Source organism: Simochromis diagramma, unplaced genomic scaffold, assembly GCF_900408965.1.
Source record: "Simochromis diagramma unplaced genomic scaffold, fSimDia1.1 OVJJ01000463.1, whole genome shotgun sequence".
In the NCBI taxonomy this organism is placed as follows: domain Eukaryota; kingdom Metazoa; phylum Chordata; class Actinopteri; order Cichliformes; family Cichlidae; genus Simochromis; species Simochromis diagramma.
This window is the reverse complement of record NW_024386941.1, coordinates 3,132,315-3,420,672: the sequence shown is the minus strand read 5'-3', so window position 1 is coordinate 3,420,672 and position 288,358 is coordinate 3,132,315. Positions and strand designations below refer to the sequence as shown.

At 38.8% G+C, this 288,358-nt stretch overlaps 4 protein-coding genes across 20 annotated transcripts; all 4 read left to right on the top strand.

Annotated features, from left to right (window-relative positions):
- Positions 1-54,006: 54,006 nt before the first annotated feature.
- On the top strand, positions 54,007-199,754 carry tenm4 (teneurin transmembrane protein 4). 15 transcript variants are annotated; one of them, XM_040037446.1, is made up of 33 exons: positions 54,007-54,659; positions 87,889-88,174; positions 88,824-89,096; positions 109,604-109,825; positions 119,244-119,493; positions 121,922-121,996; positions 122,236-122,334; positions 123,240-123,475; positions 129,556-129,720; positions 132,648-132,862; positions 133,973-134,183; positions 137,511-137,612; positions 138,275-138,469; positions 139,978-140,178; positions 143,525-143,710; positions 146,575-146,601; positions 150,358-150,504; positions 152,864-153,080; positions 157,394-157,513; positions 160,881-161,142; positions 162,479-162,746; positions 162,849-162,992; positions 166,773-167,022; positions 167,434-167,454; positions 170,926-171,158; positions 171,893-172,047; positions 176,107-176,984; positions 182,466-182,638; positions 185,486-185,721; positions 189,261-189,557; positions 190,508-192,122; positions 194,206-194,348; positions 197,713-199,754. In XM_040037446.1, the coding sequence occupies exons 2-33, from the start codon at positions 87,952-87,954 to the stop codon at positions 198,469-198,471; spliced, it is 8,598 nt and encodes a 2,865-aa protein (XP_039893380.1). In that variant the 5' UTR covers positions 54,007-54,659; positions 87,889-87,951; the 3' UTR covers positions 198,472-199,754. The 15 variants fall into 15 exon arrangements, with proteins under 15 accessions (XP_039893380.1, XP_039893384.1, XP_039893383.1 ...); XM_040037447.1 differs by lacking the exon at positions 54,007-54,659 and adding an exon at positions 54,666-54,917; XM_040037448.1 differs by lacking the exon at positions 54,007-54,659 and adding an exon at positions 54,924-55,084.
- An 11,554-nt stretch (positions 199,755-211,308) lies between these two features.
- nars2 (asparaginyl-tRNA synthetase 2, mitochondrial) lies at positions 211,309-216,924 on the top strand. Its single transcript, XM_040037774.1, has 14 exons — positions 211,309-211,640; positions 212,557-212,666; positions 212,771-212,891; positions 212,991-213,131; positions 213,219-213,299; positions 213,414-213,508; positions 213,729-213,861; positions 214,381-214,479; positions 214,589-214,626; positions 214,724-214,790; positions 214,900-215,037; positions 215,163-215,260; positions 216,589-216,615; positions 216,704-216,924. The coding sequence occupies exons 1-14, from the start codon at positions 211,479-211,481 to the stop codon at positions 216,846-216,848; spliced, it is 1,455 nt and encodes a 484-aa protein (XP_039893708.1). The 5' UTR covers positions 211,309-211,478; the 3' UTR covers positions 216,849-216,924.
- A 593-nt stretch (positions 216,925-217,517) lies between these two features.
- gab2 (GRB2-associated binding protein 2) lies at positions 217,518-248,572 on the top strand. Of its 3 annotated transcripts, none has more exons than XM_040037772.1 (10): positions 217,518-217,918; positions 232,106-232,406; positions 242,750-242,978; positions 245,921-246,447; positions 247,020-247,117; positions 247,298-247,574; positions 247,701-247,791; positions 247,899-248,001; positions 248,137-248,256; positions 248,333-248,572. In XM_040037772.1, the coding sequence occupies exons 1-10, from the start codon at positions 217,847-217,849 to the stop codon at positions 248,474-248,476; spliced, it is 1,962 nt and encodes a 653-aa protein (XP_039893706.1). In that variant the 5' UTR covers positions 217,518-217,846; the 3' UTR covers positions 248,477-248,572. The 3 variants fall into 3 exon arrangements, with proteins under 3 accessions (XP_039893706.1, XP_039893707.1, XP_039893705.1); XM_040037773.1 differs by having other exon boundaries at positions 217,521-217,918; positions 245,921-246,093; positions 248,134-248,256; XM_040037771.1 differs by having other exon boundaries at positions 217,521-217,918; positions 248,134-248,256.
- A 5,223-nt stretch (positions 248,573-253,795) lies between these two features.
- On the top strand, positions 253,796-287,297 carry zmp:0000001236 (mastermind-like protein 2). The gene is made up of 5 exons (XM_040037770.1): positions 253,796-255,340; positions 279,668-280,837; positions 285,431-285,595; positions 285,683-285,791; positions 285,888-287,297. The coding sequence occupies exons 1-5, from the start codon at positions 254,930-254,932 to the stop codon at positions 286,718-286,720; spliced, it is 2,688 nt and encodes an 895-aa protein (XP_039893704.1). The 5' UTR covers positions 253,796-254,929; the 3' UTR covers positions 286,721-287,297.
- Positions 287,298-288,358: the final 1,061 nt, after the last annotated feature.

The following is a 288,358-nucleotide window of genomic DNA, read 5'->3' as shown; positions in this document are numbered from 1 at the left end:
ATTAAATGCCACGTTGAACTGAATCATTAGATACAATGATGGTAACACTGGACTTGTCAGTTTCAAAACAGAAAACATTTTTGAAATTAAATATTGATGTTATGACATTCAGAATTATGCAATGAAAACATCAAGCTACCATCCCTTGCAGTGTGATTGATAAGGATTACCTCTACAGCACAGCCATAACAAGCATATCAAGCAGGAGACTTGGCTCCAGTGCTTTGGCTCCTTTTAGAGTATCTCTCCACTCTGATGTGCACGATCACACAGAAGTGTGATGTGTTCAGAGATCAAGGATGCTCATACTCATACACAGTGAGACTGGCCTCATTAGGGCCAGAAAGTTCTAGTTTTGAGACTTTAACCATGCCACAAAGGGTCTATGAATCCTTTTCTGAATCACATTTGCTGGGGCAAAGCACCACCTTACAAACACCAGTGTTACTTTGGTAGGATGTTCTCTGCTATGATTAGGTACTGACCTGAGGTGCCATTATAAAGATTTAATCATTTACTGAGAGGAGACAAGTATCATTTGGCTTAAAGTATGATTTCTGATTTCTTTTTTTTAAGGTCCACCAATCATGGGTGCCACCAAGGTGGGGGGCGAGGGGGGGACTATTGGCCATTTTCCTGCATATACAACTTTTTTTCCATTCGTATTGTGTCATTTTGTGTATCCTTCATGATTTCCCATTGTCACCCCCTCCCATCCGCTACGCCCCAACACTTCTTCTTCTGTTTCTGGTGTGACACCCCACTATTCTTAGTGGCCCCCATAAGGCCCCCATATCCCTATATAAAAAGTTTTGGAGGCAATAGTGCCATCGATTTGATTGGCCAGGGTTTTGATTATGGTAAATGGACTGATTCTTATATAGCACTTTTCTACTCTCCTGGAGTCCTCAAAGCACTGTATACAGCATTTCTTAGTACTTCCTAACTACCATTTATACACATTCATACTCCGATGAACGCATCGGAGAGCAATTTGGGGTTAGTATCTTGCCCAAGGATACTTGGCATGCACACTGGAGGAGCCACGGATCGAACCACCAACCTTCGGATCAGTAGATGACCTGCTCTACCTCCTGAGCTACAGCCACCCCCGAATGTATGTTGGTGAGCTTGTGTTTTGAATTTTGACTGGGTGGTGGTTAGCGCTTACTGGCGAACTGTCCACTGTATGGCCTAGTTTTCCCTATGACAGCTGGGATAGGCTCCAGCAACCCTGAATTGGACAATAAAATAAATGGATGGATTATTATTGTTATTATTTAGAATTCAAAATTACCCTCATTTTATTTATTTTTGCCTCCTGTTGTATCCCGTGTGGGGTTCTAAACTTCGATGCGCTGTGACAATTATACCGACTCCCATATTTAGCCGTCTTAATAGAATGGAAATTCATCAGCACATTACTTCAGACTGTCATGTAGAAAACAGCTTGAAGTGCATTGCAATGAGAGTGGAGATCGTAACCTTAATAGACTGTAGGCTATTACTGAATTATCATTAAAAACACATCACTGAACTGAACTGCCTTCGAGTGACAGGAAGCTGAACCCTTTCAGCCATACTTCACATTGTTTATGTTGTCGAGATGCTTTCAACTTTGCAGATATGCAAATTTCTGGCTGTGGCTCTTTAGTTTGTTTTCCTTAAGAGCTTGTTAATTAACGAAAACTTGAAGAAAAACAATTGGGCGGCTTAGATCTAAGAGCATGTCAAAGCTAACAGGCTTTTTATATTTTACATATGCAAAGATGAATCATTAATATCAGCATTGTTTTTGTGTAGACTCCTTCCATCACATCCACAGGTAAGTGTTTTTATTTTTCCATTGAAAATAAAATGAGCTTGACATTCCTCCTCATTTTGATGAGAGAAACACAAATATCGGTTTGTTCTGTAATGATGTCAACGATTAGCAGTAGATCAAAATGCAGCCTGGATGATAATAAAAGTTAAAAATTGTAATGTGAGGTCATAGAAATCATGCCTTCCTTCGATAGATTAAGAAAATGCTGCTGCTGTTTGGGGAGAAGATTAAAAAGAATGGATTTTTCAAATGTATTTTTAGATGGTTAGAGGATCCTGTCAGTGCCTTCAAAACAGCTGTGACTGTTTTTAAAAGACATCTTTGAAAGATCATTGTGGATTTACCTTTGAAGAAAGCAGATGTGTGGTATTAGTTAGCTATGTGGGACTCCACATGAGGAAGGATAAAATCTGAGATGCTCAAACACTGGATAGCTTAACAGTAATTCTTCAACAGAATTTTTCGCCAAGCTCTTGAAATAACACAACAAATTATTTCAATGTGGTCTGTATTTTATCATGTAGCAGCATATGCATGCATTTTAGTTAAGTACAACAAAGCAACTGCTCTTTATCCTGATGTCTATGTGTTGTTATATTTTGCTTTATGTAGGTCAGGCTGAAGTCTAGGATCCAAGGTTAAGCAGTCAAGGGACATGTGACTCGAATGAATAATGTTTTTTCTTGGGTGAGTTTCTGGCATTCAAATGCCTCTGCATGCCCTACAATGTCACTGTTGTCATAACTTGAACAAGGACATTTTAGCTGTATGTAACAGAATAATCACAATCACAATAATTCTTTGTGTTATTGATTCAACAAGGTGCTTTAAGCATTCCCAAAAGTGTCTCACTTATTGTCATGTTAAAGAAACCACTTTGCGATTATTTGAGCTTTGTGGCATGGTGAATTATAAGCAGCCTTCTATAAGCAGCCTTCTATAAGCAGCCTTCAGGAGATAAGTAAAGTGTGGTCATGAAAGGATGAACACGGTCAGCAGCAATACTCAGGTAGGCTGTGTGATGTTCAGTTGGTACTACAGGGTCCAAAGTGTACAAAGAAAATATCACCCACACCATTACACCACTAATAACTGCCAGAAGCCCTGATAGAAGGCAGGATGGAGCCATGCATTCATGTCTGACACCATCTGAATGTTTTGCAGCAGAAGTCGAGAGTCATCAGATTTTATGTAGCAACAAGAACCATTTTTAAAATCAAAGAGTGTCTTGTGACATGACTGATATCCTGGAGAGACCTGTCACAAGATAGAGGCACCTTTGGCTTTTCCAATTAATATGTTACACTTCTTCCTTCACTGGGACAAAATGCTGCCAGTGATTAATTAATGTTCCCAAAATCTCTCTGATATGAATAGAAACACAACCAAAATATATTTTCTTGATAAAGTTTTCAAATGGGCCTTGTTTGCGGTGTTTGACGTCTTTTATCTGTAAAAGTATGGACAATGGCAGTATGGTATAATCTTTTTAATTTGTCTTTTATTTCTGTGTGTTGACAGATATGTTTTATTATGGCTGTGCATTTTCATAATACATAATTGAAAACTCTGAAGAAGATGGAACTCTTATTTTTCCATCCTTTCAATCTAGCAGACACAAGTCTGACAGGCTGATGAAATGGAGAGATTGACTTCTCCTCCGCTACTCAGATTTGCGATGCTCTTTAATGTCAACAATGGATTGCACAGCCTTATGAAATGTTGGTGGTCATTTTAGTACAAAACAGAAATAATCAGTTGTATTCTTTCCCTTTTCATTAATTTGAGGAGATTTCAAATGTCTTTCTCTAAAGTGGGGAACAGAAGTTAATCAAATATAGTGGGATTGAAAATATCAATCATCTGGTCTCTTCAAGGGTCCATGCTGACTGCCAGAGCACATGTCGTCATCCATTTTCAGCCAATTCACTTGATGAATAAACAGCTCGGCTGAGTGTTTGGCAACCATTATACATTTACATAAATCTAATTTCAGCAGGTGAAATATTCAAAGATCACCTTTACCCCAAGACAGCTTTCACTCCAGATGACACAGCCATCTCCACAGAATACTTATCAAAGCAAGCTAAAGGGGAGGCAGGATTTGTTTGATTCATCTGTGTTAATTACGTATTACAAAGGTATGTTAAAATCTATAATGACAAGGTGTGGGACACATTTAAGATTTTAAGCAGTGATTAACGTTATTTCCTAAGACAAAGAAGACCGTGCTGTGATTGTGTACATTTGTCACATTGCTACAAAGGAATTGGATGTGAATTTTGTTTTCCAGACTTTCATTAATAGCATTTTAAGATTAAAGGGTGATTTGTTTTGCTTAAGGTTATTCTTGCCTATAGGCGATAGATTTCATTGGTAAATTTGGATTGAACTTTTTAAGTTTGGTCCGTGTTAATATTTTAGCATTGATATTGGGAGACCTGTTGGAAGATTTTTAGGCTGCTTTAAGCTGCAAATAACAGAGTTAAGTGCTGTGAGGCGATTGAAGGCTATCTCAAAGTTAAGGGGAGATCATGAAAAACAATAGAAAGCATTCAAGACAAAGTCACACTCGATTTGGTGTGGGAGCTCTGTTCACTGAAATGAGACCACTCATGAAAGCAAGCACAGGGCTGTATTAGGTGGTAAAAAATGATGCTACCTTTATTTTTACTGTATCACTATGAGCATTATGAACACCAGCTGCTTCAAAAATGAATACAGGTGGGTGGGTGGATGGGGGCAAAGCTATAGGTCTGAAGTTCAGACAGAAGCAATCAAAGGAAGACTACTGAAAAGACTGTTAGATGGATCCTCTCTTTTCATACACTTGAGACTGATATAAAAAGACAGTGAGCTTAGCAATGTAATATCGAATGGTTGTGCATGGTTCTTGATATTTTTCCAACAACAGGACTTTTTTTTAGCTACACATGTTGTAACGCTTCCAACATAAAGCACATCCAGAGACTTTTTAACGAGCTACCTGTCAGATGATCAAAACCTGTTCCACGGGGCAATTTTGCATGCTGTCTTCAGGATAACTGATTTTCTTTTTAGTGCAACTGCTGGGCTGATATTAATTTTAACTTTACTGAACGTGCTTACATCAGTGAATATTTACAAGTTATGATAATAGTCACAAGCCATGAATTGCAACAGCGATAAAAATGACTCTGTGAAATGACTGATACAGTAATGCTAGGACAGCATCGCCCTTAATTAACACCAGGCAATCTGCTTTCTGATGGGGTTTGCATCATGTGGAATATTGTAAATCTTCACTTTGTGCATTAACTCTACTGGAGCTCTGTATTCATCTTAGGTTCTTTTTATTACATGGCTGATTGACCATGACAGATCCTCTAGCTCTAGATTATTTTGCTTTGAGATGAAGCTGACATTTTGTAAGGCTCTGTAATAAGTTCCCACTGAGGTTTTTCAGGCTTCTGATTCAACTTTAGCATCACTGCTTCTGATAAATGAAAAGAAATGTCCTCAATCTCAAAGCCACCTCAAAGCCCTAATGTGGTCAGTTTTGTAGATCGCATGCGAGTCTGCACTTTAGGATTGGCTTGTTTTAAATTTAGTGCTTGTTTTGAGGCAGTGAGTGGCTTTAAGGCACAAACTGGAGACTCAAATTGCCATTTTGAAAGTGACAAGGTGCTGATTTGCCCGCCTGGCACTGAGCGATTGGACATCACTGTTGACAAATGGGCAGTGGAACAAAACTGGCAGGATGCAGGGGAAGACAAAATGCCTTCAGCCAAAGTTTTTTTCTACTATCTGTTATCACAGCTGGACAACAGCTAGTTAAAATTCCTAAATTTACTGAGTATAATCATTTTGCTGCCAACTGTTTCTGTGTCAACCATACTGTGGCAAATATTTACATACTGTATTGTTATTGGATATTCAGACTGTGGTCTTTTTTAGTTAGTCACATGAAATAATAATGGAATTTTAAGGACAATCACATTTTTAATGTTACTTTTGATGGCTGAAAAAAAAACACAGTTTTAATCCTACGGTATGATATCAGCAGCTGAACCAGCTGTTTTGTATGATAAATTGAACAGCAGTTATATAATATTCAGCCACAATGTTAAAACCCTGTCTAATATCATGTGTCCTCCTTACTCTGCAAAAATAGCTCTGACCGTTTGGTGCATGGACCTCAGGTGTTGTACTGTGGCATCTAGCGCTAAGATGTAGAAGCAGATCATTTATGGCCTGTGGGTTTTGGGGTGGGTCCTTCTCAGAGTACAGTACATGTATTTTGTTACATGTCAAAATAACATCCAAATAAATGCCATTATCTATTTTTTAACCAGCTAAATATTTCACTGTAATCAGATGAAAGGTATTTAATGTTATTAACTTGAATATAATGGTATTAAGAATGGATCCAGAGGCTTTTTATAATTCTCTGTAGCTGGTATATACTTTATGACTGACTGTAGGACTGCCAAACAAGCTGAAATGCTGCCTGTGGGTGTGAAGACTGTACTGTCTGAGGAAAGGAGAGCAGACCTGAGTGGGTCAGTGGATGCCAATATAAGACAGTTGTAAAGGGATTACAGAGGAAGTGATGAGATGCAGATTGCAGTCATTTCTGCAGCACTGCTGTAATGCAAATTGGAAAGAGCAATGCATTGAATTTCTAGTTCTGCCATGTAATACATGAAAAATCAATTTTACAATTACCATTTCTTAAAATGAGCTTGAGTAAGCCAAGGCTCATTTGCCAAAGCTGCTGTATGTACAACCACAACGTGGTTGATGCCTGTCTTGGTGGTAAGCCCCCCCCCCCACACACACACACACACTCCCCCAACCCAACCGTATGGTTTAAACCTGAGATGCTTTCAAACAAAAGGAATCCTGTTTAGCTTAGTTGGCATGTGGGACTCTGGAGACAGCTAACAGATAACGACAAGCCAACTGAAGTGTGGCCCTAGCAGTAGCTGATGCAAAAAACCTGGCTGCAGAAGGAGATTGGTGAGGCCATTAAGCAAGGCTTTCAGTCAGCCTTGAGGAAATTATGACAAACCATGAGGTAATTTAGGAAAGGGGAGCAACTTCCCTTTCACACTGTATATAGTGGAGATGGAGTGTGGCTCATCTGAAATAAGGATATAATTTGGCAATGGAAAGAACACTCAGCCATCACTGTTGCTGAGGTCACTGAAGTAGTCAAAAAGCTCTCAGATGGCCAGATCCGTGGGGTGAATGTAATTCTTATTCTTATAGTTCTTGAAAATCTAGGGCTGGATTTGTTGACACGTGGCACTGCGTGGTCTGCACAGTGTTTTCCGATTTTAGAGGGCTCACACTCCTCAGTTTGCTCAGGAAGGTGTATGCCATGATGCTGGAGAAGAGAGTTCTGTCACGATCAGCGTTTTGGTTTTAGTTTGTTATGTTTAAGTCCTTTAGGTTTTCTAAGTTCGTTCTATCATGCCTAGGTTGTCATTATAGTTCTTTGTTTGTTAGTTTCCCTTTGTGTTTTCTACCCCTGTATTAAGTCTCCCCTGTCCTATGTGTTTCATGTCTGCATGTCATTTGTTGTCAAGTTAATGTTGTCATGTCTGTCTCATTGTGTTTCCTGTTTTATTTTGAAGAGGTCATGTGTTCCTGTGTTCATTGTGTTTAGTTTTACTCTTCTACTGCATGTCATTATGTTCATTTGTGTCAGCTGTTTTTCCCCATGTGTTTCCACTTCCCCTGATCACCTCCTGTGTGCTTTTAGTCTGTGTTCATTCACGCCTTGTCTGAGTGTCTGCTATCCTACCTTGAGTCCATGTTCCTGGGTTTTGGTATGATTTAGTTTTGTCTTTGCTTTAGTTTTTCTTTGCTAAAATCAGCCTTCAATAAACGGCTTGTTTTCAGTTAATATTAAGTCTTTTTATTTTGCGTGTACGCACATGGGTCCAACCTCTCCACTCTCTATAGTCTGCCTCTGCCAGACTGTGACAAGTTCAGATCCTCTTCAGACTTCAGATCCATGAGGAGCAATTTGGTTTTTGTCCTCACCAAGGAAAATTGGGCCAGTTCTTTATCTTCTCGAGGTTGTGTGAGAGTATATGGTCAACATGTGTTTTGAGGACTTTAAGAAGACATTTGACCATATCACTCTGGGCATACTGTTGGGGAAGCTGTTCAGGAGTATGGAGTCGGTGGCTAGCCCATTGCTACAGGCCATTTAGTCCCTGTACAACCATATCAAGAGCAGTAAATCGAACCTGTTTGATTTACTGGATGTGTTTTGCTTTTTACCAAGGTAGACCAAATCATGGATCACTAGCAATACGACACAATACTTGGTTTTTAATTCAGTTGTCTGTGCATAGCTTATTTAGCAAGTCAGAAATGCACAACAGTGGCATCACAGATTACATTTTACTACTGTTTTTGTTAACTGCCAATATCTTGGATTGTTAACTTGTAGTTGGTGGGACAGCTCCAAGTTTTCGAGTCAGAAATCTGAGTTAAAGCGGCATTTCAGACGAACATTCAGACTTGGACTTCTGAAGTTCCAACTGCTGTCTTAAGCCGCAATACACTGCAAATATCTCAGGGTCTTGTTTACAGGTGACGGAAGAGTGGAATGGGAGACTGACAAAGTAATTTGTGCAGCGTCTGCACTGATGTGGATGCTGTACTGGTATGCTGTGATAAAGAGAGAGTTGATTCTGAAAGCAAGCTGTCAATCTACTTTCCTACCCTTACCTTTGGCTATGAGCTCTGTAGTGACCACAAGGAATCTGAATGAATGAATACATGCAGTAGAAAACAGGCTATATCATGGCTGGGCTTGATTGGTGAGCTTCATCATTCAGGAGTAAAGCTGTTACTCCTCTGCATTAAAAAGAGCCAGCTGAAGTGGTTCATGCATCTGATTATAATGCCTCCTGGATGTCCCCTAGGCAGTAGCAAACACTGCTTGCTACTGATTACACAAATCTAAATCTATTTTACCTTGTGTCCCTCTCAATTAACAATAACTTGAGGTGGACAAGCTGAGAGGTCAGCAGATTTTTTTTCTTTCCTTGGTGGTTTGCTCATGCACATTGTGGATAAACGTGTGTTGGCTGGGTCTGGTCTTTCATGGTGAATTGATTAGAGACCAGCACAAGGCAAGCTTCTGCAGGCTCTGCTTTCACTGCTATTAGATCAGTTATGAGCTAGGCTTTGTATGGAAACGCAGCTAGCATTAGCAACTGGACTGGCTTGAGTAATTTATCATTGTGACAGATGAATTTGTTCTTGCTAACCACCTTGGCCATGTGTGATTTGGAGAAGATGGAGTTTAAAAAAATCTGTTTAAAATTCCTTTAGTACAGCAAGGAAAAGTCTGATGATGGAGAGCGGATGGCAGTTCTGACTATGTCTGGTCTAATGAAGCAGGTAAGTTGACCAGATGCAGGCTCAGCAGTCCTTTCAGATTAGCATCTGTGAGTTTAACCAGCTATTTTGCCAACTTTCCACCTTCATTTTCCAATCATATTTTAACCCCTATTGTAGATATTTTAATTCAGCTAATTCATCAATTTTTTTTTAAAATTTTGAAATATGTGGTCCTCACAGGATAGCCACAAACATATGATTAAGGTATTTAAAATGAGCTGAACCTTAAACATATGCAGCAGCAATATTAATCCAATGAACACTGATGGGATTTCTGCAGAATAACATATTTTTACTTTTGATACTTTATGCACAATTTTCCAATAATACAGTTTTATGGATGACCTGGAGGAGCCCAGGAGAGTGAGATCTGGGAGTCTCTGCTTAGACTGTTGCCCTCACAACCCTAACCCCGATAAGCGGCATAAAGGATGAATGGATGGATTTCTTAAAATGTAGCATAGCTAATCTGCACTTCCCTGTTTTTAGATAGAGGTTATATTGCAAATACACGTATCTCTGCAAATACTTTTGAACAAATGAAGGCTGAATCAGGCAGGTAGGCCCACCAGACAGTGTTGTATATCACAGCATCCTGTTGAGAGCTAATGCATAATTCAGTCCCTGTAGTGCAAGTCAGAATCAGAGTAGAACAGCCATTCACACTCATTCGCCAAAGGTCTGATCAGATCCTGGTTCCTACCTGGAATTTTCAAAACAAATTCTTCCAGCAGAACATGACTAGGTAACCCTCACCGGATATATATTCTGAAGGCTCATCTTGAGTGGTAATGCATTCCTGTGTATGCCTGTCTGCCTCTGCTCTTGCAAGAGAACAATCCCTTGAAAAAGAAAGGAGAAAATATGTTATATTTGAGTTGCCTCTGAGTCAAAACCAATCTTAGCTACTTGTTATTGATTTCAATGTAAAACATACCAGGGGAAACGGGAACAGCATGAGTTTTAGAATTGGTATTTGTTAGTGGTATAGAGAAAGGAGACTAACAAACAATTAATGAAATAAAAATGTTAAATGCGTTACGGGGTTGTGAAAGTCATTGTTGTCCTGTTGACAAATAATAAGCCCCTGGAACCCCTGCTTTAAATCTAGTGACATTAGGTGATCTTGACCAGCAGCAGCTCATCTTAAACTTTTGAGCATGTGATGGCGTAACTGCTCACACCTCACATTAGGTGAGAGGTGAGGAACCAATTACCTGGAGATATGTCTTGGGGCCAAAAATATCATTGTCAGCTTGTCACAATGTGAGAAATAGGGTGGAAAAAAAAGAGAACAGTGACAAATCGCAAGGTAACATGACAGATTGTGTTATCTTGAGTTTTCTCCCCAGAGTTGACAAGATCATTCGTTGGACCCATAACTATGGTCATCAGTAGTACAAGACTGCTGCTTCTGTTAAATTGTTTTGATCACTGCATTGCATTGTGAAGAGTCAGCTTACTTGATTAAAACAAGAAAGGAAGCAGCTTTTTGCTTAAGAGAACCAAAACACAGTGGATCTATGTTTGGTGACTTCATGTTATGATGACTCTTCACAACACATGGTAGTCTTTATTAACCCTGTAAAGCCTGAAACACAAAATAATTGATGTAGAAAAACTCATGCATCACAAAAACGGATGTATCAAATATAGTACACTTGGCCTTACAGGGTTAAACCAGTACTTACTTACTTCTACTTGGAAACAGTGTTGGTAAATTCCATCCTTCCATCCAGTCTCTGCCGATTATCCTCATCAGTGTCATGGGGGGACTGGAGCTTATTCAAGGTACCATAGGGCGAGAGGCAGGGTACACCCTGGACAGATTGCCAGTCTGTCTTGTGACCTATTTTTCAGTCAGATTTTGTTGTTGTTAAGGTTTTGGCTCAGTGTCTGCTGAGGGAAACTTGTATCAGTGCCTCACTACTTGGTTTACTTCACTCCCTGGAAACCCTGATCTCACCTTGAACTTGAGCATTTGTGATGTACTCTGAATCTCACTCTGCTTTGTCAACAATGCAACTTGAAATTCATTCTGGAGAACACCAAAAAGTTGTGTGGCAAATTGTGAGGCAAACCAGGCCAGCAGAGTGACAACTGTGCTGCTGTTGCCAAAAATACCCTTTCAAATTGCTCTGAGCAGGCAAAATATGGCACAGGCCACAATTCAGGTTGTTTTTCCTCTCAGTTTGTTGTGGAAGAACTTGGCAATAGCAGTCTAAAAGTGTTGGAACTGTGGGGAAAAATAAAAATAACATCTATAAGCTCTGATACTGTGGACTCATCCTCTGGAAACTCCTGTTTGTTCTTCTGGTTATGGCCAGTGACCCAGCTCTCATCACACGTGATAGACCTTGCGTAACAGTCTCCGTAGGGCCCACTGTGATTTCTACCTTTGTGGATGTTTTGTCTTTTGCTTGTTCTCCTGTCTTAGGTACCAACCACTGCTGCTGACTCTACTCAGCAACTGGGCAAGGGATAAGGTAAGAGAGTCCCATTGTCAAAGTGCACCATATCTGTCTGGGGGAAAGCAGCTTGTCTGTCGCATTTAGTGTCGTTATTAAAACAAGAACCTATTCTTTACATCCTGTCTCCTTGTTTCCTTTTTCAACTCAGATACTTTTGTTGTTATTTCTTCACATCCCCAGGAATTTTATGTTCCTGAGGAACATAAAACCTTGACATGAATTTTAAATCCATTTGAAACTGAAGTTGATTTGTATCAAGTTTCACACTGATACATTTACTTCTCAACCACTTACACTCTTGCAAGTGAACACTGTAATTCTGCAAAGTAGAATGCTTAATACACTGAAAGAAGAACTTTGTCTGATTTTATTGGAAGCTGATAGGAGTTACCAAGTTGTCATGAAGCTTGATAGGAGGAAACGGGGAAAGACCAATTTCAAGTCTAATAAAAGAGCAACGTTTTCCCTTGAGTTTCACTACTGTGCTGTTCAGTTATCATGCAGAAAGGAGTTTTTGTGGCAGAAGAAGCAGAGATATCAATCTCTCTGCTGACAGTAGCTTTAGTAGACCAATACAGACAACTTAATACACTTTGAGAAAGGGACATGACTCTTACCTTTTTTTCTCCTAGAAAAATTTGATCTCTTGCTCTCATATCCTTATCGCTATCACTTTTACTATTACTCTCCAACTTACACATAACACTCAAAGCTAAAAAAAAAAAGTTCACAGGTGTGGGAAATGTGTAAAATCACTACCACTATGAAGCACAGGCTTAGGAACACTGAGTAAAAGAAAAAAAACTGCATAGCCAAAACAAATGACAAAATAACTCCTGAAATTCACTGAATAACACAGAATAGTGATAAATAACCACACCACTGCTTTTGAACGAGAACTTATTTTTATACAAGGATGGCGAGAAAGCAGGTCAACGAGACATGGATGTCTGTTTGATAAATCAGTTGCCATGGAGTCTATTAATTCAGTATCTTGCTGAGTCTGACTTATATCAGGTGATTCATTTTGTTCTATTTTATAAAATAGATGTAATGCATTTCTGCTAATACACGTGTACGGCAGATATGGCTGTGAAACTTAAAAACAAACCATCCCAGTAGAAGGCTTATGTCAATGACCAAGTTATAGTCTGCATGGCCTCGGTGAATGTTGAAAGTGGTTGCAACTCCCGCAGGCCCTTTTTTTTTTATCACTGTCGGTGTATTTAAAATGGGCCCTGCAGTAAGGGAAAAAGATGACTTCACAGCTGCGTAACAGTGTGTACAATCAGTGTAAGAAGTAAGGATCTCAGGTTACCATTTCATTTTCACAGGACATAAACTGATAACAACAGCTGAGACTGACAGCGGGATTTATATCCAGACACCGATATATACATCATTCTGTATCAGCTTTCCTTAAAACGGAGCAGACAGATATGTGTCTGCAGCTGTGTAAAATCCACAAGAGGTGCACTCGTATTCTTGAGGAGAGGACAGTACTATAAAAGGCATTATAGTTCACATCTCTATGACACATGAGATGAAGCAAAATCAGAGCCATCCTGAGACAGGTGTAACATATATTTAGTCAGTTAGCACCAGCTCTCGTCTCTGTTTCAGTATTAATACAATGTTAATGGTGACATTAAGGTAGCGTCAGGAAATAGTTACTCTTGTCTTACATTGATACTGTGATTGTGTTGATGAGACTGAACTGTTACTCCATTTCTTCATATAGCCTAGTTAGTTATCGACGTCAAACTCAGTAAGGAAAAAAGTGCTTTGAAAACAGCCGAGTGTATCCCTGTATTTATCCAAATTGTATTTAGCCAATATAGTAATTGTTTCATGCCATTTAGTGTGAATAAGGATTGCAATAATCATTTTGAGTAATCCATGTACAGCAAATGCAAGGACCAAAACAGTGAGAATCACCTTCTTTTCCTTGTGATTTCACTCTGCGAGCCAACAGATCCAATTTCACCAAGAATCTGTTGGATTGATTTAATAGTTAGTGAGTGAGCAAACTCAGCAAGGAGGCACGATAAATCATTTTTATATGTAAAAATTGATAGGGGGGCTCAGTTCCCCAGGTTATGAGTTAAAACTCTCTGGTTGGCCGGCGCTTTTCTGTGTGGAGATTGCTGCTGCATGGATTTTCTTTCTTTCTTATGCTCCTCCTACAGCCAAATGATAGGAGATCATAAATTGTCCAAGTGTGGATGTGAGTGTCTGTCTTTGCATGTTAGCCCTGTGATAGACTAGAAACCCGTCCAGGGTGTACCATGACTCTCGCCCGATGTCTGCTGGGATAGGATACCTCCCCTCTGTGACCCTATGGAAAGCGATGAAGAGAATGGATATATGTAGCAATGGATCCTGAAATGAGAGGATTTACACCTTTAAAGTTGTGCTTTTACTATTTTCCCTCTCAGCATCTGTGAGCAAAAATTTAATTCTTAATTAATGCACAGAATTTGCTTTTACTTTTGCATTTAATTCATACATTCCATATTGTAAAAGGTTGCTCTTGTTGAACAAAAGATCAAGGTAATAAATTTGAATAAATTTGAATTTACATTTGAAAGCCTGGTTTAAAAACTAAAGATGCAGGGAAAAAAACCAATGGGATTTATGTGAAAAATAATGTCATTAGCTCCAAGAAACCGACCCCAGGCTAAGATAAGTGTACATGTATTTAGTTAGCAGTATTTTAGAGGAGCTGTGAAGGAGCAGAAGTGCACATCATGGAATCATATCACTTCATTTGTATGAACATTTACAGAGCCACGATCTGTAGCCAGTGTCACTTGATCACTTCCTGCACTTGGCTAATGCAAATGTAAAAGGTTTTTTTTTTTTTGCAGCTCTGCGTGATGACTGTGAAACATTATTCTGTATTAAATCCTTTTAAGTGCACAAAGAATTAAGAAGGGGAAATGCAGAATTTTGAGTTGGATGAATTTAGGCAGCGAAATTTTTCATTCTTTTTTTTTTCCTCTGTGCTTTTACGAAGAACACTAAAGCTACTCACCATGATTAATATTAACTACAGAGGGGGAGAAACTGCACATTCAAGTAGTCATCTGCATTTGCTAAAAGTGCTGCACTGCATTAAGTAGCGTCTCCTGCTTTTAAAGCAAGTTGTGCAAGAGCACTTCTCTCCTCTGGCTGTATTAAACGAACAGACTTTTGGTTGTTGTGGAAAATAATGAGTGCTTTGAGGCAGACGTGTTTTATCATGCAGTAGGAGACCTGTAGATGTTAAAGAAACTATCTCTCTATCAGTCTTGGTCATTGTCCTGTCAGAGTACATTTTTGAGTTTACCAAACTGTCTGCTGGGGGTTTGTCTGACAGTGCTGACATGGCCTTTGTTCTGTGGACCGCTATATCAAAACGAGCAGGGGGTAGAGTAATGCAGCTCCCTGAGAGGTAAGCCTTTTAACCTCGGCACAATAAAGTGAGGCATCACAATTCAAAGGGCCGCTCTACAGTCTGTACACAGTAATCTGTTCAGTCATGCGTCACTGTCACCCACATTCTCTATGCCATCACATTTCTGTCTTGTCGTAAATACTTCAATCACAGCATGTCTCCCCTTGAGGAATAGCACTTTCTTGAACCAAAACGGAGGCCAAGGCAGTTTCACATTCCAGCCAACACCTCATCCATCAGATTGAGCAATAATGGCACCTTCTGTGTCCTTATTAAGAACAGTTTTCATAAGACACAGGGGACACGACTTTGTGAACAACAACAGTGTATCAATCAATACACATCAGCGCATCTTTAAAATCTTCATGTGGAAGCAGGGCCAAGCTGGAAATACTTTCATGTGTGCTGCGTATGTTCTGGCATCTTCTTTATCAGTGAAAAATGGAAACATAGTAAAAAGCAGTATCACGGTTGGATACAAATGTATCTAATGTAAAATAACTGGAACCCTTAGATTCTTCCTGTATTGTGGTTCAGTTTTATTATATAAGGTTCTGCCTGGCAGGTTAAATACATTATCATTCGACTCTTGTGTCGGACACAGAGCTACAGATGAATGGCTTTACATATACTGAAAGGTCACACGCTGTGAGAAAGCTACACTTTTAAAGGACAAATACAATTATTTGCATAGTTGCACTTAACAAGTATAGGAAAGAGACTTTATCAGTCCTAAGTTGGCAGTACGAGAAATGCATACAGAGGGTTTTTATAATATCAACACAATCAGATGTTCAGTCTCATTATTTAGAGCGCAAAACAGAGACATTCCTCCCACTTCACTGCTCAGTGCCGAAAACATAAAACTGAAATATCGTCCTCAGAGAAGAATGGAAGGGACCATATACAATGAGCAGTGTTAAAAGAGAGACAGGCGAGTATTTCCTTTTTGTTTGCAGCACTACACGTGTGAGGAAATCAGGATATTGTGTTTTGCAATAATGGAGACACTTGATTTTTTGATTTTTATTGCTGTGGCTGATGTTGCATTGATTATGATCTTGGATATTAGAAGATCTGTGATAAATGTGCACAAAGAGCCTTATTTTGTTTTAAAGTAAAGCTGATATGGCTTTATTCCAACAAAACATATAATCTCCAAGATTATAAAACGGTTCATTTTGACTCCAGGTTTCACACCTTATATGATGCCGTTGAGAATATAGTTGCATACAAATGTCTAAGAGGACAAAAAAAAGTGGTAGCAATTTTATATGCAAAAGTTCAAAGGTCAACTTCATGGCAACATCTTTATGTTCTGCCAAAGTCCTTTTTTGGCCATTACTCAAAGCCATAACTAAAGAGCAGAAGGGGAGATTGTGACCATATTTCATTTTGCGTCTCATAGTGAATTGGGACAATAATAAAATCTGCCACTAAATCTGTCTGTCATCTGGACAGACATGAATATAAACTGCAACTTAAATGCTTGGCAGAGTTATACAACCACAAAGTAATAACTCATGGTTTTACTCATAATTCTTACAAATAGGGGTGTGTTTTTTATATTGTCACTGTTTTCCTAAAAGTTTTTTAATATAAAGTGCAGCATTCGCTTAGAGATTTGCAGTATATACCAGCATGATGAATCTTAACCTGTTATGTATCATACTACTAGATACTTCATTCAAGCAGAGGTCTTTACAGATCAAGAGTGGGCGTTCCAGACTCAAGTGGCTGCTTCTTCACTGCTGCACACGGTTGGTTAAGGTAAGCGTTGGGGGGCAAGGTAAGTGTTCTTCAGATACTGCTTATCATCTTCAGAGGGGTAAGCTGCAAACAAAGAAGCAGTGATAAATCTCAGGTTGAAAATGTTACTCACTGGCATAGCAGCTTCACCATTCGCCAGATATGTCTGGTCACACAGTTGTTAGAAGTGATTTTACCCATGGGTGTTGCTGCCTTGCATTATGCTAAATAGTTAATCCAGTCACTGCACCGCATGTGTCGTAAGGCCTGCTCTTGTTGTGGAAATCATTTCAGAGTCAGTGGTACGAAACAACAGAAATATTCTCATATAAATGTAATTTACCTGCTGAACTTGTAAGAGATTAGAGAATGGTTAGTGTAGCTTGAAATAAGTCGTAGATGTTCCTTCGCAATATGAGAATGTGTTATGACTTGATGCAGTTACGGTTCCAGTTTGCTGTTTGAGCCTGTGGTTCTTAGCCATCGTATGCTTTCACTTTTTCATTTGCAAGAGTGGTCAGATTAAAGCGTACAGGTCACCTTGAGTAACAGAACAAGCAGCAAATACAAACAATGCCTTACCTCAGATGCCATTTTAATAAGATTTTAAACTATAAAAAGCTTCTTTCGCTTGTCGCTTTAACCTTATGTAAAGTTTATTCAGTTCTCAGCAGCTCTGTAATCATAGGCATTGGTAAAACTGTATACAGACCCATGCTTTAATACCCAGTGATGCTTATCTTCATGCACTAATGAGTTAATATTTACACAAAACAAATCTCTAAGCTCAGGGTTTAAATAAGTGTTTTTTTCCTGTTTATCACAATAACATGAAGTGATGGTTTCCATTAAAAACCTGATAATTAATCCACATAAATAATACAGGCGGTTTCAGGTCAATAATGCATTACCTCAATCACACTTGATAATCATGCATAGTCACAACTTGAGGGCCCATTTCTCTCCCCCGCAGCAGTTAAGTCACTTTTCATTTTCCCCTGGGATTAAGCGGTTGGCAGCTTTATTTACATTAAATATTCTGGACCAGTGCACCACAGACTTTATAACACACATTTTCCTTCTTTACATGCTTTTGGTCTTTAGTGGGTAAACAAGAAAGACTTTGCTCTTAAGGCCACCAGGGAAGTCAGACAAAAAAATTGAGCTAATTAAAATAGGTAATCAGCACTTTCTGTTTGGAAAATGAATTATTGTTTGCTTGTTTACACTTCAGGGAACTCTTTCTACAAAAAGATAAAGTTCTTTATCCATAGCAAAATCTGAGCTTAAACACAATTAGGAGGGAAAGCTCACTTGTGCCTGTTAAGTCAGTTTTGTTTTTGTTTTTGTCTTTTTTTTTAATGCTGCAGCTGAGACAAAATATTTACCTGCCTCCAAAAAGTTAGGATCCTGTGATTTGTGCGCCATTTAAAAATGACATATAATCAATAACATCGAAGTTGTTTACTTTTTATATCATAAAACTGATGCTAGCGACATATTCAAAAAAAAAAAAAGGAGCAGGGACATGTTCACAGCTGTGTTGTATCGCCTCTTATTTAAATGTTTCATCGACTTATATTGAGAGATATCAGTTTTGTGATGAAGGTAAAACATTAATTGTTTTATATGTGCACAAACTCATTAACTGTTTCAAGGCTGGTATGAAAGAGAGACAGCAGATGATCTTAGTTGTGCTTCCTTGGACAAAATTTGATTAAAGAGGGTCCCTGTACTCTGTTAATATCCTCTTTGACTGATAGCTTGTGCAGCAGACAGCAGCTTAGTAAGCCAAAGCCTCTTATTTTCCTGTGAATTGCTCGCTCTAGAATTGATAACCTGCATTAAAATTCATTAGACTGCTAACAATGTGAAAATTTGCATAAATTAGTTGATTTCTTTTCATTTATGTTTGACCAGCAATGCCTGTTGGAATGCACAGGCATAGCTGAAAACATTTGCATTTGCATTCTGGGATTCGTTGCACAAAATATGTGCCGTAGGCTAACTGCTAGGTATAAATATTGAACAGCTGTAGATAAGGACCATAATGCAAGCCATATTTTATAAATACAAGAAGGGTATATGTGTACATTTTATTTTGTATATTTGTTCAAGTGTGGGTTGACACCAGTGTTTAAAGATGACAAATTACTTCCCACAGTCTTTTGCAAGAATGCTAACTGTGTTGTATGTTTAATAATAAAGCAGACAAGCAGGTCAAAGAAAATGACAGCGGGAATGTCTTAATTCCAGCGAATCAGCTTTAAAATAAACCTCTGCACTTGCATACATTGTGAGTTTGGGTGGTGTATTGATTGACACTGTTACTCCACGCTTGGATGCCCATTGGCATCTGAGAGAAGTGGCAGAGCTGTGGATGATGAGTTGTGGAACAGTTCAAAAAACAAAACCTAAAAGCAGCTTTATTTTTAAAATAAAATAATGGAACATAACGTATCATTTCCTGTTAGTATGATCAGGGGAGCTTGACCCTTCACTGAGCTATTTAAAATTTCACAAGCAATTCAGCTGAAAGGGTTGCTGTGACCTTGCTGCAACCATTGAGGTTCATTTTGTTATACTGATGTTATCGGCCTTGTGCTAATATTTATATAAAATGAGATATGAATCCTATTGTGGATCTAACAGTTACAGATCTATTTAAAAGTCTGATTCTAATCTATAAGCCTCAGAGAGAAAAAAGGAGGTCTTCTTTTTAGACAACTGTTTTGAGGCTATCAGTGTAAATTCATCTTAAAGTTTGTTTATTTTTATCCGGCGTAAGTGTTAGGGAACGTGAGCCAGGCAGAGATGTCACACTGCTTTTATTGAATGACTAAACACAAAAGTCAAATCACCATATGCAGGAAAATGCCATTGTATACTTAATGCTCAGTTCTCCTCACCGCAGATGCCAATAAGCATTCTTCCATTTCAGTCCTCAATTGATCTTCCATTTTTCATTATTGCAGTGAGAAAGAAATTCCCTCTGACAAATCGATTTCAAGATATTTAGTGTTCAAGTTTCTCTTGTAGGTGGTCTTGTTTAAGTGGTTACATGAAAATGGGCAAAACAAAGCAAAAAAACAGGAGATATTTTCAGAGAAAGGAGAGCCCAGTATGCAATAGAAGTTCACTTGTATGACATGGCAGTTGCATGACATGTACCCAAGACAACCAGTCCTCCAGGATGTCACAGAGACACATGATATTATGTGACAGGACTTAATGATATATTAAGAACCAGTGAAATGATGTCTTCTAGCTCACACCACTGACATATTACTGACACATGCAGCAGTCCAGTGGAGATACTCCAAGATACTGATACTGATGATACTCCAAGTTTTGTAATGCTGGATTTCTGATCCGATCCCTCTCTTAATCGTGTATATTTTTATAAAACACGTGCTACTTTAGAGACCTTATTTTACGATGCCTTATATAAAATTAGCTGCAGCACAAAGATAGCTTTGAGTTTGTGCAATGAATGAATGTCCATATCAAACACATGTCTACGCATAACATTCACCCTAGTATTTTTAGACGTTACGTTTAATAATTCTGTAATTTTGTACATCACACATCATAATTTCTGTTTGCAGTAAGCATGCAAATCTGGTTTGCCTCTGTGTTTGTTTATGTATCAATTCCCGTAAAGATAATCTGGTAAATTTATTCAGTTTTATTTTAAAAATGTGTTTTCTTTCTTACCCTATAGTGTATATTGGCCACACTTGAAGAGTGTTTCTCATTACTTCTACTGCAGCAGTAATTGAAGCAAGTAGCGCTGCTGTTCACTTTGGGTGGTGCTGTTATTTATTTATGTTATTTAAGGGAAGCAGGCTGAAGGACACATAACATCCTTTGAGATTAGCTTTTGTTGTTGTACAAGTAGAACTAGCTAGACTCTTGCAGCACAGAGAGATGCTGAACTACTCAGTCATCATTTGGCATTTTAAGGTTCTGTAATGCTGCATTAAGTTAATTTTTATTTTTTATTTATGAATCACTCTGGCTCTTTCAAATATTTACTTGTATTTATCATTTACATTTTACATGAACCTTTGAAGTGTTCATTACAGTGGCAGCAGAATGTTGATATTGATTTTACTGACTGCTATTACTTACATGGCTACATATTTTAAAAGCAAACAAGATTCCGAATGCAATATAAAACCATAATTCTGCACCGTACTTGTATGATGTTTCTACATTCAGACAGTATCTGCATTTATTGTACTGTAAATATTTCAGTATTCCTGAAAGTAGAGACACTCTTAGCCACTTCTCGCTGCATTTCGCACATTCAAGATTTCCTCTTAGCTTTTTTATTGGCTACCATTAGATCAAGTTGCAATGTAAATTCATTGCAGCAACATCTTGAGGTCATTTGAGCAGCTGCTTATGTAAAGTGAAAAGGGACCCTGCTGATGCAATAAGTATTTACTGAAGCACAGAAGCACTAACTAAATTTCCTCTCTGCTGGAGATGCAATATGTAACAGTTGTCATTTCCAATTACTCAGACTGAGTAGGTGGCAGGTGATTGACCCTGTAAACATATTTTGTGCCTGAAGACGTGTGAAACCAGCCAAAAACAACGATAATGGACAGCCTGTAGAGGTCTGCCTTTGTCTCCGATGCTTCTGCTGCATTGTGCATCTGTGTTTGTGCAGTGCATAGTTGTTACTTGTACTCAAATGATCTCGCTGGAAATGGAGAGATACTTCTTAGTTAGATGTTGTTATTTTCTTTTTCTAAAAAAAAATATAAATCCTAGCCAATCATATATTTGAGATGCTCGAGGTCCCTTGGGAACCCACAGTAATCTGAGCGCTAAGAGTAATAATATTAGTAAGTGTGAAAATGTTTGTGCATGCAGTCCTGATTAACATATGGCGGAGATGAATCATGGAACCAAAAACAGTTTATTTTTTTGGCAATGATAAACAGAGTATGCCTTTTCTGGCAGTGAACCACTAGGTTTTGTTTTGTGCTTTTAGAAACTAGAAACTGCAGTTTGTTTTTATAATGTCATAGATTTCAGGGTGTATTTCTGCAGACTAAACCAGAGAATTTAGGAAATTAAATTCTAATAAAAAACGAAAAATCTGTTTTCAAATAATGGCCTCACCGGATCATGAGAAATTTCACTGCTACTGTGTGTGAAGCAGTCTGTAACCATTAAAAAATAAACTGTATTTGTAAAGGAGGGATACAAGGAGGTCACGACGAAGTAAAAGCACATAATTTATTAATATCATTTATTGTTTCATGTGAGACGCTTGTCAGAGTTACAGGTGTCAGATCGTTTGTCATTTAGTTATACAACTGCTCCTATTTTGCACAGTGTTTAGTGCACTATATATTTATGAAGGTGACCTTTACTGAAGAAAATGTCTAATTGTGTTTTTCTCATCCACTCTTATAGTCTCTGACAGGTCGGTCAAGGCACATACTATGTGTAGATGTGAGCGTATATATCAGACATGCTCTTTTTCTGTCCATCTCTAAAAAAACCCAAAACAAATAAAAAAATATTAATCTTATTTTTCAAAATTAAATATTATAGGATCCTCATTAGGAGGGCGAAATGCATTTGTAGGTGCTGCGCTAATCTCTAATTTCCTGGATCGGATTTGGTGAGTCAAAAAAAAAAATCAACAAAAAAGCTACAGTTATTTATTCCTTTGTGCTCAGACCGGAGCTCTCCTCATAGATAATTTATCAATGCTAGTGCTTTGGCATCAGCTAAGAGTTGTGTATGTGTGCAGAGCAGTAAACGAGTGCATTCTCAGATACTATTGGCTTTCACACCATGAAGTTTCCTGATGGCTATCAGGAAACTTTGCGCTTTAATTGATTTGGATCAATTACAGCTGACTCCTGGTTGTCATCAAGAAGAAAAGATCAATATTCTAGCTCAAGCCAAGAGAGGTCAAAAGCATTGTGCATGTAAACTGTCCTGCATATGTGAAGTATGGCCTTGTAGATGTTAGTTATTTTCTTGTCAAGCCAAAACTTAACAAGCTGTAACTTCTTTTACACACTTTTGGCAGCATTCTTCAGAGATAGAGCAGCTACATCCTTAATACAGGAACAAATCTCTAGTGTTTTCAATCAGTTTGCAATGTTTTTGTTTGTTTTGTTTTTTTTTAAAAAAGCACGTCATTGAAACTGATTACATAAAAGAACCTTTTCATTTTTGTGGTTTTCTAAACATATGCTTTGTTTTACTTGTTACATCCTTATTTCAAGTTTAATAGCAGACTGTACAGAAATAGGCGCTGGCAGATATTCCTTAATTACCGGTACCTTAATTAACAACACTCATTAGAGTGATGACTTAAGATGTCAAACATCTACCAACATTGATTGAGCTCTAGCAACTAACAGAAAATTAACAGTTGTAAAAATAGAAGCTTGGAAGCTTTAGCCTACGGTTTAAGATGAAGGATTATGCAAAATTATTTCTTTAGTTAGGGTCACATAGAGTCAGCACTATTCAAAGGATCAAATCCATTCACTATAGGCCATTCTGATGGAAAACGAGTGTGCTAAATATGACCTTGAATTGAGTTCCATGCTTTGTAAAGGCAGTGTTTGTGCTCAGTATAAACATCTTAAAGTTTAAAACCCATGAAACAGTGTCTCGAGTTCAATGGGATTAACATATTACTTATCCTCACTGCTGGGATTCTTGTAGGGAAGGTTATATTGTTGCCATTTTATATTTTGCAACATGAATGCATTTAGACAGGAACAACACAATATATTCATTCACCATTTTATATATCATCTATTAAAAACAAACTAAAAAACAAATGGCAGAGCACGAATTGAGATATTGGAAATGACAATGACTATTGGTTTTTTTTGTAGCACTTGGATGTATTTTTACAAACAGTTGGGCCGTCGCAGTTCTGCTATCTCAACATTGTAGGACCCTGAAGTTGATTACAGTACAGCCAATGTGACAATTGTGTTGCTTTTAATTGCTAATTTTTTAAAGTCTAAACTATGGATTTTAGTTGTGGTGCACAAAACTTGTATAGTGATGGCAGTAATATTAGCTTTTAGTGTTTATTTTACTGACCCACAGTTGATGCAGGTGTGGTTTGGTTTCTTTTGGGTGGTCCCCAGATGCAAAATCTTGACAATAAAGGTACATAGTGTTTGTGATCTAAAATTGATAAGCAAGCAAGCAGAAAATGGGCAACAATAAAAAGAATTTGAAATTTGCTGGCGTCCATGCTTTTCATTTGACACTGTGCACCATGTCCTCAGCAGGGACTTTGGAGTTACCAGAAAAAAATTCCTGAAAATATTCATTGCTGTTATGAGTTTGAAAAGTGTTTCTGCTCAAGTTATTTTTCGTGCCCTTAGCCAGATGTGTGAATTCTGAAGTGGTACAAGAGTCGAATTATTCTGTTTTGCTTCTTTTTCCAGTGCATATTTCAGTGTAATGGTGTAAGTTTGCTACAGTCAGTGCAGTACTTTATCATAACCAATGTGCAAATCGTTGCAGTGTTGGTGTATTTTTCTTTTTTTTAAGGAAGGAAACAAGCTAAGAACAGGCAATGAAAATCAACCTACTCGCTGCCTTAGTTAGAAAAATAGGTACTCCATAACACCCCAGTGGGTGCTGGAGAGACTGTGGGCTGAAAGAGCAAATCATTACTGTGTATTTTGGGAATGTCATTGGAAGGGTTAGCTGCTGGAGGACAATCACAGACAGCATGGAAGAAGTTTTCAAAATGAGTTTTCTAATCAGATATTTTTTGGACTATAGGACACAGCCTATAGGCTTTTCCAAATAACAACAATTCTGGTTTCTGTTAAAAATCAAACACATAAAAAGATTGTCAAGGACCACTTGCTGTGATGCATTGTTTATGGGATGGTTTGATTGTCCACTGGGGAACACATTGCGTGCAACAGAGTAGCGGGTAAGATTGTGTAGAAAAAATATAATATAGTTACTTTGTACCAGGTAAAGTACCACATATCTGCTATACAGTATTCTGCATTATGTAAGTGTTGCTTTCTTTGTCAGCTCTGTTTTTCGTTTTGAACCAAACGCGCATGTGCCTAGAAAGTGATCAGAGAAAACATCAATGGTCTTTTAGGCTGCTAGAGTTCAGATCATCATCTCTTCATCACATCCAAACCCTCCTGTCGTCTTTCACTCAATCCGTGAATCTTCTCTGTGGTCTTTCTTCTTTTCCTCATGGCTAGCAGCTCCATCTTCAGCATCCTTTGTCCAATATACCCACTATGCCTCCTCTGCACATGTCCAGACCATCTCATACTTGCCTCTCTAACTTTGTCTGCTCAACCTAGGCTGTTCCTCTGATATTCTTATTTCTGATCTTGTCTAACTCCCAGTAAAAATCAACATCTTCAACTCTGCTTGACAGCTTGGCCTGCTGTATTTTTTGTCAATGCTACCATTTTCAATCAAATACATAACAGGCTTTACTACTATGTTGTAAATCTTCCCTTTGTGTCTTGCTGCCATCCTTTTGTCACAAATTATGCCGGCACCTGTCTCCACTCAATCATGCTTTGACTCTCTTCCTCACTTCTGTCTGTGGTGCATGTATATTGACAACAGGTATTTAAACTGATCTACCCACACTACTTCTACTCCTTGCATGTCTCCCTCTTATTGACACACATATGTCTGTCTTGCTTATACTACTTTCATTCCTCTTCTCTCCATAGCATTACTCCACCTTTCCAGGCTCTCTTCCACCTGCTCCCTACTCTTACTCTCTCACTGCAGATCACAGCGTTATGTCTGAACATGAATGTCAACCCATTCATCATCATCCTCTTCCTTTGAATACTTTCCATCCCTCCTTATTCCATCACCAAGTGTTCTTGCCTTCTTTCCTTTTTTCTTACAGTACATCAAATGGCTTCCTGGGAGATTCCCTCAGCACTACACTTGTACTTTTCCAGTCATGCAGTCACTCTTCTCTGCCACTCAGAACCTGTTTCAACCTAAACTGTATGCAACAGTCTTCCTTCTTTAATTTCCACCACTTAATCTTTATCTGTGCCTTCATTATTTCCTCTCCACGATGTCATCCTACAGACTACCACGCAGTGCTTCCTCACTACATTCTCCCTGACACCACCTTGCAAACTCTTATCTTATTTAGATTGCAAATTCTGCATAAGAAATAGTTCACCCGTGTGTTGACTCATGCATCAACCCATGTTCCTCCCTCTTTTTGAAGTATGTGTTCAACACAGCCTTTTCCAACCTTTTTGCAAAATCCACTTTGATCTGCCCTTCCAATTTCTCTCCCTAACACTATACCTACCGAACACCTCCTCATCACCTCTGTTCCCTTCACCCAGATGTCCACTGAAGTCTGCTCCAATCACCACCTTCTCCCCCTGAGAACACTCTCGATCACTTTATCCAACAGAGTTTCTCTGTCTTTTCCAACTGACTTCTGGCTTGTGGTGCATATATGCTGACAACATTCAATATCACATCTTTGATTTCCTGTTTCAAACTCATTATCTTGCCTGACACTCTCTCTTCAGCTCCACAACACTGTTCGCATACAGTTTGAATCCATCTCCAGTGCTCCTGGCTTTGCTTCCCTTCCACCTGGTCTCTTGCACACACTTTTCTTCTCTCTTCCATATCAGCTTTCTCTCTTTGCCAGTCATTGCCCCTATATAATAATAAGTCCCTACACTTACCTCCACATTCCTGCCTTTGTTTTGCTCTTGCAGCCTTGTAAGACACCTTCCCTGGCCAATAGTAGCACAGTTTCCACTGGCACAGTTTTGACCAACAGAGGTAGTTGTTAACCTGAGCCTAAACCAATCCAGTATGGAAATTTCCCTCCTTGGTAAAAGTACAACAAGTATACTGCCTGTTACCCTTCCTCACTCTGGCTGGAATTACAATGCAATCCAAATATCTTCAAGTAAGAATAGTAATAGAAAAACTTTAAGTGGTCTCCATTTTGTACTTGCCCGTGAAAACAATTCCTCTTGGGAAAAAAGTAACTTGATATTGAAATGTGAGGTCATACTGCAAGGTCAGTCATTATTTTTTTTGCCTCTACTGCTTCACTAAAAGTATATATATTCTACTTAATAAATTAAAAGTTCAAATGAGTCAAGCTGAAGACTGCACAGGCATTATTACAAATCTGAGTGCAGAAGTGTAAGTCAGCGCTGTTGTGCTACTGATAGAAATACATAACAATGCAACATTGCAATTGTTTAAAAGGTCAGACCATTGAACCACCAGATGAAAAATATCTACTATCTCGCTAAGATACTGTTAACCAGAATTCAAATACAGCTACAATCTTCACTGACAGTTTACTGAGCCACTATGGACACACATTGTTTCTAGAGCAGTCAACATAATGATAAGACGACAAACTCTTAATGTCTCATTTAGAAATCTTAAATTGGTCTTGAACCGTGAGATGAGTTCCCTCATGATGACCAGATAATTGCCATTAAAAGTATTGTCAAAGACTCTGCATCAAATTACACTGCAACACAATGACCTTTTCCAAAAGTGATAAATCATATTTTTTGCCCTGCTGTGCCAAATGCATTTTAAGTGAGTTGAAGAGACATATTGTAAGTTTGCATGATCATTTCAGTTTAGGTAACCGTTACGAATTTAGCAAATGAGTAGCTTCCTCACATTTACAACTGAAATACTTGACTGAAACCTCCATTTAAAGTGATTGCACCAAGGACAAGGGAGAAAATAGGCTGCTATATCAGCTATCCAGTCACTCCAGAGCCTTTCACACAGCCTCTGCAAATTATAGTAGGCTCATTCCATGATTTTTCTGCAACACATAAAAAATAAATATGACAAAGGTTCTGTTTTCAAGGCCGCAGGCAGCAACAGAGTTTAAAGTTGCTAAATTTCACAAGTTGAATTCTACCTGTTCATACTGCTGGATGTGAAGCAGGGGATGTGATGGTGAGTTTTCAAAGCACAGGAGAAAGAATTTCTATTAATAATTTTATGAGATAAAAATTACAAGTAGTTTCTATGTCTATGATGTCTACAAGAGGATGATAATAATTAAATGGTCTATTAATCTGAGCTTTAAAAAATCTTCATGATGTTTAAAGTCAGTGACATTAGGTCTTAGACCCCCAAAGATGTGAACAATTATTTCTATAGTGCTTTATAGCCCATTGCAACTCATTGTTTTGAATTTGCTTTTGAACACAGTGGCACTTTTGCTGTTAATGAGAAGGGGATATCCCTTAGGACTTGGTGGAGACCAAAAACAGAGCTAAATTGGGGTGAATACTAGACTTAATATTCCAACTAGAATAGAATATGATAAGCAACACAAATTCAAATGAATCCTAATCTTCCTCTGTATCTGCTGGACTTACAGTCATGTATGAGAGGCTTAGCAAAGCTGCATAGGATCCTTTTGTAAAGCAGTGTTACCTTTCACTGAAAATGTGTTTAAGTAGCAAATGTTACTCTTATCACATTGATTCATTGAACACAGTGTAAATTGCTGTTCTTGAAAGCACTGCCTTACACTCTAATTAGTGCATGTATAGAGGTGACAGGCTCCTGAACTGGTATGCAAGTGATAAAGTACACTAAGTGGTGCATATGGCTGAGACACAATGCTAAACAATATAAAAGAACTTTCTTTTTCTTCAAGCACAGAAAAACATCTCACATTAAGTACTAAAAAGAACTTTTTGAAGGTCGCGTGCTCAGAATTGTGCTTGATTGTTTTTCAGTTCACCTTAGAAGAGAATTTTGTCAGTTAGATCTTGAACTTTTATAGTCTTTGTGCTCATTTAATGACAGAGACGACTTTATTAATCCTGTTCCCTGTAGTATGATCTGAGCGGTGGGATAACACATGTGGTTGTGCTAAAGTAAGACCTATATAAACCTTTTTTAGCTAGGTCTTAGTTTCTTTCTCTTTGTTCCTTTTTTCCCTGATCCAAGTTTCCAATCAGTCTGAAACACCTGTTGAATTACAGCAAACTTATAAAGCTGTGAAAAGCTGTTCTTTTTAAAAAAAAAATTTACTTGGCATTGGTTAGATATCACCAAGGCATCTAACACGAGGGCAATATTCTATTATTTATCTGTTGCACATTGCTGGTTTTGCTGTTTTGATATACAGCAGCAACATCTGTGCAGCTGGCTCTAACAAAAATTTGGTTCTAATTAAAAGTAATCACCTTTGGCTGACTGGTAAATGGACCACCCAGCAAACTCTGGGGCTAGGCACTTAACTACACGATGGGGCTGCCAATTTGGCCGTCACAGATGAGTTTTCGGGATTGGCACAATGGCAGGGTTATTATAAAGCCTCACTGGCCCATACTCTGAGAGGGCTGGTGCACCCATGTTTAACTGCAGTCCTTTGCATCTGACCTGGTTGGAGACAATGTGAATATCATTTGAAATTTTTCACTTCTTTTTTCTTTTTTGGCAGTGTGAAAATAACAATTTTGGGTGAGTCAAGGATAGACTAGGTTGGATAATGCGAGCAGGTCCCTGAAAAAAAAAAAAAACATCTACCCTTAGCTGCAGCATTTTCTTCTCATTATAAACTGGTTATTACTGCAAATTTGAAGTCCAACTTTGTTATAATTATTTCCTTGGTTTTCATTCTGTCCACGGTAGTTGATAATTGGTCATTTATACACAACAGATGCCATTCTTCTTTTGCAAAATGTTTTTTCTGTTTCAAAGTCTTATTCATTTTTGAATTCTCTATACTGTAGGTTAACCTTGTTTTCGTAGTAGGTGATTGTTCTTATTTTGTCATATGATATAACCTCCAGATTTATAGAAAGAATGAACTATGAGTGCATTCGAGCATTCATTATATCCCAGAACACAAATCCCACTTGGTATTATTATTAACGTGGCATGTTAACAATCTGTTGCTGTTAATATCATCTGCAACCTTGTAAGACTTCAGTCCTCCCACACAGTGTTACTTTCCAGCCTCAGTTTTGCCCATTCTCTTCTGTTCAATGCTCATAATGTACAATGAAGTTCAGCAATGTCTGAACAATGACCACAAACATACTGCAAAAAAAAAAACCCTGGAGGTTTTTTTTGAGGGTGAAAAAGTATCAAATTCTGCAGTGGCTGAGTCATTCACCAGATTTCATACATTTTATTTTTTGAAGATGGAACTAAAGACAGAATGACAAGCCAACAGCAGCTAAAGACAGCTGCAGTAAAGGAAAAAAAATCCTTGATGTTAACAACTTCCAGCAGTTAAGGATTGTTGACAATGTATTAAAACATCTATGATTATATCAGTTGGTCCAATTATATTGGAGCCCCTGAAAATTGGGGGAAAATGGCTGTAATTATCGCAATATTTTTGTTCATCCACTAAAGCTGAGAGTCTGCTCTTCAGCTGTAACTTGTTTTATTTTAAATCTTTTGAGGTGGCATATAAAAACCAATATTCTGACAGTTGGGTCCGTGTCCAAACATTTGTCGACATAACTGTATTTCCTGTGCACTCATTCATGTGTTCAATGATTCTCAACACCTGGCTAGCAACGTGGTATTAGTCAGTGAAGTTATCCCTACACAATTACAAAGATATCTTTTATTTTTGTTGTAAAAATAGATTAAACGTTAAACGTGCATTTACTTTATCCATCTATTTTTGTAAGCACTTATCCATTTCAGGGTTTTGGGGGGCTGGACTCCAAAGGCAGAATTACGATGCTGAGGCGTCGACGTGGGCAAAGGGAGTAACTGGTCAATTCACTTCCACAGACAGTATAAAGCATGGATGTCAGAAATATGAAGCCAATGCAGGGGGACATGCAGATGGCCATAGCTGTTGTTGCAAAAGTCTTATGGTTGTATGGAAACCCAAAAAGTGAAAAAACACTTGACCTCTGGAAGCACTTTCCTCCTGAGCTTATAAGCTCAGTTCCATCTTTTGAGTCATACTGAATAATATGTTGAAATTCTATTTAGTAAATCCTGGTGGTATCATTATAATTATTATAATTGTTCAATTAGCTCACAAGTTGTAAATGAGTTTTTTGCAAACAATATTGTGACACCTGTGGATACTTTTCATTGTTTTTAACACTTATTTCACTTCAGCTTTTCATATGTTGTAACATCATGTTTCTTTGTGGCTGTTTATAGAATGAACAGGAGCACAAGCAAGACAAGCCCACAGACCCCCTGTTCTTGACAACTGCTGCCTGGTGACAGTAAAGAACCACAACATGTACAAGACATGTGTCATTATATAGATAGGTCACCTGTGTGTCAGAGAGCCAGCACACAGAGACAAACTAACATTCACACCACTCACATTCACACCTACAGCCAGTATAGAATCATCAATTACCCCAACACGCATGTCTTTGCACTGTTTGAAGAAGCTGGATACTTGGAGAGAACCCAGTTGTCATATAGAGAACATGCAGAGAAAAGCCCCATATGCATAGGATTCTAAGCCAAGACTAGTTTTCTCTGAGGCAGTAGTACTAAGCACTGCATCACCTATATTCAGTCCACTAATCTAGTATTTTTGCTCAGCATCAAAGCTAAATATACCACCACATGTTTCATGAAGCCTTTCCCTACTGTGTCAGGCAGCACACTGAGGGAAGGAAATGGAGGCAGGAACAAAAAATGATTTTGTTTCTGCCACTAATATTGATCAGACACACTATGAGAGATTAGCTGCGAATATACCCAAATTGTCTATTGAGTGGATAGCTTCCTTTTGCGAATATATAAGTGAGCCTATTTTTTAAGTATTATTTATAGCCATTTTTTGATAACTTGCTCGCTTGCACATCTACAGGCAAAAATCATTTTTTTCTTATTCTTACTTCGCTGGGGTGTCACGCTGCAGAATAATATATGTGCAGAGTTTGTTTTTAAAGCCATTTGCTGAAGGGGGGAAGATTCTGTGTTCAGCTTAAATTGTGCAGTTTACATATGCACTTAGAAGTAGAAGCATTCCAAACTTTTAACATATTAATAGACCATGCATCTTTCCAATTCAGTTTCTACAGAAAACATAATTTATCCAGACAGTCATTAATTAATTAATCATTCGATCAGGTTAATCTTCTATGCCTTTTATTCAATTTCATGTCAAATGTAGTTTTAAAATGACATGAAAGCATTATTACCTTGCAGAAAACTTGTATTGATGTGGGAAGTCTTGGTGCCTTCATGCCACAAACTTCTTCAGTTAAATTAAGAAATGCACTCAAATAACTGAAAAAATTAGTCATAAAAGTTTTTATTATTTAAAAAACTCTGAATTTGATGTTTCAGTCTTTAATTAAACACTTATTTCTACCGTTGTCATGCAGGGAGTTTGATAGGTATTTTTATACCATAAACTTTGAATACTCAGTTTTTGATATTTGTGAATGCGAATGAATGTGAATGTCTGTTTGAAAATGGTGACATTTGGAGGTTTTGACTAATTCTAATTTTATCGGCAGTATCAATTTCTCTGTAGCACTGAAAAGATTTCTGGGTTCTCAAACAGAGCTTTTTAATACCTGCGTGAAATAAATGAAACATGCAAAGCATTCACTATATTAGATCTGCAAAAATAGATTAACAATATAACAATAAACCTTAAGTTAGAACCAGATTATTCTTTCTGATTCTACTGTATTTCATATTCATGCAGGAGATGAAATGTTAACTCAAATATTTACCCAAGTTATTATTTTTTATATGATGTGTATTATATGACAGCCAGCATATTGATTATTAATGAAGGTTACAGTTTTCTGTCCACTGAAAGTACTTTTATGGAGATGTATCATTAAAAATGAGGCAAAGTGGGAATATCTGCGGCAATAGAGTCAAAAAAAATTCAAGATGAGTCTGAATGCTCGTTATCTCCACCTACAGCAGAGGCCCTTTTATAGTATCTTACGTCACAACCTACACATAAAGCTCACACGAGGAAGGAACACAAACTTTCAAAATAAAAACGAGAGGAGTGACTCAGAAAGATACAAGCAAAGAAAAAAAAATACAAATTAAAATGGTTCGCAAATTTTTGTGTTGGGCAGAATAATGATGAAGAAAACACATGCATAATTATAAGTAGCTCTGTGCTATTTGTACATGTGTGTTTTGTGTTTATATAAATAGATCAAGAAGCAAAAGAAGGAATATATACATAAATCATGCATTTCCCCACTGTGGGCACTGTGAAGCTCAGATCAAGTGTAAACTCCTGTTTCATCTGGATTTATGTTTGGATATCAAAAGACACCAAAGTTCTGCTGTGACTTTTGATTCTACATGGCATTATAGGCTGTGATCACACAGTTTTGCTAACCTGTAAATCTCTGAAACAAGATATTTTGCCAGCGGTAACTTAAGCCAAGCATAATGGATTTGTCTGCACTCTTTACAGTAACTTGTGCCACATACTGTAAACACTAGCTGTTTTTCTTAAACAGCCCTCTTCCCTTGCAAAACAAAATGTTCCTTTGGTTTGGTCAGAGCATATTCATATCCTTAGTAAAAAAAAAAAAAGAATTAGCTGGAGGACTTTTGGAGGCTAATTGTGTGATTATTTTCCACAGCCAAAGTTCAAATACCAATTTGTACATTCTGAACCACTTTAAAGCTTATATAGGTGTTGAACATGCTGCTTAACATTTAGGAAGCTGTTAAAACTCACTAACAACAGGTAAAAACAATAACTGAACAGCCTTGCTGTAACCATTCCAGAAAGTTTACCTCAGTCTTCTTTGGTGAAATAATATACGGCACATGGTTTTATTCTGTGTTCATGGAAGTAATTATACGGATAATCATCCCTCAAAGACAGACCATGGAAAGAGACATGAAAACAATTCCTCTGGTTTTATGTTACCCTCTGCCCGGTAAAACCCTCTGCTAGGTCACAGGCATGGACTACTAATAGCCACACACAGTGCTGTGTAGTAATTCATCTTGAAGTTATCAGAGATCTGAGATAGCTTCGGAAAAAAAAAAGAAAAACCCAGAATCTATGAATAAACATTTCCAGTCTGGGAGTATTATCGATTAACAGTTCAAAACAATACTCCCTGTTATGAAATGGGCTACACTGTACTCTACTATTATAATCTTTAATGATGCGTGAGCATATATTAACTGAGACTCAATTTCCAGCAATAGCTGTTTTTCAACTAAAGCTGTAAATGGTAACAAGTCACATCCAAAAAACAAAGCAAAGAAGGAATCCTGTTATTCTGCAGCATGAAGCGCTGGAGCTCATGCAGCTGAGACATTAACAGATCAAATCCAGAACTGAAGCTTCAAAGGATCTTGTGATGTCAAAGATAAACACTGTGGGGTTTTGTTTTTTGAATAGTTCATAACCTTTATTGTAAACAATTTTCTCAAGGAAAAGTGGAGAGGCATGTTTAAAATGCCATATGAAATAACTTTTTCCACATCACTTTGTATACGGTTAACAAAAAGTGACACAATCTAGTACCTGTGTTCTGCTGCCTGTCACTGAATCCAGTTGTCATTGGGACAAAGACACATTGCAGAAATATTATTTTCTATCTCTACTCCCTGCCTGACTGTGTAAACCCTAAAAGTGCTTCAAAATTTATTGCCTCGCCAGCCAAGACCAAACAGGTCTGTTCTTATTTTTGCCAAAAAGAACCAGCTCGTAATGAGATTAGATTCCCCAGCTTTGGAAGACATCTTGAGTTTCATTTTTATTTATCAATCATGCATGAGGTCGCTCAGATAAGACCAAGGTCAGCAAGGCTCCCTGTCAGAGCAACTCCCATTAATACTACTACACTGATTTGTCTCTCACACTTGTGTCAGCCACGCACCACCTCTCTGCAGTGGCTGCACAGTGTGAAGCTGAGACTGTCAACGTTTAAAACAGGCCGTTATGCGACATACATCATTAGATGCATATAACAGGATCTTTTGATGTTGACCAAATATTAATACTATATTGTGGTTACATGTTGTTTGGTTAAAATGAAAGAAGGGACACAACAAATGTAGACTCTATTTTCAGGTTTTTAGTTTAAAGAACATGTTTGTCATGGAGTGCATTATAGTGTAATGCAGTGTGGAGTGTAATATATTGGTAGGCATCATGGTTTTTTAAGATGGAAGAGAAAGAATAAGTGAGGAACTAGACAAGGAAAACCAGATCGTTGTCCAGATTTAGGAACTGTTGGCTTGGCCCAAATTTCTATTCCACGAGGAACTTTCCTATCCATGTCACACCCGAAGAGCCTGTCCAAATAGATTGTAATGTCTGCGTATGTTTAAAATATGCACTTACTTGTAGATTAATGTCATGAGAGTGGCAGCAAAGATTGCAAATGTAATAAGAACTCTGGATTTAGACTCAACACAATACACTGAGATCTCCTGCCTGTGGCTTTGAAATATGTCACATGCACAGACACTAAATAACTCAGACTAGTCGTGCAGAACAAGATATGCTTAAGGCAGCACTGTCTGAATTAAGAAGTAGGACAACCCTGACTACATTATAATTGACTATATATGGCATCAATATGATTGATTTGTTTATCTGCTGATCTAGTAGTATTAGTGGAGTACTGGAAATATACACGGAGTGCTTTAAATCGGTGCTAATACATGACAAACTGTGTGAAAGCACACATCTCTGTTCATATGATGGGAAAATGATTTGCACTGTTATGCAACAATGTTATGCTTATATGCAGCGATGTCTATCTGTGCTGTCATTTTAAACCTGGCCGGTGTTTGTGGGATGACTTTTTGAGATATTTCTGTTATGTATAATGAACTTTTTTTTTTTACTGGCACTTTGAGTTCACTCTGTGACAGTGTTGAATAGAGTATCAGAGTTGAATAAAGTTTCAAAGATGAGGGACATCAATTGTGAGCAAGGCCTGTCTCCAACCTTACTGAAGCAATTTCACCACCCACCTGAAAATCCCACTTCTGTTTTCCTGAGGGCTGGAAGGCTTTGCCCGCCATCCATTTCTACACTTCCAAGGCTGTCAGTATCTCTACTATTCCTCTTTCCCTCATGTTCCTTCTCTTCCTCTGTATTTGTCTCTCCCTCCATCTCTCCCCCACCTCTTACCTCTGGTATATGTGCTCTGGATACCGATGGTGATTATCGTAAACCAGGGGAAGCAGAAAATCTTAAGATGGATTTTTGTTTCACATAAGATTAGCTATGGAGGGTCCAACACTAAGGAGTTGCTCCTCAGTGGCTAGCAGCATCACCTCTGTAAAATTACCCACAAATGAATGTAATTATATAGATAATATTATGCAAATATCAAGTACTTGCTCAAGTAAAATTTTACAATTTGACACATGTGAACCTCTAGCAATCAATTTTCTTAACATCGTCATTCTCCTAAACACGAATTGCCTTTCATGTTGTCATTTCAAGTAACCTCTGGCTTACAACTCCTGACAGAAATATGCAAATTTTGCATTAATTCACATCATTTCATGGATGTCCCCTTTGCTTCTGGACCTTTAACAGGCTGTTTAAATAGAAGTCCTTAAATGTTGGCAAACAATAGATCATCAAGACAAAGGGTGAAAATCCATTTTCTGTCCCTTAATTACATTTTGCCTCAGTGCTCATATATTTATTTCTCCTTCTTTGCTCAGTGCATGTCTGTTTGGTCAGTTTAATAACCAAGGCCTCTCCCTGAACCTGCACGGAAGCAAAGCACTGAATATATTCCCAAAGATCTATTTTGCATGGAAAATAATTAAAAACTAGAGCTATGGGTTTTTCACATTTAATTTGCCTTTTAACTCTCTGAAGAGTTCAGTAATGCACTTACCAAAAAGAGCACTTAATGCCATGATTTTCACAGACAAGTATGTGTGTAGTATTTTGTCATCTCCGTTGATCAGAGGAGAGTTAAAAGGTTTGTGGCGCTCGCTATGAACATCTTGATGAAAATGAACTCGATATGTGAGTAATTTTCTGTATCAAGGGACACAGTGACAGTTTTTCATTCAGTCTCTTTCCTTTGGCCTACCAGTCTGCTTCTATGTCCATTTTCCATCTGCCTAATGTAGCCTTTCAATTTGTGAATGCCAAAAATAGTCTGCTGACAACTGATCAGGTTGAGAGCTTGCTTGTATCCAAAGTAATGCATCGCCAGGATGCTCCACCAGAGGCCAGTTGCTAACACCAGCTTTTTTGGTGATTTACCCTCAATTCTTAGCCTCTGCAAATAATATTAGATATTGTTGTGCGTCATGATTAATGGTGGTGCCTCAAATGTCCTGCTGCTCTCAGCGATTAATTTAACTATCATTCTGTGATTTTTTTTTTTTTCCTCTCTTAGATTTGTCTGATGCTGACTTGGTCTAACCACAACCATCTGACTTCCCAGTGTTTTAATTAGACTATTGCTTGGGAAGAGTCTGGCTGGTTATCTAACAAGGTGATGAATTGGATTTTATCTCAATGTGAGGTTGAAAGGGGGAAAGATTGTAATGATAAAAAGTCAGTAGAGTTCAGTTAAATCATTAAAACGTCCCCTAGACAGTGTAGGTTTAATGACACACACACATTAATTTCTGCAGTATATCACATATTACCTTATTCATTTTTTTCATATAGTCTTTTTTTGGGCTAAGGTCTGACATTTGCTGATAAATCAGTGTGCAACTCTTTATTTGTATAACATAAAGTGAAACAAGTAGAAAAATGTTATGACACAGCAATATGTTGTATTTCCTCTGTTGCTATTAATTAAGCTAGGTTGTAAAAAAAACAGCACGAGATGTTGGTTATTAGCAGTGACACTTTATTGCAAATGATTTTATCAAATTATCAAAACACATTTAATTTATTTCTATTCTGGGTTATAGTGTTTTTTTTTATCATTATTATTATTTTTTCTTTTTTTTATTAGAATATCTTTCATAAAACTTCCTCCAATGTTTGGTGATTTAAAGAGCTAACAGAGGCTTTACTCCACTGATATTTCCCTCTAGTCAAAGATTATTTGTGTTCCACAGAGGTAGATTTAAACCATCTTAAATCAGACCATTTATTATTACAGCTGTTGGGTAGGTGCAGGTTGGAAAGGTCTGTCTCCACTGCAATGTTTTCTCAGCTGCTCGCTCTGCATTACACACGTCTCCCCAGGCAGTGGACAAGCAGGACCTACTCCCCCATGTCAGGATGAGCCCCTGGCTTCCACCCGCGGGAACAACCTGAATGCAGGCAGCTTATTAAGCTGCTTTAAAGGATGTTGTATTTTCTGTCTGAGGCTAAATTCTTCTGCACTCTCCTCGCGAGTTTGCTAACCTCACTACTGACACAATTTGTTGGGTAGAGTCACCCTCCTCATGAGAGTTTGACCTTAACATACCTTTTCCCCCGTCTTCTATCTGTTGGAGAAAATGTATTTACGGGATTGTTCTTCAGAGAAGCGAGAACAAGAACAAGCTTGTGTAATGGAGATAGTTTTGCTTTACTGTTTGTGGTTCTTCTGTATTCTTTAAATTATAGGTTAAAGAATGCGGCAATACCCTGTTTTCAGTGGTAACTCCTCATGTTTCTCCATTTTTTCCTAGTGCCAGAACTCCATTTAGATTAGCTGCCCAGTGGAAGAGATACTTTGTATCATTGTGTAAGGTAATATCATCCATGGCATGGTAATATTCTGCATTTATAGAGTATCTTGAATTTTGCAGTCATTCAGCAGGTTTTCACAATTCACTTATCTGCTTTTAAAAATGGGCACAGGCTCTTATCACATGAAGACTATTTTACCAGTGTAATTGGTTACAGCTTGAACAATTTTTGAAAGTAAAATTTGGAGCTCATATTATGAGGAAGTAATTTACACCTTAAGGAAATATCCTTTCAAAACGATACTGTAATGCTTTCATCAATATCACACAGCTTTAATATTTGCAGAAGCTGACAGAAAAGGCTTAAAAACACAGCAGTGAATGCTCCTGACAGAAGGACACCTTGAGAATGGCTGTAATCACTCCACTAAAGGGGAATAGGCTGTGTCTCTAAGAAGAAGACATGACCATCTGAAACCTTGTAGACTGTCGGCAGAGAGTGATCACTGAAGTCTTCAACCAAGGTCAGACCCCAGTGTTTAGTGGTAAGGATTCTGTGCTTCATTTTTGTGTTTAAGGTGTGATATTTCCTTGTGCAATTTAAATGTTACAATGTGTTGACACTAAAAAGGAAGCAGGAAAAACAGTTTTTAGCAAACTATGACCCTGCATCAGAGAAAATACTCTACAATCTGCTGCTTTGTAAAGTTGTCCCAAGAACTGAGGTGGTTTTTATAGCACAATAAACAGGCTGAAAAAAAAAGTTCCAGAATATATTAGCAGAGAATGACAGCTGACAGATGATTTCTCACCTGAAATCACCAATACACAGTTTAAGTGTCAACGGCATACTGATAAGCCTGCAATTTTCCACACTCATTCTCCTGCAATGATAAAAAATTAGTCTGCATTTCTATTTGCAACATATCTCAGAACTGACATATCTTAAAAAACTCAAATGCATTCTGTGGCTCGCTTTGACTTTGTTCATAGATGGCTGAGAAAATGGTTCATAGAGTTTTCCAGGGGAAAGAAATTGTAAACTCAGTGAAACGATTTACAAAAGATTGCTACGCGAGACGTGCATTGTGTTAATGCTTTGAAGAGCCAGTCAATCCTTTAAAATGGGTCTACACGAATGGCAGGAAGTGTAACTTTTAATGCCAAGCAAGGATTGGGATAAAGGACTTCAACACTGCAAATTAAAACACGAAAGCAAAATCCTGACAGTCTATTAAAAACAACATCCTGTCCTGATACTGTCTTCAGTTTCACTTGATATCTGTAAAACGCTAGGTCAAAATGTCAAATCTAATCATTTTCAGGTCCAAACACATGTATTTTTCTTCGTACACACTGAACCTGAGACAGATTGCCTCATTTCAGATTCATAAAATTCTGGTTGACATGTGGTGGGACCTTTGAGCCTTAGAAATTGAGATTGTATGCTATTAAATGATGGAACAGTGTCTTCTTTACACATACATACAATCACATGCCCTTGTAAACCAGATTATTAACGTTTGTGTCACAGTGGCTGCTGACACCTAAGCTCATATTGTCCCTTCAACCGATTTCTGTGCTGGCCGTACACCATGACCCATGTCATTTACTCAGACTTTTATAGTATGTTTTTCAATACTGGCAGCCTCATCTGGAGCCGAAAGATCAATTCAGACATTAATGTTATGAGCATGACATAAACTATGAAATGCCACGTTGTAGAAAAGGCAGACTCGCCCACAATAAATGGCATGTTTCAAATTCACTATTACAATTTATATATATTGTAAGATAACATGCTGATTTAGTTTGCAATGAAGTCCTGATTTTAGTTCATCTGTGCCCGTCATTACAAGCAACTCGTCATAATGAGAGCAGAGGTCAAACACATTTAATTTTTTATTATAGCAGACACTGTGGAGGTACTGAAGAGGGGGATGTAATTTCAGTGCAGTTCAGAGAGCAACCCAACCTCTGATCCAGTGCTTAAGTTTATTACTATGGCAGTCACACGACCCAGTACTATAAGAGATCATTATCCTGTGTTATTCTAGTAGTGCTGAAAATGATTTTTGTTTTGTTACAGAACCCTGATTCAATGAGTTGGGAGTTGCTTCATTATGTTATTATTCTGCCTTTGCATTCGTTTTTACACAGACAGTGAACAAAAGGTCCCAGTGGCTTTAGAATAGCACATCGGAAAGAGATCTGACTGGGAAAATGAATGTTTTGTAAAGTAATTACTATACGTGCGGACTAATTTATTCTTCATATATTTCCAAGAGACTGGGTGAATACTGTTTGCCCTTGCCCATTTTTATTCCAGTAGCATTAGCGACAAGTACAGTAAGAACGGCTGAGAGCAGTAGTCCTAATAAATGCCGGTTATGACACTAGTAGTAATATTTAATGTTTTATTAACTGCTGAACCACACAAAAAGAATGCTGTGACCATTTTCCAGCATGAACAGTATAACTTGGCGTTCTTTAGGGATAGCAATGTGACTGCATTACTCAAACTAAAGAGCTTTTCAATAATCTCTTGACTCTGAGACACCTCATCCCCTTGTGGAAGATGCACGTACTATACAATGCCACGGTGTAGTACTAGCTGTGTCGACTCGAGATTGATCAGATGTGTGGATCCATTGCTGGGACAGTCTGTGTAATAAGGTGGTGTCCATGGTATGTCATGTAAGCTTCCAGTCATTATCTTCCAGCCAGTACAGAAGCACCTCACTGTAACCCAAGTGGCTCTTTTGACCTGAGGCACTCAGCTTGCCAGTGCCCAGCTCCCTCTTTGAAATTAGTCACTCTCTGACAGGTGAGGATGGATGCCTGTGATCCTGGCCAGATTCATATGCTTTTTCACCCCCATCTATCATCACCCACAGCTCCTTTTGACTCAAACTCCCTACTGCACCATTTTATTTCTGTTACAGGCTTTTTCTTCTCTCTCTGGACACAATTTGATCATCACTGATTTTTACACATGAGGTAATAAACCACCCAAATGTCCATGTGCATTGATATTTTCCATCTTTATCATTTACTTTAGATTTCTTCTGTTTGCTTATTTACCTTCTGTCCAAGCCAAGCCACATATAACTTGTGTGGTAAGAGTTAGAAAAGATCAAAGTAAACTTTGCAGTCCTCCACAATAGTATAACACCATAGCTGTATTTCACCCGGCACCTTCACCAATTTCTAACTGTGTGGGAGACAGATTGTCTGTCTGAGTGAACTGCCACACTTTATAAGCCAAGTAGGTTCTGAACTCCCTACTATGATATGAAAAGTGTGTTTTGCTTTGTGGTCTACACTATAAGCACATTTATGGTGTGTGCGTGTGGGTGTACTTGAGCGCACACAACTGTGAATGTGAGTAGGAGTAAAATAAATCAAAAGCAATCTGACTAATCAGTCACTTTTTACTTTTATTAATGAGATGTGTTTTTAAGTAGCTGAGATGGATCTGCAATATTTTGGCTCAGCACTCAGCACAATGTTCATGGTGCATTTTCGCTCCCACCTATGGCAACATTGCTCTTTTGAGATTTACTGTGTGTGGGCAGATTGTAAAGAATTGAGTGTTTCACACCCTCTGAAAGGAGTGTTTTTCTCTCAAAATATTTGTAATTAATCATGTCATATAATAATAAGAGAACAACTTACAAATAAGACAACAGCTTCTGCAATGTCAACATATTTACACTTTATTCTTTATACTATATCGAATCCTCCTATTTTATGCAGTTCACTTATAATAATTACGACACAAAGGAGCATCACAGTAGTCAGCTGAATTTGACAGCAGTTACAATGGATTTCACCAGACTTTTCCGCCATTTGTTCATTTGATCAGTATGTTTAACCCTCATAATTTCACCAAATGCGTCTAACATCCTTCTTTCAGTTCTTCGAGGCAACTGTTGACTGCGGGGAAAGATGCATGTGTTGCCTGGTACATGTTCACTGGACAACTGTTCATCTGGTGAATTTTTCAGTCTCAGAGGATACACTGTGGGTAGCACTTTAGGGTGTAAGGCGCAAATATAAAACATATGAGGCACTGAAGTCATGCTTTGGGATATGACTGCAAAACCTCAGCTGAAATTACATGCTAATGAAGTGTGCCACCATTAAACAGAACAGATTGCTTCCTATTTCACCAAAGGGTGTATAGAAAAAGCATTTTGTTTAATTCACTTGCAGGGGAAATGACTCAAAATGCTGCTTTATAGCACAAAGAAATCCACCGGAGCTGCCTTATTTTTAATCACCTGGTCTAATAAGGCAGCCGTGGTAAAAAGAGAGTGAAGAAAACTAACTCTTTGACTTACAGAAGATACAGATTTGAGATCATCCTCTTCCTTCTGTCCTTTTTAGCGCTAGGTTCCCTGTATCTTCGACCAATATTAACTTGATCAAAAGACAGTGGCTGGCCTCGGAGCAAACTAATACGCTCATTAACATTGGCAAGGGTGCCTGGAAGCAGTTCATGTGCATTAATGAAGTAAAGAACTGAGCCAAACAATCGCACCCAGCTAGCTTTGGAATGCACAGCCAGCCACACGCGGGGCTCCCTAATGACCTGAGGATCTGAACTTGGGCAGAATTCAATAGGCTGTTGTAAAATGGCTTTGTTCAACAGCTCTGTACTGTTATCATGTATAGCTTATGGTGCTTTTGTAAATCCTGTGAATAATGTTCAACTGCCCCAAGTCGGATTTTATTTTAAAATGCGAACAAATGAAAATAGAGCAGCCTCCCCTAACTACATGTTGTTCCACTTGCAATGCTAGAAAACACTGAAAGAAAAAGGAAAAAGAAAACAATTTTCTCTGCATATTTAGATATGCTACCCCAGGGATATGTTTAATTTCCATGGATGAATTGCCCCTCACAATTTTACTTCCTAAAACTGACTCACTGAAGCAAATGAGTTTTCACTCTTTTTCTTGGGGACAAGAGGTCATTTCATTACATTTTCTATCAACACCAAGTATATGCTGTGTTTTATATTCCGTAGCCAAGATTATTTGAATTGATTGACCACTGACATTTTGCTGTTGTTCTCTGTGATGCAAATTTTAACGGCAGGAGTTGGCAAAGGGCATTATTTTCAAAGTATTCACATCTGCCTCCTCCAGTAGGGGTGTAGCTACAGGGCCATAGCTTGCCACATGACAATTTCAAAGATGACATTTTATCAAGACCATCTTCAGTTGTGAGTACGGGTGAGTGCAGACAGCATTCAGGTCAATTGTTTCCTGTGTCCATATGGGCTGCAAGGTGTGCACACTGCCATGCAATTGTAGTCTCCCTCTCCTTTTATTCCATTACTTCCCTGGTTCTTTCATGCATACACACGCAGAGAGAAAAAATATGGTATGAACAAGGCAGATTGTGGCAAAGAAGCAATGTGAACATACTCCCACAGCATATCGTATAGGACATAATATGCCTTTATTGATCTAATTGGAGAAAAACGCCTTTCTCTACTATTACAAATGACCTATTTTGAGCTGGAGATTTCTTTAACACTGAAAGCAGTCCTACAGAATGGTGAGTAGAACTATATCAAGGAAATTAAACTTGATGGGTAAATTAAAATGAAGAAAAAATATCCATCGACTAACAAAAACTACACAATTGAACTGCATGCTTCTGTCATCTATTGCTGCTAACCAGCCTGCAGGGCCTTGTTAGTCAGCAGCTTCACCTAAGTGCAAGCAGGATGCAACCCAATTTGGCAGACACAGTGCACTAAATTAGATGGCTTCCTTTTTAAACTAATGTTGCTGCAACCAACAAGTTGCATTTGAACTCTACAATAGAAGAGGGTGAACCAATGGATGAGTTTGGTTTTAACAGGTTGACCTTTTTGGAAGAGGTTGTCATGCATTTGAAAAAGGCGGTGTTGGTCCAAAATCAAAATGAGAAAGCAGAATGGTGCTTCCCTAAGCATCATGACCTTTGGTAGCCGCTCCATCAGCTGCTCGTCACCTCAGACTCATCTATCAGGCACAGCGCTCTCTCAGAAAACTCACAGGTGCTGCCCTGGATGGGGTCACATGACATGTCAGGTCATCTCACATAATCTTGGCTGGAGGCGATGAGCGAGTGGGCAGAAACACAGTCCTCACCGGTCTATGGTAAATAGAAGAGTTCTTACAGCGGTGTTAATTGGCACAGAGGCAAAATCATGATACCAGCTGCTCTATAAAGGAAAATGGCACTTTCTGTCAATCTCTCATTAGTTTTCACAGGAACATTTGACTCATTAGAGTATTTGACCTTGATGCAGCAAATCTGAAGTATAAAGTCATACATACTTTCAACCAGTCTCAAAGTTTTCATATAAATATCAGTCTTGCTCTATACCTTGCTTTGACACTTGCATATAAAAGCTAAAGCTGAACCACAGAAGAATACAACGTATTGTCACTGTAGATTTTCTAGTGCACCCCACGTCCTATAATGGTTGTCACAGAAAGGATTTCGCATTAATTTGCATTGGATCTAATAATAAAATAATCTCCTCAACACCGTACAGAATGAAGCTTAATGACAGAACACTTATCTAATTCCTTAATGTATGCCATTGAATTGCAGACTGCATTATGGTGGGTTGAAGTGGTGGCAATGTCGTTCAATGAACATTCAGCATCTGTATTCAGAATACAAGGGAACAAGGGAACAAGCAACAGGCAGCAAGGTAAGACAACCTCCCCTGGACAATTAAAGAATAAATTATTTATGGGGATTTCTAGCAAAGATTCATTTTGGATTTTTATCATGTTATAAATGTAGCATTTACAGGTCAATATTATTATTTTGCAAAAATCAAAACTCTTCAAAGTTTAAAAAAAAAAAAACAGTCATTTTAAAATCCCAGTGAGTTTTCTGAAAATATAACTGTTTTTAAATGACTCAAAATGCAATTTGTTAATATCAAACTTTAGTCACCTTGTCACATTTTTGATTGGTAATACCTTTGCTGAATCGTTGCATTCAAAACATTTAATGTTACTGTGTATGTCTAAATGGTGACATGTTATTCACAGTTAAACTTTTGAAAAATGTTACAAGCAAGTCTTATTATTGCATTATCTTAAAGTCACACACAGTGAATTCTTAGAAGTCTTACACGATCTGCTAACATCTCAGATGATAATGAGCCACTTAACAAAGGACAGAGGCTCTTAATGGATAGTTTTGGTTGGAATTCAAGAATTTGCTGACAGTTGTGACAATTAGCAATGACCCCTCACAGTTTGGAAGAAGAAAGTTATAAAAGGGAGCAGGTTGCAGTGATAAAATTATACTCACAATCTGCTACACACTCACACATGCCAAATTGTGTGGTTTTGGGGTTGTTGTTTTTTGGGGGGGGGAGGATACTGCATATTTATAGTAACACAGGCAGAAAAGGTCACTGACTGCAGTTACTAGGACCATTTGTAAAACAGATTAACTAGCAAACACAAGTGCAAAAACAGTAAATGTAATTTTTTTTTTAAAACAACTCAAATATAGCTAAAAGCTTCCTTGTAACACTATGATATTAGTATTGACATTTAATTTTCGTTAGTACAAGCTGAATAGCACAAACTTTGCAAAAGGTATTTCAAAGAATTAAAGCAAAGGCAGAAGACACATTGAGGCTCATATGAATTTCATGGGATATTTTCTAGCTGAATGCTTTATGAGAATAACTGAGCCTGCCAGATATAGACTGGCTCTAAGAAGCTATGTTCAGGCTGTTCTAGTCAAGAATATAATAACGTACCTGTGTGTGTAAAGCTCAAATACAAAATTGGCATGTTAAAAATTCGAAAACAAAAGGAAGAAATGACACAGTGCAATCCGTAAAAAGCTTAGTTGAATAAATGTTAACCACTTTAAACTAAAGAAATGAAAACCAATACATTAAAAGCACAGTGAAATGTTCTCATAAAGGAGTTAAACACAGTAAAAGCAATAACATGGAAAAAAAAATCAAGTTCATTTAAACATTAAAAAGCAATAAACTACATATAGAGTTTGTAGATAAAATAGCAGTGTTTGAATCTATTGATTCCAGCTAGTGGAAGTCAAAGCCAGCTATTTAATGATAGAAAGTGAAACTTTTGATAAAAGAGATGGGGATAATCGGATTGCATGCATTTAGCTTAGTTATATAGCTGTTTTTGGTGAGATGCTATATGTAGATTTCTGCCTTAGAACTCAAAATTGACAATGATCAAGGGTTTTCTTTTTTTCTTTTTCTTTTTTTCACAATTGAGGGATTAATAATCCTTTAGGTGTAAAGTGCAAAGCTTGGTTTGTTGAGTTTAGTGTTTTGTGATGTTTACTGATGCGGTGTTGAATACCCCGTGGTTATTGAAAATATGCTTTTGGATTTAGAAGCAAAAAGCAGTCAGTGAAATCGTCTACAAGGTCTTGGAGTAATGTTTGAAACATGTTGCTACATGGTTTGGTTATACTGACATAGTTTTTCCAAATGTTTGGATCACAAACCTGAAATTTGCAACTGATCTGTGGCCTTGGTGGATTATAAAATATAATCTGGAGAGTTCAACTATAAACAGATGCATGATTTTTTATGATGAATGCTGAATATTTAGAGCAAAGTTATTTCAAACTAAAGCATTTCAGTATAATTACGTTATTTTGTCGCATGTACTTAAAAAGAATTTTATAATAGAAAATACTTACACTTATCTTCAAGTATAAGCAAAAAATCATGCAGTGCATTGCAAAGTGCTTACATGCAAATGTATGCTACTTAGTTGCATTACAGAAATATGAAAACAAGGGCAAATTATCATTGGTGGGTGATCAAAATTGAAATAAAAATGTCATAACATTAAACAATTATGATAACAGGTATTATTATGTTATGATTAGAAAAAAAACAGGGTTGCTATTCAAGTATCTAGTACGACTCATGTCTTATATCAGCACTGTATTTTTAGAATGCATCTGTTCTTATAATGCATACCGTGTCTGCGATCTGAGGCATCATAACCCATATGTCGGGCTGTGACTCAAATCAACCCCTGTAAAAGTAATGATGGGCTGTTCGTGACACGCATGAACACTCTGTTTTGCGCCACACTCATTTACAAGTGAGCAGCTCAGCTCGCCTCTGTGCCAGTCATAACTCAGCCATTTTGTGAGGGACAGTGCGGTGGATGAGGTCACACCGCAGCCGCTGCTCGCTGGCTGATAATAGCTGACATCTCTGAGTGGACTCCAGAGTGGGATCCACGCAAAACATGCTGATTACAATCGTATTCAGACCATACACCGTGATCTGATCAAGAGCCTCTTCTCTGCATCTGAAAGAGGCGGCACTCTGCTTGGAGATTGTCTCCTTCAATTGTTTTGATCAATTGCAGATGACTCAACAAGGCTCCAGTTTTCTTCAACAATTGAAGGAAATTGGATAACCGAAAAAAATAAAAAATATTGCTCCGCTACTTATGGTTTATGACGACATTTGTCTGTGTTCACCCTTGTATGAGATGTGTGTAATATATTGCAACGTAAGCCTACTTTATAATTCATCAGCTGCGCAGCATCCAACACATGTGCATGCATTAGGGCATCAGCTGCCAACACTTTCCAAATAGCTTGTCTCTGAAGGTGTCTGTGGTGACATGTTGCAACTATTTTATGCTTAGGATCACATATTAATAACTGTAGAGGCGAGCTAGCTTAGGCAATGACTTAATGCACTGCTGAATTGGTAAATTGACCCTAGACCCTGACACCACACTTCAGCTCATACTGAGACAGCAGTCAGGGCACTGAGCTTCAGCTTGATTTTGACAGACATGCAGTCGTTATCGCTGTTGGTCACCACCAATCATATGCCTCCATGGAATAGAGGGTCAGGACACCAGGATGACACAGTTTCAAGGTCAAAACTTGCCTTTCTTGCATTTCTGTTTCACATGAATAAGCCAGCTAGTGTGCTGATCGCATCAAACATACTGTGACAACAGGAGACATAAGGTGAAATATTCTGCAGCTTTAAACATAAATAAATGCGATAAAAGTGCTTCAGTTAGAATAGTGTGTCCAACGGCAATGACTCCTTGACACTTAAGGGTTTTGGGGTATGTCACAACCCACGTAACTGTGTGATGCAGCTGAGAACTTCCCACTAAAATAACAATTTGCCGCCTCATATCATTCAGCTGCTACTTCTTAATTTAGTATTACCTCTAATTACAGAGCTCCGTCACATTCAACTTGACATGGATACCCTGTGGGAAAACATAACTGACAGCTGAAAATATGTAGGAAGGTTCAGTCGTGTAATGCTTTTCGTGGACACATCTTAAATATGTTTAATGTTGGGCGTTCTAAAATTCTCACGTTAACGGCACTGAAATTACAGAAAACAACTCAGACCCATGTATACTGCATAATGCAAATCATGACTAAATATATTTGTGTATGAAGGGCAAAGCTAAAGCACATAAATGTGCTCTCAATTATTAAAGATTGAAGTAGGAAAAATTGATAATTTGGTTTGTGTCTTCAATCAAAAAGCTGCCAAATGCTTCCTGAGGGTGAAAGCAAACGATCAGTAACAGCTAAAGTCACAACTGTTGTCTTGATTTTTCGTTAGTTTCTTATTTTTTCTTTCACCTCTATGACCATTACTGACTCTAGACCCTCTGAGGAACAGTCAGATTTCAAATGATTGCCAGCTTTTCCCTGTTGCCATGTCCTCAAGACTTTCGCACAACCATTTCACATTATTGGCATTCACTGCAGTGATCTTCTCATCTGCATGGTGGCAGCCCTACTGCCAGCACAAGGACAAGAAATTGGACCTCAGTAGGGAGCTAAATGTGCCTTCAATCTCAACAATCCTTTTAATCTTTCATCAATCATGTGGAAGCAGTTCAGAGCCCTGATCCTATTACAATTTGAGGGAAATAGCTTCGAACTGACAAGCATGAGAACTGCAGTGAAAGTTTGCCGCACGAGAAAGTTGTGATTGAAGCTGGGTTTGGCTCGGTAATTTGACGACAAAATCCTCAAACTGGTTTGCTAAAATTGAAAGCAAACAAACTGGGAGTGGTAATTCGCTTGATGTCAACAAAGTGATCTTGAAAGACCATCAAAAAAGGGAAAAGGTTCTAAAAATTGTTTTCTTTACTCGCTCTGAAAGTGGCAATCACAATGCAATAAGGACTATTGAAATGCAAGCCTGAAACATGGTTTGAATTTAGAAAGTCTGCGGGCCACGTTGCTCTTAAGTGGCCAATTTAGGAATAAAACTAAAGAATAACGACAGGTTCATCACACTCTAAAGTTGCTCTGATGGTAATTTAGAAAACATTTTAGGTCCAAATGTGCACCCAAATCAAGACCAGTGAACTGGAAAAGTGATTTAGAGTAAATAACTGTGTTCTTACACAGAGATGGTGTTGCTATATTGCAGTAAATTCCAACTCACATACTTGTTGCCCCAGGTTTGTATAGCAGAACGTAACTCAGAAACGTAACTGTATATATATATATATATATATATATATATATATATATATATATATATATATATATATATATATATAATATATAACCTTACCAAGTCAATCAGTGCTATAAAATCCAAATCTAATTAGTATTAAGTGGTTGCAACAACAAAACATTTTGTATATCTTCCTAATAAGCTTAAATAGTAAGCAGTCACACACTGATGCTACTTTTAGTACATCACAACTTGAAAAGTGAAGGAAGCCGAGATTTTTGATTGTGATACAAAAAGAAATGTAGGAACAGATTTTACCATCCTCTCTTTTTCATAATATATGAAAACTCTTTTTACTGAATTTTAAAAACTGAATGTTGGATTATCTGTGCAGCTGTTGTGTTTTAGTGCCATCATTACATGTGTGCAAGTGACATCTTTATAGTACTAATATTGTACAGTAGCTTTCTTTCCTATAAACTGTAAGAGTTGTCTGTGAAGGGTTCAGGAATCAGAGCTGGGAGTTTGTGCCATTACGTTTTTGTATTTGATTGCTTATTTTCCAGCCCGACAAGAGGGCATATCACCCTGTAATATGAAAAACAAAGTAATCCCACAATTTTTCTACCTATTTTCTAAATTATAATAATTATTTTATAATAATGAGCTTTATGCTTTGAACCAAAGTATGTCAGATTGTTCAGTTTTGTTTTCCCTGACTTTTACCAAAATAAAAAGGTTCATTGAACAACTGATGATCAAAAAATAATTTTTAAAGGGAGTTTTGACTGGTAATGGGTGGCATTGGGGGCATCGCTTCAAAGTCAGAGTTTATTGTCTAGTGTTTTTTGTAGTATGTTTGTGTGACACTGATGCCCTGTGAGTCTGAATGTAAAAGAGACACGTTTATGGGTAATTTGGGGTTGGCTGAAAATGCCGTAAGTCTGTTAATTGCTAACTTTTTCTACGGTTGCACTAAAGCTTCTGAATATTAAAATTAGAACTAATTTATACCTGATTGTTGACACTGAGGATTTAGAAAGATGGCTAAAGCATTCAAGTTCAGAGAAGTTTAGGTTATGACTATATGCTGCCTCATATTCTCCTCAAAAGAGAATAAAACCAAATTAGCTCAACAGAGGGCCACTGTTTTAGTGCAAAGTATTTACTAATTAGTCACTTGCTGTGAGTGTAAATAAAATGAAATGATTGAATCTAAACAGCCTTCCACCACATTGACTGTGATGGAAGCCTTGTCTTTACAAACCACTGTTTTCATTTAGCTTTGTTGGGTTTTTTTTTTATATAGAAAAAGGGCTTTGGTCCAATTAAAAGGATTTCTTGAATATTTTGTGATTTATTTTTTCTGCTGTGACTGATAAGATGCTTTATAACAGCATTACAGCATGCAAGAATAGTAGAGAACCGCACATACCACGTGGGCTGTGTTTTCTAATGATTCCCCTTTGTTCATTAGAAGAAAAGTAGGAAAGTAAGAGGACAGCATAGCCCAACATTCCCTAATTAGGAGTTTTATGGGGCATATAATTTGAGTCACAGCACTGAGCCTTAATTCAAAAGCTAACATATTTTTCTCTTTGATATTATAAGAATGCACTGCTGGAGACTTAACATTCACAAGCTTATATGACAACCAAGTGATCAGCAAAGGGACTGAAATCAGTTGTTGTGCAATTGATTAATAACAGCGCCAAATGCTATATGGTTTTAAACAGTCCAGAATTTCTGTTGTTAAAAGAGATCAACTGAGTTATTGATCTCATATTTCACAAGCCCACTATCTAATGGCAGCAATGAGATATGGATTTTTCCATAAGATATTTATTTATTTATTTACCGCATTCTGTCTCCAACCACATGCGCAGCATGTTCTAATTATAACACTGATTATGAGAGTCGACAGCCATTAACATTCACGTTACATGACTGTCACTCCTCTGAACAGGTATTGCTATCTCCATCTGTAGTTAAGATAAGATAAGCTGCATAGCTGTGATAATAAATTCTTCATTGCAAAGGAATATATTCTCTGTTTTGTATAAATGTGAATTTTATTTCACAAGAACCAGTCTAGTATGTTAGATATGTACATTTAATTTATCTTAGTCTAAAGAAAATTGCATTTTCACATGATCAGTTGTATTCTGTATCCTATATTTTTTATTTGTGTTATTTTTATTTATGCATGTAAGCATTTATTTATTTGCTGCTGGTGTAACCCAGTTTTGCCAAAGATCATTAGTCATGTGTTTGATGCATATATTAGTCATATCACAGTGAATGCTCACATTCCACGTGAAAGTTTAAAGTATTGCAGTCAGCATATGTGCAAGTAATTCTACTGAGCTAAAAGATCTGGCTTCACACCGCTCCAATCACTTGAGACAATTTTTCATCTTCTTAGAGCTGTGGTTTTCAAGAACAGCTAATCAGAAGCAAGTGTGCATAAAGGGGGAGGGGCTAAAGCAGCTATTTTCAGGCAAAGTTGTTAACAAACAGTTGTTTAAAAATCAAGCAGTTAAAAGCAATATAGTCACATGTCTGGCAATGTGGCACATGTAAGTGTGGTACTGGGTATCTTTTAGCTCAGATTTTGGTCTCCACCAACTCCTGGTAGAGATACTTCCTCTTTATTTACTCTACCAAATCTCTGTTAAGATCATCACTTCACTGATCTGCCTGCCTGTTGTTACGAGCGTGTCTTGTCCATTTGATTTTTAAAAAGTTTGTTTCCCATGAATTTTATGTTACAAAAGCAATGAGCATTAACCAAAACAAACATAGTATATCATGAAGGTCAAATCATGGAGCTCGAACAACATGGATTTGGTGTCTGATGTATACAGTGTGCCATCAATTTTGTGTGACGGTTGAGTAAAGGCTACCACTGTGAGCCGTCAGTTTCTTTTTTTACACATGGAGCGGCATGAAAATCAATGTAATGACCACTGAATTACAGCCTATCGCATGCAAACATGAGCCTGAATGCAGCATCTCAAACTGAAACTGGCCCTTTTCCTCCTGTTGCCTGGGTCAACGGCAAATCTCACATTCCCACAATGACACAAACCACAATACCAGGCTGGTCTTCAGTTTTACATTTGAAAGCATATTTAACTTTTCACTCATCCATTCACAGCCCATGAGCAGTAAGACTCTGAGCCTGGCCAAGATTAGCTTTTGGCAGACAATGCAGTGAATTAAAGGCCACACATGGCCCCTCTCTTGTTCTCTGGGTGACCAAACACACTTCCAGGGCCAGGAACTCTTGACCAGTCTTTTTAACCAAGGAGGAGAAACTAGGAATTTGAGATAAGTATGGGGCAGCGGATTTAGGATCAGAACCTGGCCAGACAAAAGTTTTGTCGGATGAAACAAGACAGATGGTCTCCTCGTTAACCTACCAAACTCTAGTGTCAGCGGTTTCAGCACAGGTTGAGGAAAACACCCTCATTCTCAAATGTTGCAATATTGAGCTGTACAACTTTATTAGTACATTTTAGGTTGCATTTACTAATGAAAGCCTATTTTAAACATCGTAGTTTTGACTTTATTGGAAACAATTCAGCTTTATCATATCAGCAGCAATTGCGACTTAACAAAAAATCTACCATTTACCTTTAAATCTCAACTTAATGTTTCTTTATTCCCATTCCATTGATTTTATAAGTAGTAGGCAAGGTTATTTAATGTTTCATAGACTATATTTGTAATGGTTAAGTATCTCCCTCCAAAATAAAACACTACAAATGGACATTTTGAGTAACAGTAACTGGCACCCTGCACACATATGGAAGGACGCACTTGCAGTGTGCAACACTAATTCTGGTTGATTATGACCTTTACAATTATTAAAAACGATGCGCTTTGACCAAAACTTAATAGGAGGACATCAGTCACGTCTAACTTATTAAGTCCCAATTATGTTTTGGAAGTCTCTGCTCCTTTAAAATTGTTATCTATCGAGTATGTTTCTTAGGTTTTCCGTGTCTGGTGGAGAATAGGATGAAACACAATGTGTTGAATGTAAATATCATTAGGGCAACACTCCCCCCCCCCCTGTAGGGTTATTACTAGAGCGATTTTCCGCGGAGAAAAACGGGCAGATATAGCGGCAGTAGCCCATACCGAAGGGGGCGACCACGCACAGTCGCTCGCTCATCTATTCTCCAAACTCGTAATTGTAAATCGTGAGGGACCACGCAGCTTGCCATTCCCCAGCACGTCGGCTGGCGTGTCACCTTATCTCCCACTCTGTGTTCGGGGACTGTTTAACATATTTCTCCCTAAGGATTTTGAAGGCGTTCAATTAGGGCTGTGCATGTAAATGGGCATCTTGGACGGCTGCCTTTCTCGTCCATGTGTGCTGCTTCTCTGAGAGCACTGTAAGCAGCTGCAGCAACAGCAGCGGCACCTTGGAAGAGCAGGAGGAGGAGGATTTCTTTCAGCCGTACCGTGTCGTGCACAGTGGAAATACTCCGGTTACTATCAAAACGAAAGGGAGGGAAGAAGAAGACGGCGGCGAAGTAGAAGCATAAGAGCTTTTGGGGGAGCAATCCAGACTGAAATAGTGAATTGTCAACGGGACAGGCCTGCTTCGTTGGATGTGTCTTCAGAATGGTAAGGTTTATTTTACTGATTTTTGTGTGTGTGCCTGTGTTGCAGAAAACAGGGTCAGCGGCACACAAACATCATGCAGCAGCGGAGCAAAAACGGACAACTAACGCACGGAGCCGCGATCACTTCCACTACAGACGTGTGTTGTTTTTGAACGTAGCGTTTGATTGTGCTGGCTCTTTGTAAATCTGCCCGTTTTGCTTTGCACGTTAAGAAGAGCGAGCGAGAGATTAACGGGGGCTTCGTGAGCGGTGCAGCACGGTAGGTTTACCTGCTCCTCGGTTTTAGCAGCCCAAAGGGTTTGCAGACCGCCTTAACATCGCGCTGTGTAGATCTGACATCGAGCAAAAGGATCAAAAAGTCCATACTTGCTTTTCCTGGCAGGCTGAGGATTAGGAATGGCTGCAGCGTGTCCTAAATGATGTGAGGTAGGCACATAAATAAGGATGTGGAAGGACTGAATTTAGGTAGATGAAAATACTGTGATGTATGACTGTAAGCCTAACCTTGTGTTGTACAGTGACTGCCTCTAAGAGTAGGCTGCGACATTACATTATGTTACAAGTCATTTATTTATTTATTTATTTGTTGTGAAAATCATGGGGCAAATGAATGGGTTTGAAGTGTCTGGGACCCCCCCCCCCCCCCCACACACACACACACCTTGTCTTTTTTAAAATACAGGTGGGTCCATATTCAACTTTGCAGGAGCCTTATAGTGGAGTAGCAGTACCAGCCTAGTGAATTGTGTCGGCAGCTTTTAAATGAAGCATGAAGCAAGGCCCAGGGAATACTGCATAGCTGATTTGCTGCAGCATAATAATAGTAATAATATTAATAACTAATAATATTAATACAGGGCGCACTTTGGTCTTTATAGACACACACACACACACACACACACACACACACACACACACACACACACACACACACACACATAGATATGTGTGTGTGTCACAATATAACTGTAACACAACATCACTGTAAATTTAATACTGTTTCACTCTGACTTCTTATAAAATCTTTTTAAGTTTCCAAAGTCGAGCCCTCCAAGCTGGGTTATCACACAGGGTCACAATCGAACCAACTGATTTAACTAAGGTGAATAAATAAATCCCCTTATTTAAATTAATGCAGCATACAAACATTTGCGAGTGAAGGGCACTCAGACTCGGCAAGTTGTGAGGCTAACACACACACCCACACTTCTGAGAATAGTATGCTGCTCGTAGATTTTTGGCCTCGTGCTACATCACGGTGATAGATTTTGTCGAGTTGCTAATGATGTCTAACTAGAAATAAAGTCATACCAAAGAATTGTGTAAAAAAAAAAAAAAAAAGTAACACAAAACATAAACTGATATCAAACAGATTAGAATGCATTTGTCATGCATTTGAATAATCAACAATTTGCCACTCTTAAAGTCACATAGTCTGATAAGTAGTAGTTGGTTCTAAAAAGTGAAGTTTCCCTGTCAGAGGGAACATTTTTAAGAATGTTTATAAACTGAGAAAAGGTACTGCAGTGTTTCTTGTCTCTGCTGATAGTCTAGCTTTTCTCAAGACTTGCTTTAGTCAACCAGAACATTAAGAAACTACTCTGTGTACGTGGCGAGATTACACAGAACAGAACTCACAAGTGACATTGGTAGTAGCGGGATGAGTGACCTCTGATATGAGAGGTTAAAGCCAGGGGAATCCAGGGGCCCTCTGTCCTCTATGGCAAGTGTTTGGAGTGAACATCAAATGAGAAGTCTGAAGTTGTTAGGTCCCGTCGAGGTTAACCTTTGTAGAACAGGGCTGCATTCTCTCAGTTGTCTTTGTCGTGCTGATGAGCTCTGAGAAGCAGTCTCAGCACTAGTTCTCTGCATGATAAGAGGGGGAACAGCCCTCCCTTTGTGGTCACAAATGAAAAATCTGTTGCATGTCTTTTTGCCTTAGTTGTCATTTTATTGTGAACTGAATGCGCAGCTATTCTCCAAGGGACAGATGGCTGAAAGAAAGATGACATCAAAGTTGTGGTTGGACCTTGTTATATTCTTTAACCGATTGTTATGTTTGAACTAATGTTGGCAGTGTTCGGGGGCAGAAGGATGACAGAGAGGAAACAATGAAATGGTTCATTCCCCATGGAGTTTTCCAGGGGGGATGTTGTGTATTTCAAGTAATAATTGTTGTAGGAACTGTACCATCATCTAGGGAGCAAAAATGATAGCACGTTTGGGTGAAGAGTACGTTCTCTTTGATCAGTGGGAAGAGCACGACGATAGGCAGGAAGTGACATCCATTTAAATGATGGATCCATTATTTAAATGGACAGGAATACAGCACTTACCTGTTTTGCTCGACTAAAAACCTTAAATTGATCAGGGTGTCAATTAAGTCAAAACTACTATCTGTGATATTTTCCTTGTATACTATCTCTTAGTTTTTTCTGCTAATTTATACAGTGTGTGATCCACATGCTTTTTCATCTTAGAAGCTCTGAGTGCAACAAAGGCAGAGGTGAATTATCTAGTGTGGAGCATTATGTTTAGTTGAAGCTGCAGTCTGTCATGCTGTGATTTATCACATATAGAGCTAATGGCTAGCTGTCACGATTACACGACATGAAAGCTAAGCAATACGTGCACACTTTTCTCACTCAAGCGTGCCCACACAGACGCACACGCGCACAAACACCTCTTTTTTTTTTTTTCTAATGTTGACACGCCAGCTCCAGACTTTGCGTGACAAGTCGAGGACACTGTAAAAATCAAAAGCATGTGGTGCTACCGAATGACCAGCTAATCAAGCATAGCAGTTCTTTCTGGAAAATCAGACTTCCTCCTTAGTACTACTAATAACACTAGATCAGATCTTTTCTGAATTTTATGCTGAATCATTCTAATTGGACGTGCACGAAACTGAAGTAAAAGAGCAGGGACTTGTCAACCTGACTTTAAAAATAGAACTGTTTTTTTTTCGAGGCAGTCTGTTTTAGTGCTTTTAGAAAGCTTCATGGGGTTTGTTGTGAGTTGGTAAATCAACAAAAATGTGAAGTGACAAGTGCCTGAAAAAACTGAAAAAGCTAAGGACTTTTTAAACAACTAAAGAGGCTGAAAATTGCAATGCAGAGCAGTTCCCAGTTGAATTCACCTTGGTGGTTTCGGTTCCTTGAAAAAACATACCTCAAGAAGTTAACTTTGATGCTGTATTGCTGCTGTGCCGCCTGCACTGGGGCCCATTTCACTAGGTAAACAAAGAGAAATCCAAAAGTCCCAGATAAAAAAAAGAAAAAAGAGAGAGGTTCTTTTTTAATTTAATATTATTCTCTTACAGATTTATTAATGAAGGGAAATATGAACAAACAAACATTTGATCTCACGTCAGGTGTGCTGAAATCCTTTGTTTGTTTGAATGTGTGTTGCAGTTTATGGCATCATTTAAAAAAAGAAGTGGAATCTTACACCTGTATGGGGCTTTGAAAGTCAGAATCACTCAAAGTATTCGAGGAGTGAGATTGAGGGTGAAATTATGCACTTGAGCCCCCGGACACAGGATAGTATTTCTCCTCTTGGGAACACGGCAACAGACTCCCCTTTGTGTCCGACATTTCATAGTATGCGTGTAGCAATTTTTTAAGATGACTCTCGCTGCTGCAGAAGCTAATGACAACTTGCAGGTGTTGTACTGATTATCCTTACAAATTCTACTTTGATATATGCTTGTCTGCTCAGTGGCACAACAGAGCACTAGCCTGTTTTTCTTACGCTATACTACGTTATCCTCCCATATCTGATTTCATTTTAGATAGAAAAGAAGAAAAATCAAAGTAAAGTGGTTAGTTGAACTAAGGGCACATTTATAGTGATAGCCATAGTTCATGCATTAATCATCTTTTATGGCTTAAAACCAGCCGTTCTGTTGCGCAGAGACTATTTTGTATATTTTTTAAGTGAAATTTCTTACCAGTTGCTGTTATTTTATGTGTTGCTCTTGGATATAACATTATTGTCTATGCCACTGATTTGATTTGAAAAGATTTGAAAAAAATAGACTTTGTTAAAGAAATGTAACATCATTGGCAGCGGCTGTTTCTTTCTTGCCACTGGCTACTTGTTGGTCTGTTTCCTGCTTCTGCAAATGACATGTTCAGATCACCAGTTCGTGTACAGTAAACACCTTGGGCAGGCTCATGATTATAACCACAGGGTGTCTGAATGTAATAGCTAAAGTCATTAACTTAGCACCAGAGTATATCCTTTTATTTTAATTAGAGACAAATCAAAGGAAGGTTGAACGAGACCTCTCCTTCAAACTTAAACTACACCCTGAATAAATAATAGCTGCCAAAAATCAACATTCTCCTTTTTAATTGCATTAGATGCTTATAAAAGAAGTGTCAGAATTTCAGCTCTCTCACGAAGCACAAATTAAAATTTCAAACGTTTACTTTAGGCCAGAATTACAGAGAGCTAAAGCGAACAAACAAAAAAGAAATAGATAAAACAAAACTGCAGCTGTGTTCTCAAAAAAATGTAAAATTATTTTACATCTATTGAGAATATTTGAATCAGTTCCAGTGGTCATTTTTTGCAATTTTATAGATATCAGCTGCCTTTTCTACTCTCTCGTATCAAAAACCTTACATAACGCCTGTCTCCTATTGTTCACTCACAGTTTCACTTCTACTTTAGGTTACAGGTAATGGCTTTGTTTGTAACCCCAAACTGTCGCAGCACAGGGCCGCCCCTTCCTGAGCCTGGTTCTGCCGGAGGTTTCTTCCTCTTAAAAGGGAGTTTTTCCTTCCCACTGTTGCCAAAGTGCTTGCTCATAGGGGGTCATATGATTGTTGTGTTTTTCTCTGTATGCATTATTGTAGGGTCTGCCTTACAAAATAAAGCACCTTGAGGTGACTGTTGTTGTGATTCGGCATTGTATAAATAAATAAATTGTATTGAATTGAATTGAACATGTGTGCATACAACATACAACCAGATTTTGTAAGTCACCACAGTGCCTCAACTACTTGTATTCTGTCATTTTATAACCTTTTCTTGTGTTTATCTAAAAATGCAGATGTAATACTGTGGCAGTTTCTGCCTATGGATAGAAAATAGTATTAAATATTTTTTATTTATCAATATATTCTATTAGAATAAATATTATCTTGACAACACTTCATTGCTTAAAAAAAATTGTAAATGCTATTAGAAACTTAGTTCTAGAGTAATTCCAATTATTAGTACTGCCCAGGATTTAGAAGTTAGAACTTTGAAATACATAAATCTCGAACATCTTAGTCTGCTTTGTTATCCTATTTTCTTTTTCACAAATTAGAGGGAAGCAAGCATAAGCATGGCTTAAACTGACAGGATCTCATTCCCACATTTAAATATGGTTCTGGACAAGTAATGGGACGAATGACCATCTCAGTAGGGTCATTAGATCTGATGGTTGCCTTGCATGGTTGTTAACAGCCAAATAATATGAGGCCATTTTAGAGGACCAGGTGCACTTAGTGCAAACACTGTTCTCTGAGCTTATCTCCATATTCTCAGATGATAATGCCCCCAGCGCATTCGGCAGCTTCTTGAACGCCAGGATATAGTCAGGTAGTTTCATGATAATTTCTCACTTGTCCTTTTTTAAGAATGTCAAATTTAACAGTTAAAGAAAGGTTGTTGGTGCTCGCAGGATCTTTGCCAGTTAACAGTTGCAAAATGTGGTTGTACCAAAAATATGCTGTCATTTTAAACAGTTCATCTTTATATTTATATTATTATTATTTATAGTTGTATTGTTCAGCACTTTGGTCTACCAGGTGTGTTTTTAAAGTGCTATATAAATAAATGATGATGATGATGATGATGATTTCACTGTTATTTAAATACAGCTAAATCACAACAACAGTTGCCTTCAACTACTTTATACTATAAGGTAAAGACATTACAGTATCACAGAGAAAAAAACCCAAAAATCATTCGATCCCCTATGAGCAGGCTTGTGCAACAATAGCAAGGAAAAACTATCTTTTAATAGGAAGAAAGTTAGGCTCAGGCAGGGGCAGGCATTTGCCTTGACCTGTTTTGGGTGTGGGGAAAGAGAAGAGAAAAAGGAGACGGGACAAATACACATACAGATTTTTTTTCCTATTAACCATCAACGTCTTTTCCAGGAAGATAGCGGTCAAAACTGCAATTAATTAAAAAAAATAAATAATTTTTTTTTCTTGACTAGAATTGCAGTATAATCTAATAGAAATATAGAGTTAGATCACACATGAGGCAAAAATCTGAATTCTAACATGCTTGGATTTTTTCACGAAAGCATTCAATTACTCACTTGTACCCAATACAATGCTAGTTTGTGCCTTGCATGTTATATTATTCTAATCCACGGGTTCCCCTGAGTTTTTACTCTTGAAGTTGATATGAGTACATTTATTTTGACTAATTATGTTAGGCTAAATGATTCATTGCTGTATGTCAACAAGGTTAACCATGACTTGAAGTACTACAGCTGGTATAGCCTACATTTGTCTTCAAGCAGGAATTGGGAAATAAATTCCCCTGGGTCTCTTGTCACCCAAAGCGTATGCAGAGCTGCATGTCCACAGCTCAGCTGTTTCCTTGAAGGTTTAGATGCACTACATAAACCAAAACCAAATCTTGGTAAGGCTCACTAGATAATAATCACTCTATTGAGACCAGTGAAATAGCTTTGGTTTTAAGTTGAATTTCCTCAAATATTTGAAAAAAATATATTAAAGCAAATGCAAAACAAAATGGACCATTGAGGCAGCAAATTAAGCAAACTGAGATGGTCCACAGCCTAAAATGTGTCATAAATTGAATGTCAAAGTGGAAATTATCAAGCAGTTTGGTCTAAAAGAGCAGATTTGACATCCCTGGCCTTCCAAACCTTTGTTTGATTGCCCATCATGCACTAAAAAAAAACTACACTGATGGAGAAAAATTGAGGCTGACCATTTCAAACTGCTCTCAACTACTGCTCACAGACTTACTCTGCCCAACTGTCGGGTCAATGTGTTTTACACCACTTGAGTTAAATGCAGTGCAGCAATTTGCCCCACTCACATTGTTGCGTGTATATGCTGTGGCCTGCTACAGCTATGGACAGTAGATGAAAAAGCTAGTAATGTGATGACTGAACCTCAGCTCATGTTGAGCTTGAGAAAGTGACAGGAATTACATGATGTCCTTGCAGTGTTTGAAAGTCGCATTATGAGGGTGATTTAGCTGGCAGGCGTCACGTTCCTTGCATCTATCACACTAACAAAGTGGCATCTTATATTTTCTGTGTCTTCGAATCCTCCCATCAGAACAGCGTCCCTTGTGGCATTTCATCATGACCAGGATAATCTTATGCAAGATAGTGAAACAGCAGTTAATTTGCAGGTAATTAAACCCTAGTGATTTGCAGTTGAAAAAGCAGCATATACAATAAGAAGTCAATATGGCTATATAATGTTATGAATAATAATAGGGCCACAGCAATGCCAGTGTCGTACTTTTATTTGAATCACTGCACGGATTTATAGGGGGTGCTGACACAGAGCTCTGAAAATCGAAAAATGAGTTCATGTCCTTACTGTATTAGTTTGGTTTTTCAGAAGCGCCATCCACCCAAGTCCAAACACCCTTTGCTTTGTGTAACTGTCCCAGGCTCATGTTACATGGTGCAAGAAAGAACAGCATTGCTGAAGGCAAAGATGTGATGCCAGTTTATTAAAGTAACCACCCTGTCTCCTCTTCTAAAAATTACTATGCCATCCAATGAAACTCAATTCTCAGACACATTTTGAGGGAAGCATATTTTGTCTAAGCCTTAGTACCTTTCTAATACAAATAAATCTCATCTTTAAAGAACTTAAAACATTTACATTTTGACAGTAGTCTGCGTGAGGAGTGGTTCAGTAATAACCTACATTAAGTTGAACTCTCATGTTGGGTTGTTGGTTCTTAGTCCCTTTTTTAAGTTTAGGCTAGAATTAGTCATCAAAACCACGTGTTTAGGTCAACAAAAAGATAATGGTTTTGGTTAAAATAGACTTTTTCACAGCATCAACTTTTTTTGGAAGCTTCTCCTCCATTTTCTAGGTTTCCAGGGTTACATGTCCCGCTCATCTAATGTAGGTGTAAGATTAGGTAAGCAAGAACATCAATTGCACTGATATGTTGATTACACGCATATTTATGAAATGTCTCAAACCATACATTTCGTGAGAATTGAAGCGCAAGTGAGAAGACAGTTTAATGTATGGGAATAACCTGCTGTGACAGGTGGTAGCAGGCCTTGTTACTACCCTGATTTGAAAATTGGAGACTGTAGATTGTGTCTGGTCTGGAACAAACATAGCTGTTATTTAGTCAATGCTCAGCAGAGACTGTTTTTACCAAACTGTAGTGCCTGAAAACAGATCTGAATGTTTTCTAATTTTGTAAATGTAGTAAGTATTTGAACTTTTTGTTTGTTTGAGATTAATGAAATCTACTCATGAAAGGCTGGATTACAGTGTTTAGTTGTGACAATGGTTAGCAGGTTGTTGGGCAACAAAACATACATGCCGTAGTGTAGATATACTATATTATATTATATCTTAACTTATGTTGCTTAAATTTGGCTTGAGATTGATTAAGGTCTTAGTAGGCATCGTGATTACTTGGGAGTTTAAAGTTTTACTCTGCAGTGCTACAGACTGTTTGTAAGATTTAACTTCAAAGTGCTTGACTTCCGTCCTGAATCCCTCTCTAATCTCACACTAATTTGTTGCTTTTAGTTTAAGCTATGATTGCTGTGACAGAGACATTTTTAGAGGATGTGATTTAGGACTACATGAAAGGGAAGATGCAGGACATTTAGAAGCTTATCATACTCCTGACTGATTAAGCCTTTTTTAAAGAAATTAAAAACATTTTCAGATCAGAGTGTTTTCATAAGGTTGGCATCCACTTGCTGTCAGCATCTGTTAGTACTTTGTCTTCTGAATTATATGTCCAAGACTTTATATGCTTCTAAAATGTAGAAAGCGCTAATATGAACTGTTCAATTCTTGTACTGTATGTATTTGGCTATTAGCATAGGGATTTGCATGTTTGTGTGTATGTGTGTTTGTGTTTGGCAGGGGGTCTCTTTTTACTTTAATATAGGATTATAATATTTAAGTGTCATATGGATAAGAGCCTAAAAGTATGTTAATTCAGCTCATGGATAAGAAGAGCACTGTGGGCTTTACTGCCAGCTGCTACCTGAACGCAGTTTTATTTACCTTTGTATGCCTGGGGAACGCTTACCATGGGGTAATATAGTCTGCCTGTAGCCATCAGTAGAGCTCTGGAAACATTTATTTAGGGAAAGGACTGGTGAAATTATCTTTTCATTTCTTTGAGTCTTACTAATCCAACTAATCTGATGTTGTTTCAGGAAGGAAACAATCCCCTTTGATTTTGATTTTGTCTTTGCGAGTGTCACTTGGTGTCAAGGTTCCTCTTTGTAGCTACTGAAGTTTAACTACATGGGAAGATTTTCTGTGCCATAAAGTTCTTGGTCCAAACTTCTGACTGAAAACTGGTTGAAACTCGCTGCTTATATCTGAGTCATCAAAGTCCTGTCAACAGCACTTTCTTTCATCACCCAGTCAGACATCATCGTGACATCCGTGACATAACATTATGATTGTTTGAAAAAAAAAAGAAAAAAAAGAAAAAGAACCCAGTCCCTTTTAAAATTTTCCTTCCAAACTGAATTCAGATTCCACAGATTTGCAAGTTTTTTTTAAATCAAATGGCACTAAAAGTCTTTGTTCCTTCAGAAAACTGGCATTTTTGAAACCTGCTGCATATTGCACCCACATTGGGGGGATTTCAGGGGCAGGGAAGTGTGGAAAAGAAGTTGTCAATATATTTTGCAAGTGTTAGGCAGCAAAGTGGAGTGATAGCTCTCAAGGGGGATGGCCTTAAGCTGTTATTCTATAAATATTAATAAAGCCCACTAGCCTGCCTGGAAGGAAGCTAGCAGTTTGCTCAAGTCACAGACAGGGCTTCAATGTGACAAGTTGTGAAAAGAGTGACGAGATGGCAAGGAAGTGGTAAGATGACATTTAGTGACAGGCCTCATTGTTCAAAAATGAAACGTCATCACTAAAAATGGAAGCTAAGTTTGCTGACCTGTCCCATGCAAAATTCAAATAGAGGAAAACAATACAGGTGTGAGTTTTATTTACTTTACATTAACCAACAAAATACATAAATCACTGTAAGAAGCTTTGTAAACATTGATTGACATGTGTTTATGTGATCACCTACAAGCTGCATTAGCCATTGTGATTGCAAACATATTTTCACAGTGGACTACTTGACACAAACACATGTTTTACTAATGTGACTTGTTACCCTGTGTCTGACTTATGTTCGTGAAAGTGTCTGCAATCTGGTTATTGTGTATTTTTATTGTTATAGGAGCACTTGAAACTTACAGTGGCCTGTTTATCCACATGGCTGCCTAACTGGAAGAATAGTGGAACCAACAATGTAGACAAGAATAGAAGATTTTGGCTGCTGCTGACATTGCTCTGCCAAGATGCACTTGTTGTATGCAGCAAAGACTAAGCAGCAACACAGTGCTTTGGCATGCTCGTAGATGCAAAGCATTTGCTTTGTTTGTATTTCTTTCACGAGCTACAGTAGCCTACATGCAGATGTTGTTTTATTGAGAGTTTAGAACAACAGAGGCGAAAATTAAACCATGAAAGTGATATTGATAGGCATAAAAAGGAATATAGAGGAGTATACACATATAGTGTGTTCGTGTGTGTGTTATTTAAACGGTTGTTTTCCCCCCAAGCACTTTATCCAAATGCTGTTTTGACACTGAATAATAAAATATCACTTTTACATTAATAAGAAATGTATATATATTGTGATATAATGTGTCTTTCTATTAATCAGCACATCAATTTTTCCCATACTATGGCACATCATTGTTATTGAATCAAGTGACATTGTTGTTAATGACCTTTAACTGCACCATTTCCTTTATGAATAGGACATGTTTTAATCTAAATTAAACTATTGCATATACGTACATGACTTCAATATGGCAACAGCTATGACCATTACGCAATAGCATCATTCTGCAGGCTTATGCTTAACCACAGTATTTGTGTTAATGGCGTTTCACACTAGTGAGGAGATAATTCCTGTGTGCCAAGGTGTAAATTTGAGCAGCTTTGATTTTAAGCACTTTAACATTCAAGATGAGGGTGTAATTTAGTTGACAAAAAGCTTTATTGTCAACTTATTTAATTCCTGTATGAAAATCTGGTTTTTAATATGGCTTGGCTATTATAAAATTGCTTATCTTTCTCAGTAATTATGACCTATCTGGAAGAAGTCATTTTTTATGATGCACTCAGGGTCAATATTGTATCATACAAAATCGTGTTGCACTAATTATATAAGCAATCATCAAAGTAGACTAGTAAATGAGCAAATTTGACTAGACCTGCTAGTTTGAAGTTCTTTTCAAATAATCAACCAAAGCTGTGATATTTAAGACCTCAGGGAATACTTACCTTGCCAAGTTGTCTAGGCAAGCAAATCCAAATCCTATACAGGAGCACATATAGTACTTAACATGTAGCTCTTAATACTCTACTGGAGTAGGCGTGCATAGTGATTACAGAACATACAGTAGAACCTTTACGATCTGTTTCGTACTTCAGTGTATTTGTTTTTTTATTGAGTCAAGATAAAAATGTAGATTTTTTTTGTATTGTCTTGCAAAAATATCTAATTGTACTGTATATATAGTGTATAAATAGGCCGACAGGACTCAACCCATTTACAGCACATTTGTGGAACTAAGCAGTTTGTGTACAAGTAAACTATGTTCAAACTGAATGGACATTCTGTCTTTTCTAAGAACTCTTGCAAATCCTCTATTGGCAGATGCTCATGTGGCTAGATCCACATACTGTGTCAGTCACAAAGCAACCATAATGACAGTGCAGACATTGCAATGTGATTGTTTTCATTAAAAGGGCTGCGAGCTGCTCAATTTGGTAATGCTGTTTGTCCGAAACATGTACCCTCTGTAACTACAAACAGTTTTTTTGGTGAAGTGTTTCTCTCACTTATTCTTTGTTGTATTTATTGATTTAGCAATGAATGTACTAAAATATCAATTTTGGATGCTTTTAAAAAAAGTCAGCACTCCACAATTTATCATTTTCAGCTTTACAACAAAAGCTTTGTAGTGGTTCTCCAGTGGAGGGCTTTTATTTTGAAGCCCTTATGCTTTTACAGTATTTCATGACAACTCAATCAGTAGGTTGAATTGTCATAAATCGGAACATTCGCTATTATCTGTTTAACTGGAACTGTAGGGACAAAACAAATTCAAAAGGACATTGACTCCCACGTTACTCTGGAGCAGAAGTAAATAATCAGATTATTAATTAGATAAAGATGTTGTGCCAATCTATACCCCGTGATGCTCACACAACGCGTCATGGCGTGATAGTTTTCCCAAGCCGGGATCATTATGTGACATCATGGTGGTCACCCCCTACTGTGAGGATGCAGTGTAAATAGAACTTAGTGTGGCATGCAGTGTTGTGGCTGTGAAAAAATCCCCCCAGCAACATTAAGCCTGCACATAGTCAACCTCATTGAAACTTAAGCTGCCAACTTTTGATGTGGATGAGATGATTTACATTCATGCATAGTTAGCTGGAAGCAACAGAGCTTAGAGTCAAATGTCAAACTCAAAATGCATTAGATTTATGTTACCTTTTGCCTTTTTGAAAACCATACATTTTCATTTTTATTTCATTAAAAAACTGAAATATTATTTGTCAGTTATGCTTAGAAAAAGAAAAACAATGCAAAAACACTTTCCATACTTTATTTTTACATATTCATATACAGGCGTCTATGTAAACCTGTGAAAGACTAAGTACATGCTTACTGCTTCCTGTTGTATCTGAATAAACTACAAGACTTCTGGAACGATGTCTTTTGGAAAGACAAGAGCAAAGTGGAGACGTTTGGCACCACCAAACACAGTATATCAGCACAAACACCGCATAGCAACTGTCAAACACAATGGTGGAGGAGTGATTCTTTGTGCTTTTTGCACAGCCACAGGACCTTGGCACCTTGCAGCTATCGAGTCGACCATGAACTCAAAGTATCAAAGCATTCTAGAATCAAACATGAGGGAATCTTTCCAACAGCTAAAGCTTGGCCCAAACTGGATAACGCTACAGGACGATGATCCCAAACACACCAGCAAATCGGAAAAAGAAGAGAGTCGAGGTGTGGCCCACTAAAAGTCAAGATATCAACGGCTGAAATACTGTGACAGAACCTTAAGAGAGCTGTGCTTATAATGTAATGAATGCTTGTAAACCTCAATAAGAGGTAAAGAAGAGTGGGTCAAAATTATTCCACAATGATGTGAGGCTCTGATGCAAACATAAAGGAAATGATTACTTCAAGAAATTGCTTCTAAAGGTGGTTCTACATGCGATTGAATCGCAGTGTACTTACCTTTTCAAAGTAGAGTCCTATGAAAACCTTTTTCCATTGACTGTATGTGCACACAGAGGAGTCTTGTGTAGCAGTCGTCAACATTTCTATTGTTGAAACTATTAAATAAGAAATTCACAACCACTTTACAAGGAAGATAATATTTTGTTTGGGTGACTGAACTCATTTTTCCCTCGCAGAGATCCCTGCATCATACACATACACTCCATTTGCTGTTAAGTATTTTCTTAGAGAAAAATCTGTTGCACAATAGGACTTTATGTTAACCAGTTAAAAAGTTTAAAGCAATAGTATGTTTCAAAAAAATACATTTGAGAACATATCATGACAGATGCATTGCAATAGTATGCGGTTGCAGAGTTTCTGGCAGTATTCAGGTAGACTTAGATGAAAGCTGTTTGACTCAAAAGCTTTGCTTCTGGATTTATTTTTAGAAATTGGACTTTCGCGCAGCATATGGAAACACGGTTCTTGGATTATGCTGTATCATAAGCAGTGGATCAGAGTGACGTCTGATTAAAAGTGCCTTTTGTATGCAGAATCACTAGTCACTCAGGTTAAGTGATACCTCACCTGAAATCTTTTAAGTGTGAAATCACTGCATCAAAAGTAACAGCAGCTGTGGTTAGTCAACAAATGTTTTTGTATTTGTGCTGTCATTTTATTGCATGGCTCTTGGTACATTGTGAAGACACTGCACCCACTTGTGATATTGCTTTTCAAGAAAAGAAAGAAACTTTCACCATCACTGGTATGTCGGGTTTTGAGTATTGTTTTACAGTTACACGTATTTCTTTGTACATATAACTATTAGTAGACATCATAAGTTATGTTCAAAATTGCTGCTGCAATTCCTGCTGAAGGAAGTTACTGGTCATAAAAATCGTTTGATGGTCCTGTGCACCGACACATGACCTTTTACACAATAATGCAATGTGTTCTTGGATCAGAGAGCTTATTCCTAATTTCACAGCCAGCTTGCATTTTCAGAAATCCTATTTGCAGGCTAAAGTATTTTGCTGTCATTTTTATATGTAGTACATGTGCACTGCTGAATAAGTAATGGGGGTTGCCACAGCATGCATGCATTAACACTGTAGATCAACAGAGTTGCTCAATGCACTTCAAACCCACTAACTCTACTGAGTGCCCTCACAGCCTCTTCCAGTTCGAAATCATCTGCTTTAAAACGGCAGAAAGTATTTTTATGTAAAAATACATGCACCCTATCAGCCTAAATCATAAAGTGGCACTGCAAAATAGAAGAACCCCAAGCACTCTCTCACTCTGGTAAAAAAGAGATGGCAGACCCAGAAGCTGTGAGTGAAAATGAGTGATATGTGTGCACAGTTTCCTGATGTCACTTTATGAATGTTCCTGTAAGATTCTTGCAGTTTTAAAAAAAATTCTATCAGCCTACAAAACTACTGGTTTAGAGGTGATGCCGTTTGTGCATATGCTCTGGTATAACATGATAGATTATATATGATGAAGCTTATTGATCTAAAGTGACACCCATGTTGCACCATTCTTATCTTAAAGCTGTTGGTCACTCCTTACTTAGCTGCTCCTGGCTGTGGGGTGTTCCAGCTGAACAACAAGCTTTGGAAGCTGTCTGCTCCCAAAACATGTTCAATAGACATTGATCTAGAACTGTGTTGCCAAAATGTCACATTGCAAGTATAAGTGTTAACATAAGCCACACGGTGCGCAATTCCTGTGACATGTACTGCTTGTTTGGAATTGGTTTAATTAGGGCTGTGCGATATGACCAAAATCTCATATCCCGATATTAAGACATCTATCGTCCGATAATGCTTTAAATCACAAAAATGCAACATTTTCTGTAAATTCTGTGAATCTCGGGCAGCTCGACTTGCGTGAAGTGTTTCCAGCTGTGCGTCACGTACCTGGAGTCGAGTGTTTTAACCGATGCATGAAACAATACATTTTTAGACATAGGTTGTAACAGCCGCCGTTTTCTTTGTGAGTATTTATTACACGGCGTGCTGCGGGGAAAAGCCTGTTCTAACGTTTGAGTCTAAGGTTTATTTTTTTAGCACCTGGCGGCTCTTTTTTGCTTCTCATCCGTAAACACTCTGCATCTTTCTCATGATTCAGTTTATTTTGAAAAGTCTCAACAGGATCTTGAGCTTTATTGTGAAAGGTTTATGTGGAAAATAAACAAGCGGACACGCGGTGGTTTTTACCGGTTGTTGCTAACATACAAAGCATAAGAACAAGCGCTTGTCTGTCTGTAGTGTGGTTATATTAAATATAAGAGAAAGAGAGAACTTTAAGAAATTAATATAGCCACTACAGTGACCATCAAAACGATGAAAAAATATTGCCGTAAACAGTTTATTTTGCGACACCACGAAACAAACGATAGCGTAAAATGAAACGATAGACGTTTTTATATTGTCATCCGATATGTATCCTTATATCGAACAGCCCGAGGTTTAATGTTAGGAAACTAAATAATCTGAATGTCCTCAATTTTGTCCTTTAATTTCTGAGTATTTAAGAAAAAGTGATCTGCTTTAATCAGTAGTAAAAGAGCGCTGGCAACTCTGTGTCTCTCCCTCTTGCCCACTGTGCCACCCACACAATGCCTTGTGTCTGTATTGCTCAGCTTCTCTTTGTTCAATGCAGTGTTGTGTAAAATGACAACTTGGTGAAAATGCTCACTTGATTTTTGGGCTCATTTTAAAGCAGAGGGATTTGCATTCCTCTTTTTTCCCTTTTTTAATTATACTCATGGACCAACCAACCAGTAGTTTGATGAATCTGCTATTCCACGATTACCACAACTACGCCCAGTTATCATCACTATCCACGATACGGTAGCATCACAGTTCTTATACATCCGATTTAATCAGCTCTTCTCTTAATTAATCTGCCTTTATGATTTCCACTTCAAATGTAAAACAAGTGTCAATAACACAAACATAATTTTGCACGTTTTAACCAGTGATGAATTTAATGCATGTTATTTTAATATTTTATCGTCGCTTCTTCCTAAGCGCTTTTGATCACTTTACAAAAATTAGCGTGCATTCAGTATAATATTTTAATTAATGCATTCAGTATTATGTTTTAATTAATGCATAATTTCTCTGTGAAACTGTGTTTTTATTGTTGCAGCTGAGCTGTTAATTGATTGTATGCTGCAGTCACCCAAGGTCAGTCTCTTTTAGAAGTCTTAAAACATGGCAGACTCCCAGAAACAATAAAGACCAGATGGTGCTAAAACATGTAAATTTCTCACAAAGACGTGTTGGTCACAACACTATATGGATGCTCTTCTAAAGAGTGCACTGAAGAAATATGTGCTAATAAAATGTGGAAAGTGCAAAAGAGTGTGAGATGAGGACAAAAATGAAAACGCTCAGCTTAAAGTGCAACTTCTGTGCAGACTAATGTTGGTGTGAGTCAGACCTTTAGTTCCCTTTATTTTCTTCTCAGCCTTCACAGCCGCTTTATTTAGAGGAGTGCTATATGTGCCTGAATAGTTTTGCATGTGTTTGAACACACAGAGGAGCTTATGTGATTCAGATCATGACTGGGAACGGTCCTGGTATGCTGAGTTAGAAGAAAGTCATAGTAAAAATGAAACCGCTGTTGTGTAGAACACAAGTTGACCTATAGCAGCAATTATTTATTGTTGTCATCTGGCAGGCTCATAACTCCTGTTTCAGTGATTTATTTTTATTTGTTAACGTCGGTTCAAGGACTTCATGTCGCTGTGTGGGCTGTGAACAGTGTTGCAGAAAGTTTTCACCAATTTTAAATAACTTGAAAAGAAAATGATTAACAAGGCTGTTATGAAAAGAATACAGTGATCTGGCCATCGCAAGTTTAAAACCGAGCAGATCATGGCTCTCAACTCAGTGAGTTCTCATATAAATAGTTGTTGGATATTTTAGACAAATCACTTGTGTGAAACCATAAATAAGCTATGCTGAACCATAATCGCAATCTGCTCATATGAAAATTTCTCATGTGTTTATTTTCATGGTAAATAGTCTACACTAGTTTTGTTTTGTTGTCATGGTTGGTTCTTTTCTATGTGGTGACTACAAGAAAATACATGTATTGTAATACACACTATATAGGAAGACCCAGTCTTTTTTTTATATACACAATAAACTGCACATACCTGCGTATCACCGAACCCACAAGTAGTTCTTTACAGACAAATACTTTACTGTGCAAACGGTTTGAGCCTTCCCTTATTTCTTTATATTTTGCCTGGAAAATAGAAAATAGCCGCAGCGATTTAATACAGTATATAATGCAAAAGGTGACTTTCTACAATTCTAATGAGCTTGAAAGTCAGTATTTTGGATGGCCATACATAGCCTGAATGCAAATATTAGCTGGACCAACCAAAGGGCCAGTTGTATCTCTTAGGTCCTGTGTCAGGACTTTGCTGGATTTTTTTTCCTGCAGTTTTCCAGTTTTCTTATTTTATTTTTAAGAACACATTGCACATATGCCAACTTTTCACCTCGTTGATGCAAAATGCTGTTCTTTTTCTGTCAAACTCTGTTATCTGTGCCATTTTTCATAGATTCAACTAAACAGACTGGAGCCAATTATGCATTTTTGTGGCAGGCTTATAGTACCAAAGTTTACGCATGAATAATTTCCAGGTCAGTGTTAAATGGCTTAACAAACTGAAACTGAAAATCAGCTAATGTTGAAAAAAGAAAAGAAAAGAAAAAAAAAAAACTAAGTCAGAAAGAAATGAAGAGTAGTTCTAGACTTTTGCACAATACTGTACAATTTTTAAATTATTCCGGAGTTGATATGACATAGAAAACATCTACCATTCATTGTTAGGTCTTTTTAAGCACTTGCCTCCTCTAATATCCTGTTCAGCAACCGTCAGCACCACAGGGATAAATCTATTTGGGTTGACCCCTGTCTTGCATGCATATAATAAAAATGCCATAGCATATTCCTTGTGTGAATGGCATTTTCATGCTCTGAGCCTTTTTGTTTTGTTTACAAGAACATCCACTGGGGCAGAATCTGTAAACAACATATCTGGTGAGACTTTTTGTTCTTGATACGTATGAGAGATGTACATATAAATATGAAAATGCTGCTGTGTTTGCATTTACAGCATTTAAAAGCTCTACAAGGTTTTTACAACCAGGTTGTGTATTTGGCAGGGGGAAGGTAGCACCATACCACCTTTTTTCTGTTTGCATATGAATGAGAAAATAACTGGCTGCCCTTCTGATTGCATTTTATGTTTCGTTTTATTTGGATGGTCGTTCACTGTACTGTGCTACAAAATATATTTTCTGATGACTTTGAAGTATTTTCTTTTTAACGTTCTGACTCTTGGGACAGATTTCTTTCTACTGTTTCTTTTGTATCATTGTATCATTCACGTACAATAATTATGTTTAGCTTCGTACATTTGGCAGCTATCTGGGAATGGTGAAATACATTGTGCTTTTGCAAATGTAGCAGTCTGCCTCCTTGAGTACTGAACTTGGGTCATGACTGATTAGTAATGCCTCATCTATCCTTGAATCATTTAAAGTACCATTAGCATGTTTTGAAATGTAACATTTATTATTGCATTCGTCATCAAGGGATTGCGGAGATGAACAATCTAATTCTAGTACAAGGTATCTCTTCATTTATTAATTCAGTTTCTGGTTCCTGACAAATAAAGCAATAGGTTAACAAGTTTTAGTTCATTTAAACTAAGTAATAAAATAATTACCTAATGTTCTATTTACTTTTTTATAGATTGGTTCTATGTTGCCTAGAGCCAGTGTCTACATACAGCTGTATTAAATTTCAAGAAAATAACAGAAATTTGATAAATAAAAATGTTGCCGTAAATGTCACCAAGTTCTCAAATGTTTTTTAATCTCAACACAAAAATCAAAGCACATGAATGCAATGGATTTAAAGTCATTTCCAAAGATGCCAAGGAATTAGCAGTGAGTGATATTTAAATGTTAGTCTTAGACATTTAAGTTATACAATGAGTATTTTCCAGTCAGTTAAAAGCAGCAAAGGAGAAGAAAGAGAAGTATAAACTCTAGGATTTTCTCCTGTGTCATGGAGTGGTGAAACACCAGCCAATGAGGATTTGAAGGAAAAACCCTGCTTGTTTCAGAACTTGTTAAACACAGAGATGGTGTTAACATGCTTTGTTCCAGCACCACTGCACTACCCCCACCTACACACACACACACACACACACACACACACACACACACACACACACACACACACACACACACACACACACACACACACACACACACACACACACCCCTCCTCCACTACTATATCCAAACACACCCCTTTTCAAAGTTGAGTAAACCTGCAGAGAAGCAGCGAAGGGAGCTTGGCCCTGATTTCAGTGCTGTGGAGGAGCCAGGGGGCCCAGGGGACACTCAGGTTACCAGCATCGAATCCTGCAGTATTAGCAGGGCACAGTGAAATAACAGCCTGCCATCTGGAACCTATGCTAAAGCCATCCTAGCCTTGGAGCGTTCAATCACACTGACCTCAATTAAGTGTTATTTGTTCAGTATTTTTATTCACTTCTTCCTTTGCCTGCAGATCTTTCTGTCCTGCGTTGTAATGTATTCCCTAACTGTGTCACATCCTGAGCAGAGAGTTTATGTTTTTCATGCAGGTCTTCTATTTGCATGAGCTTTCCCATTAAACTTTAAGCAGGTCCACCTCAGAAGAGGCTTCAGGAGAGAGCACCATGAGTGCAAAGGAATAAGCCTGGTCTTTGTGTGAAAGACATGCTGCATGGTATGCTTGGTAAGAGTGGGGTTTTTGGGTGAGGGCTCATGCTCATGACTCTACATGGTCTTTCTTGACCCCACTTAAAAGGGGGCATGATGAGTGCTCTTGAGCAGGTCTTTTCTCTTTTCAGCCTTTATGGTACTCACTTTCTGCATTCAGAAGGGAAAGTTTTATTGTGATGTCCGTCATCAGTTTGGTATGGTTTGGTAAGTTTATTTCCGATGTTCTCTAAAACACATTTAAGTATTCCGTTATTGTTAGATGCCGAGTGTATTAGATTTATTTTTAAGTGTAAACATAAAATAAAATTACCTTTTGTATGTCTTCTGTGAAGTGCAGATTATAATTTTCAACCCCAGCATGCCAATATTTTCTTTCCTCAATTTGTATCATTTAACTTGCGACACAACCTAAAAGAATAAAAAAAACGATCTTGTAAAATTTGATTTTTTCATTCAATGCAAAATAATTTAAAAACGGGTTTTGTTTAACCAATAATGCTTATCATGATGTCAAATCATTAGGGTGTTATTTTGTTTATTCTAGATATTTAATTGGTACTGGATTGTTATTTATTCTGACCTGTTTTAGTTCTTGACATTTGCTTGACTGGTGAATTGAGTCAGCCTGAGTTATGGATTGCACTTGAAATGGAGCCAAGCGAGTACATGTGTTTTTAAACACAACTTGGAACTGTATTAAAGTTGGTCACTACTCTGAAATGAATATAAAACCTTTGGGTCTTCGGTACTCAAATTCCATGGCTACATTTCTCTTTCAGTTATTGCTCTTTCAGAAAAGCCAGTTTTAATCGCAGTTCATCGCCACCTAACAATTCACAAATTGGATGTGGTCTGACTGGCAGCAGTGGTTGGACACCCTTCAAACTAGGGTGAGGTTGGCAGTATTTTGAGAGACATGCCCACAGGAAAGGTGCCATACTGCTTTTTTTATACTGATGCTACTGAAAGTAGTTTTTAGTTAGAATCTATGATTTATTTGGACTTTTCACTATGTTTGGATTCAATCTTTGAAACTATGTAACAAATATAATGTTACACATCAGAGTTATTGAGTCATTTTCAAGTGAGAACCCAAGTAGAGTGCAAAGTCCGTTTTGCTGCTGATTATCGGGACCTAGCAACATCAGAAATCAGATCAAATACTTCTGTGTACTGCAGTCAGAATTATCAAGGAATGCATTAGCATGGGGAGCGCAGCCTTGGATAACTGGTGATTAATCCCGTCCACGTTGGGCATCAAGTAATTTAAATGACATATTTAACATTGAAAAAGTTTCTATCGCTGTGCCTAACTTTTCAGTAAGGTTTTTATCATTCAAGAGTCATACATCTTTGCTTTTCAGGTTTGATGCATTCTCACTCATAAAAATTTCATTTTGACTCCAGAGGTCTTTTTCCTTGATGCATGCAAAATATGCAAAAAGTGGGAAAGAAAGAGAAAGAGGAGGAAGAAATGATACTGCTATCCTAACAGCAGAAAGTTAAAGCAGTGGGAGTTATTGTAGCCCATAAAAGACAATTGGCATTTTATTCAGAATAAAGTATTAGTCTCAGTTTTTATTTTATTTTTGTTTATTCTTTTACAAAGGATGTGTTTTCTTTAGTGTCTATCACCTGTGCCACAGTCAGGAATTCCAAAAAGAAACGAGAGGTGTATGAAGCCTCTCTTTCTTATCTCTATTTACTTTTTGTGATGAGTGAGCTCTGGTCAAAAATCGCCTGGTGCCGTGTGCCATGCTGTCAACATGTCACAGTACTGGCTGCATGCCAGAGATGCCAAGCAGGTACAGACTGTGCAATGGGCATTTTGAATTGTCTGCTAAATATCCCCTGCCATCAGTGATAGACATCAATAGCAAAGTATGTCCTTAAAGGCCAAGAGACACATCCCAGAGGAATTCCCAAACAGGTGACACAGGGAACACTGCAGATGGCCTCTGAGCATGCTGCTATTTTTAGTGTACTTTTGCATAGATTTTCTGACTGAAGTGCAGGACATTATAACTACCCACCAAAGGTAGCATGCTGAAAAATAATGTGCAAGCATCAGTGAAGACCAAACCTTGATACATTTCACAACTACTACTAATAATAATAATACAATTTATTTGAGGGTGCCTTTCTAAAACCCAAGGTCACCTCACAAAGAGAAAAAGATATCAATAAAACAGTAGATTAAACTAGATTAAAATAATAATTCTCATAATAAATAATATTCTTAACCAATCATGTACACAGACTCTGCCAGCCTACATTTTGGTAGCTTTACAATAACTTAATATCCAAGTCTGGAAGCAGTGCACCCCTGTATCCATTTGGTTAATAGATCCATTAAGCAGCATGGTGTGAGCCGAGTGCGGCTGCTGTGTGGAGCGCAGGCTGACGTGTTAATTCTGGGTAATTTATTACCCTGGGTGTCGACGGGCACGGCGCTTCTGACAGATTCTGTCTCACTGGGATCACCTCAGCCTGGCTTCCATGGGCATTGCCTGCTTAGCAGTGACTTCAGCATGGGGTGCTCACATCCGCTGATGCAAGTATGATGTAAAACCCTTTAGTGCAGGAAAACAACAGTGAACATGCACATAGTGTGGCATTATATCAGACTGGCTCTCTTTGAAGATAGAAGGCTAAAAGCACACCTGTGGAGAGAGAGATGGTAATCAAATGTACTCCGAATGTTATAGGCACTTGCTGGCTCTCATATGGTTTTATTTATGGAAGTATCCTTTTCTGTCTAGGGCCGAGCTGTTATTAAATTACAAACGCTGATTGTGGCCTAGAGCTGTAGTGATCAATCCTAATTTACTCGGAGAATTAAATTTATATATAAGAGGATGCAGTGCCCTGGCCTGATAGATGAAAGGGCATTTCCCTCTTATGCGCAAACAATCAAAATGGCTTAAAAAAGAGACAATACATATGGGATTTTGATTTTTGTTGTTGTTGTTTTAATAACATATAACACAGGGCTTTCGCTGGAGAATAAAAGCTGCTTTAAGGACTGATAATAGATAAGCCAAAAAAGAAAATGCACAGGCGTTTGTGCGTGAGGGTTTTTTGCAGGCCTCAGCACTGTCTAATGTTCAGCCGGTGGGATCAGAGAGTGCAAACCTCTGGTGCCTTAGAGGCAGAGAAAGGGGATTGTGCAGGTCAACGCAGCACTGCCAAACTACCCTTCAGCCATTTCATGTTATAATCAGTTGAGGGCAAATCAACATATGCAAATTCTTAGTGCCCTAAGAAAATCCTCTTAGAATTTTTGTCTGCACCGAGAGGATGGGAGAATGGATTTCTTTCTTCATGATCAATGTTATTAGAGATTTCTTTTTTTTTTTTTTAATGCAATTTTGCAATGCTCTGTTTTCAGCTCTAGAAAATGGGTGCTTTCTGTTTACAGTAGGCCACTGCAGCAGCCACGCCTTTTAAAACATTGCATCTTTATAGCCGGAGCTGTCATCCGGTCGATGATGAAGCTACAGGGTGATTAGCCCCACCCAGAGGCTGCTGAGATGGGAGATGTGGGAGGTGTGTGGTTGTCAAAGCAGGGCTTGTGGAGATGACTCAGTTAAGCACTTAAGAGTAAGATCATTGCCATGCAGGAACCCTTCATCTAGCTTTGCTGCGTGTGCTGATTTTTTACTGTTGATATTGAACAGCTGCAGATTTAGTTGTCTCAACACGGTCGTGTATGCTTCTTGTTGTGCATCAGGTTATGGCATGCGTCTCATGTTCTCGAGCTGATTCATTTTGCAAAGTGCAGCTAAGATCTTTATTATTGCTGTTGTGAAGAAACCTAATGACTGCAGTTTATGTGATTGATTGATGCTTTTATTATATACAGCACCTTCTAAGGTTCAGTATTGTACTTTGATCAAAGATGAGGATGCATCTGCATATAATGCATATAAATCCTTGCATAAATGGACTAAAACTATTCGTTTTTGGGCTGCTAACACTGAAATTCAGCTTTGCAGAGCCACTACACTGCCTATGATGGGATTTTTTTTCATAAGGAAAAAAAGAAAACCCCCCAAAAAAAGTCCTCTAAGTTATATTCAGATATACAGACTCCTGTAGTGACAGTGGTGACAGCAAGACGTTGCCAAGTCTGTGATGTTTGCAGTGCAGTTCTTTGTCCGGTCCCTACATGAGTTATCATGAGGAAATCTCTGGACCCCAGTGTGGAAAGATTGTAATTGGTATCCAGCAGTACAAGAGCACTGCCTCATACTCTGCTTGCGGGGAGTTCTTCCACTCCTTAAGAGCAACATGGTGGCCGTTTATTAACCTCGTCTCCAACAACCTGTCACAGAGTAAAAAACAGAGCAGGGTATTTTCAACGTGCAGCTTGATGCTGGGATTGCACTTTGAAGAAAAATATGGGTTAGATGATCTGATTACTAGTGGATGGCCCTAAATGCTCCAATTATAGACAACAGGCTGGAGCTACTTTTATGAAGAAACTTAAGTTACATTTGACAGTGTGCTCTATATTGTGTACTACAGGCTTTCTTTGAGCCCTGCACAAGGAGATATGTATTGGCACAGTTACAGGAGACTTGAAGTCCAAATAGAAATGATCACTTGAGACAAATTTGGATGCAGTTTTTCTTTTGTTTTTGTATTACATTTTTTTGCTCTTTGTTGTATGTTGTATGTGCATATATGGGGCAATAATCGACATGTCTATTTGCACTCAGGTTTCTGTGTTTAGAAAAAAAATGTTACTTAATAGGCAGATAAAATACACTGGCCAGCTAATGTATTTTACACTTACATGAGTGTGGTGCGTTGCTAAACATTATTCGTGCACCCTTTTTGGATTCAGTAACTGTAGGATCATAAAGGTGTGATCAAATCTGACTAATTTTGTAAATATTAGATTTCCAAGAAACAGGATACATTTTTTTTATTATTATTATTTTTCAGGAGCACATAAGCCCCCTGCTTTTTATGCTTTTGCACTCTTTCAAATGACATACTTTGGTAGTTAAATGGTACACTAATAAAGTGCTGGGAATAAGTTGAAAACATTAGCGTTCAGAGCCTTTTTTTGCATTATATGTTAAGTAGCAGCATCAGTTGAATTACTCCTGAGGCCAATTCAAAGACAGCTCTGTATAGAAAAATATTTTTGGAACAAGACAAGTCATGCTGAGGTAAATGTCTAGAAGAGTAAAATACACTTTTGAGATGCCAAGACATATATTTAGGTATTCTGAGATCAAGGAAAGCAGAAAACTTACTGGTGTTAGCAACCTGCCAAGTTCATTTAAGCAAAACAACAGAAAACTGTTAATCAGGCCTGCTGATATTAAGACAGCATTTATCAAACCACTTTATAAAAATGAATTGCTCTTGTCTGCAGTGCAGACTGCTAAAATTACTAGAAATATAGCTACATATTTAACTTTCTCAGTTAAAACAGACAAAAACAAATTAAAACATTTCAGATGGCTAATTTCAGACATTTTGAAATTTCATCAAATGTTGCCAGCCGCTGTTGCAAATAACAGGAGACCTGCAATAGCCAGAAAGCTTAGGTCACCTGAAAGATGTTTGTTGATTGTATTGCAACGGGATTTTGTGGCTCAGCCACTGTTGGAAAGACTGAGTCATGCAAGCTGATCTTGGAAAAGTCAACACAAGAATCCCCCATCCCCATCATAATAATAACAAAACTTCACAACCTTTTTTGAGTAGCAGCTGGCAGTCTAGTTTTATTTTAATCTGCTTGTACTGCAAAATATACAGTACATCTCTGAGATTTCTGGAGTTAATCTAAATATATTGCAGTTAAATCGTTTTTAGGTAGGGTATATGAGTAGTTCCAAATAAACAGTTTTAAGAAATACAATTATTACTTAATAGATTTTACTTTTTAATTTTTCTATTTGCAGTATTTGAAGGCGGTCAGCAGCAGATATCGAATGTGTTCTCCTCTCTGAACCGCGTTATGACACACACATAGTCTCCACGCATTGAAGAAGGGTGTTTTTGTAATTCCGATGAATCACTCCTTAAGGCAGGAACTAGCACTACACAATATTTGTGTTCAGTGCATCATTTATTTGTAGCATTTCAGCCCCATAGACCTTCCTCTGGCTAAAGCTGCAAATTCTCAAATATTTTTAAGAATAAATATCAACGACGTTTACAGTAAGTTGATTATTGCTTTGCTGGTATTAGCTTTGGTTTCACTTCAGGCCAAACTATAAATCATTCAGGTCTAGCCTTTGCAGGGTAATGAGCATTAGTCCGCAGACTAATGAGAGACAGGTCACCACCGGAGCACTTCAGCCTAGTGGAGAGGTTCTCTTTCAAACCTGCGTGAACTCCACATTTATTTGCTGTCTCGCTTTTTCTTCGGGACTACAGCAAACCTTACCAAAACATATTATTTCCTGTCTTTCCATTAATTCCTAACATGTGTATGTACAGAACTCTGAATCAATCTTCGCATTCTGTATTTTGCCAAGGCCAGCAGTGTATATCAGTGGTGTAAAGTGAATAAATAGACTGCTTCTCTCTGTTATTTACCGGGCTGGTTTAAAAGCATTATTCCATTGCCTGCTCCTTCTGTCAGGGCTAAACCTTGAATTGCTTAGAGTGATTAGTAGCAGGGAGCGTGCTGCAGCACTGGTCCCAGACTACTTTTGTTTATGTAAAGGCTTTTACGCATTCTGTTTAATGCGCTGGTGGGGCTCGCTTTTGATCCCGGAAGGAGGCGGCTGTTGAGATACCTCCCCACCACCACTATGCCCCCTCTCCTCCGCAGCTTGTATTAGCACTACTGAATTCAGATCTGTTTGGCAGGCCATTCAGCCCCCCGACCCCATCTACCCAGCTCTTTTTTCCTCTATTGAAAACACACCTTTCTGTTGGCTGAGGAGGCTTTTCTATAGAGTCTAAGCATGTGAAAATTTTCCAGAAAAGAAATAAATGGAGCCTGCATGGAGCACTTCTTGCTTTCAATAGACCTTGTAGACAGTGTTACTGATACCTGCCCAATTTTTCCTCTCAGCTGCACTATGAGCTGCTTGTAGGTGTAGATGTTTGTCTGCAGTGTTGTGAGCTTTCTGTCACAGATTATTTGACTATGTGACTTGATAAGTAAAAGTTTTTCACCTGATCTCTTATGTATACATTGCTTTAGCCTGATAACTTTAAAGGGGGAAATAGTTGCAGTTATTTAGTAAAACATGGGCAAACTTACATGAAGATACAGTAAATAGGCAGAAACAGAATTTGTACTATTTTAATGAGCTTGAGAGTCAAAACTTGGTATGACCACCTTTATTCTTCTAGACAGCCAGAACTGCCTTAGACAAGTTTTCTTATCATTCCTTCAAGTGATAAAGAATATTTCTAAGGAATAATTCTCCAGGCTTCTTGAAGTGTATTCCAAAGTTCTTCTTTGGATGTTGGCAGCCTTTTGTTCTGTCCTCTGTAAAGGAAATTCCATACTGCTTCAATAAATATAAGGTATGGGCTCTAGGGAGGCCAAACCATAATTGATGTGATAGTTTTCCATTGTGTGTTTTTCTATACAGGTATGCTTTTGCTGTATTAGCAGTGTGTTTGGGATCATCATCATGCTAAAAAAGTAAGCCATTGCCAGTCAGAAGATTTACATGCGTGATCTGACTGTACTTTTCTGTGTTCATCATCATCATCGTCTGTGTTGCATCAGCCTGTAAAAATTTTCCAACACCACTGGCTAAAATGCAGCCCCAAAGCATAAATGTTTCCCCCCTGGAAAAACAAATAGAGTTTTTCCACTTTTTGTTCTTTTGTCCTCCATCTTTCCAGTTTCCTCAAATTTTCTAAGCACAGACTGCTGATATAGGCCCGGTTTTTGGCTCATACCTCTTTGGGAATCCCTTTGTTGGTGCAAAAATGCTATTTTATGCTTGTCAAACTGTAGTATCTAAAAGATTTAATTCCAAATAATGCATTTGTATGACAGGCAGCTAGTAACAAAGTGTCTGAAGATATCAGGTACAGTACATTTTTTTTTTTACATTTTTATTTATTTTATTTTATTATATTTTTTACCAATTTTCTCTTAATGTGTAAGTCATTTGTAGGCTTAACAAAAAAGAGCATCCCTCTGAAAATAGTGAGCTACAAGTACTGGACTGAAAAATTAACCAGTGTCAAAAGAAAAAAAACTTGAAGAACTATTGCTCAAGATAACCTAAAATAAATGACAAGAAAGCTTTGTGCCTTAGAAGCAAAGTATACAGAAAAATAGACTTTTTGCACAGTATTGTATCTTTACAGTAGGTGTTACAGATAATACAGTTCTAACATTTTAATGATCAGTTGCAATATTATTTAGATTTAGTACATAGCCTTAAAACTTATATTCTTATTAAATTACATTTGCATTAAAATATTTTGTTTCATGCACCTGAACATTACCAGCTGTTACTTATCAGCTATTATCTTAAAATAGCATCACTCATGAGGAAAACTTTAAATGCCAGTGTTTATGATCAATCAATTAAGAGATTTCACAAGCAAGTAATCTGTAATTGCATTGGAAAATACTCAAAGGAATTTGGTAAACACTGTGTGAAAATAAGGTGCCGGAGTATGATATTAAATTCAGTGCGTTTAGGCTGTGCTATAAAAATAATACCAGAGATATTTTAAGGAATGTTATAATACCAACTGAATTGTAGGTTACATCACATGGATGCAAAGCCTCTGCTTTTCCCTTCCATGCTCCATACTTGGCACTGTTGTGATAACAGCTGAAGGACACATCATGCAAGGCAACATGGCTTCTGCTGCCACGGCTCAAATAGATTTTCTTCTTTGTTGGATTCACAAACATTTTGTTTTGCAGATTTTAACATATTATTATGTTAAATTGAGGTTTGTTTTGTGTAATTCACAATGGCGCCTACGTTGTGTTTATCAGCATGTTGTTTTGTCCTGGTTGGCTGGTCGGGCGGTAGATGTAGGTCATGGCAGCAGTCACACTGGGAGATGCGCATCTTAAATTATTGACCCTATCACAATTCTGTCCTAGGGCTTCTGTAACAATAGAAAAACAAACATGTTGTTGCCATAACCAAATATATTGTAAATATTTTCTCATTGCCATTTTTTTTCTCAGGGTCCAAAATTGCAAAGTCTGTACTCTGTGACAAATGTTACCATTTAGTCTCGAATACTGCATGGAAAAATCTATGACATGTAAAGAGCAGCAAGCAGTTAATTATAATGGAAAACAGGGTTGTGCTGCGAGAGAAGGCTAGATTTATATGCACCGGTGCTGAATAGCAATTCTCAGCACGCTGCTAATTGTTTGATGGATAGTACAGACCCATTTGCATTTATATTGTACCCCAATTGCCTCCCACCTATTTAGATCACATATTTAACTCCTGACACTGGACCAATGGCCATAGTAACCTCCAGACAAAAACCTCAACAAGTGCTTTAACATGAGCTTCACTAAGTTACTTTTGCACTACAGATAAACTACAGGTGGTTTATTTTATGCTTTGCTTTGCCAGGTTTTGTGAAAGACAAAAGACTACCTTTGGAACAAGGAACTCCTGCAGCTACAGCAGTTTCCACTTAATCACATAAGAATTGTCTTTAGCGTAAGTTTGTTTTGGGGAGTTGAGATGTGCTGATTATACAGAATTAATTGACTGCAGTTTGTTCAGCAAAACTTAAGGGTAACTCATTTTCTAAGCAGAAATCAGTTAACCCGAGTAACCATTTATGAGCGGTGACGCTGATGTACTGGAGAACTGTGAAGATTTATAGAGGCAAGGTTTATTGCTTTTTAACACTGAATTAATAAGACTATACAAACCAGGTAAAAAATGGCCTGAACTAAAATTAACCGGAACCCTGGAAGAGATTGGAACAGCTGGCTAGTCCGTTTGTTAAAAACTGTATTTTTTATCATGCTAATATTCCAGGTTGCATGTCGCTGGTAGCTGGTTACGTTCCGTCTGAAAGCAGCAGCACTAACCTTTCTCCAGTAAGTTATACTGGTTTTAACCTTTCTTCCTAAGGAGTGGATTTGCAAGTATTACTTCTTAATTGTGACTTTTTCTTCGGGAGCTCCAGTGGTCTTTCTTTTATCTATGGTAGCTCATTCTAAGTTGTATTGGCTGATTGTGATCTCCGATGCACCTTGAAGTACTGAATGGGTCAGATGATTTTTAAATCTGTTCTTGCTTCCCAGCAGATATTTCAACAAGGACCCTATGCATCACTGTGTCTGATGACTTGAACTGACAATTCATTTATTATTGAATACTCCCTGCAAGCCCTTTTCTGTGGAACCACATTATTGCACTGCTTACAGCTGCTATACATCTGCTTTACACCCACAGACAAACCTGACTCTACCCTGGTCAGTTGTAGACAATGTAATTGAAAAATGTGGAGTCTGCAATTGCTTTAAAGAGGAAAATAGACCATCCATCATTTCTTTGTCTATCCAGAGAGACCTCAATTGATTTTGGATCATTCCATAGATATGCAGTTAGCGTCTTTTTGGCACTGCTCGAGGTCTGCATCTAAGGCTTTAGGAGAACTTTGTCTTTAGAATAAAAGCTTGATTATTATCTTCATTTTAGAGATTTCAGTTCATGGCAGTTATGTCTTTTTTACTGTTCTTTGTAAATAACTTTTCTTAGTCTTTGTAAAAATACCCTCATTAACCTTCTCCTTCGGTGCTTCAAGGCACTTTGTTCATTCCCTTGAGCCTACCATGAGATGATAATAACACTTTAAAAATAGGCTTTGTATCACATATTACTTCTATGTTTTTAGTGAGTGACGATATAACTTGGAAAATAAAACCTTCTGTTTATTATCTTCACACACAAGTACATTAGAATAACGGTGGCGTTTCCTTTGTTTTTTCACGCTCTCACAGGATTTAGACTTGGGCAGATGAAGAACAACAACAGCTTTGCTCTCTGGCACTGAAACACAATGATAATGTCAGATGTTGCTAAACACTGTTTCATTTTACAGGTGCCTTTTGTAAAAATTCTGACAGCAGCATTTAAGGTGGATAAGGTTTCAAGACTGGAGAACATTTGCATCCCATGTCATTTGTCACTGTGCATAGTCTGTTAGCCTCTTTGAAAAAACTTCACGAGGTTTCCCATGGTCTCAAAACTACATCTCATTGCATACTAGCCGATTAGTAATGAGGAGGAAGGGCTGTGCAAAACAGAGATGGCCAAAGCACTGAGCCCAGCTCTCAGGAAACAAAAACAATGCACTTTACAGAACATTCTTGAAACTTTAGAAAGCTGCTTGTTGTCTGGTACCTCACATTTGCATAGCATCAAGGATCTCGAGTAAAAGGTAAAAATTAGCAACTCATACAGGCTGCATTTGAAATGTTGGGAGCAGCTGAAGTGCTCTTGTGGCAGAAGAGTGGGAGCATTCGCCCTACGCCCCCACCCCCAAAACCCTCCACCTCCCCATGTGGCAGAGGTCCTGCTATTGAGGCCTCAAGTCATTAATCACCAGGATCTTTTCAGCTGTCAATACGTACAAAAAAGAAAGCCCCCAACTCCAACAATGGCATCTTTGAAAAATAAACTTTTTTTTGGAGAAAGGGCAAATATAGTTCACTACGGATTATTGTTTACTGTTCTGTCCGGCACAAATCTCATACAGTATTCATAAAGAGCTTATCTTGTGAAAAAATCCTTGTCTGAACAGCGCAGCCATATTGTCAGTTAAACCTCCCAGATTTGCCTGGTGTGTTTTTTATCTTTCGTTCAGAGAGCCGTCTTCTAGCGTCCAGTGAGTTGCATCCTGCGTTTGGTTATAGTAATTCATTGTCAAGTGTTGAGGCAGGCAGAATTGAAAAAGAACCCTGTGGCATGAATGGTAAGGTGTTCAGCTCGTGAAATATAATTATCATGGCAATGCATTTGGATGAAGCAGAAATACAGGTTACTCTGAGCTTCAGAGTGAACTGTGATCAAGCATTTTTGTAAGGTTTCCATTCGTAGTGACATTTGTAGATGCGATCAAATGTTTTTATATCCACGTGGTCACTTCGAATGTCATATTTGCATGACAAAAATTGCTGTCCACTGTACTAATACCCATTGATTTATGTCGTGCTTCTCTGAGACAGCAACGTCTTGCAGTTTTATCTTTATTTTCTTCTGTTTTCACTTCAACAGTTTGTCCTTGACGCCAAGAAAATAAAATGCACCACATAGCTGAATGCCTAAAGTTCTTCTCTGTGTAGATCTTATACTCTGTGTTCTGTTTGGCAGTAGTAGTTTTATGTTGCAGATTTTAATCATCTCTGTGGGTTCAGAGTAGTCTTAGATTTGTTTGAAACCTCCGTTTCCAACTGGTGATGATTTGTAACTTATAAACAACACAATTCATGGAGGGACACCTGCCACTTTTACAGATGCTGGAGTCCCAGCATTTCTATGTGGCACATAAAAAAGAATATTTGTGGGAGACTTGCACCGTAAACTTTATAGGTGCAAGATTTGTTGTGCAATATTTTATGAAATCTAATCCTAGTGGTTCTCCGGGCTCTCATTGTGTGTGCTGAGCCATGCATGCGCTGTTCGGGGGCATGCATTTGCATTTGATATGTTTCTGCAGCAGCTTGGTTAAGTGTGTGTATGTGGGTGTACGGAGATTTTTATTTGAAAATAGTCAGTAATGGCTTTTTTTTAACATACTACCATTATGCTTCCTGAAATGATATGAGCATGTTTGAATTAGACATCTTTTATACACATTTGAATGCCTTAACTTTATTTTGGGCGATGAAAAAGGCTAAAAATTTTTCTTTTTCTTTTTCTTCTACAGAACTCTCAAACTAAACTGGCATTGTAACCCACATTTGATTTTGGAAGTAGTGTGGAGGCAGCCATGGAAGTGAAGGAACGTAGACCCTACCGCTCACTTACTGCTCGGCAGGACACAGAGCGCCGTTACACTAGCTCCTCAGCAGACAGCGAGGACGGTAAACCCAACGCAAAGTCCTACAGCTCCAGTGAAACACTAAAAGCCTTCGACCATGATTCGAGGATGGCTTACGGGACCCGTGTCAAGGAAATGGTTCATCACGAAGTGGATGAATTCAACCGACAAGGTTAGACAAAATAGTAGACGAGAAAGTGTCATTAATATCACTTGGTATAGCTAGTAGCGGTTTATTAGTGATATGCATCATCATTTTTTAATGATGAATCTCTTATTAATTTACATTCAGTCGCGGTAGAGGTCACTCAGCATCATCCAACTATTAAGTAAGGTGGCTATGGATTGAACTTACCATGGCAATGTTAAAAACTGCATGGAGGACATGCACACTTTCACCTGCTCGCTGAAATGCATAATTAATCATGTAACTTTAAATGAAATATGATGGTAGATTTAAATTTGCTTGCCACTTGATGTTGTAGTTCTGCTTTAGCAGAGCAAAAGCAAAAAAAGGCAACATTTAAATACAGTAAAACAGGGAATTGAGTTACAATTTGCCCCAGTGTAACAAGACATAGTTCTGATAAGGTACCCTGAAGTGAATATAGTGAAAGCATATAAAGATGTTTTGTTTTTTTAAATGTTAAATGTCCCAATCCTTCATGTACTTGCAACTCCACGACCACTGCTAGTGAAACCTTTGCTCTATAGTGTTTTCTCCGCCCAGGCCATTAAATTGCTGTCATTTTCCTGCACTGAATACTGTTAATTATGTAAAGTGATGCAGCTAATTATGTCTATCTGTTGGCTTGCTGTAGGGGCAGACTTTTCCCTTCGAGATCTTGGCTTTGGAGATGCCCTCCCATCGCATGTCGCCACATACAGGACTGACCTGGGGATGGCACACCGCGAATATTCAGTCAGTGTGGGCTCAGATGCGGACACGGAGACAGACGGCATTATGTCACCAGAGCATGCAGTCAGATTATGGGGCCGCAGCAACACCAAGTCAGGCCGCAGCTCGTGCCTCTCCAGCAGGGCCAACTCCAATCTAACTCTGACTGACACAGAACATGAGAACACAGAAAATGGTAAGGAGCTTTTCTCTTTTTACTTTTTCTCAGCCATTCTTTATCAAAAAGCAGAGTCTGAATTTTTTTTTGGTTTATTTTGACGCTGGTGTAAACAACGTAACATGTTGTTTAACAGGAAAAGAAGAACAGCGTGAAATAAAGTCGCAGTTTTAGACTAAATGATTATTATGTTAGGTTGAATAGTTTTTGGCATTGCTCAACTGGACTTCTTACAAAGACAAGATGAGCTGCAATTAAACATGACAGTTTCATTAAGCCTTTCAGATTTTTGCTTGATTATATCAGAAATTGGCCCAAAGACCAGCATAATTAGGATGTGACTTCTAAAAGGAGATGCGCTTATTAGTTTTCAGCACGATCAGAATTATTACCTGCCATTACCTCTGCTTTTTGTTTAGGGATCGCTTTATTCTTGCTTTCTTTCTGCTGAATCTGTTGTATTGTATTGGTCTTTGTTGGACAATGATCTGTCTTGGTGCTTCTGTTTTGTCCCAGAGCGCATGAAGTCTTTGTGTGTTTGCTCAGAAACTCACATATAAACCTCTTGTTAAATGTCCACGTGTTCTACGTTGTACAGTATGCTGGAAGACATGAGATAAAAGAGCAGTCATCATCATGGCTGGGGTGAAAGGGGGGCTGTGGGGTGGTGTTCAGTAACAGGCTCAAAGATACAGATTCAAACAGCCGGGATCTCATATTTAATTAATCTAAGGAACAAAATTGTGTCAACCTCTGGGGGTGGGCCCAACTTGTCATGGCTGGCGATCGGGAACAAGGGTTAACAAACATTAGCAGCGCATTACTGGCCAAAGGATCATGTTATTCATTACATACATTTCACACTGTATTGTATTCTGTGTTCGCTCTTTACAGCGAGCACAGAATACATTGGCATTCTGATACATCAGGTGACCCTGTATAATCAGCTCCTGTCTTTCTCAGGAATCAGTTACCAGTTCAAACATGTAATGCTGAATGAAATTACAGTTATGTTATCAGTAGTGCTATTGTGTGTCAGCCGAGTCAAAGGTGAATGGAAGGAGACATATATCTGTGCATGCTACAGTATTTCAAGTGTTTTTAGGGGTATTACAATTCCAGAGCCTGACTTTACCTGCGACAAAGAAAACGCCAGAAGGGAATAACAGTTTTGCTGAAGCTACTTGTTAAATTGCAGATTAGCGAGAGCCGTAAAGTTGTGATATTACAGAATTCTGTTTGGAAGATTAAATTTGGATGCTCAGTCCCGCTGTGCCTGTTTGTCAGTAAACTCTGTTGCATCCTGCTATTTTTTTGGACAGTGTGTAAACTGAAAGAAAAAGCTCTCATAGTTTGGAGGTACTCTGTGATTTAATTTGCTTTTTGTGATACAGAGGTACTACATGGTAAAGTTTAAGGTCTGTTTAGCACGATACATAGTTAGAAACAAACCTAAATCATGCATATTAACGGGTAGATTTATGACACTGTTCCCAGGATACTTCCCAGAAAGAGGAACTCATCAAGGGCCTAGCGGCAAAATTCTAATTGCCCCTGCACAGCCTTGTAGAGAACCTTGTGAATAGTTTTGCATTTCAGAGTGTGTCACATTATGTATTAGCTTCTTATTATAACTGACAGAAATGACTCTTGGAAGTGGAATCCATTTGCCCGAATGACTCAGGGAGAGAACATGGCATCTCTCTGCTTGATCATCTGAGATGCCAAAGGACTTGATTTTGCCAGCATTGTATATAATTAAAGAGACTCTTCTTGGTTGACTGTTCAGGGGTTGGTAGGCTGGAATGTATTCAGAGCACCCGAAGCTGCAGCATCATGCGTCTGTGAGACCCAATCGGGATTCTAAGTAGCTTTTTATTCCACTCACCCAAGCAGAAAGAGCACTTGTATTCAGCATTTAATTCAGTAATGCCTGATAACATACAATTTATATATGGCAAGTTAATTAAAATCCATCGAGCAGGTCTGCTTGTGTGTGCTTTAATCTCTTTAAATCAACAAACCATTTACTCTGCTTTAATGTATTCAAGCCACTGGGCAGTCCCCCCTTCTTCACATGTGACTTACTTGACCCTAGTTTTAATGCATGCAAATAAGTGACAGCAATTTTGGAACAATTTTCTCGATGCTGTGATTCAGTTGTCAGTTTTACATTGAAGAAGAACCTTTCCTTATCATAGTGTGCTTCACTGATTCATTCCATTTGAGATGTCGCAGTAATATTAGCCTTTATCTTGATTGCCGTTTTAACAAATTACATGATTAGTTTCAATAAATAAGTGTAGTGTCGCAGACATGCAAATTTTTATTGTTATCATTTGATACTTAATGGAGAAATAAGTATTTCCAGTGCTCATTGTAAACCTCATTTATATGCGTGCATCTGTGTGCACATGCATGTGCTCGACTGTGGATTGGATATCATTTAAATGCAGTGTGTACCGGTATGTGTGTTTATCCTATCCATGCTGCCTCCGGTCCCTAGGGAGTCCCTTGAGGATGCTTCCAGCAGCCAGCGACTGCTGAGTCATTGCACATCTTACAGAGTTTAAACTGCAAGAAGGGCCAGGCAGACTGCTGGGTTTGGGAGAGACTTGCTGTTCTTGGTTTTTACCCAATAACGGCTTATCCAGATGTGCTCTCTAATCCAACTTTCCCCCACTGTCATGGCTGGGCTATTACATTTCTGTAACCATAAGAACCGGCAGTGGAGATGGCCGCAAAAGCCTGTCGAGGGATTGTTAGTCATGTGTTCCATAACCTGTGGAGAAAAATAATGTTGCTAAAGTCTACACAGTTCTTGTTGATAGAAAATGTTTGAGTGACTGATGCTGATATTTTTCAAAGGACAAAATGTAATTAGTTCCAGTGAGTGGTTAGTTATGTTGTGTACTGATTTTGCTTTCCCTTTCTCCGTCCTCCCGAGAGATCTTGTCTGTATCGATTGAGGAGATATACTATGCAGCCGAGCCTTGATGTTACTGTAAAGTTCAATTTCATGATACGCTTTGTTACATGATTTCACTTAGTTTTTTGCAGAAATTTAATGCCGGTATAAAGAATATGCAATATTTTTTTTATTTTAATTATTTCATTTTATTTGATTTTATTTTATTATTAATGGTCATTACTGAAATCCTGGTAACTGTAGGCATTGCTTCAGGGCAAAGCCTCATGATACTTTGGTGAAATCTTCTTGTGAAAGTCTCTCCATAGCCTGCAGCACACAAGCAACTAGTAGGGGTTTGTGTTGTCTCCACACACTCCTGAAATCGCTGGATTCACTCTGATTTTAAATCTTTTATTAAATGAAACTTGCCTTGAGGGGGTGTCTGAGTGAAATCAAAATTATATGCTAGTAGTACTAATAATAATTTGAATAAAGTTTTCTGATTTCCTTTTAAAATAGAAGATTTCAACACAAATGAGCAGTCCTGATACCAGATGCCACTTCTGTTGAGCTTAAGAGAGGTTTTCATTATATAAATGTATTTTTTGGGACGGGGGTAAAAAAGAAGTTGTGTCAAGTCGTGTCCCGCAGCTGTGTTAAATAACACACTGAAATGTGGACTTGCTGAATTCCAATAAATTATATATGAATGATTTGAGTATATTATAGCAACTTAAGTAAATTAGCTTATTTTTATGGATTAGTCTTGCATTGAAAACAGTTACATTTGAGGGAATGGAATGGATGGATGGATGGATGGATGAAAAGAGCAAACTAAAATTAAGTAAGACAGTTGCATGGAGCACAAAACTCTTTATTTCCTTGGATCTGTACTCCACACTGTTCTCAGTTTAGTTACGGTTCCCCCGCTGCTCTGCACAGAGAGCAACCCACCCAGTTCTCTACAGATTCAGTCACACACACTCTGCACTGCTCTGCCTCAGTATCCCATCACCACCCTGTTCAGTCCTACAGTAATTATTGGTCTTATATCGAACCACAGTCCCCTGTTTCATAACCAAAACCAACAACATTTTTAAGGGCAAAAAATATGCACCTCAGATTTTTGAGCTAGAGCATCTCACTGAAATAAGACACTAGTCCATACTACTTCTTTGAGCAAACAATAAGGTGTATTACTGCCAAGTACTAGTAATAGTACCACCCTCCAAAATGCTATCTGCAGTATGGGGAGTTCCCATCCTAGAAAGCAGCACTAATATACACACCCAAATACTACACATTTTATTTTTAGGTTCTGTTTACAATTTTTCTCTCCTTTAAAATAACCCAGAAGTGCTTCTGTGCCACCACTAACAACCCCTTGCAACAGAATACCTAAACTTAGCTCCCACACACCCCTGTTTATATATTTTACTTTTAGGATTTCTCTACCTCTCCTATATCCATTACTTTTTAGTAACACATGCTCCATGCTTTTTTTCCCTTTCTATATGGTATACATGGTCCGATACTCTCTTTTCACGGGTAGTTGAATTTAATCATGTTTGACCTGTTCTTAACCTAGAAAATATGACTTCTTCCATTCTGTATATTTAATCACAGTACATGTAAATACCCATTTAACAGATCTGTGACCTTACACAGTGTATGGGCTCCGATCAAATACGGCAGCGTGAAATCGCTGTGACATCACGTGAACTATGAAGAGAATGGACTTTACTCTCAATTGTTGAATTGACTCAATAAAAAGCCATTAAGTTGACTTGCCAGAACACAGTATTTTGCTGAAATAACACAACTGACTCAATTATAAAAAAAACAACAAAAAAAAACAACCTTATTTGTGCAGTATCCAATTAAAGAGGATTCTTTTAAACCAACAACAGTGAGATTTCATTTGTTTTTGAGTGCAGTATACAGGAAATTTCATTAAAACAGAATGGACTTAATGAGCATTTAAAGTTCATTTTTTAAAGAAGAGGAATATTCTGATCTTATAATTATCCAAAATACTAAAGCATTTTTCCCCCCAGTTTTTCTTCCCTTTCCTGTGATCTTTATCACAACAACACACTTTAGAGGCTGCTCCACAAACTAGTGATTTGAGGTAGCATGCAAAAATAAGGCCTGAATATGAGCGGTGGTCGTGTTTTTTAAGTCTTTTCTTTTTTTTATTCTGATTATAACATGAGTCAGTGATCAGCATTTATACCTTCAAAGCACATAATCTGCTGAGCTGATCATGCGTTTAGCTTGGGTAAGTGCAGCATTTATTGATGGTGAGTTGGCAGATAAAATGTGGTCAGTCTGTTATCTAGATTCACTCTGCTCCTGCATTCTTATGATGTTTTTGCTACCGAGATGTTCTTTTTGGTCTGCTTTAGATGTTGTTACTGACATCCACTGATGATCCATACATGCAGTCATAGTTAGTGTTAGTAAGTGTTATAAAAAACTGTGAAACAAAACTCACACAGTATTCTCCAACTCCTTGGTGACAATGATTTTGTTCCCTTGCTACCTGGTTTTAGATGCATGTTGAAGGGTTCAAGACTGAAGAAACCTTGAACTGTTGAAAGATTGAGGTTAAGAGCTCCAGGGCTATACTCAGTTACTGAATCTTTGAACATAGCATGACTGAGTGTGAGGGACAGGTGTTCCTCGTAGAAACGTCACAGCCCCAAAAGGCTGAGGAGCTTTGAAAAGCAAATCTCTCACAGTTTTGAACTTGAGCGGGGAGTACATCAACCTGTCCCCTGTATCCACGCATTGAAAGGCCTTTTGTTCGCTTCTATTCACTGTCATTATTCTTGTGCCCAAGCCACAATTCCATTGCATAAAGAAGCACCTACACTTGAGGGTGATTGTAAAATGTATGTGTTACAGAGACGCAGCCCTAACAATAGTCCACTTTCTTTTGTTAAATCCAGTGCTGTTTTTTTTTTTTTAGGGGGGGGGGGGTTGTTTTTTAATTTGACCTACGTAAAGTAAAATCCAGGATTTGGTGAAGTGAGAAGCTGAAAAAATCTAAATGAAATAATTTGAAAGGTTACAGAGAATAAGGAAGCACATTACAAATGTACGCTCTGCCTAGAGATAGATGCCAATGGCCACACCCCCCTGAATCATATGAGAAAATGTCTTTGATGCACACTCCACATTTAAGATGTGTTTTAACTTTGAACTGAAAAAAATTGGAGCCTGTGGGGTGAAGTGACATCAGCCTTTCATTTGGACACGTTTTTTCTGTATTACACGGCTGGACTCATAGCGCTTGCTTACAACATTACGGGAGTATTTTTTTGTTTGTTTGATAGGTTTGTATCATGAATACAAACCTAGAAAGTATCATATTTACCCACACACATATGTGCAAGTCAAAGACACATTTTGGAGGCAGAAAAAACAGTCTATCTGATTGTATATATTATATTTTATTTATTTCTTTTAAAAATATATATATATATAGACAGTGATCTTGTTTACATCTTGTTTGTTTTTATTCATGCTATTTAGCTGTTGTTGTTGGGATGAAAATAATTGTTTTATGGGAAAGCTTATGTTCTGATATGTGTAAGAAAACACTTTAAGAGTGGGTTCTTATTGGCTAATTAAAAAGAATTAAGATAGAAAAAGTAAGGCTATGATAAACTATTGATACAGACTGTGATTGTTTCTCTCTAACAGATATCTTTTTTGCTCAGCAATGAAACCAGTGACATATTTATAGAATATTATTTTTCAAATACCCTTAGGAACAATTACACTGTCCTATTGTAGTTTATTAGCTGTATCGGTTTTCCTGCAGACACAACAGAATCGTTGTCAAACAATGGTATTTTGAGGCATCATTGACTTTTGGCGTCTGTGATAGAGGCTGTGATCCTTTGCTGTAGAGGAGAGTTTTTGCTGTAATGCTGGGATCTGTAATTTGACTGCAACCACATCGAGCACAACATGGAAGCTTGTTCTGAAATGGTCACGGGCATCGCAGCGGCAGAATATCAGGCGAAATGATGCTTCAAAGAAATCACTAGTGGTTTCCTAGCTCACAGCAGCCACCACCCCCAGTATTTCTTATGAACTTATTTATTTGTTTACTTTTTTGGCAGAGTTTCTCCTCAGATCATGGATTAGTAGAGATATTTGCTGGCTCATTTGCAGGCTAATTTGGTGGGTTTTATAGGCCCTTGTGGACAGTTTTGAGCTGTTATCTGTGGGGTTGCTTATCCACTCCCTGCCAGTGCCTCTGACAGTCTAAACCAACATCACATCAGGGCCCACCACTGAGACTCAGGGGCCTCAAAGCACGACATGGAGGAGGATGAGCCCTCCTCTTTGGAGGATTATCCAAACCTAGTGTTACAATTTCTGTCCCTCTTTTAGCAATATCCATTTAATGTAGAGTCCTATTTTATATGCTTGTGTTATTTTCAGAGAACAGTCATTCTTAAAATGGAATATAAGCTGCAATGCACTGATTCAATATTCTGAATCTTTTTCCGTGCATGAGTAATAGTTACTGTCCAGATTCAAGGATCCTGTATTAAATACAGTTTCTTACTCAGTGCTATCATATAAATATGTAACATACCATTAAAACAAAACATCTACAAATCTCTTGTATCTGATGCTTTTTATGTTTTTCTTTTCTAGAAGCCTTGCAGTAAAATTTCAGATAGCTCTGAATGATCGGTTATCGTTGCGAAAGCAATTAGGGGTTGTTATTGAGGTTGAGGAAGCAGAGATCATAATGTGCTGTTGCCCCAGTCTCAGATAAAAAAAATAATTAAATGTTCATGCTGAGAATTTTCTCATTAGCAGTCACCTCTGATATGTATGGTCTCCGACACAAATTCAGCTATGGAACTTTTAGTCCTACTTGATCTAACATTTATCAGTAAACACCAGCTATGGAAATTGAATATGTAAATATGTTTCTGTCACTTCATCATCCAAAGGTAGAAAACACTTTCTTATATTTAAGATGCAAAATCAAATCATGTTTTTTTTTATTGAACTCTCATGCATATTTCATCGTATATGTATAAAAGTACACAAGAAAAGAGCCAAAAGAGTCTCAGTGGATGCGGATGAAACGTGTCTATTAAATTTGTGTTTCTTTTAAAAGTCTTACCCGGGAATGATGTGAGTTCAGATGGTCCTTTGTGAGTATAATTATTTGAGTATAATTATTTTGATTCAAAATAAGATTAGCATGCTTAAATATAAGATTATTTTCACACACATAAAGACTCATTGCGCTGGACAGCTCATGTTCTTCCTGGATTATTTATCTCTCATTGAAAATAGCTTGGCACAGTGAAAATTTCACAGCCTGTGAATTTTGAAGAAAATAGTTTGGGATATAAGCTTTACAGTTTTTTTTCTTCTGCCTTCAGAGGTTTCCCAAAAGTACTGCTGTCACACTGGAAACGCCAGTCTTATCGCAACTGTATGAATTGCCAGCTTCTGCAGTAGGTCGCACCAGAGCTGCAGTCTATCTGTCTGTCTTGCAGTGTGTGAATTACCAAATTCTGGCATAGATGCACTTTTAGAGGATTTAAACTGGTTTCTTACTAGCTAAGCTCTGTCTGTTGTTTACAGTAGGTTGGAAGTGTAACGCCTTTACCATTTTGTTCCGTGTAAGTGTAGTTCAGACGCATTTTCCCATTTAGCTTAGGTATGGATGGCAACCTGAGGCAGTATGTTTTCAAAATGTCAAGTTGAACAACTTAATCAGGTACTAGAAAATAAATTGACTTCTGTCAGTCAGCTGCCTGATAAACAGCCACTATAAAAATTTATACGCTACACTAGTTATGTGACTCTATAGCATACAACAGTTGCATGGCTGCGATAATATTACGTTCGCTTTTGCAAAAGTGAAGTGGAAAAGTGAGGGCAAAAAAGAATATTTTGATTTTCCTAACATTGTTATAATGTTAAGTCGAGCTTTAAGTCTTGTGTGCCCCTTTTGTCATTTGCTAAAAGACAGTGAGAGGCAGGAAAAGATTTTCTATAAGTTTGTTGTGGTGAGCTCAGCCTGCTTTGTTGGGGTCTGCTGGGGGAACTGCGTCGGAGCTGGTGACACTAACAGATGGATAATCTGATCAAGAAAGCTGGCTCTGTGATTGGCTACAAATTGGACATATTTGAAGATTTGTGGTCGAGAGGAGGTCACTGAAAAAAAGAAATACCAATTTATAATACTGACCACACTGTTCACCGTTTACTGGACTGGCAACGGCGGACTTTCTTTGACAGACTGTTTCAGCTCTACTGCCACAATTCAGTTAAACATTTATTGACATTTTAAAAACTTTTTTGCTTCTACTTTTTCTTTTTCGTAGTGCTGTTGATGTTATTATTATTAAATTATATTAACTGCTGTAGCAAACATATTCCCTAATCTCGGATAAATAAAGCTTTATTGTACCTTTTCTTATCACATAGTAGACTTCTAGACGTTCTGCTTTCTTCACACTGTACACATCCAAGAAAAGTATAGAAGTAAGATAGAACCGTAAATGTCTCATTTTATTCTAGAAAGTGACAGCTTCATGAATAATAATACAACCTGTAACAGCCAGAATGCAGTAAACAAAGGACTGAAAAAAGATTAGGCTTATGGCTCATATTTATCCATTAAATATTTATTGGACTCCATTCTTATCCTGCGGTTTAGCTCAGAACATCCTTTATGTAACAGAATGTATGTTTAATATGAACTAAAATGTCTCAAGGTAACATTACTGAGGTAACATTATACTAGGGCTGGGCAATTAATCCAGTTTCATTTTCAATTAGGATTTTATCTTCCAACAATTATGAGAACAAGATAACTGGGATAAAGCAATTATTGTTTTTACTGTATGTTCAGTCTCCCTAAGTGTTTCACCTGTTTCTAAAAAGCAAACAAAAAAAAACTAATAAAAAAAAAACAAAAAACAAAGCTGAGACGTTAAAGTCATAAAATGCTTCCATTAATGAACCTTCCAAAGGTTCATTAATGGCTGCTTACAGCTGCCTGACAGTCGCTGGCTTGCTGCAAGTCCACTGCCGGCTGGGCCTGGACCACATCCCCCATTGCAGGAATTCTACTGTAGAGGCTGTTGGATGGTTGTGGGCCACCAGGGACCCTTCCGAGATTGGCTCTACCGTCGACCAGTTTGTGCTTCCATCCCCCTCTTTTTCTCCAGTTTTTCATTATTAATTAATTCATTTTTTCCCAGTGTTTTGCTTGAGGCAATCCCTTATAAAAAGGCCCATTTTTTTAAAGTTCATGACGTCCACTGCACTTATTTAACATTTGTCTGTAATTGGTAGTTATTCACCATAATTGTTGGTAAACAAACTGTTCAATGTTGTCTTATTTTAATTCTTAAATGATTCTTTTTAACCCTTACAAATGTGTCAAAACGTAAAACGAAAAATTGTACACAAAGGACTCAATGCTCAACAATAGAATATATAAAATATTGGAAATTTTTATAATTTTTTGCTACTAGATTGACGAATTATTTAAAAATAATCATGATGTTTGTGCTGTTGTCCAAGTCCAAATTTGCAATAAAAATAGTTTTCCTTGCTGTGAACAATTGTTCCTTAGAAAAGGTGTTTTCTGTCTGCACAAAATATTCTTGCAACTGACATTCAACCAAGTATTGTTAACTACATACTTGGATGAATTATAAGAAGTACTTAGATGGTTGGAATATACTTATATAAGGTCGAAATTGTTTTCAAATTCAAAATACATTTATGCCCACATTTCTTTACTCTTTGTTTAACTTCTTGTGGTATAAACTAATCTTACTGACCATGTTGCTGACTCTTAGTGGCTTAACTTTTATCATGCTATGAATTATATAAGCACTTACAAACATAAGCCGCTTGACAGCATGTATTTTAGATAGCCTTTTGAACTGTCTTGCACTCAGTGGGAGCTGAACACACACACAAATCAATTCTTCAACACTGACAAAGTGTCTGAAATGAAAAACAGTGGGCTTTTATGTAAGCTATCTGGAGAGCATGATGAGAGGAGGATATCAGTTTTAACAGAGGTGTACTCTCTTTCATGAAAGCCTGCGTGTTACTCCGATGGCTATATACAACATCTGGTGGAATCATGTAAAATGTGTCCCTCTCAGTAAAGAATTTTACTGTATTATACAGTTTGGATTCCAGAAGAAAATTTGGAAGATGTAAAGGTTTTCAGTTTTTTGAGGCTGTGTTTAAGCTCTTTATTGTCTTTTATTAGGAATGTAGCTTTTTCTTAAGGGTATACTTTAGAATTTTATTAGGCAAGCCCTAGAATGCACTGAGGAATGGCAGGATGGGGATGGTGTTATCTTTGTTCAGCAAGGCCCGAGGCAAGCCACATGTAGCCCTAATGAGTCGCTTACAATTTCAGGCTCTGCTTGCTCTCAAACACCAAAAGTAAACTTTTGTCTTTTTTCCCCCTCACTATTCGGGGACCTTAAGAGGATTGTGGGATCATTATTTATTCATGCCATTGTGTTTATTCACCAGCCTCTTTGTGCGATGGAAGAGGGAATGGAGCAGCCTGTGCAGACGAAGTAAAAGCTGATAATTATCCACTATTAGTATTGTTTTTTCAGCCATGGTTTAAGTCGGCTCAGTTGATGATCGAGCTATGATAGAGGCCGCGAAACATCCATTTAAAGCAGATTACCATGTGCACAACTTTGAAGTTTGGAATCCTCTGCTGAGGATTCTCCAAATGGGCGTGATGCGTTTATAAGCCTATTTTTACTGCACTTTTTCTGTGCAGTTAGAGAAGATGTCTTGTCACAGTGTCACTTGCGAACAGTTGTGTCGACCAGGAGATCCTTGAAAACAGCCATCACAGGCCTGCAGGATGTCGTTAACAGTGAGAGGTGAGGAGATTGGAACCTTTACTTTTCATCCTAGAACAAAGAAAACCCTGGGGATGCTTAAATGGGGTTGTATGGAGGGATTTAGCAATGTCAGACTGCCTCAGAAGTAGCACTGATTCAAAAGACCAGCAAAGTAAATTGTAAAAAAAAAAAGGGGGGGGGAAATGGGATTGGGCCTAAAGACCAAGGAGTCTTGAAAACGTTTGCTCAGTTAAAAAACACAACAACAAAAAACACGGTGCATCAGCTTAGCTGTCTCAGCATGTTCAGTTGGCCTGCACACTGTGTTCTTCGTTTATTCTAGGTGTCAAAACATTTCTTAAGGGTAACACAAAAAAGGTTGAAGCTTGCCGTTCAGCGGGATTTAGGGTTTCTCTTCGAACAGAAAAAAGTCTCCTCAGTTGATTTCAGTTTTAAATACCGAGTCTGATTCATTTCTCTGTTTGTCACAGAAAAGTAAGAACAGATGGTGTCTTTCAGCTGGATAGCGGGGCACACAAGTTTTCTTCTTTTCCTTCCAGCACAGAAAAATAGAGTGGACTGGATGCAAGAGAGTGGCAGCAGCCAAGCAGGGATGTGGGTAGAGGATGACTGGGGAGAGAGTCTGTGGTTCTAACCCAGAGAGGAAATGCCATCTCTAATCTAAGACACTCTGGCCTCCTGTTCATCTTCCTAGGTGATACCCTGGAATGCATCTGTCTTTTCTGCTGTCTGCTAATGCTGCTGATTTTTTTTTTTTTATCTTAGTTAGAGATTCTCCTCCTTCCCCATGCGGATGAATAGATTAAAACTGCCTAAGATGTTAAATTAGTCTTAGGCCCATTGCCTGTGAATATACTAATGAAAATTACCCATTTGATCTAAATCACTATTTCTAGCATTTTACTGCTATTACTACGATATTTGCATTAATGATCGATGATGAGATTTTTTCTCTTGTTTTCTGGATTTATTCTTTTCATCCATTTATAATTCAGCATTTGTCTCTTTAAGAGCATACAGTTGTTGTAAGTAATGGATGCTTTGCTTAAAGTGCTGATAGAAGTGTAGTGGTGAAAGTCTTAAATGGAATTGTTTCTTCTGTGGGCATACTGTTTTATTACAAGACAGTATAATTTCCATTTTCTCAGTAATGGTTAGCCCCGTCTATAAAGAAAAAAGACATTTATGTGTTTTTACAGTTTATTTTCAATCATACATTTGGTTCACTCTCGTTATTATGATATTGATTCCTCACAGGTAAATGGCACCATCAGAGAGATATTTATCAATTTTTCAATGCTGGTTCATAAAAGCTTGTTTCCCACTTCCTCTGCAAGCGAGGCTATGGTTCTATTGTGGAGTTGGGGTAAGGAGGAGGACTTGATGTCACATAGAATTGCACCAAATCAATAAGCAAAGTCTTGTTGTCACACAGCAGACATGTTTTGTGTAATCTTCAGTATTGCAAAGTAGCTTGATGATCTTTGTAGTATCACAGTTAAAAAAAAAATATACCACATATGTTTACAATACGGTTTATCGCTTGTTTTTGGTGAGTTACTTTTATGACTCTGTCCCCTTAAGCTGCAAATTTTCTTTTGTTTACATTTCTTTTCTTTCTCTTTTTTTCTTTTCCTAAAGTGAGATCACTTTTCAAGTGTTAATTTTATCAAAAGGCTAGTTGTTGCTTGCAGCAGTATCATAGAACACAATTATGTCAATTTGGGAATTCTAATAATAATGCACAAGAGAAAATTAAGCTGCCTTGTTGGCCGTATTGCCTGTAGAACTGTGATTAGTTAAATTACCAGAGCACACATGAGTATTCAAGATACATCTTGTAGTCTTCTAATCTAATCCTGATAACTTTTTACATGCCTTATTACAAAATCTGTTGTTTCCGTTGATCTTATCCTCACAAATATTTGTCAGAAGAAAATGTAAAATGTTTATATTCAGCAAAAATTACGGATAATATGGTCATTAAAAGATTATATACATTTTTAAACATTGCTTTTTGTTGATCTTTTGTAACATTTCCACCTGCTTTTGCTTGTATTTTTACTAAGCAATATCAACAATTAACGTGGTCTATGATACATTTTGAGGATATGCAAATTAAGGTTTACGGGACAAAATGCAATTTAATATAAAAGGAATGTGGTTAGTAATAGATAAAGTCTTGAGTGACAGTGTGTTGCAGAGGTTCATCATGCTACAGTGCAGAGACCATTACAGGATTTTACATTATTTAGTCACAAAGATGCTGAATCTCTGAGATTGTCAGTGACACAATGGCAACATTAACACCACATTTTCATATTCTCGAAATTCATTATAAAGTAAAATATGTGATATAGTTCATGAGAATACATTTGATAACACCCAAGTAGAAAAAAAGAAAAAATGGAGTCGTCTCTTTATCAGTCTTCTTAAAGACCTTGCGTCACACAACATTCCCCGGACAACTTAATCCTAAATGGTTAAAACAGTAAATATGGCCACTCGGGCTTTAAGCAACAAGACGTTATGAGGGGGGGGAAAACTTGGAAAGCTGAAAAGGGAATTGCAGATGCTCAGGTAATTTAAAGGCTATTAACTATCCAATTAAAGCACCTTGGTGGCCAAAGCACCTTGTAGGCAAATAAAACTCAATTAATAGACCATTATTTGTATTTGGTTTGGCATAATAGGCTTATTTATAAAGCCAGCTGTTTTCCTTTGAAGAGAATATATCCTTAATGCTTCTCAGCAAACTCACAACAGTCACTGTTGTATTAATTTGTTTTGATAGCTTAGTTTGAAAAGCACGAACACTTGTGAGTCATTTTTTTCTAGAAGTAAAGCTTTAATACTGCTGAAGTACCTTTATTTTTACCCACTCTTGTTTAGCAGAGACACTGTCAAAGATACTAGATTTTTGCTCCATAAAGTGTAAGTAAAGATTTCCTATAGTAGACACGGAAGTAGATGCTTGCTTCTGATTTTGGAAGATTTAATCAAGACTATCGGTGGTGGTGTGCATAATCACATTTCACCGTATGCCACTCAAATTAGACACTGCAGAAGCAACGCATACCTGCAGCCTTCAGATGGGTCCAAAGACAGCTAATCAAGAGAAAAGGAGGACCTTCATAAGCGAAATCTGGCACATAATAATCAAATCAAAATAAATAACAAAACTCTGTGCATAGATGACTGATGATTGGCAACAGAACAATTAAAGTTGAGCACAGCGGCAAACATACGTATTTGTTAGACATAAATTTAGAGGAGAACTTAAAGGTGCTCCTTCACCAAGTAATGATGTAAACAGTACAGAGCCTTTGTGCTGCACCCATTGCATGTTTCTGATTAGGTCCTACACCACCATCAGCAGATTGGTGCAAAATGCCAAGTAGGTGCAGACAAGGAACAAAACCACTGTGGTGTAGAGACGAGCACTTTGCATGTATGTGCACACAGGAAAAAATAGAGCTGTCCATTTCCATTTGACCTCCACGTTTAAACACAGTTGGAATACTTACAGCAGCAGGGAAAATCAGAATATTCACGATCAGGCCCGCTGATGATGGCTGACGATAAAATTCAGCAGCCGAAAATATGACAAAAGCTTTATTCATGGCATAACATCTTGGAGTGAATCCTACTCCACCTACACTGGATGACAAAATTGGTGCCAGGAGCAAATTACATAACATTTTACTGATCTGCCAATGACAACCTGCCAACCTTTCACATACTCCTGTTCAAATGGTACCACACAACCGTCCAAGCCAATTTGTTGACACATAATATTACTTGTTTGTTCTTTTTTGTCTATTTGTCTATTTTTTTTTTTTTTTTTTTTTTTTTTGCTTTTTGGACCTTTTTGGGTTGGGGGCGGGGTTGCAATATTATCATTGTACAATGCTGTGATTAAATTAAATTACGATTAGCATTACAATAAATGATTCTGCCTTTACTACAGTCTTATATGACCACCATTGTTCAACACAATGTGCATTTTACAAAGAGAATAGCTATGTGATGATGACACTCAGTCTCCTCTGAGACTCTGAGTCATACTTCTGTGTCCTATATGCTTAGTGCCCTTAGCTGCAGTTTTTAAGTAAACATAATTCAGACGAGTGACTCCATTCATCATGGAGTCACTCATCTGCTCCAGCCTTCCTCTGTGTGGTGGCTTATTTAACAAAAGCAGTCATAGACCTGGTTTATCATGTTGCGTAGCTGAAGAATGGCACATTTTATCTCCATGAATATGTCTTATTTTCTATGTATAACTTCCGACTTTTATATCAGTCGGTGGTAAAATAAGAAAGATTAGTTAAGTTTGGAGAGAAAACAGGTTTGAATATCAGGACTCTGTTGATTCTTCTTATTCGACTTTCTTTTCACTTGATTACATCCTCCCTCTAAATTACATTCTTTGTTTACCTGATTTCATTTCCTCTCTCTTAGCATGTGAAGCCTCCTCAAATAAAGGAATTTTTAAACATAAATTTTCTTTTTTTGTTTGTACTGATTCTGCTTCTCATTCATGCACAAATGTAATCATTCTGATTAGTTTCGTAGCTTCTCAAGGCCAAAATGTGCATTACAGTCTGTACACATAATAGTTGTAGTTCTTAAATACGTTTGGTAATGCCTTTGCTTGTCTGTAGTCACTTCTGAACTCACATAATAATCAGAGGCATAATATACAAACAGATCTGGAGCAGAAAGTGTGGCTACAAATGCTTTTTATGTTGCTGTTGGTTTGAGTGACATAGCACATAGCTGATTATTGCTAAATAATAAATGATCAGTTTTCCAGCTTTTTATTTCTGTAATTTTAAATTGGTTATCCTGGTGTTTTTTTTATAGTGTTTATTTCTGTCTGTCTCTCTCTCTCACACACACGCACACACACACACAGTAACACACACACACACACACACACAGTAACACACAATTTGGATGCCTTACATGTTTGTCACCTTACCCTGTGACACTGTGAATACTGTTTCTTTCACCATTTTGTGACATTTATTACACTACAGCCATTTTCACACATGAACTGTCATGTAGCACATTGAAGGAGATAGTCCGCACTACTGGAAGTAGTCTTATTTATTTATTTGTATTTATTTATTTATTTATTTTTTGGATGAGGAAGCTTCCTGGATAGAATGTGTGGGAGGCAACACACTCTCTTACTAGCAGCTAATACAGCAGACAATTAGCTGCACTATTTGTACATCAGTGCAATCAGACATCACATGGACTTAGGTAGGTGTATTAGGTAGCTGACAAGTTGAAGACTGGCTAATTTCCCGTCTTACTGTTTCAGACATTTACATTCTCCTTTGGACCTCCGGTGTAGAGAAGTTCACGGCTGCAGCACATGTGTAAAAACAGCTTAAAGCTTAATGCAGGGTGAGATGCTATTATAGGGATTTGTGAACCAGTATACGGTAGATTCTGTAACAGTTTCCAACTCTAGAACGATTGAAAAAGGCAGTGTAAAACAGTGTTTAAGAAAGGTAAAGGTGAAAATTGGTAAAAAGAAATTTTGCATAAACTAATTAAATAAAAATAGAAAGTAAGTCAGATAAGCACAGCATCATCTTGACAAAATTCCATTACACAGATCCCAAAGATCTGTGTAATGGAATTTTAACTAGTGCAGCCAGAGCACTAGTGATGAAGCAAATGAAAAATCCTAAAACAGCTAAAAAAAAAAAAAAACTTTTCTTGATTTTCTTTTCTATATTTTTTTTCTACTGTTCACAAACTTGCCTTGCCCATTTGGAAACCCCCTCGCTCTGCACTCGTCAGTTACTGTAAAAAATTTAGATTTAGCCCAGAATAGCGGCAGAGTGCAGATGTGATGTCACCACTCATGGAGCATGGACATGGAGCTCTGCCGCTGAAGATGCGAACTTCTTTTTTGTTGATTTGTGAATTTCTTAAACAGTTTAACAATTGAATTCAGTTCAGTTCAATACAGTTTCATTTACATAGCACCAAATCACAACAACAGTCACCTTAAGGTGCTTTTATTGTAAGTTAAAGACCCTACAATATAAGAAAGAAACCTCGATAATCACACAGCCCCTATGAGCAAGCAGTTGGAGACAGTGGGAAGACAAAAATCCTTTTTAAGAGGAAGAAACATCTAGTAGAACCAGTTTCATCATTTTATTCATATGAAACCTATATTCTATATCCACCCATATCCACCAAGTGATGTAGCATTACGCTTGTGTAGTGTTGTTGCTTCCTCTGTTTCAGCCTTACCTGTTGTGTTTGTCAGATTATCATTTTAAATAATTAGCCGTTCATTCGATTCTGTTTTCACACTTTATTCTGACACATCTGAGCATTTTTAATAATAGTGTTATTAAAATGAATATAATTGAATGATACTGAAAGTAAAAGGTTTTAGAATGTTTGTTTACAGAGGGGGTCACATGCATTTAATGCAAGAATGTTACATTATTAGTAGGTTCCTTTAGTTTAGAACAACCCAAATCTATTGAAATACATTTTGTCAGCAGTTATATAGGGAGCAAGCACTAAAAGCAACAATGTATTTAGCAGATTTCCTTACCTACAGATTACACTTATTTGCCTGTTCTTGTAATTGGCTTGCTAATGAGTAGATTAAGACCTTAAATGCAGTGGGTGGTCATCTGTTTTAGCAGTTGGGACAAACTAGGCAGTAAAAGGCACTTCCTGAAGCTGTCAGAAGCTACAGCAGTTGGGCATGGTCCAAGGGGTCCTAAGTAAAGGTTCCCTTTTGCTGCTGTAATATAGTGAGCGAAGGCAAAAGCAATCAACTCTGGCAGCCAGAGAAACTTCTCTGGCCATCTCAAGCTGTGGCTTTCTGTCTGCAGAGGCCTTGTGTCTGGCTTCAGGTGGATGTGGTGTGGGTAAGGCAGTATTAATTAAATGCAGTGAGACAGTAGAACCTTTGTGTGCAAGAGTAATGGCTTCTGAACATGACTACCTTGACCTCATTTACGTTATGACTTTGACCATGTTTAGAGGACTTTAATCTTTTCTGGTCTCAGTGATGAATTCTCTCTTAGAGGAAAATGCAGTAATATTCAGTCCAAGACCCTTGTGCAGCTCATCTTTGTATTTTCCGTCAAGCATTTCAATCCTACGGTTGGTCTTAAATAGCGTCAGGTAGTAGCTTGTCAAGTGGTACTTGATTTAGCAGCACAGAGTTGTTTTTTGATACTAATACATGTCTTAGATGAATCCCGTTGAATCAGCCGTGATAATGCTCTTTGCTACAGCTTTTCCTCTCGCCGTTATACATTCCTGCACATTCAATCACAGCAGTGTCTTGGCCATTAACCCACAGCAGGACCACTATGCCTCAGCACCCATTACTGAACCGGCATTAGAGAGTTGAGAAAAAAAATGAAGTGTCTGGTGTGAAGTGTGTGTAAAGCACAAACTGTGACTCTCTGAAGCAGTGGACGTTTACTGCTTGTGTAGGGCTGTGGCTGATATGTTAATATCACTAATTGTTTCCTAATTAGATGCGAGTCAGTGAGTCGTGTTTTAATACTCTTCAGGGATCATTACAGACATAGACGAAAAATATCTCTCCTGATAAATGACAATCAGGTCAGCTGGAATTTCAACATCAAGACAGTAGGACTGATGGAAAAATGGGGAGAGCGCCAAACTGATGGTTTTTGTGCGCTGTAGTCATGTTACTTAAGCAGTGTTATTTTCAGCGCACTGCAGAGTTCCATCAAAAGTTAATTACACATTAATAGGAGGTCTTTGTGGAGATTTAACATTCCCTGACAGCATGTGATTGGAGCCAATAAGGCTTAACAGACAAAACTGTACCATATTCAGATGTAAGAGTTATGGAAATATATTGAAATATAACGAGATGACTCATGCTTTAAAGGCAATTGACCTCTCTGACAACTATGCTGTTTTATTTTTTATATTACTGACAAGCAGAAAAGCTAAGATGGACACAGTGTACATACGAAAAAGGAAGAATTGGTTCAGGTTGGATTCATTTCTTGACTGGCAGGGGTTTTATATATTTCCACAGGAGGGGGTATTAACAGTCACCAGAATGAGGGACATATTCATATGCTTGCTGCACAGTGCGTAAATTTGATCTCTAATCATTTATCTCTCAGTGTAACTTTTGTAGTTTGGAGAATGGCAGTTATGCTAGATAACGGATGTGAAGAGAGGTTGTTTAGAATTTGAGGAGTTTTTAGATTCATAGTAATTTGACAGGCTCCTGATGGGATGCATATTTGCTGTGCTGTAATGTTTCCATACACCCTAACACGTCACCTCTGTTTTCCTCTTTTTATTTTTTTTCCCTTTGCTTTTGGATTTGTGCATTGTAACCTGTAATTATCCCCCCTTTTTTGCATTAAACATCCCAAAAAGGTGTTTTGTTGTTTTTGTTTCTCTAAACCAGTGCCAGGCATTTGCCTTTTCTATTCTATCTCAAAGTCATTTCAGCTGTTTGTATTGTTCTTCCCAGCTGGGATGAGGTGGCGGAGACAAAGGCAGATGTGTCCCTGTTTGTTTTTGAAGTGTCAGAGTTAAGTCTTGCATGTGTGTGTGTGTGTGTGTGTGTTCTGCTTCTGTGTGATGTTGCCTGTGTTTGGGTGTGTTTCATTTCCCCCCCATGTGTTGTCTCTGTTTGTGGTCCACAGGTCCTCCGCTGCATTGTTCATCCGCCTCCTCCTCCCCTGTTGAGCAGCTCCATTACCCTCCCCCTTCCATTGCAGCCAATGAGAGCCAGGGAGGGTTGCTAGGTAACTGTGCGGCTCAGCCAGCCCAGGACTCTGACTCTGAGGATGAGTTTGGCCCCAATTCATTCTTAGTTAAAACTGGCTCAGGGAACCTGTATGCTCCTGCTACCGCTACTGCTGATGGTGAGTTGGTTTTCAAACTACTGTTGCTTTGTGGAGGTTAGCCTTCCCCTGCTCCTGGATATGTTGTGTTATAGGTCATATGGATGGCTAAAGGCAAGAAAATGTCCCTTTTTTCTGAGCACCATGAGAGAGAGTAGAAACTTTTGAGTCGATATGTAGCCTCAGGAAATGCACAGCACTCTCTGAAGCAAGGTCTGCAAAGTTCAGAGCCTCACACAAAGAGATGGACGATTTTGGTTCAGCAGGAGATATTTGTCACAGATATTTCTCTTCAATTTCAATGTTTGATGGTGAGAGTATCCATCTAAAAATCCCTCAAAAGCAGCTGCATGCAACCTCCACACCTCAGACAAGAAATACAAAAAAGACAGTACTGAGACAGTACTGAAGTACTGAAATGTAGTCCTTGCCGTATCCTAATAGATCTCTGAAGTCTGAGTGGTCTGAAGTTATGTTAAAACAGTTTTAAAATAAACACTGTCATTTTTTTTTATTTATATAGCATAGCAAAACATGGTTTTTGAGCTAGATTGAGTCTAAAGAGTCCCAACATGATTTCTTATTAATAAATGTCAGCTAATTATTCCTCATGAAACGCAATGTCTCCTGCTGTTAACTTAACACTCACTCAGACTGACAGACTCACATGGTGTTAGGAGATGACAAAAATGTAGTGAGTGTAAAATATTTACAGTGTGTTTACCAAGCAGCAGTCAGACTATATTATTCACACTATCAGTAGTTAACTTTCAGTTATAATGATATATCTTTTTTATTTGCATGAGTTGTGTGTGCAGGTAAATGTAATTTGGCTGGTCTAGAGGCTGAAATTATGGTCATATATTATTTGTTTGTTGCTGCATTGTACTATTCTGATTGCTACAAATTCAGAGACTTTTGCATATTCACTGGTTGCTTAGACCTTCATTTTCAGTATAAAAAGTTATTTCTTTGTGTTTATGAAACATTATGAAACTTATCACTCACATCTGCATGCTAAATAAGATGCTTTAGAGTTGTTTTAATGTTGATGTCTTTCAGCTACTGTACATCTGTTACTGGTGGAGTAAACCCAAAGGAAAATTCAAAAAATCGAAATATCTGATCAATCTTACAAATCAAATACTAAAGGGTTAGCTCACTGAGCTCCAAACTACCCCAGCTGCCTGTTTAGAACGCCCGGAGAAGGAGCTATTAATCCCATCGCAAATCTCAACACTAATTCCTCAGTAGCAACTTGCTGGTCACCCAACAGTGACATGACTGTGCTGAAGGGGACATGGGTGGGGGGAATGGCCTTTAAAGCAGCAGATTTGTCTCATAACAATGACACTGATTTGCATAGGTACATCGTTTAGGTTGGCCTCTGGCTGTCAGTAAGGGGTTGGAGACTACCGATGAGGAATGTCCCCCACCAGTAGCTTTGGTCATCTCAGGTTTTGTAGGACTGATTGTTAAACTGCAAAGTAGAGCAAGTTTCTATGTGCCTTTCATATACAATTTCATATAACAGTACACCAGAGCTCTTAATATTTCCATGCTTGTCTGTTCTGAGAAACTTGGAAATATTGCTTAGTGCTTGGCAAAATGGGCTTTGCTTGAGATTCTTCATTAATGAATGTTATTATTTAGTTCTACACAATGTTTGACAGTAAGAAGCGACATACAGTTATATAAGAGGAAATAGCCTTCGTTCTTCAGCTAACTTAAACCACCTAATGAGTTATGTAAGCTTGTTTGATGCCTGTCTCTTCAGTCATTCTATAGTCTTGCAGATTTTCTTTTAAAATTCAAATTTGGAGAACTGTCTGTGTAGTTTGTGTCAAATAATTAGTGGCAATGTTATCATGAGCTACATAAATGTATCTGCCATTGAGCGTGCATGAGTGTTGTATACACAAAATGACATAGCCAATATAATTAACCAGATTACACATTTCTATATTTGTTTAATTAAACATCTGGAAAAATAATTCAAATGTTTTCTGTTTTATTCTCTTTATATGAATAAAAAAGGTTTCATGTTACTAAATGTAAATGTGAATTTGGCATGCATCTCAGGTTTCAGTGAGAATTGCATGAGCAAAAAAAAAGGTAATTTAAAAGCCACCATGGCAAAAATGACTGGAATATCAAATCAGATCTTTTTTTTTTAATGCAGGTCAGTTGTAGAAGAAAAATTCAAAGTCAGGGTTAACAGACTGTAGCAAATAAATAAATAAAAAGAAATAACGTTATTATTGGCAGCAAAGAACCACAGACAATTTGCATGCCAAAATAATTGTCTCACAGTATATCTGTTGCTCTAGAAAACAGGTGGTTTTTTTATCGCTTAAAATTACATTTGCTCAAGGTCGTCTTTGAGCCCCCATACAGGACTTAAAATGTTCTGCTAGATTTTGAACAAGTAAACACTCTCAGCAGCATATCATTATTCACATTAGTAGCTTTCAAGGCAGCAGTGTTTATTTATTTCCCTTTTTTTTTCCTGTGGGGTGGGGGTAGTCCTGCTTTTATCTAGAGGAACACTGAGCAATAGTTTCTCTAAGGCTGATGAGGCTGCTCGCTGAAGCCTGCAGTTCTTTTATGAAGCATGTGTTTCACTGTGGCCCTCAGCTTTCTCTGAGGGGCTTCTTCCCGAGGAGACTGCCAGTGAGATCCCGCTGCCACACTGAGCCACAAGATCTGAGACACTGCAAACTCCCAGCATTAGCATCTCTTAATGCAAAACAGCATGGGGTCGGTCAGTGTTAGCTTTCAGCGCAGCCGGGCTCCCTGGTGAAAGGGCCAGCACACCACCACCACCGCACAGCTGACCAAGCAGGAATGCTGAGCCGGACAGAAGGCCCGGGGACATAGCTGTGTGTGAATTCAAATAAGTCTTCATTTGAACTGCTTAATCATCCCGCTGCGTCTGCAAGGACGGAGAAATGTGGTTAAAAGAGGTCACACCAGAAAGTAATTTAGCCACAGACACCGTGAGGAATAAAACTATCTGAGCCTAAATAATAATTTAATGAGCTGCACATGGCACTGCCATGCTTTGCCCCTGTTTTTCTGAGGATCTGATTTTTTTTTTTACTGACATATAAAAAGAAATTGGTTTCTCTTAGTAATAGCTTCAAGTTATCAATGAACTAGAGTCAACAGACAATTTGTCCAGTTCCATTCAACTTGCTGTCCGTCAGCGTGCAGGGACTATGGATAATGCATTTTGCATACCTACATATCTTCTTTTCATTGACATAAAGTGAGATGCATTACTTCCATTGCATGATGATTGGAGACCATCTGTGCCATCTAACAAAATCTCCAACCTCTTGATGGATTTGCAGCAGAGTGACACACAGAACAGAGCATACATAAACACTTGTCTTGTTCTTTCTAAGGCAGCTCAGGGAATGACAGAAAATCCATTAGATCTCAGGGTGAGAGAAGCATTTGCAAGAAAATCCTTATAGATTAAATTGCTGTAAAACTAGATTTTTCTGGATTATGTTATTAATATATTTTTTTGTTGTGTTATTAAAAACAACCACATGTATTTTTTTGGATAAATATATTTACTTCCATCAAGTCTTTTCTACTTACTTACCTCCTTTGTAAAAGCTTGTTTGGGGATCTTATATTTCTAAAATATCAACATTTTTCTACCTCGGTGATGAAGGTGAAATTATAGTCACAATTCAATATGTTTTTTCCCTATTTTTCCATAGAGAGCGAGTGGAGGACTGAGCGCTAAACACATCACGTTGTTCTCGGCACCTGTTACCTCTCAAATGGGTCCAGCAAAGACAGCTGAAATTCCCTCATGTATCTTCCATTCAGACTTCTCTAATGTCATAAGAAAAAGCAAGTCCAGCAGAGAGAACCAGCCTCTGAGAGTCAGTAGAGTGTGCAGCTTCACTGCCTTCGTGACAAATTCTATTTGTATTTTTATAGACAAATGGTACTCAACTGGAAATTTTGCTCCTGTGATTAGCCATAGGGGATGTAGCAGTAAGCAAGATTTAATGATTTATCTGGGCGCTTGATAGCTTTTGATTAATTCTGTATCGAATAGCTCACACCTCAATGCGTTGATCGGGTGTTTGGAGCATGTCATATCACTTTATTTCATCAGGTGTGACCATCACTGCCATAGATTTCATCCACTGTCCTTGTTCAGAAATACAACATCCCGCAACCCAGGTCTTTATACCGAGTGGTAAATTGAGAACCTGGCCTCTGTATGTGATTTGCCGAATGTGGCAAATGACACACACTGCAAGCTCAATATCTGGTATTATATTGATTCAGTCTATTATATATATCCACTGTATCCACTGAAATAAAGAGCTGATATAATGCTATATAACGTATAAGTTAATACTTTTATTTTAGTGCCATATAAGGTTTACATAGCACAGAATTTTCTCATCACAGAAACACCTATTTTCCGTCTCAAATGCCAAGGCAGCCAACCCAAAAATCCCAGTCTGCTTTTATTGGTTTGTTGGCTCATTTAGTGCTAAATTGGACCAGATGAAGGGATGCTCTGCTGTGACTGGTTGTCGATTTTATTGTTGTTGTTGTTGTCGAGAGTAAAATTCAAAGTTTGGCTACTGCATACACTCTGAGTATTTCATTAACAAGCTCAATACAGTAGCTCATGAGTAAATGAACATACCCAGGACTTCTCAATAACCAAGATTTCTAATCCTTAAGTAAAAATCGTAACTTTGCATTAGTAGAAATATTACAAGGAGTTTGAATTATTTTGTATTCTTTTAGTTTTTTGGTTTTTTTAATTTTACTTGTTTGTGGAACATTAACCATTAATTTTTATTTAATCTTTCCCTGAGTTTTGTGTCACTATTTTTCTACAAATGGGACAGCAGTCTCCCAGTAATTATAACATTCCACCATTAGACATCTCTCTTATTTCTCAGAGTGCAGGGTGAGGTCGTAGCTAATGAAGTGGATTTGCCTTAATTACTTGTCTAGAAAAGCATCAGGAGGCCTTAACCAGTGCATACATCTGTTAGAAAGAAAAATGAATATGCCACATTCCCAGACTGAATGGGTATCTTTAGGCTTCTGTTCTGAATGTCCTGTGAAAGTTTGGCTATGGTAACAAAGTCCTTCTCTGACTCTCTGATAACAAATGAATCTTCTTTTGTGCCAATTTTGTTGTGCAAAGCAGTTCAATAGAAAACCATTTATTTTCTTGCATCCTTTGGATAGTAGTGAATAATTGTTGCTGAATCACCACATCTGTGGGGGTCATGTTTCACTGTGCTTGGTCTCAGACGCGTTTCTTGTCTTTCTGTTTCTTTTCAGAAAAATAAGAATGACTTTCTGCCGGGCTGTTGAGCCAGGTGCGACGAGCATTTATCTTTCTCTTTATTATAATCTGTTCTACTGTGCAGCGTGCTGGGAATTGCTTATATATAAACAGGTTGGCAGGTTTGGGAAAACTTCTCAAAAAGCCAATAAAACAGTTGGAGTGGACTGTGCATGCTAAATTATCTTTTGTAATTTGCAGCTTTCAGGGTTCTCCGAGGTTCATAAAAACATTGTAGTGCATATAATTTTGGTTGTACTGCAAAACTGATTTTTAGATTGTCAAACGTGTGGACCTTGACCCCCTACTGGGCCATAAAGTACAGACTTGAGTTAAAAAACAAAAAACATTTTCAGCTTTGTAATTTTACTTTAGAAGGAAATTGCCTTTACATATGTGCATTTTAAAAAGAAATAGAAAAATTAAAGTTAGAAATTTACATGTTCTTTCAGACCTATATTCAATCCTGAACGTATAACTCATTAATAGTTAGCAAACAGCTAAAGCAGAGCAGTGGCTGCCAGGTGCTAGAAGAAGAGCTACGATGAAGAATCGGTCTCAGCAGGCAGCAGCTCATCAGAAGGGAATGAATCAGTGAAAACACAATAAAGGAAATTGTTTTAGGGGGCATATGATGATCAAAGGTTTGATTAAAGGCTGCAGAAGATTTTCAGTCGCTGATTTTTTGCAACTGCTGTCTTGAATTTAGAGATGGCTTTTCTGTGTTACAGTGTCCAAAGGGAAGGTCAAAGGTGGAATACCCAACCAGAATTATTTTCCATCAGTTTTAAAACTGTTGATACATTAAGGTTTAAAATGTAAATTTAAATCTAAATATCAGAGTAGCTCAGACTTCAGAAAGTATATTTCAAATATGTTCCTCCTGTGGTCTTTAAACAGAGTGAACAAAAGAGGCAGTAGTCCTAACTATACACTCCAAGCGCATTCTGCATACTTGTATTAATTTATACTTATATTAAGTTTATGATATATTGATGTGCACCAATTTATTTTCGTGGTAATTTTTTATGTTATAGCAAAGCTCTTAAGAGCCTTGCTATAACACTGGGGACTGTTTCTATGGTCCCCAGGTGGAACAAAAATATGTTAGAGGAATTAATTACTTGTTGCCCTACATTTACTTGATGGTCATACAGTAGGAAGTAAAGTATTTGTTTACCTAAAAGTAAATGCATTCCAGAGCAGCGATGCATTTGTCCTTGTGATATATTTCTCAGAGTATCTGTGGTGTCCCTGTAACTAATTAGCATATCCTTATTAATGGCTTTAGGGAATCAGTTACATTACTGAGCAGGAAGGAGATCATCAACAACCGTGTGGCTTTACCTCACACTAGTCCACTGCTGATAACGACTATGGTGTGCTTCTCTTTCACTGTCTCGACTAAGCACAGAGGCAACATTGTGCAGAAGTGGAGAACTTAGTAGCCGACCATCTGTCAGTGCAGCAAATGCATCATATAGCAATTGCTTCTTTCAGTGGTTCTTTTACATTAGAAAATATGTAGATTACGTGGCATTGAGCCAGGTGAAAATTAAAATGTTTTCTCTTTTTTTGGTGATAGTTAATGGAACGTAAAGAAACAGAAACACTAGACTGAAACAATATGAAACTGTGTATAAAATTACCGAGTGCCTTGTAAAGCAACAGCTTGTTTAAATCCTGAAAAGAAACAGGCTTGCTTTTGTGTTGATTTCTTTTGCTGAGCCATTATTTAGCATGCCACCTCTGAACACAAAGGACTTTATACCCACTTTGCAGACTAGACCTAAGCATTGAAGCTTAATAATAATGTTTTCTGAATACCCAGTGTGCACCTTAAAAGTTCTTATTGTGCCTGCTTTGATTGACACATGTTGATATCAGAGCTTCATGTTCCTGACCCTAAAAATATCTGAAATGACTCTAAGCTTCTTGACTGGCATGAGTAGGTATCGCTTTAATGAAGGAGCTGATTATACAAAATAAGCTTTGTGTGTGTCTGTATTCTGCTCTCTCTGCTGTAAATTGGCAATTTAGTGTTGTGGATATCTGTGAAATAAAGGAGGCTTACTGCTATAAAGAAAAGCCACTCTGTGTAAAGCCGGGAGTTCATTGATTGATGAATGGCTTAGCAGATGTGGAAATAAATGGATACAGAGTGCACACAGACATTGGTCCTCTATCTCATGAATTGCACACTATCAAATAGTGAATATAAAACCACAGGGTACAATTTCTCCTTCTAGACTTCATATCTAATAGTTTTAAATCCTCTTTAAAAAGTGACAATAGAGTTGGTTAAAAAAAAAGAAAAGAAAAATCAGCAAATTTTGCTGCTAAAAGCTTTGAAATGGTACATAACCAGTGGAGTCACTCTTAATCTGGTTGATTAAATCTGGATCAAATCATGAATGTGTTTCACTTAAGCTGCGGCAGTGACGGGATTGAAGTTTGGAGGCAAACAAAGTATTGTTTATTTTAAAAAAACTGTGCATGCTCAAAAAAACGCTAAATGCAAATTCAGAAAAGCCCAGTAAATTGGTGTGTTTCAGGAAGAGGCCGGCTAATCTGTTTACACAGGAGTCAGTGTCTGATCTGAGTAAACTGTCACAGGTCTCTGTGGGAGGTAGAGAGAACACTCTGATAGAGGTCAGTTAGAGAAATAATGAGCAGAAGTAGGACTTTTTTAACTGCGTTTTTTTGTTGGTTAGTGAAAAGGTGAAAAACTTAGTCGTTTTGGTATTAATTTATACTCACTGGTCAGTTTGTGATGTATAGCTTGATAAGTCCAGGTTCCTGGTACTACCAAGTTCCTTCAAAACTGCCCTAACTCTTCATGGATTCATCAACATACTGGAAACATTTTTCTCAGAGATTATGGCTCATATTCATCATCACACACTTGCTGCAGATTTCCTTGATGTGAGTCTCTCATCTCACCACATCCCAAAGGTGCTCTATTGGATTAAGATCTGGTCACTCTGGAGGCCGTTTGAGTACAATTAACTAATTGTCATGTTTATGAAACCTGTTTGAGATGATTTGAGCTTTGTGACATGCAACATTACCTTGCTGGAAGCAGCCATCAAAAGACAGGTGGCATTTAAATTATGTCCAATTGGTACTGAGGGGCCTGAAGTGTGCCAAGAAAATATCTTATACGCCATTACACCACAAGCAGAAACCTGAATCATTGATACAAGGCAGGATGGATCCATTCTTTGATGTTTTTTTTACCACAAACTCTGACTCTGCCACTGTAGAATAGCCTAATGTACTTCAGTGTGAACTTCAGTTGTCTGTTCTTAGCTGACATCAGTGGTCTTCTGCTGCTGTAGCCCATCTGCTTCAAGGGTTGATGCGCTGTGTGCACAGAAATGCTCTTCTGCATATCTTGGTTGTAACAGTTGGTATTATAGTTTATTCTGCTTGCTTATCAGTCTGGCCATTCTCCTCTGACCTCTGGCATCAACTATGCCTCTGGGCATTGTGTAGTTTTCAGACTACACTCTGTGAACCCTAGTAATGGTTGTTTGGGAATCCCAGCAGATCATCAGTTTCTGAAAGACCAGCCTGTTTAGCATCAACAATGATGCCATGAGCTTTCTTCCCCATGCTGATGCTCAGTTTGAACTTTAGCACTTTTGTGCACGTCTACATGCCTAAACACGGTCCTATGTGATTGGCTGATTTTTGCATTAACAAGCAGTTGAACAGTTGGACCTAATAAAGTGACTGGTGAGTGTATGTGCTACCGAAGCTATGTCTAATCATTCATCAGTCAGAATATTGTTCCTGACTGGGTTGAAATAACACCATAAGGCGTGAAATAAGCTTTGGATTTGTCTTAACCAGTTAGTTTACACACATGAGCTTGCTTTCACAAACCTTTTGGAATGTGCATCCTCAAAGGAGCTGCCATATTCTTGCTATGCTGGCAAGCAAACTGAATCTGGCTGTCTTTGATGGTGCTTTCAAAGGTAACCCAAAAGTGCCTGAAAGCAAACAGTAAATGAGTCGAATTTTTATTCTTTTAAAATATCTGTTCCATGTTTTATTTCTTTTCTGTTTTTTTTTTTTTTCTTTCAGACGGAGCCTTTCAAAATCACTCTCGGCTGCGGACGCCTCCTCTACCACTCTCCCACTCCCACTCGCCCAATCATCAGCACCATGCAGCCTCTATTAACTCCTTGAATAGGAGCAACTACACACCACGGAGCAACCCAAGTCCTGCGCCCACAGACAGCTCCGTTCCTCCTGAGGGTCCCGCCAGTGGTCAAGACTCTGGCAGTGCACAGGACAACTGGCTACTTAACAGCAACATCCCCCTGGAAACAAGGTACTGTGTAGTTTGTCTCTCAGACAATGTATAGAGAAGTTGGCATCTGGAAGACTTGAGCTGAGCTGGTGCCATTGAACTTGGCGTTTCCTCCTGTTCCTGCTGTCCGCTCCATATTAAATTACCACAGTGCTAACAAGGAGAAAGCAATAAAATGGAAAATATCCTGCTAGGGGCAAAGGCCTATATTTGTGATGAACATGATTTTGTGGCAAACAAGAGAAAAGTGGTGTTTTTGGTTCGCCTAATACTAGGAGTCCTAACAGGGGAAGCTATTGAGTTTAAACAGCAGAGTAATTACAATCATGTTGGATAATACCAAATTATATTCAGGCTCCCGTGAGCAGGCTTCGTAGCCCCTCCACTTCAGCCCTGAGTTTTATTTATTTCATATTAATCAGCATTCATTTCTCTAGTATTTCTCAATAGGAGGCCCTTGTGTGAAGTAGGTCTGTCAAGTGTTATTGTAACAAAGGGAATATCTGGTGTTTCTTTGGATGGTCTTATTGCAAGGCGGTATGAAATTAGGAATACTGAGGCAGAATTTTCTCAACCTTCCAAGATATCAATTTAGTCTGCTAATAGTAAAAAAAAAAAAAAAGTAATCGCCACATCACCAGCGGCACATTTCCTTAAATAAACCCTAACACCTTTGAGTAAATTGTTATGGAGAACAAAGAAAAAACCCTTTGTTTTATAACTGTTGCAATTATCTCTTCAAAGCAGTTAAGGCCAAAAACAATAGATCACAGTGACAGAAAATTGCGCATACCATGATATGATATGATATTATATTATATATAAAAGTGAACAGTTTGGCAATTTGAATAGTTTGTAAATTTAAATAAATGCAGCAATTGTATTTCTGTTTCTTATAGGTAAAAGTGTTATAACAAATAATCAAGAATGAGCGAAACCCACAGTTCTGGCCAATGACAGGTGGATTCTTCATATATATTTATACTGTTTAGAACAGGTAGTACCCTAGTGAAGGTGTCACTGAATAATGATTGATATCGATCTTGTCAAGCTGTTAGACAAGTACTGTTCAGGCTTATTATAATTTGGTTGGTCAGCTCAGATTCTGTCAGTAAACTATGATGAGCTGAGAGAGGACAGAATTTCTTTCCTCCATTTATATCGCTTTCTCTGAACATTTTTCTGAATGCTGACTCGAAAAAATCAGCTCAGAAAGTGTGAAGAGGTAACAGTAGCTATTTGTTCTTAGCTGCTGCATAGCTTTATGTACAAAAGTTAAGGTTTGAATATTGTGGTTTATTTCTTCTGTTTTTTGAAAATGTTACATAACAGCGTCCTCAGTTTAAATGTTGCCAATATTTTTAATATATTCAGAACTTATTAAAAACCACTGGTCCGTGTGATAAAATACATTGCCATAAATTAAATAGCTGTTGACAGGAAAATAGCTAATAGCTAATTTGGCGTGGCTAAGAAACCAGTCTTGAACAGACTTATTGTCTCCTCTTTCAGTTTTTGTGAGACGCTTCAGTCAACAGGAAAATGAGAATCAATTTCAGCTGGTAGAAGGACAGTTAGTTGTATAATGAATGATTACACGTCATCCAGCTCCAGTTAATCCCGTGCAGGTATTCCCTGTGGAACAGAAAACAGATGGTGAGGAGAGGCTAGAGTGCTGCTGAAATCACATACAGAATCGAGTCTGTATAACCTATTGCATTGAAGGAAAAAAATGACACCTTGCAAAGTTCCAATAAGGAAACTGAAACCATTAGCAATATCCGCATGGACCCTGCAATATTAAATGTCACTTTTACTAAGTTAATAGTATTAAAATGGCCCTCTCTTGTCACTTTTGGGAAATTTAATTGCACTGATAAATTCAGCACTGGTATATTTCTGCCGTGCTTTAGCACTGGAAAAATGCCAGCAGTTGGTTGGCCCTGTCCAGCTTTACCATTTTTTTTTCTGCCAAGTTTCTGCCAAGTATTTCTTTCTTCGTTAAAAGTAGCATTCTTCCCTAGAACACAAGCTTTAAAGACTATGAACAGATTTTACTGCTGGCCGCAGAGGAGACTGGGATCAAAAACAAAGCTTTTCTCTTGTACCATGCAACGTGTTCAGCCTGCCCATTGCATGTGGACAGTTCATTTCTCCATTGCATTGCTGCTGTATTTCCTTATGGAACAGAGCTCTCATTTGGGGGGGGGGGGGGGGGGGGGGCAGTGAGACATGAGACTCTAGAAATGTTTACTGAAAATGTGTTTTAAGACATGTAGCAACCATTAAATGGGGAAAAAAAGTAGCAGTTAAGGATACTAATCAGTATAAAGGCTATGAAACCTCAGTGATGATTTTCATTAGACTTAGAGTAGTATTTGTGTGTAATAGACTTTAAGGTTCTTATTTGTAAGTGATGCATTGTTTTCTTCCAATCACAACCTTAAAGGAGCCAGAATACTCTAATGTTTATCAGAGAAGAGCAAGACGCTTGCAGAGAAGGGCAGGGCTCGTACAAAACAAGGTATGGCAGTGTCCAAATGAGGGGCATAAGACAGGTAGATGTTATTTGTGTCACACCTTTGTAGAAGTAGTTCCATAAGGGCCTTGGTTGTTTTGTTTTTTTGTCCCATACTGTCCATCTTGAGCTCCATTTGTCAGTTGTTGATGTTGCTTGGTGATCACAAGTTGTATTGGCCTTTCTGTATTTCTTGCACGCATGTCTCACACTAGCTTCATATCCATCTTTCCACCTGTGTGTAGAAACATAGCAAAGCAGACATTCCTAGAGACTTTACAGGACAACCTCATTGAGATGGACATTCTGGCATCAGCACGCCACGATGCCTCGTACAACGACGGGTATGTTGCATGTTTGCTATCTGGCTCAGACTACTGTCAGGATCTGCTTTGCCATGAAAACAATAGATGCCTGCACTATTTTCCATCGAGCATCCTCTGTTTTGAAACACTGTCAATCATCTGTGTACATCTCCTGCAGTGTTACAATCCTTGCTGTATTTGTCCCTTCCCTGTTTTAATACAACTAACAATTTGCATCGAGTAACATTGTTGGATTGTATTGCTTTTGAATAATGGTAAACACGACCGCTGTGTGGAACACAGTTGCCCATGCTGTCTCCTGTTGCTTGAATAGGACATGTGAGAGATCTGTCCTGATATGTATAAATAAAATATAGTCTCGGTGACTTTCCACATCATACATTGTAATATGACATTCAATCACGCTCATGTCACTGTTGCTCGAGAGCTTCTTGTATGCTTGTCAGTAAAATGGCCTTGACAACAGTGCCGCTGCCACTGGCTCTCTGATGGGCTGATCATTCGGCACTTGGACATGTAGCTGTACACGTTTTCTGAGATAGCCAGCCATGTTCTTCAAGGGCGAATAAATCTGCTCAACTCCATGCTGAAACCTTATATAATGTATCTCTCCTCTATGTAGCCTTGACACATGGTTACGGGGAATTACTCCTCTCGCAACGGATGGAATATATAAACAAGAGCCAGCTGTGGTCACTCGTCCTCTGAAAGAGATTTAATATAGATTCACAGTTTCAGCTGTTTCAACCCGAAATGTCTTAGTTTTCTCACTAATCTAGCATGACTATGGTAACACTACTGAATGTGCTTGGTATTACTTACCACTGGAAAGGGCCGTACCTGGATAGACAATAACCTGCAACGTTATGGTCATGAGCACCTAGTGTTTCTGTTAGAACTAACAAGCAAATGTATTTTCCCAGGCACTTCCTATTCAAACCAGGTGGAACATCACCAATGTATTGCACAACTTCACCAGGATACCCTTTGACCTCCAGCACAGTTTACTCGCCTCCTCCACGACCTTTGCCTCGAAACACCTTCTCTCGACCTGCCTTCAGCCTGAAGAAACCCTATAAGCACTGCAACTGGAAATGTGCTGCTCTCAGTGCCATCCTCATCTCAGTAACACTGCTGTTCCTGTTAGCCTACTTCATCGGTGAGTCACCTCTGACACTCTCATACACCAAGACATATACCTCTGTCAGTCACTTCCAAACCCCGCCCCTCACTTGAATGCAGACATAGGATGAATACATACTTTATCATTTCCTTCTGTCAACCAGTTCAATAGTGATGAATCTGTCCTCTGCACCTATATAAGCATGGTTATATAGGGACTCACAGATTGACTCTTTGCCCACACAATTCGTCTAAAGAAACATTATCATTCATAGATTGGACTGACTGAATCTGCAGACAGGCAATCCAGTGTCTTGCTCTTGCGAATAGCCAGGATGTGAAATAAATTAATAAGACATCAGCCATCACACGAGAGAGGGCTGCACATTTAGAATATTCATCTTATTTCATTTAAGATTCCCTAAACAGCATTCTCAGGTCCCAGCTGGGTAAGGACTATCAGATAAGTTTTGCTATTAAATCATTTCTGCTCATTTTGACTGCTGTCCTCCCCTAAGGCATTGATATTCATATCCGGTCATACTGTTTTCATTTCTGTGATCTATATACACTAGAAGTGTTTACACAGCATTTTGGTTGCAAATAATCACAAAAATACAGAAATGAAAAGATAAAATATTAAAGTATATGTGGGGGGTTCCTGCAAGCAATCTCCATATCAATCAAGCGATCTCGCTTCAGCTTCAGACTGTCACAAAGCAACTTCCTGATGTTTAAAACAATCATTCCCAACAATTTAATTTGCCATATCTTGACATATGGAGAATTTCTAGAGGAGAGCAAATGTTTTTAGAACTTAGCTAATTATAATGTATAAAGCTAATGTCTTTGTACTTGGATAGAAGAAGGATTCGTAAAACTGTGGATAAATTAAATGCCAGTGGCAGCCCTGTTGGTACATTCAAGGTCACTAACAACATATTTGGAGTTCAGTCTAAATTAAGTAAGCTACAGGTTGACTGAGTTATTACTATAAACTAGGCTACGTTTGGGGTTCATGAACAAGGAGAAAAGATCATGTTTGAAACAAAGTGTCAGAGGTTCTGTATTACAGTGAGAAGTCATTTAAAATTTCTCAAAAAGGTTTGTTTGAATTGTGAATTTAAATATTGTCATTGCCTTGATTAGTAGATATTTCCAACAGTCTGCTGATTGGAATGAAAAACAAGCAACAGCTTTTGTAATTAAGTAATGAAAGATCACTGTAACCCACAAATAAAAAAAGGAGTTGATACACATTTCCGTTTAATTTATTTTTACCATATTATGTACATCTGGTTTACTGTGAATTTCTGCTTAATATACAGATGGCTACACTGTTGAATTTAAGTCTTAAATAGAAAAAGGAATAATTCATTGTGAAGGATGGCGAGAACGCTGTTCATTTGCATGAAGTTGATGAAAAAAATCTTGATTGTTCTGCTGGGTGTCACAAGGGAGATACATTTTATCTATGTAGATACACATTAGGAAGTAACAACCACAAACCACAAAAGCTATCATTAATTCTTCTCTTTAAGAACACACAAACTAAAATGTGATTATTATTTTTGTTACCAGAACCATTTAAACTGAACTGTGCTGGTGTTAAAAAAAACACACGCAAACTGTTTGCTGCTCATATTATCTACATCTACTTGTTTTAAATTGGTAGGCAATTTAATATGACCAATTTTAGTTTGGTTTTCTTTTGGCATCACCGGTGTAATTTGGATGTTAAAGTAGAGATACAATTTGTGTCTTCTGCTTGTGACCTGGCCAAAAGCCAAAGATCCCCATCAGTCTGATGGTGCTTAATCAGACTCTGTAATTATAGCCTGCAAAGCTCAGGCCATCTCTCAATGCACCACAAGTAAACATGTTGGAGACCAAGCCTCACCCTAAGATCAGAATTTCAAATCAAGAACGTGGGTCATATTTAATTAAAGCTTGATGAGAAAATACATTTAATTCCAAGTGCAATTAATTATTGAGGTCTGTAATTGGGAACTCTGGGTGAGATGTCTAATGAACCCAGTTATGCCTTGTGACAGATGTTTTGACATGTAGCACAGTTTTATTTTTCCACAGCTGTGTAAATTGGAACATTTCGAAGTGCAAAAAGGTTGGGAGTTTAAGGTGCCACCATATTGTCTCAGTGGTTGCTTTCTCATTAGCACATTTTTATATATTTCCCATTTTAAGGTCATCAGTATCCTCTTGTGTTCCCTTCCATTCACCCTGGGTATCTAACTAAGCACAATTAGGCTGGTCCCCATCTATTGTTAGACTTTAAGGTCATCCAACCCAGTAAAAGGCTCTGTAGCCCCGGTCATACCTGTTTGTATGTCTTTCAATACCTCCCAATATCTTAGCAATCAATTACTTTTATAGTGAATTATTTTCCACAGCCAAAAAAATGTTTTTTCCCTTCGTTGAAACCCCTTTTTGATTTAATCCTAGAATACACAATATAGATTCAAAGTCCTATATTTATGTGTAATGATAAACACCTGTGCTACAGTAATATTTGGATATACTATTGTTTTTTTCTTTGTCCTATGCAGTATCAATTAGTCATTGCATATACAACTACATAATATGTGCTTTTTTGGTATATTAACAAACATTAGTTGGAACACAGGTATAGAGAAACAGACAGATTGTGTTTAAATTCAAAGAGCAACAATTGGAAGTATTCATTTTACCACTTAAAGATGATTTATACAGAACATCAGGAAAAAGCATCAATATGAATTTTTGCAGGTTTTAGCTCAAGGTCTTAGCTTTTTGGTAATTTCTTCGTTCCATCAGGCACTCAGATTGGATGGATGCTTTGATGTGATGTCTTTTTTCCATCCGAGCTGGCATTAATATTTTTTTCTGCACTGAACTAAGCAACACTGAAATTGCTATTTAGTCATAAATGTATTTGGTCAGTTTGCCATTTACTGAAAACATAAGCACTGTAGCACATTATGCTGCAGGTATGAAACAAATCCATTTTTCATGTTTCGTTAGTTTCTTTTTATTTATTTCTTTTTTTAATTAGTCCAGTATCACGACATGGATGAAAGATGAGTCTCCTTAATACATTAGTATGAAGATTATGATGCACTGACAATAAAGCATGGAGAGCGTGACCAGAGTAAAAATCTTAAAGCAGTGATACATCAGGGTTCAATATTAAATAATGCCAAAATGGGAAGATATATTTGGTATATTCCTTTAAGAGGTGAGGCATGTATAGTTGATTTAACACTCTGAAGTGGCTTCTAGGCTTTGTTTTATTTATTTGCTTCGGCGTTACACCCAAAAGTTGCATGTTTTGTAATTAAAATGTTCCCCAGCAGCCAACATGATCTTGCTCAAAGACCATAGAAAGGTGTTTCTATATGTTTAGGTAAGACATGAATCACCAAAGGCTGCTCCTGAACAGATAAAGATTGATTGGCCAGATGGCTGAAACATTTTTCAGTCCAGGGTATCTGAGATTGCACACTACAGCGCGCTTCTTTGAAACACCACATGATACACAGCATTTTATGATTTGTATGAAAAAGGAGTTCTTCTCAATATAGCATCCTTTGAACTGTGCGCTAATTGGAAAGTGCTATGATCAGAGGACTGAAGAGTTTATTTCTGTGGCAAATCACAGATAGCAATACGGTTTGACTTCCTCAGATTGGCTGAGAAGTCTTCTACTACAGTACCTCTGCCTCCTAATTGGCACATGGCGTGACTCAACTTCCTGATAAGTGATAAGTGAAAGGAAGGCACAACATGTGCTCAGGACAAAATGGACAGTCCTATAAAGCACAATACTCATGACAGGTCAGCGGCATCATTGGAATGTAGACACAGCGTGTCAGTGCCAGCGGCTGTCATGTTAGAAGTGCCTTGTTATTCCTACTACCTGTCTTTAGTTTGCAGGCAGTTGCAGCAGCCATATTACTATCATTGCACAGTGTTTGCAAAGTTTGAAAGGCAAGCAAAACCAAATTAGGAGGCCTCTCCTCTGGCTCAGGTCCAGTGCTCTGCATATCATAGATACCACGAAGGCGCTGAAGTAAATCTTTAAGGATGGGAGAGGGAGGCTCTTTAACCATTTTCCATTAGGGGCCTCAGGGACAGATGGGATGAAGAACGGGGCTCACAAAGACGTGATTACTAGGACACTTGGAACGACATTGTGCCTGGTGACTTTGTGATTGTTCAGCAACATACACTGACTCTTTCCATTTTGCCAGTCAGTGTTGAGCTACAAATCAAAGGAATGTCATTCTGGAACTTACAAAATGGCAAATAAAGCCATCTGTCTCTTCTATGGTTGCCTTCCATGGACACAGTCACTTCCACAAGCACTGGGCATGCACAGAACAGATGCTGGTATTGAAGATGAACTTTTATCATGTTAGGGAATGTTTGCATTGTGGTTTCCCTGATAACCACTCCTTTGCTTGTTGTCTTTATTCACAAATCCATGCAAATATTTTAGTGAGCATTTGGTACTGTTTAACAAGTGTGCCGAATAAATTATTAAGGACTCTTAAATACATCATGTGCATACAGTTCTAGACTTAATAAAATGCCAGTTGCTTAATGATGCAAACCGGGGGATTTGTGTCTAAAACCCTTTTGTTTTTACTCTGATGAAGACACAATCATCTTCTAGTCCTTTGTTTTCGGAGGGTTTCTGACCGTGGCCTAAGGAGCTAATGCTGGAACTGTATAGTTGTAGAGGACCCTTTTCATATAATGTATTCTCCCGCTTCATTATTATTATTATTATTATTATTATTATTTTTATTATTATTATTATTATTATGGTAACCAGTGGTAACCACTTTTATCTGATAGCAGGTTGATTCTTGGTCCAAACTCCAGTCTCTGGGCTAGCGTGGGTTTCCTCCCACAGTCCAAAGACATGTTTGTCTGTTTGGTTGTCTGTCTCGCTGTGACGGACTGGTCACCTGTCCAGGGAGTACCAACATCTCTTGACCTATGCCAGATGGGATAGGCTCCATCCCCCTGGTAACACTAATCTACTCAGGCAGTTAAGAAAATGGGTACATAAAGTTAGTTGTAAGCGAAATCCAGACTAGTACAAACATTAGTCTCGTTATTCTCATTCTGATTCTTTTTCGAGTAAATGCAGTAAATTGACAAACAAATTTCTGTCACAGTCATTGTTATTCTTAGTTCTTGCCGTAATCTTATAAAATGACTATCAAATTTCTCCCCAGCAAAAAGATTACAAGAAATCAGTTTGACTTTTGTTTTGTGAGCTATTAATGTTATTATTATCTGTTTTGTATGAATAATCCTGAAATGCTTATGGACATGACTCTGTGCGCTTATAAAGGGGAAACAGGAACGAAGAAAACAGCGTTGTGCTGTAAAATTGTCAGTTAATTTCTCTCCTCTTAATTTAATTGCATTATTATATCCTTGAGGAGCTTAAGAGAACCAGCTAAACAATAAAACAGCTATATCGAGTTTCTTGGCCTTTTCTGCTGACTGTTTACTTCAATATTGGCTTTTGCCTTGCTAAGCTTGCCTTGTCCATTCTTTTATTGGTAATCTGTCATGGTCGGCCCCTCCTCCGTCTGTCCTGCGCTTTAGTGCCATTGTTCCAAAGGACATTTCTTTTGTCGACCTTGTAAAATATCAGTGTGCTTCATTCAGTCTGTTCACATTGAAACACCCCTGGTGTCTCCCTGCTGATTTGTTTTTTCTTTGTCCTAACCGTCCCCTAGTTTTGCAGGGGACTGTAACGGTAATGTGCTTGGAAAAAATGGTACTCCAGTGTTGGTGTGGTGAGACAGATGTTGTCCCATGGGGTCAAGATAGCATTCATCTTGTGATTTTACTACTCAGCATTTTGCGAAAAAGCCTGTTAACCATTAAACCAGCTATTGTTCCTTATTCTATGTACTTCCTCTTCCCACCTTGCAGCTGACACCTTCATTATATTAAGCAAAATGAAACAGAAGCAAATAATAATAGTTCTGTGAGAACATTAAGGTTATACATTTTCAGCTTAGCTATAATCCAACTTTAAAATGGTTCTTAGCATGAATAAATTCTGAAATTGTCTTATATTTCACATTTCAGCCATGCACCTTTTTGGATTAAACTGGCACCTGCAACCCATGCAGAGACAGATGTACCAGCTGTCAGAGGACAATATAAGTGGCCTAACCTTTCCTACAGACCTGAGCTTGCCACCACTTGGCAGCACAGGCTTGGAAATACATGACCGCAAAGGAAAAGATGACAGTAAGTACAGTTTTTATCAGAATAACTTATTTTATTTAAAAAGACATATGTTTTTTCTGAATGGTACTCGCTATAAGTAAATAATCTTAAATGTAGCTGTTCTTGTTTTGATGATGAATTCTTGCACATTCATTTGTGAAAGTTTTTCAGATCTCAAAGTTTTAAAGATGACATTTCAGAGCTCTTGTGAGTTTATTATTATTTTGTCATCCAGTTTCACATTTTGTTCACTTGTCTCCATGGCATGGAGAGATCTGCATTGTAATCCTGTGAAAGTTGTTGTAAGTGGGAAAGTGTTATTTGTTCCTGGAGGGAGAAAATGGAGCAGCTTAAGGGACTGAGTATCCAGGGGCTGGAGGGGGATTAGCCACTCTGTCCCCTTCAGAACGGATGTGAGCCTTTCATCTCCTAGCTCGGGCTGCCTTTCCTGGCAGCCAAAGAAAGCATGTGCTCACCCAACGGTACCAACTGCTCAACTCAAAAAAGTTTGCTCTGTTCCATTCCTGAACAAATGGGCCCAGATTTAACCATGTGATTTGCCACTGGCATACCACAATAGGTAGAAGATAGAGCTATTACCATATAAATGAATCCAGGAGTTGTCTTTTTCATTTACTGGGCAGCAGAAGTGTGTTTAGCTTGCCATCATGACTATAACAAAGCTCAGACTCTGCACAGCATCAATTGCTGATAGGAAATCAATAACTATAGTTTTCTAAATAAGTTAAAATTTGCTCTGCTATCGCTGGAAACAATACTGGGCCATCTAATGTTTTATCAAGGTGATTTGTACAATGTCGAAATTTGATATCGTTCTCTCTTTCTGGTTCTCGTGTTTCCATCAGAGCACTATGCTGTAGCTTATCTTGCAGAAGAAAATAGCATTTATTTAACCATGAGGCCCATTATCACTTGTCCCGGGTTATGATTTATTTAAACAGCCTGATGAGTACAACCATTAATGTGCTGCATAAATACGCACACACGCCAACATGTGGAGAATGTGCCTGTGTGTTGCAGCATTATGTAAAACCCAAATCTGGGAGACGGAGAGTGTGTCCTGTATACTCTGATAAAACCGACTGCCACTGATTGACTTTTGCGAAGACTTCCATCTGGTGTGCCATGTGTAACCCTAAGTGTCCTAGGGGTAGTTTGTATGGATGCCTGTTTTAGTCGACTCCACAGCTGAAATTAGCTCATCTACATGTGCAAACAGATGTTGCCCTTTCCGCAGAGTCCAATAAGTTGTATTATGGAGCATATGGACAATTTTTAGCAGTAGATGCGCTAATACCTGAGTGGGTAGTAGCATTAGAAATCCCGCTCTTCTATAATTACAATTTTCACTTTATTACTTTTCCTTTTTACTATCAAAGTACTGATGCATTTCTGTTTTATCAAGTATTTTCAGTCCCATACCCCTGCAAACATATGTACTTTCTTTCTTTTGTAATACAATGTAAAGGTGGGATTATGTGTAACATGTAGGGCAGGGGTGCCCAATCCCAGTCCTCGAGAGCTACCGTCTTGCAGCTTTTAGATGCATCCTTGCACCTGAATCAAATGAATGGCTTGTTATCAGGCCTTTGCCAAACTTGATGGCATGCTGAAGAGGTAATCAAACCATTTGATTCAGCTGTGTTGGAGTAGGGATGCATAGCTCTCGAGGACTGGATTGGGCACCCCTGATGTAGGGTCTATAAAGCACCTTGAGGCAACTGTTGTTGGATTTGGTCCTATATATATATATTAAATTGAGTTGAATTAAAATATAAAGACAGAATGCAATAACTTACTTATCACTGAAATTCAGTGCTTAATAGAAAATAGGACATAGTGAAAAATACCAAATATTGCGGCTGATTGATAATAAAAACAAAAACACAGGGCAAAGGGACATATTTGCAACTTTCTGGCATTACCTTGTCTTTTAATTGCACTTAATTGCACAGCATTTACTATAGTTTCAAAGAAATACATATTTTTTTCCATTAATAAGTGATTTTTAGTTACTTAAAAATTCACGATGTCTTTGTATTTTAGCACCCAAACTTTTTAATAAAGTGAAATAAGCCAGACCTTTCATGAAAAGGTCATTGTCTGGATGGGAGCATTTGTTGCTTCAAAACCTGCATTTGTTGTTCAGCGTTTATAGAGCCTTAGCTGAAGTTTCATCTGTGCACTAATCCACCTCCATATCATCATGGATGCTGGCTTTTTCGGTTGAGTTTGAGCATTAATGATAAGCCAGATATTTCTCCTCCTCTTTAGCGCATATACATATATATCAAGTATATTTGATAATGGTTTGATTATTTGATGATGTGTATATATATAGTATTCGCTGGATTCTACTAATTGTTCAATAATCGACTGAACAACTGATCATGAAATCCCCTGTTTTATTTTCTTAATAGTTCATCCTTTGCATTGAGTTTTTATGCTTCACAACTTTTGTTTTGTTGCACTTGTCCCCAATTTTTTGAAACATGGTGATGGCACCAAACCAAAAAACACTATCTCCGTTCATGATACAATTTTTTGTACTGAAATGAATAATGCTATTTCATGTTGAAATGTATTTTATCGTGATCATGATCATCATTTCTTTTTAACAAAAATATTTTTTCTATTTGCCATATCAGAAGACTCAAAACAGGACACTTCAAAAAGTAACTGGATTTTTGTTTGAAGACTATATTTGCTTTCTTTTGTGCTCTCCCCTCTAGTGGAATTGTGACTGAAATTGCTGGCAGTGGTCGGAGGGTTCATTCATTATATTTTTTCACTGGCTGTCAGCGGCGTGATTGAATATCTGTGATATGGTCAGACTATCATGCTCCAGCAGACTGAGTCCCTCTGCCATCCACATGGTGGATTAATGGTGTGATCTCTTTGACCGATTTACTTTGTGTGCAATGCAGGCAAATTGGACAGCTTGTTCCCAGATGACAGCTATATAGATATGGGAGAGATTGACGTGGGGCGTAAGGTCGCACAGCAGATTCCTCCTGGTATCTTCTGGAGATCCCAGGTCTTCATTGATCATCCCATGTACCTAAAGTTTAACGTGTCCCTAAGTAAAGATGCCTTAGTGGGGATCTATGGAAGGAGAGGTCTTCCTCCATCACACACACAGGTAGGCAATATTTACATGTCACTGATGCTGTTACAGTAAATGTATTCTACTGCACTTATTAATAGTATGACAGGTGAGTGCAGAATCTAAATGGTCGATGCACTTAGCATGTTTGAATGTTTGCGATGCCAAATCCCGTTACTCAATGTTGTGTTTTGTTTGCAAAAGACAATGGTGTATTGTAAATGTGATGTTTTATGAAACAATTTCCAATCATGCCTGCATTGTACAAGGATTCTTCTTCTTTTCCCCATTCTTCTTCTGCCACAGAATATAAATTGGGATATTGTTTAAAAGAATCTATCTAGCCATGTAGGAACGTGTCATGAATGCAAACCAATTCCGAGTTTTCTCTATTCTATTAAAAATCGCTTTCTTGTTGCAGAAAGGATTTATGGAAAACTTCTTCAGGTTCAATACCATCTGAGAGTCGCACAAAAATATTGGGCAGATTTTCCGTCTGTATATAGCCGAGAATGAGACATGTCATGTTATTAATCATACCTTGCCACTTGCTTCGCACAGTTGAGATTACTTGTGTAAATGCAAGTGCAGTTCAGCAAAATTGTTTATAGCATGAATTTTGTTTCCGCTAATGTCCAGTGATATTGATTTTTCAGTCAGCCAACAGAGTTGCCTGTTTCCTCTATTTATGCTTCAAAGAAAATCATCTAGAGTGGAGTTTTCGTAATGTGGCTGATTACACATAGAATGGCAGATGAGTCAAGATTCCCTTCCTTATGTAAATGAAAACGAAATGCCGTCTCATTGGTATTCATTGACTCAAAGCTGATGTGAAGCAAATCGGTGCAGATGTTATTTGGTAAACACTAACTTTACTTTAATTCCTCCAGCTTCCCTTTTTTCCACTGTAATAGTTTCAAACAAGGCTTTTATAAGATATGCGGACTCTGAAATTATCTCAGCCCATCCAGCCACGATGTGCCAAGACTTAACTCAAGCTCCTCTAGAATGATGAGTTATTCATGCAGACCAAATGATGCTCCACTATAAAGAGGGCTGAAAGCACTCAAGTCTCATGTGTCACTCTAATGGTGTGTCTGCGGTCCATCCATCAGTCTTTCTCACTTTCTGTGTTTCTGTCTGCAGTTTGACTTCGTGGAGCTTTTGGATGGGCGGCGGCTCCTGGCTCAAGACATCCATGGTCTGGAGGGGCCTGTGGCTATGCAGCGAAGCCTAGTACCCATCACTACACATGACACAGGCTTTATCCAGTATATGGACACAGGCATCTGGCATTTGGCCATCTACAACGATGGAAAAGAAACTGAAACTGTCTCCTTCCTCACCACTGCCATAGGTGGGTGCCCTGGGCATGACCTGCTGCTAAAACCTGTAATAGCATACCGTAATCCCTATAATACCAACCAGGAGCGACTTTACCACAAACAGCATAGACTTGTAGGCCATGAGTCAGAAACACTGAGAGTTTAAGAGCCAAGGAAAGTGCAGGTTAATCAAGGTGAAGCTGAATATTACAAAATCAGGACATCAGTGCTATCCCACCATGCCCCTGAGTAGGGCATTGAGAGATCATAATATCCTCATTACCCTGAGTGTCTTCCAAGCGAATCAGGGGTCCAGCTTCTCAGAACCATTTGCATACAATTCAAAGTATGATTGTACCCTCCTGCTAGTGCCAGTTTTGATCACGATTTGCTCCAATTTCCATCTACTTTCCATATATCATTGTAGGAAAGATGTTTCCCTCCTCTAACTGTGTGGCACGCGGCTGTGTTTCAGACATACGTCCTTCTTTGTGGAGGTGACTTCATTTTGTACGCTCCTCTTTGTTCTCCCTAAAGCGCCTTTGATTAGCACTGCTGTATCAAGCAAGGTGTGAGAGGGCCTAAGGTGTCGACTTTCACGGGGATGGCAGCTGGGAGCTGTTCTCACATGCTCTTTAATTAAAAGCTCCTGGGCCAGAGTCCATCTGTGACAGGGGCTGTGCCAGGCAGCAGATCGATGAGAAGCTGTCCTCAACACCAAGTGGAGACAGGCAAGAGATGCACTATGCCCTCCCGCTGTGCCAACAACAGCTGTAATTCAATACTTAATATATGATATGACACAAAAAGGGGGAGTCAGGGCAGTATGTTTACTCGTGCTTATTTCTTCTTGACTGGGTGTGCATGAAGCCCTCCTGTGGTTTACATAAGAGAAAACATAACTAGGTAAGGTAGTCTGGGGTGGGGCGAGAACTCTGTCTCGATTGAGTCGTATTGGAGCTGATCTGCTCACAGGAGCTCAGAGGGAGGCAGAGGGGCCCTTTTTTAAAATGGGTCACCGGTTAAGTGCCCTTCAGCAGAAACTGAATCTTACCAACTGCCTCACTTGTATTGAGCCGTGGAGAAATGGAGTTGACCTTCAAGTAGAACAGCCCAGGTATAGAAATATATGTGAACAATATCGAACAGACACACTCAGAAACACCAGCAGCATTGTTTAAAAGACACTAAAAGTTAAATTATTTCTGTGTTTCTGACAATGCTCGTAGAAAAAATGTATATATAGATCTTTTTCCTTGCCATCAGTGTACTCTCTATGTGCAGCAAATGAAAGGTTTTCTTGGTGCACATAGCCATGCCATAATACATCTGGGGGGATGGAGCGTCCGTGTCTTTAATCTGGGTTGCTCCTCATTACTTGGCTGTGACTCCATGGCAATGTGAAATGTGTCCCACTGAATGTTTTGTATCACAACCCTCTGGAGCATGAAGCCATTTGTCCCTGCTGCCTGGTGCCAGAAATGCTTCAGCCTAGGCACAGCAAAGCAAAGGGAAGCAAAAACCCAGCACCACTGTCTTACTCTATGTCCCGTTTAACTCTCCAGCAGAAGTTCTTTCTGTACACAACCACCCATCATCCAAAGGTATTGAGCAACCTTAGAGAGCATGGCAAGTCGCTGATTAAACTTGCCTACTGTGCACTACTCTGTCCTCACCGACTGGAGACCCACACAATAGTTAGCTCCCCTGATATGAAGGGTAATGAATTTCAATGAAGCTCTGCTTGAATCCATGATTTATGCGCTGGCCTATGTTGAGTGTGTGGCTAAGAGATATTCAGGGCCTCCTTTCCATGCTCTCAGAGGAATCAGCCAATAGACATGGGCAATGTGCAGTCTACTAAACTGCAGCATTCAGAACAGGAGCACTCCAGTTCATGATTACTTAATTAAATGTGTATGTTGCAATGTTACAATGTTGCTCACCTATCAAATATCTCTGATATAGATACAATAACCTCTGTTATTGATGCTGGTATTCTAATGTCAGGGTATTGCGTTTGAATATCTCAGAGCCTTTCTTTATAAAAAATAATGGTAACCTATTTGAATCTATTGTATAAAGTGCAAATCTGGAATGTAATTATAAATCTGGGTGGGAATTGTTGATAGCTGGCTTGTAGACATCTCATATTCCTTTTCCCTAACCTTCAATCACTGCCCTACCTACACTGCTGGTCTCTGTAGCTTTGAGCAAAAAGTCCAAGCCTGCTGCTATAGTTAGATGTTCTTGTTGGAAGCCATCAAAACCTCACCAAAGTGCTGATTGCCTCAACCATGCCAGAGGATAGTTTCTCCTGCATCCCTTCACTAACACAAAATGGCAAAGGCAAGCCTGCAGCACATTAGATATCCGCAGCATTTCTCTGCTCGCTGCCTCCTCCTCCTCCTTTTTGCTGTATCTCTGGTCTGCCTGTATCTCTTTCTCCCTCCTCTCTTTGTCTTTTTTTTTCCTCGGTCTTGCATTGCATCCTCAGTGATGATTGACTCTCCAGAGTAAAGGGAAGCTGAATCCATGGCTCACATTTCTAGCCATTTGTGGAGCACAAGAGATTCTTTGTTCTGTAAGTTTTGCCTCAGAGTTTCTGCTGCCTGAAGGCAATGGACAAGATTGAATATTTTTCAGCACCATTTCAGGCTTAATTCAGTGAGCATTGTGCTTCAGATTCCTGCTGCTGTCTGCAGAGATCAGTGGTCAGTCTTATTTCTAATAAAAGCAAGTGCCGGGACATGGTTCTGTAGCACAAATAACTGTTTTGCCAATTAATTTGATTTAGTTAGAGGGATTGCTAGAGGAAAGCTTGGAAAGAGTGTGCGTGCTTTGCTGATTGTTTGCATCAAAGTGCCTCAGTTTAAAGCCATACAGTTAATTGCAATGGCCACGTCCAAACACTGCATGCAAAATGTAAATGACAGTGTAATTTATAAGAAAAACTTACAGTGTAAAACTGAGATCACAGAATAACTCACGATGCCGTCAGATTTACCAGTCACAGCAGATAAATGCGGGTTCCAGAGTTGCAGACACTGTGCCATAAAAGAGTTAATTAGGCAGCTAGTACATGTGGTACTTAAGAGACTTTAATTCCTTTGTAACTTTTCGTAGAAGCCTGAATAATTAGAACTTGTACCCTTTTAGTGAAAGCTCATATTTGTTGTGAAACATTAGTAACACTCAAAATGTTTTGCATTGAAAAAGAAATGTTGACAGGATTGGATCCTCCATGCTTATGACTGTCATTAGCAAAGGGATAATAATCAACCCAAAGAAAATGAGTGGGAGGAAAATTGTTTTTCAAACCACATTACTCAGAAAATCTTTTGATTGCTCTCTTGCAGACTCTATTGATGACTGTCCCAGTAACTGCTTTGGGAACGGTGACTGTATTGCTGGAACATGTCGCTGCTTTTTAGGATTCAAAGGACCTGACTGTGGGCGAGGTGAGTCACTATCTCACTCATGTTACCTCTGTTAATCATTCAGATGCATTTTCCAATTTATATTCTCTGCATGGCTCGAACAAAACAATTTTACTCCACAATTGCTTTAGTTGTACTTAAGACCTGTTTTATTTAATTAGGCAGTAATACTCGAAATGGTTCAGTACTCATACTGGAGTATTGGGTTGCATATGAAAGAACTCTATAAAAAGCTTTAGATTATAGGGCTAGTATTCACTCATTCTTTCAATTATTAAAGAAAGGCTCTATTAGTTTTTCTCCACATAAAAACAAATTCAGGCAGTGTGTTAGAATGATGGTAGGTTGTTTTTGTTACCTCTTTACACATACTGAACTGCCATCTGTTATCCATGTGTTGATCAGCACCATGCCTGACACTTTAATTCAGCTAATTTTTGTTCTTATGTTTTTTACCAGCCATTGTTAAGACGTTAGATATTTGTTGGCTGCTTTTGTTAGAATATATGGCACATCTGCTCTAGATGCCAAGGTACAGTAGTTTGTGCTAAATAATATTTACCAGACAGGACACCCTTTAACATTTTGGTCATTGTCAGAGCGAGGCTTTAACAAACACTCACTATTCTTTGTGCATGAAGAAGTCCATTCAGATGGATGTATGCTGTCTGCTCTTTTCAAAGCTGCCTGTCCAGTGCTGTGCAGTGGGAATGGTCAATACCTAAAAGGTCGCTGCATGTGTCACAGCGGCTGGAAGGGCTCGGAGTGTGACGTTCCCACCAACCAGTGCATTGACATCACTTGCAGCAACCACGGGATCTGTATAGTCGGGACCTGTATCTGCAACCCTGGCTACAAGGGGGAAAACTGTGAAGAAGGTGATTGTTTTAATATGTCATGGTTATGTATCCTAAACTAATAAAATCCTACATAATGTGGCTGCTGTAACCACCATCTTAGCCTGTTAGTGCTTGACATTTTACTCATAATGGGAATGGCTATTAAGTTGGTATGGCTTACAGTCTGTTGAGTAGTAAAGACAGGACATCCTCTATGAAGAGCATTATAGCCATAACAGTTCATAATCCGCATCCTAGGTGACTTTTCCTGTATAAATCATGGCTATAAGGCATTATGTTAATGGAAACAGTCCATTTATTGTCTGAAATTCTGAAAAAAAGTCTGATGTTAATCTTCTGGGAACTTCAGATTCATCCTTTGCTGGATAAGGCTTGACCAGATAAGATTGAAGGAGCCATTGTGTTTGTCAGCTCTTGAAGGCTCTCATTTCAAGATGAAAAATGGACCCTGGGAGTTTGATAAATGGGGGTTTCTGACATCCATAGGCCCCCATTCTATTTTAGGTGGAGCGTTAGCCATAAGGAGTGGAGGGGAATGTGGACGAGAGCCCTTTAACATTTTTACCTTTCTTCCATATGACCTTCAGCCACAATGATTAATTGCCAGGAGAGAGTTTCTTGTCAGTTAGCCTCTGATCTTTGTGCCTTGTGCCCAAACCATCTGCTAAGAGGCAAGAGATCCTGTTTGTCTTACTATAACAGCCTTTATAGCCATTTATGTCATGGTAAAGGGGAGCTGCCATGCCGTGGCCTACAGCTCACAGTGACTAGATATTGCTCGTGCTTGGTGCCCGTTTGCCATCTGTGTGTACCATGTAAATATTGTTTGGTAGAAAAAAAAACATTAATATTCTGATCATACTCTCCCACAACTCTTGTTCCTTTCAAAGTGAACACTCATTTAGCACGTCAAGGGAAGGCATTAATTTGATATTTGTTGACTAATTGAACTTGTACGGTGTGCACTGAGACAGTGTACAAAAGCCACTGCATGGGAAGCAAATGCAAACTCTTCAAACTGTCTAGAAACTAGAGTTGACTATCTAGTTTTGCCTAGAGGTCTGGCTGTTGCCCCAGGCTTTCCTTACCATTCCTGTACATTCTGTTAATGGTTTTGGTTTATTCAGCTTTGAATTATGCATTATGGTGGCTTTGATTTGCGAGAAACATGCTCTTATTAAACAGCCTTCGCTCTCTGAGAGGATTTTTTGCTGTGAGATAATGGGAGGGTGCCAGCACAAGCGTGGGCAGTACCTGTAGTTTTGTGCCATGAGACATACTGTGAAAACAGCCATTTAATTAGCTTCTCTGTAAATCTTGTCACTGATTTTTGAAAAAAAGATGGACCTCCTTGAATAATTTACCCCCATTGGACACGAGCTAAGCTGAGTGCATCTGCAGCTGAACTGCAGCCTATTCCAGTTGCCATTGTACTTTGGCTCAAATAGAGATGCCAGGTTGCCTCTGAAAGAGAGAAACAGCAGGTGACTAGTGTGTCTAACACTCTCTCTTTGGAACCTTTTTAGTGGACTGCCTGGATCCAACATGCTCAGGCCGAGGGGTTTGCGTCCAGGGAGAGTGTCACTGCTTTGTCGGGTGGGGAGGGCCAGGATGTGAGAGCCCTAGGGCCTCCTGCATGGACCAGTGCTCTGGACACGGAGCTTTCCTGGCAGACACAGGAACCTGCAGCTGTGATCCCAACTGGACAGGCCATGACTGTGCTACAGGTGAGTACTTCACTCAAAACAGAGTAAATATTGGCGAAAGCCCTTCTCACAGGCCAGTGCTGATTTAACTCTGATTAGCAAGTAAAAAGAAAAAAGCAGTGCATCCACAGAAAATGTTGCCTTCAGTTCAGTTAAATGTTTCTTAGTGCGGAATATGAGCAGGACATACACAATTATTAATGTAGCTTTTCAAAGACAGAGAAAAAACAAAATGTAAATACTGAAGTAGTTTATTACTTATATCTTGGCATCTGGTCAGCACTGAGAGTGAATACGGTAGCACGCGTTTAGTAGCTAATATAATTATAGGTGATATGTATAATAATTTTCAGGTTTAATGGATCACAACAACAAAATACCTTGACATCTCTTTTAGTGTACCTTTGGTAATTGCTTTTATCCTTTCAGAGGTAAATATTTGTTACTTTCTTTAAAGAATATGGCTCACATAAAAGCCATAATTATTCTCATCAGTGATCAGTAGGAGGTCCTTCGATGGCTATCAGATTCTTTTGATTTGGTTCTAAATGTAATTCTCTTACAAATGGTTGTAGTTGTAGAAAAAAGAAAGACAGATAACAGAGATGTTGTCAGAGCCATGATCTAATGCAAGTTTTCGCTCTTTTTTGAGTTCTGGATTTCTTTACATCGGTGTATTGGTTCACAGCTGACTTTTTTCCTGCTCTGAAGCGTTGTTCCTATTGCGTTCATCTCGTCCATGGGGAATGCCCTCTCTTGTTATTCAAAGTGTAGAAACAGCATATGATACAGTTTCATAGCTAGAATATACCTTCTACAGGATGTAAGCACGAAAAAAAGGTTTTGTGTTTTTTACAATATAGGTTACAAGTAGATTCTTAAAGTGCCGCGAAACATAGGTAACATCAGATTTGCACTCTGAGAAGTCTAACCAAATTCACATTAAAGGAAAAAAAATATTTTTTTTGTCTAAACATGAAGAATTTAAAAATTCACTCGACATATAAATGTGTTTATATTTGTTGACTGTATTTGTAGCAGATGGAAGTTTCAGAGAGCTCCAGCTCAAATTTGTTTATACAGGGACCAGAACAATTTTCAGTATTTGCATTTGCACACAATTTGGATCCTCAGAAAATATTTTTGAAAAGACTATTTTAATACACCAGTCGCTTTGCTTCATGAATCCTTTTATATTCTTGGCAGACGCAATGACCTATTAGGTAATCCTGAGGATTTTATGGGGAAATGGGCAGTTAGTCTGAGTTTGCCTCACAGAGAAAAAAAGCTCTGCAAATGATGATGAGCTGGCTTTTTATTCTCCTTTATCCTGCTCATTGTAGAGTTTTCTGTGGTCTAATACGACACTAAGCTTGGTGGTAGGGTAGTATAGTTGGCACCGATAACCTTTCAGACATGGCAAAGAAAAAGATGGAAAGCTTTCGATACATTTTTCAAGATTCTTTATCGCCTCTTGCACTATTCTTATAAGTCAGAAACTCGTTTTCTCGTGTTGCTTTGGGACAGTACAGCCTAGGTGAGCACGGTTGGTATAATGCTGTTAGTAGCCATAAAACAATGCCTGAGGTTTTATGTCCTTTAATATGTGTGTTTTTATGCCATTTTTGCTATTCCTCCACCCAGAGGAAAGTTTGTTTACTCTGTCCTTTAGTGCAAATGGTAACTGCCATCATGGGAATGGGGGTATTTCTCACTGAGGGCTCCTCTGGCCACAGATAATGAGGGTTTGCCTGCAGGCTGTAATTGGATCTTTATCATGTTAAAGGTTTCTACTTTGTTCCAAGTGAACAGTTGTCTCACAGTCAGTTTGAGTCTGTTTTCTCTGACCACTGTGTGTTGTAATAACTGGTTGAGTTTATGGGAGAGGGGGGGATTGTGTGTGGGGGGTTTTTTCTTCGCATTTTTCTTGATTTTTTAAAAAAAATATAGTGTTCTTGAGCTCAATCACTGTTGTTTACTAATGTTCACTATGCTCATTACTACTTCCTTCTTAACTGTAATATTTTTTCAGAGGACGTAGAAGGTGTAGTTTGACAGAAAATATTTTATTCATAAAATGATTTATAAGCTCTAACTATTCCGTGTTTGCATGTGATTTCCGTTTGTTTGTATGTTGGTGTGCATAAGCAGTCTGTCAGGCACTAATACTGCCAGCACACTTTACCTAGAAATCAAAAGTCAGATGGAAAATCAGCATTTGCATACTTTGTGCTGAGCTGTAATTAGCAGAAGAGAGTGATTCTGATAAAAGCTTTTTAAGCTGGTAATGCCATGTTATGGTTTGTGGCTGAAAATACCACTCTGATTTAATTTGTAACAATGGCAAAATAGGCACTGTAAAGGCGGTAATTGACTTATTACAAGATTTTACCTCCAGTTTGGTCCCCTGTGGTCAAATTTGAATTGGCTTGGCTAATAAGCCAGGAATACATGGCTATTGTTCATCGTTGCCCATACTGCTAAGCCCCTTTTATTACAAAGTAGTTAATAAAGAGGTTAACATTTCAATGAGATTCATAAGTAATCTGTCAGCGTTTAATTTCTTTCAGCTTTCAGCTTGTCATACTCTCCCTCGAGTTCATGTGATGAGGGTAATGTCCCAGGCTCTATCACACCCAGTCAGGGAGGTCTTTCAGCTGCCACACAATAGCATCAGCCAGGCTTTACAGCAGCGCTGTCTTTCAGTCTCCTTCATTGCGTCAGTGTACTTCTTCCTCTCGCGTGCAGCACTTAGAGAAAATGAAGAAGAAAACAACCCCCCACCAAAAACCAGTGTATTCATATCCTCTGCTTCAAATCATTTTGTGGAATCTTGCCTCCTTCCTGTAGACCACAGTAGAACATGTTGCAAAGCTTTGACCGCTTCGTGTACAAGAAGGGACATAATGTTTACAGTTTAATCAAAATGGCAGAAGTGACATTGTTGCCACTTCTACAAAAAGTTTCAGCTGAGCATTTTTTCCTCTTCACGCCTTTTGTAGCACAAAAAGCTAAATTTACAAAAGAGGAGAAGAGGAGAGGAAAAGAATAAGTCTGCTAAGGCTGCCACAATCCTTGTCTTTTCTTGGTAATGGACTTATTAGATTTGTATTGTCAAAAAGGATTGCCCCTTATGAGGTGCAGGAATTTCTTTTCAGCTGCCATCAGACAAGGTAGTGGAGCGTGGCTGCCTTTCCTTGACAATAAATTCTGGATTTGTCTTTTTTTCACCCTTGTCGCCTTGTCCCATCACCGCCTTGTCTTCCCTTTTCCATCCCACTTCCACCCCCTCCCCCCTCCTTTTCTTTCTTTCTGTCTTCCCCCCGCTCTCTTTTTTTGTCCCTTTCTATTTCTCTGTCTCCCACAGAGATTTGTGCATCGGACTGTGGTGGTCATGGCATTTGTGTTTCGGGCACCTGCCGCTGTGACGATGGCTGGATGGGCACTGGGTGTGACCAGAGGGCGTGTCACCCACGCTGCAACGAACATGGCACTTGTAAGGACGGCAAATGCGAATGCAGTCCGGGTTGGAACGGAGAACACTGCACTATTGGTAAGATGGGAATAGGTTTTGGGTTTGGTTGGGGCGGGTGGTGTCTCTGTGTTTGGGAGGGGTTTGGGAGGCCAACAAAGGCAAAGACTGACATTCTGCCTGCCTATGTGAAGGGAAGGGTCTAGGTGGAGAAGAGTGGGAAAAGCATGCTTAATTGAATTTGTGCAACTCAGTAAAGCATGAACAGGTTTACTCAAGGATCTGAAGCTTGCCTTCATGCATTTTAATGTGGGAATGTGCTAAGGTGTCCTTTCATTTTACTCATCCTTTTCCTCATCTTTTTCTTTGCTCCCTTTCCGTTTACTATTAATTTCAAATGCTTACACGTGAGTCATTGTGAGTAGGTCAACCACTGCTTTTCGCTGTGTTTATGCTAGCGATTGTTCCCCTCCAAACACTTGCAAAGTAAGGTTTTCAAAACCTTGACTGAATGTCAAGAGCTTTCCTGAAAACCTTGGCTCACATAAGCCAGTAGAAAGTTCAGCCTACTAGAGTCATTATATGCTGTGTATTTTGCAGTGGTTCTATGCTAGGAATAGTTCATGGATTGATCATTTTGGTATAGTTTTTGTATTTTTGGGGGTGAAAAAAGAAAACAGTTTATAATTAAAAAGAGCAGCATGGTCTACACAACACTTTAGATTGAAAATGTGCTTTCAGCATGTTTGCTTTGATGGAGGTGATACTCCCGCTGTGAGCATTTTTCTGTCACCGGGAACTGGTGACTGCAGTAATATGCAAACATCACACAGCCCCCAAGTTGTTATCATAACTAAGCAGTAGTTGACCTCTGTTTGTGACCTGTCCTCTTTGTTTCACATGCCCTTGTTTGACAGGATGGCATGAAGATAATTTAGTTCTGCTGTTGGATTTCTGAGGTTTGACAGTTTCATTTTAACTTGAGGTCATTAAGAGAAGTGTTTTAATGCAGTTAGCTTTCTGATATTTCTGATATTTTGTGTCAACGCTGTCAAGCCTCCATTAAACTTCAGAGAAAATCCACAGGATATGCTATGTGATGTCTGCTTTGCAAGACTGCAACTTTGGCATTCTGTGTTCATGTATGGATGCATCTCTTCTCTTCTCTTCTCTTGATAATATTGGATAAGCTATTTGAATGGATTTATAGAGCTATATAAAAGATGTACCAATCAATTGACCACAGACTGCAATTGGCTGGCAGCCTGGACCGGTGACCAGCCAGTTAGTCTTATATATGTCTGATTACAAGTGGATCCACTTCATGCATAGATAACACAGCCCGACAGACACGCTAACATGTCATTAGTGTGTGTCTGTGGCCATAAGCAAGTTTTTTTTTTTTCTGATTATTGTGGAAGACGCAAAATTCACCAAACCTTTGTAGCAATAAACGTGACACTAGCTAGACTGAAGCCAGCAGACTAAGTAAGAGTCTCAGTATGAGTAGTGAAAATATCTAAGCCGTTAACATGAAAATTATGGAGATGGGTAAAAAACCGAAAAGGGTTGATGCCCTGTTATCTAGTAATAAACCTTCTGAAAAATAAAGTAAGTAATTTAAATCTAAACCTATACATATTAAATACATTTGTATATGCTGTAATATAAACCTGTTGCAACTGCTTTTTGTTTATTAAGGTAAAATATCTCGGGTAAAGGTGGGTGTACTGCAGAAAGCGCACCTCTGTCCAGTAGCACACTTTATTTTCACTTGTTTAACTTAAAGAAAATTCTGTGACTCAACTTCTGTTGGGGGAAATGTGAAGTTTAATTATTTAATTATTAAAACCTAATTTTTACATTGACAAAAAGTTAATTTGTGCAAGTATGTGCTGTCAGTTATAGTTTTCAGGAAAAGAAAGTACTATGCGCTAGTATTCTAGCACTTCTTATATACCCTAAGAGTATTTCACTCCATGTTTACTTCAGTGCCGTTGCAGAAACAAATGTCTCAGTGGTATACAGTATGACACATTCGTCTAAACAGAACTACCAAACGGAGTATGTGTTAAAATAAGGTCCGCAGCAGTCAGCTTTGTGTTACTAATATAGGAATAGAATTAAACTAAAGCTCTGTCACTGTTTGCTGACAGCTGTTACTGAGCAAGGTGCCAAATGGACAAAGATCTTTTTTTCTCACAGTAGTCTCATGCATATTTTGAACCAGGGCTGCATGAGCCTTGACTCAGTTTGTGAATGTTTTATACACTGGCTTTACATTATTGATGGGGCTTTTATAAGTGCCATATTGAGATCCCCACTGAACAAGAATATTCTTCCATGTCGTCTATTTAGAAGCTAAAGATCTCGATTTGAATCAATTTTCATTATCGAGAGCTCCGCGTTGGCCTCGAGCCTCAAGCTGTGGAGCACAGGAGATCCGATTTGGCCCGTGCGCTGGCAAAGCCTCTGGTGACCTTATCGTATATAGAGGTGTTTGAAGATTAAAAGCACCGTTTGTTGAACATCCTGACCTCCTGTGCAATATCGCTTAAGAGATTTAAGGGAAGTAACGTGTGCATCAATCATGTTGCCTTTTAAACACTCCCCTGAGACGTTCTGCCGATCTCAGCAGTTACTAAATAATGACAGATTTCACTTTTTTATCCTTTTGCTCGCTTCCTCTGACTCTTTCTCACTTTCATTCTCTTTCTCTGTGTTCCACAACTTTCCCTGCCTTTTTTCCATTTCCATCTCTCTCCTCTGTGTTGGTTCGTATTTGTTGTGTTGCTTGTAGTGCGTGCATGTAATGCTTCACGTCAGCATTTTTCGTCTTTTTTAATTACCTTTTGTACTGTAAACTAACACATTGCCTTGCTGTCCTGTCATGGAAGTGGCACTGTTCAGACCTCCCTTATATGTCCTGTCTTTTATCTCCCAAGCTCACTATCTGGATAAGGTAGTGAAAGGTATGGCATTCCTCCTTCCTTCTATTTTGGCCTCCTCCCATTGTAAATCCAGCCAGCATTAACAAATCATATGCACACACCATGCTTTTCCCCTACATTGACATATGCAAACACTATGCACTTCTTGTTCAACTCATTCTTAAGATCCCACATCTCCCATCAACTTTTATTTTACCATATTGTCACACAGTAATCTCCACTTAGCACTTTCGCACCTGGTTAGTGAATTTATGGGGCTTTCTTTATGTGTTGAGTAATTGGTTTGCTTGTATCCTTTCTTTCTCAATTGGGGGATGTTGGGAAAGGGCCTTTATAACCTGTGCCATGCATTATGAATGAGCATGCAGCTGTGAGAGGGGCCTGATAGGTGCTGAGGCCGCATCCTCTCTAATTAAAAGAGTTCATGGTCTGGTTGGTGCTGGGTAAGCAGGGGGTACAGGCTTTGCTGCAGCCCTGCCTTCCTGCCTCCAGCTACCCTTCTTGCTCTCACTGCGTCCTTGGTAATGGACCACCTGGCATAGGATGGTCTGCCAGAGGAGGTCTTCGAACACTTGCAAGCTCACGTTTGGAGCTGTTTCAGGAAGGATTGGGTAGAGCTCAGCAGGGACTCCTCTCTGAAAGGCATGCCAATTAAGTTGAAGTGGTGCCAATTGAAAGTGTATTTTTATTTATCCCTCTAATAAACATTGTGAGCTTTCTAATCATCTGTCTCTACTGGTTTAACCGCAGTTGTTTTGTCCATTTGTTCAGTAATAACACAAGAAATGACCATAAGTGCCTGGACACGAGGCTTCAGTGCACAATCTTGTTTTTATTGGAGTTCTAGACGAGTTTTTGTTTTACTTATAATTGCTGAGAAAACATTTGTCAACATGCCTTATACAGTAGTTATTGGCCGCTCTCCTAAGCAGCTGTTCACAGTTCATCAAATGTCCACGGCCCATGGACTGCTCTGTAGTGTGGACAAACAGCTCCAATTGAAAAAGCCTGAACCAAACTTATTTGCCTGAACCAAACTAGTTATTTAACAGGTTTAAATAATCAAATAAGGATTTGGGTTATTTGGTGAAATGTGTTCCTGATTACTATTTTATATTATGTTTTACTATTGGAAATATAGTTCTGTTTTGGGGTTCTTTTTTCATGGTTACAATACGACGTGATTGTAGCGCAGAATTTTAGCTTTAATCCAAGAGGTTTAACAGTAGTATTACACTGACCTTTTATAAATTATAGCCATTTGTATACATAGTCCTACATTTTCCGAGCCTCCGGAGTAATTAGAAAATTGATTAACATGCAGTTTCACAACCATGTGAGCTGCTCATATCATTATTTTACGACAGATTCAACAAATAAAAAATTTTTGGGTTTGATTAACATTTTGAACATGTATTCGGTAGCTTCTCGCTGGAATTCTCAAGGTTATGTACAAAGAAATGTTGATGCAAGTGAAGGAAAAGGCCATTGCATTCTTAAAAAAGAATAATAATATAATAGTAAGAAATTAACTTGAGCCCTAAAACTTTAGTAATGCGCAAAAGAATAATTTGGTACAATTTGTCCCAGAATGATGGGAAGTTGAAAAGTATACAGTAGTCAAAAGAACTGCTGTTGATCTGAAGCAAACCACACTGTCCAACATGGTGTAGACAATGTTATGGCATGGCTGTGTATGGCGTCCAGTGTAACTGGCCACTAGTGTTTATTGATCAAACTACTGAAAGAAAAGCTGGAATAATTCGAAGTGTACGGGGCTGTATCTCTGCTCAGATTCAGCAAAATGCGACAGAAATGATCGGGCGACTTATCACAGTGCAAATGGATAATGACCCAAAGTAAACTGCACAAGCAACTCAAGAGTTTCTCAAAGCCAGGAAATGGGATATTCTTCAGTGCCCAAGTCAGTCATCTGATGTCAGCCCAGTAGAGCATGCTTTTCAGTTACTGAAAACAAAAATAAAGGCAGAGACCCACAAACAAGCAGCCACTGAAGGTGGCTGCAGTAAAGGCCTGGCAGAGAATCTAAAGGAAGGAAGCACTGCATTTGATTACGACTATGTGGTGTAGAATTCACAAAGTCATTGCCTGTCGTGATTTTCACGAAGTATTTAAAACAGTGCTTATTTTTAAAATTACATTACTTTTTTCAATAACTGCATCAAATTGCTAGGAAAACCAGACCTGCTCTCTTCTAAATGAGACATCGGGTCTCAATGGGACCACCTGTATACATTTTTTATCCGGTCTTCCTTCTCTCACCCCACCTGGTCTCGGCAGATGGCCGCCCCTCCCTGAGCCTGGTTCTGCCGGAGGTTTCTTCCTGTTAAAAGGGAGTTTTTCCTTCCCGCTGTTGCCAAGGTGCTTGCTCATTGGGAGTAATATGAATTGTTGGATTTTTCTCTGTTTGTATTATTGTAGGGCTGATAATGGGGGACTATATAAAAATGACTGCAATTCCTAAACAGTGGATGCAATGCTTTTGTCATTGTTAAAACATTTGTGCACTTGAATCACATCTTGATTTATTTAAATTCTAAAAAGCAGCATTAAAGCAAAAAGGGAAGTGTTGCCTATGCCATTAAAAACATTTCTATGGGATAAATGTGCATAAGTAAAAGCAGTGTGGGCTGTTCTTTGAATTGTTTATACTATGACTCATGTCATAGTGTCACCTTTACTCTGTAGCTAACCGAGAGATCTACAACAGTCATCCCCCTAAATGCGTATACTTGTTTCTGTCTCACTACTGATCTTTCTCCCATTCATATGTCCACCAATCACTACACCTGTCTCTTCTTTTCTCAGTATCTCCCTCTTTTGCTCCCATTCTTTCTGTGTGATGTAAAAGCATACAGTAGAGAATGCTGCCCCACTGTCTTTAGTCGATAAAATGGGTCAGTTTAATATTCTTTCTATCAAGGCAGCCTTCCTGCAACACAAACCGCTGTTCAGATGTGTTTTTGATATCCTGTGAATTTACCCTATGCCTCTGTGAGAGGATACAGATCACAAGGTATCAGATAAATGTCGAAGAATGGGCAAGATCATCCTCTAATCTATGCCCTTGTAAAGATATAACCAAAGAAAAACATTGGAATATTGTACCTGTCGTTATGCTCCAGCCAGCTTTTCACTCCCTTGGGGTCACTTCCCCCGGAACAGTAGTTCTTGCAAAGCCTGCCTCTGCACAAAGCTACTGAGGTAACCTTTATCCATTTTAAACTATACTATTTTATATTCTTTTCTTCTTCTCATAATGACAAAACAAGCATTGTATGTTATTGATAGCTGAAAAGTGTCTTTGGACAGTTTATCAAATAATAAAATGAATTATTTTTTCAATAAGTAAAACACCAAACTCTTGTTTTTTTTCAGCGGACGGAAATACCAGCACAATACACCACTGCTCTCATTAACGAACTGTAGCGGCATAGATATGAGAGTCCAGTCCACTGTAGTAATGAGTGAATATTGATGTAGAAGATCCCGCTTATCTGATTTTACTGCAAAGGGATATTAGAAGCTTCACGGAAGGTATATCAAATTAATCAGCCTCTGCCGAGGGTCATTGTGGCTGCCCTCACCCATTTAAAATCGTATTGTTACCCGATAAATATTAGCTCTCACCTCACATTTTTGTCATTTTTTTCAAATTTGTAGTTTTCTTTTCCCATAAATAGCGTACAGTGTCCGTGTGTTACTGCTATTTGATTTTCATTGCCGACCTTTGTCTTTGTCCATTTTGTTACGCAGAGGGCTGCCCTGGTTTGTGCAATGGAAATGGTAGGTGCACTCTGGGTAACAATGGCTGGTACTGTGTGTGCCAGCTGGGCTGGAGGGGCACTGGCTGTGACACCTCTATGGAAACTGCCTGCAGTGATGTCAAGGACAACGATGGAGGTAAAGTCACAAACAACACACAATGGTGCCTTCTGACACTGGCCAGGCATCAACAGGGACTCTTAACCAGACATGATTTGACTATAAAATTAACCACCCTTGTGCTTGAGAATATCCTGTACGTACATTTATGCTTTCCAGGCTCAGTTGCTCTCTTATACAGGTGAAGTTGAGGAATGGCTTCCAGCCAGGCACCTGGACAACAGGTTTTTATTAAAAAGCAGAGTACCTGGCCCTGAGGTCTTGAACATTCGCCGGCCCCAGGAGGAAGTCTACGCTCTGCCCTCTAACTAGCCCTGAGCAGAGCCAGGCACACACACAGAGCCAGCCAGGAGGCTGCACCACTCTTGAGGCCAAGTGGGAGACGTGACTTCCTTTCTTCCAGACCTCATTCTGGGCTTGAGCTATGCACTAGCATCCCTTATTTATGCAGGGGCTGTTTGTCTTCCGATCACTGTACAGGGACCACACAGCTTTCAATAGTAAAAGGAGGGTGCTTCTGGGGATTTGACTGAATCCTGACAGCAGGGTTTATTTTTATCACCCATCTGGCCAGATAGGCCCCTTAAAGCAAAGGCTAGGGAGTCCAGTGACCCACTTCAGCAAAGAAAAGTGCAATGCACAGCAGCTCTCTTTGTCATGTATTCCTTAAATTACTGACAGAGAGCCATGAGTAATGTTACAAGTTCTGACCATCAAATAAGGAGGATATGTACACGCGTACACGTAAGAAACACTGAGTAAAGCAACAGGTCGGAACTGCTCTATTTTTTCTCACTGCTATGGTATATTAAATAAATTATATATTTAATTTTGACTCCTATTCATGTATATAAATTGTCTCTGTTTGTGTAATAATACAACAGGCAAATAAATAATCCTTTCTTGTCTAATTCTATATCAAGTAAAATATAAGGTATGAAGCCCTAAAATTTTAACAAGAAGAATAATATCCATAAAAAAGACAAATATACAGTGCAAAGTTTTGGGCATAAAGAAAACATATACTACACATGATACATTTATTAGACCATTACCCAATTTAAGGTTTTACCACAGCTGTCCTAAATTGACAGTACTGAAAATTTTATTTATTTTATTCATGTTCTTGTAATAGTCAATCTACCAGTAAGCCTAAGTTTGTTAATCAAAATATTTTTAATGCTAAAATATATTTATTGTTGTTATCCGCAAATGTTAAAATTTACTATTTTACAAAAGAAACAAAGTAAAACATGTTATTATTATTTTTTGATTAACACAACAAATTAGAGTTGTTACATTTACAGCCTCTTGAATGTGATGCTTGATTAATTTGTGAGAAAACTCCAGTGTATCAGCTCAAGTTTGGGTATAAAAACATTAATTCAGTTTGTTACTTCCCTAATTAACAGCAATATATTTTTTTAATTTTAGCTTATATTTCTGAAATATTAATTTTCTCTTATTTTTTTTGGACAAGTGGTCTAATAAATTTGATGAGCTAATAGCAGAAGCACAAAGTAACAGACAAGGTTAAAGATGGAAACACAACACACTCATCCGAGGACACACAGTTGATGAATTTCGGACGCATTTGAAATTCAGCAGTGCCAAAAAGCAGCTGGGCTCCGATAGTTTCTTATGGGAGACTTTGAAACGATCTTTTTAGAACATTTTGTACATTTTATTGCAGTTCTGTATGCTTTCTGACTTTCAAGATGATAATTTGCTCCAAACTATTGTTTTTTGATGTGGAGCAAACTAATCATAGTACAAAAAAACCTTGAGTTGTGATAACAAAAGCAGCAGGTACTCTTGCTTACTTTCCCTGATTAATGTAAATTTAATACAAGTCTGTTTGTTCGACAAAGGTTTGCAGCCAACAGTGCATGGCAGGTCCTTGCAGGTTTTGGGCTACACTTCTGCAAATGGAGCTGGGAATTTTGTGAGAATAAATGATCTTCTGGGTTCTGAAAAATGCAAACAAATTCTTATCCATCATCCGAGCTGTCCCAGATTTATTCCGCTGCATAACAATACTCTCAAATGCAAAGCCCTAAACAACTTGTATCAACTTATCTGCCACCTACATTGAAAATATGTGGGCAAGTGTGACTAGGATAAATTATTATGTTTTAAAGATGCAGTGTAGTGACAGCAAGCACCAATTTGATTTTTTATTTATCTTTACTGTATTTTATATTACGTTAATGGCTATATATATATTTTAAAGTTTTATTTCTCAAAGCATTCGTGCTAAACACACCCTAAAACCAACTTTGAGCAGTACTTTATACTTTCTTTTGCCAGGTGTGTGTCTAGGCTGTTGTTTAATGAGTCAGTGTTTGTGTGTTTGTGACTTCTTTGACCTTGTCAGATGGCCTGGTGGACTGCATGGATCCAGACTGCTGTCTGCAGGCAACCTGTCACACTACCTCCCTGTGTGTGGGCTCCCCGGATCCCCTGGACATCATCCAGGAGACACAGATGTCCTCTGCACAGAGCAACCTACAGACTTTCTATGACAGGGTGCGCTTCCTTGTGGGCAGGGACAGCACCCACATAATCCCTGGAGCAAACCCCTTCGATGGCAAGTGAGTGACTTTTGCATTACTCTCACCAGACAGCACCCAGCGCAGCCTTCTCTAACCAATTCTCTTAATAATATAACCAGAACCAGCTACGGTATTGGGTTGAATTCCCTTTTTATTCTGCATCGTCGTTTGTTGTTCATGCTTAAGATTCTTGTCAGATTCCTCCTGGTTGAGCCAGTCAAATTATCAGTTGATGCTCCAGTGAACTCAACAGTTGTGTTATCGCTTTTTTAAGTAATGACATTTGAGGTTCAGGCATAAATCAGTGGATTTTACTTCTAATATAGGCCGCTTCAAATTACTGCGCTACAGTTATAGCACTGACAGATCTTAGTAGATGTAAATTATGTGCTTTTTAAAATCCAGATGAAAATATTTGCACAAGGGAGAGGAGGCAGCAGTCAGTGGGGGCTGAAAGTAAGGCTGAAATGAACGATGAGGCTTGGAGGATGATGGACAGATGATGATGGACAGACATAGAATGTGGCAAAAAAGAAGGAGAATTCCCTACAAAGAAAGGCATCTCATATTTATGTATTGTGATTACTTTTACGGTAATCCATCTGAGGCCCGCTCCCAGAGGCAGAGCTCATGACACCCCAGCCATGGAATCTGAGATCCTTTCATATCAGGCAGGAAAGCAGTCAAACTCCCATTAGGTTCCCCTGCCTCTGTTTTCTTTTGTCTCCTTCTCTTTTCATCTTTAAACGCTTGTGAGGCTGCGTCACTTATTTGCATCTCACTCGCTTATGTATCTCTCTCATCTCAACTTATTATACCCACGTGACAGAACGAGACAACAGCCTAAAGAAAGTAAATTGAGAATATTTGAAAATGTTTTGAAAATGGTATTAAAATGTGACTCAGTAATGGTTTGTTGGTTTTTAAATTTTTTTTTTTAGGTGTTTTAACATTTTTTTTAAGCAGACCATTTGTACTTTAAAAAAACATGTTAGCATTGGGTTCTTGTTAACATGTGAAAATTATGCCAAATTTGAATTAATTTAATTCTTTCAAACACCAGTGTCAGTAAAGGCTTTAAAAAAATCTCTGTGATTTGCATCAGCAAAGTAAAGTATGGCTGATTTTTAATTTTTTGTTTTTTTACTTTTGCAGTAGCGTCAGCTGATACTTAAGAGAAGCGGTGTGACATTTTCCCTCGTTGACATTTTACTAGCTTTCAAGAACCACTCAACATTTTGCAGTTCTTCACTGGACAGAGGAAGCGGCATAGAGGATTGAGTAATACTCTTGTCTCTCTCACAAGATGCAGACATAAATAAGTAAAATGAAGAATCCAGAGATGAGCTGCAAGATTGGAGGCCTCGGCTCACCTAAAAATATCAGTGATAATCTATTATTCATGCTTGGTATTCATTCCCCACCCACTGACAGATATGAACAGTTATGACAGGGAGCTCTGGGCTTCAGATGAGCCTTAAAGGCACGGTCTCAGCATCTTCCTTCCTGATATGCCTGCCCTGGTCACCCGATCATCTGGCTATTGATCCTCTAACCGCTTCCTTGTGCTAGTAGACATGTTGGACTTCTATTTCTGATGTTTCCCACCGCAAAAAGCTGCAAAGGTGCCACTGAATAAAGCATCTGCCACTGCATGAAACATCTTGATTCTCCACCATGACACATAATACAAGAGACTGCCTATGCCCAGCAGTTGATGGTGACCAGAATAGTAAACAGGAGCTTTGTCCGCGGAACAATTTGGGCAAAGATTGATAGCTGGCATATAATAGCGAGGCAGAAGCCATTTACTCCATTTACAGGCGTGCACTTGTATTATTTTATTTAGAACTCTTTTATCAGCGTTAAACCATTAATGTCAGAAAATCTCTTGTTTGTTTCCTTCTCTGTGTGTCCTAGCCCTTTTAGCAGCATAGTATATTTGGAGAGCTAAAAATTTATATCGACGTCTCCTCGTTTTCCCCTGTTCAGCATGCTGTGTAACACGCAGACAGGGAAAAGAGAGGGCTGCAGTGACATGCTTACAGTTTCATCAGGATTTCCCCTGTAATCAATTCATTTGCGTGGGCAATGATGTTTCCGTTGCTTCCGAGTTAATGGTACTATTTATTAGCCGTGGTCATTGAAGGTTCTCTATAGTTAAAGCTGACACGCAGCTTTTATTGTATCTGAGATGTCAGTGTGAGAAAACAATGTAGCTTCCTCACAATTACACAATTGTGAAAGATGGTATTTTCAAATTATGCTTCAAATGTTTACCGTTTAATGTTTACTACCATTATTTTTACCTTTTTTTTTTTAGACGTAGATCAAAAGCTCTCCTTTTGTCATTTAGTTCTTATTGTCTTGTAAATTAACCAGCCAGTATTTTGCTGTAGTCATTTGGATCGTCACCATAAATATCACCTGAAGGAAACCTGATGTTTTTTTTCCTATATAGAGTAAGTTTAAGACTTGTTCAAGTGAGCGGTGAAAATGACATCTGACACACTCCACTGTGACGTCTGACTAGATAAGCTAAACTAAAGATTATTTCATACTGGATCCAGGGCTTCACTTGTGTATTTTTTGTATAACATGTCCTCTATGTGCAGATGATGTATGATAAACTGGAGTTTGGAGATACTGTGAAGTCCCTTTTTCTCTTTGCGAATCCCTTTGGACTTGTGAAATCTCACAAAGGATGGAATTTTCTGTAGTGAATTCTTCATGCTTCCTTTGCCACTCTGTCTCAGGGTTTTATTTGATGTCAATATTTAAATCATTTGTCTTGACAGTGAGGAATCAGCTTCCGATGTGGTTCACAGAAGCAGGAAGGCGATAGTTCCGCTTTCACAACTCCATCTCAAGAAAATGGAGACGGCTGAAACTTCAAACACGACTAAAATAAACTATTGCCTTGAATGATTAAATGTAGACAGCCAGATCAGTGCTGGGTTAACTTTGGTAATAATTCTATGTAAATGCATCCTCTTAGATATTTGGGTGTAAGCCCAAGGATTCAGAGCAGTATCTCCTTGCTTGTTTACAGCACAGTAGTGGACAGCGAAGGTCTTCTGAAGGAGACCTGGCCTAATTAACATAAAACAGGGTTCCTGGGGACCAGGATAGTGTAGGGTGAATGATCTTGCCTCTGGTAAGGACATGTTGAGGGCAGCTACTAACACGCTAGTGTTAATTGTTTCCAGTACGTGGCAGTGTTTAAGACCCAAATGTATTAAAAATAGCCATGGTCTAATGAAGAAGTGACAGTAAGGCATTTGTTAGGGGACCAATTTTTTGCAAACGACTACAGAAACAACGGCTGACCATGAGTCGGGCCTTGATAATGACGAGGGTAAGAGTCGACGAGGGAGACGTGCTACAGCAAGGTCTCAACTCATCAGTCCAGTAAGATTAGGAGGTGAATTTGGATGACTTCCCACTATTGATTGGTGGCGACTGATGATCAGATCTAATTTATGCAGCTTCTGGAGGCCTGATGTCAGTCTGGAAATCTGTTGAGGTCTTGATAATCAGCCAAGCAAGTCTTGCAATCTGCAGTCCTATTATTTCCCTCTCTGGCATTCTGTAATGGAAAAGATAATTCCTCTTTTTTAATTAGAGCAAAAGCAAAGTAAAGCTTCCTTATCTCATTATCCTTCCATTCTGGATGGAAAAACCCTTAGAGACACCCTAGGAGGTGTTAGTTTGTTGTGTTTCTGTTATGGCTATTTTATTGTGTACAGTATTTCTGTTTTGAGCAAATCCATACTGACTTTAATGTTTCTCCTCTCTGTTGATCTATTTCTAATGCTGAAAAGAAAAAAATATATTAATAGTAGTAGTAGGAGGGGGAGGAGGAGACAGAGTGTATTAGTATTAATATAAGTACGCTGAGATAGCATCATTTTGTGTTATATAGAAAAGCCACAATGTCAGTCTTAAGTGCTAGTGGTATGTGGTATCAATTGGTATCAATTCGTTTTCATTATTTTGACTTTTAGATAGAAGCAGATTAAAAAAGAAAAGGAAAAAAAGCCCTTAAAAAACAGGAAATATGGGAACGAGCTATGGAATGGTATGCAGTAATGGGTCCTTTCTCCATAAACCAAGAATTCATTGTAGGCAGCATTAGTATTGTTGGTACATTCTATCTAACCTTTTAGCTTTGTTAAAATATGCTGTCTGAATGTTTTATCCATCCTCTTTTGCATATTTTAGCGTGGACAGAAATTATATAAATAAAACAAGATAATACAGGTTTTACTGCAGGACACCTGCTGTTAGCTTGTAATTATTTGTACTGCTATGCAATGAGCAATAATGCTGATCTTTTTCACTTCGTACAGCCATGCTTGTGTCATCCGTGGACAAGTCGTGACGTCAGACGGAACGCCACTGGTAGGAGTGAACATCAGCTTCATCAATAACCCATCTTATGGTTACACAATCACCAGGCAGGATGGAAGGTAAGAACCTGAGTCTTTATATCAAAGCACACGCAGAGAGTAAAGGATGCAGTAAAACCCCTCTCGCAGTTACCTAAAAATGCTGTACAGATAGTGATATTTAGATCATTGTCAAATACTTTTACAAAATCTTAACGATGGAAAGGGGGGAAAAAAACACAGTTGCCACAGCAAACTGTGCTGCCATTGATCTGCTTTGTGATTTCATTTGGTCCAATTTTGGAGTTCTCGGCTCAATTCCCAGAGAAATCAAACAAAGCCCTTCTGGTACACTCATAAGTTATGCTTCAGTAGCAGCAGGGTGGGGAAAGAATAAAATATGCCAATGCAAAGCATCTCACTGGAGCTATAAAACATTGTGCAGATGGACATTATTTATTCGACAATAGAAGATTAAGAGAATTAAGTGACACAGTTAGGTTTAGGTCACAGAAATGTGTTTGCGCTCCTTGTTTATCCTCTCTAAATAGTTTAATAATGCTTTTGCCATTTATGAAATGGTTTTTCTAATTAGTTGTATGGATGTTATAATTACGGCCATAAAATAATACGTAGTAATGTGACTGTCATAGATCATTACCACTTACTTCCTCAGACAATTCCACATATGTTCTGGCTGTTCAGGAAAGCAGGAAAAAAGCTATTTTGTTATTTTATTACAGCACCACTAAAAACCCTTTGGGGGAAGATAAATTGTTGTGGCAATGTGTTCTAAATAAGAACGAGGAAAAAGTCTGAGTTCTCTTTGTAGCGTTCTTTGAGCGATGCTGTTCAGGCTGCTTTGGCATCAGAAGAGTTTCTCAGAGAAACAGAGAAAAACATCAAACTAGCTTCGGCGTGTTTCTTGGAGTGAAAGAGAAAAAAAACTTGAGAATAAAATCTCTAATAATTTTCTCTCTTTTTCTTTTCTTTTTAAATGTATTTGATAAGATTGTGCAAGCATACAGTATACTCTCACAACCCCCAGTCCCAGGTATCTCAGTGTTAGTAAGGCCTTGTGGCAAACCGAGCCCCTCTATCACAGCACAACATGAATTGGTGTTTGCTCTCCAAGCCCCACTTCTTCCTGGCACTTTTATCAGTCACTGACACTCTAAAGGCCCACATCTTTGCCGCTGGTTTGATCCTGATCATTCCTGCGTCCCCTCATTTCTTCCATCCTGTCGTTTTTCTCTCCCCTTTACTTTTACAAAAATCTCTCTTCTCTACTTCATCATCTTCACCTTCTTCACTCATTTCATCTGCTCTCCATCCCTTCACGCTGTCTTTCCTCTAATCTCTCATTGCCCATAAGCCTTTCCTTTCTGGGTACTACTCTTTTACTTATTTCCCGTGCTTTCCTTGAGCCCAGGTCTCATGTCCTTTCCACTGCACTGACTTTCCTCATCTCTATCCTTTTTCCATTTATGCGTGTCCCATTTTTTTTCTTATGCATCAGTCACTTTTTTCTTTGCAAAGCTCCATACTCTTTTCTACCTTCCAGCATATGTGTAAACACTACTCCATCTCCCAGGTTCCCCTGTAAACATGCCCAGTCTCCTGCAACTCCCCTGCAATCACTGTAAACAGGCTCAGTGCAGCGTGAAATCAGAAATGCACCTGTTCAGCCACTTAGAAATGGGAAAGCTGTCTCAACTCATTTTTATGATGTGTTCTTTATTGTCCAAGGGCTTAGTTTTTTAAATTACCTTTTCCACTATCTGGGAAAGTTTTCAGGCCTAAACAAAAGAGGTTAGTTTAGTTTCTTTACAACTGTGTAGCTATTTTCTGATTGGCTGAGCATTAAGACAGACCTATTCGCTTTTAAGCTTTTCTCTATTAATGAGAAAAATGCTGACATGGGTTTAAGCTCATTACATTATTGGGGTACTTGTGAGCGTCTTTACGGGAGAACTTGTAGTTTTACAGTCTGTGTTTATTCTTACTAACTTTTTGCTCTGACCTTGGCTCACTTTAACCTAAGTAGACGTCATGCAGTCCATTATAAATATACTGTTATATTGCTCATTAGCTGGCAAATGAGTAAAAATGTAGTTAACTTTCTTAGTTTGATGCATTTCCAAAGGGCACAAGGCGGTAACCTTCTGTAGGTAATGTAATCATTTTGTTCCTTAAGGCTATTGTCATGATTGATAATAGCCAGTGAATCTCTTCATCGATCGCCTATGCTGCCCATGGTAGTCCAGAAGTATTTGGAGTTTGCGTGGCCCAAGCCTGCCAGGCATGCTACAGACTGAATGCAACTGCATGGGTACTGATGGATCACAGCTGCATGAGTACTACGAGAGCCTTGCTCTGCAGACTCGAGACTGATGAAGAAGCTCACTTTGCTTGCTCCCAGCCAAGGGCAAAACATCAAGGGCGGACCAAGTTGTTGTTTATCACCACAGCCAATCAGATGTTTACCCTCAAGGGAAGTTAGACTGAGCGAGTTCTTTATATAGAAGCTTAAACCAAGAGGGAGTTTGCCCATTTTACATGGCACTATTTAAACTTACTTCTGTATCTGTAATTTGAGGAAAAACTCTGAGTGTGTGTGTGTGTGTGTGTGTGTGTGTGTGTGTGTGTGTGTGTGTGTGTGTGTGTGTGTGTGTGTGTGTGTGAGAGAGAGAGAGTGTTTGCCTGTCCCAGGGGCCTGTAGGTGACCAGGTGCTAATTGGCTCTTAGAGAGAAGTGACAAAAGCTGCAAAAGTCTAGTCCAGGTGCAGGTACCATGCAGCAGTTAGAGGTGATGACGCTGCCAAAATGTAGCCTGTTTACTGAGACACAGTCAGGTCAGTCCAGAGGCAGAGACCCTTTAATGCAACAGCAGATGGGATTGCATTGCAGGGCTTTTAGACTGATGTTAGAGTGGACAGCCTTCGTCTAAGAGATCAATAAAGTACTGGCGGCTGCCTCCATCCCTCGGCACAAACCTCTCTCTCTCATTTACAGTACACATGTGAGCACAGGAGCAGCACATTACATGGTAATTGGAGTGAAACAGTCACGCCTGTAATCTGCTACTTTGCATTCTTCAAATAAAATGTTAAGATTATTAAACCAAGGAAACCTCCATTTTTACATTGTGATCTATAATCATATTGTATCTGCTCCATTGTGTAACAGAGATGATTCAAAGCAGTTCAAAGCATCCTTTCTTTAACTTTTTAAAAAAAATAACATTTTGAATTTATTACTGATTAATCTCTTTTACCCTTTAAATAGAGAATAACAAATGTGTCGTGTTCACAACAGAGGCTTGATGCACAACACAAAACAAATAGTATAAATTGGGAATGGGAATTTTCACTGTATTTATTTTAATTCATCCAAAAGTAAGACAATCAGTTAATTTTCTTTGACATTGTGCACATCTGTGTTCCAGTTTTGACTTGGTGACCAATGGGGGCATAGCCATAGCCCTGCACTTTGAACGCGCTCCATTCATCACCCAGGAGCACACACTCTGGTTGCCATGGGGACGTTTCTTTGTCATGGATACCATCGTGATGCGGCATGAGGAGAATGACATCCCTAGCTGTGACCTGAGCAGCTTTACCAGGCCCAGCCCTGTAGTGTCCCCAGCGCCGCTCACCGCATTCGCTGGGTCCTGTGCTGAAAGAGGGAATGTTGTACCTGAAATCCAGGTGATGCTCTGTCCCTGCCCTGCAGGTTCTAATGCATATGGGTCTTTCCTGCAAATGATTCATGCCGCACAGCTACAGACTATTTTTCAAGTATAAATATAACAGTGACTCAGTGCTTTGATTTTTATCACTCAAGTGTAATTGGCCTGTAAAATTTGGGTAATTACATTACATTACATTACAATATACATTGTACCTAACTGCAGAGTGATGATTATTATCTTATCCACAGAAACAGTTGTTACTGTAGAGTAGTCATCCAGTTTATGCATATAAATACCTCTAGGAAGGATTTGCATCTTACAGTTATGCATACAAGTTTATCTACATGAGGCTTTTTGATGTAAGCATCTATTTGGACTTCTGTGTTGGTGACCTATGTTGTCGAACTGTTTGTGCGGCTCCTGTATTTCTAGCAGGTATCTCTGCACTTCTCTCATTACTCTGCCTCCCAGTTTGCTTCGTAAGATTTATGGCATATCAGGGAATTTAGTCTGAGTTGAGTTTATTTATAGTCACCTTGTCTTTGCTGCTCCGTGTACAGGGACATCATCCCATTTACAGTTGTAAAAAGGAATCCTGATAAGTCAACCATGAATAGCTGCCCTGTTTGAATAATTAAAAAAAAAAACACACATTAAAGTCATCTGACCTATAACAGTTAAAGTACCTGTTTTGATTAGTACTCTGAATCTTGTTTTGTACTATGGAAAGAGGCGATTCAATTATAGAAGACAGGAATTGGTTAACCAAACTACTGCTGTCGACCCTTGATCCTCATTGCGAACGCTCTACAGTCTATGAATGCTGGCCCACTGTTGTTACAGGTCTGACCCCAGCTAAAATTTCTAAAGGCAACAGCATCTTACTAAGCTAACTTTTATTATTCTATATATTATTGGCCTTGGCAGCCTCTGAGCCCAAGAGCACACAGGTTACGTAACTGCGATATGGATTTCATAGAAAAGACTACCATCCTAATGGAGGACTTGCTATTTTGAAATCAATTATGGAAAATTCTCATTGGAATACATAATGAAGAAATTCTTCATCCTATGCCATGTAACGCATGAGCATAATTGTCCTCTAATTAGTGTTTCCAGTCTCCCTTGGGTCCATAGATGTGGTTGGAGGCAAGGCTAAAAAAATAATGGCTGCAGTGGCCATTGACCAACAGACTGACAAGCTGATATTTTGTGTAAAACAAGAACAGCAAAAAAAAAAAAAACAGTGGAACATTGTTACCTCAAATGTGAGGACAGAATTTATAACATGTCACCTTCTATCAGGATCGATGCTTTTCTATATTTAATAAGCTTTGTTTTTCTTTTCATAGTCTCTGGAGGAAGAAGTACCTATACCTGGAACGGAAATGAGACTCGGCTATTTAAGCAGCAGGACCCCAGGTTACAAGTCAGTGCTAAGGGTTACTCTCACCCACTCCTTAATCCCTTTTAACCTGATGAAAGTTCACCTCATGGTGGCTGTGGAAGGCAGGCTTTTCAGAAAGTGGTTTCCTGCAGCCCCAAATCTCTCGTATGACTTTGTGTGGGACAAGACAGATGTCTACAGCCAGAAGGTCTATGGCTTGTCCGAAGCTTTTGGTAAGCGATGACAAAAATTATTTTTGACTATACTGATATGATTTTCTTTTATCCAGAGAACACACATTTTTTTTACTATTTTATCTTTGTTTTGTTCCATAGTTTCAGTTGGTTTTGAGTATGAGTCATGCCCAGACCTTATTCTATGGGAGAAGAGGACCGCTGTACTACAGGGCTACGAAACCATTGCCTCAAAACTGGGAGGGTGGACAATAGACAAGCACCATGCTTTAAATATCCAGAGTGGTGAGTCAGCCAGTTGTTCCTTTTCATATATTTTTTGTTTTAATAACTTCTCTTTTTTAAAAAAACTTGTTTTGGGGCATTTCATCTTTATTTTGGACAGTAACATACTGTAGCCCTTGGACAAAAACAGAGTACAGTAGATGAAGGTGAAAAGAACTACATAAAGGAAACGGCCTGCACTTGCCTTTGGCATATCGGTCGCCTGCTAAGCCAGTGAGCTATGCAAGCACCCTTTCAACAGCTTCTTTATTAAAGTATTTGTGGAGATCAGGGAAATTATTTTACTGCTATTGTTAATAATCATCATCATTACCATTGCATTAATCATACAGTTTACAGTATTGATATTGAATTCAGATGTTTAAACATATTGGTACCCAATTAGCCTTCAAAATATAACTTTATCCCACAACATATCTTAATTTTAAGAAGATGTACCTGGATCACGATCTATTGGTTCATTGTGGGGGTTTGTGCATTAATCTCAATCTCTTAATCTTGTTTCTTTTGAAAGCAGGTTAGGGTTATTTGTATTTTGGTTCCTCGCATTCTGCGTTACTTAACCTCTGCTAACTCCTTGTGTGTCAAGTTTTAGTATATTGTTTGGAGTTCTAAGCTCTTATTCGTCTTCAGGTGTTTTCTGTTTGATTTGATTGTATAGTTTGTCCTTGTTTATTCACTTGAGGGTTCAACCTTTTTGCGCTCTTGTATTTTAAACCTTTAAGTTCTTGTCAAGTTTATGGAGTGTGTTATTTTGTTGTACTTTTCTCTGAGTTAGTTCCTGTTTTACTTTGGAAGTTAGTCTCCTGTGCTTTGTGCTTAGTTTTACTTCGTCTTGATTGTCTACACCTGTGTCTAGTTCGCCCCAGCTGTCTCCACTTCCCGAATCACCTCCATGTGTACAAATAATCCAGCCTTCCCCCTCAGTCTTTGTTGCAGTGTCTGTTAAGCTCCTCTAGTGTTTTTTTTTCTCCCCCCTCCATGGTCTCCTGGGTTTGTTTGGATTTTCTTGGCTTCTTATTTTTGGACTCTGTTTTTGAACTCTGCAACTGGCACACCTTCTGTTTAAACAGTCTGCATCCCGATTCTCCTCTGGGTCCTTGAACCTGCATCCATGACAGGCTGTGTTAATTTTTTTGTATTTGGTTCACCCATACTGTACACAGGCCTCTTAGAATACTGATTTAGTTGGATGATATATTGCCCCAGATATAACTGCGATAAATGATTATTGTTGATATAAACAGTTTATGCCACAAATAATATATTAATAGCATAGCAATGCAAGTGCGTCCTTCGAAGGCTGTTAAGATTTTAATGTTTAATAATATTCAGACAGCTGGAGTACTAAAATGTATATTCTAAAATATACATATGTCCACAAATAACAATATCCTCTTCTTCTTTTGTTTTCTGCTGTCACTTGGTATATGTCTGTGTGGGAGAGCCTCCACATGGTGAAACTCCCAACACAATGAACAGAGCAGAAGACAGAAGCAAGGCGAACAGAAATGACAGAAAAATATGTCTTGGATTTTTGTTCTTTTCACTTAGCTGCTGTTAAAAAACAAAACAAGACATCTAAGTCTTGTGATGGTAGTAAAAGCATAGGGTCACATTGGCAAAAATGTTGCTATCAGGACCCCATTTAAAAATAGTACATTTTGTACAAAAGTGTATATTTTAGGTTTGCCTGTCCTTTTTTATATTTTGCGCGTCATCCTGAATGTGCCGAAAAGAGTAGATAAGAAGAAGTGCCACTGGTTCCACCACGTGCTTTAGACGATGCTTTTAATGTAACATAAAACTGTCCTCCCTGCCTGTAGCATTTTTAGGCTTTATTCCATTCAGCAGTGTCATGTAGCCCTTGATAGATCTCACTTTTTATTCCCTCCATCCGTTTTTAGGTGAGGGAGGTCAATTTTCTTATTGCCATCAAATAACTCCTAAAAGGCAGTAGTAGAAATAACTTTGTGCAGCACCTGTCACTAGCTAGGCTTCAGTGTCTGTTTGTGTCTGGGAGGACTCATCAGAGGAGATGAAGCATACTTGAAAAGTGCTCACGAAGGTGGCATTTTGATCTGTCACGCTAAACCTGCTGAGCCTGAAAGTGGAGTCCAGACGAAGGCGAGAACTGCCCTCATCACCAGCACTGCCAGTTCCTCCAGTCACCCCCTCTTTTGGCACCTTCATGTCTTGTTCGTGCCCAGCATTTTTAGAATCATCCCTAATTTAATTGCTATCAGCCTGCTACTCCCAGCAGCAGCAGTCCCTAAGATTAAATCACGTCCCAGGAAGGGGATGCTTGGCTGATCTCTTCTGATAGACCAAATGTTGTGCTGCTCAAAGATCTCAGGTCACTAAGTACCATCAGATGCAGCAAAACTAAGACAGGCATGCAGATGCTGAATTTCAAATATGATTACATTGATTGGGCAGCAGCAACATCTTTACATTTACATATTTGACAATTTTCCAAGAGCAGATTGGCAACACTAATGTTAAAAAAAAGTGTGCATGCAAGTACATATGTGAATGCTTGCACATCTGCTATATTCTTATTGATTTAATTTTGTTTGCCGCAAAGCTGGTGAAGATAGAAAAATAGGTTAAAAAAGAAAACAAATATATATATATTTGTTTTCTTTTGGGTTTTCTTGTTTGGATTTCTTTTCTTTTTTGTGATTGTGCCTGTGTGATAATTTTCTCGCTCCAAGAGATTATGCTTGTGCCAAGGGTTTCTTGGTTCCTATTTCGCTGTGAAATTGTGCCCGTGTTTTCATCCACCAAGACGACCTCTTATTGCAATCCCAGGCACTCAGTGCAATTTTCATGGCTCTAGTTAATAGAGGTACACACACAGTCCTATTTAAAATCACATCAAATGCTTATCTGTGTATTGACTTACACTTTCCCTTAAATCCTTCATCCAATATAGCTTTTAAACTGCATTAAGCTACCTTGAACCACTATTGAGACAGGAACTCAAAGAGTTAGAGCAGTGGAACAGGCTCAGCTCACCAAATTCCCATTGGTATCACGTTAGCATAAGCAAACTGCTTATCCATCAAGCAGAAATATGAAAGCATTCAGTACGAATCCCATTTTAATCCACTTGTTCTGAACTTCATTACACTCACATCAAGCCGCTCGAGGACCTTAATTGATCAATTAAATTTTATGACATGGAATTTTCAAAATTATTTATATGAACTTCTGTGCTGCTCAACGCCAGATTGGAAATCTATTCTCTATAGATTCTCTGTTCATCTGCAGATTACTGGAGGTGTTTTGGAGTGTGTCTTGACATGTTTTTTATTAAAATAAAACTTTACTTCATGGGTGAGTACAAAGGTGGTCTAATAAATTTGTTAAGCACTGTATAGAAATAATGCAAGTTAAATTGAGATGTATCAAAAGTATAATGACAAGATGTATATATTTTTTTAGCTTTGTAGCTGTTGATACAGACTAGCATGTTCGGGTGGGATGGGTTTGTACACATCATTTCTCAGGGTTCTTTCAAACATGTAAATTTAATTAAATCAGGCAGTTTGTTATAGCTGGAAAAAAAAGTTTCAATACACTCCCCTAGTTTTTTTTTTTTTTTTTTTTGGAAACACTGCTTTCAATGACAATTGGGAAAAAAAGCTGGTTTAACTTAACCTCTAACCAAAATTGTAAAATGTTTTCCACTAACAGCGGGCCATGCTGCTTTGTGCTCACCCTCCTTGTTCTCCTTAACCTAAATAAGCTGTTTCTTTTCTGTACCCTCATCAGGTATTCTTCACATGGGCAACGGAGAGAACGTCTTCATCTCCCAGCAGCCTCCTGTAATCGGCAGCGTGATGGGGAATGGGCGGAGGCGCAGCATCTCCTGCCCTAGCTGTAATGGCCTTGCTGACGGAAACAAGCTGATGGCCCCTGTTGCTCTGGCTTGTGGCTCAGATGGAAGTCTGTACGTGGGTGACTTCAACTATGTGAGGAGGATTTTCACCACAGGGAATGTCACCAGCGTCCTGGAGCTCAGGTAACGGAAGAGTAGCCTACTTACTTTCGCTCAGGACCATGAGCTCAGATGGGCTTGTATACAGGTCATAAACCACAGAGGTCGATCGAGATAGACAGAAATGCCCTAAAGGCAAAGGATTGATGGTTCTGCCTCTCTGATTCACCTGTATCAGCTGGAGTTTGGATCTCATAAGGGACGTAGAGGATGTAATAAGGTCTTAACAGAAAATGTTAAGGAAAGATTAATTTCCTAATGCTCCCAAGGAGAAGGTTGAGTCGATTAAAAAAAAAAAAATTGAAATAATGTTTATTCATGCTTCCCTTTTGATTAAGAATGCCTACTACTTTTTAATTCCATCTACTATCAACTAACACTTTCTTTCCTTTCTCTTCCTTTCTCATTTCTGCTTCTTTTGGTAAACCTTCACAGAAATAAAGACTTCAGGCATAGGTAAGCCACACAGTATTTGCTAATTTTTAAAAAAGGGTACAGCCCAGTCACCAAATTAATAAAAAAAATTATATTTATCTTAATAAAGTTCGAGATATTGGTCTTTTTACACATTTTACAAAGGCCAAACCTGTCAACAGCTGTCTATATCAGCTGATGTAAGTGCAGCAGGTACCATTCTGTTAATATTAGAGTGAATGGTAAAAAATTAAACGAGCTGAGTGATTATCGTTTTATACAATGTTTGCATTTTGCAGCTGCATTTGTTTTAATCTTCGGGGAAAATCTTCTCACTCCCTCTCATTCTCTCCAACAACACCTGGAAAATGCTCGCCGTATCCTACAATCTTGGTCTTTCCTCTTCCTATGTTTTTTCTTGGATCTTTTTTCCCTTTTCCTGGTTCTGAAAACATTCAAAAGATGTTTTCACTCAAGAAACAATTCAAACTATGGTTCATTTTCATTTGTTCTGAAAGATTTGTTTGGATTAAACCAGATAATTTACATGAAAGCACAGTTTATTAACTCTAAGTTTGCTTAATTTCTAGGCTTTCTCCTTAGTTCTTCTAAAATGAAATCATTTGGGAGCATTCGAGTTGTTAAAGAAGTGGGCAGCTGGGTGGGTGAGCATGCAGCAATATGAGTGTAGAAGCCCAGGTTCAAGTCAGACCTTTGTCCATTTGCCACATACCTTCCCCTTTTCTACTTTCCTGTGTATCTTCAGTGCTCCACTAACCAATAAAGGCAAAAGTGCACCTCAAAAAAATAATTAACATTTCAGTATGGGACAGTTTTTGACAGTGTTGGAGAGTCTTAAATGTAATTTCATAATCGTAAAGAGAATATGTACTATAAATATATATCCCTATTTATATAACATCTATTATAAAAGACAAGTTAACAGTAGTGCATGTTGCAGGCAAATGATTGCAGGATTAAACAGAAGATAATGTCTCATTTGGTGTGCATACCTAGCTACAGTAGCTGATTCTGCTAAAATGGCAACTCAGTGTTGATTTTATCACTGGCTTAAGATACAGAGACTTTATTTTCCATGGCAGGTGGTGGCAAGGGAAATCTCTGTGTGCTGTCTTTAGATACTGTGTCTCAGGCAAAGGGCTATTGATTGATTTTCTATCACAGGGTCATGACTTTAGCTGGGGAACAGTTAGTCAACTTGTGGATGAAAAGCCTTGTGATGCTGGTCACTGGCCTCTGTTTCCAAGAGGATGAACATACTAACAAAAAACTCAGAATCTCTCTCTCTTGCTTTTTTCTGTATCTGTCTTCTGCATAACAGAAATATTACTTTTATTATGCTTCTGTACATTAACTTAGACATCGCATAGATTTCTTTGCTAGAACAAGCCCCGTCCCTCAGCACACCAAACACATTTGCATATTGAAAAGGAGATTTGTCCAGGAAAACACAGCATGTGTCTGTATAAAATGGGCGGCTGCCTCCTGTTCATGTGTGAGTTAGCGATAGGAGTGGGAGGTGGGTGATGTTACTGCAGTGTTCATTGACCCCCTACTAAGGATGTCCCAATCCGCTCCAACCATTTCCACGACGCCATGCCGCAAAATCCAATTATCTTCTACAAACTAGATGTTGTCAGTGAATATAGATGGGGTATATGGCCATAGCTCAAGGTCAGAGAATAACACCTCATAGTTTCAAACACTATGGGGGACCAATACTGTTTTACATGCGCCTAGGAGCTGATAAGGTATCAGCTGATTGCACATGGCAGATAGAATGCAAAGCCAGTCATTGAGATTTGCCATTGACCTACTCTCAGACAGCAGTCGTTTCTCTAAGCCAGCCAATTGTACCTGGAGTATACTGAAGTGCATCATATCAGTCAACTAGGTCAGCGGGCAGTTTGTGACATGTGTGCCTGAGGTTTGCTGCAAAGCCCTGTCATCACTGATTCATTGAAGGTCAATTGTCACCTAAAATTATGTACTGGAGACGACAATTCCACACACCCACTTGTCTTTCTTCTCGTTGTGTGTTAAAAATGTACGCTTTGGCACTGTCACACTGACCATAAACCCCTAAAAGAACCCTGAAGGTTATATTTGAAATACTGTCTTAATCCACTTTGAATGATGTCCAGCTGACAGGGTTTTCCATAATGCTTATCAGGTCTGGCAGAACTGTGCTGTATCCTGCTCTTATACATCTGGTCATCTTTAAGGTGGCAGCAAACTCATTGCTAAGCTGGTTACATGTTCCTTTGTTTTGTTTTTCTCCTAAATTAGTAGTAGAATTAGTCAACAGACAGTTAAAATGGGACTTTTTAATAATTTATTTTTATTTTGATGTAAGCTTTTAATTTAACTTTCAGTTTTCTGGATTTGTCTGATTTTTTTTTTTTTTCCATACATTTTCTGACATGAACTAACAAATAAAGTGTGTCAGTCAGCACTTGAAAAGAAAAGACCTTTAACCTCAGTAACATTTATGCAATGAATCATATTTATGGAAGCAGAGCCAAGGCTGTAAAATCACTTTAAAATAACACGGTTTAAGAAGTTTCTAGCATCTGGCGTGTGCATAGTAAAATGTAATTGGTCTTGCTTCCAATCTTCCATGCTTTGATTTATCACCGTGAGCTTATGTTTATAGTAAGCAGAAGTGTAATTTTAATGGAAATATTATTCTTTGTCATCCTAATTTGCACTACTGTGGATTTGTCTACAGCTATCTGTGTTTTCTGTCACCTATCCTGACTGGAGTACATCAGTAGGTTGTATGCATCCTGCCGCAGCAGGATTGGTTATATTTGGTTCTATTGTCTTGTCTGTCAGGTTGGGCAACCTCCTGTGGATATGTTTGTATGGATGTGAAGGATGGCATTGTTGACTTGGCTGGGATTTTAATAGGATATTTTTCTGTGCTAGAATATCAGCCTGATGGATGCATAATGTGTTTGGATCCCTAGTTCAGTCATGCATTTTTGTTTGTATTTTTAAAAAGTTCCAATGTAAAATAAAAAACATAATTATTTGTATCGTTTTCAGCTTATATCAAAGGAATTTCTCGGGTCATAAATTTTAGCACCACTCCCCACCCTTATTTCTCTACTACATTACTATTTCTTCAATAATATGTGCACTATTACACACACACTCATACACTGTATTTAAAGGTCGACACAGACATATAGATGTAGATACACTGGTAATTTCACTCCCTTTTCAAAACACGCTTTTCTTACTAAGCTGACTGCGTGAGTCCTAAGCCGCATTATTATGTCATGTTTAATCTCATTTTTATTTTAGCATGTTTAATCTCATTCTGTTTTCTTTGTCCTGGGTATAAACTGTAATTGTGCCCAATTGACTCTCTAAATGGCTTTTGAATCCATTTTAATTGTATTACACAGTGTTTCTTATTGAAAGAGCTGTAGCCCTTCCAGCTTTATTGACTTGAGCCTCTTCCTCTCTTTTCCCTCCTATCAGCAACAGCCCTGCACATAAGTACTACCTGGCCACCAGTCCAGTGAACAATGCCGTGTACCTTTCAGACACCAGCAGCAGGAAAGTGTTCAAGGTTAAATCGCTGAATGTTGTGAAAGATGTGGCCAAGAATCTGGAGCTGGTGGCAGGCACTGGTGACCAGTGTCTCCCATATGATGACGCTCGCTGCGGGGATGGAGGAAAGGCTGTTGAGGCCACCCTTACTAACCCCAGAGGTATTACATAGATGTTATTAAAATTGATATAGTTTCAAGTCAGTTGTCAGTTTTGTTTTTTTTATTTCTAACCTTTTCTGAAGTAAGCTTTTGCCTTCAGCTGTAACCCCAAATGTGCAGCTAACTAGCTAGTTATTTTTAACAGCATGTCTTTCTGTGAGTTTCCGGGATCTTTTTTGTGTTGCTTCCATATGGGCATGAAGCATTAGTCATTCAATCACATGCTTATTCTTTGTCCTCTACTGTGATGCCATTATGAGTCATATTTGCTGAAAGAGCCCCTGTGAAATGTGCATATCTATAGCCGTGCTTTGCATTGAAAAAGAGAGCGGTTTGCTGTAATTACTGAAAATATGAGGTCCATATTTCTTTCAATGATATTTGTCAGACTTCAGAGAAGTAGAAAAATACAGAGACTTGCTAGGCTTACTAAGCTTCATTGTTGTTTGAGGCTGATAGCAAGAGGGAAAGACATTGATGAAGTTTTCCCCATAATTGAATCAATACTTACAATACTCCTCATCTATTTTGATGTTTCTATTGTTCTTCTTTATTGAGTAAAAAAAATCAATCCTACCATTAATTTTCATTGTCATGATTAGTCTTTCATTTTATTGCAGTGAACTGTCCTTAATTGTGATTTGGTGGGGCTCTGTGCTCGCATTAAGTCACAGATAAACAGAATAATTTAAGGATATTTCCCTCTTCTTCTCATTGTGTGACTTTATCTGCAGGCATTACCGTGGATAAGTACGGCGTAATCTTCTTTGTGGATGGGACCATGATTCGCAGGATTGATCAGAATGGTATCATCTCCACCCTTCTGGGATTCAATGACCTGACCTCTGCCCGACCTCTCAGCTGTGATGCTGTGATGGACATCTCTCAGGTATGACCTCTCTGGAATTGTGCACTGACCTGTGCTTTCCTCTCTCTCAACCTACATCTGTCTCCTTGAATGACCCTTGTTTTCAGGGTGCTTACACCTCCACATCAGCTGGTATTTCTGCAGCTTGATTCTCCAAGCCTGCATCTAGTACTGTAGGCCTTGGTTTAGATTTGGTATATAGCCACAAGACTTTCTAAAAGATTCAATATTTTCTTTTTTTCCTGTGTGCAGTTTATTTCAGCAAAGTTTTGGTCCTATGATTCATCGTAAATGATAAAACACTTCAGGTCAGTTTAGATATTTTTTGACCCACAGGAGGAAATTCATTTTGCAGCAGGATGAAAAAAATATGTAAATAGGACAAGAAAACATTGTAGACTCTGTAGTTAATCAAGAGACAGTTTCAGGGAAACACACTGAAAACTTTTACTGCACCTATTTTTTTTTTTTCTACAAACCTTGCCTTTCTGACCTGAGAGGTCAATTCTATTAACCAAAGGATTATCTGTTAAGATTCAATTGCATAGTTTTCACTGGTGCTGTAGGATTATGAACTTGAGAAAGCAACACACAATCAAAGCCGTGCAAGCCTGGTGAAAGCTAAAATCACCTCACAGTTAAAAAGCAGATACAAATAAAAACTGAAAATGAGCAGTTAATTGGGCTCAGTCCAGGCTTGGGCCTTCCACAGTATCTGCACTAAGCATTCATTTTAAAGACAGGATCATGCTGAAAACAGTAGCATTGTGGTTTTTGTAGCGCCGATTTCCTAAATGCAGAGTGCCAGTGACCTACAGCTTTAGGGGAATGATAAGAACGACCTTTAACCTCAGTGGTTTTGACTTCATGCACAGATCTTCACTCTGACGCTCATGAACACATGTATACATACACACACACACACGCACTATGCAGAACACATCCCCCAGGCAAGGACACTGCACTGAGGTCACTCTGTGGCTCACTGACTTCCCATTTGGAGGTGACAAGGCAGACTTTTAGCATACATAGCTGTTTTTGCCTCCTTGACAGTCCTACCCAGTAGTAAATAAAATCCCCTACAAAATGTATCTTTTTAATTTGTATATGCCATCTACATGATTCATAACTGTTTCAGTTTTACTTCCATGAATTGAGCATTTTGAGGCTTGGTTATTGAACTTGATTGAGGTCCAAGCCCAGCTCAGTATGCATGCAATCATTTGTTTCTTTCCTCTTTGTGTATTTTGTTGAGTATGGATGCAGGATACAGGTCTTCTGCTTTCTGTGGGGAGTTTTCTGTGTGTGAATGATGTATTCAGTGGAGGAAGCAAAGCCTCTAGCTGCCCATTTGCAGCCCCAGGGGGAACTTCATCCCCCTCCTGACCTCCGCTTGCTGCTCCTTTACCTTGTCGCACACACAAGTGCCTATGGATGCTCACCATCCCAGTTCCACAAACACGAGGACGCAGGCAGACTGACTGCAGTTCTACAATGATGACAAATCACACAAGCATTGCCAGAGACACTCAGACAGTAAAAAGCATCCATTAAAAATTAATCCAGAGCTTCCTTCTTCAAACACTCCCCAACCCCTCACTTAGAACCTGACTTTCTCTGGAGAAGGCTCATCACAGTGGTCATTACTTTTGCTTTACCACACCTGGCACACCAAGGCAAGAAATAACATTAGATTTCTTTCTCTCCTCTGATGAGGTCGTTGTTATCTTACTTTGCCATCTGTGTAGTGAGCAAGCTACAGCTAAATTCTCTCTTAATTCAGTGTATACCTCTGTAACCTTTCGTTTAACTTTTGATTATCAAGCAAAATGACAATATTTTGACCTCATATATGTTTTTTTCTTTCTTTCTACCAAGGCCTTGGGTCGTTCCTGTCTTAGAAGTATCTTCCATTTTCCTTCCATTTTTCTTCTTTAAAGTCTTGGAAAATTTCGCTGCATTCCCCGCTGAGCTTAAATGCAGGAAAATCATGTCTTAAAACAAGATCACTCAAACATATTTCAGGGGTGTTAGCAGCTTCAGAAAGCTTTATCTAGACTATGACTGTGACATTCAATTCAAATCTGAGAGGGACTTCAAATAATGACATATTACTCTTCTCGAGGCAAGCATCATGCTGTTACTAGCAAAGAGTGCAGAGATTACTAATGGAACATGTCATTATAATTCTTAATACAATTTCCATTTCATTTAAAATAGTTTGATGTTGTGTACAAATCTACGGCTCGCTTTCTCAGCTGTTGAGCATGTTTTGGTTTTCTTCCTGTTAGCGGCTTTGTCTAGCAGGCGCTTCTGACAGCATCCCCACTGTATAAAAGGGAGGGTATGATCTGGTTACAGCATATGGGACAGCAGCTCGGGAAATATCCCCTCATCAGTCAGAGTGGCGTGAAAACCTCCTTACAGGCAGCTCCCAGGAGCCTCTCCACACTTGGCTCATGAAATATTTAACCAGCAGTGTTGACAAGAAATAGGTTTTAAGAAATTGAAAGTCTACCCTTCATTATCCAAGTAAATGCATTTTCTGCTTACTGAGAGATGACATGTATCCACTAGTCTCCTGTTTGTCGTATGTAGCCAAAGGATACATCCTGTTATATAAACCTCTTCCATTATGTGGCAGATGATAGGAGGTTTATAGGATGTGAGGTGTGTAATGCTCAAATCTGTTTTTCAATTACAGGTGAGCGGGTGCCCCACTTTTAAAAGGACGTGAGTTCAAGAATATGAACAGAGCAAAAAGTTTAGAATTATTCAAATCATTATCGCCACAGAATGCCATTGTTTCAGTGTTAACTTTTAAATTAGAACATTAGGAATATGTGGAGATAACAAGGAAGGAAAAGGCACAATATAGCTAATGTCTAAAAGCTGTCTGAATTTTATTTTGTGCATTTTGTTCTGTGCAATCCACATTTTAAAAGAAAAAGGGAATTATAGGGCTAACTGTTTTTATATTCCTAGAAATTTTAAGAAACCTGCTTTTTTTATTGCAATGTATTTGTCCAATGTTGTCCAATGACAGTTGGAGAAAGCCTACTACATGGCCAAGGTGCATCAGTGTCCGTGCATAATACAGTCAAAATGTTTCATTGTGTCTTTCAGCTGTCTACTTACTTGACTTAATAATATATTAATATGGTAGTCAGCCATTTTAGCTCATGCCTAAGTGCTGTATGCTTGGGTGTTTTATCAGTAGTATATTGCAGAAATAAAAATATATGCAATTTCTAGCTCTTTATTGCTAATTATTAAGCCTTGATAACTTTCCTCCTGTTTCTACTTTCTAGTTGTCTCTAAGTGACCAAACAAAAGAAAGGGTCCTTTGTGTAAAATCTTACCTTAAATCTGAGTCTGTCTTTGCATTTTGGTCCAGGTTTTAATCAGTTTCCTTTGTTGGAACTCCAAGGCTTCTATTGAAATATTGCACTTCATATTATGTTTCTAAGAGATCCCACTGGGATCATAAGTGAGAGGGAGACCAGTAAATTGGATGAAGCCAATCATTCCAATTTGTTAAAAGCCTGATGCATTGTTAGCAGAACAATAAGTCATAATTTAGGAGGCCAGAGACAGAGTAGGCTTTCATTTGATAAGTGTGCTCCAGTTTCTTTTCAAGGACTCATGCAATCTCTTGTCATTACAAAATTAATAACCCAAAGCAAGGAAAAACAGCGACTTGGGTGAAGGATGCAGAAGCCTTGTCCTTAAGTGTTCACAGTTCTCATGAACCATCCCAGTGTGCTCTTTTCAGTTAATCTTACCATTTGTATGATTTCTTCTCACACTGCCCTTCTTCACCACTGTTGTTATCATCTGCAATCTTACAAATCATGTTTTTGTGTATCACCTTTTAAAAGTACATCAGCTATTTTCCTCCTCATCAGATAATAAATCGTTTAAAAATGTTTTTACTTACAGCTTAAGCTATTAAATAATCACGCTGTTTTCCTTTCAGGCTCTTTTCCACGTAGAAATTGAAAACTGTAGATCAATAAAAGTATGGTATATTTCTTTGGTACCTAAGGATTATATTTTTGTGTGTCTTTTTCCTCGTAGGTGCGCCTTGAGTGGCCTACAGACTTGGCAGTGAATCCAATGGACAACTCCCTATATGTTCTGGACAATAACGTAGTACTCCAGATCTCTGAAAACCACCAAGTCCGTATTGTAGCAGGCCGTCCTATGCACTGTCAAGTGCCTGGGATTGACCATTTCCTCTTGAGCAAAGTTGCCATCCATGCCACCCTCGAGTCAGCTAATGCCCTAGCTGTGTCTCACAATGGTGTTTTGTACATTGCTGAGTCAGATGAAAAGAAAATAAACCGAGTCAGACAGGTGTCCACAAATGGAGAGATCTCCTTGGTTGCAGGGGCACCAAGTGGCTGTGACTGCAAGAACGATGCCAACTGCGATTGTTACTCTGGAGATGAAGGCTATGCCAAAGATGCTAAACTGAATGCACCATCTTCCCTGGCAGTATGTCCAGATGGAGATCTTTACATTGCAGATCTGGGCAACATCCGTATACGCTATGTGCGCAAGAACAAGCCTTTTCTGAATCCCCTCAGTATGTATGAGGTGTCCTCTCCCATTAATGATGAACTCTATCTGTTTGACTCCAATGGCAGCCACATTTTTACACAAAGTCTGACTACAGGAGACTATCTCTACAATTTGACATACACGGGATCGGGAGATCTAAGCACCATTACTGATAAGAACAAAAACACAGTGATCATCAGAAGAGACACAACAGGAATGCCTCTGTGGCTAATGGTCCCTGATGGACAGACCTTCTGGTTCACCATTGGCACTAACAGTGCCCTTAAAACTGTTGCTGCCCAGGGTCAAGAGCTAGCTGTAATGACCTACCATGGAAGCTCAGGACTGTTAGCAACTAAGACAAATGAAAATGGATGGACAACATTCTTTGAGTAAGTAATATGAAGAAACACCTTTCTAATCATTTTACCTAAAAGTCTGGATCCAATTTGAGCTGATAACTGCATCAAAGCAAAGAAGCTTAAAGATCTGTTTAATCTGTTAATTCAGATATGCAGATTGGACAGTTTTGTTTAGGTTTTTTTTCCTGGAGTATCTGAACTAAGAGCCCTGAATTCATTATATCACTGAATGCTTTAGTGAATTAATGTTTGCAGTCAAAGAGCTCCTTGGCATGTGAGTTTAGTATTTTGGCATATGAGTTCACTTCTTATGGCTGGATGTCTATGTCACTCAGAATACAAGACCTGCGGAAGGATGGGTGTAATCCTATTTGCTGTTATCATACCAAATAGGATTACTGGATGATATGTTACTCATCTGTGCCCTTGCTTGCAGACTGGAGATCATCACTTGTTTGGAGTTGTTGGGTACAGGAACAGCGTGTATCTATTGAGTAGTACAAAATGTATATTCACATGACTGGGATGCACCCCAGAAATATAAGCATAGTTGAATAGCCAAAGATTTTAATTAAATCAGGCAAAGCATACCTTGTGAGGAAACGACGGAAAACACTCCCACAGTTTAGGATTTCATGTTCTTGTGACTTGCATGAAGCAATCTGTCCCTTAGCTTAATGTACCAGGGGATACTATGCTAACTGGATGTCATTCCAAAAAGTGTGATTAAGCAGATTGGCTGGTCAGACATCTGTTACACCTCGCTGGAGGAATATAACTCTGACACATAATCAGACGCTCTGTTTAATATGAGCAGACATTTATCACCTGTGTTTGATTTGGTTGTCATCTGATGGTTACACTGAAAAAAAAAAAAGTGGAAAGGTGCAGTGAAAACAGCACTAATGCAGCCATGCATAGGCGTTTCTCGAGGTAGACTGAATTCCCTGAGGCTCAGACAAATTTAGTGGGTGTTTGGAATTCTGAATGATTTCTCTATGACGTTCTGTAAAATGGCTTCTTTTATTTTTTAGGTTCTAGCATCAGAATCAGAATCAGAAAGGGTTTTATTGCCAAATGTTGAGCGGGTTTACAACATTAGGAAATTGCTGCGGTGCTTCAGTGCAAACATACTGTCATAAATTACGCTTAAATAGACATGAAAATAAAAATAAGAATAAGAATTAAAAGTGCTAAGTAGATAGATATATACATGGTGGTGATCAGTGCCAAACATGGAATGATGCAGTGAACACAGCGTAGGGTCATGTGTTAGTGGTGGGAACAGTCATACGGTTATTGTTCATGTGTCCAACAGCAGAGGGGAAGAAACTGTTCTTATGGCGAGAGGTTCTGGTGCCAATGGACCGGAGCCTCCTGCCTGAGGGGAGCAGGTCAAACAGACTGTGTCCAGGGTGAGAAGGGTCAGCTGAGATCCGAGCTGCACGCCCCAGTGTCCTGGAGGTGTACAGGTCCTGCAGAGATGGGAGTCTGCAGCCAATCACCTTCTCAGCAGAGCGCACAACACGCTGCAGTCTCTGTTTGTCCCTGATAGTGGCTCCAGCGTACCACACGGTGATGGAGGAGGTGAGGATGGACTCGATGATTGCGGTGTAGAATTGCATCATCGTCCGTGTTGGCATGTTGAATTTCTTCAGCTGCCTCAGGAAGTACATCCTCTGCTGGGCTTTCTTAATGACGGAGGTGATGGTGGGCTCCCACTTCAGGTCCTGGGTGATGGTGGTACCCAGGAAGCGGAATGAGTCCACAGAGGTGATGGGGGTGTCAGACAGGATGATGGGGGGGGGGTAGAGCTGTGTGCTTCCTGAAGTCCACAATAATCTCCACTGTCTTCTGGGCATTCAGCACCAGGTTGTTGTGGCTGCACCAGGACACCAGACGTTCAACCTCCCTCCTGTAGGCAGACTCATCCCCGTCCGAGATGAGTCCAATAACGGTGGTGTCATCTGCAAACTTGATTAGCTTGACAGACTGGTGGGTGGAGGTGCAGCAGTTGGTGTACAGGGAGAAGAGCAGAGGAGAAAGAACACAGCCCTGAGGGGAGCCGGTGCTGATGGTCCGGGAGTCCGAGACATTCTTTCCCAGCCTCACATGCTGCTTCCTGTCCGTCAGGAAGTCAGTGATGCACCGGCAGATGGGATCAGGCACATTCATCTGGGAAAGCTTGCCTTGGAGATGGTCTGGAAGGATGGTGTGTCTTATTTTGAAAGAAATGTTTACGCGTTACCATAGCGACCAGAGAGCATTAAGGGGCAGAGAGGAGGATGTTTCTCTCAATGTTGTTGGCGTATTTCAGGAGGACGCGGCTAATAAAGTTACACAATTACACAGTGGATTCACGTTAATTATTATATTTACAAAATACCACAGTTTTGTCTTAGTCGTATCATTTTATTTTGTTGTGTTTTTCCGTGACACCTTAAAGGCTGGTCCGTGAAAATATTGTCTGACATTAAACCAGTACGTGGTCCAAAAAAGATTGGGGGCCGCTGATTTAGGTGATAAAACCTATCGCTCATGCACCACATTGTTATTTTACTGTGGTAAATAATAATATATTATTTTTTACAGGCAGAAGATATTCTGAGTGGTTACTTTTGTCTTATGATGATGACAATGATCTGTGATAGGATGACAGTGCTCCACTCCATAAGGCATGTGAGGCTACTGAGGGGTTTGAGCAGCAAGACCATTTTATGATTCATATAATAATCATATGGCATTTGCAATCACCCGATCGCAGCCTAGTTGAACACATTTTACAGCTTCTGGCAGCACATGGTGGCCCACCGCCTTCATAAGACACGTTGTGATGTTGGTAGAGTAAAACAAAATTGTTATACATGTCAAAATACTTTGGATAAAATGAAGTCCATGTATTATTTCATTTCCTGTCTTTCCCTTTCAAATTAAGCAATGAAGCTTTGTATTTACCTACAAGCAAATCATTTGATCCATGCTTTTTTTTTTTTTTACACCCAATAAACAGGGTTTTGTTTTTCTTGAATAATTAGCTTTAAAGGTCATTTCATCACCTGAGGGTCAAAACTGTAATTTGCTACCATCAGAACCTCTATTTATCTCTGCCCACCAAAGTGCACTGCTAATCATTTCACCCATATTAATTAATGTGTACTTACATTCCATGCTTCGTGGATCAAAATTAATTTGAATGAACGAAGAAAAAAAAAAAAACAATAGATTGACTAGAGAACAAAAGACATCTGCCACACTGTCTTTCTGTTGTAACCCCTGGAAACCACATTTGTACAACAGTTACTGCACACACAAACGGTCCACAGGCCTTAAATTTATGTTGTAATGATAAGTGCTTCTGCTTAAGGGTTATTCTAAATCACGATGAATTATAAAACACCTAAATATTCTTTTATCGTTTATTTAAGACGGTAGAAGAAAAAAAATGTGCCTTAGCCACTGGGTTTTAGCAAATGTTCTGTAGTTATATCTGTAAGTTATCAGTCACACGTGCTCAGAAATTCTCAGGCAGCAAGACAAATTGAAAATATGAGCGGAAGTTAGGTATGCTGGGGGTGATGCTGATATGAAGTGTTCAGCCTATTGTTGGGGCCCAGCGTGAAAGGTCATAGAGCTAGCATGTGACACAGAGGTGATGCGATCCGAATAGACTTGTGGCCAACCAGAGGGAAACTGCTCCTGTCCTTCTGCTGAGCACCCTGCCCCTGTGTGCCCCTCTTGTCGAAAGAAAGCAAAGTAATAGGCAGCTGAGCTGAAGCAGGCCAAAACCATTAGAGCTCAGCGGTGGAGCTCAAGGAATGGAACTAGCTTAAGGCCCTAATTGAGACATAGAGAGTTTGGGTCAGTGATCAAGCTGGGGCTTGTAGTGTTGCTCTTGAATGAGATTTCTGTCTTGTGGACTGAGTCTTTTGTGCAGAGGTGAAGGCAAACAGGAACGCTTTGTCAAATAAATGGAACCATTAAAAGTAGTATGGTGCAGATAACTTACAGTGCTTTCACTGTAAAAACTTTTGATTGCATGATGGACAGGGAGAATTTCTTGCTGATAATATATGAGCAGTATCAAAAGAAATCAAAGGCTTAGATATAAATTACTCTGCTATTTAGTATTTCCTGAAGTGGAAGACTTGGCTTGAAATGTATCTATGAATCCCAGTCCCTAGTACAGTTGAGATCAGATAGCATTTATCTCTGGGAGATGATTCCTCTCCCACTCTTCCTTTCCATATTGGATATTTGAGATGGCAGCGCTGAGGAAATATCTGTAAACCAGCACCCGCCATCTCATTTATTAGAGGCTTTATTATGGCAGGCAGCAACATCGAAGAGGCTTTCCAATCTGTATTCAATGTGCAGATAAAAGTCTTCTTTCTAAGTAATGTACCGTTCACTCGCTTCAATTCTGGAACACTGAAAATCTGAAAGATTTAAAATTGTTCTATGCTGATGTGCTCTCTGAGCAAAATGAAACAATCTGGCCACTCATGTTCCTGTATGTGATGAACTGACTGATCTATAAGCTAGGAAGATGCTGCATCTCTCTAAGGATTCACACCTCAGCGCCCCTGTTTCATAGGCTGTATAATGAGATTAGGCAATATCACTAATCTTTTAAGCTAATAAGCAGTTTTCCAAATGTAAAAAAGGTGTTTGCTTTCTCATCTTAATCATTTTTTTAAAAAAACCTATTGCATATTTATAGTATATTTTTCCTTCCCACTGTCGCTAAGTGCTCGCTCAAAGGGGCTTATTTGATTGTTGGGGTTTTCTCCGTATTATTGTAGGGTTTTTTCCTTGCTATACAAATTGCCTTGAGGTAACTACTGTTGTGATATGATGCTAGAATAGAATTAAAATGAATACTTGTTTTTAAGTTGCAGTGAGAAGTATTGATATTAACGCTCCATTCATATTTTGTTGAAAGGGCTAGAAAAGGACAAAGCTGCTTAGTTTGTTGGTGCACCCACTCCTTGTTTGTGAATAGAAAATTGCAGGAGATATTTTTCAAAAGCTATGCTGATTGTGCTTCGATGATTAAAGATGATAGCTCTGAAATCCCATGTATTACCTCAGGTTGCCAGCACTGATGGATTTGCTGCTGTGTTTACTGCCTGTGTTGACACATTGCTTCAATTTGTGACAACACGGAGGAAATATCGGACTCTGCGGAAAGTTTCCAATCCCTACCTATAATTACCATTAGCAGAGTTTATGCTAGAACACTTACAGAGAACAACTCATAATCACTGCTTATCTGGAATGACACAGCAACTCATTAGTCACATTTATGTACCTACAATCATTTATGCATACCTGACTTGCATTGATGATCATGATTGCTTCCTTATGATTTAACAAACCTCAACAAGGCTTAGTAAATTTTTAATACCACAGCATTGTTTGTGTTTCAGGCATAGTGCTTGTTTATCTGTGTTTTCAGATGGCATGGTCCTCTTTGCCTTCTTTGGTTCACATCAACTTATTTCTTTGTAGGTATGACAGCTATGGGCGTCTGACTAACATCACCTACCCCACGGGCCGAGTGAGCAGCTACCGTACAGACGCAGACAGCTCGGTCCGTATCCAGACAGAGGGCTCCAACAAAGAAGATATCACCGTCACCACTAACCTGTCAGCTTCTGGCACCTTCTACACACTTATGCAAGGTGAGTCTCTTTTACGGTGGCCGTAAGTAGAGCGGTTTCTTTTTTTAGGGTTTGTTCTGCGAGGTGAAGTCCCAAAAGCTTTAACTTTGCTTATGTCCCTGATATTAATTTATACAGCTGGGACTAGGTACCGTTAGTATTTTTAAGAAACTCTTTCTCATCTACATATATTCTGACTTCCATTACCTTATGTTCTAGTATTTGATTAATCAACAGTGTATCCCCCTTATCTGTACATATAGCACTTGAGATTGTAAATAGATTTTATTACTTACCTTATTTTTGTGAAGGTGTTGCATTCTCCTGATTTAAAAAGGGATGTATTGTAGAGGGCAGTCGCTCAGAAGCCCTAAGGGAAACTGGTGCAAGCTAAGGGACTAGACAAAGAGCATTTTAGAGGTCTCTGTGGACTGTCACTTCAGGATAAGACCTTCTTTGAGCTCAAGCTGCCTGGAAGCTGCCAGGCACTTTCTGGCTCAGCCTCACTGAATATTTTGGGTTGCCACTCTGTAGCCGAATGAGAGTTTAAAAAGAAAAAAAGGGGGGTTATATATAAATAGTGTTTAATAAATAAATAGTCCAGTGATCTGGACATACACAGACATATGTGCATATAATATAAATATTTAGTAAGCATGTTGCATTCCGTTAATTGATTTAATATATGTATTGATTTTGTGCTGTGTTCCTTTCATGCCAGTAAATTACTTTTGAATTTAAAATTGAAACATGACTTTCTGTAGAGGTGCATAGCTTTTGACTTTGTTAAATGTATTTTCTTTTTGATTTGGGCAGTGCAAATCACATTTGCCTTTATCTTTCGACAATAAGGCCGAGGCAGGTGTCTCGGATACAGATGTGAATTAAAAGCAACACTGTCTGGATTGCTCCAGACATGATCAGATTTTAAATCTTATCTGTGGGTTTGAAGACATCACGTCTCAGACTTAGCTGTGTTAATATCACTCACAGAGGTGCTTCTCTGTTTTTAATAACATGTGTAGTGCAGCTTCCACTTCACAGAAATGAAACAAATATTGATTTTTCTGTCAAAAAAAATAAACGATAAAACACAGTGCCGGTGGTCCATACAAGATCCTCAAGGTTTTAAAAAAATTGCTGAGAAAGATTCATGAGGAGATAAGGCTGTTTTTGAACACCTCTAGGTGTTTTTGGTATCTGTCTGATATCTATCTGATATTATCTTCACTAAATCTGGAGCAACTTTAAATTTTTTAAAGATGGGTTACGCATACACCCTTCTACTTTCTGTTTCTGAGCATATCCCTTCTTAGACTACTGACCGCAAAGCTGTGTCTGAAACGGGAGATGACAATCTCTGGTTTCTCACTTTTTGTTTAACGGAGTGGCCACCTCCATGTTGTGACCTTGTCTTAGGCATCTGCCTGTGAGGAAAGTGGCGCCAGGAAATCTGCTGTTAATTAATTCACTATTGTCTGCTTTGTTAGCTGGGTGATCACATAGCATATGACTGTGCTGCCTTCGAGTTTCTTTCCTGCTCATTTGGCTGTTTTTGTCCCCTCTTCTCAGCAAGCTATCATCACAGTTTTGTGAAACAGATAACTTTTAAGATTTAAGGGATTAAGGGCAGAAGCTTTATAGCTAGAAAAATAATCAAGTGTATTACAAGATAATAAAATATATCCAAATAATAAAAAGTTGCAATTATTTGCTTTTAAAGCTTAAAGATACTGCACATAGAATGCTGTTTATAGAAGAAAAATGCAAGTCTGTTTTACATATAAGCCACTGTGAGCTATTAGGAAATTATAGCAAACCGCATTGTTATGGTTTGCTTTATTTCATGACAGCCAGTATTTTTCCCCCTTCTATTGCTGAACTGAGTGTGTGTACTACTTTTGCAGCATTTTGAGCTTTGTTGGTCTCTGAGGCCTCTTTTAGGTAGGGTCTGCCCCAGTAGTCTTTGGTCAACCCCTAAAGTGTCCGTATGATGTAAAGAGGCAAGGGCCAGTACAAGGTCAGTCATGCCTCTATCTGTTTCTCTTGTCGCAACAGCACAACACATCCTGTGGTGCTTTGTGAAAAAGAAAAAGATTTTTAAAAAAAAAACTGCCTTTCCCCACACGTTGTGTTTATTGTTGTTCTGCGTCCACAGCGAAGAAATTGTCACAGCCACTTGAACATGACACATGAACGCAAGGAAATTGCAGCGTATGAGTTCGTTTTTTCTGTTAAATGAAGTCAAGTAACTAATGTGCTGGCTGACAAACCATTATTTTTCTATTGTTCATATTGAGAATCACATTCATCCTGGTCCCTGTCAGTCTACTGACAGGAGGCAAGAAGGACACATTCTCTGAATGTATATGAGATGCTCAGTGGAAACATTAGTCATTGGTCTGGAGCTGGAACACAGGCTGCCGTCACCTAGGGACAGTAACAGACAGGCTCAGATCTATCCCTTGTGGGTGAGTGTGTGTAAGTGTGCGTGCACATGCGCGCGTGTGAGCGTATCTCACCCTGCCTTCTCTTTGGCCACAGGCAAGCCAGCAGCTTTTGATAGTTTTCATTCCTCCATATCCTCCAGGCTGCTGCAACAGCTGTAAAACTTTGCTTTACTGGCACTGTGAAACCTCTCACTATTGATCTTTGTTGTCAGAGACCCACTGCGTTATTGCAGTGGTTCTGTTAAATACTGCTGCTAAAGGATTTCTTTTTGCTGAGCAGCCATTTCAGGTCATTATGTTTGCGCCTCACTGACATGGATATTAGATTTAGTCCTCTTGCTTTAGTTACAAGAAGCTATGATTGTTGCTTGCCTTCTAATCATACTCGTTTTTCTCCATCCCATCTCTCCGTCCTTAGATCAAGTTCGGAACAGCTACTTCATTGGTTTGGACGGTTCGCTGCGTCTAGTTTTGGCCAATGGTATGGAGGTGTCGCTGTATACTGAACCCCACCTGCTGGCTGGTACGGTCAACCCCACAGTCAGCAAGAGGAACGTAACCCTGGCTATCGACAACGGCCTTAACCTGGTGGAGTGGAGACAGAGGAAGGAGCAGGCACGTGGCCAAGTTACTGTGTATGGACGCAGATTAAGGGTAAGCATGCTGTCTTGCTAAGAGACACTCGTGGTTTTATGCAAGGTTTTTCATCATAGGCTAAATGTCTAGTGTCTTATTTCATATTTTCTCAAATCATCAGCTACAGTCCATGTAGTTATTCTGCTACTTCAAATAGGGCAGTATTTATGCCGAAAAACCACAAACTCCAGAAAAAAATCCAAATTCACAAGAAATAAAAATGTAGCTGCAGATCTAATGGTGTCAGGTTCATTGTGAACTCTATTTTTTTTTCCTATAGAAGCTGCAACTCAAAAGCTCAGTTGTTTGTTGTGCATAAGTTAAGTTGGCCGCATGACAATACAATGACATGTCAAATTATTATAGTAAATAATTAATAAAGCTCTGTTTTGAGCTCTGTCTCACAGCTATAAATCAGTTAATCATAGGCCATCAGACTCATGGATGTATTACTCAGATTTGACTTTCTGGAACATATGGTATCTTCTCACCCATAGCTGTAGAAGCCCACCCACACACACAATCTGGTACATTTTTTGTAGGCTAATTTTGATCTGAATTTGACATAAGTAGATTAAATAAAGTGATTTCAGTCTGTGTATAGATCCTAACAGAGCAGTACAGTGGTCACAACAACAAAGTCCTGGGTTTGAATCCACTGGCTGGCCTTTCTGTTTCGAATTTACATGTTGTCCCTTTACCTGCATGGCTTCTTTCTCTGTACTTCCCACAGTCCAAAGACATGCGTGTTTGATGAATCAGTTATTCTAAACTGGCCTTGGGTGTGAATGTGAATTGTTCTGTTTCTCTCACTTTGCTTTAGGTCTGTGATAAATTGGCTGTTCGTCCACAATATACTTTGGCTTTTGCCCCATGACACCTGGAATACGCTCCATCTACCAAGCGATGCTAAATTACATAAATGGAAGAAAATGGATTGATTAATAGCCTGTAACATATAAAATACTTTCTCGTTAAAATCAAAATTAAGAGTTACTCGCATATTGCATATCAACAGGTCTCCTCTCATAATGCAACAAATTCAAAGTGCTTGTCCATAAAGTATGTAGGATTTAGGCATTAACCCGCACAACACTGATTTAAATTGCATCTGGTGGCCTTTATTGTTTTGCCTTGGCTTTGTAAGGCAAATGGCTACTTTGGTTAAGTTGTCTTCCACATTGTCTGTGAGGCAACACAGCTAATGGGAAGGTGCCACTTTGTCTGTCATTGGCTGTTCATGTAATGGCCTTGTCGTCCCTTTGGAAGTGAAAGCTACTAATGTATGTTACAGACAATGGCCCCAGGGGTGAGATAGGAAATGGGAGCAGCCTAATGGCACGAACAGAAGGGATGAACAGAGCTGGAATCATTGGGCGACCTTGAGTGACATGTCAAGTGATATTACGTGGGTGGCTGGGTGAGTGTGTGGCAGTGCGCGGCTGGAGGGAGGGGAGGATCTTGAATACAGTACAGATCCATGGGGACAGGAGTAGAAGAAACAACTATGTGGCTCTGACTTCACAGCTTTTTTTTTTGGGGGGGAGAAAAGGGAGAGTGTTTATATTTCTGATGTCTTTTTTCCCCACTTTGCTTGACTGTATTTGTTCCTTTGATACAACACGTACGTGTTTTTGTTGTGCTGTGCCTTTCATGTCCTGAGGCTTTTCGTTAATGTACACTAATGAAGAACTCTTGAGCCACTCCACTCTTGCAAGAATCTTCATCCTTTTGAATGTAGTATTGATAGCAATGACAAGATGCTTCTAATGTTTGGCTGTTTGTTCAAAGGAGATACACAAAAAAGAAACCAAAAACATGGAATGGATTATCTTTGATTGCAGCATGACAATAAATAGAACTGCTGCTATTAAAGAAAAATTAATTGGAGTAGTCATGAAACCTGAGAATCGACATTTACATATTTACAGGGACACTTACAGATAGTATTTGATATTGGTTGAGACATCATTGTTATGATCTTGAGTGTAATTTAAAAGTCTCTTTTTTGCTTCTACTCTTTTACTTTCTGTGAGAAATTCATTTTAGAGGTGATGTTCTATTTGAAATAACTCCCCTTGAGTGGGTTTCCATTCTCATGGGAACTTGGGATCACTGTTATGGGACACTTTTTCCTTCTATGCCATGCGACTTTGGCAAACCTTATTCTAGCACTGGGAACTCTTTGTGAAAGACATCAGCTCTCTGCTGCCTGCAGAGATTTAACAAGAGCAGCGGGGATCTTTACTAGTATTCTTTTAAAAAAAATAACTGAAAGGTGTAGTCATTTCAGTGAAGTGTGACACTTGTTATGACAGTGTTTGAAGGCGAAGGAGACGAAAGAACACGTTCTTATTTCCAGATCCAATGTACGTTCACTCCTTCTGTCTCAGGTCTCAAATAGTTTACGCCACTCCAAATATCCATGGATTTATGCTCCTCATGATTCTGTTGGTTTTACTTAAAGTAATCCTCTCAATTAGGTATCAGTGACAATAATTGCCTCTGGTGTAATTGTCCCTTCACAGATGAGAGACCTAAGCATGCTTTCCTCAATGTGAGATTGAAAAAGTGAGCTTTCTCAGCAATCCCTGTGTGACCTGCTCTGTGGGATGTATCTGGAAAGTAGCCAGAAGCAGCCTTCTGAGGCATTTTAAGATGTTTTTAAGCCTTGCCAAGCATTTTACTAAGCCAAATGATAGCACACCTGAAGAAACACTCTGAAGATTAATAAGAAAAAAAGATCATAAATATTACAGAAACAGAGGTGTAGTTTTAATTACAGCCAGAGACCTCTGAAGACCCATTTTACAAAAAGTTCCAGATGGTGTTTAAAACAATGCTTTTTTTGCAGAGATCTGCTCTGACCTGCAATCTAAGCTGTTATCTTCTCTTTGTTTTATTTTTTTTTGCTTCTGTAGCTTCTGTTTATGGAGGCTGCTGACAGAGAAACAGAATGCCAGGGCTGCTGCTTGATCTTTTTGGCTAAAGCACAGAAGCTGCCTCATAAAGCCTGCAGTCTTCAGAGCAGTGTTGTTTTGCTCTGAAAGCAAAGGTCACCGTTTTAAGCCTGATACATTCAGAAGAGCTGTGTCACTTAAACAATGTTCAGTCATAAAGAAGATTAACTGATTTTCTTTCTCTTTTCCAATTTACGCAAAGGCAAAATAGAATGAGAGTCATCTGTGCCTGGTAATTCTTCCCAGTAAGCATTAAAAATGAATTTAATGATCAATGTGACTCTAATGTTTCTTGCTTGAATAGGCATACTCGGGCTAAGACACAAACAAAGAAATGTGGTAATTCTTACAATTTCATTACTCCGCTGGCTCCTGCAGTCCTGAGATAGAGCTCCACTTTTGTAATTAAAAGCTATGAAAAGAAGAATATAAAAATAATCACTTTGTGATTAAAGGTCTCCTCCCAATGTTCCACCTCAGAAGAGTAATGCACCAATTCCTCTCAATAATTTCAAACTTTTTAAAGTGTCTATTCCCGTTGGTGAATTTTCTGTAGCTATATAAAGTGTTCCTAACTCCCTGCGTTCCCTCCTATAGGTTCATAACAGAAACCTCCTATCGTTGGATTTCGATCGAATCACCAGAACAGAAAAGGTCTACGATGACCACAGGAAGTTTACGTTACGGATCCACTATGACCATGCCGGTCGCCCCACATTGTGGGCACCGAGCAGTCGACTGAATGGAGTCAATGTCACCTACTCTCCTGGAGGCCATGTGGCAGGTATCCAAAGAGGCACGATGTCGGTGCGCATGGAATACGACCAGAACGGCAGAATCACCTCCCAGATATTTGCTGATGGTAAATCTTGGAGCTACACTTATCTTGAGAAGGTACGAATTGGTTGAACTGTAATAATGATTAAATAGTTTAAAGATAAAAAATGTAATATAATATTGGAGGCATGCTCTACAGATAAAGTGTAAAAGGTATGTTTGTGTAAGAAACTTGTTATGAGATTTTAGACTGGAGTTAAAAGTTAACTTGTAATAATACAGAAGTGTTTGTGTTGCACTATCAGGCTCTGGAATAGATATCAGCCAAAATGTAATTAAAGTGTCTGGTGCATTGAAGACATACTTTGTTACCAAAGTCTGACAGCAAAGTTCAGCCTGAAATAGCTCTGATGAAAAGAACAGAGTGAAATGTCACTTTCTTCTGACTAATTGAAGGCAAGACTGTTTGGGTGAGGTGAGGAGCTGTTATTCTGTAGCTTAGGCATATAATATGAACAGCAGTCAGTCACCTTGTTAATAGTCTTTAGTCATAGCAACCTCTGAGCAATTTCTCGATGCCGCCTGTTGTGACAGCTTTACAACCTCATCATTTATTGGTCTAAGACAGGCACAGATGTAAATTTTAGATTTGCTTAGGTGAGAAAATTTGGCTTCCTACTGTTTGGATTAAAAGATCTGACAAATGAGCAAAATAGAAGCAGCTTGTGAAATCATCTCTTAAGGAAATCTTAATTTCAGTGGAGTATCAGCAACTCTGTGTTCATGATGGAAATTAGATTTGGACTGACACAAACTTGCGTAATATTTATCGCTTTAGACAAATTGCATGTCATTTTGTGTTATTGGTATTAGACGTTATAACGGTAGCAATTTTCTAATTAATCTCTATCTTGTCTTATTGTGTCAGACATTGTGCTTCTGTAACAGCTTTTAGGACTGTGTGTTTATGTAACAGAAAATATATCAGACTGAAGCATTTGAATGCAGTCAGTCTTACAATTTATTAATATAACACAAAAAAATCCTCTGTTTCTTCTTCTCATTAGTCCATGGTGCTGCTGCTCTACAGCCAAAGGCAGTATATCTTTGAATTTGACAAAAATGATCGGCTCTCCTCTGTGACCATGCCCAACGTAGCACGGCAGACTCTAGAGACCTCCCGCTCCATTGGTTACTACAGAAACACCTACCGGCCCCCTGAAGGTAACGCTTCAGTGCTCCAGGACTACAGTGAGGATGGACAGTTGCTGCAGACCACCTATCTGGGTACAGGCCGCAGGATCATCTACAAATATGGAAAGCTTGCTAAGCTTCTGGAGATTCTCTATGACACCACTCGAATTGGTTTTTCCTATGATGAAGTGGCAGGCATGCTAAAGACCGTCAACTTGCAGAGTGAAGGCTTTACCTGCACCATTCGCTACCGTCAGATTGGTCCGCTGATTGACAGGCAGATTTTCAGATTCAGCGAAGAGGGCATGGTGAACGCTAGGTTTGACTATGTGTATGACAACAGTTTCCGCGTCACTAGCATGCAGGCTGTCATAAATGAGAAACCGCTGCCAATTGACTTGTATCGTTACGATGACGTATCTGGCAAAACAGAGCAGTTTGGTAAATTTGGAGTTATCTATTATGACATAAATCAAATTATAACCACAGCAGTGATGACCCACACCAAACACTTTGATGCCTACGGGCGAGTGAAGGAAGTCCAATATGAGATCTTCCGCTCACTCATGTACTGGATGATGGTGCAGTATGACAATATGGGGCGAGTGGTGGCCAAGGAGCTAAAGGTTGGGCCTTATGCCAACACGACACGCTACACATACGAGTACGATGCTGACGGTCAACTTCAAGTGGTCTCCATCAATGACAAGCCTCTGTGGAGGTACAGCTATGACCTTAATGGCAACTTACACCTTCTCAGCCCTGGAAACAGCGCACGCCTCACACCACTACGCTATGACATCAGGGACCGCATTACTCGCTTGGGAGATACTCAGTATAGGATGGATGAGGACGGTTTTCTTAAGCAGCGAGGGAATGACTATTTTGAGTATAATTCTGCTGGCCTGCTTGTTAAAGTGTACAACAAAGTGAGCGGCTGGAGCATCGAATACCGTTACGATGGCCTCGGCAGGAGGGTGTCCAGCAGAAGCAGCAGGGGCCAGCACCTGCAGTTCTTCTATGCTGAGTTGTCCAGCCCCACTAGGGTCACCCATATGTACAATCACTCCAGCTCTGAGATCACCTCACTGTATTATGACCTGCAGGGACATCTGTTTGCCATGGAGCTAAGCAGTGGGGATGAGTTTTACGTGGCGTGTGATAACATAGGCACGCCACTGGCTGTGTTCAGTGGATCAGGCATCATGATCAAGCAGATCCTCCATACGGCTTTTGGAGAAGTTTACCTTGACACCAACCCCAGTTTGCAGCTCATAATAGGCTACCAAGGAGGCCTGTATGAGCCTCTTAGCAAACTGGTCCACATGGGCAGGCGGGATTATGATGTCCTTGCTGGCCGCTGGACAACACCTGACCACGAGATCTGGAAACGTCTCAACAGCAACCACATTGTGCCATTCAACTTGTACATGTTCAAGAATAATAATCCTCTCAGCAATAACGAGGAGATAAAGTGCTACATGACAGGTAAGTTCTTTTAACAGACTTTATATGCTTTATGGCTTTAGAAGATTAAATTTTAAGAAAAAATAAAGCGCAAGTCCACCTAACCTTAGAGGACAGGAAGTTAGCTTCAGTGCGGTTTCGCTGGATTCTACTGATGATCAAACAAAGAGGCATTCATTTTAAGTATCATAACCTTTAAATGAATGTCTTTAAAAAATGTAGGCAATCTGTGGAAACATTGCAAACATAAAGAAGAGGACTTACTGTGGAATTATAACTTTCTATCAGAAAATGATTTGAGTGCAGTCTGCTTCTGTTGATGCTCAAAAGCAAGATTTTCTCTGAATCTTCCTGTAACAATTCTAAGTGAAAGTGAGTAGGACTTAAAATACTTTCAGTTGTATCCAAATAATTGAATATAAATAGCAGTTGACAGTATTTACGTGAGTCCTGCTAAAGCAATCAGTTATGCTTATAACTTGGTTGTGGAGAGCAAGCAAATATTAGCCTTCATTCCTGTGTATGACTGTTGTTGCTTGAAGCGCACAATAGTTATTCCAGGTTTTTCTGTCAAATTTGTTATGTTTTTATTCTTAACAACCTCACACAACTGGAAGAACATACCCTGCCAGAATTAAATTCAAAAGCAGTGTGCTTGGGAGGATTTTAAGCACTCACTTGCTGGGAAACTGAGGTGTGGGGGGGTTTCGTGTATGTGTGTTCGTGTATACTTGCTTATGTACGTGCCCAGTAGCTATCACTCTGAAAATGCTCGAAGGGAACAATGCTATACGGCCAAGCCCTTTCTGTTGTTTAGCATTCAGGTCCTTTTCCAGAAATATCCTGGTTCTTTGTGGAGGGGAGGGGGTAAATGGCAGTGAAAGCACCTCGGTGGAGAAGGTGAGCACAATGGATCCATACAAACCATACAAATCTTTGTTGGTTGTATCAACCTCTTTTGCCGGAAGGAAAACAACATACTCAGTGAAAACCTTGTGGTTAAACCAAGCAGTAGCTGGATCTCTGTCATAAATGAATGTATAAGTTCTCATGTGTTCATGCTGCATTATATTTACTCCATAATGCCTTTTTGTGGAGGAATAATAATGTGTTTACCTTTTATTCTTTATCCTTTAATAACCTGAAGACAATACCGAGAGACGGAGTAGTCACTTTTTGCAAACACAAAGGCATTCAGCATCATAGTCCACCATTAGGGGCTCAATGGCATTTTAATGCTAAATAGACTGTTAGATAGATATATTGTAGTGGGTTTGCCTCAATTGTGATTGATAGCAGTGACATTTACATTCCTCTCACTAAATTGCCAGGGTCCTTTCATTGTCCTCAAACAAATTCATATTTAAAAAAGCTTTGTCAGGTGCCACAATGTGGCAGCGGCAATGTGTGAGAGACTTGCACCCCGAGTGTCACAGCAATGATGCTGTCTGTAACAAACACATGGAAGGGCGCGAGAAAGAAATCGATCAGGTTGGACAGGCTTTGCTTCTCTTAAGACCTGTAGCCTTCTCTGTGATATTCATAAAATATGACAGCATGCTATAGGGGACTGCAGCAGCACCTATAACCACAGTGTCGGTGGCTGCTATTAGAAGAACCACATTATCATGATTGGATGTATTTAAATCTCAGACACGTCACTTTCCTCTCTTTCAGCATCTCATTAGAGAGAAATTAATGCAGAGGAGCCCGCTGAGTCTTCAAAATATCTCGTGTTGAAGTCTTGGCTGCCTTGAAATGACACCAAATTACTGAATATAATTATCAGCACAGCAGGCACTCTCAGATGTCACTTGGCATTTCTGTAACCCAACTGCGTGTCATTAGTGTGGCACCTGCAGGAGTGGACACGAATTATCGCAACTATCTTGAGTGTTTAGCATAGCTTTCCACTATCACAAACAAATCAAGCGGTCTGGCCGAGGTAGGAGCGTTTCATGGAAACAGTCTCGCCCACAAAATGTCAACTGTTCAGATTCAACAAATTAATTCTCACAGTTCTTCACAGTTCCTCTGAAGCCACAAACGATTGTGTCTACTAATAGAATATGTATATCATTTTTTTTTTACCCTTCCCCCGCAGATGTGAACAGCTGGTTGGTGACCTTTGGCTTCCAGCTGTACAACGTTATCCCCGGCTACCGCAAACCAAGCACAGAGGCCATGGAGCCATCCTACGAATTAGTTCGCACCCAGATCAAGACGCAGGAATGGGATAGCACCAAGGTAGTCATCCTTACTTATCCCACTTTTCACCTTACCTCGGATCGCTTTGTACTTCTGCCCCTCTCCTTTCCAACATCATTAGCAAATGGGCAGAGTCTATGTAGCCAGACTCCCAAAGGAGCTGGCAGCTATCAGGCCAAAACATCGCCCGGTATGCTGGTTGCTTCCCTAGTCCTCATCTTGGGGAATGGGGTCAGGCTAAATAGCTCTTGTAATTGTCCTGCCATTAGGAAAATTCACTCTCCCTTTCTTCCACCACTGGCCATTGATTTCATCTCAGCCTTACACTGTTAGCCAAGGTCTGAGAAGTAGTAGACATGCTTTGATTCTCGCTTTTATCAGGCCTTTTAAGTTGCCCCCAACTCACCTGAATTATTGAACAGGCCACTGTTGTTCTTGGGTTTGGTTACAGCTAGACTAGTGAATGCCACCCATCAAGAGGGAAGATTCATGTTGCATTACACTCTGGCTGCAACCTTAACATAGCCGGTATTGGTTAGAATGTCTTCTCATCTATTTGTAAGTCTAAAAGCTACTGGGGTGATGGAAGATTCTCTGATCTGACCAGCAGACTAATAAACATGGATACACAAAAAACTGGCAAAAAACCCCCACTGTTACTATAAACTGTCATGCAGTATTTAGCTCTTAACAACTTATAAATGTCTGAGTGATGTTTTAGTTGGTGTCCCATTTATTTCAGAATTTATCCATCAATATTTATTCTATGACACTAAAGGTGAAGATTTTCAAATTTACTGTGAATAGAAACAAATGCAAAATTTGTAATTTGCAAATGAATAGTTAATAAGTGCTCCTGCTCACATGAGTCCTTTAAAAGTATTCGTAATCAAAAAAGGAATTATCTCAGGCATTTCAGCAACACTTTAGTCAATTACACTGGAGATGAAATACTTATTCCTATTGTAATGTTACACATCATATATGCGTAGTGTAAATCTATAACAATCCCAGTTATTTCTTCATCTAACGTAAACTGTTTTGAAAGGGTTGTTGTCAGAACCCCTGGGACTAACTCGTGCATAAAGCTTGTGGCTGACATTCCACAAAGAAACCTCTGAACTCTCCAAAGGTGCCAATCTATAAATGAGCAACAAAAGACACTGCAGGTATTTCAGTGCCTAAGTGTAGATCCGCGGGGATCTGAGGGAATTGCGTTGTAGATTACAGACGATAAATGCAACTCTCTTTCAGAAACACAGATGCACTTCTGATTGCTTTAACTGCTAAGAAAATCAGACATCTGGTGGCTTAAATTTTTTACCATCGGTTTCTCAAAAACACTCTTAGAAGGATAGAAGGACTTTCAATATGCTAAAATTAAATTAGTCATATATGAGACTATATTCAGCTCATCTATGTTTACTTCCCTCTGAAGTATTAAACATAAGTAGGTCCATTTTATTAATAATATAACTGAAAGGACATGTTTTATCTACAGACTCAGCCTTTCAATTACATATTCAAAAATACCCATAACAGACTTTAGTATATCTTTAAATAGAAAGTATGCCTCGATTGCAAGATTGTGTGAAGGAGTTTTGCCTTCAGCACACCTCTGAGTATGTACTATAAATAATATGTAAGGAAGGTTTGAGATAATTAGTTGTTTTCCTGTGTATGTTGAAGCGTGTTATTCTTATCTAGAATTCCTGCTTCCAAAATGGTATTCTTAGGCGTTTAATGCATTTGATCCCCACTGCAGATGGACACACCGGCCCAATTAGGTGCAGTGCAACTTTAAAACAGTACATGCTATGTCTTGTACAAATGGCTTTTTTAAAACTTTATTTTATTCATGCCTGCCTTTCTATCTTGTTCCATTTAAGCCCCTATTTCACCATGCTGCTGAATCCACCACAGATTGAAAAATGCTGTGAGGGGGCCAGAGAGATGAGCTGTGTGCTGCACAAGGCTTGATCTTTCATTTCGGCTCGTGCTGGAGGCTGATTGCACAGCATGCTATGTGAATGATGCCTCTCTGGGAGTGTCCTGGGAGGCTGCTTTAGTAAAGTGGAGGACATTGCCCCCTGTTCCTCTTCTGCCCTGGGACAGCTGACCGTGTCACATACTGGCACGGTAAACAAACATGGAGTGGCATGGTGTGAAGCGTACCCCCAGGCAATGATTCCCTGGGGGCCCTACAGTACAGCTGCCCCCACCCCCGTTTTTGTTTCCTCTTGAAGCAGGTTGTGGTGTCACATGAAAGAACAGGCAGATATGCCGGTCACTGCAGCCTGCTCTTCATTTCTCAGCCCCACCCAGTCTTCCAACCCTTAGCCATCCTTTAACAAAAGCACAGAGAGACGGAATTAGAAACTGTCAGGGAAACTTTAGATGTGACTGGTTGACAAAAATTCCTCAGGATGTTCACAACCTCTTATCTTAGGCGATGGCAAGAAGGCGCGATGCTTGAGAGCTTTTTTTTCTGCTGCTTAGATACGTTCAGGCAGCTGTCTCACTGTGGTGTTGGCTGGCTTCCATTTAATTTCATTCTTCTCTTTTTAACATGCTTCTTTCTTCCTGACAAATATCTCTTGTCAAGTAGCATTAGGACAAAGTATTAATTTTGGCTGAAAGCGGTATGGTATGTACACATTTGTAAACCCTTAAGGAACAATATACACTAGTTACCAGCAGATTCCCGTTTCATATTTGGCACAGCATGACTGTTTCACCCTTTTTCAAAATATCATGCCTGTCATAAATGATCAGGGAGATTTGCATTTGCTGACAAACACCTCTGCCCCTACCTTAACTATGTGTCAAGGTAGGGGCAGCTGCGATGCTTTGAAGCTGCATCATTCACAGCATCAAAGCATTATGGATTTATGTGCCAATAATAAAGGCATTTTCATTGTTATTTTCAACATGTAACATTATAAAGATGTCTAATTAAAAAAGAAGGAATGCACACGCACCTACTCACAAGGTATATATATATATATATAGTGTACATTGTAGTGTATACTTTACACTTTATTTAGTGTCAAATGTTCCTCAGTCAGTCTCATGTTAATATAAAAAGAATCGCTCATGCTGTGTAGTCACAGCACTGAGTTTGAAATGTTTGAAGTGTTAATGAAGCAGTATGAATCTCAGATTTGAAAAGGATGTATCTGAAATCAGACTGTGCTCCTTATTCCACATGCAAAGTAGGATAAGGATAAAGATTACAAATCAAAATGTGAAGCAATCACGAGTGAATATTTGGGAAATATCCGCAAGAACGATTTCAAACAAGCTCTTTCTCAGAGAATGAGCAAAAATATATATTTGAGTGTATGAAGCTGTTGCGGGGGCTGCGTAACTTAACAGTATTGTCTTTGTGGTTTTTTTGCAGTCTTTGCTGGGTGTTCAGTGTGAAGTTCAGAGGCAGCTGAAGGCCTTTGTAAAACTGGAACGTTTTGGCCAGATCTACAGAGCCAAAAGTGCTGGATGCCCTCAGACGGAAGATAAAAAGATCTTTGCTTCTGGTGGCTCAATCTTTGGCAAGGGGGTCAAATTTGCTATCAGAGATGGTCGCATCAGCGCTGACATCATCAGCTTGGCCAATGAAGATGGCCGTCGCATGGCTGCAGTTCTGAACGATGCATTCTACCTTGAAAACCTCCACTTCACTATCATGGGAATGGATACCCACTACTTTGTCAAACTGGGCTCAGTGGAGGGAGATCTGGCCCTTATTGGTATGACAGTGGGCCGACGTACACTAGAGAATGGCGTCAATGTCACAGTGTCTCAGGTCAACACTGTTGTCAATGGCAGGACTAGGCGCATTACTGACATTCAGCTACAGTATGGCGCTCTGTGTCTGAATACTCGTTATGGCAGTAGCGTGGATGAGGAGAAAGCCCGTGTGTTGGAGCTGGCTCGGCAGAGAGCTGTCGCCCAAGCTTGGGCCCGAGAGCGCCAGAGACTGAGGGATGGAGAAGAGGGCTCACGAACCTGGACTGAAGGAGAGAAGCAGCAGCTCCTAGGTTCAGGGAAGGTGCAAGGCTACGATGGATATTACATGGTTTCAGTTGACCAATACCCTGAGCTGGCAGACAGTGTCAACAACATTCATTTCATGAGACAGAGTGAAATGGGCCGAAGGTGACATGAACACGAGGCTCTCGAGTGACTGACTCAGATGTAGGACATGGGACTTCTTGCCAAAGACAGTTGTGTACATGACCACATGTTTTTTTTCTTTGACTGTGCTCAACTTGGTTTTTAATATACTGAAAAAAGAAAACAACATGGTTGCAATCAGTTGCACTGTATTAATAGAAGAGTGCCCTTCTCCTTTTGAAGATTCTTTAACAGTCTTTGCTCTCCAAGTGCGGCTGCTAGAGGATGAAAATTTGTGATGTCTTGTGACTCCATTTCCTCATCCCTGTTGGTGATTCTGTTCAAAGGAATCCAAGAGGAGTATTGGTAATGCATTATGTTCACTGGCTCACTCTGCTGCCAGACTTGCAGATTGTTATTCACAAGCTTGCTCTATTCTGCCTTTTTCTGCGCCTCAGCCAAGGAGATTCCTTCTCTTTTAATCACTTCTTTTTTATACTTGAAACCGTCATAGCCCCAGTCATCCATAAATAATGAGAGAGATTTCTGTTGGCGGTAGAGCCCTTCATCAGAACCCAGCTGAACTTGTCAAAGCACCTTCATTTGTGTGATGTCTTGTAATTTTTTAAAGAGGAAGCTCGATACTCATTTGTGGTCTTAGCTTGGAAGGCTTCGGTGCACCGTGACTGTGCATGTTGGCCTTTTTTATGAACTTTAAAATTAGCAAAACTGCTTAATTAAGCTTAAATTGTATGTGGTGGAGCCAACAAAGGGATGTGAGGTCACTTTTTTTTATTTGGTGTGTATTTTATTTTATAACCGGACGTTGTTTTTTTTTTCTCTATGAACAAAATGAAAAGCGAATAAATTCTTCTCTGCTTCTTTTGACTGTGGTCAAACAACTCGATTATAAAAACAGCGAAAAGCCAACCCTGTGAGAAAATACTGTGGAATTAATGTCTGTATTAAACTACAAAAGGTATTTTACAGGAATGGTTTGGGGTTATCTTTTAGTTTTGTTTTATAAATAGCTATATGAATTAACAGTATAACAAATGTGAATTTTAAGAAAATGTGAACTGTTGTCCCTTTTATTGTTAATTGTTGTACTTGAACAACGCTTAAGGGTGTTTGAACACATGGAATAAACTATGAAAGGTGGTTTAGTTAAATCAATTACTGTGTTTTTCATCAGACCACATGCATTTTGCTGATCTCGGTTGCATATAAAAGGCTCTTTTTGTTTATCAGTGATCTTAAGTCAGTATTCCTCATCACAATGTCCAGTCACATAAAGCTCGGGATAAAAATACTTTATAAAAGTGAGGCTACAAAGAGGGTCAGTGGCTAATCTCATCAGTGATACACGGTACATTAACATATTGGCTGTTGAGATAGATGGGCTTTGCGTTGTGTTGTGGGTGAGATGAAAGATACAAATTGCCTTTGCCCAAAGGGCTGCCTGCAGGTCAGCTTTGAAAGTGCTTTCATTCTCCAGGATAGGGCTCCGCTTGGTCCCATGGCTGGCTGAAATGCATTAGACCTGCAGGTGTACTACTTCCCGTTTACAGACTAAAGGTCGTCTATACATGGCAACCTTGAAAATAACTCTCGTGATCACATTTTAACTCCCATGCATCTCTCTCGGTGGGCAATGCAAGGGACAACTTAATGTTTCTTTATCTGAAAACGGACGCAGAGTCAAGACTATTTTGGAAATCGTGATATTGATTTAAATTCAGTTAGCTGTTGAACTATGCCAAGCCACTACACACTCTTGACTTGCTAATTTTCCCACAAAACATTTGAACATGTTCGTGTGACGAGAGCATGATTGAGTGTCTCAAGTGAAAAAGTGAAAAGGACATGGGTGGTTTTTTTTTTTTTCCTGCTCCTGGTCGATTCATTTACATTTTTCAAAAAACAAAAATAAAAACTATATATGTATGTTCTACATAATATGAATGATGGATATTTGCATTGTGGAATATTGCACTGAGAATTGTTGCGTCAGAAGACTGTATCTTTTTCTAAAGTTGACTCATTTCGAGTTTTGGTTTGTTCTCAACACTGTGTTTTTAGCGCTTCTATTTGACTGTGTAAATATGAGGACATCAAAGTGAGCTGTAAATAAAATGCAAATGTAGATACCTCTTAGAGCTACATCAGTGACCCTGTGTAGTCTTAAGGTAGAAAAAAAATAAAGGGAATATTTTGTGTTTATTTTTTGCGTTTGTTTTATACACAGTCTATTGTGGATAATATTATCTAGCGCTGCATCTCAAACCACAGCACACTTATGTTACCTTCCCTTATATTCATGTTCCTACCACCTCGGACTGTGAAGATTTTCATATCTACATTACACCTTGGTACATTACACAAATGTTAATTCTCACCCTGCTACACATTTCACAAGCCTTTAATGAGGCTAATTTGATGCATTATGATAATGAAATATAGTTCGCCGTGTGCCGTTATTTAGTTAAACACGCTCTGCCACCTGTTTAGACATTGAACTTATTAAATTCTCACATGGACTGAACATGTGGCTGAATCACCAGTATATCAAGTGCAGTCTATTAATATAAACTTTTCTGCAGTGAATGTGTTTAACTGGCATAAGACGAGCAAGCCTCGAGGGATGCAGTGCAAAACTTGACTATTAATTAACCTGTCAAAGTTGAGGACCAATCCTTTGATATCACAAAAGCCACCAGGAGACTGTTTTTAAACTTGATAACTTTGTTGAAGTAAGTGCAGCTCAGGGGATAATCCTGTTAGCAGGCGGGGTAGTAGCTGCCAGTATGTGGTGGCAGCGAGGGAACCTAGAACATTTACACTCTCTGCAGGCAGAGTTGAGCTCGCTGCCCAGAAGAAAGCAACATGGCCCGTTTTACGTAAGCAGGCCGAATTTTCACATTTGTTCTTATTCACTTAGCATTGATGTGAGCCAAGGAAAGTGCTGATCTCTCTGTATGGAGGCCTAGCATCACAAGAAATGATCACACTTCTTCACCTAGTCTGACCAAAAGGAAATTTCAAATCTGTGACTCTCATTTTTCTTGAGATAGTCTGAGCCTTGAGCCTCACATGCCTTTGGCAAAGAGGATTTCTTTACAGGGAACAGAGAGTCCTGCTAGCAGAGAGCACGTGCAGGATGAATTCTGCTGTTGTAGAGAGGCAGAGTGTCCTTTAATTTATAGAACCTTATTCTTTGGTAGAATCATAATAACAGCACTTTGACCTCCACAATAATTGCTACAACACACCTCAATGATGGATGAGTCGATTTTTTTCTAAACTAAAAATTTATCTGTAAAGTTAATACTGATGCCAAGAGCAACTGTGGCTACCTTACTATGTGGCTAAAAAATTAAAGTAAAAAAAGGCTGAGGAAAACAGCAGACTATGTGCCAGCAGTAAGGACTGAATTACTGCTGATACTGATGAATAGCCTCGTTAAAACCTTACAAATTTGCCGTTGCCATTTGTGTGGCAGGGTGTACAGAATCTGCACTTTAAATCAATTAAAGCTATATATCTGATGGCAGCAAATATGAAAAATGATCTTTTGATATTAGTACAACTCAGATCCAACACGATATCAGTGTCTGTTTTAAAATGTGCACACAAAAGCTTGCGTTAATCAAACAAAGAAACATCATTTCAGCTTCTTTTGTTGACATGTTTCCTTTGTGCTCTTCCTTTGTGTCTTTGTTGTCAACAGCTGGATGGGCAGGAACTAAATTTGTAAGATGGGTCTCCACCATTGCTTGGGGATGTAGCCAAAATGTGGATTTGATCCCACTTTACATCTACCACTGCTTCTTTGACCAACCAAGAACACAGCTGTGATTTTTGCATGACGTTAATATCACTATCACCAGTGGAGGAAAAGCATTTCTCTAAAACTCATGCATGAACTGCTGTATTTCTCATTACCTATGCTGAGTTCTATCTTCACATTGCTTTCACACTTCATCTGTTTTCCTCTCACTGATAATTTTACCACTCTGGACCTGAGTTGGATAAACACTGCCAAAGGTATTTCCTGTTAAAATCAGTAAAAGGTTGATTCATACTGAGGACCAGCCATCCATTCCCTCAATGAATCAGTTTCTTAGTCTGAAAACAACTACAAAAATGAAACACCTGCTGTCTCTTGTTTTCTTTTGCCTGTCAGTCTCAGGTGCTGTTAGTACATGACAGACAGCTGCATCTATTTTGTTCAGATCAGCAATGTAGTTGGCAAAGAGCACCACCTTTCCATGACTGGCTACACTTGTTCAAGTTTTCCCGACATCCATAAAATAATGTTGGTATGATGGTCCACATCTGCTGTGTAGCCCCATAACACCATATGCCTGACTGAACAGGACTGCCTCTTATTCTGTCTTTAATCATTCAGGTCCACATTCCCTTCTCTACCAGTTATGCAAATGGTGGACCAATCATAAAAATTAATGGGGCAAGAAATGGTAAACCAACTGGCCATAGAGAGGTGAGACTGAATTGTCCTCAAGGTTTAGGTCTCATGTGAATGCCCACCTTGATGACAAAACACAGCAGCAGCAGAAGTAGACAGCGAAGTTGCACTCTGGAAATAAGAAAGACATGATGGTTTTCAACGTGTCATATTTCCACGGGTCAACCAAAGGCCATTGTTGCCTCTCATGCTGCAAAGGGAAATGGAAAATGTGCAGTACTAGCACCCTAAACAGTACAGTGCTGCATGCTTGTAATATGAGAGGCATTATTCTCTTAAAAATGAGACTAAAGAGCCCTGTAAGATAGCTTTTACTGCCCTACTCTAGGGCAACATAACCTAACATTCTGACTTTTGAACTAGTGTAAATGACTCATAACACAGCTTTTGGTATTGAAGTCATTTTGACGGAGGCACACATAGCCAAGACAATTGATAACCTGTGAGGTGGAGCAATATCAAAGCTGGTCCTCTCAAAGTCAATGCTCTACGTGGGGTTTCTTAGTGGGAGCACAGTGACTGCAGAGTGTTAAAATTAGATGCCGTTACCGCTGCATGTATTAAAGAGAGAAATGTATTTGCATATCTTAGAAAATGCTTTACTTTTTCTGAAAAATTATATAATGTAAGTCAGTTGTGCTATTTTATGTATTTTCTCATTGGGAAAATACTAAGATTATGTCACTTCTCCGTTTCATCCTGACCTTCATGGATTATGAGTCAATGCTGTAAGAAATGAATCCTGTCAGCATAAGATGAAACTCTTGTATTTCTGCTTTAGAAATGTTTGCTGCTGTTTGGGTGATGTATACTGGACTTCAGGATCTTTGTGGACTCACTGGAGGCGGAAGCCACAGCTGCGTCCGCCATCTCCCATCACATTTCCCCTGACAGGTGTGAACAAAGGACCCAAAGAAATGTCACTGCAGCATTTTAAGTCACTCGGACACCGCTTGCATTCAGGAATGAAACTGCCTTGGCACATTATGCAAATCATATTGACAGCATAACTAATGCTTTTATTAGGCTAATTATGCCTGAGGTCAAATCTGTCCGTAGCACAGGATCAGGACACACTCAAACCCAGTGTCTGGAAGCAGTTGGGTTGACTGAAAGGTTAGCAAATGCTTAATGTTTTAAGACAGCTTATCATGTAGCACTTTATATCCATGAAAAAATAGTTGTTATTGATTTTTGTCTATGACGTGAGCACCAGCAATGATCAGTCAGAGGCTCTCCTCCTTTTCGTTTAGTAGGACCGCGGGGATAAAAAGTAAAGGCAACAGTATGAAAAGTGTTTTTAAAAAGTTTCATGAACGTAGGATGCGAACATTTCTCTGCAAGATATTTTAGAGCGTCCAGAGAACCAGCTCTCTCTCATCATATAAATGTGTGTTGAAACTGAGAACATGTTAATCATAGGCAGATGCAACGAGAAACCAGAAAGGCAATGCAATTTCCATTCTCGGTGGAGATAATCTGCCGTCAGGGCTGAAACAAGGCTTATGTATATTTAATAGGATTGAGCTGCTGCAAAACATTTAGTGGCACAGACGTATTAAAAATATATAAAGCTGTAGAAAAGGTTGCATATTCTTTAAATGAGTCAGCTCTCTTTTGGTCAGTAGGTTATGTTAGTATATCAGTGTTGAAATCCTTCTTTTTCTAAAACCTCTGATGCTTCTTCCAATATACTTTGGAAGCAGTTTTGTTAGTTTAAATGAGCTTCATGTGCTTTTTTGAGATGGCTGAAAAACACATGAAGGCTTTAGAGCTACAATTTATCAAAGAAACAACAGACCTGTTTATTGACAAAAAGCTGAGGACTGGAGCTGTTTGAATTTAGCTTGTGCAAGCTTTAGTTGCTTTAGTCAGAGGTGGGAATTTTATACCTGCCACTCAGTGAAGAGTTAGTTAGGTTCTAGTTAGTAACAATCTTTAGCTTCAGACAGCTTTTTAACAAACGCTTTGCTAACCTTATTGACACTTTTTTAGGTGCATGGTCTGTATGGCACCCACACATGAACAGTGTGTATTAAATGAAATGTCAGCCAACAAATGCAAGAAACATCTGCATACTACTGGATCAAGAAATCTTTAAATATTAGAGATAGTGATTAGTAGAAATTGTTTTGCACTTTCCACAGGACAATAGAGGTTCTCAGCAAATGATGCCTCTCTTATTAAAAAGAACAAAAATAGCAACACGCGGAAATCAGATGTTTTGTTTCCTATGTTTGTTTTTGAAAGTAGGATTGTGTGCATTGCTGTCTGAAATATAAAGCCTGAAGTCAGCCTGACAGAATTGTTTTGGTTACAGATTTGTTGGGCCCATTACGAATACTATTATGTAGATCAGCCTTGGGAAATTTATTTCCACGTTGTGCATTTGAATTGTGTGACGCCAGGCCTCTCATTTCATTTACCATACAAAAAAGCCTGCCAGTCCAACTTTAAGGTTGTGGAAATTAGACAGTCTTGTTCTCTTTCATATTTTTTTTCCATCGACTTTTCTTAAAATGTAGATCGTGTAAAATTGCTGAGCCCCTTCCACAGCCGCACACAGACCATACACGCAACCATTTTGCAGGGTGAAAGAATGAAAACAATATTACTATTTCTGTCAGGGGAAAAATGTTTTTAACCTCAGGATTTTCAATCGCTTTCTTTTTGAAAGATCTTTTTGAAATATTTTGAAGGATGCCTGTGTGTGGCATACTCAACACTGTTTAGATTTGAAACAGAAAGGCCACACACACACTCGGACAAATACACAAACACACACGCACGGAAGCACAGTTTTTATGTTTCTATGTGGAGTTTTTAGAGACTGCTTATCGGAGCAGCTTTGTATTCCTTCAGTTTCCATCACTATCATCACTGTAGCTACTAAACAACATGTGTAAACATAAATAACATATTTACTTTTAATAAAATGTCGATGAAAAATATCAACCAGATATAAATACATATCATAGATTTTGTCTCCAGTTAATCAGCTGTGAAGAAAAACAATAATAGTTCAATAAAAAATATCTCTTTACTTTTCGTGGGATAAGTGATGCTGTCAAAAACTATCAAAACTTAATTGTAATGAAAAAAATCACTTCCTGTTTTTAATTCCTGTCACTGAGAGGAAATGAGAAATATATTGGGAAATAGAGGAACAGATTCACAAAAAGGTTTACTTCAAAAAGTAGAATTTGCCACAGAAAGAGACTTTCCAGAAAACAGTGTTTGCTGAATATACACAATACCAGCTCTTTTCATCATGACATAATGTTTCAGGAGGTGTGCAGCTACAGTCCCAACTCCCAGCTTACATTGCATTGTTTTGTTTTATCAAATAAAAAGTGATGATTTTCCACTGTTTCTGTTGCTCTACAACAAAGGTGCTTGAATTGGAATTGACTGCATGAATAAATCAGATGCACAAATCAGAGGCATCTGGAGGACAGTGTTGTGGTGCAGCAGAGATGCTATTAAAAAATATATTTGTTTGCTTTTTCCTCTCTGTGTATTTAAGTACGCTTCTTTGTCGTTCTATTTTACAAAATTTAAACTTTCTCTTTAATGTAGATGTGAAAAGATGCCAAGTTTTGGTAAATGTTAACTGTTTTCTAATTAATAGCACGTGGTCTTAGGCCATTGTGTATATAAGTGACTGAAAAATAGAAATGCTGCATATCCATTTTACTGCACTGAGTTTAACTCAAATGGCCACATGGAAGAGCAAGACATTACCATTTATTGTTTGGCTAATTAGAGGTTAGTTGCTGTGTCTGGATAAAATAACATAATTAGGCTTAGATTTATGCTGTTATATGCTGACAGAGCATTTGCTCACATGGTTGCATATGTAAGAAATTCAAAGAAAATAAGGCTGCTGGCTTATGTGTTATAATAAAATATATTTAATTTCAGATCACCTGAGCAGGACAGTAGGGCACGACAAGGACAGATGGATGTGTGCCGGCGTGAGCGGAAGTGTTATAACGTAGGAGAACATTATAACACTGCAGAACTGACTTTTCAAAACTGCCCTTGGCAAAGACACACAACTGCCCCAGGGGTATCACACCATTTACTTCAGCACTCTGACCTTTGTGATTAAATGCACATGTCTCGAAAATTCTTGCCTACAGAATAGACGGTGTTGCCCCGGACCAGCTGAAGCCTCACAACTCAAATTACATGATTTTTTACAAAGCTAATAAGTTATTTTTATTATATAAAGGAATAATGTTTTGCTCACAGAAATGAAACCAGTTTTCATCCCCTGTAAGGTAAATGAAATATATCAGTAGGGGAAGGACATGCTTATGCTACTGCTGAGTAATGTTCCCACACAAGCTGAAAAGAGCTATTTTCACTGCTCATATGTGGTTTGCTGTTAACTGTGTTAACTATTTAGCTTGTATTCTTAAAATAGGACATATGTGTGCTGAAAAAGTAGTGGAGAACAGAATTTGGCAAAAATCTTCTTTTTTCTTTTTCTTTCCTTTTGCTATGGAGAAGTGAATAACTGGCCACAGCAGCAACGTAGCTGCATTTTATAACAGTAAAATATCCTGAAGAGTAGCTGAATATCCTGAAAGACATTGGGTTTAGCAGCGGATTATAAAAACATCCCACTGATGTGCTATGTGAGTATCCCTAGACAGGCATTCTCAAGCTACACCCCCAACAAGTTAAGAAAATAAATCCTGTGGTGTTACATAGATAAAACTAGAATTCCTGCATCACAATTAAGAGTTGCCATTTAGGATGATTTCTGCAAATTATCCTGTAAATGAGGATAAGGGAGCCGCGTCCAGCTCTTGCGAAGTTAAATTAAGGAACCTGGGGAAATGAAGCAGAGCCCACACTATGTCCTCATAAAGCCAAAACCGACATGTGATGCTGCTGTGAAGCGGATGAGAATGAATTGTTTCATTTGACTGTGGCCTATGTGTAATATGTAACAATACTGTGATATTACCCCTCTGCTTTTCTATTTTTCATCATCTATTCTTAACTATCTCAAGAGTGCCTGGTCTTTGACTGCTTCCAGTGAAAGAAAAGAAAGGGTTGAAATGACAAATTGTTAAAGACACTGATTAAGTTTAAAGCTGTATTGTAAATGGTCCAACTTTCTTGTCTGTGATACTGTCTCCTCTGTACACGAGGGGGGATTTCCTCTCACTTCAAAATTAAAACATTCTATATTAGAATATATGTAGATTTTGAAGCCACATTTAGTAACTTGGCACACAGTAGTCACCACCCTCTTATACATAGGATTGTTGCTTCCAAAAAGTAAACTTATTGACCAGGAACTGACTTGATGGTTCTCTGCTACAATATATCATAAAAAGCAATGCAGAAATCCTGTGACACATTGTGAGGCACAGTATGAGAAAAATAGTGCAATCAGAGAAGCAACTTTATTGCTCTTCCTTGCCAACCTTGAGCCAGGGAGTGAATTATAAGGAGACTTCTGAGCAGGGCAAGATGCGTAGCTCCACAGGAACCTGTCAAATTTGACCCAGAAGAGCGTTTTGTTTTTTTTTTTTTAAATAAGTTAGCAAGAACTTTATAAAACACAGTGTTCACAAGGTGATTGCCATTAAAGTTGTCTTTGATGTAGCTCGCGAGAAAAAAAAACAGACCCTGTATGGAACACATTTAACACAAAGTACACACTGAGTAAAAACAGAAAAGGATGAATGTAATCATCGTGGTTGGTCTGACAGGGGACAACCCCACAGTAACAATTGCAGTTATTTTTCCTACAATGATTAATTTATTCCACTTTGAGAGGGAAAGCCTAACATGATGTCAGATAGTCTTTATGTTTCCTTTTCTTTGCAGAATTTTCTAGACACAGGTTTCAAAAGATACTCATAAATGTTACTTTACAAGCAAATTAGATGGAAAATCTTAAACAGTGTAAATAATATTGTTAATAGTGTATATTTCTATCAAAATATATACAATCTGTAGACAAACACTGAGCATTGAGAAACAGCAGCCGTTGCATTTTTGCTTTATAAAATAGTATAAAGAGTTTGTCCGAATTTTTTGTTTTAAAGGAATAATCGATGGACTATCTAAGCACTAGGACAAATACACCATTTTTATTTTACAAAGAAAAAATGATCTATCTGTGATGGTTAGTATCATTTTCAGAGTGAATATCTTGAGCAGTTTACTTGGGTATTTTCGCTCAGTTGGAGATTGCTCAAACTGGCACATTACATATAAACCCACACAAACAGAGTATTGTAGTAGTAAGTCATAGGTAAAGTAGTGCAGCAGCCCAAATCTCTTTTAGTAAGGGTTGTTAGTTCCTTTTGATTTGTGTTTGGCTGCCTGTCACCAAAACCCATTCCCTGAAATCACATCACTATAATGGTCTAATCAGCACTTAACGACCCATGTTACATAAAATCAATGCACCCTTCCTTTTGAGAATGCAGAATATTTGGAGGGGCAGCTGAAGGCTGGTGAAAGGGGGCATGGGGAGGCTGTCAATAGGGATGCACTTGCCCTCCAAGTTCAGTGATCCTCCTGAGATCAAAGCTTTTACAGCAAAATCCTTTGTTTTGCTGACTAATCTTGTATTGATTTTAACAAGTTGTTAAGCTCTATTGCAGTTGTCAGACCGCTGCCAAACAACTCTCCTACCTGTAGAGGCTAAAAGAAGAAGGAGCTACAGTTCTAACAGGGAGAACTATTTAATTCTTTTCTTGTTATAGAAGGAATAGCGTTTTACTTTGCTTTTTTTCTCCCCTTTTCTTCTTATTTTTTTCCCGTAGTTATGCAACAGTTTTAAAGTCATACCCCTACTGTGTTTACCTAGTTTCGTGCATATATTGTTTTGTGGTTCTTGTGGGAGGATGAGAATCTGTGGAAATAAAAAATGCGACACCCCATCAAGTATCTCTCCCACGTGCAAGTTGTCACGGAAAAAAATTCAAATCAATCACTGTGGGCACTGCAACCTCGCTGTTCCTGTTGATGCGGAGAAAACAGTTTTGGATGCAACGTGAACTGACTGTGCGCTGGACTATCCGCTGCCAACCAAAGCCAGCAGGTCCTTTGCATTGTGGTTGGTAGAACTGCAGAGAGAACATAACAATGCCAGCTTGCTTTCATTTCAGTAGGCCTCGGAGCTTCAAATGAATAATATATTGGAAGCAACTCGGGGGTAAATGAATAAATCTACACTAGGTGGGGATTTTTAAAGGGAGAAGAAATATCATAGAGCTACAGCACTACCTTGTGGTAGAGTAAGATATTGCGCGACATTAAACTAAACGGAGACCAGTTCATTATTCTGACAGGAGGATACATACAGTTCATACAGTTAATTTTGGTGTATTGAAAGTGGCGGGTTTTCAAACCCAGATGCCAAAAATGACAGAAAAAGGAAGCATTTTATGTTTTTTTGTCAATTAATCAAAAAATAGAATTGTTCTGCTTCCTGTTAAAATAAGGCCATGGACATAACTGCTCCATCCAGGCTGGAGATAATTAATATCAATGACCTTGCTAACGTTTCAAATGCATCATGTTGAGTTTAATGATGATGTGTCATAAGCAGCCGGAGGTGGAGACACCCGGCTCTGGTCAGGGGCTCCAAAGCTGACAGGCGAGACCAGGTGAATAATAGTCCATGGCATCTTATTATATTGCTGGTGTGATCTGATTTACTCCAGCAGCAAATGGTGGGAAGAGACCCAGTGTCGTTGTGGGTATTGAATTAACGAGGTTTACGCGCAAATGAACCCCACACTGACGGCAGATACATCACGAAAGATTAAAGAACATTTCCACGTGGCTGTGATAGCTGTTCGGCTTGCTTCATTACACTCCTGACTCACTCCACATGTGTTCGCTTTACAGCCGAAAATGTTTTGGAAATTTTGGAAGATAGCGGGGTTGACTGACCTTTGCGTGAAATCTTCTACCAATCTACCTGAAGAGAGATTTTTTTCCCCTTCTTTTTATTTTAGCTGGTAATGGGACATTTGACGCGTTTTTACATCCAAGATCACAAAATCCATCTACGCACTGTCGTTACTCATACCGGGAGTAAGAGGGGCATTGCAGCAAAGGTTCTTACAAAGCTTTGAACAGTGTATAGTATTTTCATGTTTTATGGTTCCCCCTGTTAGAAAATAAATAAATAAATATGACTAAACAATGTAAATTATACTGTTAATTTAAAACAATCCAATGTTAATACAATGTCTGTGGAAAAATAATAATTCCAACCCTCCTGAGTAATTTTTTTATACGTTCGTCTTTAAATAACACTACAACTCCCTGCAGCAAGAAACAGAAACGTGATTGGAGTTTAATAGACCACGTGACTGGATTGGACGAATGGCGAAAGACCTAAACAGGAAGCGTTGCATTCAGTCTCAGACAGCGTGAAATCTGAAAGCCAACTCCAGACAAAATGCGGTGCATCTAATACACCTGTTAAATATATTGTCTGCTGAGTCTTCAGATTGTGATAGTAGCATGTTGTACTTTTAGCAGGTTCTGCGTCTGAAACAACAGCATTTGTCACAATGTTGCAGTCGGCAGCTAAAGTCCTTTCTTTTGCATCAGCCACCTCAGTATCTCGGGGAATAGCGGCAGGTATTAGACATTATTGTAAGAATACACCAACTAAACTAAGAGTGTCCCAAGCGCTATCTGGGGCAGAATTGGGATCTAACATCAAAGTTCAGGTAAGTTATGTTTATTGGTTAGTATTTTCTGGTAACTGCGCTTATTTGTGCGATCAACCCTGCCGCAGGAACTTCAGCTCATTTGCAGCTTAACTCACAACAATGGTGGCTTGTTATATGTGATTGCTAAGAATCTGCTGAACAAACTTCACCCTTATGCAAATTCTGCTGAAACTTGTAGGTAGTAAATAAATAACAATTTTTGTAAAAACCACTTTATGCTAATTTGCCTGAGTGCATGCGTGGAACTTAAGTAGCGACAAACTAAACTGGTATTTGTGAAAGTTAACCACTGCTAACCCTAAATATGTTTTTGCTGACTCCCGGCCATCACTAGCTGAAAATCTGTTACATCACCACATTATCATATTTTCACTATGCCGCTATGCGACTGTAGTAAAACATCTTGTTTTGCCTCTAAGTTACACTCAAAACAAGTGTATTATTAGGTGGAGAGAAAGAGTCCATAAAAATAACTGTATAAACATAAATGAGCTGCGTTTTTGTAGCATCTTTCTAGTTTTATTGACCACTCACACATTCATAGAGGGTTTTCTTTTTACAATATGTTGCCCAAGGTCACTTCCAAATATCGGATGTAAACAAAATCCACAAATAATCTGCTTAAGTGCAATATTATTAATTCATTATTCAATTTGATGATCTCAGCATTCCATTTGAAATGATCATGGTTATTGTTAGTACCAGTACATCACAACACCCATACCCTAATGCTGCACTTTCTCACTTACTTTCAAATAATATCGTACCACATTCTATGCATTTATGTGCCATGTTGAGAAAGAACAAGCAGTGAGTTCTATTACCAACATCCTGATTATGTATGCAAAATGTGCACATTTTGTTTTACCAGATGGAATAGCTGAGTGTAGTTTGTTCTGTGTCTTTGTTTTAGGGATGGGTTCGCTCGGTTAGAGCTCAGAAAGCCAATGTCTTTCTCCATGTGAATGATGGGAGCTCCTTGCAGTCATTGCAGGTTGTCGCAAGTTCAGAGCTGAGTGATCCGTAAGCATTTTGGCATTACTCCCTATAGACAATCCTTTGCCACAGAGTTTCTGACATGAAAAGTGCATGCTTAGAATATTCTTTTGTTTTTCTCACAAATTTAGGTTGCTCACATTTGGTAGTGCTGTTGAAGTCACGGGCATTCTTAAGAAAAGTCCACACCAAAAACAACCAGTTGAACTTGATGCTAAGCAAATCAATGTAGTTGGAGAATGCAACCCTGTGGTAAGAACAAATTTCTCATACACATTTTTATAACTGTTTATATGGTTGCTATAGGAATCACAGTTTTATTGTATTTTGTTTTATATTCTTCTTTTTAAGGACTTTCCCTTTAAAATCAAAGAGCGACATGGCCTTGAGTATATTCGCCAATTTCCTCATCTCAGGTGCAGAACAAATGCTTTTAGCTCCCTGTTGAGGATACGAAGTGAGGCCACTGCAGCAATTCACTCATATTTCAAGGTGAGAACATCAGTGGAGGAGTTTAATAAAAAATGAGGAGCAAGAGTTTTTTGGGTTTTTTTTTATTGTTTACCTTTTTTCCTCCAGGACAATGGCTTTATAGAGATTAACACTCCAATCATCACCTCAAATGACTGCGAAGGGGCAGGGGAGCTCTTTCAGGTGGAGGTGAGCATCTAAACACACTAACAGCTCTGTTTTTTTAAAGTTAAAGCCCCGTGCTTTAGTCTGAGCAGATTTATGACACTGTTTGAAAACTTGAAATCCCCGCTTTTAACACAGCCATCAGGCCCAGATTATGCAGATGGAGAGAACTTTTTCTCTGTACCAGCCTACTTGACCGTGTCTGGACAACTTCATTTGGAAGTGGTGTCAGGGTGAGGTAAACTACAGAAAGTTGACAAATTACAGGAGAAATCAACTTACTTTACGTTGTTGTCAGATAACTACTGGATGTTAAGTGCTTAATCGTATTGTTTTTTTACTTTCATTTTACTTTATCAATTTCTGCACATTCTAAAGCTTACATGTTCATATCAGTTGTATTCAGCTATGTACACTAAAGTATGTTTCTACTTATAACTCATACTCTTCTAGGGCTTTTTCTAAAGTCTATACATTTGGGCCAACTTTCCGTGCAGAGAACTCCCAAAGCAGACGCCACCTGGCTGAGTTTTACATGGTAGAGGCAGAGATCTCCTTCACACAGTCCTTAGAGGATCTCACTAAGGTTAGCTATGTCATATTTGATCTGTATTCGACCTCAGATACAAAATGCTATTTGTCAGTCAAACAGGACATTGAATAACATGTTTAAGCCTGTTAACTTTTTATTCTATACTACATATTTCTGTACTGGTTATAGATTAATTCGGCTTCCCTTATTTCAAATTCACAGATGTCTGCTGTTCTGTTTGTCAGTTTTTGTTTGAAAGTTTGCGTCCTATATTAGGCCAAAGTCTAAAGACATGCTTGCTAGGTTAGTGGTTGTGATTTGAGGTAAATAAAGTGTTGAAATGGTACAGAATAAACCGCTGTATGCATGTGTGGTTAATTGTGGCTTGTATTATTAAGTGTTCTGTAATCAGTAAGATTAGGAAAGCATCTAAAATAAACTGAACTGATGTCATCATATAATTTCTGTGTACTGAACTTCAAATTTTGCAAATTCCCCATGTGACTTTTAAAGTTGCCCTTGTGCACAGTTGCCTGGGAAAGCTTTAATTATTAAACTTGGCCTGCTCCTTAGGTTATGGAGGACATGTTCAGATTTGCCACAGAGCATGTATTGGCTCACTGTGTGGAGGATGTGGATTTGTTTCACAAGCATGTGACTCCTGGGCACAGGGTAAGTCCTGAAGGACACTTGGGGACATAACCTGGCTCCAGCCATTACTTTGTCTGACTTCATTATTAGCTCAACTTATGTGTTTCCTCTTGCATTCATATATCTCAAGGACACTGTAGATGCTATGATAAAGAATAGCTTTCCTGTGTAAGTCTATTCCTTTTCTGTATATCACATTTAAAAAGTGGATGACATAAATAATATGGAGACAAAAGTTGAAGGAATATTTGGTGTCTTTTCTAAGGATTACCTACAGAGAAGCTATAGACATCCTGCGCCGCAGTTCAGAGAGATTTGCCTTCCCAACAGATGTGAGTGGCAATGATTACATTTTTATGTTGATATTGCAAACTAGATCTCTTCCTCTACACTCTGCTTGCTAACAATAAGTTTATTCCACACGGCTCTTCTTTTCTACAGTGGGGCTGTGACCTTAAGACAGAACACGAGAAGTACCTGGTGAAACACTGTGGCAACATTCCAGTCTTTGTCACTGATTATCCTTATGATCTGAAGCCTTTTTATGCAAGAGACAACCAGGATCATCCTGAGCGTACAGTAAGAGTCAGTTATACTGTATAACAGGGTGAATGAATGATCTAACCTCTCATTTCCTTCTTTGTAATGTCAGTTAGGGTATTTCAGTAATTTGCATATCTGAGCTGATTTTGACTGTTGTGCAGGCAGCTGCAGTGGACCTTCTTGTGCCAGGAGTTGGAGAGCTCTGTGGGGGCTCCCTAAGAGAGGAGAGGCTGAATCTGCTGAGTGCTCGGCTGGAAGAGTAAGAATTCATACTCCACGAGTATAGGAAGGCTTATGCCAAAAGATTTCGACTACATTTTTCAATTTATCCTCAATTGCTTTAGAATTTTTCCTGAATGCATTCAGAGCAGTCATAATCCTGCCTGTGAGACTCCGGGCCAGCTGGTGCAGTTTAAGTCTTGCGGAGGCTGATTAAAATAAAGAAAATGCTCTGTACCCCCACCCCTCACCCCCTCCCTCCCTTGTCTCTGACACATCTTGTTGTATCAGACTAGATGGGTTAGCATCTATTTTGCATGGCTTAGTGTTTTACCTCACTGCCCATTAAAGATATTACACTGAAAGGAAACTTTTATGGCATGCTATTTCTGAAGTTTGATCGTAAAGTTATATGACTCTGCCCATAAAAATCAAGATACCATACCTGATCTAAATTTGATTGATCTCCTGTCCAAGGTTGTGTCTGTGTTCAGTCCCTTTATACTTATGCATGCTGGATCTCCTCTGATATGGTAAAATGGTGACCTTTTAACTTGAATTTCATTTTTGGGAAGAGAACAAAGTTGCAGAGGGGCAAATCTGGCAAGAATATCGCTGCACCTGCGTTTCTGTGGCCAAACAAAATGTTTCATTGCACTATGTGCAGGTACATTATGGCATTGAAGTTGAAGTAATTTTAGCTGGATTTCCTCTCTCAGATATCTCAGGATGTTACTGTAGAACTCTGCATTGCTATTCTGACCCTGGGGGAGGAATTCAGCTCGCGCATGAATTAAAATAAAGGAATAAATCAAAAAACACCTTGCCTGCTCTCGCACTCCTGACCTAATAGATCATCTTCAGACATCGACACTGCATGCACATCCACTAAAATCTCCTGTGGGTCGCTGGGTCTTACCCAGAGATCTAGCTACCATTACAAATGAGGATCCTTGACATAAATGTTGTGTCACGGAAGTTGATGTTTGCACAAGTTTAAGGTTCATGTTGAAAATTCGGGTGTGCAGGTGGTCAGAACAGGCCATCTAGGGAGCAATATGAAATTAGAAGCAGTGCTGCAAGTGGTCCAGAGTTTAACAAGAAGGTGACCTTGATGGGTGAGTTCAGACAGCTTTACATAAATGATTGTTTTTCTATTTTTATGGGTGGAGTCTTGTAACTTTTTAATCACATCTCTTGTAATTTATATAAAGGAATTTAGATGTTTGCAAACAAAAAAGAAAATATTGTACTGTGCAAAATACGGAGCATTTGTGTGGCACTTTCATGCAGCAGTGGACAAAACCATTGAAATCATGCATTTATTGTAGAACTTGATCTCATGTCAATTATTGCACTTTTTTCCAGGGCTGGATTAGAAGACGTCTATAGCTGGTAAAGTAATAATAGTAAAAACGTCTGTATATTTATGATATTTTAATGGACATTAAAAGAAGTCTAAAAACACTTGTGAATTTTGCAGGTATCTGGACTTGAGGCGTTTTGGCTCTGTCCCTCATGGCGGCTTTGGACTGGGATTTGAGCGATATTTGCAATGCATTCTTGGTGTCGACAACATAAAAGATGTCGTTCCTTTCCCAAGATTTTCTCATTCTTGTCTTCTGTGAAAAAACAATTCAAGCATTTTGGATGTGTTAAAGTTATGTATGTCTTGAAAACATTAAATAAATGTAATATTCAGGATTGTTTTAATTTATTTTATTTTATTTCTGTGTTTGCTTCTATAATGGGAATTGCTCATTGCCAGAATTTGAATTGATACATTTTAGTTTTCAAGGAATACTTGATGACATGAGCAATACTTCCTAGGGAAGCCTTACCTGGTTACTTTTAATTTTCTGGTTCACTTTTCCAACAAGGTTGGTTTTAAGAGCAAGATGTTAACTTCCCACCAGATGGTGCCTTTTCCCATTTCAACTAGTGTGAAAATGCCAATTTTTTGCCAAGTTAAATTTGTTACCTGAATCCATATTATCTGTTTTTCCAAAACGCAGAAAGTTAAGAAACTGCCTTCTGTCTTTCATAATATCGAACTATACTTGGATCACATTATGGGCTCATACAACTTTTTATTTTTATTTTTAATTATTTAGAGAAAAATAATGTACGGGGTTTGAAATAACAGAAAATCGCTTCTAGATCTGCTCGTTGTGTTAGAGACAAATTGATATTGTTTTATCCGGAGTCGCTTGGGGAGCTGTTTAGTAGCAGATCTTCCCCCATCCTGTTCATCCCAGTGCAGCCCATCCCTCTATTCACGGTGGGCGTGGTATCTAAGGAAAACAAACTGCAGACACCCTATGATACTTCCTCACCCTGCATCAGTTGAGTTTGGCGGCGGCTCTTCGTCAGCCGGTCGTGCGTAATTGCCTAAAAGCAGAATCGCACCGTTTTGCACGCCTCTTGTTTTACACGGTACCATTGGGAGCGACTGTCTAAATCTCCGACCATCACTACTTTGATTTTTATCAAATGGGGGGAGCAGACAGCAGCAGGGAGAGCCAAACCCCGACAGCACTTTGAACAGGCAAGCCCTAAGGAGCCATCATGTACTAGTGGCAAACCGCAGTTTCAGAGCGAGAAGAAGCAGCAGACACTGACAAACATGAGCGGCGGAGAAATCATCTTCCAAGGCTGGCTGAGAAAATCACCACCGGAGAAAAAACTCAGAAGATATGTAAGTGAATGCACTTCCGTTTAGTTTGTCTACGTTTAGAAGTTTGATCGGTACAGAAGTTACCCGATTTGTCTGCTTTCTCACTCTGCCAAAGTGACTCTTTGTGTTCATGTCATTTGATATTAACTGCTGTCAAACTCGTATAGTTTACTTGTAGCCGGTGCATCCTTTTTCTAACTCGTAAAGATCTCATGAAGACAGTTTACAGCATCACGCCCTCATAATAAAAGAAACGACTAATATACAACAACAAAAAAATGATAATAAATACAAAAAGGTTTTCAAAGGTCCCTGGGTTTAATCCGATTGCACAGTGAACAAACTAATGTTTGTAATGATTACTGATCTTTGGTGCTCTGTAATGTAAGCCTGAAGGCAGACCAGTGAATACAGAGCGTGTAAAGGGGCAAAGTTTTAAAACCTTCATGTCCCACAGATGAGACAGTATTCTGTGTTTCCTGTGATCTTTTCACTCTTTCTGACTGTACAGTTGTGTGTGTGTGTGTGTGTGTGTGTGTGTGCATCTAACATAGATATAGACAAACTAAAACAAGAGGATACTGAGCACTACATTATTGATTCTATGCAGGATTTATTGAACCATCCCATCAAGGTCCACTTGATATTAAACCCTCACTTAACTGCTTCTGTATTGTAAACAGCAGACAATTTGCAATATTTTAGAAAACTAACATCATTTAGTAAAAAATGGTGTTGGAAATTGTGCTTTAGTCTTATAGTCCTAATTTTGATGTGGAGTCCACTAAAAACATGAAATGACAGCAGATTTTACATGAAAGGCCACCCGCTGGGATCTATGATAATAACATGGAGGTAAGCCTGTGCAATAGATGACAGCTGTCTATAATTTTGGCTAAAGAGCTGAGATGCACGCAAACTGTCGTTTGGTTTTATCCAAATATGATGAGGTAATGTCTAATCAACAACTGATGTGACCAGTTTTCATCCTAGCCAAGTCAACTAATGTCACAACACTTGAGTGCTTTGATAAGTCTATATAAGCCAAAGCTGCTGGTCTCTTGCTGGATGCTAGGCAAGGGAATGGCTACAAATCAGATAATAGGATTTATGAAGGCAGATAGAGCCATGAGACAATCTCCTATAAATACAGCTGTCCACTGTTTTTGTATGGTGTAGCGTTACCAGGCCTCTCCGTGTTCCTGCTAGCTGATTTTGCCATGATGTCATCTCTCTGTTTCATCTGGAAATCCATCCTTGAATGTCTTCAGATGCTGTCCGGTCATTTAGTCATTGTCTTCCACTTAAAGCTGGCTAATGTTTACACAGAGACCACCATGGACAGTATGGAAAGGCAGCTGCAATACTACAGAGGAAAAAATTTGCTTGGTTACAGTACTATATAAACAACCAGAGAGAGAGAGAGAAAAAAAAACCTCTCAAGGCAAGATAGAGCCCACATAATGGACTGCAAGCAAGAAAGCAGGGAGCAGCCTCGGAGCCCTTCTCACACTGCTTCTCACCCTGAAAAGTAACCTATAAACAACTACACAAACACTGTTTCAGCCAGAAAACAGAGTCATGAGATGGAGTGTCCAGAACAGGCAGACTTGTGAATGTGATCATCTGTCCATCTGACATTCCTTCCACTTAAAGTCAGGCTATATGGACAATCAGGGCCATTTATTTACCAGTATTGCTGTCATCTGATGCAATTACGTGAATGTAGCGGGATATTTTCAGATACAATACTCCAGACATTCCTGGAGGTGTGCTGTGCTTGAGAACGTGGTAGCAACTTTGATCGGTCAGTAGAAGAGGTGAAAGGAATGTGTTGTTTTGGAGCTGTAACTGCCATGTTTTATGTTAAAATGTTCAGTTCAGTCGTGCCAATCAGAGGGGATTATTTATGAAAATATATGTTAATCCTTAATAACAGCTTCCCTGTCAATATTCAACCATTTGTACCACCGTGCCCTTCCCAAACCAGCTGAGGCCTGCGTTTGTTAATCAGTAGTTAGCTGATGAAATAGTTGGTCATTGTATTTATCGTCTCCCGCGACCTTCCACAGATGATTTCTGAAAATATGCCACATAGCTCATTTAGTGCAGTGTAGAATCTGCTCCAGTGTAGGGCGAGAGTAAAAACTGGTACTACCACTGCAGGCCCAACATGCAAATCATGTGCAAAGCAAAACACTGCCGGTTAAAGCATGGATGCAACTAGTGGAGAAGACAGGAGACAGCATGTTTATGCAATGTAATGACTAGTCATAGTTTAAGGTTTTCTAATTGTATATGTGAATCACTACAGTAAGACTTACTTACTGTACAACAGCTCCTCACTTCACAAATGCAGCCCCTCTCAAACATGTGACAGTGGCTTTGCAGACGTGTGGTTAATTTTCACTTCTTTCCCACCAAAAAAAGTCATGGTCTAAATGTAAATCACTTGGTTGGAGTTTATCTCCTCTTTGGGGCTGATTGAGGTTCCAGAGGTGGGCAGTGTTTTAATGCTGGGGGTGGGAGTGGCCCAGCTGCTTTTTTTGAACAACGTCCAGAATAAGCAGAAAGAACATGAAAACAACTGACGAATCCAGTGTGTTCCCAGTTCCTCTTGCATAGTTCGGCTGAGGTAATTTTTACTCATCACTCGTGGTCAGACAGCGAGCTTAATCATGTCTGCTATATGAAGCTGCAAACAATCTTCTACGTGTCGCTGCTGTGTACTAAACAATCTTCCCATTATAAAATCAATACATTGCAAATAATAACACTAAAGTTTGCACTAGTTTTTCTTGGCTTGTTGTAAAGAAGAAAAAAAAAATCTTCTTTGCCTTCTTCCTTCATTAGTTTCTTAAATAAATAAATAAATAAATTTTTATTTATATAGCACCTTTCAAGACAGAATCACAAAGTGCTGCACATAAGATTACAAGTCATAAAAAGATTTAAAAAGAGAAAATCTATTTCTTCCTAAATAGATACTTTCAGTATTGACATGTGTCGTGATAAGTTGTCTATATTAATCACGCACAGTGTGACTCACACTGCATACATTAAAAACTGTCTTTCTTGCTCTCTGGCTGATCAAGCTGCTGTTTGCTAAACTCTCCCCATCTGTCCGTTGTTGTATCTGACATCACAGACGTGTTTGTTCAAATACAGTAAAGCGCTGCTAAATTCCAGACAGATCATATCGGCAAGGTGATATCTTTTGCGTCTTCTTTCTCCCGCTTGCCCTTTTAAAAGGCTGTGCACTTTTTCCCTTGTGGATGGCACGCTGCAGAAGAGAGGAAGAGAGATGAGGGGAGTCGGTGAGGTTTAAAGGCAGGCATAGCAGAGCAGCAGCCTGTGTCCCACTGTCAGCTGCCGGGTCTGCTGTTGTTTTGCAGAGGGGCTTTGGGAAGTCCTTGCCCTTAGAGGTCAACTCCAAACACCTCCCAGTTCCTGCTTTGACAGACAACCAGCACTCCAGACATTTTCCTTGTTCCATCTCATCTGTGGGCCTTTTCCCCCACAACACTGGGGTGGCTTTAAGTGACACTATTGATATCTAATGATTTTTTTTTTTTTTTTGCTAAAATCATTAGATATGTTCACTTAAAAGAATTCTTGTGTTTGACCTGTGATTTTTTTTTTGTTTTTTTGTTGCTTTATAATCTGTTCATTATTTTTAGTTTTGCTTGGTGGGTTATACTGATTGTTCTATTATATATTTTGTCTGGTGTTCTTTCATTGGCAGTCCATTAAATGAAGTGAATGCAGATTATAAATATATATTTATATTTTCATGGTCTGATTTGAAACTTTGTTATGCCATACTCTGCTTTGCCATGAACTCGTAGAATGTAATTCTACCAATAGCAGATGCCAGACTTCCTTTGGATGGTACCTACAGGAAGTATTGCAAAAAGTCCCATGACAGGAATAGTAATTAAATTGGTGAGTCGTACATAAATGCGTTTCCATTTATGAAAGCCTTAAGAGCCGAGCTCAAAATAGTGTCCTTCTGAAGGAAATTAGAGCCTATTGATTTTTTTTTTTTTTTTCTTTTGTGATTTGGACTAACAGTGAGATCGTTTATGCTTTTTTGATGACATTTAAGAAAGCGCACATGGTTTAATATAATGGTGCTTCAAATAAAAATCAGTCAGACTACAACAACTTTGATCATAAACAGTTGACCGAAACAACTCTCGTGGTTAATCTGTTTTCATTTTTGACCCAAGTGGTAAAAGCAGTCTAGGAAAAAATGCACTGACGTCATCTGCAAGTTGTGCATGCATAAACTTTATGCTGGTTAGTTTCATGTTCACCCACGTGTGGAGTTTTTTTTCTCCATTTAGAGGAATCTAGTTTCTGTACTGATTAAATCCAAATGTAGAATAATTGACACAAATCACACGTTTAGTTCAAACTTAGATGTCATATGACTATCATTAGATCGTCCTCCTGAAGCAAGTGAGCTGTCATGCTGTTGTCACCAGCAAACGGGGGCATACATCTAAGTATAATTCAAGTTACGCCCACAAGTTAGAATATTTTTAACATTCAGTGAAATGATCTGATTATCAATACCACACACTGAGATTAAGGTAGGATGGGAAAATGTGTATTTCTAGCATACATTTGAGTCAGCAAGCAAATAAGTAGGTGGTTGTTTTTTTGTTTTTTTAATAACAGCAGCTTGTTTTTCATATTGTCACACTTCTTTGGATGTTCATCAAACTGTGGGATCTTAAAGGTGTCGTTCACTGAAATTTCAATATTAAATATCTTCGAGAAATTAGTGTGGTTGATAGTTCGAATGAGCTTCGAGGAATGCACCCATGTGTGGAAAAAACAGGTGGGAGGGCACTGGCCAAACTTTTACCAGTTAAGAAAGTTTTGTAGGGGTTGTTAATGTGTTTATACTATGAAATATAAGTGCAGTAAATGCTTTAAATATGCCAAAACACAGACTGTTGTGTCTCTGTTTTATGTGAATCTCATTGCCTTTCGGCAGTACTTTGTAGGAGTTTGAAAAACAAAGTGACTTTGGTTGAGGTTGTGGTGCAGGTGGTTGTGGCAGTCATAATGAAAACAGTGACAAGCACGCATATGTTTCTGTATATGGTATTGGTAAATATTTTTCTTGAGGACATTGTAATACACTGGAAAAAACAAGTGTGTTGTCTTATATTTATGATAAGATCACGTGTTCTAATTCTGGCTACTCGTATGGGGGAGTTTAACACATTTTATTGATAACAATGCTTTTTTTAAATAATAGATGATTTTCACATCATTCTAAGTCACATGCTAAAAGAGTTAAAGACAGAAAGACAAAATATTAATATTTGAATAAATCAATTAAGCTTAAGCTTTTTCTAATACAAGCTTTTACATCATCATCGCTACATTCGCACCTCACTTAGGCATTTCTTTCATACGAACATCTAGACATGGATGAGTCATTGCATGCCAGTTATAGGAATTGAAATTTCCAACAACTGAGTTTAGATAAGAATAAACTAATGAGTAATGTTTGTAACCAGTGTATAAATATAGACTTCTAGGACACTACACCACAGAGCTAACATTAAAACCTGATGCCCAATATTTTCTAGCTCTCCTTCATGCTGCCAAAAGAGCTTTAATCAGTTGAGACATGGACATGTGTCTCCTGGGAATACCCTGTGGTGTCTGGCGCAGGGACATTGACTGCTGGTTATGTTTTGGGGCTTCCACAGTTTGGGCCTGTTCAGGTGCATTAGCTGACGCTCGACTGGATTGAGATCTTGGAATCTGGAGGCTTGGTCGATACCCCCTCCCTGAGCTTGTTCTGTCTTGTTTTTGATGGGGCAGTTAATTCTGAATATCTCCTCTTAGTATCTTTACTTGGGCATTTTGTTGAAAAATTCAGAAATTGTATGTATTTGTTATGTCAGTGTTGCTGAAAACACGTTTTTGGTTCCCACTGGTTCCGTTTCTTGTTCATGCTTAGGCAAAAGACAACGTGGATAATGATATGACGTCCATTACGACTCTATGACGTGCTGTCCAGTCACAGGAGCATGTTCAGTGAGAGGCTGAGATTACCTAAATGCACCACTAAACGACACAGGAAATCATTCCTGCCAGTAGCTATCTCCCTGTACAACGTCTCCATCTAATGCACAGTGCACAGTGCAATAGTTACACCCTTTTGCACATCATCTACAGTGAAAATAACAGTTTTACAGTTTCCTATATATATATATATTTAATTTCTTGAATATTATTATTATTATTTATTATTATTATTTTTGTGACTTTTTAATATGTTGTATTATGTAATTCTGTTCAGTCTGTTACTGGAGCAACTGTAACCACATGATTTCTTTAGGGATCTTCACCATGATTATTTCTGGCACAAAAAAAGTCAAGATGATAAAGCAAATGTTAAGTATTTAGCACCCATCTTTAAATAATATATGTCTTTTAATACAGTCATTGATAGCTCTGGATCAGGTCTGTCCCTGATTTGCTGTTGCTGGACCCAGAAACCTGCCAAGTGTTTATTTTATTTTTGTCTGTTTTCATCTCTCCGTGCTTTTCTTTTCTTTCTTCACTTTCCCAACTGGTCCAGGCAGAGGGCCACCTCTCTGGGTCTGGCTCTGCTGGAGGTCTCTTCATGTGAGAGGAAACTTTTCTCCCCACAGTCATGTTGTGCTTGCTCAGAGGGACTCGTTGATTTTCTCTGTGTAATATTGGGGATGTAAAGTTTTAATGTAAAGTTAGCCGGGATGTTGGGAATTAGTGCCTTGTAAATCTAATTTAACAACTACATTTATTCATTTTAAGTTGTAAAATGGTCATTAAATGCGCCACTTATTAAATGTACTACATTGGTGTCTCTTTAAATTATAGCTTAATTAATAGTATTTTGCAAATCATCTGTCTGCTGCCTTAAGTAAAGTTCATATTCAGGTTTTGTCCAGTCTTAAAGGTTATTTCTCCCAAATTTAAAAATACAAACGCTATTTCACACCACGAATTATAGCAACACGGCAAAGTGGCTGTACATTTTTGATTCATACAAAAAAGAAATTCTTACCATTAAGGCAAAAGGAGTCAGTTGTGAGCTGGACCATGAAAACTGAGCACATAACAATAATAAAAGAACTTGTAAAACTTGTAAAAAATAAATAAATAAATTGTTGGTCATTAAAAAGCAGCATCATGGAATTAAAATGCTAATCTATTTGATCATCTTATTCTCAAACAAAACAAACAAAAATACATCTATATTGTGTTGCACAAAACTTTCAGTAAGACCTTGACAAAAATGTCAGTGGCTGACTTCAGTGATGCACATGGCCTCATAGACATGTAGCTTGCGAATCCATTTGAGTGATTCTCCAACAAAAACCTCACTGTGGTCAGATTTTCTCCTTGTATGGAAATGTTTCTGCTCACAGGACCACTTCCATTCCAGAGGCGTCTAATTCACTATATATAAGATATATAAAACCACCTTGCAAGGAATTAGAAAGATCAGGAGATGTTCACAGCACATTCGCGTAGACGTGTACAAGCTGACGCAGATGGCAGAGGAAGCAACACAAAGAGTTCTGATTAAAGATAATGCTTCCCGTTAGTTAAACTGTCAGGGTGGGCTCATCTAAATAAGCCCAGCCTTTTTCTGATACGGAGACATGGCAAGCGATTACTCATTTTCATAATGATGCAACTGTTCAACCATCAATTGAGGCTGATTATATCTACTGAGAGCTTTTTAGAGGTTGTTTTTCAAAGGCTGTGTTGCAGATTTTGCAGATCATCGCCCCCGTAAAGCGAGTGAATGAGAGCAGTAGGTACCAAATGTTGCATCCCTCTTGATCATCGTCACACCTGTGCGATGAGGCTGTCTGTCATAGTGATGTGATGGCGTGGTATTTGGAATCCTGTTTGCTAAAATGTTATGAAAGCTCAAAGGTACGAGGCTCTACTCTGCATATGAAGTTGTGTTCAGAGGACCTAGTCTGTATTTGCATTCTCTAGCTCACCTCTGACCTTTTATTAACTTACGAGAATTTATGGGCATGTTTAGGCCTTATCTTTATGTGTTATGTATTCCAGCTGCTGTCCTTCCAAGGCTAGTGTTTTGACTGTTGGGAAACATGAGTGGTTTGATTTAAATTGCAGGAGTGCTCTAATGCATTTGCTGTATTCCCCAGTAGTTTATACTCACAGAAACTCTTCTGTTTAACATTTTTTCATGTTTACCTTACTGGGCACAAGGCCGGGACAAAGCTGCGTCCCACTCTTCTCCACTCAGTAAATGTAGCGGCTAACGATGCATACTGTTGGCACATTTTGTTTGTAACCTGAATTTATTGCAAGTGCTCCAGAATGTCTTTTATAAACTTTGTCTGCTTAGCATCTTACTCAGAGCCAATGTAGAACCCGTGTGAACTCTACAGCTTCCAAAGAACCATTTGTGGCTTATGTAAGATTATATAAATGGATGTCGTACAGATAAATACAGATGAATGGTACCTTTTAAGCACAGACAAGACAAACTTACTTTTAGTGGATTATCATTCTCCTCTCTTGCAGATTGAGTACCTCATTGTTTTGTTTTCTAGGAGTTTTCGAGAATAATTCAGATTACGCTGTGTTTTTGTGCTGTGTAGATGGCCGTGTGCTATTCTTCAGCTTAATCTCGATCACATTCCCTCACTTGCTCAAACTCCAGCCTGCTCCTACAATGTGTTGTTATGTGTGACCTGCTATTGATTGGGACTGGATAATCAGGGCTCTGTTGTCATTGTGTATCCAGCTTTGTCTCCTCTCGCATAAACTGGAATCACAAGTGTTTAGGCATTTACTCACAGAGTCACGGTCATTTTAACCATTGTCCTTCCTAATTCACATGTTGCAAAGTCATCCTCACTGTTGTTCTTTTGTTGAAAGATTTTTCTTTTAAACCATAATCAAGCAGCATGTGACAGGCACAAAAATTAAAGTATTGTGTATTAAATATTCCTCCTTCATTTCACTGTTATAGGATAAATATGGGTTTTTTTTGTAGGAGGGCTACTATAATTGACAGTTGCTTAGGATGAGTGGAATGAAAAGCTACATCATGCTAACACTGTATGAGCACTCCTTGTTGTCTAGTATTATTAATGAATTTCACAAATAAGATTTCATGGGAGGTGAAAGTGACCAGCGAATCCTGTTTATCACTTTTTACTTTACTTCACTGGCAATGAGCAAGCACCTGTTTGTTTTCGTGCCGTCTCTCAGGCGTTTTTAGTGTGACAGCGCTATTAAACAAGGGCACGCCGGCCGAGGTGTCCGATTCAGCTTAAACCAAGTAAAGATGACATGATGTAATTCCCTTTTCCACAATATGACCATAATAAAAGCTGGTAGTAGATTAGAAAATGTACACAAAGACACACAGGGTGATTACAGAGGGTCTGCTGCAGCTCTACAGTGCCAGTGTTTGTGCAGCTGTGTAGTGTGTGTGTGTGTGTGTGTGTGTGTACTACAGCATCCGGTAAACCAGAGGAGGTACAGTCAAAGAAACACAACCTGTTGTCTCTTCTTTCACTCCTTTAATAGTACCAGATGTAAACAAGACTATTCTAACCCCTAGCTTGGATAGCATAGTCATGACTGTTTGCTCATGCACATTTAAAAACATGTTGACTGATGTACGCCATCCAGCCTGTTGACACAGCCTACTACTAACCACACACTATGTATATCCGTAGTGTTGTAAAAGGCACACCTTAGATAATTGTTTAGGCCACGGCCATCTCCAAGTTCATTAGACGGTGTAATTGGCACTGCGAGGCTCTATTTGTTCGCGTACATCAGACAGAGCCTGTTTTTACTGTGTTTTACAGTAGACGAGCCAGTACAATACATTTTTGGATGACACTGTATTTATGATGCTAAGTTTGATATAAAACACATACCAGATAACTGCGTCCTCCTATTTCTGTGAAGCGGGAGCTTATTTCTGAGTTGGTTTGTTTTCCTACACAATTGGTTTCAAAGTCTGCCAAAAAAAACATCCTCAATAACAAAAGGAGCCAGCAATATTAGCTAGTTTTAGTCCTATTTTTAGATGCAACCACAGTCATAGAATTGTTTTGTATGGTTTTGGTATTGAGTGTTTTCCTTCCTATCCATCTACAGTACATGCACACATTGTCTTTTGTATGCCGCTGCTGTTTCTGTATCTGTAGCCGGCTGCCATCAGCACAGGACAAACGACACTGCTGAAACAAGGTAATATCAAGCTTTTATTGGATGATCGAATTGAATTCTTGGAAGCCTTAAAGTGCTCATGCAGGGGGGGGGGGTAAACTTTGGCTGTTGTGCTTTCACTAGCATTAACATTTTTGTGTTGTGCTTTACACAGGACTGTTGTCCTGTTTTCTGCTTCTTCTTTATTAGACTTTAACTTGATGAAATAATAGTAGTACATGGGAGATGCCACATGTCCTGTATAGTTTGCAGTACATTGCTCAGACAATGGTGCAGCTCTCTGTCACCATATTAGTTTTGAGTGTGATCAGTGGCCTGGCCTAGAGCTCTCTCACTGGTCCCATGAACTACCCGGTCTAGTTGTTAACAAGGGCGTTATTTATGGCATTATTTCTGTGCTGAGACACCACCCGCCCTTTTTTTTTTTTTTTTTTTTTTGCTAAACACTGATGCAGCTTAAACACATCTCTCATCCAGCTTAGAGATATGGGAGAATACAGACTATTTTACAGTTTCAGCCCTTGTTTCCCACTACTTACAGTGTGATTGATGTGCTTAGACATGCTCTGTAGTACAGGCAGTGGGGTGGGTATGCTCGTTTCCTTGTGTCTTACTCCCTTATGATTCAGTTCACTGGGAAAGAGGCTACAGTGCCAGTTGCATTATTAAGATAATATTGCATTTCGTGGGAAGCTTAACATGATGTGTAAGTGTTGTTTTTAGTCTTCCCCTTTATTTTATGTGAGTTGTGATTTGTTCGTAAGCAACAGCTTCATTTCCCAACAACTGAGTAATGTTCTTATTAGCATAAAGATTTCTAGATAAATTTTCTTCACTGTGTTGTTGAGAGCTGTCCTGTTTTAATGTGCTGGTTGCAACCGAGGGATACCAGGAATAACCCAACAGGGTTGCACTGACCTTTTGAAACTGGGCAGTTCTCCAGGTCTCAATTAAGTGATGCTCTGTCTTTCCAGAAAAGGCAAAAATATTTAAATGGGGTTCGCAAGAGTTATGGAGATTTTTTTAAAATGCACTGTAATAGCATTGAATCAAAGAGCTTTGTGGAACTTTGTTTTTGTTTGTGGTTTTTCTTTTTTCTTTAAATGGTGCTCTGCTTGGTTCTTTTGGAGGAGTGTGATAACTCCCCTGTGTTTCTATTTCTGTGAAATAAGTTCATACGCCAGCAGAAGCATTTAGGTGCAAATTTGAGGAGTATCACTGCTGACAGTTTCCACACAACCTTTGTTATTATTATCAGTATCAATAAACATTAAAAAAAACATCTCATAGCAAGAAATGACCTAATACATGTTTCACAGCATTACATTTCATGAAGATGCTGCTGATTATCTTGTTCACACTTCTTTCTACTTCCTGAATATGGGGTTAGTGGTACAGCAGCACAGCTGTACTATCAAGACTATTAAGATAATACTGCCTACAGCTTTTATCAGTTTATCAGTCTGAAAGAAAATAAACAGACAGTATTGCAAACTAGTACCTCAGGAGAACTTCAGTTAGACGCCGAATATAAGATAACAATCTGCACTTCCTGGAAAAAAAACAGAAAAGAGTATGTGTTCAAGAAAGAATGTCAAAATAACCATTGGTATGATGACATTTGTCTCAGAAATGTACTTTATCGTAATTAAACACCACTGTTTAACACATTATTTTGTGAAACATTTTAGAAAGTAAAAAAAATGGGAACAGCTCACAGCAAATTCATAAAATAGCAAATCTAAGCGATGCATTTGGTTAAATCTCTTTAGAAAGATATATCTTTGAAATAAATTTGAAGGTTGTGCATCTGATCAAAGAAAGGTAGTATTATGCTCTAGGAAGTACTATGCTCTATGCAAATATAGTAGGTGGAACCAATACGCGTAGAATTATACAGTTCTCAATACTCATTTTGATACCACAACAAAATTATTATTATCCCATGTGCTTAAAAATGTATTTATTTAAAGTGTTAACATTATACTTTGTTGACAGGGCACAGAATGAAATATTGGCCTACTAATGTTACTACAAGGTGTGATATTAGTTACATTACATAAGGTTAAGCATTTTGCTATTGCAAACATTTTAGCCTATGGGACATACTTCATTTCACGGTGGTAATGTCAAAGTAGGATAATACTTTAGTTGTTGTTACTGAAACTCATCCACCTTGAACTGTTCGAGCAGATCTGGGCCCTGGTGTTTTTGGTGCTTTGCTAAATTAGTAGTACTTTCTCTCTTGGTCTCAAAAGCTTGATAACATTGGTTACCTTTTGCAAGTCAGGTATCACCCCATGGCCATTTTCCTCAAACACAAAGTACTTCAATACCTGACTGTGTCTTACTTTCAGTGAGTTGGGGTGGAGGTATTGGAACAGCTGCACTAGTTGCTATTTTCTACATGTAGTTTTGGTTGTGCCTTTTGAAGGTTTTTTTTTTTCCTACTTTGTGGGCGTGCTTCTGGTTTTTCAGCATCTAAGCTTTTTGGCTAAAGGTGCTAAATGGCATCAAGAACATGCAGCCTGCTTTAACGCCTCTTAGAGAAGTCGAGAAGGAATATCATGTTGGATTTTTTCCAGGTCTCTCAAAGGGCCTGTGATTGATTGTTCGTCTTAGTAGTATTCAGTCTAGGTCGTTTTGTTGGACCAGGCATGTAGGCCGGCATTGCAGCAGCTCTCTCCTAAGTTTTACTTTTCAGCGGCAACCACCTTTTCATAAAACTAACAGGTCTAATCTCTTTATGGGTCCCTGTTGCTATCCATACATGTATTCTTTTTTTTCTCTCTTTATTTCTCACATCACCAAAATGCTTAAATACTTCATTTCATTTGAGGCTTGTTTTCATGGGCAGGGTAAAGATATCAAAGCTATTTCATCCATTAATCTGACCTCTGCATCACAGAAGTAATGGTCTAACTAAATAGAACATTTAGCATACTTATTTTCCAAAGAGGTTAGGAATCTTTCTGAAAGGCACTACAGACATCAGTACAATCCATTTTTCTGCCGTGTGTGTGTGTGTGTGTGTCTGTCTGGGGGGAGGTGTTAGCCTTGCAGCAGTGTCTGTGTTGATGGAGAGAGAGAGAGTGCTTGCAGAATCCTGTGTGTCAGCAGCCTGAACGTGAGACATTGCCTTGCAGAAGTGCAGTGCATCATGGCAAATGTCCAAAAGTCTCCCCCTACTCTCCCCAACCCTCCTTTACTCCTCCTTTGCCTTCCTGGTCTATCTTCCTCTTTTGTTTCTGAACATAGAGAACACAGAGTCCCTTTAGACAGCCACTGGAAAACTACATTCAACTGTTGTATTGAAAGCCATCGTTCTTCCTTTACTCGTTTCCATTTGATACATACAACAATGTTAATGGTGTGAAATGTGTGACATTGTAGTTCTCTTGTTATTATAGCTGTTTACATGATCAAATATGAACCTTTTGCTGCTTTTCGTGTGGTTACGATGCACGATGCTTATTTACTCTCAGACCAAAATTGACACGATGATTTGCAGGAGTGGCATGATTTTGATTGGACCGAAGAAGTGTGAATTACCAGTTTTTAAGGTGGCAGGAGGCTGCAGTCTGAAGCTGTGTTAGAGGAGCGCTGCTAGTCTCAGCCTAAGGAGGGATATCGGCACAGGAAATACGTTGGGAGAGAGCAAACACCTGCTGCCCCCTCACCCCACAGTGTCTAACACACATACAAACCACACATAACCGCGTATGTGCAGAAATAGCTTTTGTCTTTTTGTGCAACGCTTACAGTCCAACTATATATTGTGTGTGTTTATATAAACATATATATATGTATATATGACAATGTATATATTTTTGTATATATGTCTGTATATTTTTTTTTTTTTAAATAAAACTTTTGTATAATTTGGTATTTGTGTTTCGTTTTGCTTTGTTTTGTTCTGCATTCACGTTCTTACATTTTCAATCTCATTTCCAGGCATGGAAGAAACGCTGGTTTATACTTCGCAGTGGCCGCATGAGTGGTGACCCTGACGTTCTGGAGTACTACAAGAATGATCACTCTAAGAAGCCCATTCGGGTGATCGACCTGCAGTGCTGTGAGCAGGTCGATGCAGGCCTGACCTTTAAGAGGAAGGAGTTCCAGGACAGCTATGTATTTGACATCAAGACTGTAGACCGCACTTTCTATCTTGTAGCTGAGACTGAGGAAGAGATGAACAAGTGGGTCCGCTCCATCTGCCACCTGTGTGGTTTCAACCAGTCTGACGACAGCCACGGTAGGGAACAGAAACACAGTTGCTCATCTATCAGCCTCGGTTTCTGTTTGCCTTTCCTTCTATCCTCTTTTTTTAAAATCTTTAATTCACTAAAATAAATCTCTGAGAATTTTACTTTGTATTGCCATGTATTATCTCCTGGGCTAGCCAAGACAATTAATTTACTGTTGGTCTGTTATTTAGTCTGCCTTGAGTTCAAATTTTCAAAAAATCTTTTACAGACCAAAATAACCAAAAAACAACTCACTTAAGATGTTAAAGGGGTGCATTGCTTCTTTTCTGCTTTTCAGGAAAGCTTAAAAATATCACCTAATGCTTTTAATAAATAAACACTCCAAAAATAATCATATAACAATGTATACAGTTTAATACAGTTTTATAAAGCAGAATATAGTCATCTGTCTTTTATGAATCCTCTGTTGTACTTTTGCATGTTATTTGAACTTTGAACAGAGATTTAACCACATAATGTCAATGGCAACATTTCTGTCAAATAAATAGACACATTGTCTGAGACTGATATAGATATTTCCAATATGTTTTTTTATTTTTAAAGAAATGGTCATCCCTCTACTTTTTTATATCCAGAATGTTTTTTTTTCTGGTTATGAGATATTTTAGAAGTTTGTTTTTGATATAGATTTTGGTACTGCTTAAGTTACGATCCATTGTACATGTGAATGGATTGCCTTTATAGATGACAATCCATAGATCAAGATTTTTGGTGCGTGTAAAAATATCTCCATAGTTACAGTAAATATAAATATGTAGCTACAGTTACTATAGCTACAGTTACTATAGCTCATGATGCTCTGCATTTTTATTATTTTTATTCCAACTTATCCAGATTATATTCTTGCTGTTGTTTTCCCACCATCTGGCAGCTGGTGGACGTTAGTCTTTGTGCACATGGTTGATCATGTGTAACATGCAATATGACCAGGTGTGGAATTAAAAACAACTAGGAAGAGTGTAATAATCCTCACATGATGAGGAGAGCTCTTTGGTTCACGTTCAATAATTATGAAAGTCCTGTGATGAATTTGAAATTGTATCAACTATGGCCAGCAGAGTAAGGCTAAGGGAGTGGGTTTGGAAAGTGTGTATGTCATGACAACTGCTGTAGTGAGTACAGCCTCTTTAGTGTGCACACCACATCAGCCTTTTCACAGGGAAGTAACTATTTCGTTGTATTCACAGAACTATTTAGTCAGTGACATTCAGGTTCTATTTTTATACTATTAGATGATAAATTGTAATTTAACATCCCTTTTTGTCTAAGTGAATTCTCTGAAAAGCCACTTGAAGGAATCTCGATTCCTGGTATTGTTTGTGCTTGAGGGTTTTCATCTTCAGATAAACTCTGATTTTAATTAGCACGGCAAACTAGAACTAATAAGTACTTCAAGTGTTTTAATGCTGGAGATGGGCATGAAAATGTTTGTTCGGGGGATTTTATCCGATTCGTCTTTCTTAAAAATTCTTGTGCTCCCATGGTTCCCCTTCATGACAGTACCGTTTGTCGGCTACTATTTTTAAGCTTTGCATTTGGCATTTCGGTCATTGCTGTCCTGGCGTTTGGTATTGTTTCTGAACTGAAAGTGACCATATTTGGTTTGGCTAGCTATGTGGAAGTCATGTTCAGTGTATGATTGGATGGGGTGATAATTGACAACAGCGAGCAAAATTTGATTACCATGAAAAAACTGATCACGGGACTTAATACAGTCATGCTTCTGGCTTGTTTTCACAGCAGTACTGGTGGAGATGACAAAATTACTATAGGGGCCTAAAGTAGTGAAATAAAAGCTGCCCATTTACACTAATGTAAACCACTGAAGTGAAGATTTTATGACAACAAAAATAACCATTTACATGAGTTAAAGCTTAGCACAATACTTTATTTTTGCAATATTTAAATAATAACCACTCTAAATGTTAGTAGCCACCTGTGGCTACAGGGTATTCTTAGCAGCTACACTGATGGCTCGCAGTCAACAGTACCTCAAAGGGTTACCGTGGTTACATAAATAACTGATATTCGCTAATTATCATGCGTGCTGACGTGCTGTGAGGGGCATACAGGGGCTAAAATGGAGCGTAACAATAGAAAAGGTGTTGTAGCTATGTGTGATATAAAAGGAGTCTTTTTTTGAAGATTAAAATATTTTGTATATCACTCCTCCCCCACCCAGACAAGCTAAATCGATTGTTTTTTTTGCGTGTTTTTTTTTTTTTTTTAATTAAAAAGCATTGCCTCTTCATCCTGGTCTCTTTCCCATCTGTTACTAGATACAAAAATTTATCACCACACACATCTCAAGATCAGTCCACATTTAACTTCCTTGTAAAACTAGCTTTACACAAGAGTTTCGTGCACAGGTCAGAATTTTCCAGGGAGTAAGTTGTTGACTTTCATGCAGATCCATCCTTCCTTTCCTGGTAGTACCGCCTGCCTGGTGCCTTGTTTGCTATCAGCTTGTTCTCAGTGTCTCAGTGAAAATAAATGATCACATCTTCAACTGCATCTATCAACACTCGCCCACTATGCAGTTAGCTAGTGTTGCACATTTTGCCTTTCAGTACTGCTGTCCTGTTGAAAAAGCAAGGGCATGTTGATACAATTAGTAAAGAATTCGGACTCAATGTGGAAAAAAAACTATTACTCCAAGATCCAGTAATGTACCCTGTAAAGTCCTTCATTTATACAGAGCAAAATCTAAAGTTTACCTTAAAGGGCTTTAAAAGCTCTACAAACCCTATATCCAGAGTTTTTATTTGTTTAAAGATTACATTTGAATTTTTTGTGTGCATTATAAAACAGTATTGCATTATTGACATCACATTATAGTAATGTGCTTTTTTTAATTACTATTTTATTACTATTTGTAAAGTCAGTAATCATGTGGGGTTTTTTAATGCAAAAATCATCAAATGTGCTGACTCATAAATCCTTGAACAATTGCCTGACTTCAGGTCACGTAGTAGATGAAGAGTCAAGAATAGTAGTATGGCCTAGTGCTTTAGAAAAGTTCAGATAGGCACATTAATTTGAATTTTTTGCTCTGATAAAAATTTAACAGCAAAGTACAAACTGCACCCAGTCCAGAATATCAGAAAAACTCACCAGTGCTGTCACCACATTGTGTCTCGTAGCATCTGAAGAGGAAATGTCTTGTATTTCAACAGCATAACCACCGTCACCACAACATTTTTTGTGAAATTCTCTTTAAGTGGGGAAAATATGAACCTTTTTCTAAAACGGTTGCAAACCTTAATTCAAGTTAATAATACATGAAACTGAACATTTCTGCTTTAATACAAAAGTAATGTAGTAAGTAGTGTAAAGCAGAATATTTTTTTATATAATACTTCTTAAAAAATTTTAGGAGCTAGGCCCTATGGCTTCTTTATGTGAATAAAGGAGCAGCTGGAAGTATCTTTGCCATTAGTGACCCCAGCTGGGCTTTTGTCAACCACAGATAATTGACTGCCAACAGAAGTGCCAGTAATTATGGTCAAAAAAGGATGTAAGTACTCTGGATTATATTTTAGCTAATAACCAAAACTGCTGTTGAAATTTTTCAGTACCGTTCTGACAACACGTTCCTGCCTTGTGGTAGCTCTTTTATTTTTTATTTTTTTTATCACATTCCAGCTGGAAGAAACTGCCTTGAGGTCACTGAGCAAATGTTTGTTAGTAAGAGAAGTGGAGGGGACGAGGAGGCGTGCAGTAACAATGCAACCTTGTAACCTTGTGCCTGCATCAGTATTCTTCCTCCAACCTCTCTGATCTCAATCGTGCCATGAACACATAGCACTCGTGGGGGTGAGCCGTTTAACCATGCAACAAATCAACTGTTGTTAATTGCTGAAATCTGATCGGTTGCTCAATCTTTCATTTGTGTGTTTTGTGATTATATTTTTATGAAGGTGCTAGCATATGTGGATGCTCACTGAAGCTAATAGAAAATCAAATATGATAAACATCCTTTAGCTGTAAAGATATTTTATGGGTTCTTCTCTTAGCAGGCAGCTGCAGCGATGACGTGAGTGTGTCATCTAACAGACTGGGAATTCCCTCTTTGAAAGAAAACGAGCTAGGCTGGAAAACAAATAAGAAGTTGCTTCCTCTTATGGAAATTGCATAATGTGACAGAGACATACAAACACAAATACTAAATTATGCAGATATCGTGTTTCGTGTCATACAGAGACTTGATTAAATCAGCTTCCATATTTTAGTTTTTCAACAACTGTTGCAGTCCAGTAACAGCAAGAACTCAATATTACAGATTGTGCAAAGTGTCACACTTCTTGTTCTTGCTACACTGTCAGTGTGAATTTTTGGCAGGATCTCTTATATCAGCACCTTGATCTGAAGTTACCTTTTGTCAGTCAAAGTTGGCTTTATCAACTTAGAAGTAAGAGGTAAGCTGCAGCTCAAGTCAAAACTATTAGGAAGGATGGCCAATTGTAGCACTTAACAGTTCATTGTTACACAACCCTCTTGTTGTCTCGCTATCTTGTAATGTGACTCATTGCTTTTCTGTTTCCCTTTTCATATGCACACTTTCTCACACTTGCATTCATACATTTTCCAGTCAGTTCCAGTATGGCATTTGGCACATTACTTGTGCTAATACTCTTAGTATTGTTCTTCTTTAGAGGACCTACTGTGCAAATATATTTTTCAGTTATGTAATATCCTTAAAGTTTTGTTACTCTAAGAGCAGACTGCTCTACTGCTCTCGCTGTTGCTCTGTAAATACCTCTCTAAAAAAATAAATAAATAAATAAAAAAAAAAAATATATATATATATATATGTATATATATATGCATGCTTAAATATTATGCAAACCATATTTCACAGTCCCTGTTTCATGTCTTACAATCTCTAAATGCATTTCTGCCTTCTCCCCTCCCAAAGTGCCCTTCATCTGCATTGATTTTTGTTGAAACAATGAGACTTCATGGCTCTGGAAGGTCAGGTTTCTGCTGCCAAAGAGCAGTCTGAGGACAGGTTTCTGTTGCTGCCAATGCCATGCAAACCACAATATCAGTGGCAGCATTTCTGAAAACCAGAGACTTGAGAATGTATTGTACACACTCTTCATCAAAATTGTTATAGAAGAGGGGTTGACTTTTCTGTTTGTAAAATAAAGAATTTCAGCAGCTTTAGGATGTTCAAAGATGCATAAAGAAATAATCATGTTCACTTTTAGTGGTTGTTTTCATTTGCAAGCATGTTACAGTTAATATTTTCATTTTGAACAAGTATTGATGTCCAACACCAATTTGTTGTTAACTAGACAAAAGTGAGGATTTCCTTACATAGACACATCCCAAATTGTATGTTTTTCTTGTTCTTAGAATCTGTTGATGAGTGTTGTTGTTATCAGATGCTGATGGCTGGGTGTGTGGCGTGTGCCTGCACCCGGGGAGACCCACCCCCGAGCACAATCTAATGAATGGAACATCGTCTCGTCAATCATGGGCTTTGTTCTGCTCTGGGCTGGCTGTTTGAACTCAGAGACAAGGATAATCTCCAGTTAGGGGTGATTTTTTTTGTTCTTTTCCTTTTTCTTTCTTTGGTCCATCTTTTACATGATAGGACCCATTGTTTTGTTTTTTTGATGGATCATGTTAGCAGCCATGAAATGAAAAAAATCTAGAGGTAGAGGCATTAAAATGGATGAATGGAGGGATGTGGCCAGTTTTGAAAAAAATCATGGAACTGTTACTGTCGAGGGAATATTGTGATCTACTCGAAACTTCCCCATTTGATCATTCATAAATAAAGGCACAGATTTTGTACTAGGAACCTGCTTAAAGATATAAAGATTAAAAAAAAAAAAAATGGTCATTGTTTTTTTTTCTTTTTCTTGCACATTGACCGTGCAAGGAAAAAAAAACGTGAAAAGTCAGTTATGCTGTGGGAGGAAATGGCAAGACGTCAAGCTCCCTTTCAAGACAGGAATTTAACTTATTGCAGCAAACTGAAAGCCGTAGCGAAAGTTAAGAAACCAAGATAATCTTTGCATTTTCTTGTCCTTATAAAATCAAAATACGTTCAAATAAAACAGAAGGGATGATGTGCGCGTTTATAGAAACAGTGGCGGCAAGCTACTACTAAAGGAGTATCATTTTACAAATTAATTCAAATGCATAGATGAATCAGAGTAATCACATGAGCCACAGTGCAATCTTTGCTGCACTGATATTCTGCTCAAACCTTGCTTAGTAGAAGCTGCATAACTCTCATGCCTACACTTTTTCTAAACAGCAATTAGGAAAAAGTGACACACGCATTTATTAGGTATATGTTTTTTTTTAAGCAGAAAATCAGAACAAGTTATGTTCATCCTGTATTAGTGTCTGACCGTTTCCTTTTCCCCCCTTCTACCTTGCAATTCTTCATTAGCACCATGTGACTGTTGATTTACAAGTTTAATTTTAGAGAAACTTGTGGACAGTACAAATGGAGACCTCATGGAAAAAATGATATTTCCAAGTGTATCCATTTTCTATGCTGTAAAACAAGAATTATTAGATCTAACAGTACGTAGTATATATACTTGTTAAAAATGGATGTAACAAGTTTTTAAGATGACTAGGGACAGGGGTAATGTACACACTCTTTATAAGTTGGACCCCTAAATGTGCATTTATGTTAAAAGCTTTGGGGCGACTCCTTATGGTTGTAAAAAGAAATTCAGTTCCATAGAAGTCTATGAAAAAGTAACCCGCCTGCTCATCTCAGTTTGCCTGTCTTATGTCTTAATTGATGCGGCATGATGTTAATATTTTATATTTTTAAGGTAAAATTGAATATGGTAGGATATAAATTAGAGCTTTGCTACCTTGTGATTTATAAGATACTGCTGTATGCAGTGCTCTCCATGGCTCAGATCCATAGCCCTCCTTTGGTGTTTGGTTTAAAAAGAAATGTTAACAATTAAAATGCCAAACTCAAGGTTTTGAAAGAGGAATCCAAAATCCCAGTGGTCGTGTCTATCTTTTATTTACAGTCTATTTATATCTATTTATTTCTTTTTATATCAATCCATCACCTTATAGAAGTGGATCATGAAATTTAAAATTATTTTAAGTTTTATAATTTAGCCAGACGCTATAATTCAGAGGCCCAGAATAGCACAAGCCATTTAATTGATTGATGAGTGCAGTGTTTTGAGGGGAAACTGATGTTACTGTGGGGTCAGATGGTGATGCTCACATGGTATTGAGTGGGCACGGGGGGTAACGTGATCAGCTCCTGCGTGTTTAGTCTGCATAATACTCTTGTGAACTCTTTTCAAGGGAAACCTTGCTCTAGCAGAGTAAGAATGCCATGCAAACATCTCTCTTCGTTGCTGATTGTTACCCATGTCAGCAGCAGCCTAGTTTCTTCTTCATCCATTTATATCACTGTCATGGAAACGTCCCATACCCTCAGCAACCACACATCCAAATGGACCCAGTATGTAGCCCACTGGGACACAGTGCTTTTTTTTATAGACTGCCAAGCAGATTTGGACAACAAATAATGTAGCTATGTTCAGCACTGTAGAAACAGTTTAGTGCTCATGTAATGAATACATTTTCAGATGAACGTCCAAAAGTAGTGGTCTCCATATTGTGTCACCTTATTGTGTCTCGCACTCAGACACACACAACAACCCCCAAAATCATCAGCACCACCACCAAAACCAAGACCACTGCCAGGCCTTTGTGTACACTCTTGACGTATCTGAGGTTAATGTGCAGTACTCACTGCAGCTGTTTGAGCCACAAGATGGTATTGTTAAGTGCAATCTCTGACAAAAACCATTAAGGAAATAATGGTTTTGAAGTACTTACATTCAAGGCATGTGTTTAGAGTGTACCTTAAATCATTATCTTTTATGCAGTATTTAAGGGTTTCACTTGCAACGCTGATGAAAAATTCAGCTGCTTCCTGTATATTTCAATTCAATAGGTCAGTGGTACTTTCTATTTTTATTTCTAATTTCATATTAAATTATCATATGTCTATGTCTTATTCTGGTTGGACTGGGAGGAAATGAGCACTCTACAAAGACCTTCTTGTCATGAGTGATCCAGCATGGTTCTAATTTTGGCCCTCTGAGCAGCAGCCAGCTTATATTAGATTATGGCCACAGACTCAATGAGACAGTAGGTGATGTATTATAGAACATAATTGGAAAATTGCTCATGAACTTGGGAGCTCTTTGACCCAGCAAAGCCATGTGTCATTCACCGACCAAAAGGGTCCTTCAATGCATTGCTGTTGATGGTCTGATATTTGTTTCAAGCATGGAAAGAACTCTTTGTCTTTTTAAACTGCCTTTGATGTTGGTGCTTCAGTTTGAATTTAGTGAAAAGAAACCGTTTTGGGTAATGAAATCAGCCTCAAAACTAAAAACCGAAGAAAAAAAGAAACAAAAATCACTACTAACCTCTTATTTTATTTGACTCCTTCCTCTTAGTTTTATTGGCTTACTTTTTAAGCTGTGGTATTGTTATTTATACGGTAATAACGGTAAATAATAAGCATTTTTCCACCTTACTTTGAGCGTCCCAGTACATTAACTAGTGTAGCGAAAATTTGTAGCATCTGTGGGGACATATGAGTGTTTTTATTTTCTGCTCCTCTCTCTGTTTCTGTTTTGCGGCTTTGTTCTGTGTTGCTGGAATTGCTTTCCAGTGGCAACATACATCATTAGGTCCATTAGTGTCAGTGATGAGCCATATAGGCTGTTCCATCAGCACACTGAAGCAGTCATCCTTCATGTTGTTCTGATTCTGACAGTGATATGTGCAGTTAATCAAAAATCTTTTAGAACATAGAGAAAAACATTATCTTGTGCAGCGGTCACATGTTACTCTTTAGTTGAAGTTTTGTTCTCTCCGCAGGATCAAAGTCATCAAGCCTTCTTCTGTTTTTTTTCATTGCATCTCTCCGCTCTGGTGCGCGGGGCGGGGGCTATTTTTCGACAACAGATCAATATATCTACCCATATTCATGGGCCTAGTACTCACCGCACTGGATGAAAGCTTTTACAAAGCTTTTTGTGGAGAAAGGAGATGATGCCTAACCAGCCTAGGGAGAATGGAATTGCTCAGAACAATGGTGTAATTGAGGATCACTGGGGAGAGTCCCCGCCTGTGTTGCTGTGGGCCTGGGCATCTCGCTTGTGTCCACTAGCTTGGAGTCCTCATAGCATAGCCCTTTTTTCCCCTCAGGCATGGATGTGACCTCATTCAGCAAATTGGACTCCAGAAAACCCCCACCCTCCAACTGTCCAACATGCATACACACATGCTCACACACCACATTTGTATCTGTTTCTCAGCACATATTATGACTCACAGAACATTGCCTTCTTCTTAAAGGGCAGTTTGACCCATAGCTTGCTTTGTAAAGGCCTGATAAAGATTGAGGAGAGTCACAGTGGACAGACAAATTCAACGAAAAAGTGAAAAGCAATACTAGTCATTTGTCTGACGGAAAAGTTGATTTTACACTACCTCCTGCTTCTAAAAAGGGAAAGGTTTTCTTTTTGTCCTCATTTATATGTTTTGGTTCAAGACTGTTGTCAGATAGTATTTTCTTTTTTTAAGCTTCAAAGATTCTTGCTTATGCAAAATCTTTCATTTACTGTACAGTGAAAGAAAGAGATTACTGTCAGCAGTAGCTGAGATTTTTTTTTCCCTCTTTCGCCTATCAGCTAGTGTTGCACAATGCACCATAGGTCGATGTTTCAGTGGGCTGCCTACTCACTACTCCTTCTGCTCAGTGTGCACCTCCTCATTTTGGCTTTCTGCCCAGTCTATTTCCAGCATCCCCATCTCAGATTTGTCTTTTCTTTATAGTCTTTCAGTGGAAAATATCAGGAATGTCACACAGAAGCAATAAGATTGTGAGATCATGTTGTTCACATAGTCCCACTGTGCAAAACAGTAGGTGGCTCCATAAAAATAAAAAACAGGCACATTGACCTTGGTCAAAAAGGATAACTTGGATCATGTGCTGTTCAACTGCTTGTTCTCTGCATCCCAAAAAGCAAGAGGATACGATTTTCTGTCTTCCCTGGAGATAAATCCCTGTTCTCTATTGATTTGAGTGTAGACTGATTGCACCTAACTACAAGACTAGGTCATCTGAAGACCTAGAACCCTTTCACCTTTTAGTACAAAGACTTTGACAGCAGAAGCGAAATGTGTAAGGGATGATTACTAAGCTCATAATTTCTAAAGCATAATACTGCGTAACATATCACTTCTACAGAAAACTAACCTAAGTGAAATAATCAATTATCCCAATGTCTCCTCTCTGCAGATGGCAGGTTACACCATATGCCCCGTTCTGTTGGAGCAGATGTCACCGGCTCAATGGCTCCTTTGACCGGAGAACGCAAGTCCTCTGCCCCCGTCCATTCCAGCCAGCCAGTGCTCTTCACATTTGATGTGCCTGTGCGCCACACACACCATAACTCCATGTCCAACAGTGCGCCCCAGGACTACCTCCTCCTCCACCAGTGCATTAGCAGGAAGACAGAAAGTGCACGGTAAAGGTCATGACCTTCAGGCGTCCTGTGTCAGTTTCCTGTTTTCCGTTAATGCAGGTCAACGTACAGGTTTACAGCGTTTCCTCAGCTTAGAAGCCTCTGAGGGTTAGAAGTAACATTTTAGGGTTGAGAATTGTGATGTCACCGTGTGTGTGTCAGTGTGAGTGCCGCATGTGCTGTGGAAGCACATATGATGAAGCATTGTGGAAAGTATAAACAAAGAAGGTTTTCATTATTCACTGAAATTAGATCCAATTTGAAAATGAGAAAAGGTATAATGGATTGCATTTTGTAACATGGTATGAACATTTGGTTTGCTGTGCTGATAATTATTAGAATAAACAATCAGATGTTGGATCTTTTTGTTTATTCGGTGTAGCAAATACGATAAAAATGAAAGTATTTTGTCAGATTAATGCAAAAAGGCTCTAAACAAGATCCAGCCATGACCCAACTTGTGTTTAATTATCTCAATCAGTCATTTGAAAAATGACAAACATTGAAATTTCTTTAATCAAGTGTTTCATTGAAAGTACTACAAAGACAAACTGCCAAATGTTGAAAGTGATACATTTGAATTTCTTTTTGATCTTTGCCGAATTTTAATTTCATTGCCCGCACCACATCTAAAAAAAATTGGTACATGGATATATTTGCCACAGTACTGCATCATATTTTCTTTTAACTGTCTGTAAACACTGAGGAGAACAATTGCTGCAGTTTTTGAAAGCAGAAAATGTTCCGACTCTAGGCTGATAGAGGATTCAGCTGCTCAACAGATTTCAGCTTTCTTTGTTGCATTTTTTTCATTTCATGATGTGCCAAATGTTTCAGGGGGTTTGCAGGTCTGGACTGCAGGCAGGCCATTTTTTGCAACCAGAGCCTGCTGTTGGTTGTATTGTCGTATCGATTTATTTTTTCTTTTCATGGTTTAACATATACTTGCAAATGTAGTGATAAAATGCATTCACTTAAAATCCTCTTGCAAAGTGCTATTCAGGGATTTCCATTACAGATTAATGTGCGTCTAATAGACATTTGTCATAATTCTCTGAATCCTTTTTAATAATATGCATCATAGATCCTGATCTCCACATTTTTGACAACATTAAATTAAGAACCATTATTTTTAAAATGCTGAGCGATTTGCCCATAAGGCCTTTCTTATAGGAGCAGACCCTCACCATCTGCACTTGCGTAAGTCTCAGCCACTCTAGGATGTCCTGTTATTAATTAAACAAAGTAGTTGTTCCACTAGGAGTATTTTTTTCCACGTTATGCATTTACAGTCTCTTGTTGCTCTATTTCAACCTTTTTTGAAAGATGTTGCTTGCCTTAAATTAAATTCAGTACATGTGTATCTAAAAAATACCACAGCATGCTAGACTTTATATGACTTTGTAACATGTGATAATGCCCTAGCTTTGTAGTTGTAAAGCAAAATGTGAACAAATGCAGAGGTGTGAATACATGTGGGGTAACTAGAAGTAGGTACATAAATGCTTGTGTCAGCTATATGCTGAGCAGGAGAATAAAAGGGACCAGGCATTTATATTAAATGCGCTCCTGTGTTTTGCATCAGCATGCACCTTGCTTTCTACCGCCTTCGTGCCTGTTTTTTAAGAATCAAAAGTCAGCTTTAATAATGATGCCATTCGGCAGATAGCCGGCACAGTAGATGATCAATGAGGTTGAGGCAGCAATTCATCACTCCTATAGGTTTAAACTCACCCAGGGAAGAACTGCCCTCTCAGCCACACGATTTGCACATAAATCTGCTGCATAGGACCTCTGCAAAACCCAGGAAATCAAACCTCACAATCCATCTCATCAGCTTTATGCAGATATTTATGTCGCTAGCTTCTGTTTCACGATTGTGCTAATTAAGACAGGCATCTGGTGGCAGGGTATGATTCATGTCAGAATGAAACTCCGTGGGTCTGACTAGAATTAATCTGCGTAAAAAGCCCACAAATCAGCCACAATGATGGAATACAGAGCAATGAGCAAAATTATTGATTGATGATGAAAATCCACAGGAGACAGAAGAAGAATAAATGATGGAACAAAGTGTGTTATTTGACATGAAAAAGAAATTAGATTAGAGAGAGCAAAATGTTATGTCAATATTAATGGTGTGGCATTAATGCATTATCTCTTATTACAATAAAGAGTTCATGTAACCATTAGAAGCCTGCAATTTAAATTGCATATTTGCACACAGCCTCCTCAGCTAACATACAGAAACAACTAACTGAGGATAACTTTCAGTTGCATTGCTCCACTAACTAGACCAAAATTTCTAAGGAGCAGCGTTGCTTTGGTTTTCTCTCAAGGTCAAGCCCTTCAAAGGAGCCAGACTAAATGAGGCATGTCCCTAGGGTGCCTAACCGAGACTGAGAAACTCTGGGAAAGTCATAGAGTTCCCCCTCCCCCTCCCTTGACAGGGAAACCCTCTTTTGTCAATGCTGAAAACATAAAAATAAAGAAGCTTTTCAAAGAATGATTAAAAATACTGAATTCAAAAAAGCCAGTCCCCCAGGCATTAGAGGCAAAAATGTTGCCTGTGGCATTGGATACAATACTTGTATTGTTCATTGAGCCATCTAAAAAATAACTAAATCACTAAATAAGGTATTTTAGCTCCATAGGTATCATTAACTGGATATCAAGTATATTGTTCTTTAATTGTGTGCTTAATGCTTATCAAGGTAAAGTTCCCTCTGTAGTGCCATGGTACCATCTAGTGGCTATTTTGGTGATTACACTAAAGTGACAGTAAACACTGTAATAGAAGAGATGATGGTTCATTTTTGTTTAGATAGGCTGGCGCAGTACTTAATTCACGGCATGAGAAAAATAAAGGTAGATAAAAGAAAAGCAGCAAGAAGGTTTCCAGAATAAAAGTTTGTGTGTTTGTGTGTATCCTCTCTGTGCTGCAGAAGTGCCAGTTTCTCCCAGTCCACACGAAGCAAGAGTGCGCAGCTGCATGGCTTTTACAGCCTTCCCAAGCCAGGAAAACACCAGTTGCCAGTGCACGATGACTCGACCCAGGAGGCCTGCTACGTTCTTCCAAGGGGTTACAGCTCGGAGGCGCCAGCTCACAGTGGTCTAGGTGATCCTGAGCTTGAGAATGAGGAGGTCTACACTTTCAAAACGCCTTGCAATGCCCTTGCCACAATGCACAGCAATGAACGCTTGCCTGATAACTATGATCTGCCTACACCACCTGGCTCCTTCTATCAGATCCCCAGGACATTTGATAAAAATCACAACGCCTTGACACCCTCTAGCTCTGAATCCTCATATAATCCTCCTCCCAGACCCCCTAAACCCAGTCAAGGGTCTGAGGGTCAGTGGGGGAGTCCTCAGTCAGTAGGGAGCCAGAATGAAGAGGTAATGTCTGCAGTGTCAGTCATCCCACGCAGAAATACTCTCCCTGCTGTCGAGAACATCAGACTGCACAGAGGTACGCAGGAAATAATTAGTGCTATGACTGCTTTGCTAATACGTTTTCACTTCTTCTCTGTTTTTGACAAATAGCAAACACTTTTTGCATCACTCACCTGCTTCTCTTTCACTGACTCTTTCTATATTCTTCTGCTTTTCACTTTGGTGATTTAAAGTTAGCAACTAAGCAGAAACAAGCGTCCCAGTCTGGCAAACTCTGTCCTGTTGAGATGCTAATGAAATTCAAGCCATACAGCCTGCTCCAGAATTTTTCATTCCAGGCTTTTTTCTGCCATGTGAAAAAAGCTTCTGTAGACACAATGCATGGTTTCTTAGCTTGCTGTGGTTATTGCTTTGCAAAGTCCACCCTTAGCCATCATATAGGTAGAAACAAGAGCTGATGTGTGACCACTTTTTTTAAATGTTAAAAAGGCCCTTCCTACATATAAATTGATCTCTATAGCAGGGATTGTTATACAGTATTTAAGTCATGTAGGCATGGAATGTTACTTTTACACTTGGGCAGCATTTTCCCTTTCAAAATTTCTGACAGTGGTAAATATTGATCATTTCCTTCACCCTTCTCCACAGGATCCTCCTTTGAAACTAACAATCAACATCGTTTCATCCATTTCAACCACTCAGGCCAGTCTATGGAGTCAGTCAATGATGGATTCAGCTCTTACCTGGTGAGTAACTCTCCCTTGAACTGCACTGTCTCCTCAGATAGATCCTGTCAGCAGTCAATCATAAACTGCAGAGATAGAAAAGGAAATACTTCTATATTTATTCCAACTGAGTGCTACAGTTTTCCTGCAAGTCCAGGGAGATTGTGAGAGTCATTTGCCCTCTGTCTCTTTTGATGGCAGAGACAGACACCACTTACTCGCTCAGACAGCGGCAATTCAGATGACAACTACGTGCCCATGAATCCTGGCTCCTCACCACTCAGCGCTTGCCAGGCTGACAGTCCTAAGAATATCTACATTCCTATGAGCCCAGGGCCACATCACTTTGATTTCCCAGGATTCTCTGCAACTTTACCTGCCCGTAAGGCGAGCAGTGCCTCCTTGTGCCACAGGCCCAGTCGTCTCAGTGATGTTACACCACCGCCTATCTATCGCGACCTCAAACCTGACAGAAAATGTGAGATTTTGACACTTAGCTTCTCACTTCTCACTAAGAGCATGCTTCAAATCAGCTCTAAACTCTGGTGTAAATTGTTGAAGACCATGATATTTGTTAATAACATCTGTTCTTGTTTTTCTGCAGCAAAGCCAACACCTCTTGATTTGAAGAACAACGGGATCATTGATGAGCTGCCATTTAAGAGTCCAGTCACTATGTCCTGGACACGACCCATGTGAGTCTTATATCAGTGCATTCCACACACACACACACAGTCAAGAATCATTATATAGCAGGCAGTACAGATGTTACAGATTTTTTCCCCCTCTTATGTTTCTTTAGGCCTGCTATGAACTGCACATCCTCCCAGCACTGTAGACCCATCTCTACACAAAGCATCACCAGCACCGACTCTGCAGACAGTGAAGAGAATTATGTGGCTATGGTAGGTCCAGGGAGCTGGACGGGGAGACTGGGGAGAGTACATTGTGTTCTTTGTTTTAACGATCCACTTATTTGTATGCACTGCTAACTCACTGCATACTGTGTGAGTGAAACCTCCCTCCTATTACATTAGCAGAACCCAGCGTCTACCTCCCCAGCCGTGAGTGGCACCAGCAGCCCAGCCCCTAGGAAGTGTGGCAACGTGGACTACCTAGCACTGGAATTCCAGCCTGGGACACCCAACCCACACAGAAAAGTAAGCAGAGGATTTTATAGACTAAATTAACTTTTCTCATTTCATATGCAATTAAACTTTATTTATTGTTCCACAGCCCTCTACGTCCTCTGTGACATCGGACGAGAAGGTGGATTATGTCCAAGTCGACAAGGAAAAGACTCAAGCTCTGCAAAACACAATGCAGGAATGGACTGATGTGCGACAGTCTACTGAACCTGCCAAGGGGGTCAAGTCCTGACACTGACCTATACATCAAAAACGAGCCTTAAAGTGTCCCTATTATGCAGGTTCATCATTTTATTCGGGGAGTCAATTAAAATAGATTAAACTCTAATACAACGAGCAGGTTTTCTTATTCTCATTGCGGTGACACTTCTTTTCACCCTCTAACAGGTTCCATTACAGCATTTCCCCAAAAAGTTGACAAAAGCGTTGCAAAAGGGAGACATACTTGATCACAGATGTATAATCGTAGTCCTCCAAGATAGTGTTACCAGGTTTTCCTGCTGAATTGAGAACCTTAAAGAGTTTAATTCTTTTGCCCACTGGTTTGCTACATATGTTTTGCATGAAATAATTGAATTAACAATAAATTTAAAAAATGTTATTTTATATTAAATCGTTTATTTATGCAGAAATCCTTGGAAACTGCCACTCATATATATATATATATATATATATATATATATATATATATATATATATATATATATATATATATATATATATATATATATACACACACACACACCCAAAACATACTGTAACACTCTCCAGCACCCACTGTCCACCTCTGAATACCATGTCTGGATATTGGGCTGGGTTTTTTTTGTTTTGGGTGTTTGGTGTTTTTGGCTAGCCTTTAACCCAGTTGTAGCATTTTATTCAAAGGCCTGCAGATTGCAAGCATAAAGCATTAGACATGTTAGAAAGACACCACACATTCACATAATTCTGCTGCAGCTGCTCCTTTTATAGGAGGGAAGCTAACAGATGGTGAAGTTAGCCACATTAGCATAATGCTAACACTAAAGATTTAAGGATATTCCTATTGTTCTGGGGACATTGCTATGAAAAACTAAAAGTGCTTTACTTGGTCACTTCCTCAGATCCAGGGAGCATTAGGTGTGTGTTCCTCACAGCAAAGGAATTATAGAGTTCGTAGAAGTGACTTTAATTGGAAATAAAGCAACTGACTACATCTAAATTGAATTAAGACTGCTCTTCATTCTTTGTTAGTGAGCATGTCAAACCAACCAACTGCATAAACTTCATGACGTGTCACAGTGACATAACTAAGTAGCAATACAGAAAAAAGCCTGGAGTGTAAAGAATGTATTTGAGACATTACAGCAGCAGAGATTTTGCTTTCATTTGGCCACACGTGAAAGTTTGGCCTTTGAAAGTTTCCAGACCTCTTGCATGAACAAAAGGCTGTGTAACAGATTAGAGAGTTGAGGAAAAACTTAAAGCATAATAGGGGCACTTTAGGTCAGCCATCTCCAGTGTCAAGTTTCTGCCACCATTACCATGGATACTGGATGAGCTTGCTTAAAACTAAAATATTTGGGCCTAAAGCCATAACTAATTTATGCCTGTTCTTTGTGATGATTATTACTAGATTGTACTGCAAGCATGCAGAATATCAGGCCATACAGGTGAAGTTCCCTGCCAAAGCTCCTCACACAGACTGTTAGAACAGTGAATAGATAATTAATAATATCATCCTTACTGTCAAACTGTTATTTATAAGTGCACTGTTTGATCACTGTTCCATTCAACCCTCTGCAGCAGTTAATTTTGTTTGCATCTAGTTGGCAGTTTATTTTGTCTTTGCCATTTAAGAGCAACAGAGGCTAACTGGTCAATAACCATATTAATATACTGTAAGAGTATGCTTGCTGGTCTCAGGAATGCCAAGATGCACTTCAATTTTGGCATGCAGGCTGACTTTCTCTTTTCACTTTAATCTATCATTTGTGCTGAGTCTTGCAGAAGCAGTGAAGAGATTATTTTCACTGCGGGCAATCATTTCAGCTTAGCAGTGCATGTCTGGTAAGATGAGAGGAAAAAAATATAGCCATACAAATATGCAAAGGCCTGTGTCAGAACCCCTAATGATAACCATACATGACTGTTGCCTGGGTTTCTATTAAATATGAGCCCAAACTATATTTAAAAGCTGTCAGGCATGATGGCAGGCCAATTATTTCAATGCAGGAACAAAGTTGGTTACATCCAAATCTACAACATGAAGAAGATGGGAAAGGCAAGATGACAAAACCTCGTTACGTTTGATTTCAGTGGTCATTTCACTTGAGTTAAGATTCAAATGGATTTGCAATGTAAACGTGCACTGAAAAAAAACAACAACCCTAAATTATTGTGTTGTGCTGATTAAAAAATAGAAATAAGACAAGAGGTGTAGTTTGCACGTACTCTGTCTCTCTAGAGACCATTAACAAAAGTCTAGTAGATAAAGAGTAGCATATTTCTGTTTTCCAGAACTCTCCATTCACTGATTTCTCTCTTTGGGCTTTGAAATGCCACACACTACAGCTTTGTCCCAGAGGAGTACTTTTGTTCCTGTATGTAAATTATTAATAGATATACATATTGCAGTGCATCTTTTTGACTGTTAGAAATTTGATGCACTTGTATAAGGCATAAAGAGCACTACAATAATGTAACATAGTGCTTTGGATGCAAAGGAAATCTACCACAGTGGATATTTGCCAGTGATCGTAGTCACTATAAAACAGTTGAGAAATATTGTTTACTAAATTTCTTTTGTTGATCAATTTGCCTTATATTTTCATTTCGGTTTAGACCGTACATTTTGCCTTGAAGAAATTTTCACAATATTCTTAGAATAAACAGGAAGAATCATATTATAGTAAGGACAACTGAATGATCAGTTTCTAGTTCAACTCAAGTCCAGTATTTCATTGTGGGCTGGAACCACAGAATCCATTTTTGACCTTAATAAGAATAGCGTGGCCATGGAGTGCTAGATGGTATGGATTATTTCATTAAGATTTACTTCTTAATGTTTTTCTACCATTTTTACAGCTTTTTTATATTCTTTTTAATCATTATTTTTTACTGATACATGTAAGCAAGTGTTATGCATTATGACAGGAACAGGCTAAAGTAAACTAAGTTTGTTTAGTGTATTATTCTTTTTTAAATTACCAAATTTCATTTTTGTATGATCTAATCATAAAAAGGCAAAGGCTGCCAGTCTAAGTTGGACTGGCAAATCCCAGGTGAATTGTGATTCACAAAGAGCAAGAGAGGAAAGGAAAGAGTGAAGAAAAGCCTGTCTCCCTGTCTGTTTGTTTGTTTTTAATGAAATGGATGTGTAATTTATTATCTAGAGAGATCATGTGTAAGCAGAAGAGTTGTGTATGTGTTGTGGTAGATTGTAAGCTGTAGTATGTTAAATGACAGCCTGACTGGGTTGAAAAAACTGTTCAGATCTACTGTCGGGCTGTCACTGAGTTGACGTACTGTACTTGTAAAGATTTTTTTTAACCACTATTATTGCTACTACTGTAAAGCAGATTGCTTGTGTTAATTTATTAATTTATTGTATGTGTGTGTGGTTTTTTTTTTAGTTGATAATAGTAAAAAAAGAAAGAAAGAAAGAAAGAAAGAAAGAAAGAAAACAACAACCATCAAACAAGGAATCTTCTCTCTACTAACACTGATGTATACAAACTGTCTTGATTTTTGAAGCAATATGAGAAAAACAATGACAGTGGTATTGTGGTACAGTTAAATTGGAATACACAAAAATACAATACTTTGTTATTCCTGTATAATGGTAGGCTTACAATGTGGACGTAGAATAAAGCAAGAAGTGAAAGTTTGGTGTTAAAGTTCTTTAAATATAAACCTCATCTTTCAACCACACTTTCTCCTTTAGTTGTAAACTGAACACAGTGGTGGAGATCTTACTGTCCACACACAGTAAACTGTGGCTGCTCCCTTTAGCAGATCAGCTGTCTCCATCTCAACGTTTCTCTGCTATCACACCAACTGCCTGCATGTCCACTTTCACTGCTTCCCTGAACCACCTCTGTCCTCTTCCTTGTTTCCTCCTCCCCGGCAGCTCCATCTTCAATGTCCTTTGTCCAATATGTCCACTATCCTTTCACTGTAAAAGTCCAGTCCAGCTCCCAATGAAATTAGCATCTTCAACTCTCACACCTCCAGCTTTACCTCCTTTTGTGTGTGCCTCTATCTCCAAACCATAGATCACAGCAGAACTCACTAGCACCTTGAATTGCTAGTAATACCAAAATAAAATACCTTAGAACATCTTCCAAAACAGAATATACAGACGTTAAATGTATGCTGCCCTCTGTTGTTAAAGAAAGCAGCTGCAGTCAAGTACTAATAAAACATTAGATGACAAGCTCCTTTGCGTTATGCCCAAAGATGCATTTAGAACCAAATTGGAAAATGCAGATTTTTGTACTGAAATACAGATAATTTTTAAAGGGTTTCTACAGGATTCCTCGTCATTTAATAAGCCTGCTTCTTATTAAATAATGACTGTTATTATGCTTCAGGATCATTTTCCAGTAATGACCACTGGGTGGCCATGCCATTTCCCATAAAGAGAATAAAAATGATTAATAAGCAAAACATTTCTTAGTCAGCCAAGACCCTGATGAAGATTGGTTAACTGAATGACTGAGGGAGGCATCTATACATATAGGTAATGAAATATCCATCATAAAGAAGGGCCTAAAAGGGAGGGGAGGAGTGTGGGTTGGCAGATTCGTGAGAGTGTTTTAGGTTTTAATCATATGCGTATGGGTTAACAAGTTGGTGGCCGCTAGTCTTACAGTCTGCCGCTATCAAAGCAGCCCCAAAGACAAGTAGTTAATTTATTATACTAATTACACTTGGAAAAGGCTTCAGTGTTGAACGGAATTGATTTCTTCTTGAACTCTGTGTGGACTTCGCACGATCTCCCCATATTTGTGTGGTTTTCCTCTGGGTGCTCAAGCAGCTTCCTTCTGCTTTACAGAAACATGCATCCTGTGTGAGCGAGTTTCTGCGTGATTCTGTGGCTGTATCTTAATCTCCTATATCTCGTTCCCCTGAACCAGATACGATTAACTTCAAACAACAGCCGGTTAATGAATGAAAGTGCAATAAATTGCTTTGAGAAGGTGTAAAATCAAAACAAATATAGTCGAATGCACTTTTGTGATTGTTATATTTGAAAGCTACTGAGTACATTTACCCAACTTTTAAGATTTACAGAAAGCTGAAAGTTACCAAAGATTTGAGACATAGCGGGCTAGACACATAAGACAACAGTATAGGAACATGTCAGCAGCCAATCAGCTCATTTGAGCGGTTCTGTAGGCTCGCTTGGTTAGTTACTCTGCGTGTTAACTCAAAAAAGATCAAAGAATACTTCTGGATTTAACTATTCTTTTCATGCTTTAGTTAATTATCTAAATATGTTTTTCATTTGTGTCTTTAAATACGGGATGAGTAAATGTTCGATAACATGTGTTGGTTGATTAGCTTGACCAGGTGGCAGACAGGTTGAACCTTCACTGCTCCTTCGGTTAGACAACAGTGTTCAAATTTAAAATACATTAATAAGATTCCCTCCTTCGTGTCGCCGTTCACGCCTTGCAAGACAAGTTCAGGCTTTTCTCCACTAGAGTGTGCCACTGGACCCCCCCTTTTTTTTAACCATACGAGTTCATGTCAAAAGCAGAATGTTCGTACAATAAGGGTCTGTGTAAGTAGCTCCGCTATTGCCTTCGTGTACCACACGGACAAACGATTGTCAATGGACTATTTGAGACGGATTTCAGTCGGCTTCTGCGACGACTGCCTGCGTTTAGGGGGTCTGGGTTTTTTGGGTTTTTCTTTACTTGTTTGCAACCAGATTCCTATCCGGATTGAAAGGAAAGCAACAAAGAAAAGGACTCATTTCGAAACAAACAAAAAAATGCCGTGAGTCTTGAAGTTTAGTGGATTTCGTGTGTTTGTTGGTTCTTCTATTTTTGCAGCCGGTCGCTCTCACTCAATTTATAGTCGATAGTGTACTCTTGGACTTGGCGTTAACGAGAGTGGTACAATATTTAGATAAAGTAGGCTGAAAATGTAGCTACTCGGAATGTACCACCAGTGAAACCGAAGTTGTGCGTGCCGTGGGTTTGAATTATCTAAGGGATTCATATTGAATATAACCTATTTATCTGTGAGCAGAGCTCCAGTCGTTAAGCAAGAGCGGATTCATTCCAGCTGCGGAGCCTTTCATGTTTGTAAATCATTTCACGTTTAATTATAAGCTGACAGAGCCTATCCCCCGAGGAAAAACTACTACAATTCTGTAACTTTGAGACTTTTAATGCATGTTTTTAATCCACGTGGAGCATAGCATGATTTTATATGGAGCGTATCTTAATCTTTAATCTTTTATATCATATAACATCATAGTCCCAGTTTGACAAGATAATTGGCTCACATTTCAACACATATCATAGGCCATAGTGACTCCTCTCCAGAGACTACAGCCAAGTATTTTTCTTTTTCACATGGGATCATTGGAAGTCTTCAGTACGTTTTCTTGTTTTCTTCCATGCCCGTTCTGTGGTCCACTGTAAGCACAGTGGACCTCAGTCTATAAACTTATCAGGGACCTGCGGGCATGGGAGAAGCGACCCCCGCTCAGTCTGCTGCAGGGACATACGTACCCATGTTGGGTGTTGGTTTAGGAGCTATGCCCGGTGGGGTCAGCAACGGGCCGGTGGTGGCCAGCTCAAGGGGCTCCACAGTGCCACAGCTGCACAACGCCATAGTTGAGCGTTTACGCGCCCGGTTAGAGACGTGCAGGAGGCACCATTCTACCTGCGCGGACCGCTATCAGCGAGGTCAGGCCGAGAGCACAGACCGGGAGCACGAGAGTACGCTTCAGCTGCTCAGCATAGTCCACCAAGGTCCTGGGAACCGTAAAGCAAAAGGTAGCCGGGGATCGAACCAGCAACCCCCAGACTACAGCAGGGCTAACGGAGAGCAAAAGGGGTCAGATGGCGAGCAGAAGATCCCCACACGCATAGCGGTGAGTTGCTGTTAATGTTGTCTGTCAAGGTTCTCAGTCATCCAGGTCATCGTAGTCTATGGAGCTTGGAAAGAAAAGCATCTGGACTTCTTTAAGTTTCTTTGAAGACATTCACCTCTCATCCGAGAAGCTTCATCAGTTCTAAGAGCAACTGGTGGATTGTCCCAGATTTTAAGCCCTACTGGAGTGTCCCCAAGAGGGTCATGGAGCGCCTATTGATCTTCTACCTAATCACACGAGCCAAGGTGTGAAAACGGGTGTGGGCCACAGTCACCCAATGTTTCCGGTGAACCCAATGTGAAACCTAGCCCCACCCTATCATGTGATTTACTGAGGTCAAATGGCCCAGGATGTGAGTGGGCATTAAGGCGTCTGGGAAGGGATCTCAAAACTGGATTATAGATGGCAGACAGTTGGTGTGGTAAGCCAGCGCCTACATTCAAAGATGGCCGTTCACAGTGGCTTCTTTCACTCCTCTTTCAAACCATCTGTCTTCTCTGTCCAAAATGTGAACATTGGCATCCCCAGCATCCAGAAACACCTCTTTAAGAAAACCTAAAGAAATCCAGACGCTTTTCTTTCCAGGCTTCTTAGACTGCCGATATTGTTGTGTTGTTTGTTTTTTAACATAAATAATTAGGACTATTACAATCAAGCTTGTGGCAGCGATGACAAAATTGATAACAATGATGAGGGTACCAGTATGTTGTAATGGGGGTGAAACGCCTAAAGTTATGGCCATTCTCAAGGACCACAACATTGAGACTGAGATTTTTTTTTTATGCTATGTGAAAAATCAGCTGGGAGCTTTCCTTGGCGATAATGGATCAATAAATGTTTCTACATTGATAACGCTGCTGTCACTATCCATGAACAAAAAGTCCAAGCTTTTTCCAAACTTAGATGGCAGCCAAATGCATGTCAAAAACAGTCAGGAAATGTTCTAAAACTCTAAGTTCCTGATTAAGGGGGCCCTTAAGGTAGATGACATGATACAGAAGCGTTACGCTTGTTTGCAAAGCAATCCATTTTGAGGAAATGGTTTTGGGGTCATTGGGCCATGGGGATGTTTTGCATTTACTGCAAACCTTGACAACATAACAACAATGCAGCTGATCCAAACAGAGGGATGCGGATGCATTTTGTGGTTTGTTTAACCCATTTAATATGCACTGTTATGTCATTTTTTTAAAATTGTTTTTGTTTCTGAGTTATTCTGTTGAGATTGAGAACTGAGTAGTTGCATGACCTTGTGTGCCACTGAGAGTACAGGACAGTGTTTTCTCCCCTAACAGCAAAGCTTCACAAAGGACATAGGTAGGCAGGATAGGAAAACTTAACTGTGCTTTCTGTGTGCCTGGTAGTGCTGATAGGACTGACTTCCTGTATGGCATCTGTTAAGGGAGCAGTCACTGAGATGTGAGATTTATTTAGTTGTTTTCTTTCACTGGGCATGGGGGAGTTTAGCGTCTAGCCTATTACTTCCCAAGCAATAATGTCAAAGGTTGAAAGCTTGCAGACATTCTTTTTCTAGATGTGGTGAAATAAACAATATTTCATACATATATTTTATTTTTTACCAACAAAAATATAAAATGCATTAATGTTTCACGTACAAGAAAAGCAGATTCTCTGTGGTTTATAGAGTTAGTTTAAAATGCAGTTTACCTCTCAGCTTTTACATTTTCGTGCTGATCGGTAGAGCCATGGCAGTGGAACACGATGAGAGACAAGACACAACTTCATGGATTATACTGGCTGTCTAAAAGAGGTCAGGGTACATCATTATCATGTACCGTTTCATTTTTACTGATCTTGACTCTGGAGTAACATGTTCTATTTAAAACTGATGAGTGCAGCAAGATAGTGAGGAGGAAATGAAGTCCTGGCGTACATGTTTATATCAACCCTGAGGTTAATGTTTTCGCAACGTATAATGATCGGGTGAAGCACAACAGCAGCTCTTGCAGAAATCCTGTTTAATGCCAGTATGTTGCATGTATACAGTGGTCTATATATATCCTTATAACTCTTGCCACCAATTTTTTTTTTTTTTTTTTTTTTTTTTTAAATTTATTATCATCTTTGGCTATAATAACTGAAAGCTGCTTCAAATATGTATGGGGGTTCTGCAGAGTTCACCATAATTCATTCTTCAGAATTAAAAAGTAAGACATCTCAAATGACCACATCTGTGCGTGTTATTGAGTGTTCACATTGGAATTTGCAATGGAAATGTATACTGAGTTAGGGGCAAACAACACAATGGATTATGACTGCTTGGGAGTGCAGAGTGAGCAGCAGCACTTAACAACAGTGCTCATTGAGACCAGATTAACAAAGGATATTCTTTTAGATGAAATTGGAGAAATTTGAAGGAAGAGACGAGAGCATACTTATCGACTCGGAAAATCGTTTTCCTTAATGCGTGGATGAACTCATTGAAAGCTTTTGGATATTCATATTTTAGATTGTTTCTTTTCATGGCCAGTTTTCCAATTGTTCCCTTCATACCTGTATCAGAAAATGTATTCAGCACAGAAATAGGTCACACAGTAGAGCTTACAAAACATTAGCCCCATATTACAATGAACAGACATTCAGTTTCATCAGATCAGGATCCAACAATCATCTTACATTGTCTGTCAACGATACAGATAGTGAGCACAAAAATGAAAGGCTTAACAAACAACCATACAGCCTCGAAGCATACTAGCATGCCATGTAATGCCATGTTATATTATCATGTGTTTAACAAATGGCTCACTAAGCACCTTCTTGATAGATTTGCCGGCCATGAAACTGTTTGAACCACAAGGTCCCCATATAAATGTTTAGAGCCACTGAATACATTTCCTGCATGTGTTTACTTTAAGTCAAACAGGCCTTGAAAAAGCAGTAGGCGAAGGATGCCTGGTGATTAACAGTGCTATGTGCACAGGGAGGATTTTGTTATTACTCAGTCTTGTAGTGACAGATCTGGGAAGTATACTCATAGAGCAGCATGCACACAAAGTGCTCATATGCTGAGCTGTTTTCCTATTATTTTAAGCACTTGTGACCTTGTTTGTCTGCCATACAGGTTTTTTGTAAAAACTGTAGCCTTAGTCATACTGGTCAGTTAGTGGTTTGAAACATAAATCATGTAACCACAGCCAGATCTAGCCAATGACTTCTGGTTATCTATCAATTTTCCGTGACTGTGTACTGTGAGTCCTGTAATAAAGGCAAATTCCCAAAATATTATTTTGGCTTTGTGTGCTAATTTGGCACAATTGCCTTGGCAAACTGAATAAAAATTGGCAGTTGTAGTTGTTTGGACTTTTAAATGTATGACATTTATTTTACAAGATAAAGAGGGTATGAGAAACCATGTCATTTGGACATTTTTAAAGCTTGGAAAGGAAGCTAATTTCCGCTCTCAGGGAAACCCTTTTTACTATGAAAATGGCAAACATGAGGGATTCTTGGAATGCTGGGTAGAGGTTGGAAAGACTGGTTGTTTGCACTTTTCATGATGTTCTTAACTTGAAGATCGTCACCCCCTCAAAGAGGCTGAAGGATTGCAGAGTGATTAATAGGACAGGAAAGGAGAAAAAATACTAATCAAAATTTTGTTTGGTCTCTTAGGCTTTGAACTAATGTAGCTTTTGCGCAAATGCTTGTGTAACACTGCGCTTTTGACTTAGTGCATCATCTAGGATATCACTAATGCCAATTGAAGGTTTTGCAGCGAAATTGTTTCTCGCCTATTTACTAGTGCACTACTACATGGGTCAGAATTAAAATTTATGAGTTTATAATTTATTGAGTTGCGAAAGCTTAAATATTGTCACAAGACTACAACTTCTGGGTAAGCAGATTGACAGTAAGCAGATTGACAGCTTGCTAAAAAAAATCCCACAGAAAAGGAATACCTTGCACTTATTTGTGGTCATGTATGATGGAGTGGATAGTGTGTGCATGTGTGTGAATGTGGGGTGGGGTGTGTGCTGTGTTTCCTGGCATACCCTGTTTGGCTGTTGAACAGCCTGAATCAGATGCCGGTGGTCTGATCTCAGCCTGGCTCGGCAGTGATGTGAAACAATTAGCCCAGGTCCATGGGGGCCACCCACTGTGAAGCCCACAGCTCTACCCAACTCTGTGGATGCAGAAAGGGATCCGTGTTCATCCCACAGATCACTTCCATGTTGTCATGGATAGGTTACAGTCTTCTTTTAGAAATAGCTTGCTGCCAGTTGGTCTGAATGGTGAATTACTTTCAGTCCCCTGCAGAGCAGAATGGAAATTCTGTGGGTGCTGTTTATTGACAGCATGGCTACACTTTAAGCCTGATGTGATTACGCTTGTCTCATTGTGCAGACCGTTAGCTGCTAGATGAGTTGAGCATCTCATAGTGCTCTGATTAAAAGACATTAAGATAGACCTCCATATACTGTAGTAAAGCCATCTGTTAATCTCCTCTTTCTATTTGGGATTAGTCATCCGTCCAACTTGTGGTTCAATTCTACTTATGTGTAATACATATAAATATATTAAAAATGTTCTATTATTACATTTTTTTTGTTGCTACAAGAAAGACATATCTTTAGAATTGTCATCATGCTCTTAAAAGATAGACAAAGCAGTTTAGTCAGTGGGGTGCTTACTGAGTAGTTATGTTATTTATTTAACAAATTAGTAATGTACCTTTTTATTGTTCAAATGCTAAAAAACTTGGAGGATTGAAAGGTTTTGGAATTCAAAGATTTTGGGTTGATGTAAAAGCTTAATCTAACAAAGAAAGAATGAGTTTAAAGTGATATATACTTGTATTACTGAGTTTGATATGCTCAAATGTTTCCCGATTAATCAAGGCAGTAATGTCTTTTCAAATGTATGACCTATTCATATATAGGTTTATGTCCTGTTTCTTCTTGTACAGAAGAGATCCCCACATTTTTGCATAGAAAAACATTAAAACAGCCTTTTTACAGTCAAACAGTCAGATTTACTGTCTTATGCAATAAAAGTTGAGACATGTAACACTATGTTCTGGACACTCCAGAGCACCGTTCATAAATTTTCAGCACTAAGTAGAGGTACTTAGGCACATCTTGTCCTCAAGGAAGTGGGATGTGGTATGTTAATGTCAAACAAGGCTAATGCTGTAGCTTCCCATTTGGGGGGGTGGTGGTATTAATCTAGGACATTTGTAGTTATATTTGTAGTTATTAGCTACTGTATCATCTTTTGGTTAAATTGTGCATGAGATTAAAGTCTGCGGTAATATTTTAGGATAACATCAGCTTATAAACATTCTAAACAACTTATACATTTTGTGATCGTGATTGCTGTGTCCTCAAGGGAGAGCGGGATACAAGCGTCAACAAGTTCCTTTTCTAACAGACTATGGAGACACCGGATTTCTAAGTGGCACAAAGAAAGTTCACAGATGAGTGTCATTTCTCAGAGGAGCTTTACTTATTAATCCCTTTGATTTTGTGAGTGTATTTATTGAAAATGCAGATTTTAATATCTTACAGTGTCATGATGTCAAGATATTCAGCACATCCCTAGTTCTAGCATGATGATGTCTGGATATGTCAAATTAAATTTTAAGTGGATGTCCAAGACATTCAATTTTGTTAAGTGCTAAGCAGTTTTTGTAGTGGATTTGTCACTGCCTCCAGGAGATCTAGTAGTATTTTGTTTTTGGTTTTTTGCTTGCTCTATCTGGTGTGTTGAGCCATGGTAGCTGCTGCTGACTACCCAGCTTCAAATAATCTTGTTAATGCCAGAAAACATGCATCACTTCCTGTGCAGCAGTGGATTTTTCCCAGAAAGGCCCTATGAGACACTCTGGTTTTTATGACAACAGATGCAGTAAAAGCTGAGTGAGCTGAGTGTAAGTTGCTAGTGTATCAGATAATTGTGAAGAGCAGTGAACATTTCAACTAAATCACTTTAAGTTGTTCAGTGCAGATATAGAGAAGAAGGTGATATTTGTAATGGTAAAGATGGGAAGTTATGAGGAACAAACAAAAAGAGACTTTCGTGTTTGGCATATGTATCAGATTCCTTTCCTACTTCCTTTAGTGTGAGAGAAAGGTAAAAACTTGTAATTTTTAAGAGGTTTTCAGAGTTTGGTCAGAATTCAACTTGTTTTTGTTACCATGACCTGACTATTACCATAAATGAGTAACTGAAAATTTCTTTATGCTTCCCATTGATTAGATGATGTGTTAAAACAGGGGGAAAAATCAAGTATAATTAGTTTTAAAAACAAGAGAAGGCTCACCAAACCCTGGTATCATGCAGCAGCAACGTGCTGGAAATAGTTGCGTGTAAATCTGGGACATCTCTGTACCTGGCAACATTTGCAGCGCCTTCTACTCTTTAAATGAGCACACTTTTATTCTTTTCTGGACTAATTTATACTTTGTTATCCAGTTCCATGCTACCAGAGAGCACACAGAAAATAAAAATAATAATAAGAAAAACAAAAAAACATTATCGATAAAGAAAGACAGAAGTTTCCAAATACCTAGCGGGGCAGCCAGGATGTGTGTCAGATCAAAGAAATTTATGGCTCATGGGTTATGCAGCATCTCTAGGAGCAGTGTCTTAAGCGAACTTCACTCTCGCTATCTCATCCCACTCCCCTTCTCCTACATACTTCCACTCACACTCACTGACACACAAATACACACACAAACAAAACCCACTCTGCCGCACGCGTCCTTATGTTTTATTCAGCAGCCTATGGAAGGCAGTGCCTGTCTTTGAAGAGTGCTGCAGAAATCATGTACTAAATCCATCTCATCCTTTTCAATGGTTGATTCAATGTAAGTGTGTACATGCTCAGAAGAACATGCTCCATTCAAAGTCCAGGTAGGCCAGGTTGCTGTTCGAGGTTCATAAATGTCTGACCTTTTAGGATAAACGTATCCTTTATTTGTAATGGAACCATTGCTGGTTAAAAGCCTTTCCTCCATAGACATGTGCTTCCTGTCCTTGGAAGTGGCCCCTGGTGTCAAGAAGAGCTTGCAAGGTAACATCTTTACCTTCAGTCACCATGCAAACAGTGTAGAAATTTTATATATATATGATAAGCATCACCCTTGCAAAATCAGCTCCTTGGTGGCATATATTTTGTTGTGTTGAATCTACTGATTTATCTTTAGAGTAGTAATGAATAATAAGTCAGTATAAGTGTTTTACTATTGCTTAATTTCACATTACAGAAATGGCTGTGATGTCACGTGTGGATCTCACTCAATTAGAACCTTTCATTTAAGAGAAAACTAATCCATGGTAATTTTTTCATATGTGCTTAAATAATCTATTAAGCAGAAATTGTCAGTGTTTTCCCATAAGTTTCAGAACAGACACATTTCCCCCACAGTCTCATCTTACTATTAAATGGATATTTTTTGCAGTATTCACAGTTTGGTGCACCAAAGGGGGGTTTCTAGGATTATTTTTTCTTTTTGGGGGGGGGGGGCAACAGTTGAAATCAGTAAATTTTATTAGATATCAAAGCTAAATAAATGCACATGAAGAAAAAAAATCAGATTGTTATAATAATCTTAGTGTACAGACCTCCTATGTCAATAAACATGCATTAGAAGACTCAGCTCCCCATAATAATAGTGTAGCCATGCAAGATTTAACAGCAAGATAATGGCACTAATAAAATACAGTCTGATTACAACAGTAAATATGTTTAATTTTGCTTAGTCACAGAAGTAAATACCAGCATCTCACATATCCTTTGTTGGCAGTTTGTAAAGCAAAGGAGTTGAACAGTGGCAGTGGTGCAAAACACTGTTCATCTTTCAAAACCTCCAAACTTGCTGTTTTCCTTCTGTAATCAAACCAATATCTTTCCCTGCATATAACGGAGCCACCATGAGCCACCCTTTTAACCCCAGCCCTGGTGCAGCTTTTATGTTTATATTTATTCAAAAATATAACTTGCAATATAATGCATTCACATAAACTGCACTTTGCCCTATTTTCGGATCTCATTTTGATAGTTGTTTTAATTTTTCTTGTTGATATGTCAACAGCAAATTTGACTCTGCAATAGACCCTTGTGAATTTGTGTAGATACTCGTTCCATGTTCTGAATATAAATTACCGCGGTACTGACTGTGTTCATGCAAGTGAACATTTCACTGAGTCGAAATACCTCCATTCCCAAAGGGTTTGGATTAGAGAGTCCCCACTGTATCCCTTTGTTGTTGAGTTGTGCTTTCAGCATGCTCCCAGTTGTTACCAACACATTGTTTAAATTTCAAGCATTATGCCGACCTCGGGATACAAAAAATCTCATCTATGCTGTTGAAGTCATTGGGGAATTTTAGAAGGACTAATATATTAGTGCTCCGTTGTAGCTATTAAATCCACATGAAAACAAATATTTCATAGCTTTTCATCATCTAGAATCTAGACATAAGAGTAAGTATCCAGCTTAGGGCAATCACTTAGCAGGCAAGGACCATGTTTATGTGCTTTTGTATCTTCAGAGGGGCCTTGTAGAGGTATCCGTTCATGCCTGATGTGATTTCTTCTGCTGAGAGAGCTCTTTGAGGTTTGTCAAGTTTTTCCTGCTTGACTTAATTGAAGGGAGGGGTAGGATTGTGTGAGTGGGGGGGGGGAAAGAGAGGGGGTTGGGGGTAATGCCTCTGAGTGTCTTTCCACCAATACTTTGCGACCCAGTGCTGAAACTGGAACCCTGTGGGAACAAGCTTGTTCAGGTGTATTTCATGTGCAGTGCACTGAAAGTGAATTGAGGGGAGGAATTGCATTCAAAGCGAAACACAAGCAGTAGTTTGTTACCTTGTTTACAAAAGAACAAGGCTTAAAAATAAAAGAGTATTCTTTAACCTAGCAATATTAGCATTTGTTTTTGGAAGTTACATTTTGAGCAAACTTTAACAAGTGTGATGCTTTTGTTGTCGACACTTCTGTGTTTGGATAAACAGGAGCTTATCTACAACTGTTCTCACACTTATCTGACAATCAGCCACCTGATATGTCAGAGTTTCCTGGACTTGTTCTAGCTTCTGTTGTAAACAGATCTGATTATCTCAGCTGCTATGAGTGAACTGGGTGTGGAAGTCCATTTATGTTATCAGCTTAACACAATATGTTCTTCTTCACCTTGCTGAAACTCTTTAGTCTAGCCTTAAAATACTTGATAGGTTTAAAACGAAGTCTGTTTATTGGATGGAATCATTTGAAGCTGAACTAAAAGAACGAAACTCACTCGTTTGCTAAGCAACAGTTGCTTATATAGCAAAACGGCTATATTTTCAGCAAGAGTCTATTCTCACCAGGGTCATTACCCTCTTGTGGAACTGAGTAAGTGGGCTCCTGATGTCACTGGCAAACCCTTACACAGAATGCTGGGTTAAACTGGGAGGGGGAAGGGCCATGCTAGATCAGAGTTCAGGCATGTTTACATTACAGCTCAGGATATTTCTCAGAGCCCGGCCAAGCTGCTGAAGTTCCCAGGCTCCAGAGTTGCAGAGTGCTGAAAAGAGGCACAAGCGTTCACTTATTCTTCAATCCCTCACTCTCCTGTGCTCTGGGGTCTAAGTCATAGTTCAACTCCATTTGCATTGTGCTAATGTTCTGTTCTTTGCTATGGCCGTCCTTTGGGGAATATTATACATGTGAAATACAAGAGAAGTGAAAGTCAACAACTTAGATGATGTTGTTAGCATTGTGTTAGATATTAATATCAAGAATTAAAAGCAAATTTGGCACATGCAAAAAACAGCACATTACATTTTTATCTCCTTATTTTAATCAAAAATGTGAATTTTCTTTTCTCAGTAGTTTTAATAAAATTATTTAACAAATTAAACAAGGGAAAGCTACATTTTATTTTTTAGTTACACCAGTTACTTACTTTTCTTTAATATCACACTCTTTTAGATCATAGTTATGTAGCAAAACATACATATGGTTTAAATGTTAGCATTGAAATAAAGGATAGTTGGCTTGTTAAGTCATTCCAGTGTGGTATTGCAGGATTTTATTTGAGGATTTTTATGTTTGGCAATATTACTTCGCCCTGTGTTATGGAGCTACCAGCTAGATAAAACGGTATAATTACTGTGGGAACTTTAAAACATGACCATTAATGTTAAAGTTCCCTGGATATTATTCATTGTTTAGAACACTTTGTTTGGATGTGGTTTGGGAACATAAACTGCTAAAAGAAAGTCTAACTGCAGTTCAAACTAGTCCCTATAAATTTACCCAGTTATTTCAAAGACAAACGTATAAGACCAAAATTTCTGTTGTTAACACCCATCATCATGTTTGACTTTCCCACGTCTCAGACTGCTAGACCAGCTTGACTAGCGCGTCAGATAGAGGTTTAGAGGAGGAACATAGATGGCCTTGTTTCTTGCCTCTGCTCCACCAATAAAGCTGAGAAGTGGCAGCTGGAATGTTTGCCTTATTGCTCTGCTGTGGTGAGGTGTCACGGTGCTGAGCTATGCTTTGGCGCCTGCATGCTCTCCACCTTGCCTAGAGGCGCACAGACGAGATGTGAAACCAGGGGAGGATCTCTGATTTCCCTCTGCCCTGCCCTGTTGAATCATCCACGGTATTGTTTTAACATACCTTAAACACTTCTTAACACTTTGCTTTACCTTTAGGTCTATTGCAAAAAATTAGTCCAGAGGCAGATGATTCTAAAAATGGATTAAATGTATAATATGTTTTCCAAAGAGACTCTTATATCTGCTGTTTGCAGAACTAGTGAGTGAATTCTGTTTTCTTTCCACTAAAGGACTACAGGAAGGATTATGAACAGAGACATGGAATCTCGCGCTAAAATGGACACTCAGGCCATAAAAGAGCCTTACTTTGATGATGAATTGGAGGACATCTGCTTTAAACTTCAATTTTTGTGTAGGACTTTGCTTAATGTCAGCCAAATTGCTCAAGACATGTAGGATAACTGTGGCCATTGCCTTGATTTCCACAAAATATATCATATGACAGCAGCTTGGTGTATTTACTGCTTAAAGAAATATGAAAAGGAATAAAAAAGGGGAAGTTCGGGAAGGGGATTCCTGCTGTCTAAGAAAGTATTTTCATTTTCTTCTCCATAAGGATACTTGCTACGGTCCAGTATTGCTGCATTTGCCTATAAAACTTTTATCCAGGTGCTAGGAGAACAACCTCTGGCTAAATGTCATCAAGACTAAAGAGCTAATCGTGGACTTCAGTACAAAGCAGGCAAGGAATTACAAGCCCCTGATCATCAGTGGTGCACCAGTGGAGAGTGGACAGCTTCCAATACCTGGGTGTCCTCATCACTCAGGACCTATCATGGTCATGTAATATCAACACTCTGGTCAAGAAAGCCCGCCAGCGTCTCTTCTTCCTCAGAAGACTCAGAGACTTCCATCTGCCACTGAGGGTGCTTAAGAACTTCTACTCCTGCACCATCGAGAGCATCCTGATGGGAAACATCTGCACCTGGTTTGGGAACAGCACCAAGCAGGACAGACGAGATCTGCTGGTGGTGCGCTCGGCCGAACGCATCATTCGATCAGAGCTTCCTGACCTGCTGTCCATCTACACCAAGCGGTGCAAGACCGAAACCAGGAAGATTATGATGGACCTCTCCCATCCCAAAAATGGACTCTTCTCACTGTTGAGGTCTGGGAAGCGCGTCCGCTCCCTTAAGACCAAAACAGAGACAATGAGGAGGAGCTTCTTGCCCCAGGCTATTCGGGCCCTGAACCAGGTGTAGCACATGACTGGACTCTCACACACTCTGTTTATCTGCACACTTCTCATAATTTCTTTCTTAAATTGTTTATATGCACATTCTATTTTTATCTTTATAATTGACCTTTAACTCTTAGTTTAGTCTCTATTTCTTAGGTTAAATTCTTAATTTATTGTTTACATCTGTTAGCCTTTTTTTATTTAACTGTAAATTTCAAAAAATTTTATTTAACTGCGGATTAAAACAAAATTGTACTGCAAATTTCTAAATTTTAAATTTGTGAAGTTTTTAAATCTATTTAATTTCTGTTGTGTAGTTTAATGGTCAGGCATTGTACAGCAATAAGCATTTCACTACATGTCGTATTGTGTATGATTATGTGTGTGACAAATAAAATTTGAATTTGAATCCTATCGTTCTCACTCTAAAAAATACAAAGTGTATTTAATCTGGTAAAGCCAGATGGTGAATGTTGCTTCCAGAAGATGAGATTGCAATTAGGAAAAAGTGTATCCTGTGAGTCCATATAATTAACTTTGAGTAGATCCAAATAAAGCAAAACATCTCTATGTGGCACACGTGGCAATTTAAAAAGTTCTTGAATATTTCTGACTGCATTTGGTACCAGGAAGTTAGGTCAAGTGCTGCCTAAGAATGATAATTAATCAATCAATTATTAAACTTTTGGATCAGTTTTACATGCTATTAGTACAACGTATTAAGAGCATACCAAACGAAATTCTAATAAGATGAAAGAATATGATCAAAATACAGTTAAAAAACCAAAACATGAAATACTTCACTTAGTAGAATATTACTAGAATGAGTTCTCTCTCATTTTCTATCTTTTGTGCGGGGGGCAGGTTGATTGTTCTTGTAAATGAACATGGCAAGTGATCATTTAGCAAGTAAAGGCTCTTTCTCCTGCCCTCCTGCTTGCAGAGAAAAACCGTGATGCTGCATTCTTTTCATAGCTGATAGTGAGAAAGTGGGGTTATTATGTGTGCGCATGCACGATAACAAGGAGGAGAAAGAGAGAGTGAAGAGAACATTCCTTTCTCACTCCCACTCTCTACCACCACACCCCCATCGCTACTCGCTGCCACCCCACCCCCAGTTTCCTTCCTGTGCTTTTTTTAGAGTCTATTGGATGTTTTTCCCACATCCGGCAACAAAGCCGACCTTTTTTATGCCATAATCTAACAGCATGGTGTTCTGCGGTTCAGTTATACACAGGCATGGTCAAATGTAATAAATTCATTGACTTTAAATAAACCACTGTTTCCTAACTTTAACTCCAGACTGCTTAGGTAGCCTTGCAAGGTTGACTTTGACTCTTAGAGAAGAGTTTTGGCATCAACCACAAAATAAAAAACAAGGCAGCGAATATAAAGTAAATGAACAATTGCACATAGTTTTTCAGATTATTTCACTGGTAGGTCATTTAAGTGTCTTGGAGTCCTTACCACAATTCGTCTATAGATTTAGTTTGTCTCAGGATCTTCAATCTTTTCACTTAATCCCAGACCTCTGATGTGATTTTGGGATTTGGGGTCCATGGGGTCTTCTGCTGGACTTCTTGTTCGTTGTGTGCCCGATGTTCTTGTACATAATGGCCGTGCTGTTGAGCTGCTTTTTCCTCCTCCTGATAGATGTAACTTCAGATGTATCTCTACTCAAGCTGCAGAGCTACATCTGAAGGATGATAAAATGACACCAATGCAATACTTTGTCCGTATTACAGTAAATGTTGCTCGCAATACAGTCTGTGTTTACCACAGATTTTTAATGTAAAAAAAGCAACCCTCATGGTGGACTGCTGACTTGCAGAATATACACCGATACACTGATATACTATTATATAGACTGATCTATTACTGCATTTCCTAATGCTCTTGTTAGTAGTACATTATCTCGGAACAACTTTTCAAAGCTCTGATTAAAATACTGACACACATGTTTGTTTGCGTTTATCCCATTGTCATTCCCATTGAATTAATTCCCCTGCCAAGAAGGAATTTCCCAAACAATTGTGCTGCCTTGGCTTAGTTTGTACCAACAGGCTCATCTGTTTTGCCTGAAGTAGTCAAAGTGAAGAGGACAAAAACAGCTGTCTAGTCAGTGAAGAGACGCCTTGCCAGTTGAGCTGTGAAATCCACAAGTAAGCAGGATAATCTCTTTCACCCAGACCAAATATTATATCCTGTGATGGAAATTTGAATCATTCAATGCACACAACCTTGACCTATCAAGGTGTAATTTCATGTGACAGCAGCATAAGGTACGGTGAGATATCCTAAATCTCATCACACTGGTGCTCGGTAGGTATTGCCTTTTGTTTGAATGTCACTTTCCACCTGCAGTGTATAAAGGTATATAGGCAGCATTGTCACATATTTACATAACTGTGTGAGGAGAAACAATGCAAAACATGTTTCTACTGTCAACTTTATGGTAGCAGGGCATTATTATGATTTACTAGTTTATCTGCCACGTGATAGCTTCTGTTATGATATTGCCTATGAGTTGGCATAGGGAGCAGATTCTGTTCAGCTCTTTTTATCAAATGCCACATGGCTCCCTTGCTGGAGGTGTTTTCTTTTTTTTATTGTTCAGTCTATTTAGTTGATATTACTTGAACATTTAAAGCAGTTTGCTCTTGATGAACTCCACTTCAGTAGCAGTTAAACTGTAGGTTTTACGAGATGTTCTTTCCTAAATCTAATTTGCAACACTCATCAGTTCTCCCCACTGATTTAGTCAGACACATGTGATCACATGATTACCTGTGCATGTGGTTGCCTTGTTACCAAAGCCCACTTTAACTTGAGGCTAGAGGCTCAGTATTCAAATTTCTGCTGCTTTTGGAAATTTTGTCTGCTCCACCAAGCCGTCTCCTGCTTACAAAATAATTTGGCAGATCGCTGCTACAGCAGTCCTCAGTGCTTTTGATTATTTAATCTCATGTCTGGCAGAAAGACTCAGGTGTCACTAGCATGGGCTCATGTCTGTTATCACATAATAGAGATCTTGATGCCCTTATAAGCTTGGTGTGGCAGCACACGGACCAGTTCTCCACTTGCTGCAGGAACTGGTTGGATTGATTCTCCAACTCCCAGTCACAGACAGTGACAGATGTAGCTTCAGCGTGTGGAAAATGAAAACGAGTGAAGCCAGCGGGCAAATGCTTTACACCTGCATTCTTTCTAATGGCCAGAAAGGAAGGACACCTCACGTCACAAGTTTATTGGTTTTAATGAATACAGCACAGTGTTCATTTTGTAAATTATTGTCCCAGTTCAGTAAGTGATAAAGAATGGTTTGTTGTGAGGTGAGACTACCTTGTGACTGATCAGTCTATACTGTGAGAACACAATGTTCCTTACTTTGTCAGTCACATCCAGTTTCAAAACAAAAAGATGGCAATAACCAAAATCCTCATGTTGAGGTTTAACTAACAAATGGTACCACAGTGTCCTTGTCCATCTTGTGTATATACTCTATATGTAACATATCTCCCAGCAAGCAGAACAAGTACTGCTGCAGTTACCTGCAATTTAAGACAGTGAAATCGGACTGTGTCGTTGAGATAAAAATTGTAGGGTGCAGCTTGTGTGTGTGTGGTGCAGGTATTACTCATGTTTTTAGGATCTGGAAGTGTTGCAGGTATTACTTATTGGGACATAAAGCAACCCCTAATAACGTAAATAATTGAGTTGTATGATGAGGACAGAGTGTTGCAAGGTTAGAATTAGGCTTGACAAGTGGTATTTATAGTTGGGCTAAGAGAAAGTCTCCAGGCTCCTGTGTTTGTGTAAACATGTACTGTATACAGTTGTAGTCGGATTTAGACATTTTACTTCTAAGAACTGTTTTGACAATAGATTGATAGGATGCCCAGAGGTGTTTTTAGCTTCCCACAATTGTCACAATCAGCATAAATCTGCCTAATCAGCCTAAAATCAAAACAGTTGCCTTTTGAATGAACCTCTGCCATCACATCATGGGAAAGTACTTTTTTTCCCACTTGGACAGATTACCTTAGACTGTCTCTCACCAGCGCTGACATGTAACAAGACCTAAAGCACTGGTATAGAAGGCCTACTAGACCAGTCCTGTGACTGCACACACACAAGAGCAGCATGCATGCAGAAACTTGCGCATCGATCTAGGCTTTGCCGCAATCTTGAACTCTCCCTTCCACAGTGACAGCCACCACACAAAACAGTGGTAGTACCTGCAGGGCTCTATAGGAAGGCAGTTTGGGCAACCTTTCAACGAAATGTTTTATTTTGCACACTGTTAGTCTAAATTACAAGTTGGGACAGCAACAGAGGACAATTTCCTGTTTACCTTAGGAAAAAAAAGTCCTGAAATGCTCAAACGGAGATCTGAGGCTGTCTTTTTTTTTTAAAACATTCACTTCTACCTCATTCACTTTCGTTCCTTAATTTGTCTGATATTTTGGTGTTAGAAAGGTATATCAGAGCTTGTTTCTTGAAAACCACTGTCTATGGGAAACGCAGGAACACTGAATCTCTGCAGGTTTAAGTGTGAATATCTGGATTAAGATCTGAAAGTTTCAGCAAACAAAAGAAAAGTGCATTTTAGCTTATTTTCAGCCTCGACTTCATTCCTTCATTGCCGTTCACTGTTTCCTGTGTTTGCAGTGCATTGCAGTAGTTATCTCACAGACTAAAATAGTTTTTCTAACTAGTGTTGACATTTATCAAATTCTAATTTATTTATTTTTTTGTCTGTGTGGTTGAGTTGATCATAGAGCTCATAACAACATTTGCAGCTTTGCATTTGAGTTGTTTACAGCTGATTTCAGATAAGTTATGTATTTATTTATTGTGGGAAAGTCCTTCCAAATAATCCGTTTTTATGCTTTTATTTGTTTTTTACATATAAAAAAAACCCTCCCCCTCTTTTTATGGCCACAGTTATTATGAATCAAGTAAAACAGTTTGGAATTGGACAGATTTTTTATTTTTTTTAAGGTATAAGCCTAATATGTCTCATATTGGTATTAAGTAATGTTTTGTTTTTGTTGTTCTGGGAAATGTCAGATGTCTGATGACAGATTTATGCAACGGTCACATATTTTCTGCACCATGATCCCCTAATGCCTCCCCGCCCACCTCCAGTCTTCCCAAAAACACACACATTTTCCTTGGTTGGAGTCAGTGAGCTCTGCAGTGTTTTCTGTGTCCGTCTCCACCAGCGCAGGGCTACACAGACCTTATTTGGAATGTCAGAACAGAACTGATAGGAGTGGGAGTGAAACAAAGCTTCCCACTCATTTATTTTTTCCTCTTACTTTTAAGTCCCTTTTCAAACCGAATCAGCAGAGGATTGTTTCGTAGCATGAGTGCAGATTAGTGTGACTGCTCGCCTATCCGAATGCATGTGTGTGTAATTTAAGCGAAAGCTGAGAGAGATGGCAAAACTCAACAAGTATACCCTTTTCAACTAGTGGATTTTTCAAAGCTTTCTCCATTGAAGCGGTTTAAAACACTAAATGTGTTTTCTCCTCTCTAAAAGCATGAGGCTTATCAAGGCCTGGCTGAGTGAAGCAGCATTAGTACAGCATTAACCACTCAGCCCAGGTTTCCCACGGGATATAAAATGGATCCTTGTTTCACTAGGAAATCGCCATACCAATGCTGCCGAAGAGCACTTTGCTGTAGCCACACCAGATATTGACAAATGTTATTTCCTGATTGGGAATTGCAATCAGTGCACTTGAAAGGTAGCATTGAGGAATTCATAATCATAATAGATGAGTGATATGGCATAAGCAGGGCAAAAAATATGGTGCAATTAAAGATTATCTCGTCAAAACTTAGTGCAGGTCCTAAATAATATACACAGTTAGCACTATAGCCAGTGAAGCTACATAATGGGTTTTCTTTGTAGTGGCCAGAGATATGACTGGAATGGCACAGGAGTGTGTTGCTCAACTCAGTAGTGGCAGTGTTGGCTCTCACTGTGCTGCAGCTGCATGCTAAAGAGCAGCCAGATGTTTTAGATGGTGAAATGAGCCTAGTGTGCAGGAAGCGGTTCTGCATGCCATAGGAATCATCTTTGAAAACAGGAAGGGAACTTGTTCCCTGCTTATGTGCCTTTTCCTGTGGCATGACCGGAGGCAGGCCTTGTGTTTGGCGTTTGCTGGGAAAAAGGTACTTGAAATTGTTTGGTAATGGCCTTTAACGGGTACACATGTTACAGCACAAACTAGAAGAGCCTTTAACTTGTTCAGAGACAGTTTTTTTTTTTTTCAGAAAAACTAAAAACATCTTATTATCTACTGTGTCATGTGTCCAAATTTCCACCTCCGCAGTAGTTACATTCTTGTGTACTGTTACAGCTAAACCAAAACAATGCATGGAAGCTGTTTTAACCAGTTATATATATATAGTATATACTACAGTCCTGCTTAAAGATCTATGTTTTTGTGCTTCACAGTCCTGGTTTACTTCTTCTGTGGTAACAAGCTGTACATCAAAATGAGCTACTGCAAATATTGCTACCCTTAAATTGAGTGTTTACATCAACAATGTGTGACATGACCCTATTAAAACAATGTGATAGTATGATAATTTAAAGATGACAAATTTACTGATGTTAACTATTCACATAATGTCATGGATGTCATAGGTGTTCTAAACAAAAAACAAGAAAACCTCTCAAAACCCATTGTACACTACTCTCACATCACCAATAATGGAGAGTCACAGATGGCAACTAGATAACAAGCTAAAGAGTCCAGTTTAGATCAAAAACACAAGTAGAGGAATATGAATGGTAGGGCAGCAACTAGAGATTATTTTGGTAGTCGACTAATCTGCCAATTTGCAGAAAAGTAACTAGGTTACGTTTTGTTTCTGCTGAGCCCAGGTGGGGTGAATTGTATAAAACTTATTGCAGGTTTAAACCTTGGCTGTTACGATTTCTTTTATGTTCTGATTTAAAGTATGTCGACCCACCCACACCCTCAAGCTGTTTCTCAGAGTGAAAGTTGTTTCTCGCTTTCTGCCCTTAAGCAGAAACAGTGCAGTACGACTATTGAAAGAAGATAAAGGTAAGGTAAATTACACACTTACAGCACTTGGTATTGTACCAATGAGACTTTAAGCTGAAGAAGGACCTTAGCAATTAGCCAAGTTGATAGGAAAGCTCAGTGTCTGGTGACCAGCTCTGTTTGTTAAATGGATGGATGCTGTGCTGCACAGAAGGAGGTTTAATGGTGTTTTAAAATTTACTGTGAACAAACTTTAAGCTCAGAACAGTTGAATCTAGAATTTCTTGCTTTGCACAAATTTATCGCACAGATACCTTTTACTGGAAAATAGAGTCGGATGCGATGCATAGGATTGTTCCTGAATCTGGGGAGCCTTCAGTCCTCCTCAGTAAATGTCTCTGTGGTTAAGAATGACATATAGATGAGAGGCGACAGCAGTGTCAGGAGCTCTGAGAGCCACATGGCCATGGGTGATGTGATGTGACGGCTTGTCACTGCGATGTCGGTGACCTGTGGTACGTCTGCAGTGGCACGGCCTAGCTGGTGCTGCGGTAATGCCTTAGTCGCAGCGCTTAGACTCTGTCATTGTATCTGACAGAATATATATATTGAATATAGGCCATTGAAACTACTGCCCTGGGGAAGAATAATTAGTATTTTTAGATCAATACAAATGGTAGATTTACTAAAAGACCTTTTATATATTGTCATCCAGAGTTTTGCATTTCATTGCATAGGGTGCCTGGTAATAGAAAAGAGAGCTGCATTGCTTGGCTTATATGAGTTCTTATGATGTCCTTGCATGTTTTTGGAGAATGTTCTCCTGTCCTTTAACCTTGGTGATATCGCATTAAATATTTCTGGATTGTGAACATGCCAAAGCAAGGACTAGCTATAATCTTCCCCTGTAATCTTCAGATTTGGACAGTGGGGAGCTCTTCTTTGGAAGGTAAATGTCTAACAGGATTTTTAGTGTTCAAGCTGCTTTTGATTAAAATAGCAAGTTTCTCTACGGAATGCTGGAACTGAGATACAGTAACTGTTTAAAAAAAAAAAGTCTGCCCTCAGTAAACATAATGGATGATTTCTCTTCAAAGGAGCTCTTATCATCTCTTCCCATTTCCCAGAGGCTGCCACAAAGCTGCCTCTTTTATTCCTCCTGCTGCTGCCGCTGCTCATCCTTCTCTCCTGCCTGCTCTCTGGAGGGCATCCTCAATCTAATACAACTGTGTCAGGAAGTATGGGGATGCAAAGTGCTGAGGAGCCAAAAGTAGCCCACCTCTGCAGTGTGCTGCTTCGTCCCAACACACACCAGCCTGATTAGGGAGGCACACCATGAACCTGTGCTCACATTCCTGTGTAACCTTACGGCATATGAATTAAATTCAATGTAACTATCTAACAAAAGCAGAATACCTGAATTATAATAAAAAGACTTATTATTGCGTCTACTAAAGTTAAATTCCTCTTATTCTTACTTCTATGCAAATCCTATTGTTCAATGAAATGTTTGTATTGTGTGAAAGCCAAAGATGGCTCTTTAAATTTAAATTGAAGTGCAAAATTGTCGGTAGTGATTGAGTATGTTTTCTAGTGGTTGTTATGACATCACTGTTATCCTGGAGATTTTTTTTCTTTCTGTTTTGTTGCATAGTATCAAATACACTCTGCTTACCTCGCTACTCACTGAAATGTGCTGAGTAAAACAAACAAGGATCCCCCCCACCGCTTCGATGACCACACACACACACACACACACACACACAGTATGATTTGCCTATATACTGCCTTGTGAATATAAATACCAAGTCTGAGCCTTAAAATAATGAAAATGTTCAAGTTATCATGGATGATTTTTTGGTTACACTATCATAGCTTGCAGCTTCCTTCAGCTAGTTCAAATTTTATAATTCGACGGAACTTTCCACATTTGGGCCTGCAGATGAATTTTGTGTGACAGCTGATCATTGGCGCTGGTCTGAAGGTTCTTATTTCTTATCTGGCAATAAATGAGCTGAAATCCCCTCTTGCAACAGTATGCAACCTACTGAACTGCATAAATATTATGTCTCCCTAGGAACACAATAGTCGTATTTATTCCTTTATTTTGGGACTGTTTTTTTCCATGTCAAATGCCGAGAGGGAGGTCTCTAGCTCTCTCAGGAGCAGATTGCAACATGTTTCAAGGCTCTGGTGAATAGATTAAAGGCTGGCAAGCTCAATCTCTCATTGAGCCACACTCTCTTACTCACACATGCGCAGACACAAAACCTGCAAACACTCTAAAACCTATACCCTTAAAGCATGTATGGCTCAGAGGGCTGTGCCACTGGACTGACAGATGGTACCATGAGGCTTGGTGTTGCGCCGTTGTGATGGCTCACCCGGAGCCCCATCCACACTGCTCAGCATCACTGCAGTGCTCAGCTTGACACACAAGCCAACAGCCTTCCAGCTCACATGAACAGATAGGCTCTGTTGACATGGCCAAGGTCAGGTTCCTCACTGACACAGTCAAAGATCATCAACAAACGTGAACCGGAATATGTTCAAAACTGAACTTATCATTCTTAATTTCCTCAGGAAAATCATTTTTTGGAAAATTGTCCCCAAGCTTGGATCAGCGGCTCTGCACTGTGCCGTATTGGGTTCTTTTTCGGTTTACTATATCTGTGAGAACTTTTAATTTGATTTTCCAGCTTGTACTAATCCATTTTTGAAAAAAAAATAAAATCCTGGTGTACACACTGTGCTAAACTATAACCTTGGGCCTGACAGTGGCTGAACGTTTTCTCAACACAGAAAATCAACGGCGCAGTTGCGCGTGCCTCTCTTAGATGATCAGTATATAATATATAGGTTTAAGCCGCTCATGCAGAAGGAATCTCTTTCAAAGTGATTCAGAGCATCTGAGCTCATTAAATGTTAATCAAAAAATCTATTTTGAGATCACTAGGAGATCAGTCATGAGGATTTCAGGTCAGCTGTGAGGCCACTGCATCCGAGTACTGAGAGTTGAGTGAGCAGGATGGTCCTTTTTTGCTGTGAAGTGTTTGCGCTTGACGTTGGGGTTTGTCCCAATTGAAGCCAGTATCGTGACACATATGAGTGACTGAAGCATGAGAAAATCTCAACTGCAAAGTCTTGAGACACTTCATCCTTGAAGTTTGAACTGAACACTACTCCTGGCTATTTTTTTTTTTTTTTTTAAATGGCACAGAAACAAATGAGGCAACCTTCTCTCACAGTGGCTTTTTGCAACACATGCACTGTCCTTTCCATTATTCATGATGTGTTTTCACTGACAGTGCCTTGAACCATGAGGAGTACTCCTGTCTGTCTTTTCCAAAAAGAGCCCTGTGGAATGAGAGAACATGTACCTGAGGTGCACACACTAAAAAAAGCCTGTTCTCATCTGGTTTTGGAGAAAATCACATGTCGTAGATTATGCGGCTCTCATTGAAGATGGAAAAAGTTCATATGGCTGATTAACTCATGGAGCATTTCCAGTGTAAAATTATATGCAACTCCAGAGTTCCCTGTATTAAGCAGGAATCAAGCAGCCAGACTGCCATTAAGATAAGAGGTTTTTTTCTTCTCTAGACTCTAAGAAACTGTCTGCTGAGGTTACTTTATCTAGCAAAGCATGTTTAAATTATTGCCTCTTTTTGTTTGGTATTGGGTTGCATTTTATTTTGTTTCATTACTTTTTTAAAATTATTATCTTAATAATTATTATTATTATTTAATTATTATTATTATTATTATTTATTATTATTATTTGTTTTAGTTTTAGATGCAAACCAATAAAACGTACATTACGTTTCACTTACCAGCCTACTTTGTTTACTTATTTGTCCCTGTCGAGAACATTTTTTAAATACTACTCTCTTTTTCTACTATTGAAACAATCCTCAATGCAGATTTCAAGATAATGTGGCAAATGTTGCACATGCAAGCCCTGTTGGGGCTGTTGGATGAGCTTAGATTAAGAAAAAAACAGATTTTTATAAGCACCTTGAAAGTGCGAATTCTCAACATACATTATTTTGCACAATAGGAGGCAAACATCCAAGAGAATGAAAACTGACCGTAGCATTTTTTTTTTTTTTTTTTTTTTTGAGTGGATTCATACTCATCATAAAATGGAGCAAAAGTAAGGTTCTGCTGCTTGCATGTTGAATTTTTCTCCTGGATATCTTTGTTTTGCAGTTGTGGTTTAAAAAATATGGTTTGTATTAGCGAGATAAAGTTAAATGCAAAGTCAGTGTGATTAAACAAAACAATGTCCCTCTGCTTTTAAGTGCATCAGCATTATTGTCATCATCCAGTTACTGTGTCGAAGCACGCATGGACATGTATTAGCATTTACAGGCTTGGTGAGTCAGAGATATTTGTTCCTTGATTAACATGAACTGTTGTTAAGAGCATTAGTAGAAATAATATGACATGAACAGAGTAGAAATGTAGTGAACTGCAGGATTCGCTCCAAAGCCTCAAGCTATGAATCATCTTAATGCCAGCTAGTGGAAATGAGTCAAATTTGTTCCACAGTGAAATATGCAACACACTGATACTCCTCCTATGATCAGGCTGGTGTACAATTAAAACCATTTTGTTTCCATGCAGGAGTCGCATTAAAATATGGTCAGATAATCAGCCATTTGTATGAATGCATGTACACAACAGATCGCTCCTTAATAGACAGCCTTTCTCACTGTTGTTAAAGACTCATATTGGAGATTGTATTGTTTTGTCGACATGATGATATCTTCTCCTAAAAATATGACTCATTTTTGGAATAGTAAAATTCACAGTTAGGATGTTAAGAGTGTTGCTGTGTGCTTAGTTAGTTCCACCTCTGTTCTTATTACCTTAAATGAAGACATCGGTAGAGGACAAAAGGAAATCAGATATCTGCACCAGCATGTTAAGTAGAATCTCAGCCACAAAGGAGAAACTCTGTATATCTAACGAAGCACAATGGATGAAAATATAATGTATGCAAATGAGGGAAACAGACAAAGAGCTTATTCTTCTCTCTGCAGTCTGTCGACTATATCAGATTCCTAACTATCTTCTCATCCCATTCAATGCACTCAGGCTACATTATATCAAAACATTTTTCCAGTTCCTTCTTGCTGTATTGGAAGAGTTTAAATAAAACTGTGTATTCAAATTTTGCGCAATCTGAACGTGCATGGTCTTACCCTAATTTGTGATTGATGCCAGAATGAACCGTTTGAGAAATCACTGCTTTTTTAACTTTAAGATTAGCATTTGTTAATTAATATGTGTGAAATTAGTCTTGAATACATGGTGTCACTTGACGTCTGTCTAGTGTGTTCATTTTCAGAACTACTTTACATTCTCTCACATGACACATTTTCCATTAAGTACAATAATTTAACTCCGGGTTTATCTGAACTGCATACCTGCTGGGGTTATTTTTGAGGGGAGGGGGTTGCTTACCTGGTGATAAAAAAGGTAAATGTTAAAAGACTTTGATATTTGTTTTTTCCTGGGTTTAACTTCTATATGTTGTTTTTTGCAGATTCATGGATCTTTGCGAAGGAAGATTGAGGGGCATGCCCCAGGACAAATATCAAAGCAAAATGGCCTCTCCTGTGGTTTCCCTGGATCAGACTTTAAGCGGGTCCGTGTGGACCACAACTTAGCCCAGTCCCATTCTCTGCAAGGCACCTCAGCCATGAGCATGCAGAGGAAGAATTACATGATGCCTCATGCACTGGGGTCAGACATATTCAACATGACCCTGAAAGAAATGAAGAAAGAGCCCTCTGAGATCCAGTCTTGTGACCAGTCAAATGCAGAGATGATGTTTGACTTCAAAGATGAAGGTCAGATTGATCCAGAACTCCAGGATCTCTTTGATGAACTGACAAAGACGGTGCCTACACTGAATGACCTGGAGTTTGAAAAGATGCTAAAGCAGGATGATACATTTGGCTTGGATCTAGGACGGCCAAGCTCGGCGGGAGCAGCTGCCAGTCTGTGCTCTCCACTGGAGAAGCCGATAAAGACAGAGCACTCACCCGATTTTGGGCAGGCTCATTGTGGCTCACCACAGCTTCGACCCGCTTCTGCAGGGCCCACTTTCACATTGACCAGCACGTCTTCAACCACCACATCGCAAAAAGCAAACACTCAGGCAGGACACCCAAGGATGCCCTGCTGGCCTGAAATATCTCACGCAGAGCAGCTAAAGCAGATGGCAGCAAACCAGCAGCAACCGAATTCTCTTCTCCATCACCACCACCAAACCGCACCTGTGGCCCTGACCAGCTGGGCTCCTTCCATGAGCACCCACTCCTCCACCAGCACCTTCCCTCAAGACAATGTCTCTAGCCCACTCCCACTCAACCAGCAGAGGATTGGCTCTCACAATAAAGGGATCAACAACTGTCTCTTCAAATCAACCAGCCACAATGGCTCCAATCATTTGGACATGAAGGTTCTCAGCACCAAGCCTACATTGCATTTCAGCCCCAAAGTACCCCATTCTGCCAGCCAGCCCATGTCTATCATGACAAACCCAGTGAACAAGACAGAACAGCAGCAACAGTCACCTTCACCGGGCCCACATCAGCCACATTCAGGTCTCCATTTCCAGAACCAACAAATCCCCACATCAGGAGCCCTTTGTCTGCAAACCAAGACTGCTCACGGAGGGCTGCCTTTCAGACCGTCACAGCAGCGGCAGGTAAGGTCTCTGTCCAAAATTCCTTTACACACGATTGCCCTTATGTGAAAACACTATTTTAACTTTTCAGCTCTACAGCAGGACGGCTTCCACAATTAAGAGATTTGATATAACATGTGCCCATAGCGGCATATCAAGCATAGCTAGTGCCATAAAATACTGAGACCAGTATGGCTACTTAATATTCTGTTTGATCCACAGAATGTTTCATTTTTCTATTTTACTGCACTTTATGAACAAAGTCAATAACAGCACCGACTGCCTTTTTTTCTATAGAAAGTCTAGTAACATAATCCAAAGCACAATCAAACGTACTCATTTAGTTGTCCTGCTGGCATCTTCAGTTTGCTTGCAGCAGCCAACCTGCTGTCTAAAACAGCTACAATGCAGCTCTGTTTATTCTGCGACTTTATTGTTCTTGCTAATGTCTGCGTGTGTGCGTTTGACGATGACACAGATTGCCAGAGCATGGTAGATTATCATGCAGGACTTCTAATTTCTCTGCTTGTCATGGTGGCTCCCTGTCAGGGCACAGATATGCACAGCGGGATTTGCTAATTGGAGGTTGTTAGCTACAAGGGACAAGTGGTGGAAAATGACAGTAATCTGCTTAGCCTAGTGCCGGAGGTTGAATCACTGATTTGTTATGATTGGAGAGATTTAGACCCTCCCCTCTTTCATTTTTTTGCACCAACAATATCTGTAGCTGCCTTTGTGTGAAACGATAATGCGAGCCCCGCAACAGAGCTCTCGTAACCTCTACAGATCAAGGGAAGTGCTTGGGTGACTGGGAGAGGGTGGGAAGAAGGAGAGAGGGAGGGAGTTATGCAGACATGGAAGTAAACCAGGTAGGATCATGACAGTTACATCAACACATCAAAACGGGACCAGTTTTACCACTGCTAGAGCTATTTACACTTTAAACAGTGGCTGTTCATGGTTACCTTGAAACTACTTGACAAATATTCCCGATATCAGAAGCCTTACATAAATGTTTGAGGCAGAAATACACGGGCTTAAAGATTGGTAGATGATTTAAATAGACAAAGGAAAAAAAAGCATTTTCTGGGCTCAGATTGACCCCATTTCACAATATTTCAAATCTTTTTTTCATAAACACAATGGATCATTTCAAGCAAATGTACTGGCTGCCGTAATAGTGACAGTAGTATTAGTGTTGCATTAGAGATAATAAGCATTTTTATAAAATATGTAAGATGTGGTATCTAATTTAAAAAGGATTGCAGTGAGAGAAAAGGGGAAGACACTTAACAGAGCTGGATATCAAATAATGAAAAAGACTTGTGAATTTGTTGAATTATTAAACATTATTTCAGAGCTCCTTAAAGTAAAACCTCTTTTTAAAAGTTTGTGAGGGGTTAAGGGCTTGGTGAGACAGCTTTCCCAAAGAGATTCTTTTTTTTAATGTGACCAAATAACCAGCACGTAGCTATGAATATGATAGGGTTAGAATTGAGGATTAAAAAAAAGACCTTTATAATTTATGGACACTATTTATAATTTCAAGCTGAGCTAAAAAGTGCTGATAATGGTGTTTGTAAATTTTAGCCAGCATGTACAGGGTTAAAAGTCCAGCTAATGAGAGAGGGACAGCTTATAGAGAGGAGAAAAAGAGTGGAGTCTCTTCCCACAGTGAACTGAATTAGTAATGCCAGAGAAATAAAGGTCCTGAAAGAGTGCCCTGATCCCCTGTGTAACACAAGTAACTAGCAGTGGGCTTCCTTCCACTGCCTGAAGCTGGAGACCGTTATTAAAGCATGCACGTCCAAACATGTTTGAAGCTTCTTACTAATAATCAGTTTCTGAATCAAACCTGACGAAATTCAAATCCACCACTGTGTAAACCTCTGAGGTTGCACAATATTCGCTTCACCCACTTAAAGTACTCATACGAGTACATTCTGGAGCAGCATGCACTAGAGGACACTAATGCATTATGAAACCTGAGTTACTGTGGTTGGTGGCAATGCTGTCTCAAGGACAAAATTTTGTGTTGCTAGTTTCACCAGTTGTGTAGCTGTCTTGTGTGTTTTGGCTAAAGAAAAAATACTTTGGGGTGTAATATGAGTGCTAATAAAGAATGAGGCAATCACGGTGTTTATTATTTTTAATTTCTGAAATATTGCAGCAGTGGAAAAAGTACTGCTTCAATAAAAAGAAAAAAGCTCTGTGTGGAGTTTTTGGTTCCAGAAAGACCTTTCAGGGAAACAAAGAAAAATGGTTTTCTAGCACAAACTATGTTAGTGAAAGTTAATCTTTTTAGTTCCTTAATGACTCAAGTCAAATAGTTACTGAATATTTTTCCATATTAAATATCTTTATAGCAATATAATGATCTATGTTTACATATTTTTTTATTTCAAATTCAGTTGTGTACACATGCGTTACAAATATTTGTCAGACAGTTTTATCCAAAGCGACATCCGTATTTTCTCTGCATCAGATCAAATGAAGACATTTGACAGCGATTTCATCATCCCATAGTTTTTAGTTTCAGCTAAAACCAATTCCTATTTTAATACGACACACAAACTTTCTGGAGAATACTGTCCTTACTGAAATGCATGAACCCAGTCGCCAAAGTAGCCGAATGCTCACAGTGCATGCCACATAATCTGGCTGCAGACCTGAGCTGGATGTCATAACCCGTCTAACACATTTCCTTTCTGTTTTATCACTACTACTACACAACTGTCTAGTAACGGCAAACATGGAGTAGAACTCAAAACTAAGGCAACATCTAAAAATAAAGGTTTACTCAAAGTAAATAAGGACTCCTCAACTTTTGTTGTCGATCTTGTGGCACCAGATCCTTCAGTTAGGATAAGAGCGGGGCCATAGGGGTTGAGCCTACCAGGTCACTCCAGCAGTGCTGTGAAGGGAGTACTTGTTTCCTGGGAAAGGGAGCTGCGGCCAAGTCCAGATGCCGAGGCGCTCCCCAGGGACAGCATCCTGAGACCAGACTGGAGGAAGTGCAGTGTGAGAGCCGGCGAGGCTGGGCCTGGATCACTGTCAGCTGCCTGCGCTGCCGCAGGATGGGAGACTAAATCACTCCGCTCCTTCTCTCAAGCCCGAGCCACATGTGGTATTCATTTACAAAAAACTTGTGAAGAATGGAAGGGGGGAAAACATGGAAAACAGCTTTATGACACATCAGGATGACAGAGGATTACTCAGTTGTACACGCTAAAACACCCCTCATTGGGTCTTTTCTTACAACAAAGATGGATCAAGCTCTCTTCAGTTTACCTCTGTGGGGAACAAGTCTTTGAAGGTCACGTTTTCTTATAGACTCAGTAAATGGATAAAGTAAATCAAAACCAGTGACTCGGCTTTCTACTGTAAGAGGAGAAACCACTGTTTTGATGTTTCAGTCCCTGTGTAACCTCATTGCCATGCTTGGTTTGCTGTGTGGGTTGAACTCGGGCAGAGAAGGCGAATATTAGCTTACGTGAAGTGGCTTGTGACTCCTGATGAGTTTCGGCTTCCCTTAGTCTTCTCCAAATTTCAGTCCATTCATTATCATTCACTAAGACTAGTACACACACACACACACACACACACACACACACACACACACACACACACACACACACACACACACACACATATTCTTCCTTTTTTTTTCTTCAGAAAATCAGAAAGCTACTACCCTGTAGATATTCATTCTCTGCAAAGACTCTGTCCTTAAGTAGTAGCTTCTGGTAAATGCACTGTTGGATTTCTAATCCATTTTACCCTGGGAAACATTTTAAGTCAACACAATGACTGACACTGTATACACAGTATGTGTTGACTTGGATTTGGTGCACATTAACCTCCTTCATGACAAATGTTCGCACTTGATGCAAGCTTGTGTGTCGTGAGGGTGTCCACATGAAAGGCTAGTTTTATTTGGAGCGCTTGGATGGTCGCCACAGCTGTCTAAAAAAGCTAAAGAAAATATGAAATGGAAGGACTGTAACATCTTAAGCACCATGGTATTCACATGGTGAAAGATTATCTGCAACAACAACAAAAAAAGCATACACTGAGCACAAAACTTTAAACAAAAAGCTAGTTTGGATCTCTCAATTCCTGCGCCGCAGACTACAACATTTTAATCAGTGATAGTGTCAGGAGCCAAATGGGTTTCTAGAGGATGGAATGCCTCCTTGCCAAAAACAACACAGTGATCAGTAAGGGAGAGCTTATTAAATGGAGGTAGTCATGGTGCTGGCGCTTAACTTCCCATCGGCACACATTTCCTGCTGTCTCAGGGATTCTTTCCACTCTCTTTAGACACAATTATCAGGGGAGAGGCAGGCCTTGAGGATGACTTGAACCCCCCCGCACCTCCCCCAACAAAAAAAAAAGAACAGAAAAAAAAAAGCCCCCTCCATTTTTCCCTTTTTCATCTGCAGAGGGAGTAGCCTTGACCACATTCTGGAGGTTGAATAGCATCTTTGAAACAGATATATGATGTCTTGTAGAGTTTTGCCCCCTACTGGCATGCCTGTGTTGTTGCAATGTTTTGATTTTGTGCTTTCACTGAGAATAATGTAAGACCATCCTATTGTCTCTTTTTCAAAGGGTCTTCCTGCTGGTCCAAGGCTGCCCACTAATGGAAGCTTAGGAGTCATGTCAGCCCAGCCACAGCCACGACCCCCGGTCCCAAACAACCAGCAGAAAGGGCCTCCAAAAACACAGGCCATGCAAAGACAGCTCAACCAACCGCAGCACACCATCGGCAATTCAGTAAGCTGCATTTACATCATACCGTTTTCACTGATTAATTAAGACTGTTTTGATCAATCATATGAATATACTGTTTTTACTTTCAAGGACAAAGACAACACACATGATCAGTTTAGTCGTCACCTGACAAGACCACCGCCAGATTACAAGCAGTCAAGAAGTATAGCTGGAGTTCAGCAGGGAAACATCTTCCCAGGTACTTTAAATTTCTAGTGATTAAGGAATGCTTTACATGCTAACAAACAATCTTAATAAAAAAAACCTTTTTTTTCTTTGTTTGATGTTTCTGCAGGTCGAAACTCCTCCCAGTGTTCTAACAGTGGCCCTGAGAAGACCCTACAGTCTTGTCACCTTGCAGTTGGTTCTGCTTCAAAGATGAGTGCTTCACCATCAGACCGTAGATTTTCTATTGGGACAGATTGTCACCCCAGTTCTTGTGTCAGCCAATGCCAGCAGCAAAACAGTCACAGTCAAATTCGACTGAATCCGAGTAAACCCAGGTTCCAGGGCCCAAACACACAAGGAAAGTCTTTTGGGATAAACAGTGTGGCAGGTGTACAGCACCAGAGATTGACATCTCACTTGCGTTCCTCTGTGCCAGGACAGGGTGTAGGAGGGTTGGTGACAAATGTCAACATGGGCTGGGGTTCAGCCAACAAGCAAGTGACACCTGGACTCTGTATTAGGCAGCTACCCAACCCACTACAGTCCCAGGGTGTGCAGGACTTGCCGAACCATCCATTCCAACAGAGACACATTGCCCCTCCCAACCAGGTAGCACCAGACATCAGCATGCACACTCTAAACCCTCCACTAAGAGACATAGGCCAGAGAGTAAGTCAGGCAATGATGGGTTCTCCCTCAGCCGTGGGAAACCTTAACCAGGCCTCACCTGAACCGAGGATACCAGCAGGGAACTTTACAGAGCCCAGTCCCAGCTCTAGCAGCTACCATAATAACAGAACTAACCGTCTGACCTTTGACTTCCTCCCAGAGGGGGACAACACAGTTCCGGGAATCAATGCAGACTCAGACTTCATAGATTCCCTGCTCAAATCGGGCTCTGGAAATGATGACTGGATGAAAGATATCAATTTGGATGAGATTCTTGGTAGCCACTCGTGAACTTGGGTCACAAATGACTAAAAATGGACCCACAGCTCAGAGCTTGTAGAGGTATGTAAGGTGTAAAGGATTACATTTGTAAGTAATATTAAAATGGACTTTTATAGACTTATTATTATTACCCAGCTATACTGAATTGCTTTGTATTGTATTTACTGTGAAAATCAATTGTGTTCTATGTACTCTGCGTATTTCTTCCTGGTGTATTGGCCAAGAAATTGCTTTTCTATGCAGTCACTGTTTTTGTGGTCTGTGCTCTGTGCTGTCTTATAGAGTAAAGTACAAAATTCACACTGTGAAAAGAAAATATTGCCGTTATTTTCCTTTTCATCCTGGTTTGTGTTTCAAAGTCTAGCATCACGTGGTATGAGCTTTCCAGTGTTTTGCTGCCAGACACAAGCAAGCTTGCAAAAGCATTTTTTCCCCTTTACTTCCTTCTTGTTCAAACCTTTTCATCTGTGGTAGTTACAGTTTAAATTATGTAACCATTATTTTTTTTTCATGTTATATTTAATAATTATTGGAATAGTAAGTAGACATTATATTACATGTAATTAATAAAATTTATTTGACTCAAGTTGTGCTTTTGTTGACTTTATTTAATAATGAATAGTTTGGTTTACTACATCTCATACTTCCAAATCAGCGCATGTAGATACTCTTAATTAAAGGATGCTTTGATGTTATGTCCCACTTTACAGGGTTAGTGTGTTGAAATGACACACTTTAACCCAAATGGCAACCTTTTCATAAAAATAAACAAGTAGTGTTCAGTGCTTAAACTTAAAAAAAATACTTTTTAGTGCCTTAAAATATTTAAGGCACTAATGAAGCTTTTTGTTTGTTTGTAACTACCCCAAATCTGTCCATGCAGCTTTTGGTACCTAAAGCTAACCAGCAAGTAAAAGCAAAAGTGAAAGTTGGATGGAAACAAGTCAGCACAGCGAATGAATACCAAAGAAACAAAATCAAACACTCAAACAAAACCTAAACTGTTTTCTTCAGGCTGAAAAAAAAATGGTATTATGCATATTTATTTTGTCCCCAAAACAGACAAGATATTCTGGAAGTCATATATAAATCAAACGAGGACAACCTTCTTTCATCTTAAGTATTGTCAAAATTAGGAACATCCTAAGAGTGAAAGAAAAAAAATACTGCATGCATACACATAGTCCTTCTACTCTGGACTATTTTTTATTAGGGTGTCTCAGTACCACACTGAGAGAAGTGAGGCGAAAAGAAAGCGAGTGATGATTCCTGTATGATTCCCCCCCCCCCCCCCCCAAACATCAGCTTTTAAAACAAAATGTTCAGCACTGCCTGAACTGAAACAACCATTATTCTAGATAATTACACCTGCAGACGAGTGTTGCTGAGGGACTGTAATATTGTTATGTAATGATGATTTGCACAAAATGTCATTGAACTCTACAAAGCAGATATTATATTGGTTATGTATTTTAGCTAATAACGCTCATGATTAAAAAATAAAACGAGAAGCCTGGAAATTTGTTTACAATATGTCTTGTCTGAAGTAAAGGCACAAACAATTATAATGATTAAAAAATGTTTCAAAATGAACAACTTACAGAAAGCAAGTCTCACCCCAACCGGTTGCGGCAGATGACCACCCCT

Bases quoted from the DNA above. Each gene is read 5' to 3' on its own strand.
- tenm4 (XM_040037446.1), top strand. From the start codon at position 87,952: ATGGAAGTGAAGGAACGTAGACCCTACCGCTCACTTACTGCTCGGCAG. The intron at 157,514-160,880 runs GTAAGAACCTGA...TCTGTGTTCCAG, and splicing joins ATCACCAGGCAGGATGGAAG to TTTTGACTTGGTGACCAATG. The intron at 172,048-176,106 runs GTATGACCTCTC...TTTTCCTCGTAG, and splicing joins CTGTGATGGACATCTCTCAG to GTGCGCCTTGAGTGGCCTAC.
- nars2 (XM_040037774.1), top strand. From the start codon at position 211,479: ATGTTGCAGTCGGCAGCTAAAGTCCTTTCTTTTGCATCAGCCACCTCA. The intron at 213,132-213,218 runs GTGAGAACATCA...TTTTTCCTCCAG, and splicing joins CAATTCACTCATATTTCAAG to GACAATGGCTTTATAGAGAT. The intron at 213,300-213,413 runs GTGAGCATCTAA...CTTTTAACACAG, and splicing joins GGGAGCTCTTTCAGGTGGAG to CCATCAGGCCCAGATTATGC.
- gab2 (XM_040037771.1), top strand. From the start codon at position 217,847: ATGAGCGGCGGAGAAATCATCTTCCAAGGCTGGCTGAGAAAATCACCA. The intron at 247,575-247,700 runs GTGAGATTTTGA...GTTTTTCTGCAG, and splicing joins CCTCAAACCTGACAGAAAAT to CAAAGCCAACACCTCTTGAT. The intron at 247,792-247,898 runs GTGAGTCTTATA...ATGTTTCTTTAG, and splicing joins ATGTCCTGGACACGACCCAT to GCCTGCTATGAACTGCACAT.
- zmp:0000001236 (XM_040037770.1), top strand. From the start codon at position 254,930: ATGGGAGAAGCGACCCCCGCTCAGTCTGCTGCAGGGACATACGTACCC. The intron at 255,341-279,667 runs GTGAGTTGCTGT...TGTTTTTTGCAG, and splicing joins AGATCCCCACACGCATAGCG to ATTCATGGATCTTTGCGAAG. The intron at 285,792-285,887 runs GTACTTTAAATT...ATGTTTCTGCAG, and splicing joins GCAGGGAAACATCTTCCCAG to GTCGAAACTCCTCCCAGTGT.